Source organism: Grus americana, chromosome 6, assembly GCF_028858705.1.
Source record: "Grus americana isolate bGruAme1 chromosome 6, bGruAme1.mat, whole genome shotgun sequence".
NCBI lineage: Eukaryota > Metazoa > Chordata > Aves > Gruiformes > Gruidae > Grus > Grus americana.
This window is the reverse complement of record NC_072857.1, coordinates 30,383,587-30,669,609: the sequence shown is the minus strand read 5'-3', so window position 1 is coordinate 30,669,609 and position 286,023 is coordinate 30,383,587. Positions and strand designations below refer to the sequence as shown.

Sequence of the window (286,023 nt, the reverse complement as noted above, 5' to 3'; positions counted from 1 at the left end):
AACTCTTTGAACAGAATGCCAAATACCTCAACCTCTTCCTAAAAATCTCTGGCAGCCAGGTGGAATATCTGCAGTTCCTTAATCCCTTCCTCACAGTGTACTAAGATTGATGCTAAGTGTTTATACAATTTAGGGGTTTTTTTAGTATTATTAATGGTTGGTATTTAAAATGGTTTTGCAAAGACATGTAGTTGGAGAAGTTACACACATCCCACTCCTTTTTAAAACACCCAGGAATGTCACTAAAGAACTGGAACTGTGGATTAAAGGTTAATGACTTAGACATACCCCATTTCTGAAAAGAAATGTATGTGACCATATGCAGAGTATATGTGAACTGTTTCAACAGGGTTGATTTTGCTTGTATGTGACAAAACTGCTACAATGCCTTTCCTGTTTTATCAACAGACCATCAGAAAAAGTACAGCAGTGGATATTAGTTGTGATGTAAATCCAGCTGCAGATACTGGATGGGTTTGTATCCAGCTGTTACAGCCTAGCTATGCATTTTACCTGTGAATGATGAAGCACAAAGTGTTACTGATTCTCTGGTAAGTTTGTCATAATTTCTTGCTTTCACATATCGTTTTATTCAGATGTCATCCAGTGATTTAATTCTAAGTAACTCTTCATACGGTATAAAACGTGGGCATGAATGAGCACGGAAGTTTAAGGCCGGGTGCTCTCCCTCTCCCCTGACATGCAGCCGGGCGGGAGTGTCAGCCCACCGCCCCCCGGGCTGCTGCCCTTCCCGGCGTGTCGGTAGGGGCGCGCGAGCGGCTCGGCGCAACGGCCGTTGGCGCTCGCGCAGCCGTTGGCGGCCCCTGGGGCGAGGCGGGCGCGCGTGCTGCCTCTTCCCTGTGAGGACGGGAGAAAGCCGAGGGCCGGGTGGCGGTGGGACCTGCCTTCTGGAAGCGGTTTGCTGGAACACCACTCCCTGTTCTACCTGTGCTTGCGGGCTGATCTCTGTCACTGTTTAAATTTATAGCATTTATTATGCGGTTTATTTAAATGCTTCAGTTTAAAATTTGTCCTGACAAAGCAAAAGCTGGTCTGGTCATATTGTGAAGTGGTAGAACCTTGGGATTTTTTCCCTTTTAAGTCTAAACTTGCATAGATAACTTGAGGGAACAGGCAAGATCAAAAATCTGTGATCCTTTTAGTCTTCATGTTTATTAGTTAAATATTTTGCCACTCTGTGATAACGTGACTTAAATCTCAAGGAATGATTCATTAACGTGTTTGAATTATTTGAACAAAGGTAAAGACTGAAGCAGTTTTCTCAAGAGTAACAAGTCCTGATAAGAGGTAATGAAACTTAATTTTTAAAAGTGTGAGAAAGATCATGTATTATTTGGACATTCCTCTTGACAATGTACAGGTTCATTTTGATGATGGATAAACAAGCGACTGCTAGATCATCTACCATTTTCCCCTCGGATGCTGTTAAAGGACACATGAAGAAGAAGGATAGAACATTACAAGCTGCAAAATGGAATGCTTCTTTAGCATCTAAAATCAAAACTAAATTAATAAGTAAGTCTTGTTAAAACTGAAGCCATTTACTGTACTTAGAATGTATGACTTCAAAAGGAATAGTAATTCTGTTTAATGCGATTTGCTGAATTGCCACCTGTTAAAAATACTAACGTGGTGTGTTGAGAATTTTAGGAGCATCTGCAAGTTAAAACACATGATTCTAAGTTGTTTATCTAATTCTCTGAGGATTTTCGGTGCTTGCTCTTTGGCATGCCAGTGTTTTTTAAAGGAGTGTACTCAAGTGCATTTCTAGCATCCATGTCCATTTGAGGCGTCTAAAAACTGAGGTACTGAAATGAGTAAAATCAATGATCTTTTAAAATATTGTTGCCATAGTAAAATATCTAGTATTCCCATTTGCAAAATGGGATTTATATAAAATTCTTCATTCAGCCATTTACTGAATCAAGGAAAACTACAAATATTAATCTGCTGATTTAATCACTTGCCAGAAAGTACTTTGTTTTCCCAGTAAGTCAGGATTAAAATTCAAACGTAGGTTTGTCATGGTAGATGGTTGGGGTTTGTTTCTGGCTCTGACAAAAAGAACACTATGGAACATTTCATATCCTCTTCTGCAAAAGGTAAGGAAACCATAAATTTAGCGAAACACCACTATTTCAGAGCTCTCTAATTCAAGCAGCATAGTTAAATGAATGTTGACTACTACTACTCCTCCTGTGATCCATGCCGCAAGAATTTTTGTTGTTTGCCTATATGTATTTGAACTTACTGTGGCTTTATGTCAAAAATACTAATTTTCAGTGAAAAGTAAACAGTATAGATGAATAATGCCAATGTCCTTTAGAAAAGTTCACACTGCACTAATACAAATAATTCACTAAGCTAAATAATAATTTCAAAGCATAACGTTTAGGTTAGCAAGGTTCCACTGTTGTTGCCTGTTTCTCAAAGCAAGGAAATAAGGCCTTGCAAATTTTGGGTTACAGATCACAGAAGTAATAACATAAGACAATGAAGAGGTGTAGTTGGGGCAGATTTCAAGCTGACCTTGCTCCTTTTTGTGTTATAAAAGAGTATGGTCAGACTTATCTCTACCTTGAGTTCAAGTTAACTCTATGTATACTATGAATGTGAGGCAAAAACAATCATCTTGGTAATATGCAGTTGCACTAAAAAAAAAAAAAAGAAAAGTTCCTAAGACGTTCCCTAGCAGATATGAGTAGGCAGGTTTTCATTAGGACAGTGGAAGGTATATTTCTAATTTAAAGCTTTTTTCTTTCTGTTGTCAAAACTCAACATTTATGCTCAAAATATTTCTTCATTTGTAAAATGTATATTTGTTTTTTAGAAATCTGGAAGCATTTTTATGCCTGTGAAATTACCCATTCTTAAATGCTTTCTTCTTAAAATAACCTTATTCCAAAAAGTCCAGACTAGAGCAGAATTCCGTGCATGAAATGAACTTAAACATGAAGCTGACAGAGTAGTCATCAGAATGACAGCCAACGGAAACAGTTTTATATTAGAAAGTGTTAGGCTTTGCTATTGTTCCACCAAAACCTACAGATAATAATTCTGTTATATAGTGATAGTTCCTGCAGAGAGGGCCTGAAATTGAAGCTGTTGAAAATAAATATGATTTTGTCTCCTTTAGATAACTCATCTATGTTTAAAGTATCTTTAAAACAAAACAATAAAGCATTAGCTGTGGCTTTGAGTGCAGAGAAAGAAAATTCTCGGAAGCTAAAGAATGAGAAGATTTTTCTTCAGAAGGAAGTAGAAAAGCTGCAGCTTCATAATATCTTGCTTCGTCGAAAACTAAACTGTTTGGTATGCTGTAAATAATATCATTTAAACTTAGATCAGCTAAACCAAGCTTTTATCTTTTTTTGAAACTTAATATTCTGAAATTGGTGATTTAAAATATACATCTCAGATTTGTGAAGTTGTATCATCTAATAGCATAGCATTCACGTTTGATTTTTCTTTCGTAGGATTTTTTGTACTTACTATTTTGTCCATCAGTGTATATGTCTATCCATTGCTATTTTAGTGTGAGCTTCACCTTTATAGGTATTGAGATGGTAATAAAATAAGTTTGTGCTCAACTGAGTGTTTAAAAAAAATTGCAACATAGATTTGCCTTTATATCTTGTCTTTTCTTAAGCCAGAAGCCACTTAAAATATATTTTTATATTACTTTTTTTACATGCAGAATAAAACTCTTATAGAAATAGAAGCATTTTTGCATTATAACCTCTTAACTGCAATAGAAATAAGCAGTCTTCCCGAGGTAAGATGTTTTTTGAACTGTTACCATATTGAACTCATTTTCCAGGATAATATTTTCAAAGCATCTAAATCAGTGCAATGTTGAAATCATATATGCGTTTTAAAACATTTACCCCAATTCCTTAAAACCTGGGATGAAACGCTAGTCTAGTGAAATCAATTAAATTTTGCTGTTGCTTTCACTGAAAATTCAGGATTTAATCTTGTTTGTAAAATATCTAAAAGTTAAATATCAGTTAGCCCTGATGAAGTCATGTGGTTAAAAGCAAACAAAAAAAGGCATAATACTTCAGTATGTGGTATTCGTCACCAATGAGTGAGCTATTTCCCTTCCTTGCTTAGTGCTGCAATAAATATCTTGCATGTGGTAACTTTACCAGAAAACATAGTCCATGTTAGTCCTTGTGCCATGGCAAAATTAGAGTTAGTTTTTTTAAATTAACTGTTCTAAACAGCTGCTTAGTTTTGCTCTGTGCTTCTATATGTATAATGCACTTTGCATTAGTTATATCAACATTTTAAAAGTTTACGCATTCCTTTGGGATGCAAGTAGGTTACAGATTGTGATAAGTTTTGCTACAAAATATTTTTCTTCAAAATTATTGTGTGTGTTTGAATATCATGCACATTTTATCAGTACTTCTGGTTTTTTGCCCATTCATTTTTTTTTCTCCTGTGGCTATTTCTGATACTTAAAACATTAGAGAATATTCAACTGTTTCTACTTCCCCACTGTTCTTCTTTTGAAAGAATCTTCAGAGTTCTCTTCCTCTGTCACCTGGTCCAAGTAGCTCTACTGATGACCAGTTCAAGAGTACACGTCAGTCAGCTAGGTAGGTGGCTATATTAAATGCAGAAATTGATAAGTGTCTGTGGATTTATTTATTTTTTTTACAGCTAATCTTTGTACATTGTCCTAGGTATTTTTGAGGTAGTAAGAAACAATTCCCCGTCTAACTCAGAAATTATCTATTTGCAACTTAGAGTTTATATGTGGAGAGAGTGGTAGACAAAACTTGTGTTTGAATAGCTTGCTGCTTTCTTCATGGGATCTCACCAGCACAAAGTAGGATTCTCTATTACAAAAAATGTATTTGCCCCTAAGATACAACCAGATTTCATAGTTGAGTTCTTGTTTTCTGCTTTTATACATTATTAAGGGAATGTTTTAAATAATTGAATGTTACGGCATAAAATTTAATAAAAATCTTCACAGTAACGTTTCTTCTTTTTAGATATGTAGAATTGCCAGTGAAGCTTCCTTTAATCGCAACAGGTAACACGAAACAGCAAGATAGCCCTTCTGTGTGTGAAATACCAAATTCTTATAGGTGTACCACTGTTTGGTCAAAGGAAACGCATTCAGGTCAAATCAAGTTTGCATTGTCGTTGCCTTCTAGTACAAATAATCAGAAGTTAATTGAAAATGACCCAGTGGAAACGACCATTGACAGAAATATATTTTTAAAAGGTATAATGTGTTTCTGTACAGGTGATTTATTTTTCAGAGCTATCTGAGAATTAGTATTTAATAATTCATTACTTGATAAACTAATGAAAAATAGAATGCACACCCATAAGTATAGGTGTCCTGACAATCACTTGTAGAATAAAGTTCATTTAAATAATACAGCTGAAATGTAACAAAATTAATGTGAACAGAATAAAACTTTGATAAGATAACCAAATAATAACTGAAGTAGTTACAGAAAAATACATTTTTACTTATACTCAATTTCAAAAGTCCAACTTTGTAAAATATTAAATTAGTTCTAGTTAACTAAATTTTTAAGGACCAAGCACAGAATATGCAGTGTGTAATTTTCCACGCTTCTGGTCCAACCTTCAGTAATCTGTCTTACTCTGATAACTATATTCTTTCTTTCCACAAGCTGCTGAAATTTTTCTCTTTGCAGAAAATCAGTTATGCACAGAACTAAGTTGCAGTAGTGCTTTCCTGACTCATGTCAAAAATACACAATCTTTAAGACAATCTGAGGAGCTTACAAAACAATATAATGATAGTTCATTGCCATTCCGTGGAAATGTGACAGAAAGAAAGAAACGTGCAGTACTTCATGAGTCAAAACCTCAACCTAATATAAATGATTTTGATAAAAAATGTAGCTCAAGTAATCTGCCTCACGGTATCAACAGCAGCAGCAACCCCAATGACATGAATTTGCAGGAAAGTTCAAGTGACTTGTCTTGCATTATTCTTTCACCTCTTAAATTTAGCAATGAAAGTAAGGTAGATTTTAAGAAGCTGCATTTTACTGACAAGATGAAGCCCGAAGAAACTGTTTATGATGCTGATATGGAGTTGACCGCCAGCGATGCAGGCGAACTACTCACAGTTACAGTGAAAGACAAAGATAAATTGCACAGAAATAGAAATAGTAATGCCAATTCTGATAAAATGTTCTCAAATTTCAGAAAAGTAAAATATTGTAAGAAGGATAAAGAGAAAATTAAAAGCAAGACTGAAGGCGGTTCAAGTTTGTATACAGAAGAAAGGAACACTAGGGCTGACAGTTGTGAAGTTTCAAAAACTACTGACTCACAAACTCAACTATTCCAAAGTCAGACAGAACAGCTACCTACAGGAAATTCTGTAGGGCAACAGAGTTTGCTACATACCAGCAAATACCATCAAGCAGAAAATTCTCTAAGTAAAGCTAAAGAGTCTAGCAGGACATACCAGGTTAACTTAATGAGTCCAAGAAAAGGGGAGACAACTAAAGAAACTTTCTCAGAAATCTTTAAAGACATGGAGAGCAAAATACAAAAAGCAGACTCTAACTCATCTATCAACAAGATCCCACCAGAAGTTCATTGTGCTGAAAATTTACCATTGCAGGATAATGCTTCTAATGTATTGCCTTTACAGTGGGACTTTCTGCATACAAATGAGAAACATAGCAGACCAAAAATAAACAGGAAAGCTTTTCAAAACCCTTCTAAAAATAGCACAGCAAAATACTGTAGAGAGGAAAATGGGCAGTTTGGAGAATACATTTCAAAAAAGTCTCAAACAGAGATAAGCCAACGTGACAGCAAGAGAAAACAAGACCAGAAGAATATTATAAAGAGAAAATACAACAAAAAAAGTAGTTACAAACAAAGTGGAGAAACTGAAAGTGACAGCATTCATAAAATTACTCAGAAAGTAGACCAAAAGAGAAGCCATTTTTCACCAGGCAGATTAAAATGTTCATTGGCAAAGGCTAGCCGGAAAGCATATATAATACCAACAGAAAATCTTACACAGTTCTCACTTTGTAAAAATGAAGAACTGAAAAATAAGGATGCGTTGCATGCAGAGGCTGTTCGTGGAAAAAGAGTAACTGAAACTCAGCAAATGCAAGTAGCTTTAGTTACTCAGGATGGTGTAGCTATGAATAGACCACAAGCTAAAGAACAAGTTGATGATGATGCTAATATGTTAAAGGAAGTAGATTCCTCATCAGTGGCACATGAAAAGTCTCATATTAGTAATTTTCCTGATAATCAGGTAAAGCACAAACAGAGGTTTGGTTCTGATATTACTGACACCAGACCAGAAAAAAATTATTTCAGGCATATTGATCAGGAGGAGCAGAATATTTTGGATGACCAGGAAGTCCTTCATGAGATAGATTCCTCTATGAGCAAGTTAAAGTCTACAGTTCAAAAATCAGAATTTTTAAAATTCCTACCTGTTGAATGTTCTAAGAATATGCCATTAAATGTAGACAGCTGTTTCCAGGAAGGTCTTTCCAATGTAGAGCTCCCAGCTCTTGATAACCACAGTGCTTCTGTGAACTTTCCTGTACGGAAAAACTCTGAAATCTGTGGAGAAAATTATCCTAATAAAGCACTGGATGCTGGAAAAGCAGAACAAAAACTGGATCATATTTCTAAAGAGACTTACAAAAAGACTCTGACACCTTGTCATGGTAAGTGTATGGGTGAGAAAAAAACCCGGCATTTTGAGTTAGGTAGTGCCTGAAATAGTGGTAAGGTATCTTCCCTTAGTATGATCCTACTCTGATTGTTTGCTTAGAATGGATAAAACAGGAGTGGAAAAAGGTAGGACTGAAAATCACTAAAATTATTCATATTTTATGTCATATATCAGTCACAATGTATTTTTAAATTGTACTACCTAATATCCTTGTTACTTTTTGGTATATTCCAAGATGACATTTATTTGGGCAGATGTATGTGGTCTGCATTCTTGAGGAGCAGTTATAGTTGGAGCCTGTATTCGTTTTTCAAAGAATGTGATGGAATTCAGAAAGTTGGGGATAGAAAAGATGGAATAGCTTGAGCTTTTACACAAGGGAAATAAGAGTGAACTACGCTGTTCCCTTCATAAATGGAGATCATAGCTGGACTTAAAGATTTAATTTGTGTTTCTTTAGAAACACTAATTCAATAGGAATTCTGAGATCTAAACCAATTACTTTGAGCAGGTTTTCTCTAGAATCTACCCATGAGCAAACTTTCACGTGGCAACTTCTTTTTTAAGTAAGATATACTAAGTTAAGAAAGTTATCAAATTATAGTGTAGTCTGGAAGATAGGTTTAGATTCTTCTATCATACAGTGAAATTACTATAAAGGAGCTAAAGGAATATATGACTAACCCATCTATGCTAGAGTTTAAATATGCTTTAAAATGTAGCTTTGAAGTTTCCTAGCATGAGGGATCTATTTTGTAAACATATTTATTCTCTACAAGTTCCTGTTTACTTATTGTCTCTGAGAATGTCCCGACACCTAGACAGTTTCCTAGCTCAAATTAATAGTTTGAATCCCAAACTATCAAGCAGATACTACTACCTTGGCTTCATTTGAATGCAAGGACACAATGGCCAAAAAAAATCTAAATCTCTGATTTTACATGACCACAGAATAGGAATACTGGCAGAATTAGGCCACCATGTGAAGTATTAGTCCTGGTAATTTGCAGTTGCATCTTTGATTCCTTCTTGGTAAGGTAGAAAAAGGATCCTATAATTCTGTTAGCTTTAATGATAAGTTAGTAAACCCTTGTGATCAGCAGTATCAAAGGCTACTGACATAAAAAGCAAGCTAATAATTTGACCTTCATCCATGTAAGCATGGTTCAAAAACCAGTTAATTTTTCATCCTACATCCAAATCCATATCTTGAATTAAAAGAAAGCAAGGAAATGCCATCTTTTCTGATGATGCCAGCTCTTCTGATCACTACCTTGAGCTGTACTTAGAAATATACCTTGAAAGTCTCCTGTAATGACAGTCTCTATATAGTTAAATCTATGTGAATGTAAACATACTCAAAGGCATCCAGCTTTCCTAAATGTAGACCCATAGATGTCTCAAAACTCTTGCTGCTTAAAAAGAAACTGACCTGATCTCTAACCTTAAGCTTTAGGGAAAACTCAGAATAAGTTTACTTTCACTTTAAAACTAGTACAAATCAAGATAGGTTTGTGAAGTAGCCAAACCTGGGAGATTTTCATGGTCATGAAGCCCTCTCATGTAATCCAAATGCACATTGCTCTTCCTTAATGAACTCCTTCAAAAGGCAATGCCTCCATCAGTCAGGAGGGACTTGCTGCAAGCAGCCCAAAGTCACCTCAGTATCTCTCATATTTAGAAGTAAAGCTAGCAGAAATCCAATGAAGAACCTCTGACTTTATGTCTCTGCTTAACACATTTCAGAATACTATTGATAAAATGATCGATCTTACCCACTGAGATATTTTACTTGATCTCAGCACAGAATTCTACTAAAGGGAAATAGTAATTTAGCACTATCAGCTTGACCATCAGTTAAGAGTATGTATGCTAGACTGTACAAGGCATTTAGATGCTATAATAAAATCTTCACTTTTTTGACAGGTATGTAAATATACAGGAATATAATTTATTAGTCTCAAGATAGGCACAACAAAAAATTCATTTATCCCATATGTGTATGAATTTCCTCTGTGAGATCAATAGCATCCATTTGCTGCCCCAGAGGATTTAAGGTAAAGCATTCAAACTGAAGAAGTGAAGATAAGAGAGTTTTAAATTCAGTTCCTTTGAAAAACTACATGTTCTCATCTGGATGTAGTAAATCTAAAACTTGACCTATATCAGTGAGGAATGTACACTCTTGGAAGAACTTCTAAGGAATGGAGATTAAGACTATTTATTTCATCTTGGATTGCTGTCTGCATTAAATCTTAGTGCTTTTCAGAGAGACTATGATCTATAAACGGTTTAGAATGTTTTGAAATGTGGGCTAAATAATAATTCCAATATTTCTTCCAAGCTATCAAAATATTTATCTTCAAATTAAGTATTGATTGTTTAGTCTGGCATTCTGAATTGGTCTTCAAGGATTATGGAAAGCTAACACAAATAGTACTTCTTCTTCCAAGGCTCGTTACTTTTTATTATGGGATATTCCTCTTGGACATGTTCAGTGGTTCAAAATATGAGGCATTGTAAATAGTTTGGTAGTATACAGTTTTGAAGATAAGGAGGCTTACCTTGATATGCTCATTTTATGCACATATACTCAAAGAGCAGGCATAAAGTTGGAAAATGCAGTTCTAGAGAACTCTTGTATAGATTGGATCTTCAGATTATACATGTATGCCTTCCCCCTGCATTCAAGGTCCTGAGCTGTGTGCAGGTTTTTTTTTTTTTACTGTAATAACTCTTGTGAGTCCTAAGCAGCTAGCTGCAAATTACAGTACTTACGGGACTTGCTTAAAACATCCAAAGAGCCATGGCAGACCTCAAACAGCTCCAAATTTGGGTAGCTTGAAAGCTGCTGTAATGGCATTTTCTTTGATCATCTATTCTATTTTTTGCTGAGCGTCATTAGAGCAGGAGTAGTAACCAGTGTACCTCAATTAAGAAATACAAATTAAAAATAATTATGAATTGAAAATTTACTTAATGAGTCAGAAAAATATTCAAATTGAGGCATATAAACTACTGTATTCACAGGGAGAAAGGCTTTGCAAGATCTGACAAATAGTAGTATATGCTCTCACACTTCCTTACCTAAATCCCCCAAAACTTTAGAAGAAAACTCAGCAGTACCATCTAGACAAGGAAGAGCCGCTATTTGCTACAAAGAACCCAAACTAAACAGGTAGGTATATGTAAATTAGGACTTTTGTTTGGGTTTGTTTTGGAGTATGTAACTATCCCCAGTAGAGATTTGCTGTTAAACCCCCCAAATAAAGAGTTGAACTATCTATTTTACAAATGTTTCTCGCAAAGATACTTCCATGTTGATGTAAAACATTTCCTGTCAGTGTGGCAAGATTTCCAAGTGCCAAAGTAAGACACCAACAGTATTCAAGTCTCAAAATTTAAATATAACATATTAACATTTAAATATAATATAACATAAACTCATACCATAATAATGTCTTTGTAATATTGTCAAGTGGCATGATAATTTATGCACTAATATTATATAATTCAGTCATTTTGCTTTAACTACCTGTATCTAAGAAATCATTTGAGTTTAAGATATATTAATTAGGTAATTAGTTATTTTCTTCTCGGCGTTCTTGGCAAATTTAGTGGCATAGGATTTCCAAGAGTGTTAAAACACAAGACATAAATAGTGTAATAACTATTAAAATTTAATAGGATTTTAACACCAAACTTCCATTAAGAAAATAGTATTTTTGCACTTACATGAATAGATCTGAATCCCAATGGATGTTTAAGTTGATTACTTCTGGAAATATTCTGAGTTTTTTGCCACAAAGTTCGTTGAGGTTTTTGTTGGGTTTTTTTAAAGGATAATATTAATTTAAGGAGAAATTATGCTGTGTTGCGTGTGTATTAGTAGAGTGCATATTTATGAGGTAAAGACAGTATCAAGATTTCCTCGTAACAGTGCTGAGAGTGAAAGTATTATAGCAACTTAATTTATGACAGAGGTGTAAAAGGAGTAAGTCTTCCTTTTCTGGCAAAACTGTGGGAGGAGAAGAAAGGAAATCCACAAACTGAAAGAACTATCACAATGTTCTCATACACCCTCAAAATATTTTTATTTACCTGTGTAAGTAAGCAAACATTAATTGAAGCAATGAGACTGAGGACAAATAGGATCTAAAAGGAATGTAGGAAGTGTCTTTTCAATTTACCACTGGCTTTTCAGAAATATTTATGCCAGATAGCTTGTAAAAGAAATGCAAAGGGATTAGAGTTACATTTGTCTTTTACTAATTGAATTGGGTGCTAAAATGCTGTAATATTGGGATATTGACACATTCTCCTCTTTTACCCCACAATGATAAGGCTCAGTGTTTCTGGAGACAGTAATGCACAGCAGAAAAAAATGTGGATATCACACAAGATTTTAGATTACTGTCTCCTATTTATATTTTATTTTCAAGTATACTGTCCTGAATGGGTGCTGTTAAGCTTTTGGTTTGAATAATTTTTGAGGTTTGTTTCATAGGAATAAGTTATGATTACTTACATATTAATATGATACAGGCCACATAAAAAGACTACTACTTTTAGCATTATTTTAGAAAACAGTAATGATCTATGCCTTGCTATTTCAGGCATTTATTTTCTATAAATTTAGTTTCTTTAGTGTATCAAGCTTTCACTGAGAGTATTTACCATTTGGAATTGTTATTATAATTGCATAATTACTATAGTTACATAGGTGCTCAGTGATATTCATACATGATGTCTTTTATTTCTTTTGTTTACAGCAAATTAAGGCGTGGGGATCAGTTTACAGATACACAATTTCTGGATTCCCCAGTCTATAAAGTAAAAAATAAGAGAAGTTTTAAAAGTAAATCAAAATTTATTTGAAGAAGACAAGAGAGTTGCCTTTATGAACAATACTTCTAAAATGGGTACAATTTTTAATATATATATTCATATGTTTAGCATCATAGAGTGCTTATTTTTCTTTGATTAGTAAAGGTCTTCCAAAGTGAAATTTCCTGGAAAGAAGCCCCTATATAAGGGACACAGAATACTTGACTGACGAAGGCAAATACAGGTTAGGCTCCACTCTTGTGTTTTGCATTTCTGATCAGTAATTTATAATCTGTTCAAAGGGTTTGCAGCACTTCTTAATTTGTAAGAAAAGTGTACATTTTAATGAGAATTAAAAATAAATCACCTTTGGGAATTTTAATGTGAGTTGTTCATATTTACCATGAGTAGAACCATTTCTCAGTATTGGTTGGAACAGACACAAGCATCCCAAATTTTAATAAATCTACTGAAATAGATGGAGACAGTCCCTTTTTGATGACAGAATCATCCTGAAATGTGAATGAGGAAGTCTCGTTTTGAAGAATAGTAGAGAGAAGTCTAGTGTCTAGAGTACATGCCAAGAGGCAGCCAGAAAGAAAATAGCACTGCAATAGAAAATCAGTAGTAAATAGGATCCAGACAAAGCAACACCTCGAGTTTCCAATTGAGAGTACGAATAGTACGACCACATCATACCATTCGGCTGTCAGGTCTTTGTACTGCTTCCCCTCTGGATTCTCATTAATCACTTCTGCATTCCATAATGCACCGTCAGCTGACAAACAGTTTTCTGGCATTATCTGAATCATAGATGCTGCCAGCTGCAGGCTGTAGCTCACAGCCCACACAGCTTTTACCGATTACATTGGATAAGGTTCAGGTTCTTTTTGCAACCAAAGTAGCCATAGCTCTTTTTTAATGGGATACAAATAAGTTAAATTCATTTGGTTATAGAAGGTGGTTCTTCACATGGTATGCAGTTATGCTGAGGAAATCCTTACTGCAGGAGTAGATTTTATTGGTTTACATAGGCTTAAAATTGGAGCAAATTAATGGAAGAAAAATCTATGAGGAATTACCAGAAACACCATTTCTGGCACAGGATGTCACTGAATTGCAAATTGTTGAAGGCTGGAAGAGTGTTCTGGAGAAGCCTTACTATGCATTTGACCAAATTTTATACTTTTTCCAAGGGCATTCACTATCGAAACCTTCAGAGACCAGTTCTTTGGTTAGCTAGACCTTTGGTCTGATCCTGCTTTTAAGAGGTATAACTGGTACTCTTAAATTTATAATATATTCTTAAAAATACCAAACCAAGCTGTACTCTTTGTACTTCATTATGGCTTCCATTGTAATTTGGAAAGGAGATGGAGAAAATAGTCCTGGAAACTTTCCATGCATGTTAAAGACAAGAAGGTGATTGGGAGGGGTCGGTATTGATTTACAGAGGGGAAATCCTGCTTTATTAGCCTGACAGACTTCTACAATGAGACAACTGGCTTGGTGACTGAGGGGCGAGCAGGAGATGATGTTTATCTCAACTTTAGTAAGGCTTTTGACATTATCTCTGATAACATCCCACAGACAAGCTGATGAAGTATGTGTTAGTTAAGCGCACAGTGAGGCAGGTTGAAAACTGGCCAGAGGGTTGCGATCAGTGGCATATGGTCCAGTTGGAGGCAAAACACTAGAGCTCCCTAGGGTTTCATACTGGGGCCAGTACTGTTTAACATCTTCATTAATGAGCGGTATGATGGCACAGAGTGCAGCCTACACAAGTTTGCAGTTGATATGAAATACTGGATAGTTATGTTGTCGTTCAGAGGGACATGGACAGGCTGGAGAAACGGGCCAAGAAGAATCTCGTGAAGTTTGGCAAGGGGAACCTACGTCCTTCTCCTGTGAGTTGCCAAAATTTCAGCTCCATATTTTGACAGAAAAATGAGTCATACATATCAAAAGGTACTCCTTGATAGAGCTTTCAGATCTGTCCATTCTACATGTAAGTCTTGAATTATAACCATAAACAGTGAGAAGCACAAAAGCATTATTTACAAATATTTAAGTAATACCACAACTGTTTTCAGTTGTTTTTTTATGACAGTCTGTAGCCCCAAGGCAGTTTCCCCAAGATCCTGCAGAGCATTCCATGTATGAATTTGGAGTTAAATATGCCACTAGCAAGGTAGTTTACATGGGGGACCTGTATCTGAACAGAGAGCTTGTCTGTTGTCACCAGTTCCATGCAAAGATTGCAAAAGTACAGCAATAAGGACAGCAAGATGCTTTCATATAGAACTTCACAGGAAAAAAAAAAAGTATTCCATCAGTATGAAAATTCTTCCAATATTAAATTTACCTTATCAACCAGGCAATGTGATCTGAGAAGTTTCAGCAAACAGACTTTTTCTTTCTGAAACATACCATGTGTGTCACTGTATCAACAAGACCATTATGAAGAGGTGCAGAAATGGTTGGGAAAATGGATTCTATCTTGATTCAATGTTATTTATAAAAGATTACATAAAAAATATTTTAATACATTCTTTCTTGTATTTTTTACCAAGTTTGTAATTAATTGGCATTTTTAAAATTGAAATATTATTCCTAGCTTTCAGTGTTTATCAGGATCACCAGCTGTGTCATTAGAAATCCGAGAGAAGTATCTTTTAAAACTTGTGTTCCCTGTGCTGGCACCGCAGCAGCAAAACACAGTGTTTTTTAAAATAGTTGTTTCTCTCTGTTGCCTGTGATTTGAAAGCTAGAAACAGAAGCACATGCTTCATTTTCTCAGAAAAAGATAATATTTTTGGAGATGGTCTTAATTATTTTTTCAGTGAAGGTCCTGTTATTCCACACAGGCTCAGGGGTTACCAGCTAGACTGCTACAGTGGTCCAAAGAAAGTATAAGGCCTAGGGCTTTATGCCTTAGTTTCTTCCATTCCTTTTAGTATAGATACCTTTCAAAGTAACAAAGGATGAAGAAAATGATCTGAAGATGCGCAGAAGTTACTTTAAGTAACTCTGAAATCATATTGTTGCTACTGCCCTTCTTTCCTTGTTTTTTCCATCATTACTGCTTTTGTTGCTCAAATTTATGTTCTATACACAGAGAAAATTTACTTTGTTATTTGCTAGGATGCAGTTCTTGTTCTGCAAAATGGTCGCTTACTTTAGGTGCTGCATAAATAATGTTACATAACGTGTTGAATCTTCACTAAATGTGCTTCTTTTACCAGATCGGTTGATATATTAGAAGCTCTTGCCAGGAAAAAGATGTAAAAACAGCTCATGATAGTCGACATAAAAATTAATCTGTAGCTGTCACAGGGAGGATAAGGTAATTTGAACTTCTTTTTATAGCTTCAAAGTTGCTTTTTCTCATGTTCAATATAAATTTTCTTACATTTAATATTTTAGGTTACCACTGAGAAAGATTTTGATTGTTTTAAAATTTGTAGGAAAATTAATACTATATACTTAAACAGGAATAGGAAAATATTTATGATTCTATCAACCCTTGCTTGCACAAGTAGCCCTTACAAATGCTTATAATATCTGGAAGTTACTGCTGATTATTTTGTGAGTGCAAATTTATGCAAAATTGCCTTTCAGCTCATGATCACTACATTGCTGGATTTTATCACAATTTAAAATTACCTGTGGAGATTTTATTGTTAGAACATAACAACAGTTCACATTGCTAACATTGCCATTTTGCTCTGGAGGAACATGCATGTCCTTGGAGAAAGTGTGAGGTATGTCTTAGCGTGGGAATATACCTTAAAAGGATCCAGTAAATAAATTGTGTGGTTAGCTCTAAAGGTTAAGAACAACTGACTAGTGACTTTTGGGGGGACAGCAGCTCAGCTTCTGACGGCGGTGCGCGGTGCTCTGCAGCGCCGTGCGCGGGTGCCCCGGCGAGCTCCCTGCTCTGCCCTCCCGCTGCCGCCGTGTCCGCCCCGCTGCGGCGCGGCGCGGCCCCGCCCCGGCCGGCCAAGGGCTCTCCGGCTGTGGCTGCTGCAGCTGCCCGAGATTTCCTGCTGCTGCTGGTTCCGGGGCTGGGGTACAATGTCTCTGCAAGGGGCGGCGGGGGTTGAGGAGCTGATTTTCTATGTGAATGGGAGGAAGGTAAGTGTCACTCGGAACAAGTGTGGAGACGAGGGGGGCTGCTGTGCCAGAAGTAACCCCGGAGGGTGTGGGCACAGAACTGGCTTCCTCGGACTTCTCCGTCATGGGAGGGAATCCTCACACAAACCTCCAGAAGCGTTCCTTCCCATCCTCTCCTTGCTGGATAAAAAGCGAAGCAGCCTCCAAGTATTACTTTAGCTAGCTAACACTTTTCTGCGTACAGCAAGTGCTGTTAGAAGGGGAGAAGCAGCAGAGGAGGACAAACGTGATTACAACGTCCCATTTTAGCTAGCTCTGCTGCGTTTGGGGGAAAAAAATGTGTCAAAGTGAAATGGACTTTCAGCTGCGTATCAAATTTGGCTGGTGAGCAAACTAGTTTTTCATTTGTACGTGCCTGGCTTCTCATCTTTGATGGTATCAGAGAAGACATTTTCAGAGGTACAACAAAGTCAGCAAGACTCAGTTGCCAAAATATGGATTATTGGCCAACATAATATTGCAAGAGCAAAATTAAACTGGTTGTTGATTCAATGCAGCTGGGAGGAGCTAGCTGATTCTAAGCAATGGAATGAGAAATACTCTAATCAATCTAGAATGTAGGCATTTCTATTGCTCTCTGTTGTTAGTCTATTAAGGCAAGTGAAAGTTTATAGAAATAAAGCTAGAAGAAAAGTGATTCATGCTGATAGCCTTACAGGCTTCCTCTAGTGTTCATCCCAGTAGGTTAAAGCACCAGGGAAACTTGAAAATCTGCAAATCATTAATTCTTCGTGCTGTGCTGCCTCTATTGTAGCAAAGTACTGCTGTGTTTTTACTTCTGGTGTCACTGAAGGTAAATTCTCTCAGAATGACCTTTCACTGAGCAGCAGTTATTTTTAGTAGTTGCAAAGTGCCCTGTCACTTCTTTCCTGGAAACATATCTGAGAAGGTATGTCCAGAAGGAGCCCTAACTCTCTTGTGGCCCTTGGCAATTAATCTAGTTCTATGAGAGGGAACCGGAGAAGGATTCTCTTCTAGTTTTGTGGGAATGTAGTCTGTGCCCTGAATTTTGAAAAGCTTTGGTTTCTTAGTTAAAGCTTGTTTTTCATTTCTTACTCCAGATAATAGAGAAAAATGCTGATCCTGAACAAATGCTGTTGTCTTATCTGCGAAAGAGACGTATCCTTTTCCTGTCAGTTCCCTTAAGTCACTCATTTGAAAGCCTTATTCAAGCAAAATTCTTATTAATGACCATGATTTACCAGGTTAAGGAAGTTGGGACTCCCTTAAGATAAACCAACCATATTAAATGATATGTCTGTCTTAAGCCAAATAGTCTTCAGTCACTGCTATATTTTTAGCCTGATTTCCTAAACAGTTATGCCATGAGGCACGATGTGTATGTGTGCATCTGTGTTCCTCCCCTCTCGCCCCCTAAAGAAACCTAAAGAACCTTTTGGCTAGTGTATGTAAAGTTTGACAGTCTCCAAGTTTTGTAAAAGTCTCTCAGGAAAGGGGAGACCTTGTGATGAGACCCTGTCTGGTGGGATTTTGAGGTAATCTATTTTTTCTTATGATAAGAATTCCAAACAGATTTCTAAACTCAAACACCAGGTTTAATAGTAAGTAAACATGAAAAAGTATGTTTTTAAAACAGAAAAAAAAATAGACAAGACAGAACAGAAGATGGAAGAGCTAGAGCTCTCACCCTGCCAATTTTGTCTTTGCAGAAAAGGTTCTTTCACCCTTAGTTTCAGTCCACAGCTCAGTGCCGTTTTGGGTTGCTATAAATTGTGCAGGACTTGCTCTGATCTTTTCCTCTCTTTCTATTCACCATTTCAGAGGCTTGACTGCATGTCTGCTCTCAACTGTTGTTAGTTGTTTTCCAAAATCTGGTGCCTCACAAGCTTATTCCCAGTGTTCATGAAGCTGTTGTGTAATATTCTGAACACATGTGTAAGGACTCACAGCCAGAAGCAGGGAGAAAATGTAGGGAAGAGCAGAATCTCTCCTTTTTGCAGCTTCCTAGACTGTCTCATGAAACATACTCCCACAGGGCAAGTGATGTACCATATACTATAGAAATTGCACAGGAGAAAGGTTTTATATTTGTCTCAAAAGAAAAACTTAAATGTTTGTTACTGGTCAGTCATAAGGAGGAGTCTGGAACAGAATAGGTTGCTGTAGTGATGGTGCTTATGAATTATTCTTCAGGAATTTGAACAACTTCAGGCTCCATCAGACTATAAAAAGTAGAAAAGTAAATCATAGAATCATTCAGGTTGGAAAAGACCTTTAAGATCATTGAGTCCAACCATTAACCTAACACTGCCAAGTCCACCACTAAACCATGGCCCTAAGCACCACATCTACACATCTTTTAAATACCTCCAGGGATGGTGACTCAGCCACTTCCATGGGCAGCCTGTTCCAATGCTTGACAACTGTTTTGGTGAAGAAAGAAAATTTTCCTAATATCCAGTCTAAACCTCCCCTGGTGTAACTTGAGGCCATTTCCTCTTGTCCTATCACTTGCTGCTTGGGGGAAGAGACCAAATACCCACCAAGTAGCTCAGTACCTGCCTACAACCTAGGTTGTGCCTACAACCTAAGTTGTAGTTTATTGGCTAAAGTGCATTGGTAAGTGAGAGAATGTAATTCTGCACTGACTTGCTCTGACACCTTGAAAAATCATTTAACCTTTCTGTATCATTGTACTCTGCTTATAAAATGAGGATAAGATTAACTTGTGTGCAGGAGCTAATTGGTTTTGCCATACAATTTAAATGTCAAATTGTAGTATTCCTGCCCTCTATTGCTTAGGTCTGCATGATGGTGTGCCATTCCCTGAGATGCACCTGCCCAGCTGTGTTTGAGACCACTCTGTTACCCAGATACAGGAACTGATCCTTTTCACAGCAAGCCTCCACATTTAGTTGAGTTAACATAGCTAGGGGGACAGCTAACTAAAAATTAACGTCAGGGAACAAAAATGTAGGACAGGAATATATTATGCTGATGTTGCCAAACTCTTTATAATGTGAAATGATTGCCTGAGTGAGTGTGAGGCATTTTAGCATCTTCCAGTAACCTTGCCACACAAACCCAGTACAGGTGGCCTCAAGCTTTTGAGCAGAATAAAGACCAAAATGAGACCTGATGATTTTTTTTTTTTCCCTAATAACAGCATTTTCAGTCCGTCTTACAGGAACTAAGTATGGCTGTGGAGGAGGTGGCTGCGGTGCCTGCACCGTGATGATATCAACTTATGAGCCAACTTCAAAGAAGATACGGTATCCTTAACAGAAAATTTTGAAAACCACACAGAATTTTATGACTGTAGATACCATTTCCAGATATGAAACTGTAAAAACAAAACTGTAAAATCTGTTCTTAATAGGAAAAGAATCCAAAGGAAGGGTCACTTTAATCCAAAAGAGAAAGCTGTAAAAAATACTGTTAATTCAGCTATGTTGTAGATTTGCTGAAATATCATGCTTAAATGCTTAGTTTGCTCATATATGCTGATAGCTCCTGTGAGGAGCTTTCTCTTTAGAAGGCATACATTTAACACCCTTTGTATTGACCACTGGAATGTGGCTCCTATGTGCAGCTCTGTCACATGACCAATGGGAAGATAGGGCAGGCAGAAGTTTGAGTCTTACCAGCCCTTTCATACTGAACTCCCTCCCTACACCCCACCCACTGAAAAAAAGGACTTTGAAACTCAAAGCCAGAGTTTCATTAAGGTAAAAACTGGAATAAATTACTTTTAAATTGAGAAAACTCTAGTCAAATTGTTAAATGGTAACATGTCATTGTCAATTGAAAACTTCTTTATGTGGGGAAAAAGTCAAAATGTTCCAGTTGTTCCTTTTGACAATTACATTACATTGGAATGCAATGCAAATGAAAATGTTTAAAGTTATTTTAAGAACTGAAATTAAAACAGTCAGAATGACACTTGAAACATTTCAACTATAGTAAAGCAAAACATTTTATTGCTAATGATGAAAAGCTTGGAAGAATGGTATTTATTTTACATCAGAATTTCCTTTGGGTCCAAAATTTGATTACAAATTTGCAGCAGTAATTCTTTACTTCCTTCAAACGACTATACCAACCCTCTCTTCCTCATCTTCTTCCTCCAAAACACACTCGACAGGTTGCTTGTTGGCAGGAGAAACAAGAGGGCAATTAGAAAAGACTGAAGTATTATAAGGAAGATATAAATTCTACGGAACTGTCCTTATAGGTAACAGTTTTACTGGGGACAAGAGGTGCAGCTAGTAAGTGATCCTTTCTATAAAGCTTATTCTCTTCTCATCCCAAATGATGATAATGACTGCTTTGTAAGTATAAACTATGTCTTGACTGACTGCAAAAAAATACTCATGCATCTTTATTAAAATAAATAATATTCATGTTCTTTATTCTCCTTTATGTTCCAAAGACATTATTCAGCAAATGCATGCTTGCTTCCCATTTGCTCATTGTATGGTGCAGCAGTCACCACAGTGGAAGGTATTGGAAGTACAAAAACCAGGGTTCATCCAGTTCAGGTGAGAGTACAGTATCACTGTGTAAGAGGATTAGAAATTTATTCCTTTGTATGGGCTGGCTTGAGTGGCAGTGCTTTTAGGGCATGGGAATTTCATATGATGATTATTCTCCCTGCTAAATGATAACAGAAGACAACACAAGTTTCTGATGAGATATGGTTTGTGATGGATCTGCTTTAATACTGACAGCCTGATCAAATAGTTGGTGTGTAAGAATTGTTGGAGTGGATCAGGATGTGCTCTATTTGAGCTAATGGCACATCTTGGACAATGCCCCTTTAGCTGACGTTTTAGTATGAATGCAGTTATTCTTACTTGAGATTACTTAAATTGTTTTACTTAAAAAGTCTGATTCACTATGAAGATAACATTTAGTATGGCATCTCCCATTTAAGACAGAGTTTGCTAGGCTGGTGATGTACACTGGAAGATAGGCTGTTTGTGGTGTTTCATTTCAGGAAAGGCTGGCCAAGTGCCATGGCTCCCAGTGTGGTTTCTGCACCCCTGGAATGGTGATGTCCATATACACTTTGTTAAGAAACCACCCAGAACCGACTTCAGAGCAGATGATTGCAGCTCTGGCTGGTAAATATTGCCGCTTTTTGATTTGTGTGTATGTCGTTGAACCATTTCTTCGGATACTTTGTGTATGTGAGTGCATGTCTGTGTGAGTACATGTGCATGTATGTATGTCTGTATGTACTCTATACAAATTGTGCTTCCCAGCAGAGTTTCTACTAGATACAGACCTTGTATTCCCTGTCATTCTTTTTTTCGGGAAAATGGAGTTGTGGATTGTTTCAGGGACAGGTGTTCAGAACATCCCCATATATCTTTTGAAGTGCTTTAAATCAGATGTGCAAAAATGATGTCATATCGGAGAAGAACCTGCATCTGAAGGTCTCTGAGATCCTGTTACATCTGGAGTTCAGAATGTAATGAGCCTCACAGGACAGCCCCTTTGTGGTAGGAATAAAACAGTCGAATAAGGTAGAGAGATGCAGACCAATTTCACTAAGGGAAAGCATGAGCATTTATTGCAGGTAAAATAGCCTTCTGTCGTCTGTTGTGCTCTAGAGTCACAGTGGAGCCAGAGGCATTTCCTCTTCCTATGAGGTGAACTTAGATGGAGGTGTAATGCTAACTTCCTTCACTGCTAGAAATAGGTCAGGAGGTAGGAGAAAAACATTTTGAGTGGGTGAAGAATATTGTACAATGTCTTGTTCTCCTGCATACTAAGCTGTAGTCAGTATTCCCTCTAGAGCAGCCCTCAAGTATTTCATACTGCCCTTGAAACAATAGCCTTTTTCCTTAGGAGCTGCAGGGTCTTAAGTCTTGTGACACTGATTTTTTGTCTTTCGGAGAGCTAACACTTTTCTTTAAGTTTCAAAAACGCAAACCCGACGTTTTAAAGCTACATGCTTTAGAACAAAGCTTTTTCTTATTGATTTCCTTTTTTCAGGGAACTTGTGCCGCTGTACTGGATATAGGCCGATCCTAGATGCCTGTAAAACCTTCTGTAAGGTAAGAAGTAGTGATGATAGATTGTGCCCATTAGTGTGTGTGTATATATATATACAAACCATCCAGATTTTCATTAAGATAATCTCTTTCCTCTGTTAAGAGATGTAGGTCCATGTAAGGTGTATAGTGACCTAAACCATTACAAAAATTGGTTAACACAAATGAACTTGGTATCTAGCCTGGATTATGAAGAATAATCTGAAGTAACTCTTGTGTGTTTTACTGTGGGTCAGTACTGGCATAAATCCAAGCAGAATTTGGATCGATGTTCTTAGTAATTTATCATGTAAAGCAACATGTCAGCAACCTACAGTGAAAGAAATGGGAGAGTGAACAGTGCGTAGAAGAAATAATACAGACCACCTATGTGTGCTCTCACAAGGTCAACTGAATATCATATAGTATGAATTATTTTGTATTAAGGACTTCAACATCCAATGATTTTATGTTATTTTTGAATATCACTTCTTTAACACATAAGCCTTCCAGTTTAGCTTATTATTAGACTTCATCTAGAACTTTATTGAAATATAAAGAGACACTTTTATCGGCTTAAGCAGGCTTTAACTTATTGCCATTCTGGGCAATATTTCACTAATGGAATATTCCTACTGTAGGAGTCCGTTTGTTGTCAAAGGAAAGCAAATGGAAAGTGTTGTTTGGATCAGGAAGATTATTTGTTTGACAAGGAAGAGAAGGTAGGGGTTTAAGTATTTTACCTGTCCTATTTAGATATAAAACTTATAGAAAGAATATTGCATGGTTTTTTTCTTGTAATTAAAGTAGATGCAGTATACTCTGCCATTTTTATCCTCCACCTTATTCACCTTACACAATATTATTTGTAAAATAAGGTATTTCATTATTCCTCACAAGTACTTTGGAAGTATTTCTAAAAATTAAGGATTCTTTGTGTATATTTGTGTGAGGCGATGATGGGGCACATAGTTGGTATAAGGTAGATCTCCAGAGCTGAGATTTGAGCAATTCTTCAACTTCAGGAATATTAATAGTCTCAGCTCTACTCATACAATGATCATCATATTGTGCAAGAAATCAGGGCGTATGTGGAACTGTCTTAAATCAATGATCAGTGATGATCTGAATGTAACCACTGATCTCTTAGGAATCTGAGGCTTGAGTCTGACGAACTGATACACTCTTAAAAATTACAGTTATGATCGTAATTTTGTAGGAAGTCTCTTATCCGTATGAATGTTTGACTTTGTTCTCAATTTTCTTTCAATAATATCTGATCTACTTTGCTTTTTGAGTACTGTAGGTTGGCATGAAACCAGCTATTCTCATGCAGTAGGACTACTGGAAGCCTGTAGTTAGTCTTTCTGTTGCCTGCCTCTACACTGTCATTTGTGTTAGCAGTGAACTTTGAGAAACTAACATGAACACTTCTTTCACCTCCGCAGCTCCAAATGATGCATGGTAGTTTAGCACCAAATCCAAATGATAATGGAATTACTAATTTTCTACTCACTTCAGTGGGACCCTCATGGTTTGGTTTTGGTTTTGCTTTTTTTTTTTTTTTAATGGAATTAATGATGAGAGAAAATTCTTGGTCTTCGCTTGTTTTCTTTCTTTTTAAGGTTTCCACCAGACTATTTTCAACAGATGAATTCCAGCCCTTAGATCCCACCCAGGAGCTTATATTTCCTCCAGAACTAATGGTAATTTTTGCTGCTTATAGACTATTTTTTAGCTCTGTCTTTTCGTTACTAGTCCATAGTGTAGAACTCATTCTGAAGTCCTGCTTTGCAAAGATTCATCAGAAGAAATGTCATAACGTTTTAATATAAATCCAAAATTATATTTCTTTTTTTTTCCCAGTAAGCTTATTGAATATTCACATACAAAAAATAATCATATTGGGAAAATGAAGTTGTAGAGTTAGGTATTAGGTGAGAAGACAAAGTAACCTAAACAGCATTTTCAGTGCAGCACCTGAAGATACAAATGCTTCTCAGCAAACTGAATGGCAAACACTTTTTAACATTGGCAAAACAATGCATTTTCCCCATTTTGTTGCTTAATAGTTTTGTTGGTCTTTTCTGTCAAAATGTCAGCCTTACATAGCCACCCAGCCTGGGGAGTGTTTATCCCCAATGATTCAAGTATGACAAAGATAAAAGCAGCTGAAATGGAAAGTGTCAGGCATCCTTTAGTATTGACAGCAGTGTTTGCCCTACAAAAACTGAAAGCTGTTTGCTTTACATTATTGTCGATCTAATTCTCTGTAACTAGCTGACTGCTTTTGGAGAAAGGTTAATAACTCTGGGGCAGGGGTTCTTAACTGTGTAATTGTACCACCGGTAGTTCACAAGCTATTTACAAGTGATCAGTGAACAGTGCTAAAACAGCCAGAGACATCCACATGCATGCTTAATCTAGAAAGAGATGCTTGTTCCAGTGTCATCAGTGACCTCCAAGCAAGATAAGTGTGCAAACACCTCCCTAAGTATTTTTATCACTTTTCTAATAATTTCAGCAATTGCAGGATCTATTCCTATATTTTTTGCTTTGGGGCAATTTATTATCAATCTTGTTTATTAGCCCATTGGAATTAATTGAAGAGGTTTCACCCATGCAGTCTAGAAATTCACCACTGTGCAAAGAGCCAGCGTAACAGTTCTATTTCTGCACAATTTTGAAGGATTAAGTAGAATTGCCATTGTTTAAGAACTTCTTTTGACTTTCAATCTAGTGTCTACTAGACCTTTCACCTGTCTATCTATCTAAATATTTAAATATGCCATATTTACCCATCAGAGAATGGCTGAAAATCCACCAAAAAGAACTCTGGTTTTTCATGGGGAGCGAATGACATGGATTTCTCCTGTAAGCTTAGATGAATTACTGGATCTGAAAGCTGCCCACCCCAATGCACCTCTTGTGGTTGGGAACACCAGTGTGGGTATGTATACAGTCAGAATGGCTCCTGTTGCCATAGTTCCAGTGTGCATGGGAGAGGTGGGGCTACATTTGTCATTCTTTTTGCATTTTCATCCTTAAGCTTACTCTCCACTTTGTTGGAGTTGTAATTATGGAAAATGTCTTTTGTCTAAGTCTGTTCCTATCTGGTAGGACCTGAGATGAAATTTAGAGGCATATTCCATCCAATTGTTATTGCTCCTGCAAGGATCCCGGATCTGAATGTGGTGAAGTGCATGGATGACGGTCAGTAGACTTGACTTTGTTCAGACATAGGAGATTCCTCTGCAGTAAGGGATGCTGCTCCATTCCATAGTGCTGAAGGTGTGAAGTGCTGTGCAACTCATTCCCAAGCATGCGTGGTTCTTTCTCAGGTCAAGGTGGCTGTGGCCACCATCCCAGTGCACGATAGAGAGTTTTGTCATGACAGTGCAGTACTGACCAGCAATATTATCTTGGGCCTCATTAGTTGTAAGGGTGCAAGGGTAAATATTCTGGTAATACTGGTTCTGGTGCTAAGTCATGCAACATTTGCTTTGTGATCTCTGTACCATATTGTGCTGTATAGCAGAGAGACACCCATACAGAACCACAGAGAGAGTCAGCAACATTGCCTGCTTGTCTACATTAGGAAAAAGGCTGTGATTAAGCTGGCATAGCTAATATGCATTAACTAATCTTATTCTCAATCATAACAGCATTAATTATTGTAGCTTAAAAATTTTGCACCTCAATTTGTATATTTAAGATAAGCATGGATTTTTTTTTTAATTTAGACTAGGTTTACCTTTTAAATAAATTTTATTGAAATTAGAAATAACAACTAGAAATAGATTAAAACTTACTATAATAGCCTAAATTAATTAAACATAAATTACGTTGTACAAGTTTACTGCCAAAGTTTTAAGGAAAATCAAACCCTATATCTGATGAAAGTTACTTGCTCTGTGCGTGACGCCAATTTTTTGAAGTGCTAAACTGTATTTGACAGTTCTGTCATTACATTTAGAATATCTTTTTCATTTCAGATCAGTCATCCAGTTCTAGTCAATGACTGGTTTATTCTTAGCTGAAAAGTGGTTGAGAATTGAAAAGAAGCAGGGAGAATGTTTACTGCTTCTTTTAATCTATAAATAAAATCTAGTTATGACAAGGTGAGACTTATTAATTCTGAAACAAGATACGCAGTTTAGTTTGCCATCCAGAAATAGTATTTCTTCTCTTTAATCACATTTAAATGCAAAACGTGTTTTGATTAAATTTTTGGTTTAAATACACAAAATTTAGTATTGCTGTACTTGATTAATAAAAATCCATTTAAAAATTATATATCTTTTGATTTATATTTTTGATTGAATTCCAGTGTTCATTCAAAACTTCATACATTACATAAATAAAGCCTATGAATAATTTTTAATAGAAAGACATTATTTACCATTTTATAATATTGAAATTATTATCAAGTATAATCTTTAAAAAAAATCAAATGTGTAACTACTCAAATAAATGCATATAGTTATAGGTCGTCTTTCTAGTGGGGAAAAAAATCCCATATTCAGCATGTTCAGTATCAGGACTGTTTGGTTTTTTGCAAATACTGTGTACCCATGCCTTAGGAGAATAACTAGAATGTGCATATGCAAAGCAAGATCAAATTATGATAAAAATCATATTTAAAGATAGGAAGAGCCTGTTGAAAGCAGTTGAAGCTGACTCACCTTTGGTTGAAACATCACCTAAACATTTACTCTGTCAAAGTTGGTGCAAGGGAAGCAGTTGGAATGGGCAGCTGGAAGCAGAGAAGGGGTTTCCCTTTTAGTAGAAGTGGTAAGCTATTACCTCAGTTTCAGCACTTCCTGAAATTTTAAACTCAGTCTCCCGAAATGAAAGGTCACAGTCCCTTTAATATGCAAAGACCCCTCTCCTTACATCTGCCTGTATTCCACATGAGCAGTCCTAGCTCTACAGTCTGAACATAGTTTAAAACCCAGGCAATAAAGCAATGCGCACGTTACACTTTCATCATCTTTTGGTTCCAGGATTAACTCTGGGAGCTGCCTGCACCCTCTCTCTAGTGAAAGACATCTTGACCAACGCAATCTCAGAGTCCCCTGAAGAGAAGACAAAGGTTTTCTGTGCTGTCTTGCAGCAATTAAGAACTCTGGGTGGAGAACAGATAAGAAACATTGCTGTATGTTGTGCCTTACTTGCAATAACAATTGTAACACATCATAACAAATGTGAAATTGCTCCTGACCATATGTAAAACTTGCATTTTCAATTCTCTTTTTAGCAGTGTATTTTCTATCAAAACATCTTTTTTGAGCTTTTGATATGTATAAATTTATGTGTAGTCTCCATGTTTTATTGTCACTTAACACAAAAATGTGAAGGTGATGGAGAAAGGTGACATAAGTTTCTTTCTTTCAAGTCATTAGGTGGAAACATCATAAGTAGAAAATCAACCTCAGACTTGAATCCTATTCTGGCAGCCAGCAACTGTGTGCTCAATCTGGCTTCAAGAGGTAAGCAGAGATAGCCTGTCTCTGTAGTAGTGCCAGAGGTGCAGGATCCTATTGTATGGGGAGAGGAGAAGTAACAACAGGTGAGCCTTTGTTAAGGAACCCTTTTCCCACTCTCATACAAGATCACATCTGCAAGAGAAGCAATTTGCAAAAGAAGAACGTGTCAAAGATTCTCATGTTGAGGGTAAGCATTCAGACCAGCCAGATCACGTGTATTTCTGTGGGCAATGAATTATAAGTGCTCATAAAACCTCACAATTTGAGCAGCTGTATACTACCTCCCCACCTCCCTGGTAGTTTTTTTCTGTAATTGAATCTTTGCCCTGATTTTAAAATCACCCTCTGGCCCTGAGAAGAACTCTGGCTTCTCGTTCCTCATGGGTACTTACTTCTGATACAGGAGCCACTAGTCCAGCACCTTTTTCCATGCCCATTTCCTCAGTTTCCTTCCATCACTGTATATATACTCCTCTCTGCCTGCTCCTTTTCTTGTGCACCACCTTACCATTGGAAGGTGATGAAAGTATTGGTAAATGTGAGCTATCTGATGGCTTGGAATTGCATGCTCTCCCTTCTAGATGGCTTATGTGCTTCTTTGCCCTTGATCCAGACAGAGTGCATGTTGCTATTTCCGACTATATAGTGCTCCACTCAACATCCCCAAATACACGTTCTTTAAGGGGCTGTTTCAGATTCCTTGGGTTTCAGGATTTCTTGGAACAAATACACAAAAACTTACACTGTGTGATCTCCATGACTTCTTCCTACATACTTTGACACTGAGAGGAAAAATACCTGTCAGAATGTTGTTCTGACAAGGGGAAGTACAAACATTTGCATCTTCTTACTCAGTGATTCTAATGATGTGCCTACTTGTTTGACTGATGAATAGGATCACTGGTTGATAACTCTTTCTGTTAACCTGGCAGAACTTTACTGCTGGGAGAGGGGTTTAGGTATTTTCACAGGTTTTTAACATATTTCTTTACCTAACAGTAGTCAGTGAAACATAGGAAAAGTGGATCATTCAAGAAAAGGAGGTTGCAGAAACACTATTAGTTCTTAGTATTTACCTTAGGTCACAGTGTAAGAGGAAATGCACCCTCCTAGATCCTGGCAGGCTCACACGTGGGATTGGACAATAATCTTTATGTATGTAAACCACGTGTATTCTGGATGGAATTGCAAGGGCAAAAAAAACCAGAAACGCCAGTGCTGCTATTCTTAACAGTGTTATTTTTCAGATTCACACTTCAGCAAAATAAAATTCCTTTACTAAAGCTTTGCTGTCACAATAGTTATATTTGAGAAATGCAATTTTAATGCAAAATGATATTCTAGGATGAACAGGTTATGCTGTCATACTCACATTTAACGTGAAAAACATGAAGAAAATAATCTTGCTGTAAAGTGGCCAATCTTGAAGTATCATGTTCATTGAATGTGAGGGGAGTATTTTAATATACGAACCTTTTAAAAATGGCACAGAAGATTATCTGGTTATAGAAAGTCTTGGGATAGGTCAGGACTACTGCAAGATAAATATTGTCTAATAATAAGAAATCATTTCTTTAAAAATGCATTGAACCCGTTAGGTAGCATGTGCAAAGTACAAAGGACACAGAAGACTAGTAAAAAATACACTTTGAATTAATCTGTCAAACACACATGGTTAAATTCCACACTGGTGAATCACTGTGGATTTCCATCTGTACAATGTTTATGCCTCTGTGTTCTTGCAGAACAACAATGCTACTTCACAGTTATGTTACTGGTACAGTTGCAGTCCTACCAACAAAACTTGGAGCTTGTTTAATTAATAGAAATAATTATATGTCTTAAAATGTTGCATTATCAAAAGGCTTGCTAGCTTAAATGTGTAGTGATATTGGCAAACCTGATATAGCAAAGATGAAGTTAAGTCTTCAAAGGGCTCTTACATATTTAGGTTCCTTGCAGAATTTTGTCCTCTTCCCTTTTGAAAATCCCATTTTCAAAAAAATGACTTTTGCAGCAGTTCTCTCCCTTTCAGTTTTCTTCCTTATTCTTAATGTTTTAGAAGGAAAGGTAGTGATGACAGCAGCTGCAGAGATTTGGAACGGACTGACAGGAATGAGGATGGGATCATCGTGGCAGTATCAGAAGGGAGGATTATGGAATGGGGATTGATCTCAGGGCACTTTGTTAGGACTCTGGTGTTATGATACTATGGAAGATGGAGCAGTCATTTGTATTTATAGAGCATACCACTGATAATTTGTTGCGTAAACTCTGCAGTTATTATTTACTCAGGAAGGCTGCAGGTATTTATTGCCATTTAAAATATGGTTGATGTATGTTCTTTGCATGATTGTACAGAAGTTTCTGGATTTTGGATTTTTTTTAGGAGGAAAGCGACAGATTCCTTTAAGTGATATTTTTGCAGATGGAGTTGGTAACAATACCATTATGCCAGAAGAGATCTTAGTCTCTGTCCATATTCCCCATTCTAGGAAGGTAAGTTACTAGTTTATTTAGATTTGCTTTATGCAGAGTTAAAGACTATGAAATAAAGAGCAGGAGAGGTCATAATCCCTCTGTTTCAGTAACACTATTACGGCTCACTTCCTGAATTCCTTATATTTGATCCCATCAGTACTATACTATCTCCCAGTTTCAGCCAAAAAACACAACTCAGCAGGTAGTTGGTGATATATATATTCGGACAAAAGTGTACCCTAAAATGATGAAGGCAATAGCAATTGTCTGTATCACCTGCAGGAAGGGGTCTTGGACAAGCTGTCCCAGTCCTCACCAAGACAGGCTGCTCACTTGTGATATGGTTGGCAGCAAGCAGGTAAAGCATTGTCATCTCTTGAGGATTTTTCTTAAGATTGGACAAGGTCGTGGTGCTTCTGTAAATGTTGCTGAACTGAGTAATAGTCTTTAACTGGTATTGTGTTTGCAAGAGTGGATATGGAATCTTATAAGAGAATTATGGGTCATGTTATCTGAGTACTGAAGTTTGGCAATACTTCGAAACCTCTAAGCTTTTGGTCTTGTTAAAAATGCAACTTCACTCCACAAGATGTTTGTCTTCCAGCTACCTACTGTGAAAAAATCTAGATCATCTGAACTGTGTAGGTGATGGAGGATTGGGTATTGGCTGCTAGAAAATCAAAGATTGTAAAGCTACTGAAAGGTCTACAGAAGGAAGTGTACAGTCTTGAATGCTCAGGAAGTTGAATTTGTGCTCTTCAGTTTTCATTCTCTTGCTTCACATAGTGGAATAACAAGTTCTGCTTTCAGATACTTAACATTTCTGCAGGTTACCCACTTCTGTCTGATCTTGCTCAGGGGGAGTATGTCTCTGCATTTCGACAAGCACCAAGACGGGAAAATGCTCTCCCAATAACTAATGCTGGGATGAGAGTCCTTTTTGAAGACGGTACAGACATAATAAAGGATTTAAGCATTTTCTATGGAGGTGCTGTCTTGACCACAATGTGTGCAAAACAAACCTGTTGGACACTGATTGGAAGGTACAATTTCTCTGCCTTCTCTATATCTCTGAGAGCTTGGGTGTACTTCCTCGGAGCATGAAAGTACAGAAAGATTTCACTTGCCTGGTTGATGCCACGTATATTCAAGTGAATGATCTGGTTAAACCTTAATGATGACTTTTCAGGATTGTTACATTTTGGAGTCTGCACATGGGTGCAACTCTGGTGTGGAATATGCAGAGAGAAATGAGGTAAGCGCTATGAGAAAGGCAGATGAGGTATACATAGTCAGTTGTACACCTGAACCCAAGCATTGGTAAATGATGCTCTATCCATAGGTTTGATAATCCCCTAGTATCAATGTTCTTGAGTCCTTCAGTTTAGCTCTCATAGATACAAAGTTTGAGAACGTCAGATGTGCCTGATAAACTTAGCACAAGTCAAGCCTTAACCTTTTCAATCTCTCTTCATCTACAAGATCCTAATAATCTCTGAAGTTAATCCATCACATTCCATCCCACTTTGGAGCATCTTTCCAAGGTTTGGAGGGAAAAAAAATACAAATAATTGAAGCAGTATAAAACCATTTATATAAACGGAATGCCATTTAATATGTAACTGTTTCACTAGTTGAAGTACTAATTTTTTGCTGCTTTACATGATTAAATTTATTCTAACATTTATATTTTGATATCTAGGGTTGTATAACTATGGAGAATTAACTGTGTTGAGATAATTCAAGGAGACAGCCTTTTCAGAAAATGTAACAACTATCCAGCACCAATCAGATCCCTCGAAAGCATCTACAGTTTCATCAATATCATTATCCACATTGCTTTAAATATAGGACAGTATCTGCAGAATAGTGATAATCTGTAAAACTGCTAAATCAGCTTTTAAGCTGTAATAGGTTTTATGTATTTATTTATTTATTTTAAAAAGGCTGTCGTAGCACTCAATTCCATTGACTTAGGAGACCTCACTTGTGAGCAACATTGACCTACACTGTTTTCAAAATTGCAGACCATCATTAGAATCAACATTTTGGCTTCATTGTGAGCAGGATTATGCCTGTGGTCCATGGTACAAATGTATTACTGCAATTTGGGGTGGTTTTTTTTTTGAGTCCTGGTGTGAATGTATCTATTATTCTTCCTGACAGACACTGGAATGAACAAATGTTGGATGAAGCTTGCAAACTAGTTCTTAAAGAAATTGCTGTTCCAGGATCAGCCAGTGGTGAAAAAGTAGACTATAAGAAAACTTTGATAGTCAGTTTCTTCTACAGATTTTTCCTGGAAGTATTGCAGTCATTGAAGAAAATGGTAAATTAGTTTTCCATATCTGCTTTTGTGCAAGCAAATGAAAGGTTTTTTTCTGTCTGTTGATGTTTGCAATTTGTACAATGTGCTAAATATTGTCTTTGGGGTTCAGATCTACAGAAGAACGTAAGCACTTAATTCCCAAAGAGATTGATGAGGAGATGCCCATTTACCTTATAGGTGCTTGGATATCTCTACCTTGGACATTAGGCTTTAAAAAAAATTGAGCAGTGTTAATGCAACAGTATGTCATTATTGAGCTCCCAAACCCAAAGAAAACATACATGAGGTCTTACTCCATCTGTCTGTAGTTCAAAACATGAATAGACAGAACAGAAATAAAGGCTTTGGAAAGCAACTGTAGGTGTTAAACCAACCCTCCTTGTAAGAGTTGTTGACTGAGAGAGGAGGGCTCTAAAATGTCATGTCCCAATACATTCTGGTGTAATTTGCTAATTTATGTCTTAAATCTGTTCTTATGAGGAAAAATATCTCTTTTGCCTTTTTCTTCTGTGTTGCTTTCATTCCTCTGAATTACCATTACTAGGTAATTTACTATTACCAGGAGTGATTCTGTGCCAGTTTTTATCAGACTCTAGAACAAAGCTCTTCTGACTACCCTTGCTTTATGCTGCTTCCTTTAAACAAGCATATTTGTTGAATCCAATGTATTTTAAAATATTATTTAGTGAACTCTCAAAACTCTAAGTTATTTTAAAATTGTTATTTTAGAGCCTTTCTAGCTTGTGCAAGTCATGAAGGAATTTTCTATATAGAGAGTTTGTATTTGATGATTTTGATTGTTAGCTTTTTTAATTGGAATGTTCAATATGTGAGTTTTAGTAGTAATTCACTTCTTTTTCAGGATCCTTGCCACTATCTTGGCATACCTATGGAATATAGGAGTGTCCTACAAGATTTCCAGACCAAAATGCCCCAGAGTATCCAAATATACCAGGCAAGTAATTTTATTCTGACATTGTACTGTGCTCTGTAAGACTTGGTAAAAAGTCACACAGTTCAAGCATGACCCTTGCTGTGAAGCTCAGGTACAAATTTTCCAAAGGATTGAAGGCAACAGTCTCTTAGTGGTTGATTTTAACTGTATCGCAGTTAGAAAAACCTTGTATGTAAAAATAGACTTATATGGCTATACTCACTTCTTCTAAACAGTTCTCAGAAGATAAATATGCTGAACAAACTCCGTTGTCAGATTGCTTAAACTTGGTATATTGCAGTGTGCAACCCAATTGGAAAAAAATTAGAAGAAAATAAAAAACATTGAAAAGCCCAAGTCTATAGCTATCACTATAGTATTCCTGTCTCAAGATACACTTTTCTTCAGATCTCAGAGGGCTCTTAGGTCTTACTGTAGATTTAGAAATCAGGATGGAGTTTGTGATGGCTATCTGATCAAATTAACAAGAGTATTCAAGGAGCAGTCAGCAGTAGAGGGCAGCAAAGAACTGCTTTTGGATTTTCTGAGCTCACCCTTGTGACTGGATCACGGTGGGAACTCCTGCAACGATTTTTGTTATTTTGGTACCCTAAATACACAAGTAAAAATCTCAAGTTTTTTAAAACCTAAAGAAAAGTCAAATGAAATCTAGGTAAACATTTTTTTTTCGTTTTCAGATATTCTTTAGAATAACATTTTAGCTTTAAATATTTAAATTTGTTCAAGTTGTTATCTTCAGCTTCTGTCAGAGTTACCATAAAAAACTCAAACAGTGCAGACCTATAAAAGGGCCAGGATCAAAGGAACTAGATCTTTATGACTTTCAGCAATTTATTCCCCAACTACAAAAAAGTGACTAAACAACAGAAACAGAAACAATTTGTTATTCAGATCAGTTGGCACTGAGCAACAGAAATTATTCAGAAACCCAGAAAATATGGTTTTTTCACTATAAAATTTCTGTCTAACTTTTGCAGGTCCCTATCTTTTGTCTGGAGTTCTTCATCTGAATATTATTAAACTTTTAAAATTAAGAGGAAGAAAAAGAATGCATATTCTGAAAGATAAATACCTGGTCATTCTGTTACTAGAAAAGTTGGGATGGTTTGGCTGAGACAGACATTTGAGGAACTTTAGGCAATCAAGTGAAAAATGTCTGTTCTTGGCCTTGGACTAATAGCAGACATTGTGCCAGAAAGTGCAGGAGGTAGGAACATGTTGCCAGAACACTTGTGTGCTGGAAGCTATAGAAGAAAAAAGGTTTTGAGATATGAGCAATTAACTAGTTCTAAATGTAGAAAAGGAAAAAGTTACTGTGAACACTGACCCAGAAATTGAAATAGTGTTCTGGAAGTTGGCAACAATTAGTTGGTGTGGCAGAATTAACTGGCAACACTGAATTAACTTTCAGGAAAGAATTAGCACAATAAGGTTAATAAGGCACTAAATTCATACACAGGACCAATTCATACACAGGACCAAGGAATTCATACACAGGACCATACACAGGGAAGGAAATATTTAAACAACATTTCCTTACCGTATTTTTTCACTGATTTACGTTGATCAGTTGCAGTCTTTCAGCAAGGAAGACAAATCCTACAAATTACTGCAAATTGCTCAAAATACAACACCAGACACTGGTAAAATAGAGAGCAGAGTCTTGTGGGAATAATTCAGAAATTATCAGAGCTTCATGACACCAATCAGTAAGGGAGGAAACTGTCCTTCTGAAAAAGCGGTACTGTTTGTATCACTTTGATGTAAACAATTAAGGAAAAAAGTCCAAGTAGACAAACATGTGCGAGGCTCTTGGAAGGCTCCGTTAGAGAAGAAATTGAAGAAATGCCCAGGAGCAGCAGTCAGGTCCCGCATCCACATCTGTTTTCAGTATTGAACCAAAAGATGATAAAATGAACAGTTGTTCCTTCATCTGATTTTCTGATTACTAGAAGAATAACATGACTATCCTTTTTTAACTGTTTGGAGGTGTGGGATGTGTATTTTTGACTGTACAGGATGTAAAGCCAAGTCAGTCTCCCCAGGATCCTGTAGGACGGCCCATTATGCACCAGTCTGGAATTAAGCATGCCACTGGTGAAGCAGTTTACATTGATGACCTTCCTTCTGTGGATGGGGAGCTCTTCCTGGCTGTCGTCACTAGTTCCAGAGCTCATGCTAAGATTGTGTAAGTGTTCAAAGTGTATCTGAACAAATTGTTATTATGGATGTTGTCTGAGATTTTTAGAGCAGACTAATGAGTTATGTGTATACAGAACAGCACACCTGATACCCACGCTGGCTCAGGTGCTGGAAGCAATATTGTCACTCTAGTAGAAGTCTCTGGATTTAAGTGTCTCACTTACTGTACTAATAACTTTGAACGGCTTCTGGTCCATGAACCAGCCTAGACCTAGCCTAGGTGCGTCCATAAAGTGCTGAGCTGTGCAGTGCAAGCAGGCACTGAAACTCAATTTTACCAACATAGCTTTGAAATCTCAACTCTATTATGGAAAAAGAAAATTGTTCAAAATGTAGGAAATAGTGTTGCAACATTGCAGCAACAAGGTAGCAAAGCTCATATGAGGCCTTAGAGGAGAGGAAGATGGGAAGAGGATTTTGTTTAGAAAGAAAACTGTTTTCATTTATGTTTTTATACTGCCAAGATACACCTATTCTAGCAATTTGTTCAACATTCAGGCACCAAAATGCACATATGCAAGTTGTCTTCCCAGCATTCCAGCACCAAGACCTGTATCCAGGTTGTCTGGTCAGGATTAATTGTCATGACAGAGAGGACTGGTGCTGCTAGCTACAGAGTCCTTATTATGTTTCCTGAGTTATTCTTAGGTTGGTGATAGTGTGCTGGGTTTGGATGTGCTCTTTTTGGAACCATCAAGGAGCTGACATCACCCCCATCTCTGTGAGTCAGTAGGATTTATTTACTCTTCTTTGTCTTCTGATCTGGGTGTCCAGAGAAGACACCTGTAGATGTGCTGGGATCTTCAGGACCTGCTAAACTAGGTGCTATCAAAACATGCCATTCTTATAGACCTTCTGCAGTTCTTTTTGATCCTTCTACACCCATATATTCCCATTCATTCTCCATTTATACTGGTCTTGCCATTTCTATTATAATTTTCTACATGAACTTTCCATTTGTAGATGCTTATTTTTATCAGTTTGGTATCTGTGTAGGCTGTGAGGTCTTAGAAAGTTGCAATTGTAGCATCATAATTGTGAAGTGATTTTTATTAAATCAGCGCAGTTCATGCAGTCTAATGGGTCAACGATTTCCCTGTTGCATCTACAGTATTTCCTAAAAACAAAGCAGGATAGTAGAATTACAAATTGCCTTTGACCTGCACTTCTTTGCATGCCAAAGATAGAAGGAAGAGACATGTCTGAGCCTATGAGCAGATCCTGGCAGTACAAGAAACATACCTCTGTATTCTGTTCCCTTCCTCTGTGCAATGCTTTGTAAAACTAATGAATTACACTTCTCTCTTCCCATATCCCAATCAGATCCATAGATACCTCAGAGGCTCTAAAAGGACCAGGTGTGTTCGATATCATAACAGCTCAGGATGTACCAAATACAAATGAGTTTTACTACTCCAATGATCCAGAGATTGTATTTGCAAGAAACAAGGTATAACTACAATCTTTTTTTAACTGATTTTCTTCATTTTTACTGTTTTTCTTCAGATTTTTATAATGAAATTTTACTTGCTGACTCTTGAATTTCTGTTTTGTGTGTACATCAGGGAATCACTTTAGGTACATAACAAGGTAAATTCTTACAATTTTTTCCCACTCCCTTTTCAACTTCAGAATAGCTGATGTCCATTATATTCTGCCTAGAGAAAAAATACATAAATCAGAAGAATACAGATAAACCTCACAAAACCATCTGAGTTGTTGGAAGACTATATTTCATTGAAAGTTAGGCTCCTGAATCATTTATCCATTTTTGAATAATGTGTTAGCTTCATGGATGATCTAAAAAATACAAAGATCCTAAGTCAAAACAAAATTCTAAAAAGCAAACATGAATAGCAGTTACATGAAAGAAGAGTATCAGGAGCACATATGGGAATAATTAGAATCCACTGTTCTATTAAGTGATGTGTATTTTACAGGTGATTTGTGTGGGTCAGATTGTCTGTGCTGTGGTTGCGGATTCAGATGTTCATGCCAAACAAGCAGCTGCAAAAGTGAAGATAGAGTATGAAGTGCTGGAACCAGTGATCTTAACAATCGAGGTACTAATAATTTCTTTTCTCTTGCTTTTTTATTGTTTTATCTGTACAATTAATGGAAGCAGCAGTTCACACTCTTCACTTGCTTTTTAAACATGATTTTCTAAGGAAACAAGGTGAACATGAACATCCAATTAACCAGTCTGTCAGCCTCCCTGTAAATAACTGTTCAACCTTTTGGATAATTTTGACCACTTGTGATAGATAGGCAACTGTCTCAAAGGTATTAAGGTCCCACAAGTTTCATAATAATAAACGTAAGAGTAGAAAAAGAAGAACTCTTTTAATGTTCCCAGTGAGGAAGAGGCAATGAGCACACTGGTTGTTTATAATTCTTTTGGTAGTTACCAGTTGGTGAATCAACATGTGTATATTGGCTGAACAATCTGTTCCTGATTATCTGTAGCATTTTGTGTCTGTTGTCAGGCTAGCAAGCCAAAAAAGTTAGGCCGGAGACGTAGGAAGTGTTGGGGGAATGTGAGGGGAAAGATGTTAGGGATGTAGAACATTTTGGAAATGTGATGTGGGAGTCATAGGGGAAATGGACTTACACTGGCTTAATGAGATGAGAGGAAGTAAGGAACTAAGGACATATTTGCAGGGAACCGGTATTAGTTCTGGCAGTCACCTTACACCTTGTTTCCATAATGCGTGTGGGGTGTAACAGAACACTTTCTCTGGTATAAAAATAGAAGTAGTCTCTTTTTAAAGGCTGACAAATTTTACTAATATTTCATTACAGTTGAAACTCCCATGAAGTCTTATTAGAAATAAAGCAAATCATACTTAATAAATAGATTCTAATTTTACTTAGTTCTTGTGATCTCTTCCCCTCTCAATGGCATCACTTTTTGGATGATGTGGTTGCATTCTTGTTCTGTGCTAGATGTATGAGGAGGAAGAGCAGGTTGAATAAACCGAATGCATTTCCTTCAGAAACTATCATCAGTAACACAGGATATATCGGGAAAGAATTGCTGGAACTGAATACACAAACTCATCAACAATCACAGTAAAGTGTTGAAATACAGTTGTTCATTGACTTTGATAGCTGGTGGTTCAAATCTCTGAAGAGAATGGTGTTTCTCCTGAGAGTAAAACGCCACAACAAGCTGAGAACCTTTAAAATACTTTTTCTTTTTCTCCACTGCAGGAAGCTATAAAGCACAACTCGTTCTTTGAGCCAAAAAGAAAATTAGAACAAGGAAATGTTGATCAGGCATTTGAAACTGTAGATGATATAATTGAAGGTAAACTGCAGAATACATTTGGTGAGAAGTTATTGTCAGTATTTGAGTTTGTCTGTCTGTTCTTCAAGTCCCAGTTCTACCTTCTTTCCATATAGCCATTAGGCCTGAGAAAGCTCTTGGTCATCTGGAAGAAAGTGTGATTAAACCTAGTGTTCTTGTGGTCCTGCTACTACATTCAAGCTTTCTGCATCCTCTGTCCTTGAAACAGATTCACAGAATAATTAGGTTGGAAGGGGGTCATCTAGTCCAACCTCCTGCTTAAAGCAGGTTCAGTTAAAGCAGGTTACTAAGGGTGATGTCCAGTCAGATTTTGAATATCTCCAAAGATGGAGATTCCATAGGCACCTCTTCCAATGTTTGACTCCTTTCATTGTGACATTTGTTTTTCTTATATCGAGTTGGAATTTCTTGTGTTCGTTGCCTCTTATACTTCCACTGTCCATTTCTAAGAACAGTCTGTCTCACTCGTCTCTACACCCTCCCATTAGGTAGTTGTAGACAGCAATAAGATCTCCCCCTAACTTTTTTCTTCTTATGGATGAATAAATCCAGTTCTTTCAGCCTCTTTGCTTACATCCTCTGGTCCAGCCCCCACCCATGTTGGTGGCCACCTCCTTGACCTGTTTCAGTATGTCCATGCTATGTTTTTTATTGTCACCACTTGTAGGCAATATTGTTCCACTATTAATCGAGTTCTGTTGACGCCCCTGGAACAAGACCAATTTAATCCTGCAAGGAGTATCATCTGTGTTTTTAGTCATACAAGAAGCATCAGAAGATTTCACACTGATTATCATAATTTACATAATGATGGACAGTTAGTTCTTTCCTGGTTCATTTCTTCTGTCCTTTTCCCTCAGCAACACTTGTGTTTTTCTCTTTGGATCAGGGGAGATTTGCATTGGGGGACAGGAACACTTCTACATGGAGACTCAGAGTGTGCTTGCTGTTCCAAAAGGAGAGGATAAAGAAATGGATGTGTATGTGTCAACGCAGCATCCAGCAACTATTCAGGTAAAACAGAGCATCCTCAGAGAAAGTGGTTGAACCTGTGACAATAGAGCTTTTTAAGTTTGGTTTACAAATCCATCTTAACAGTTTAGAAGCAGTATGAACATGAAATTGCACAGCTGGATTATCCAACAACAGCTGCTTTGTAGTACTGCTATGTCCTGATAAACACTGACAACTGCACCATGAGGATAAGGAAGAAGTAAAAGTCTCATATTTCCCTTTGAACAAAGTACCTCATGTCCCACTATTGCAGGCATGAAAAGCTCCCTGTGGAGCGCTGAGGCTCCTCCATCCCCATTAGCTTTCCACTGAGGTGAGGAGCAATCAGCACCCTGCATAGTCAGTCTGTTGAGGGTTTGATCAACTCTGATAGCTGTAGGTGAGACTGCTGCTCCATGCCAAAATCATAATTATAGAATGTTTCAGGTTTGAAGGAACCTTTAAAGATCATCTAATCCAACCCCTCTGCCATGTACAGGGTTCTTTCACTAGATCAAGTTTCTTAAAGCTGCATCCAACCTGACCTTGAACCATCCAATGATGGGGCATCCACAACTTCTCTGGGCAACCTGTTCCAGTGTCTCACCACCCTCATTTTAAAAAATTTCTTCCTTATGTCCAATCTAAACCTACCCTCTTTCAGTTTCAAACCATTGCCCCTTGTCCTGTCAGTACAGATCTTGGTAAAAAGGGGGTTTTTTGTTTCTTATAAGCTCCTTTTGTATATCAAAAGGCCACAATAAGGTGCCCTGGACCCTTCTCTTCTCCAGGCTGAACAACTCCAACTCTCTCAGTCTTTATAGGAGAGGTGTTCCAGCTCTCTGATCATTTTCATGATGGTAAATGGTAAAGCAAATGCTGACATAGCATATGGTCTGCAAAGCAACAGCTGTGGTGCACAAAACTGTTAGTATTTCAGACTCAACATTGGCATTTTGTGTTCAAAGCCCAGTTCAGTTCCTTTTATCAATTCCATTACTATTATATCGCCAATGGGCAAGAAGCATGAAGAGCTTTGTATTTGAGAAAATTATTCAAAGCAAGAATATTCCTGGCACTAGTGAGACTATAGATTATTAAAAAACAAATGGTTTTATTTAAATTAAAAATTAAAATTAAATTTATGTTATAAGTAATAAAAATAATAAAAACTGTATTCCAATCCCTTTTTCTTACACCTGAAGCTTCTTACTGTTTCAACAATGAAATCCAAGGGTATTATTCTTCATTTCTGTCCATGGCCATTTCACAGTCTCCATCACAGAGATTTTAAATGCAAACACTGCTGAGTGTTTGTTATCTTTTTCTTGCTTTTTAACCTAGGGTAAAGGAAAAATTATTTTCATTTGACTTAAAAAAAAACCAACCCCAAAAAACCCCCAAAACAAACTAGAAACATCTATGGAACCCTTTTCTAGTAAATATTTTTATTTCAGAACCTAACTTTTAGGCTTAGTTTGAGTAGGCATAAAAGATTAAAACTGGTTTTACAGGAGATGGTAGCTGCAAGTTTAGGCGTTCCAGCCAACAGGATCATGTGCCATGTTAAAAGAGTTGGTGGAGCTTTTGGTGGGAAACTCCTGAAAGCTGGCTTGCTGGCATCAGTTGCTGCAGTGGCAGCAAACAAGTAAGTGCAGTATGCGTGTATTGGGATATGAAGAGAAAATGGGGTGAACAAGTTTTGCAGGTTGGCTAAAATGCTTTCTCCTTTCCCAAAGCTGCTATCCAAAAAGTCATAAAATCCTGACTGTTCACATTTTGTAAGACTGTTCAGTGCATTTATTTGTTTTGTTTTGATTTGTTAGACTGCTTATGTTAAGCAGCTGTAGCCTCAACTGAATTAGTTGACTTCAAGACTTGAAGAAATTGTTATTAACATAAGCTAGAAATATTCTTGAAATGATTGAGCATTTCAAAAGAACCAATCCCTAACTACTGAGGTTTTGTATGTACATTCAAAACATGACATTAACCATCCAGATGTGAACTTCACTGGCACAGCAGGATGCAGAAGTTCATGAGTGGAACTGCGCTTAAGAACAAGTAGTTCTAGTTCAGTTCCCAACATCTTTCAGTCAAAACTAGCTTAAATCTATTAGGTATTATGTTTTTGCTAATACTATTGAATTAGTTTAGGAACCTTAACACATAAAGCTCTATCTCCCATTCTCAAATTTGGCAGGACAATATTGGCAATCAGCTGTCAGGATAGTAATCTCTTTTGTAAGCGTAACTTGATTTGCTACAGAATGCACATCAGGTTACATCCTGTCTTAGCCAAAATGATCTTATAATCTGAGTGGTTAGCTCAATACGTTTTTCTTGTTACTACTGTCATTTTTGTACAAACTGTTCTTGATTATTTTTGGCCATGTTATCTGTGTTTTGGATTACCCAGGCCATGCTAAAACCAATCTTTTTTATAGTTTAAACAATCTTTTTTATTGTGAGGACCTTATTTTACATCTTATGTTCATTTATTCTATAGTAACTATTTTAAATGGTATATGCATTTGTAGACTAATTTTCATATTTTTATTATTATCCATGTTCTGGTTTTATTCAAGGCACCCTATTTCAGTATGATTCTGAATAGCTAAGAGGTTGCTATTTCTTGCTTAAGGTTGAATGCTAACTGCTGTTAGCTCACTTAACACAGTTTGGTCTTAACAATGAAATAATTTCTTCAGAAGTTTGCACTGAGTTATCTCGTTGGCTTTCAAGAAGTGAAATTAAAATTCTAACATGATTGTAAATGGAAAAAAAAATGAACTCTGGACATAGCTTTAAGCATATATTTAAGCCTATTAAAGTTAAGTTTAATCTAAATGCTTGTTTATATGCATGGCTAGATCTGGATACGTGATGAACAGACATCTCGTTAATAACATCTCTTATTTTGACTGAAATTTGACTATTCTTTTGTTGATTTAGAACCAGCAGAGCAGTCCGTCTAATTCTGAGCCGAGGGGATGATATGTTAATCACTGGTGGCCGACATCCTTTTATTGGTAAATATAAAGTGAGTGCCACAAGAATTCAGTGAAAAAATGCCTGCACATATTCTGTGAATAAGTATTTCAGTGTTACTGGTTAATATTTATTCTGTTTATGAAAATGAGTATAATCAATTTGATTTTAAAACAAAACTAGTAGCCAGGAAACCAAGAGATAAAGCCCTTTCTCTGCTTCTGCCTCTGTTTCTTCAGGGTTTTTTGTTTTTTTCCTAGTCCCTTTATGTCCTTTTCCTTTTATAGCTCTTCCTATTTGTCTTTCTGTAACGGGAAGCCAAACTAGCTCAGACTTCTTCTGCAGAACTTTATTTTAAACCATCCATATGGTTAGGTTCACACAAAGGAGCAGCTAGTTTTTCACAGAAACAGTGTCATACAGGAAAAATCACCCTGTGGGGGAAATTAATCTCTTCCCTGCTCATGCACTTTCATCAGTCATAACTATTCATTAGGACAATTTCTGCCGCCTTTTCCATCTCCACTACACAGGTAAAGTTAGAGGGGCCTTATGCTTCCCTAAAGTTGAAAATGAGCTGTAGCTCATGTTGAGAATTCAGGAACTATTAGCAGCAACAGGTGAAGAGAGATGTGAGATAAAGATAACATTGCTTCATTAAGAAAAACAAATGTCATACTTCATCTGCCAGACACTATTCTTACAGTCAGAATGGGAGTTGACTTTGCCTACAGTGAACATTCCTGGTGACGCATTTATGAGCCATCTGAGGCAATACACAGGAAGCCACTGGGCTTCCCTGCTTCTTCCTCTCCCGATGGGCTGATGTTGCTTATTATGTGCTATAGCTATACAGATCACAGGTGCCAGGTGGGAAAGCCAATATCTTAGGAACATTCTTTCTCTCTTGCCCTTCTATAGTTTCAGTGAATGCTGCTCAGAAATCAATAGTTCAGTATGATGTTAATTTTGTGGGTTACATTCGTTTTCAAATATACAAGCACTGAAGAAATGAATGAATGCCAAAATCTAAATAGGTTATTGTTGATTCTTCTAGGTTGGCTTCATGAATGATGGTAGAATCAGAGCTGTGGATGCAAAATATTACATTAATGGAGGATGCACCCCTGATGAATCTGTCCTGGTATGGGTTTTATAAGCTGATGAATCTTATAACATGGAGAATCATTAGCTGGGCGATGATGAAGGCCAAATTTCCTTGCACATGTATTGTTAATCATATAACCTTTTGATGTAGGGACTCTGGGTTGTTGGAAAATCTACATCTAGTAGCTGCCTTTCTGAGAAATCTACTTAACATTGAAGAGAGCCAGTGGCCTGTTCATAAGGCATCAAAACATTTTTTAACTTACCTATTTTGGTACTGACTCTTAGAGCCTAATTTGAGGTATCTAATAAGGGATTTTCCTTTTCTTGTGTTTTTGTGTTTGTCGTGTGAAATCTATAAAAGAAAAATACAGGAACCAGAAGACACTGTAGACTGCAGTACATATGCTTTCTGGTGGAAATAAACCTTAACTGTGAATTTCCATAGGACATGATAATTCAGAATGCTTTCTTCAGTTTGTTTCATAGCTCCTATTGCTTTAAATCTAATCTGCGTATTTTTAGTTCTGTGTGGCTTTTGATAGTAGGAGCACAATCAATCATAAAATGAAGTATCTGTTACAACCTTAACTACTGACCAGCACTCAACTACTAGTAACATCAGCTGTGTTCTGTGAATATCAAAAAAGAACTGAAAGCTGATATGCTGCAGGAGAAATGTATGAATAAAGTCTGTATGTGTGTATAACAGTATTCTTACCAGCAGCGATTGACAGAAACCTGATTTTAAAGCTAGTTGTCTCAAGTTAAGATCTTTATATGAGATGAGGAAGATTTAAATGTGAATTTGAATGAAGCACTGTTCTAACATTTAACTATACCTATTTGTCCCCTACCTCAGGTAGCAGAAGTATCCTTATTAAAAATGGACAATGCATACAAGATTCCCAACTTGAGATGCTGGGCTTATGCTTGCAAAACAAACTTGCCATCAAACACAGCATTCCGAGGGTTTGGCTTTCCCCAGTCAGCACTGGTGACAGAAACTTGGATAACAGGAGTTGCAGATAAAACCGGTTTATCACCAGAAAAGGTGACAAAATGAAGGCATCTTCTCTCTTGAAATGAAGTCTATGCAGTTGGAAAGTCAAAACCCTTTAGATTAGCTCAACTGTTTGAACAAATCTTTTCTAAGTGAAACATAATTTGTGCTAAAATTCATATTTTTTATTGATGTCTGATTGTTGAATGAATAGCATGCTCTTACAAACTAAACCAAACTGTTGATTGTTCAAAAAACATACCATAATCTTGTTGTCTACTAGTTCCCCAAAATGGTCAGTCTACCTTTAACAGGATTGTGTGATAGCTGTGAATTTTATTATTTCAGATTAGGGAAATAAATATGTATAAGGAGGATGAGCAGACACACTTCAAACAAAAGCTTGATCCACAAAACTTAATACGGTGTTGGAACGAATGTATGAAGAAATCTGCATACCACAGTAGGAAAACAGTTGTCAGTGAATTTAACAAACAAAATTACTGGAAGAAAAAAGGGATTGCCATTGTACCAATGAAGTTTCCATTTGGACTAGGCACGCGTTATCTTTCTCAGGTTAGTTTCTTTAAAGAATAAGTGAGCTAAGCTTTTTATCCATAGAAGATTACAGTTACTCTACCTTAGGATACAAAACAAATGTGTTATATTTCAACTTCTGCAAAACTATCATCCTCCTAATGATTGTTCCCTGAAGGCTACACTAGCTTCTAGCTCTCTTCAAGCTGAGATCAAAGTTTGGTTTTCAGGACTCAGGCACCTTGGACCCTGCATACTTAAAGGCCAGTCCCATCTCTTGTGATGTCATATTGGTTTAGATGAGTTGTACATTTCCATGAAAAATTTTTGAAGACTGATGGCAAAGTGTTCATTGGATAGGTTATCTATTCTAGAAATAACTCTGAGCTTACTCTTTCTAACCATGGGGGTACAATGGGATGCTGTTCTTAAAGACTTAACCCTTTGATGTCATCAAAGACTAAGTTTAAGAAAGAAAAGGACAGCAGAATTTTTGGGGTTTGTAGTTTGTTTAACATAGGTGTCCAGTGCTTCTGGAATAGGCAGCATTTTATCAACTGAAAATTAATTGACTGGCTTCTATCATATTAAACTGGCTGTCTCTGTTCAAGACAAAAGTCACAGGGCCTTTGTAGTCTGCAGTGCTACTTCCAACTGAGTCCAGGAGGAAAATCTCATTCAGAACCTTCCTGCTGTGTCTAATGCTGACAGCCTGCCCAACCCATGTGGTTGAAAGACCTGTGCCCAAAGACTTTCAAACATCAATGAGAGAGAAAATGGAACTTGCAGCAATTCGCACGTACAGCCACTAGTGAGGGAGGTCCTCCAGCTTCTTTTGGAACTGTTGAGATACTGTTGCCAGGTGTAGAATTATTTCAGGATCTAGCAACCGAAAAAGCCGACCTCCAAGGATTTGTATCTTTTTCTTTTGAAGTTCATTACAGAGGAAGAACAGGGACTAACATTCCAAATTTTGCCTTCTATTCAAAAGCAATAAACAGATAAATTGAAATACACTTCAAAACTATGTCTATCTTTTTTTGATTCATCAGTTCATCACCGTATACAACACATTTCTCACGAGTCTAATCTTGATTTTGTTTTTCTCTTTTAGGCTGCTGCTCTAGTTCATATTTATACTGATGGATCTGTGCTTCTGACACATGGCGGAATTGAAATGGGGCAGGGTATTCATACAAAAATGATCCAGGTAACAAATGATCCCAACAAATATTACCTTGTGCTTTATCTGTCATGCAGATAAACAGTGTGAAGGTTTTCTTCTTGGTTAGTTAGTGTACCAGTAGAAAAGTTTATCAGCATAGCCACTGCTTCTTTGCATTGATAGAGTTAGAAAGCAAAGGTGCCTTCATTAAGAATCATAGAGACAGCAGGAAGGAAAAACAGGTTTTATTCTTCCAGTGGTATGTGAAGAGGCTTATTAAAAATAAGATTTTTGGGGGCTGATCCCTAAAACCCATGGTAAAAAAAAGACAGTATTCAGATTAGTATACAGTCCGGACAATGTTATTATGATCTTAATTGTTTAAGGATTAATTGAGAGACAGATCTCTAAAGATATTTATCAAGTCAATGAAAGCTTGGGATCTGGGCCTGCATAATTTGCTCTAAATCATACAGGATATAAGCAGCAAAATCAGGAACCTATTGTTGGACTCCAGATTCTCAATCCAGAGTTTGAGTACAGCTAAAACATTGCCCTTCTTTTCTGCCTCTTTGTACTGACAAACTGGGCAGAATGATTTCAGCTGGAGGTTGGAAGACAACTTGCTAAAACTTTATCTTGCCTGGTATCACTGACTTCTGGCAAGAACTGGGGAACTGCTGGAGTGTTTAGAATGTTTCTAAAACAGAGAATATATTCTTCTTCCTGAAACAGGTTGCTAGTCGGGAATTGAACATCCCCATGTCATGTATTCACTTCTGTGAAACGAGCACAACAACTGTTCCTAATGCATGTGCCTCAGCAGGATCTGCAGGGACAGATGTCAATGGCATGGCTGTGAAGGTAAAGAGTAGTATTTAATTTAACAAAACACCCTATCCCTCGTGGTATTTAATGCCTGCCAAACTTTAAGCATTAGTGATCCCATAGAAATCAAGTTTGAGATGACTAATAATACCACTGGAGATTGCCAAGAAGAAACATGATTTGTTGACAGTTTCTCAGTAATGGTGCTTATGAGTTTTCAGAATACGATCTGAGCTTTCTCCGAAAGGCTTAAGTTTGACAAAATCTTTTTTTTTTATCTAACTAACTAGTCCCATGCAAATTTTGTATCCCGTTCCTGTTCTAAATCTACTGATTCATGTAGATTCCAGCCCTTGTAACTTAACCCTTTATAAGGTTTGTGCCTATGCAGTTAAAATGACACCTCCTACCATACTTTGTCAAACAAGATGACAGTAAAGCATAAACTAATTAAGTGCTAACTAGAACATATCTTGAATAGTACCAAACATATATATGTTATTTTTGTGTTATATTCTCCTGACATCTCACCAGGATGCTTGCCAAACTCTTCTGAAACGCCTGCAGCCTATCATCAACAAGAACCCAAAAGGGACCTGGAATGATTGGGTAAGACGTGTGAATCCTGGTAAATGTATTTGTGTGCTTGCAGAAACTGCGATATATGTATTGTAGTCTCTCAGTCTGCTCATCCTAAAGTTAAAAACTGCAGAAATAGGTTATTTCACAGAAAGATGTATTGTAGGTGCTTGGTTTAGATATGCGGAAAACAATCCCCAGATCCGGGACTTCAGGAGAGCAGACTTTGGCCTCTTCAGGGATCTGCTTGGTAGAATACCATGGGACAAAGCCCTGGAAGGAAGAGGGGCCCAAGACAGCTGGCTAATATTCAAGGGTCACCTCCTCCAAGCTCAGGAGCAATGCATCCCAACAAAGAGGAAGTCAAGCAAAAACACCCAAGAGGCCCCCATGGATGAACAAGGAGCTCCTGGGCAAAGTCAAACAAAAAAAGGAAGCCTACAGAGGGTGGAAGCAAGGGCAGGTAGCCTGGGAGAAATACAGAGAAACTGTCCGAGCAGCCAGGGATCAGGTTAGGAAAGCCAAAGCCCTGATAGAAATTAGTCTGGCCAGGGATGTCAAGGACAACACGAAAAGCTTCTATAGGTATGTTAGTGATAAAAGGAGGACAAGGGAAAATGTGGGTCCCCTCCGGAATGAAACGGGCGACCTGGTTACCCAGGATATGGAGAAGGCTGAGATACTCAACGACTTCTTTGCCTCAGTCTTCACTGGCAAATGCTTGAGCCACACTGCCCAGGTCGCAGAAGGCAGGGACTGAGAGAATGCAGAACAGCCCACTGTAGGAGAAGATCAGGTTCAAGAGTATCTAAGGAACCTGAAGGTGCACAAGTCCATGGGACCTGATGAGATGCATCCGTGGTTCTTGAGGGAACTGGTGGATGAAGTGGCCAGGCTACTCTCCATCATATTTGAGAAGTCCTGGCAGTACAGCGAAGTTCCCACTGACTGGAAGAGGGGGAACATAACCTCTGTTTTTAAGAAGGTAAAAAAGGAAGACCCAGGGAACTACAGGCCAGTCAGTCTCACCTCCGTGCCTGGCAAGATTATGGAGCAGACCCTCCTGGAGACTATGCTCAGGCACATGGAAAATAAGGAGATGATTGGTGACAGCCAGCATGGCTTCACTAAGGGCAAATCATGCCTGACAAACTTGGTGGCCTTCTATGATGGGGTTACAGCGTTGGTGAATAAGGGAAGGGCAACTGACATCATCTACCTGGACTTGTGCAAGGCATTTGACGCTGTCCCGCACGACATCCTTGTCTCTAAATTGGAGAGACATGGATTCGATGGATGGACCACTCGGTGGATAAGGAATTGGCTGGATGGTCGCACTCAAAGAGTTATGGTCAACGGCTCAATGTCCAAGTGGAGAACGGTGACGAGTGGTATTCCTCAGGGGTCAGTACTGGGACCGGCACTGTTTAACATCTTTGTCAGCGACATGGACAGTGGGATCGAGTGCACCCTCAGCAAGTTTGCTGGCGACACCAGGCTGTGTGGTGCGGTCGACCCACTGGAGGGAAGGGATGCCATCCAGAGGGACCTCGATGGGCAGGAGAGGTGGGCCCATGTGAACTGCATGAAGTTCAACAAGGCCAAGCGCGAGGTCCTGCACGTGGGTCGGCGCAATCCCAAGCACGACTATAGGCTGGGCGAGGAATGGATTGAAAGCAGCCCTGAGGGGAAGGACGTGGGGGTATTGATTGATGAGAAGCTCACCATGAGCCGGCAGTGTGCGCTTGCAGCCCAGAAAGCCAGCTGTGTCCTGGGCTGCATCAAAAGAAGTGTGACCAGCAGGTCAAGGGAGGTGATCCTGCCCCTCTACTTCACTCTAGTGAGACCCCACCTGGAGTACTGCGTCCAGCTCTGGGGGCCCCAGTACAGGCGAGACATGGAGCTGTTGGAGCGAGTCCAGAGGAGGCCACAAAGCTGATCAGAGGGCTGGAGCACATCTGCTATGAGGACAGGCTGAGAGAGTTGGGGTTGTTCAGCCTGGAGAAAAGGTGGCTCCCGGGAGATCTAATTGTGGCTTACCAGTACCTGAAGGGGCCTACAGGAAAGATGGTGAGGGACTGTTTATCAGGGAGTGTAGTGACAGGACAAGGGGCAATGGGTTTAAGCTGAAGGAAGGTCGATTTAGATGAGATGTTAGAAAGAAATTCTTTACTGTTAGAGTGGTGAGGTACTGGAACAGGTTGCCCAGAGAGGTTGTGGATGCCCCATCCCTGGAAGTGTTTAAGACCAGGTTGGATGGGGCTTTGGGCAATGTGGTCTAGTGGAGGGTGTCCCTGCCCGCAGCAGGGGGGTTGGAACTAGATGATCTTTAAGGTCCCTTCCAGCCCAAACCATTCTATGATTCTATGATCATATCTAGTTGGAAAGGAGGGGAAGCTATCTGTGAAGTCACATTTGGAGGCACTGAAGTTTTTAATGTACAAAAAATATCAGTTTGTGCAATAACATGACCCACCACAGCTTATCCTTGACAAGCTGTCTACAAAAGATTGTCATGGTATATGTGTACAGGGTCAGTTTTCCTCCATGTCAGTTCTTTATTTTTACCAAATCAATACAGAGAATCCTTCTCAACTTCTTCCTTCCATGTCTCTCACGTATGCAGTACATTATAGAACTGCAAGAAGGGTAGCAGGAATCCTTGCTCCCACTGCTCTAATATGTAATTAGTTATAATATTAGTTACATTTGCAGTAGAGTAGTATAGAAGTAGTGCTAAAGCTATTTATAGAAATGGCCCCTGTCCGGGCCCCACTTGAAACTAGAATAGAATTTTAGGGCTAGAAACTGAATTTTTTTTTCAACTAAAAGCTTTCTGCTCTGATATCAACTATTTTAAGAAGGTATGGCTGAGAATCTAGTCTTGTATATTGAGATGTTAAAAGAAAACCTGTTTGTTATGTCGTCTTATCCAGTATTGCTTGTTATCTGTGGCCTAATGAAAAGGACAATCCCTGCCTTGAGGCATTTACAGATCCAGTATGCTAGGGTGTTTCTTCTCAAGTGATTAAATACTATAATAACTACAAAAATGTAAACACTTTCTTGGCAGTAGTAATTCCTAGCAATAGCAAATAATGTTGGAATACATGTGGTAGCTTGATAACTGACAGCTATGTACGCAAAGATAAAATCCACTCCTCCTCTAATGGGTGCCAAATTAATCCGGATAATTCAGACACACCCAAAATATTAGCAGAAATGGCTGACCTAAGAAAGAATGTGAATATATGCAGAGAAGTAATTTTACATCTTGCAAGTTCAATAAATTACAATTAATGATAAACAAAATAAAAATTCTTCTTGACTTGTAAATTGAGTAAATCTAACATGAGAATCACTGAAAGGGAATAGATTTAGGACTTCATCCTGTCATTTTTACCACTGGCAGAAGAACACTGCAAAGAGCATTTCTCTTGTCAACTGTCATTTTCGTGCAAATAGGTCATGCAGATCTTTTATCTCAGTGACTTATCAACTAGATCTGTTCAATTGACAAAGAAGGACCCATTTCTATTGAACTATTGAATAAGTAAATATATGTATGCTGTGTTCCTTCCTGATTCCTTCCTTGGTTTACCACAAACACTGCTATATTTTACAGGTTAAAGAAGCTTTTGAACAGAGTGTGAGTCTTTCAGCTACTGGCTACTTTAGGTAATATATTTTTGTTCTTTAGAAATGCATAGGCTAGACCAGGACTGATTTCTGAAGATAAGGTATGCCATGAATAGAAGATCATGTCTCCAATAGTTCTTTCTAATGGCTCAGCTTATGTTTTATGTAATTCTTTGATATATGGATGGTTGGAGTATAAAGTTTAAGTGCTAATTTATGTCAAGCCCTGTGTGGACCCTCTAGAAAATACCAAAAGAATATTTCATCCCATCTTTGCTCCATGATTTGGCCATTAGCAAACCAGAAAGCATCAAGAAAGTGACTGCTACCCATAACAGTAGGTATGCAAAGTGGGATATAGTTTATTTAGTGGAGGCTGTATTACTATAAGCTATAAATATTGTTGTACTACGAATTATTTACGTTTTTACCCACAAATACGATCACACGGAGTTCCATGACAAGAAGAATGAGTGGCAACATTAGAATATTTATCCAGCACACACCACACCTGTAATTAGCAAGCCGGTGCACTTGTGGAAAATTAGGCCTATTTAATTCTAGATCTGAACCTTAAGGTTATTTCTCTTTAGAGGAAGGAGAATTTAAAACATCTGGTTGAGTTTAAAAGAAAGCTTGTGGGTTGTGGGTTTTTTTTTTTTTTTTAAACTAACTCAGGAATCAGATGCCATGATTCAGCACCAATTGAAAGCTAGAGGGGGACTTACTGCTCACATGAGAAGTGGGGTTGCTCACTGACCCTAGGTTCAGAGTCACTGTTTTGGCCTCTTCGCTTCTGGAGCCTCAAAAAATTCCCATCATATATACTCTTAGACATGGATTTATTCACAACAGCATGCTATTGTAGGACACAGTAATCTTAAACAGAATTCCCACAGCTCGCTCTCAGTGCAGTCTTGTGGTCCTTTTTCTTTGCATTCTTTCACAGTATTTATAAAGAACCAGAAAATAAAAACTTCTGTGCTATAACACAGGTGGGGTTACAAGCAAAACTTCTCTCTCAGCCTGCTGTGCCTTCTATCTTCTCTCTCTCCACCTGCTTTTACCTACTTATCAATATCAACTTTTCAGATATTCATGTCATCTGGAGTAAGTTGAAGAGGCACTTTGCAAACCCATACTTACTTAAAACACCGAGAAAAGACCAAACAATATCCCTTCCTGCTGTTAAGTCTGTTCAAGTATGCAGCCTTTTAGGAATGTTGATATCTCCAAAGCAATGAACAACAGTCATATTTTGCTATTGACATTTAATGGAGCCCAAAACCATCTGCAGATCCCTGAGCCTCAAATCCTATACTGATCTAGTTCTTATGCAGTCATATTCTCCACATCCAAGAATCTAAAAGCCAGCTGAGGTAGATGGAATGTGAGAAGCCGAATATGTGGATTTTGTGTATCCCTTTTTCAACACACAGTTCAATGCCCTGAATTATAGTATAATTGGTTTACAGGGCATAATTTTAAATATGTTAAACAAAGACATTTCAGTCATATATGGTCAAAAAATATGCCTTTGTCACGTAGCTCACATGGTTGGGAGATGCTGCATTTCACTGTCCTCTTGTGTCCATTGAATTTACCCCATCAGTCCTGACTACTATAGTCTCCTCAGTTAGTCCCACTCCCTTCTAAGTAATTACACCTTTATTTCAATATTCCTGTTTTAACCCTCTCATTCTGTAGCCAGTTGCTGTAATTTTAACTCTTTCATTTAGCTCTTATAAATTATTCTTTCATAAGACCAGTTTTCCTCCCTTTTTCTGAATTCCCTTCTGTGCGACCTCAGCAACCTTTACCTTAAATTTGTATTCTGTTCTTGATTACCATGTCTTTATTAGTATATTTCTGGGATTATGCTGGTTATAGACTCTCCTGAACTGAAATATCTTGTCTGCTAAATGTTGTATAAATACCAGCTCCATCAAACCTAAACTGCTGGTGCTCTGTAGGATTTCATAGAACTTAACTGCTGAGGTTCTGACCTGTCATTTAAGATTTCAGTTGAAGTAGTTTCAAACTTTCATGTGCTCATCTGCTTTGTTGTGATGCAAGCATTCATTAATTTTCTTCTTGTGGACTTTGTTTCCTTTGTCAGAGGTTACAATGAAAATATGGATTGGGAGAAAGGGGAAGGACAGCCATTCACATATTTTCTTTATGGAGCTGCGTGTTCAGAGGTTGAAATTAACTGTCTAACAGGAGATCACAAGGTAATAACTGAGTGTCATGGAAGTTTTGTAAATTATGTAAATGAGGTTTGTATCACTGGGTGCTCTAATAACCATTCAGGTTTTGCATTAATGTCACCTGTCTTCATATGATAGTAAATATATCAACAGTGTAAATGCAAATTACAGGTGGAGCAGTATGAAAGCTGTGTAGTGTTAACCAGCTTGTGGCACATCTGTATTAATGCCATATGGGTTCACCTTTTGGGTTATGGCAGACATCTGATATGTTCTTTGCTCGTTCTTGCCCTGTTTGCCAGCAAACAAATTACAGCAGAGCTGAATAGTCTCTTTCCAGGCTTTTGACCATCTAGACAGCTAAATGTCATAGACTGCTTATCATGTGCCCTCTATCTGTATTTATTTACGTGGGGATTTCCTTGTGCAATGGGAAAAATCTGGCATGGCTGTCTCTGGCTAAAATTCTGTTAAAGTTGAGACAAGCCCATTTTGCTTGTAATGGGGTATTGGAAATTACTCTGAAATTGTGTACACAGAGGGGCCTCTGTCTTAGTATATAGTATTCCACTGAATACTGACTCTAAGCCACATTATATTCTAATGCCTCCACTCCATGCATCTTTCTCAGTAATATGCATTTGAATTTTATTGGCAGAACCTCAGAACAGACATTGTTATGGACATTGGATGCAGCATAAATCCAGCTGTGGATATAGGACAGGTATGTACCAAGAATTTCCTGCTTATTTCTATTACACTGATAGTCTTATCTGAAGTAAAGATTACCTCATGAATTCAGAAAACCCTGATTTCTTACTAGATAATGTTGTAAGTCATAGATCATATTAGAAAGTCCTTTCCTTCTAGACTTGCCCCATTTGAATCAGTGTCAGAGCTTTGTAGGTATCAATGAAGCTTGAATTTTACCCTGCTGTCAACCTCTAGTACTTCCTGTATGTATAGATGCCCCACTATCTGCTGGAATTAAATCCTGTTTGTGATCTACAGTTTCCAAATTCTCCTGTTGTTTGACCTGCCTTCCCCACTTGATAGCAGGGAAACACCTTTCATCATTGAAGGCTGGTCCACAGATCTCATCACTTCATTGTGAAAGCATTTGTCTGCCTGGTATGAGAGGAGTGTGAAAGCTTTTCCCATCACAGTAGCCCCAAAATGTTGAAGAATGCTGTTAAGCAAACAGAAAAAAAAAAGATCTTCTAATGGCTAGCGATACAAATCAGTTCTTGCCAAAGTTTTACCCATTTTATCAAACATGAGAACATAAATGCTATTTCTTTTCTTATTTAAAGATTGAAGGTGCCTTTGTTCAAGGCATTGGACTGTACACAATGGAGGAATTAAAGTACTCTCCAGAAGGAGTCCTCTATACTCGGGGTCCAGATCAGTATAAGATACCTGCTGTTTGTGATATTCCAGAACAGTTTAGTGTTTCCCTGCTGTCATCTTCCCAAAATCCTTATGCCATCTATGCATCCAAGGTAAGCAAACCATCACAGGGCCTGATTCTTAGATCCCATGACAATCAGAAATTACTCTGATATAAAAGATATCTAAGTTTTCAGTTCCTCTTCTTTAGCATTTCAAACAAGTATACAAAAAATTATTTTATTTATGACATCAGGGAAGCTAATATGAAAAGATATAATGTGGGATATTGCTGTATATCTTTCCTGGCTGGCAAGTAGTAATTTTAGGGTTTTGTTAACAGACCATACACAGAAGCTGCAAGCTGAATTTAAAACCATACTTTTAAAATGTGATGATAAACTAAAGGGTTAGAATAAAGACAGCAAAGACATTGACAGAGAAAACATATTGACAATGAGTGTGTGCAGCTTACTTATGTGTGTTATGCAATAAGAAATAGGACTGTATGTGTGTATTTATATGAGAAATTGGCTCAAGTATTCAGTTGGTATAAACACTGCTTCAATTTACACCAGCAAATATTCTAACCAGTTACATGTAAGTAGTAATGGTAAATCAAGATTAAGGTAATTCTGCAAATTTTAGCTATTTCAAGTATTAGGTGTGCTTTTAGAATACAGTAAAATAGCATGACAAGAGGAAAAAGCATATTTTAAGGCAAAGATTATTAAAGAACAAATAAGTCTTTTAAAATTATTTAAAGCTGTCTCAGTGAAACATAATTAGAAAAGTATTTGTTTCAAAAAATATCATCCAGGTGAAGTAGTTACATAGTTGATTTGGAGCTGATCTAGAGAGCTGATACTAATATCCTTCTTCAAACAGAGCTTTTATCCTTTTCTGTGAATTTATCCCCTATAATTAACCCTAAAATTCACTGTAAGAAGGTGTGATTCTGTCTTCATGCAGCATGTTTGGGGAAGACATTTGGTTCTCAGACCTTTAGCAGGGAGATAAGTAAGATTCAATTGCAATATGCTGATCCAATCCAGATTAAAATGTTCAATACCACAGCACTGAGAGGAGTATGGAATAAGGGTGGATTTGACCTATCTTTGAGATAAGGAGCAAATGTGAATCTTATGTCAGAACCAGTGAGAGGATGTCAAGCCCACTGAGATCAGTGGTGTTTGTGCACAGGAAATTATCATGAGTTCAGGCTTTGTTTCTTAGTTGTGTCTGTACCTGGGTTTGGATTGTTTCAGTTTTGTCTGCCAGTTATTCTAAATTTCAGTTTAGCAATGAGCCAAAAAGATTCTAAAATTAATAACCAATATTTGAAATCAACATTTTTAGCTCCCTGGAAGCAGGTACCATCAGAAGACTTGCTGTGATCTAAGCCTGTTTCCACTAAATCTAAGAGAAACTTCCTTACTGAAGGACAAAACACTTTTTGAGTCACTGACTTTTAAGCTTTTTACTTGATATTGGTATGGCATGTACTCCTCTCATTTGCTCAAAACCTACACCTATTTAACTTTTTTTTTTTCCCCAGGGGATAGGTGAGGCAGGACTTTTCTTGGGATGCTCTGTGTTCTTCGCTTTGAGAGATGCAATAACTAGCGTGAGGAATGAGAGAGGACTGAAAAAGACCTTTGCACTAAACAGCCCTCTGACCGCTGAACAAATACGGGCAGGCTGCGCAGATGACTTTACTGAGATGGTAATAGGAAGGTGGGGGAAGGGTCTGTTGAAGTGTCTGGGTAGAAGTGCATACTGCTTTTCACACCCTTGAATGGTGGGATGCCTAATGATGTCTCCAATTGGTCATGCTTTGTATATAGCAATATCATACGGCTCCCTCCTTTGAAGGGAGGGAGGGCTTTTAATTGAAATGTCTGGTAACAAGTCTCACTCATGCAAGTTATTCCAACAAATGCCATTCAAGCATTGTATTGGAATTTCCCTGATTTTGTATAATCCTTTTTTTTCCTTTGAAATTTACATAATTTTTACAATCTGTTCTTTCTCTGAAGCTGCCTCCTTTCTTCTGTATGTCAAATCCCACAGAGGATTAAATAGCTCCTCTTACCGACATGCAGTGGATACTAGATCAGCCTCCAAGCATCTTCAGTCTCCTTCCAGGTGTTTTACCCCAGTGACTTGTACTCTGACACTGTCACCTCATTCTGGTACTCTTTGCTACGCCCAGTACTCTTTGGGAGAAAAATAATTAACTCAGAGCTAACAAAAGGATACAGAAGAAAAATAAATGAGGCAATACACTTCTTACAATGCTCATCCTTTATATTCCATGTTTTCTGCAACTGTTCATTGTAGTCATGTTCCCACTGCTATTACTTTTTTTTTCCTGTTAAGTTTTTATTTAGTTTACAGCATCTGTGAAATAAGGTCCTTGCCAGGATATAAATCCGTACTGTGCCCTGAACCTCTGAGGCTCTGCCATGGAAATTCTTGAGCTCTTACTCACAGACTAGTCCCATAGTACTTCTGTGGTCATGGTGGGGCATCATTGGCTTCCAAATCAATAGGTTCATGGGCTTACTGTCATCGCAGGAGCTTGTGGGAGGTGAGGTCCACCAGTGCAGAGACCATGCTTCTCTACCCCTGTTTCGCCCTGACCCCAGTTATCACTGACCTTCCTTCCAGCCATCTTCCATAGGTATCTCCTGTAGAACACCCTGCTGAGCAGTTTGGAGGCACCTGATAAGGGCAATAATGGGAGCTTGCCAGTCAAATAATATTAACAAGTCACTCTCTTTGTTTCTTGCTTGTTCTCTTAGATGACAAATGATGAATCTGCTTCGTCCGCTCCTCGGGCCATATCTGTGTGAGTGACAAACCAGAGTGCGCAAGACCCAAACAGAATGCAATGGAATGAAAAACTGATTTACTGCCCCAATACACACTAATCAACACACAGATAAATATATTTTCTCATTTTCAGAATAGAATCAGGTACCAAAGATATGCACATTACGTCTTCTGTCCTTATCTTCATTCTCTATCCAGTATATTCATTACAGTGCTTTGCTTAAATTACTGCATTTAATGACTAGAAATACATCTCCTGCATTTGAAGCATATATGTTCAACAAGAAATATGTGCTGAACAACTCAGCTCAAATGCTGCAGGAGAAGAAAGTTCAGATGAAGTATAAAGGTATGTTAGATACCTTACTACCACTTATTACACTTTACAACTTCATATGATAAATGATTTTTTAATGGCTTCGGCTAATTTTCTAATTTAGTTTTGAGTCTTACAGTGGAGTGTGAGTGCAGAGATCTTTTTCTGTTGAAGAATCAGAATCTTGTTTGTTGGATTCAGTCCCTTTTTGATCAGAAGTAATGCTCTGATTTGTAGTAAAGCTGCTTTAGATTCTTTTGGCACAGACATCTTTGTTAAAAGCATGCAAGAAACAAGACTTACGATTTTCTTTTGCTGTGCTAGGCAAATTTCCGTGGCTGACCTACATATATAGGAGATGAATTTTATCCCAAAAGTTGGAAGAGTGACTTAGTTGTAATTTCCCCCAGAAGCTTTCTTTTTCTCATGGAGCAAGCCAAAAGCCTCTGAACTTAATGGGAAAACTCATATGGAGTTCAGTGTGCTTTGAATAGGACACTGGATGAACCTGTCTCTGGAAAGGATTCTTAAGCAGTGCTTAATCCTGTGCTCAGGACTATATTGAGCCATGAAAGTACACTTAAGAACTTTTTCCCACTCTTGGCCACTCCTGTAATAAAGAAGAAAGAAAAAATGTAATGAGATCAAAAGATGATCTGCAAAGATCAGTCATCTGATGCTGCCTAGGGTGCAGTGGGATTAGACCACTCCCAAGTAGTAACAGCTGGAGAAAACAGGAAAATATAAAGCAGCACTGTATTAAATGGTAACAGAAATTCTGGTGTTATTAAATTTGAAGTATGTGTATATTTGTAACCTAAGATGAGACCAAGAAATTACATGGAATATATCAAAGTTAATATATTATGAAATCTTCAGCCACAATATTCAGATTTCAGCGTCAGAATCCACAATATTGAACTGACCGAGAACTTCAGCCTTTCCTCATCTTGAAGTGCAAAGCTGAGATTTCAGTTCTGAATGCACACACACACACAAATACACAAATCTCCATGGTATTTGAATTTGGGGCTTTGATCTGGGATACATCCTAATAGAGAAAAAACACTTCACTTTTTTAGTAAGTCTACCCAAGTTACTCGAAGTAGCACCTGAAAAATTGTGGCAGGTTCTTTGATAAGAAAGAAGATCTGGGAAAATAGATAGTTTGTATGTTCAAGGTGTGTTTTCAGTGAACCTCTGAATCAGTTATTCCTTGATGAGAGTGGTGATTGCTCTTCCAGTTACTCATAGGTCGGATTACTCCAGAGACATGAAGACTGTCATTTATAATGAAATTAAATGACTCTAATTTGTTTGACATATCAGCCTGCAGGTTCTTATTATTTTACTGCCTCTCAGTTTTCCACAGACTATTTTCTCTTCCTGCCTTCCATCCCTTTTATGAGTTGATAATGTATCTGTGACAGAAATCAGGTTAGTAGGTTAAACTGGTTTTGCATTGGCTATTAAGATATGAAATCTTTACTGTTTCAATTTGTTTATCTCTCTGTAACTGCTATGAGTAGGTGAAATTCAGCTGCTTAAACATAGGTGTTTAGACCATTTTTGATGTCATAAGATAGCAGGTACATAGGAGAGCACAGGACTGGAAGATATGCCATAGCAACTGGAGGCCAAGCAGGTTGTAGCAAATCATCTGAAGTGGCACTAGAAGTGTAGTTTAGGCAGCTAAAGCCCCATTGGTTTTAACTTCTTTTTCTTCACTTTCTTTGTATTACTTTGGCTTTTATATATTGTAAGAAAGTCAATAAATCAAATTAAATGTGAATGCTGCTGCCATAATTACTTTTTCTGATTTGCAACATCTTCTTAGTTTCACTGCATGGGCTTGTTAATGACAGCTCACAACCCCATGTGTCAATAACAGCCCTAAAAATGTGGATAAATTCTGGGATATGCTGAAGCAGGGAGCATATACATCTATTGAACTGGAGAAAGATGCATTATCTGTTGTTCTCTTGTGTGCCTATGCATCAGCACTGGTGCGGGTTAGTTCCAGACCCGTCAAATCTTGTAAAAATTGTGGCCCAACCCTTGCAGGCAGGCAATGTCATCTCCCCACCTACAGTGCTGAGGTGTTTGTACTCCAGGGATTCATCATGTTCTAGACCCTCACTTTGTTTTCTGCAGTGCAGATCACATGTCAGCTTGTCAGTATTTCTCAGTTATTATTAACCAAGATTCCTCCCTGCCACTTTACAAGTGGCACTGTTGTCTGATTGTCTCAGTAGAATCTATACACGTACCAAACATGGGTTGCTGGGGTTTTTTGGGGCTGAAACATATTAAGCTGTCTCCTGGCTTTTAGGTGTTTGAAAAACTGCATGAAAGTAGAAATATCAGCAGTTAAACATCCTGATGGATGACACTATGGCTACATGGGATATTATGAAAGAATTTTTCTTAGGCTCTATAGGCGTTAAGAGGGGGGTTTTGTTACATTTTTAGTATTGTTTAAAATACGCAGACTCAGGGGGCTAGATAAGCAGAAAGGTTAGAGCTTTAAGGCACTAACGTGTTGGATGGCTATTGACACATTAATGTGCACTGTACAGAAACACCCAAACTGGAGATGGTTGAGAAGAACTTTTTCTACTAATTTTCTTCATGAAAGAAGTGTTTCTATAACTATCTGCCCTCAGCACTCCCATTATCTCTGTGTGTAAGCTTCCACACCTAACATAAATACTACGTTTTGATTTGGAGGCCTGGTACTCTGAAAATTAGATATTGGACTGCCAAAATCTAGTATTGCATCTGGCTCTTTCTCTTCTTAGGCCTTTGAACCTGCGCTGTTGTACCTACAACCCATGTGGAATACTACAGCAGTGCTGCAGTTGGCAGGACTCATTGGGGCTTTTGCCTGCAGGACCTAGTAACTGGCGTGGCTTCGGCGGTCGCATTGTGGTAGCTCTCAGGCATACATTAGGGGCTAAAACACAAAAGAAGCAGCCTATCTCTCCTGAGAATCATTTTCTTTCCTTCTAATGGGGAGTGGTAAGAGATCTGGGACTGACTACTTTGTGCTGCAAGCCTACACTGTCTCTAAATGAAACACACTGACCTTTGTTGTAAAATATAAAAACAGTAAATTAAACAAAAGACATGTATGTACACAAATGGAGATTTTTGAAAGACATATACATAAGTCATCTTTTAAGAAAAAAATGAAGGCCAGCTGTAACAAAGGATTTAAAGATTAATGACCTTGTTTCCTGGATGCACAACCAGAGAAGTGCATAAGAATCTAGGATCCCAAATCAGGATTTGGGATTTCTCTCTCTAAAACCCTGGTACATATGGTATGGTCATCTTATGGCACCCACAGCAGTCAGGGTATAGAGCTGGCATGGCATAGAGATACCTAGAAAGAAATTTTAAATGTGTATGTAGTAGTAATTTTGATTTTGTTAAAATGGGGTTACTCTGCAGGAGAAAAATATAGATAGTTCAGGTCAGTAACAAGCTAAAATGAGAAGCATGGCTCCACAGCTTAGTGTTTGACACCCTACAGAAGTAGGTAATGTTGCACATCCTGGGTTCTACCTTCAGGCATTCCTACGTATTCTGAATTCATCAGTTACTGGATAATATAAAAACAAAACAAAAACAACAAAAAAACCCCACCCCAAAACCCGGGCCTGGCAGTTGTAGCTCAAACCCAGAAGTTCCCCCTCATAGTTAAGTGCCTTATCTCTTAGTTACAGGGTTAGAATTAGAGGGGCTCAAATTCTTTCCAGATTATTTCAGCTCACCAGAGAAGAGTTAAGGTGGAGAGTAGGAGTAGAAAGTTTAATGCATTAGCAGCCGAACATGCATTAATAGCTGGGAAATGGCATACTTTACACTGGCTCCTCCCCATCTACCTAATTTGATGCTCAGTCTGAAAATAAATTCTGTGGGACAAAGCAAACTCAGGTGACCTTTACGAGCATATAGCATTTCATTAATTTCTCTTGATGCGTAAAGCTTTATTTTTCAGACTTTAATGCAACAGCATGGCTTGCCCCCAACATTCAGATGAGCTTGTCTTTTTTGTGAATGGCAGGAAGGTAAGTTTTTTAATGCTTTTTTTTGAACAGCAGTGTTTTAATGTTTATTGTTCCTATTCAGGAAAGCTGTTATTCTGGAGCAACAGTTTATTCATGGATAATCATCTTTTATCTTTGATCTTCCTTATAGTATCCTGTTTTCTACCACAGTTTTTACATAGTCTGAGTGACTTTGTATCACCCATCATATCACAGAATTTTTAGAATTACAATTAGTTAGCTGTTTTCTAAAACCTTATACTAATATGGTACTAAAGTTGATATAGTTGGAGTAAATATATCACTAGTTTCAGTCATTAATCAAAAGAAAATAACTAGTTAATTTTTTTCTGTTCCTGATGCCAAAAGCTCCCATTTCATTTTCTAAGACATTTTGTTACCTTTTCTTACTTTGCAGGTCAGGTGAATAAGAATTCCTAATAACAAACACATTGTAAGCTGAAATGAAGGAATTTTATTTCTTAGTTAAAAAACAAACAAGCAAACTAACCTTGCTATTTATTTTTCTAGAGACATTTTTCAGTTTTGTGGTCAACATTTTTATACTCTAGAGAGGGCACTGACTTTTTTTTACCAGGTGAATTAAGGAAAATTAATTTAAATTTTTTCTGTCTGTTACGTTTTATCTGTCATTATGTCAACTGTGCTTAAAGGCATAGTCTGAAACCTTACTTCACTCTGCAGTTCCAAATAAATTCCTGAACTAGTTCATGTTGTTTTACACCTGGTAAATTGGAGCATGCTGCTGGTATAGCAGAACTGTTGAGAGAAGCCTGAGGTTCAGTCTCTCTTCATTCTGCAGCAATGGGTCCTAAAAAATGTTTTCAAAGTTGTTTGTATTATCTTGTTTTGAAGCATGTGGATGATACAGCAACATTTGTGAGACAAGGCTAAAAGCAAGGCCTGCATAAGCCCCACTCATACACATTAAACTTCATTACATTGAAAATATACTTAGTTACATATCCTCCCTGCTCTTCTTATGCTAAGATTTTCCTCTGCTTTTATGCTGATGGGTCTCTGCAAATGAAAGGGTTAATATCAGCTTCAAGGAGGGAAAAATATGTAGAATTTTCACACACACAAGTCCAAGGCTCTAAAATGAAGGGATTTCTGTTTCATGCCAATAAGACTCAACAAAGGATCTAGTCCAAAACCACTTTTCTTTCTAATCTTGTCCTTCCAGTGCTTACTCAGACTCTCTTCCCTTTCAGTTCTCTGAGTAAAATATTATTTCTATTACTTTAAAAGGATGTATTTGACCAATACTGCCTGACCCATTCCTTTATTTATCTGCAGATTGTGATCAAGTGACAGGATCCTGTTGCTGAACAAATACACCACATATTAATTCACAATCACTGTGTTTCAACATCATAGTTAATCCTTGTGAGACAATAATATTAGATCCTCTCTAACCCATAATCTCTTTCTTTATTTCATAATGTAGGTAATAGAGAGGCAGGCAGATCCCGAAGAATTGCTGCTGTATTATCTTAGAAAGAAACATATCCTTTTTTTGAACTTTGCCTTTGAGTTCTATAATTATGTAAATTACTGCAACTGGGGATTAAGATTATTTGTTTCACTTTTCTTGGGGAACCAATGTAAACAGAACAATAAGTAGAAATAACACAACTCACCTTGTATTTGTTCTCAGCAGAGCAATCCAGTGCTGTATGTGCATTGTGTGTGTTAGTTACATAGGTAAAACATTGTAAAGTTTGAGTGTAAGTCTTCTAAATACTGCCCAAATCTTCTTTACAGCTTCCCTAAGCATGAAAAACCTTTCAGTGCATTTGTAATGAAAATATTAACTAAAGAAATCAACATAGAACTACTTCCATAGTAAATACTTAGGCCACAGTCCTTCAAAGGACTTTTGCATAAGCTTATTTCATTATCTTATTATCTTATTTTCTGTCATTTGAGACTCTTCCAGTTGCTAACTGCTGTCAGGGCTCTATTATCCCAGCTAAGAAGCTGGCATGCAGGTTATAAAGTTAAGCAAGTGTGTTTAGCTTTGCTGTTGAGAGCCTTCTATGCCAGAAGAAAACCAACATTAATTTAAGGATTAACTGGAGAAGGGCAGTAATGGAAAGTAATTTATTAGCTGCAGCTTTTTTATTAGTTTGCATTGTGCGTTGTCCAAGCATTCAGTGGAATAATTAGCCTCTTTTTAACAGTCAAGTAGTATGATGTGATTAGTCATATGTTGATTACCAGTGGGAATGCACCAGTGGGTGAAATTGCACTGGGTTTAAAGAAATCTAGAAACCTATGGTGAAATCAGATGGAAGACATCATCATCACCTAAGCAAAATTGATGCAAATGCACACACCTAGTGGGAAGAGTAATAGGACTATGTATCATTCTGAAAAGGAGCTAAAATGCAAGGGAATGGTAAATTCCACTGGACTGCAGGGCACTGCAACACCAGAAGGAGACTGTGATTTGAGGGTGGAGCCAGTATATGGTACCACATAGGTGGTGCTAGTATAGGAGGCACACAATGGAGGGAGTCCTTCCATACAGAATTTATGTGTGTGCACTTGAGTATTGTGCTCCATTTTAAATTACAATACTCCTTGGATATTCAGAAAGCAGCACTGGAAACATATTGAGATCTGCTGGTACTGTTTTGCAAATGCAAGATACAGATAATTATGGGTAAGGATTAGGAAAGTATTATAAGTAAGGCTAATAAGACCTATTGCTGTATTTGTTCAACCCATCACACTTACAGGGTCCTGATTTCAGTCTTTTGGGGATTTACTAGGTATTGACAGTAGAGACTGAAGAACTCTATATGAGAAGTCTGCCACACATTCATTTCTCTCTCTGTCCTTACCCTTCTCATCTCTGTATGTGCTCTATTTTCATCTATCTTGTACACATTTTTTTGTCTCTGAAGCTATCTGGTCAGAATATCCCTCCAGTTCTGCACATGCATATAAACCAAAGCAGACTCAGAAGAATATAAAGTAACTTTTGAATGTTGTAAATTTTTTTCTGTAACGGTCTCCTTTGCAGTCCATCTCTCAGGTACAAAATATGGCTGTGGAGTAGGAGGCTGTGGTGCCTGCACTGTGATGATATCCACATATGATCCAGTTGCCAAGCAGATACGGTATCCTCGCACTGATACTTGGAAATAGTAATTTAGTGTTTTGAGAAAACTGTCCTTCAGTGGGAAATACTGGGTTTCTTTACATTTCCACAGATGGATTTTGGGGAGTTCCGGTACATATTTAAAAGCCTTCCTCTACAAAGGTGATTACAGAGTTAGCCTCACTATCACGCAGTAACAGAGATTTAGATCCTCCCTCTTCAATCCTTGGAAAAAAAAAACAAAACAAAAACCCAACATCAAACTCCCCCTACTTTCTGAGGAAATTATGTTTTTAAATTGTGTTCTTTATGATTTTGAGATGTCAGCAGCCCTTTTGTCATCTGCCTCTCCTGACTCTTCTGTGCTTATGTGAGAATATATCACTGTTAATAAGTCTTCACTAGGTGTTTCATGTAATCATTGATGAAATCTCCATGGACTTCGGCAATAGACACATTACATTGTAATTGTACAGTTTTGCCCACAGCAAAGTTAGGAGTTCTATTTGAAACTTTGTTCTATTAGAAATGCTGTGCCTGACTTCATCATTTCTGGCTGTAGACTTTGAATTTCAACGAAATATGTAGTACTTTTTTTTTCTTTCTTTTTTTTTTTAACTTAACCTTCCACTTCTTTAATTAGAAAATCTTCTCACTTAATGCCTAAGTCCCAGCTGTAGGAGCAGGATGCATACTCTCACAGTCCAAGTACAGGATTTTGTATACTTGCATATCCTCCTCCCCATGCCTTTCTGCTCAATCTGAGCATTTCTAGATTACCTGGAGTATATACCCTTTGTTTCTACTTCCATGGGCCCATATGACAAAGCTATTTAACACTATAGTTCTCCTTCACACCTCAAAGACATCGTCCTGCCAACTCCTGCCTTCTTCCCATATGCTTACTGCATGGTGCTGATGTCACTACTGTGGAAGGGGTTGGAAGCATAAAAACCAGGATTCATCCAATTCAGGTGAGAGTAAGCTGGGCTGTGTCAGGCTGCAAGATAATGAGATTTTCGTGTCCTATGTCTGCAATGAATTGGGATCTGTGAGAAGGTGCTGTGAGTCTATGCAATGAAGAGTCTCCAAAGGGATTCTAGAAACTCTGAATTTTGTCTAGTATTTTCAGATGAACAGGTGTTTTTAGGAATTAATACAGCAGTTGCTGGGTTGTGATTGGCCCTGTACAGGATATGGAAGGAGCTCCTCCTAATATACTACCATGCAAGGAGCACATCACAATCTCCACACCACAGGGCTATCCAACCCTATGCCATGCAGGATGCCAGCTTTCAGAAGGGGATAGGGAAGAACAAAGAGCATGTCAGTTTAATTTAGTCACCAGCATGGCATCTGGCTATGTCATTGAGGACAACATATTGCGTATGTTGTAGTAAGGGATGAGTGACTCCAGGTGGCAACCAGATTGACAGGTATTAAATTAGACACATTTTCCTGTGGGCCAGAGATTTCGCTTGGATTAGGTAGCTCTTTACTTCCTCCACTCTGGCTTGTCCCTGAAAAGCACGGTCTGACCACATAGATTTATGAATGTTTTCTAAACATCCTCTTTTTTCTCAATATTGTTTTCCAAGGGTCTTGACACTGGGACTGATTTGTGCTGAAGCTCTGAGTGAGGAGATGTTCTGTGTTCTGGCCTTCATGGTTAGAAATATTTAACATATGATTGATGTCTAAACTGAAAGTCTTGGGCCTTATTCTGTTCTCATATCAAGGAATTAGGATCTAATTCCTAACTAGATCCTAATCTAATTAGGGTCTAAACAGGAGCAAGTATTCTCCTTTAATTAGGTGATTGCTCTGAGCATTTTCCTCACAAATAGCCATAGTGGGATAGTCAAAATGCTGCTACCGGCCTACAGCCAGTAGATGACATACCTGAAGATGGCTATTCAGAAAGCCAGTGAAGCCGTAGCCTGGATTCAGGGCCTGTTATTCTGTTTTGTTCTAGGAAAGGCTGGCCAAGTGCTATGGCTCCCAGTGTGGATTCTGCACCCCTGGAATGGTGATGTCCATATATGCTTTACTGAGAAACCATGCGGAACCTTCCATGGAGCAGATAATTTCCGCTCTGGATGGTAGGTTTCAGACAGTAAATTGTAAAAAGTATAATAAAGGGATAAATACTTGATTGCCAAGTTCCTAAGTATGATTTGACTCAAAGAGCAGTAGATGATGTTCCAAAGAGGTATTTTGTCATAGCCATGATGGTTTAAGGACATATCAAAAACATAAAAAGATGGCTCACACTGGAGACTTCAAGTGAGATACACAGTGGCATTTAGCACTGGCTAAATATTTCTGAAAACCCCTGCATTTGGAACAGGCTGTTTTTATAGCCATCCTACACCAGCAGCCTCAATATAGGGCAATATGAGTACAGTGAAAAAGTAGGTTCTGTTTTGTCTGCTGTGTAAGTACTCGCCTACCAATAATATGAAGTCCCTAATATAGATTTCAACAGTTACAGGGGAAACAGATTACATGACATTTTAGCCCAGTGAAACATTGACTGCCCTTCAAGCAAGATTTACTACAATAGGTGAAGCAACTTCAACTTACTTTCTAGTCCCAAGTTTGCTAACACTCCTGTAGCTCCCAAAATAATCAAACCCTCCCATCAGAAGATTTTGACTTCATGAGGGAAGTGCCAGAAATCCAAGTAGAGATTTTACTGCTGCTGTTAATTGTATATGAAAACCGTAATAGTGATGGTTGGCAGTAGATTTTTGATTGGATTATAAAACCCAAAGACTGTGGTGATAGTAGTAATCATAGTATTTACTTTTGGATGCTTTTCATAATTTGATTTTTTACATACATTCATAAAAATAGGTTGTATTATTACTAGAAATGGCCTTTAAAATAATAAATTTTAATCATAAGTCACAATCGCTATTAAAATAATATTTATTATTTTTATAGATGTTATTTTGCCCATTGGAGAGCAGGAACATAAATTTCAGCATTTCTTATCTACAGGTTTTATGCCAGACCATTCCAAATTACACTGGTGCTCCCAAACATTGTTCTGGTTTCTTATGATTGATTATCATATGGTTTATTTCAGGTAATTTGTGCCGTTGCACAGGATACAGGCCAATTATAGACAGCTACACATCTTTTGCTAGGGTATGTCAATATTTTCAAATATTTTCTTATTTTGGAACAGTTGGTGGTATCTGAAAAGGCTGCGCCTCTTTGAAGTACCTACCTGGAATCTAGCTTCATTTGGAAATTATTTTTGATTGAGCCTTTGGAAAATTGGGCTCTTTTAGTTTTTAAATGTGCTGGGCATTTACAGCTGCCACTGACTTTAGGTTTACATGTACCCTTGCAATGCACTTAAGAATCCTTTGTGTCAGTTCCAGTGACTTGATCCAGGCACCACTGAAGTAATTTTCATTTTTTTTCCATTTACTTTATGGATACTTGGGTACCCAAAGGCAACTCACTCCTAGGGGTCCTATGGTTTGAGAGGTCTTCTGGAACAAGTTCAAGTGACTGAACAAATCTGCTTTGGAACAGAAAGAATCAAAACATTAATTTACAAGTAAATCACAAAGCTGCCTCATTGCTTTTATAGAGTAGGATATGATTTCTTTAGGAACCAACATGTTGCCAACTCAGAGAAACTGGACAATGTTGCTTGGATCAGGAAGAATGTGTGTGTTCATCTTCTACAGGAGGTCAAGTAAGTTACATTACTTTTTTTTTTTTTTCATTATCTCCTGTTTGCATTATAAAATTTGTAGAAAAGGGCAATCTTGAACTATGGCAGCAGCTACTTTTCTGTCCTTGGGCATTTAGCCTAAGCTCTGTGCTCTCGGTGCTGCAGAAAGGTACCACAAGCATATCTGTATTGCTGTGTAGTCAGAATGCAGACAGGTTTGACCTATTTAATGACATTTTCCAGTGACAGTGTAGATTTCAGTATTAAATATTTGTCTACTTTGTTTTGTGAGGAAGAAAACTGTTGATCAGAGATACCTTCCTTAAAAAAGCTGGTTTTGATGTGAAGTTGAACTCCCTTAACAAAAGTTCTGCAGCCATCAGCATGGCTTGTTTCTGTGTGCTTGAGAGACCAGCTCTGAATTTCTGAAGATGAAACAAAGCTATTCCTGTGCAATGTCAGTTTGTACTAGTAAAGCCTTTCATAAGCGTTACTGTGTGTTAGTGGCTCCAAGATCTTCAGGGAAGAAGTATGTTTTTCTTCTGTTCCAATACTGGTATTGCTTCAAAATACACATTGTTTTATTCTCACTCTACATATGCACATTCTAAAATCCCAGGTTACCTCATTTATGTTTCTTCTGGCACAGGTTCCACAATTATTATGTATAAGGGTACACTTAAGGCCTTCAGAAAGGTCCTCCATTCCCTGTGTGCTTCTCAGAACTTGTCTTCATCCAACTGCAAGAAGAGGCCATCGTGCCCTAATATGACTCCATCTTGCTTCATGATGAGGAATTTAACTCCTTGGATAAATTTCCTCTGACTGAAAACTCTAAGGAGCTTCAAAGTAAAATGTCTTTAGTGATTGGAGGAAAACTTGATTTGACGGTGAAAAACCTTAGAGCCCCAGGGATGTAACTGGATCTGTGTGTATGCTTGTGCACATGTGTATTGTCTCTGCCCTTTTAAGAACTGAAGATTGTTGGCCAGCTGCTGCCAAGGTTGTTGGAAACATGAATCTGGCAATGCAGCAGTTGCCAGCTACAAAACAGCACTTACTTTGGGTGTTGTCTTATTTGGCTTTAACTGATTTGCATTCCTCTTAGTTGCTTTCATCCAAGTGACATAGCTGGGGCCGAATTATTGTGAAGGTCAAGGGAGAGCCAGATTTTTTTTGCCATTTCATCAATGGAGTCAGTCAGTAGACTAGGTCATCCAGAGCCAGATCTTATAGTTACCATGGTCACAATCTATCAGAGTACCCAGAGGTAATGACTGTTTGGAAAAGGGATAAGAGACTTCAGACTCAGATATGTCAACCTCTTTTTCGATTCAATATACTTGAGACCTGTTGCTATCTTGTCTGATAAGATTTTTGATTCTGAAAATACATTAGTGAGGCAGAAAAAACTAACCAGTGCTGGTAACATGGCATATTCAGAGTCTCCTTTCACATAAGCTTCTGAAAGCTCAGAAGATGCATAGCCTTACAAGAGGCCTCAGCAGAAAGAAGACATCTGTAAACAAGTAGAAAAAGCTAATTTTTATGGTGTGCTGTCAGCATTCAGTTCTTGCAGTGCTTATGCAAGGGTGGAGAGGTTTCTCTTTAAGGAGAAAAGAAGTCTTTCTGAGAAGATGGGCTGCTACATTATTTGTTGTCATCTCAAACTCTGTCAGAAAGCTCCTTAACAAGCACAGTTTATGAAAAGAACATAACTATACCATCCAGCACTGCATTTTCCCACACTAGACTTCACCCAATGTGGCTGCTACACATTGCTATGACTAGTTTCAGGAAATACTGTGAGATCTTTCTTGAGGCTTGATGTATTTCAAGCAAAGGCTTGAAAGCAATTAGTATGATAGTCTCCCGTCTTTACAGTAGTTTGTGAATAGGTATAACAGAACTAAACATTAAAAATCAATTTGGGCATCTTGAATTTTTGAATGCAACTCAACCTATAAAGTCATTATCACCTCAGGAAGGAATCTCTTTTGTTGCAACTTACTCTGAAAATAGGCATTCTCCTTTTTTCCCCTCAATTTCTTTGCAGATTCATTCAGGTCTTTGCAGTCCAGAAGAATTCCCACCCATGGATCCAACAGAGGAATTTATATTTCCTCCTGAACTAATAGTAAGAGTTACTGACTTTTGTTATCATGCAAGCATGACTGAGTTCCTGCAGATGTTGAAAACATGATGTTTTTGTTAAGCTGAAAGATCTATCCTTAGATAAACAGAAAAGATCAGTTTTAGTCAAACATAATGAGGCATTTCAATGTGGATAATCTATATGTTGTCATTATTACAAGTAGCTCATATTTTCAAAAAAGAAAATGTTTGCCTCTCCAGAACCAAAACTGTATTTCCAGACTTTTCCCAAAAGAACTCCTTACTCAGAACCATTTCATTTTGGACCAGTTGGCTTTTTTGTGGAATATAGTATTTTCTTGGAAAGTTCCAAATGAACTTCTCCATCTCTTCTATGTTGTGATTCTCCATTGGATTCAAGTGACCACAGGGGGACCCATTGTTTCCTTCCAACTGGTACATAGAACCTGGCAACCTGAGACTGAACTTACACATGGGAAATACTGCAGGTCCACAGGAAAGGCAAAGAACTTGAGGAGGAAAGAAAAGGGCTTATTGCAGTAGTTATTGGAAAGTCACAGATGGACAGATGGAAACTTGAAAGGGGGAGACGTAAAGTGCCTATGATCTGCAGAGAGAGGCAGGAGAGGAGAGCTATGAAAATGGTAGTGCAGCATTTACCCAGATCAGACTGAGTAGAATGCAAGCAGGTAAGTCCAGGCTGTTTTTTTAATCCTCACTCCTGTTTCAACAGCTTCTTGTGAAAGTCCTTATTTGCACTCCTTTTGCAAATATTCGTCAGCACTTCTTGTTGCTATTACACAACCAACTCAGAGGCACAAAAGTTCATTTGAGTTCTGGGAAAGCATGGCATGGTTCTTTGATTTGTTACTGCATTACAGAATGCTATTTGCTGAAAGGCAGTTGGCTTTGTAAACATTTTGCATAGAGTAAAACTTCCTTGTTTAATGATTGCCTCTCAGTGTAGAACATGTATAGTAAAACATAAGCTCCTTTATGAAACCATGAAGTGGAAGGCAGATTTGCCTTTCTGCTACTTGACCTGCCTTTGAGAGACTCATGCTATGAGAATGCAAGTATTAAATGGACATTTTGCAACTCGTACTTGGATTAAAGATCTTGGCTAAACTGCTGCTGGCTCAAAAAGCTGTTCAGCCAGAAAGGAGGTCCCGTCAGTTGTTCTACATGTTCAGACTGAGCTGCCAGGAAGAGTGAACTGCTTCTCCAGGCTAAACACAGTCTTTAACATGACATTAATTGATTATGCTGAGCTTGTTCAAATCCTATTAGAGTCTGTTTCAAGCTCTCAGTAGCTTTAAACAGGTTGGGCATTAAGCTCTGTGTTTAGAAATTAAGCCTGCTTGGTGAATGTGCTTTAAATGTCTGGAGTACTGGAAAAAGCATGTGAAAAACAGCCTGTAAAGATATCTAGGCAGTAGTACTTAATGACAGATTCTTCTATGGCAGGAGGGGTGTCCACACCACTAATATTGTGACTGGTTCCACAGACACGTAACTCCTTTTTTGTGTTTCAGGCATGTCTTTTACCTAGAAGGCCAGTCCATAGTTGCAGCAGTTCTCTGGCTTGTCCACTGGTCTGTTTGTTCATTGCATTTACTGCAAAGACAGGTGTTTCTTCATGATTGCTTTTGCATATTTTGAAACCATGATTCCACATGGCACTTGTCAAATATGAAAAGAACATATATAGTATTCTCAGGGGGGGAAAAAATGTTATATTTAGTCTTGTAAGACAGGAGGTGCCTGAAAAACACTTTGATTAAACAAAAATGTAAATACCAATCAACCATCCGAGGAGACAATATTTATGAAAAGATTAGTCCTTGCAGACAAATGGGAAAGTAGATACTTTAATTTTAAAAAAAATTTTACATATTGTAGAAACTAATCTAGGTCTAGTACAGTAGATACAAGACACTCAGCAAATGGGGATGCAGTGATCCTCCCTGACTATGAGAATATACTTCTTGTGTTATGTCACATATGCAGTGAGATTTTGGCATCCTGGTTTCCCATAAAATCCAGTCACATTGCTGTATTGTTTACATCATATGCAAATCAGAAACATCAGAGCAGGAGAAAGGAAAACATAAGTCTAATCTTCTCCTAACACTCATTTAGTGTGCCTCTTACCAAGTCATTTAGATGGTTCTCATCTCAGTTTCTCAAGCAAGAATATAGTTAACAATAAAAGCTCAGCATGGTACAGCACTTCAGGAACCTCAGATTAAAAGGCCCATTAATGTCTCACTGTCTATCATGACACAGTGTCCTAGTTAACAATATGGTGGTTTATATTAACATTAGTCAAAATTACCAAGTCTTTGTCATTTCCACCACAGAGAATGGCTCAGGAGCAGCAAAGAACAACCCTGATTTTTCATGGCAAGAGAACAACATGGATTTCTCCCACTAGCCTGAAGGAGCTTCTGGAGCTGAAAGCCAAGTATCCAAAGGCACCCCTGGTTGTGAGGAACACCAGTGTGGGTATGGAAGAACAAAAGATCTTTTGACACAGGGATTACATTATGCAGTAGGCACATAACCTTGCAATTTATCTCCTGGGGATCCTAAATGTATTCTCTCACCACAATGATTGTGCTTCAATATTTAGGCCAATGTAATCTCCTCTGATTTTTTGCAGCATGTCAATAACTAGATTAGGACTAGTATCACCTGAGCCCAGGATTTGTGATGCCTAATTTTTCCCAGTAACCTCAGAAAGACAATTTGTGTGAATAAGGAAGGACTCACTCATGCTGATGAGAGCCAAACACTTCACATCCATGTTAGCTTGAGCATCACAAAATAAATAATCCCTATGAAAAGGGCACAGTAACCCTATATGTCATAATAGCTAGTTTCTGCATATTATGGATATTATGGTTCTTTACTTCTATAAATTGTTAGTATACTGTTTTTTTGAGGGAGTAAGCAGACAGGAGGAACTTGGTAAGAATATTTCCTTCACTGGTGGGACAGTAAAGGCACAGATCAAAAGAGAACCCTTTGGGTCTTCTAGTTACCTGTACATTGCCCAGTAAAGGGCATGGCATTTGTTGAGTTAACATACCCCCATGATGCAGTACTTGGCAAAGCACCAAATCTTAAATCTTAAAAATTTCAAGTCCCTTCACATCAAGGGAAAGCCCTGTTGTTATCGGATCAGGCTCTAAAACAGTTATTGCACAGCAAAGAGGACTACCATAGAAAGCCTGAGGTATACAATAGAGAGAGGTCATGAGATAATCTAGTTACTACATGTATAAACAAGTTTGGGAATAGGTTTTTTTAAAGACATTGCACTGCACAAGAAGAGAACAAGGGAATTATGTAGCTCATATTGGGAAGTGGATTGAGTAGCTAGAAACATGATGAAGCAGGTGTGGAATTGTGTATAGCTTTGAGATGAGAGGTGAAATCTGAATGTGATATAGGAAAGGACCAGAAAACAGTCCAGAGGAACAAGGAGCAAGAGTCAGGAAAGAGAATGTTGGCGTTTCAGATCAGCCTTTGGACTGCAGAAAGAAGCAGATGAAGTGGACCTTGGTAGAAGCAGTAAAATGTGATATTCAAGATGCTGCACAAAAAAAATCACATAAGACTTTGAAACTACTTAGTTACAAAGGTTTTGAACTTTTCAGTCTCTGTGTCGAGGAATATGCTTAATTCTTTAAACAGATCTCCAGTCATGCTATCGTACTTTGCCTTTCAGGACTCAAAAAAAATCGCCATGGTGCCTATCATCCAATCATTCTCCATCCTGTTAGGATTCCAGAAATGCATGTTGTGAGTAGCACAAATGATGGTAAGTCTCCAAGTTACTTCTACTGATGGTACAAACAGTGGTGACTGAATTAACTTGGGTTTTGTATTTTGAAACCAGAAGCAATAAGAACCGTTGACTCTCATTGGTGCGGAATGTTTTGGGTTTTTTCTCTCTGTAGCAGTCATTTCACTAAGCTTTTTAACCTGTATGTCACCTATGGTCTGAAGATGATGGATGATGACAGACAATTTATGAAACTGTTCTGTGAAAAAATATTTGTTCAAATCTCAAATTTCTGCAGACAGCAAACATAGGGGAAGGCCCTAAGTCAACTTTATTTTTTTTATGTTTTCACCAGTCATGAGCCTTTCTATCACAACCATTGATCTAACAAAGTCTGCAGAACATTGATTAGGCTAGGGCTAGATTTTCAACACAAAATATTCAGGCATAAATTTCCAATCCAAAATATCACAACATTTTCTTTGGAATGGCTAGGCTTGATTCTCAGCTAATAGAAATTATCATAGATGCACTGACATCAAAAGGGTTGTGCTAATGTCCATCAGTCAAGAATCCAGTCTGGTAGGCACATCATCTCCATGAGTGGAGGCATTACACCTGTAGCAAAAGAATGAAATGCAGCATCTTCCCTATGGGAAATCAAGCTTGTAAAAATTAGACCAATTAACATTTTGTTACACTTGCCTCTTTGTTTCCTTATGTTCTAGTGCCATGATTTACTGAACAATAAATATTTTCAAATTATTATGCTCATATCAGTGCAACTCTGCATTTAAGCAGATCCATCAGTAAAAGATTACTTTAGAACATGACCTCTTTGTTCAGAAAAAATGCTACACAACACTTTAATACTTCTCTGCAGGCTTACTCCAGTTTTCACTGAAGCCCATGGTAGTGGTTTCTCTGATACTACTGGAAGTGTGATCGAGTGGTTTGCAACTTGGTCTTGGAAGATTCCAGTAATTTGGTCATCCTTCATTGTAATGAGTAAACTGTTGTTCATGTCTCTGGGGATACGCAGCACAAAAATGGGATATACATTGGTGTGTGCAAATACGCAATGTGTATTTGTCAGGTATGTGTGTATACTAGGAACCATCGCTGAATAAGCAAATAGTATCTGCAATTACTGCATATAATATAAAATGCATCTTACTATCGTTTCTCTTTGTCTTCCTGCTGACAAGAGCTGTGTACAAAAGCAAATCTCTAGAAGCCTTATCAGCTATATATTGCATTTATATTGTGACACTATGATTTCACTGTTTAAACTCATTTGATCTCAGGGCTAGTAATAGGAGCTGCCTGCTGCTTGGCCCAGCTCAGAGACATTCTGATGGAGGCAGTCCCGAAACTTCCACAGGAGAAAATGAAGATCTTTCAAGCTCTCTTGCAGCACCTGAGAACTCTAGCTGGAGAACAGATCAGGAAAAGTAAACCTGGTCTCTCTCAACAGAGATGATATAAGACAGAACTTTTGAAGGGAACAATAAATTAAATCACATTAAAAAGTACAGATGTAGAACTTTAGTTAAGATTGAACAAAACAAATAAAACTTCTTCCAACAGGCCTTTTAAGTGTATAAAATGAGGTTATGATACAGATCCCTGTTACACTGTAAGAAGGCCAAGCCTAAAAATAATCTCCTTGTTTGTTAAAGTCTTTAGGAGGACACATTGTAAGCAGGCGATCAACCTGGGACTTGAACCCAATCTTAGCAGTTGGCAAATCTGTCCTCAACTTGGCATCAGAAGGTAAGCTTTGGACTCCCTGCCAAATATCTTTGCTGGGTGGGCAGAACACTGAAACAGAGGATATGGCTATAGGTAACAGTTTTCAAATGAAACACTACCGTGCGTCTCCTAGATGAATTAGAATGGTACATGTTGCTGAATGGAGAGCAACGTTATCCTGATATTTGCCTGTTATTTTAACTGGCAAAAGGTGTCTGCCCATAGAAAACACTGTCTTTCCATTTCACAAGGCAAAATGAAACATTATCAAGCAATCTCTTGAAAGTGAGGTGGGTAGGCCTAACATGTAGAAAAGTCTCCTTTCTACGCTGCCTTTGGCTATATTGCTCCATTTATCAAACAGGTTAGCTTTATCCTGTAACTTCACCACTGTTTCCTATTATTGGTTATGTCTGTCTCGTTTTAAGAAAAACTTTCTCTAGGGCCATGCACCTAGAAACTTCTCTTGAAGTCACTGGTACTGTTGTGCATTTGTGTGTGTGTATACATTTTCATCACGTTTAAATAACACTTCCAGTAATCAAGCCCAAGCAAGTCCCCCTTGTCACATAGAATCTGTGGGTACTTTGGAAAATCTTGACAACAATTTCTACTGTCTTTGAACTAAAGATGTACAGGGCTGATTCTCCATCTCATCACAATGCTTGATAATTTCTTAATGTCTTACTGTGCTTTAATGATTTAATGGTCTAAGAGCTTTTGAGCAGAAACAGGATAGCCATATTTAAACCTAAATCACTGATTTTCTGAATATTATTAGCATTTGTAAGACATATATTTTCTAGAAAGTATAAAATACTCAGTATTTTATGTGTGATGGGGGACTATAGTATTCATATAGGGAAATATATTGCACTTAACATGTATTATAAAGACTGGCCTTTCCACTCAAAGGATTTTGCAGTCTAAGGCTAGATCCTGAATGGAGCTGACTGTACTAAGGCTATATTGGCCTTAATATATTCTTTTGCACAGATTCAACGAAATTTGAATCTGCGATGCAGAAATATTTTCTTCTTGCTCCACATTAAATAACAGACTACGGTTTTCTCCAACAGATGGTAAATGACAGATTCTTTTAAATGATCAGTTTCTTGCTGGCTGTGAGCATGCAGACATAAAGCCCAAGGAGGTCGTTGTTTCTGTTCTCATCCCATACTCTATGAAGGTAAGACCCTGATGTTTCAGAGGTTTCATTCAGGTTCCAGAGTAGTTATTAGGAATATTTCCATTATCTTCAGTAGGCTAAGAGAAAGCTCTGGCATCCCTCCATCACCTGTCCCACTTCTTCCAGCTGGCCATCATCATCTACTTCTTTGGGCCTCTTACTGTACGGGGCAAGTAGAAGATGACCCAACTACAAGCTAGCGTGTTGTGATTGAAGTCAATGAGGGAGTGACCACAGGAGCCTCTGCCAACCTTGACATCAGAGAGTCAGTCCCCAGAGTAGCTGCCCACTGCAATACATCACACTAAACATATGTGGCCTCATGCTGGAGGAGTGCTGCTGCCCATGAGACACTGGCCAGCCATGGCAGCTTTCCCATGAAAAACAACGAGACTCCCATGAGCTTAAAGCCTACAAAAGCATAATGTGTTGACAGTAGCAACAGTGCTTCTGCTGCCCAGAAACTTTGAGCCTTAGTGGTGATTTGAGAGACAAACAGCCTGGAAGATAAAATTAAGGAGTGGGTTAGTTCCTCCACAAAGTAAAAGAAAAAAAGAAATCCCAACTTGCTTTGTCCCATGACAAGTTGTGCCACTAACTAAACTAAAGCTATCACAGAGGGTATTTCAGAGTGTTACCTTTCAGAGACAGACAGTTGCCCCTAAGAACAGCAGAAGTGGAGACAATAAAATGAACGAAAGACAATAGCACTGCTGGCAGATTCAAAGGGTTGCTTCAAAGAGCAGGAAAATTACCTGTCAGCCATCACATGAATAACATGTGAGATGAAGCAGCCTCACCACAGGAAATTAACATCATGCTGAATTAACACTTTCATGCTGACATGCCTTTTTGATTAACTCTGCTGACACAACAAAAAGGCACATGCCCACTTTTTTTGCAAGAGTTGTCAATAGAAAGTGTAGATGGAAACCTGGCTGTCAGTTCTCCCTCTTGTTCCTGTCAGTTGCTGGCTTTTGGGTTTGAGCAGCTTGATGTGAATGTTGCTTCAGTGATGGAATGTAAATCCCATTGAGAGGATTTTCCATCTCTGACAAGACTCACTGTCCAACACGTAATCTTGAGTTTTACATTTGGCATGACAGTATCACATACTCATAGTGATAGATCTAACCTGCCAACCCCCACTTTTAAAGTTCTGTGGCTGTCTGAATCTGAAGTTTCTTTCTGGGACTACAGAAAGGGCACTTTATATGCTTTCTTGAAAGGACTCATCTGTGCCTGATCATGAACAAAATTGCTATTATGTTTTCTTTTAAAATATGTGGATTTGTTTCCAGAACAAAATATTTCTAACAATAGAAAGTCCAGCTGTTTCTAGTGCCTCCCTCTATAAATGCCATTATGGTAGCATAAAATGTAGAATCTCTTGAGTGTAAAATCTTCACAAAATCAGGTTCCTTTGCACAGTGGGGCCTCCATGTCCTGGAGAAGAAACCACAATTTTCTAAGCTGTAATTCAATTTAAAGAACATACCAGCCATATATGAAGTGGCTTATACCAAGACTGCTTTTCCAGCACTCTGAAGTCATTAAACCTCTGATAAAATTTAAAATTTGGCATGTTCTCTTACATGTAGATAACCTCAAATAGTGTCCTCTCTTAGTATGTCTATCTATGATTAGCTTAGTACTTCAAGAAAAATAAGAAGTTTAACTGAAACAGCAATTCTAGCAAATGTTCTTTAAAAATGTTGCTTTCTTTGGACAATGGTAATACCTAAAATACAAGGAATAATAGATTTGTTTTCTTTCAGTCAATTTCTGCCATTGATGGGATTTTTCCTTCTTTTTTTTCCCATTAGGATGACTTTATTTCAGCCTTCAGACAGGCTGAAAATCAGAAAAATGCTTTGTCCATAGTGAATTCTGGAATGTGAGTCCTCTTCAGTCCAGACACAGACACCATTGTAGATCTGAGTATTTTATATGGAGGCATTGGCTCAACCACACTCAGTGCAAGAAAGTCCTGTGAGAAGCTCATAGGAAGGTACTGGATATCTTAATGTATTTAAGCCAAATGCAGGAGTCATGGTGTGATGCATGAGGTCTGCCTGATTCTGCCAGTGGAGATCCCGTCATAAGCCTCTCACAATCTGTATTTGACCTGTCCTCCCCAGCAAGAGGTTATTTCTTGATATAACTTATGCTGATTCACTTAATACTTCCCACATAGTTCACAATAGCTTTAGCTGCCTGTTTTTTATAAAGAAGTGTGTTCATGTTAGTCTATTTTTCTACCAGGCAATGGAATGATCAGATGCTGAACGAAGCTTGCAGACTGGTGCTGGAGGAAATTTTTCTCCCTCCGTCAGCTGTGGGTGGAAAAGTAGAATATAGAAGAACTCTGCTTGTCAGCTTTATTTTCAGATTTTACCTGGAAGTGTTACATGGTTTACATCAGATGGTAAGGACTGAACAAGAATTGCATACTCATATTAGCATACAGACTGCAGGAAGACTCTGCTTTTTTAAAGATTTGTGGATTTGAGAAGAAAGGGTAAAGGTGCTAGGCTTTACTTCAAAATATATCAGGAGAAAGATTTTAGTTTAGAAATAATGGTCTGACAACACTGCTCTGACATCACCTTCCTTTTAGTATCCCTTCAGGTATGCTGAACTCTCACTGGAGAAGATGAGTGCTTTGAGAATGCTACAAAGTGGTACTCCCCAGGGTGTCCAAATCTATCAGGTGAAGTGTGTTTGTAGCTGGAACTGCCACAGACCCTTTATTTTAATGAGTATTTTGCCGTTCTAACTTTTCATTCCTAAACCTCCACTAATTGTAATGTGAAGCTGCTGAACCAGTTGACCCTGTGGAAAATCTTTTATTGTTTTATAAATTTCCTGGTCTCTCAGGGTGCAGATGCACTCCTTGCCCTCAAGGTGTTGTGCAGCATCAGGCTATCCTGACACAGCTGAAACAGAGGCACAGCTTTCAGCTATGCAAGAACTCAGCAGAATTTAGTTAAACTGTCCAGTGGGCCTCAGTATAAATAGATGGAATAACCTACTCCTGTATCTCTGTGATTGTTCACACCTTAAAGATTTATTTGCAAAGCTACAGATAAAGAGAGAGGTAGTTGGCACGTGAAAAAGTTTGTTCAGTAGAAGATTTCAATTTTTAAAATGTTCAAATTTCATCAAGAATTTTCATTCACATTTTTGCTTTGTTGCAAAATTTAAAAACTTTTAAAATCAGACTTTTGCTGCTTCTTATCAGTTTTCCACCAAAACTTTCAGCATCAGCCAAGAATTTGTTTTGTTCTCCTTTAAGAGACTAAGGTATGTTTTACAGAGAACTCTTTACTCAGTAAAAGCACAACCAAAACATAAATATTGGAAGATTTTCACTGTCCCTAATTATAGCCTGTTTCAGTTAATGTGAATTATCAGCAATTCAACAACAGAGAGCACCAAAGCTGTATTTTCATGAAATATGTCTAAAATACTTTCAATTCCAAGCTGTCTTTGAAGTAATAGAAGGGATTGTTGATGGCAGTGTGCGCTTGCAGCCCAGAAAGCCAGCTGTGTCCTGGGCTGCATCAAAAGAAGTGTGACCAGCAGGTCAAGGGAGGTGATCCTGCCCCTCTACTTCGCTCTAGTGAGACCCCACCTGGAGTACTGCGTCCAGCTCTGGGGGCCCCAGTACAGGAGAGACATGGAGCTGTTGGAGCGAGTCCAGAGGAGGCCACAAAGCTGATCAGAGGGCTGGAGCACCTCTGCTATGAGGACAGGCTGAGAGAGTTGGGGTTGTTCAGCCTGGAGAAAAGGTGGCTCCGGGGAGATCTAATTGTGGCTTACCAGTACCTGAAGGGGCCTACAGGAAAGATGGTGAGGGACTGTTTATCAGGGAGTGTAGTGACAGGACAAGGGGCAATGGGTTTAAGCTGAAGGAAGGTCGATTTAGATGAGATGTTAGAAAGAAATTCTTTACTGTTAGAGTGGTGAGGTACTGGAACAGGTTGCCCAGAGAGGTTGTGGAGGCCCCATCCCTGGAAGTGTTTAAGACCAGGTTGGATGGGGCTTTGGGCAATGTGGTCTAGTGGAGGGTGTCCCTGCCCGCAGCAGGGGGGTTGGAACTAGATGATCTTTAAGGTCCCTTCCAGCCCAAACCATTCTATGATTCTATGATATTTTCTATGCTTATTGTCTAATTTGGACATATTATGAGGTATGCATTACAAATGAGGTAAGAATTTCTTTATTGTGTGCTTTAAATAGTGTCAGGTATGGACATGTGAATCCATATTAATGCATTCACCCCTTTTAGTACAAAAAATGTAGAAAGAAAATATATTCTTAGATTTTGTATGTACTGGAACTAGAATTTAAAGACCTGTTATAAGCTATGCACACAGAAATGTTCATGCTTTCTCTTTATTTTTTTCTCAATATGCTAATCAACACTTTTCCGCTTTCTTTTCTATGTAGGGATCTGTGGTGACAATAGCAAGTGGATTATGTTTCTGTCCTGAAATTCACTGAATTACTTGTACTAGAGATATTTGTACCATGTACTGTACTCATTTATGTGCATGCTTTACTTTCCAGATCAATTGACACATCAGAAGCCCTTCAGGTGCCAGGAGTGGTTGATGTAGTGACGGCAAGAGATGTTCCAGGGAAAAATGGCAAGGATGAGCCAGCATATGCAGAAGATAAGGTATTTCTTGCTTCTGGAGGACTGTCTGGACCTTTTGCTTCAGTTGTTTACAAAAAAGGAAAGTGAGTTTGCAAGTATCATCTTATTGCAGTGAAATGAAAATAAATGCAAGAGCTATTAATACAGTGCCAGGCAGGCTGGGCTGAACAGAATTACTGTTCCCCAGTGAGAGAGAAAGGAAAAGCTCCTTTAAATAACTTGGGATTTAAATGAATCTGCCATGTTTCCTTAAAGGCTGATAAATGAGTGATTGTCATGGATTCTGAGTAAGGATGAAATAGCCATGGCATTTGAGATTTTCAGAGATGAGACAAAATGAGATAAGATGAGACAAAATGAGATAAGATGAGACAAAACCACTCCTGTGTTTTTTCCTTGGGTAATACATTGTTGTGTTGCAGGTGATTTGTGTTGGTCAGATAATCTGTGCTGTGGTTGCAGAATCACTGACTCAGGCAAAGTGCGGGGCTGAAAAGGTGAAGATAGTGTATGAAGATCTGGAGCCAATTCTGACCATTGAGGTAACAATCTGTTTCCTCTTCCTTGTTTGACAGAGCTTTTAAGTCACCTAACTCACTATTTACCTCCTTGTGCAGAGCTCTGCCAGGCTTTGAATTTTTCTTTTTTCTTTTTTTTTGATATAAGATCTGAAAATGAAGTGTAAAAAGTTTATAAATGGCCTACAAAGTTTTGTTTTTAGAAACACAGAAAACACATCTTATTAGGTACCTGTTCCTATAGCATACAGTATATCGGAGACTGGTCTTTGTAGATCTAGGATGAAATTGCTAAAGAATATTCAGAAAGTTTTAAGTGAGCAATTCCATGCCTCCAGGAGCCAAATTCCCAGCAGGAGTAGGTCAGTGTAGAATTAAATTTGAGCACTTATGTTTGCAGAAGTTCTGGAATCACACATACTGCACTGATGTTCCGAAAATTTTCAAGTCTGGCAGGTTTTCAGCAGCAAGCAATCTGATTCTGAAGTATTTTCAAGAGCTCTGAATGCCATAAACAGACATTTAGTATTTCTAATCTGGGGGAAGAAGAAAATGATATGAACTACAAAAAATGAAAAAAAAACCCAGAAGCTGTCTTTGACAGTGGAAGGGGAATGACTATCCTGGTCTTTCTAGTACTTAGCTACAACCATCTGTACTGGTTTTGGCTGGACAGAGTTAATTTTCTTCACAGTAACTAGTATGGGGCTATGTTTTGGATTTGTGCTGAAAACAGTGTTGATAATACAGGGATGTTTTCGTTACTGCTGAGCAGTGCTTACACAGAGCCAAGGCCTTTTCTGCTTCTCACACCAGTTGGGAGGGGACACAACTGGGACAGCTGACTCCGACTGACCAAAGGGATATCCCATACCGTATGACATCATGCTCAGCAATAAAGCTGGGGGAAAAAGAAAGAGGAGACGTTCAGAATTATGGCATCTTTCTTTCCAAGTAACTTTTACAGGTGATGGAGCCCTGCTTTCCTGGAGATGGCTGAACACTTGCCTGCCAATGGGAAGCAGTGAATTAATTCCTTGTTTTGCTTTGCTTGCATGTGCACAGCTTTTGCCTTACCTATTAAACTCTCTTTATCTCAACTCACAAGTTTGCTCATTTTTACCCTTCTGATTCTCTCCCCCACCCCACCAGGGGAGAGTGAGTGGGCAGCTGCATGGGGCTTAGTTGCGGGCTGGGGTTAAACCACAACACCATTTGAAAAAGGATCATATGAATGATGAAAGATTGTACTATATGAAAATCATCTGACTTTCTGAATTACAATTAACATGTTGGGGTTTTTTTCTTGCTGCAGGATGCAATCAAACATAATTCATACATTACTGAAGAAAGGAAAATAGAAAAAGGAGATATTGAGAAAGGATTCAAGTCTGCTGATGAAATCATAGAAGGTAGTTCATATGTGCAGTGCATCAGACAAAGGAGTAGAGTTATGCTAGTTCAGAATCTATTTCCAGCTGGTGGCTGAATTTAAATTTCTATTCTCTTCTCAAAAAATCTTACTCTCTTGTTGATTTTTTCCACTTCAGTGGGAATGGAGACGAAACAGTCATGTTTAATTTAAACCTAGCTAACACCTGCTAGCTCGTGTTGACTAAACTCTACCATTTCCTTGTTTTAGAACTCAGCTAACTAAAATGAAGTGCCCTAATACTATGACAAACATCACAGCTAAATAAGGCTTTGTTTATGGGTATTAGCTAACTTAACTTACCTCATTTTAAGTTGACTGCTTGACTTAGGGCTAATCCCAGAAACAAGGGGATCAGAGTAAACTGGTCTGGAATACCACTCCTACAGTCATCAAATTCACTGTCTTCAAATAGTAAACATAATCCAGTAGTCCCAGAGCATACTCTGTGCGTAAGTATCAGACCTGTGTTTGAGATGTATCGATGAAGAATATTCCACAAGCTCCACAACTGTAATTAGTTCTAGAGTTTAACTGTCCTTATAATTAGAATGCCTTTTTTTCCTAATACCTAATCTAAATCTCCCTTCCTGCAAACTTTAAAGGTTCACCCTCTAAACAGAATCCTCTCATCTACTCCCCATAAGTCATGTCTGCTAATCTTTATCATTGTCACTGCTCACTTCTCCATTATCTCTAATTTTACTACATCCAACTTCACTATGGTAATATTTCAGATTAGGTTTCACCAATGCCAAGTGGAGTCTCCCAGAAATTCTATATAACATTAGTATCACAGAATGAGATTAGGGTTGTTGTGTTGTTATCAATTGTGGATAAACAGTCAAGTTGTGCTCCTCTGTAATCCCTGTTTAGATCTTGTACAAAAGGGTTATCAAAAGTACTGGCACTTAGGCCATTTCTCCAATGTAGAAAAATCACTTTCAAATCTGAACCTGGGCCTGCAGCCCTTTCCAGTTTGGTATTATTTGTAGTTGACTCATTAGTTATTAAAGTAACCATGGGGTAACATTAGATCCAGAGAAGACTCTTCTATGGTTCTACATGCATTATCTTTGCAGCTTGACAGCCAATCCTGTAAACTGCTTTCTGAGTGCAGTTTTCAACCAGTGGTGTTGCTGATTTTATCTGGACTGTACTTCTCAATTTGCTTATAAGAGTAGTCTGTGGAACAGTGTAAAAAGACTTGTTAAAATTAAGGTATATGATACCAAGATATGCTTCTCTTAACACTGGCTTGGCCAGTTTTAATACTTCCCCTAATTCTGTGTTTCTAACACTTGAATAGAGCTCTAAAATTTGTTAGTGAGCACCTGATAAATGCTTCAACAACTCATGTGTCCTGCTTGTGTGCTTTTCTGATTGTCCTCTCATGACATATATTATCACACCTACCTTCTGCCGTTATCACTCCAAAATTTCTGCAGCTGAGTTTTTCTCTTTACTGAACACTAACTACACGTTAATTAACACCTGCTTGATCACAGGAGGGAATGTAGCAGGCTATCGGCCCCTTTTCCTTTTTCCAACATCAATTCTATCTGTATTATGTTTGAAAGAATGATCAGATTTATCTAAGTTGTTCTTGGAGACCTCCAAGCATGAAGACTCTACAGTCTCCCTAGGCAATTTTTTCCAGTGCTTCACTATTCCTATCATTAGAAGGATTATCCACATTGCTAACAATTTGCTGCAATTTAAGTACTACTACTGCTTCTTGTTCTCTCTACTATGAGCATGTAGCACAGACTAGTCTCTTCCTCTTTGCAGCAGCCTTCTATGGATTTGAAGATTTATGTCTTCCTTCACGTTTTTGAGCTGAGCGCCCTCAGTTCTGTCAATCTTCTCCATATATGTTCATGATGTCTGATGATTTTTTCGGCTCTCCTTTGGACTTTTTCCAACTGTTCCCTATGAAATGTCATGTCACCCTCTAGTGGCTTCAGTTCTGATTCCAACTACTTCTGCATGAACACGTGTTTCAGGAATAACTGCTAGGGAAATATTGTCAGACCCAAGGATGGCATAAAGTTAAGGTTACATAGAGAATTTACAGAATTAGCTTTTATGCTGTGCTGACAGATTTCTTTCTCTGTGAGGAAAATAGTAAAAAAGTAAAGTGTTGGGTAGAAAGGGGTAGAAAAAGTGTAATAGTAGAAGGGCATACTGATGGAAAGAGGATAAGAAAGGAAGAAGAAAGTTGTATTTTCCCTCACAGAGTGATTCAGAAGAGGACATTATAATCCTGTTATAGCAGAAGAGATGTAACCTCTTAAAGAAGAAAAAGCATGAGATATTAAATTGATACTGATCTTATCCTGGAAAAGAAAAAAAAAACTATACAAGGATTAGGTGATTCAATAATTTCTTCTTAATAAACACAGGTCTCAGAAGGTGTAAACCTGAGATACAAAGAAATAAAAAATAAACTATTTTTCTTCTGTGACAAAACTTTTTTTCCCTGCCATATATATATATATATATGTATAGGCAAATACAAATCTCCTTGCAGTTAATTTGAAGCCTAGCTTAGATTTTCCTGTAATTATATACATAACAGGTGAATTGCACATGGGAGGACAGGAACATTTTTACCTGGAAACAAATAGTGTTCTTGTTATTCCAAGAGTGGAGGTTAAAGAAATGGATGTGTATGTCTCAACTCAGCATGCAACAGATGTACAGGTAAAACAAAGCATTAATGATACCTGTGTCTTACCTTCCTAAATAACCTTAAAGCTGAACTATGTGGCCACGAGTTGCTTTCAGTCTTCTGTGCTTCTCTCAAAACTCCCTAATGGTGTTCCCAATTGAGATTAATTGATACTAATCTTTTTATGAAAATAAGTGACCTGACTAATAATGATGAAGCTGAATGTAACAGTAGGTCTTGTGCTATTTGTATTATCCAATACAGCGCAGAAACAAATGAGCAGTATTACTATGGGATGAACAAAGGGTATCTTGGATAGATAATATGGCTGTAATCTTCTTGTTGAGAAAAGACTAATTCTGTCTTTGCTATATTGGTCAAATCCTCCTAAAATCAGTGAGCATTCTCAGTATAATCCTGGACAATCACTTTTTTGAAGCAATGAGTGTCTTCAGCTTTAGAAAGAATATTCAGACAAGTTACATTGCTTGTATGAGTAGTTACATTGATGATGATGGGGTCACAATCATGTGTAAATACTGATATATAAATATGTAAGTAACAACATATGAATCATATGAAATTATGTGAAAAAAAGGTTAACAGGTCCTAGGTAACACCAGAGTGGGATTGTAGGCCTGTAGAAAACAAGTAGAAAACAAATTTCATAGAATAGATGTTAATTTCTACATGTTTAGGATTAGCTTTTGCAGTTCATCACTGGCTTGCATTTTTTAAGCCTTCCCTGTCAGCCCAACAAGTTAAACCTCTATTTGCATCTCTGGAAGCACTGTCAGAGGAGATATTTTCAGAATGCAATGATTTGTCAGTATTTTAGCTACACTGTCTAGTGTGCTGTAAACAATCACTTCGTTCCATTCAGCTTGATATTTTAGTGGATGCTTTACCTCCAGCCACAGGTGAAACTTGCAGTTCTATATAGAGATTATCATATCTGTCATCAGATAATCAAACTAGCTATTTTTACATGTCCACTGTTCTTTAAAGACTAGATTGTGCTTTTGTTAGCATCTTTAGTTGTTTGAAATCTTTTTTTGTTTGTTTCTATAGCAACTTCAGTTTTCTACCCAGGATTCTTAAACCTGTTATCTTTTAATATATGGTTAGCCATGGAAAGTAGGCCTTTTTTAATGTACTTTGTTAGGTAACAATTCTCAGTAAAATCCTGGATGCTCACTTTTGCAGGAATTAGTTGCTTCAGCTTTAAACTTCCAGTCCAATAAAATTATGTGCCATGTGAAACATGTTGGTGGGAAGATTACTAAACCTTCACTCTTTGCTGTAATTGCAGCAGTGGCAGCCAACAAGTAAGTTGATTTAACTAAATCAAATGCATGACATCATCTTGACAACATCATCTTTTTTATCTCTTTGGCAGTAAATCTTGGGTAGAGACTTGAAAATTCTCTGGGCTTTTGGCAATGGTATTCACTTACCATCTGAGAGCCAAAACAAAGGCATGGAGGCAGTTTTCTCTCAGGGCTGATCTGTACAAATCCCAACCATTCAGGCCTTTCCCAGGCACAGTGGCTTGAATCTCACTCTAGATATTCAGTGAAAGTGGTTTTTATCCTAATACATAGGTGTGCTCACATCAGTCCTTTGTGCCACAGCTCTCCTTTACTCTGGCTTTCTTGCCATGTCCTGTGCATGCTTCATGGAACTTGCATCTCCCTGTTGAGAAGCTAAAGGGAAACCACTGAAAAGCTCATTTCTTCTACTTTGATTCTGTAGCAAAAAAATAATAAAAAAAATTCTACTGAATCAGCCTAAACTCAAGCATGGTAGGGTAATAAGAAACTAAAATATAGAATGGACTGACTTATTGCCACCACTAGGAGTTTGGCCATGTAAATGTAATGTCATTTGCAATCTGCATGAATATGCTGTAATAAAAGTGGATTTTTTTATGTTCACTTTAGGACTGGGCATCCAGTCCGTTTTGCCCTTGAAAGACATATGGATATGTTAATCGCTGGTGGACGGCACCCTTTCTTTGGAAAATATAAAGTAAGTGAGAGGAGAAGATATTTTGCTCAATTACTGGGTAACAGCTTCTTCTAGGGCAAATCAGCATCATTTCATTGACTAACATGATATAGCAAGAAATCCCCAGTACCAACCTTGCCCCAGTCCTGAGAGTACCCTTACAAATGCTATGAATCAAAACAACAGCTATCATCCTGTTCCTACAGCCCATGCAATATCCAGAAAAAGCAGAAACGTCCATCCCTTTTCTTACTCCAAAATACTGCTAACATCAGCCCTACCCCATCACCAGATGACAAGTACGTAAGTCAGAATTGAATACGAGCCTCCTCTCAGATACAAAGCCAGCCTGCAAGGTAATGCAAGATTCAGCTGGTAGCAAAACTCTTCTTTTTGACTTCCTAATCCTTACATTAAAAATAACTAGGTAAACAATGCTAGCACTAAGTCAGCTTGGCAACTGGTGGTGGCAGAGCCAAAACCCTTCTTTTTGGTGTTGGTGTATGATTTAAGAACACTAAAACCTGCTGAGACAGGTTTTATGGTTCAATATGGGTTGGAGAAAGAAGGGCTGAGGAGTTTGTTTTCCTATTGACTCTTGCATGAGCTGCAGAGTTTGGCTGACAACTTTCTGGGAGAGACTGGATATATATTTCATTTTGCTGAAGATATTGCTCACAAAGATACTGTTCAATTCTGGTTATGATTAGACTAGGTTTGGAACTGGTTTGGGAAAAGAAAGGAGGAAAGTTTCATTTTTGGTTAAATCTTGTATTAACCATAAGACAAGGAATGGGATTGTGACTGTGACAGATGTCAGTAACATACATATGTCATATTCTTCTGGGTATCAATTACCTGATTATGGTTGAATCTAGGATAAAATATGTTGTTTGGGGAAAAGAGGTTAAGCAGTTGGTTTATTAACAAGCCTTGCATGGACTTCAGGAACTAAGATGAGGGCTAGCTGAGTGAAGAGTTGCTGTAGCATATACAGGTCATCTATACATAGTTGATAGTAGGAATAGTATTAGGATTGTGTGCTACAGAAAAAAATAGAAGGAGAATTTTTGTCTATTTCTCAGTCCTGCAGGGGCCACGGGTCTGAATAATTGCATGTATGTATATCAATCACCCAAAACTTCCAGGCCAGGATATTTCATATAGCTGTTACCTGATACATTTGAAGATAGGCCTGATATAATCGGTTTCATCCTCAGTTTGAGGTGATGGTGGTGTTTTAAGTGATGAATAGTTTATTTTGATTTCTAATTATTAACAAGTTATTGGCAGATATTGATAACAGTGGCATTATTAATATCAGGATTTAGGTTGCAGATATAGGTAGAGATAAGGAAAAGAAGGAATGGAAGGTGATTCTTGCTGAATCATCTATGAACTTCAATATTTTTATAAGCCTTACTTTTAGAAAAGGAAAAGGCTTATATTTAGTTTTCATGCAGTTACTTATTATCACTGATGGTAGTGTTAGGGTTAAAGTTAGAAAAAAGTGAAGAAAACAAGGGAGATGTTTGTTTTCCCCCTGAGGTATTCCACAGGCATCTGGGATGGGTGAAAAGAATGAAGGGAAGTCTTCTGTTTATTTTTGCTGAAGACACTGGCAATATTTTCAGGCACTATTAGCATTACAGTAAAGTTTAGGAAAAAGAAGAAATTAGAATCTTGGTTCTTTCCTGAGTCTTACACAGGTACCAGAGGTAGGATGAGGGCTGCAGTTGACATTCCTAGCTTATGTTTAGTTTTGCTGAAGGAATAAAGTGCCACAGTATTTCTAAGGCCAGGATTAGGATTAGGATCAGAGTTTGAATAAAAATTGTGATTTTTTAAAATTTTTTTTTCTTTTATTTGCATGGGTCCCTGAAGTACTATCATAGCTATCTTGGAAAAGCAGCATTTGGCTTATGTTTCATTTTGGTCCATCATCTTTTAACTGAGAATCCCCATTATAGGTTTAGATTTGCATTAGGGAACCCATCTATGTCCCTAGGAAAATGAAAGCAAGAGGATTTGGGCTTCTTTCTAAATTTTACATGGACCTTCAAGCTAAGATAAGGACTGAGTCATGCCTTATATTTGACATATATTTCAAACCTTCGATTCAGATATCACCTATCAAGAATTGCTTAGGCCAAGCTTAGGGTTAGAGGTATGTTAAAGAAAACAAGCAATGATGAGTTTGCTGAGCCATCTATAGACAATACCAATAAGATTTTCTGCTGGAAGTTCTAGCATTTTTTTAAATTTTGCACACATACTGGTTACCTGAGGATTCTAGAAGCTAGACCAAGATTAAGGTTACTGGTTTTGAGAGGAATATTCTGGAATTTGATTTCCTAAGTTACATTAGCATCTGAGCCTGGAGGAGAGTAGGTATTGGAAAGGAGGCATGCTTTACGTTCAGTTTTGGTGAAGATACCATTTACCAGAGTACTGTAAAAGTTAGGCTTAGAATATTGAGGAAAATTTTAAAAAAAGTGCAGAGTTTGATTTTTAATTTTTAACAGTCTTTCATGAGCCCCTGAGCTACAAGAAGTGTTTATATTGAATGGGATGTATGCTTTAGGTATAATTTTGGAGGAAACAATTTTTACTCAAGAGTTATTAAGGCTAGCTTTATAATTGTGAGGGTTGGGACTCACAAAGGAACTGATGAGGATTGTTACTTCTTATAAAATACTGTATGGGCCCCAAGCTTTGTTGAATGGTATTTAAAGGTGCTTATAGTGCATGGTTCATTTCAGTGGAGATGCCTCTTAACCAGAGATGTCTGAGACTTTGGCTACTGCTAGGGAAGGTAAAAGGTATATGCCAAGATTTTGTTTTCTCACTGAATTGTCTACAAGTCCTAAACTACTGATAGTGGCAAAAGCTCATGTTTCCTTTGGTTTCAGCTATTGGTTATCTGTGCGTCTTATGATGAGTGTTAGAATTAGGAGTAGGCTTGGAGGAAAGAAACAATGGAGAGTTTATTTTCCTGCTGTCCAGTCTTACATGGAGCTAAATATTTAGGTATGGATTTAGAGCAGAAGAAACAATTAATTAATCACATTAATTCTGGTGCTGTTATTCATTAATTAGCTATCTTGAAGCCAGGATAAAGATTATGACTGAGGTTATGCTTTTGGAGGAAAAAACAAAATGGAATTATCCTCACTGAATTTTCAAAAAGCCCCCATAGACATATTTTGGTTTGATGTAGTTACAACTTCCCATTTTTTTCCTAAAATTTGGATAATGGTTACAGTTTTGAAAGAGAAGGAATGTTGATCTTTATCCTTCAAACCCTAAACTTTCCTTCACTTAAATGCAATAACTGCAGAAACTGCATTAATTGCTTAACTACATTAAGCAAAAACCACTCTCACCATCATTCCCATCTCTTATTCTATCCATGCAGCTATGCAGGACTTCGTGAGCAATACTATTCATTACTTCTTATTTTCTTATCCTTAATCCTAATGGAGCTGCATCACTTTCCATCATTTAACAAGTTGGTCTCCAGTTATTTTACAGTTTTCTATGATTGTTCCCCTTTAAATATTATTATATAAACTATTAAAAATGTAAACCCATATTTTACCTTTTTAAAAAAGAAGTTGAAGAGGAAGGAACCAGAACTAGAATTAAATCAAATTTGGTGGATATTTCTTAAGATGTAATCTGCAAAATATAAGCATCGTTGGTTCCTGTTGTTGTCTAGGTGATGAAATCATCAGGATGAAACATGATTACAACAGGAATACTTCAGAAAGAATAGCATAATCATAGTTAATAATTTCTTTAGTGATCTTGTCATTCTCTTTCTGGTCTCTGTTCATACAAAAACCAGTGGTAAACAAGCTTTTCAGATTCGGTGTGAGTGTAGACGATGTTTACGTGGGAGAATAGCTTTGTGGGCAGCTGAGGTATTATGATGATTTGTGGGTTTTATATGTATTTTGCTCTTGGTTTGCATATTCAGGTCCAAATTGATAACCATTCTATAGACAGAAATCCAGGCAGGTAATTTTTCCCGTGGAAAAAAACCCATTGTGTTCTGTAGTCTGAACCTCAGGCAGTATTTCTTAACTGGTTAGCTTATTTATAAACAGAAGTTTGAAATACATGAGAGAAAAGATCACTAATGCATCGGTTGCTATATTACAGGTTGGATTCATGAATGATGGTAGAATCATAGCTGCAGATTTTCAGTGCTATATAAATGGTGGCTGTACAAAAGATGAATCTGAGTTGGTAAGTCCTTCTTCACTGATACCACTTACGCTGACTGAACTGGTCACAAAAAGAAAATAACAGCTCTTTGTCATGATTTATTTCTCTTAAGAATATGTCTGTTCTTGCTAAGTATCACTCTCATCTGCCTAAAGTAAAAATGCATCTGTGGCCCAGATGCTGATTACAGAATATCATTAAGGAGGTACAATATTTCCTCTCAGGTGATATTGGACATAGAAAATTCAGATTTAAAAGTTCGGTGAAGACACAAGAAGTTTTAATAGGTAGCCTATTATCATAAATGTATTACTTCACTTCCCCAAAACTGAAAGTCTGATTTTTCCCTCAGTAATGCTTCTTTATGCTACTGTAATTCCTGTGAGTTAAATGCAGTTTCTCTGATTTAAACGCAGTTTCTTTACTTACGTTGGTGTAAAAAACAGCAGAACAACAGGCCTCCTGAGTATAGTTCTACTCCTCCTTAAAACAATTACATCTCATTGATCTCAAGTGCCTTTCACAAGTTTCACTGCCTTTTTAAAGGAAATTGAACCATATGAACAACTATAATGTCTTTTTGCAGGTGATTGAATACATTGTGTTGAAAGTGGACAATGCATATAATATCCCCAATCTCTGAGTCACGGGCCATGCCTGCAAGACTCATTTGCTTTCTAATACTGCCTTCTGAGGATTTGGGTTTCCCCAGGCAGGTCTGTTTGTGGAGACCTGTATTGTGGCTGTGGTGACCCAAACTGGCCTACCACATGAGAAGGTAAAAGAACTAAGACTGCCAAATAAAACATGGGATAACAGAGAATTCTAGGACCTAGACTGTCAGAAGCTCCTTGTGCTTAAGCCAGTTCTTGTAGAACCAGATCTACCAACTTTACTTGGGCTGAATGGTACTTTATTCAGCACCTGTGCTTCCATGGAATAATACTTGATATAATACAGATAAGAATGGAGAAAACTGGCCCAGGATATGTTGCAAAATGTTTGATGACTGCCATTAGTATGACCAGCTTCAGTCAAAACAGTATAATCTCTTGTACTGTGTGACCAGTTTTAGATCACTGGGTGTATGTTCAGCTGTCACCTGCATCTCAGCCTCTCAGAACTGGACATCCCATCTTTTCGATCCATCCATCTATCACCAGTTTAGTTAGCTGGGTCCTGTCATCACAGTTACCAGGTTGACACTTTTGGCTTCTCCCCAGCCTTCAGAGACAGCATCCCAACAGTTTTAATTGTTGCCATTTCCTATTCAGTCTTCAAGATCTATCCTTTCCCTACACACTGCTTAGCCCAGCGTAAGCTTTTCCTCTTTTGTATGTGTCAACCTCTTGTATATTCAAACTATGCTTTATAAATCATTTTACTTTCCTAGGATGCCAACCATCATGTCTTTTCCCTATTTCTTTGAATCTTCTCCTTCTCCCATTTACTTGTTGTCCTTTACCACATTTCAGGAATGCTTTCAGACCCATCTCCAAAGGACAAACAGTTTTTTTAGCATTAACTTCTGCTATCACTAGTCTTATTTGAGTTCACCAGCCTTCTTTGCATTGAGTAGTCCTTGTGAACAATCCTGCTGACACCACTTAAGTTCACAGGCATTTGATGTGAGAAAAAAAATCAGGCCATTTGAGCAGTGATTTCCTTAGAAAAAAGGATATGACATTATGTTTAATGTAGGTAAGTATTAATCATATTACTGTATCATTATATGACATGTCATTATATTATCTATTATGTCAATATATATATAATATAAGGTGATGTTTATTTTCAGCACTGTGTAAATTTGCTTCCTGTTTAGGTTAGAAAAATAAACATGTACAAAGGAGTTAACCTAACGTCTTTCAAAGAAGAGTTTAATGCAGAGAATCTGTGGAAATGTTGGGAAGAATGTTTGGACAAGTCTGACTACTACAGCCAAAAAGTAAAGGTGGAAGAGTTTAACATGAAAAATTACTGGAAAAAGAATTCCAACATGCTGGACTAGCATAAAGTATAATCCACTGAGATATACTTTGTTTCAGAAAGAGTATCACTCTATCTGGCTGATCTCTTTATAAATACTTACTCGGTATGAGATGGGGCTTTTGAGCAAGCTGATCTGGTCAAAGATGTACCTGGCCATCGCAGGGGGCTTGAACGTCCCTTCCAACCCAAACCATTCTATGATTCTATGATTATTCACCTCACAGAAATGGGAATTTCTGATTCCCAACATGCTACCTTTATCCAGCAAAAAGCTAACACTGTAAAAATGTGGTACTTGGAACCTTCCATAATCTAGTCCGTAATAAGAAAAATGATCACTGCTATAGTTCAGATAGTACCACTTACATGATAGGTTAAGCTCTGCTACTGAAATTTTTATGGCTCAGTATAGTGGTATTTCTGGGAAGATTTTCTAGTTCTGATTTTTTTTTTTTAATTCATGCCTCAAACCAAAAAATCTTTTAAGTAAGTTTCAGGTTAAATCAACAAACATTGTTATTTGTTTATAAGGGTACAATGCATAAAAAGTAAATCCATATAGTTATGTTAGTTGTTCATTCCATCTTGATTGTTTCTGCACAAGTTAGTAGATTAAGAGCTCAGAGAGAGATTAATCTATTTCATCCAAAAATGTTCTCTTGGTAAAGAAACATTGAATCTAGGGATCACAATTCATCTGATACAAAAGGTCAAAAGAAGGCATAAATAATAGTTGCATTTCACCAAAACCTTCAAAATAAAGCTCAGGCATTGCAATTTCCAAAAATCTAGATCTAAATCTTAGAGAATAGATTTATTGTTTAATCAGCTAAGACTCTAACTGACATCAGCAAAATGTTACCTGATTGCAAACATCACAAGTTGGCACCAAAGAGATCACATGACCATTATTTCTCAATGTAGAATTATTAACAAATAAAAAGATGTCCCAGAGGTGCTGTATTTCACAACACCTCTCAGGCTCTACTGTTTGCTCTCGGAGTGCTGGTAGCTGATTGCACACTACAGCGAAACGTCTCTACAGAATTTGTAGTCCTCTTTCATATCCACTTGTTCTTTTATAGGAGTAGATGGCTTGTATGGGATTGATTTCTCTCATCACCATTCCTTGGGAAGTTATTCCTGATTTTACCATGAATGAAAGTTCACTACTTCCATTCCCACTTGCTTCTTGCATTTCCCCTGTTTAAGATAGCTATTTATTGGCACAAGGCTGCACCAAAATATGAGCAGAAAGTGAATCAGGTTCTAAGCCATTCTCTTGACAGCCTATGAGAGAGAATGGAAGAGCAGTTGTGTCATTGCTCCATCAAAATTATATATTATAAACATGAGTTTATTATTACCCTGTATGGATACATCCGAAAAAAAAGGACTAGGACTAATCCCTCAGTTTCAGAAAAACAAAAGTACAACTCTGCTATTGTTTGTTCTAAAAGAAAAGTCCTATAGATATTCTTAGCAGGAAATACCTTGCTGTCTGTGCAAAATGCCTTTGATTCCAGGTTCAAATTCTGCTCTGTCCTACTTTTTATTGTGGATGAGGAGGGAATAGTATCTCAGGTTACACATACATTATAACTAGAGCCAGCATGTTCTTAATTCACCCAGATTCCTGACAAGAAAAATATGCTTTTCTGTTATTTGAACTGTGATCCCTGCAGAACTCCTTTGAATAACTACTAGCTCATTTAGAGTCTACCCTGTCTTAGAGCAGTGAAATTTGTTATTGTCAGACTGCTGGAGAATTTCCACTCTCTTTTAATAATATACTGATTCTTGTGAATTTAATCTATCTTTGCCTTGTCCTTTTACTTATACACCTTTGTTCAGTGAAGTAAGAAAATTAGCAAGTTTCTGTGGCTTTTCTGTAGGCTGGAGCTCTCATCCATATCTATATAGATGGGTCTGTGCTAGTCACTCATGGTGGAATTGAACTGGGACAGGGAATTCACACTAAGATGTTACAGGTGAGTGAGTTAGACAAAATATAAGACACACAACTGAACCGAAAGGATGAATGGCACTAAAAAGCACAATAGGCAAATTCTACAGACATAAGAAAGCTAAGTTTAATATTGGGTCGTTGCTTCTGAGTTATTGATGAAGACAAAACTTAGGAAAAATAGAAGCTATAATCAAAGTGATCTTTCAAGACCTGGAAAGGAGATGAACATCTTTGTGGTAACATCACTGTTATCAGGATAGCTAAGGTATAGAAAGCACATACTAAAATGACCCAGTGTTTTTTTGCAGAGGCAGTTGAAGCGCTGAAAATTTAACTTTGTAGTGTATCCAGCACCAATAATAACATCCGTTAATTTTTGTGCATTTCTGGTGTAAATAGTAATAAAAACCCCCATGTGCCAAAGAGATTGTTTTGGAGCTAAAATGAGGCCACTCCTTCAAAATTAGCTGAATGAACATCTGAATATTAGAACACTGTAAAAAACAACGAAGTGGGAACACAAACTAATCAAGCCATTTCAAATGAGATAGAGAATAAAATACACAGATAAGATTTGAAACTCCATGAGGGAAAATTATTCATTGTTTTTTAGATTTGGTTAACTTTTCCATATGTAAACAAAACCTGATTAGAGAGAGCAATTAATTAGAGGCAAAACATATAGTATTGCATTGTATTGTTTTATCTTATCTTCTATTACCTGAATTTATTTATATAATATTTGTTTTACGGAATAATTTTTAAGAAAGACTTTTGCATTTGTCCTAGTCATAGTATTGCTGTTGAATTAGGTCATTTCTCTGTGTATGTGTATAGAGAGGGAGATGAATGGCATGATGAATTCCTCACTTGAGATTGCATCTTCAAGTAGGATTGGATATCTTTTTGTTTACTTTTGTTACAGATTGCCAGTCGTGAACTGAAGGTACCATTGTCATATATACACTTCTGTGCAACAAGCACAACAACTGTACCTAATGGCAAATACACAGCAGGATCAGTCGGAACAGAAATCAATGCAAGAGCAATTCAGGTTAGAGTTACTACCATTTTTTCACATAATCAGTGGTTCTCTTGAATACTGAATGTCCCTCTGAGGATTCATAACTTAGTTTTGGTTTTGAGCAGCTTGCAGTTCTTTTATCTCAAAATCGCTCTTGCTAGTTTATTTTACATGCATAGTTTAAAGCAAGGCAAATTAGAGAACACTATTAAAAAGGGTCGCCTTTTTCTGCTTTACTGTATCAGATTTACAAATGTGGGGTTTTTTTTTAGATTGCTGCTAGATAGATTTCTGGATCTTCCCTTTATATTCTGTATTTAAACACAATTTAAAGGAAAATTTAACAAAAGGTATATTTCAGGTACTTTTTTTAAGTCTGGTTGAAACACCCTTATCCACTTAAATGCTTTGGGACCAATTCTGTTTTAATCTATTTTGTAATAAATCATTCAAGCCAGTGGTTTTCTATGTAGTAAATCAAAATAGCAGGAGAGTCAGGTCCTTTATCTTCTTTTTGTTGATGGTTTCAGTGATAGCCTGGTGTACATTAGAGTAGATGCCAATGCCACTCTTCACAAAGCGCTGCTTTCTAGCTGGCAGTTAGCAGAGTAAAGAAATGGTAGGTAAACGAACAGAGTTACAGCCCTCAGAATGAATTTAACAAACTAACTTCACCAAGAAAGAGCTTGTATTGCTTTGAAAACAGCAGATAGATTTGGGTTTGTGGGTTGGTCAATGGTGCCCAGCCTTCTTCCTCCCTAGGATGCTTGTCAAATCCTTTGGAAGCGTCTGGACCCGATATGAAGAGACAATCCTAATGGCAAATGGGAAGACTGGGTAAATATATCTCTCTCTTTCTTACTTTTAAATTATGATAAACCCATGAGCATAGAGTGAAAACTCCCATTGTTCTGGAGGGAGGAAGGGGCCTCCCTGTATGAAATAAACTTGAGGCAAGGAAGAGAATAAACAATGTAAAAGCAAGCGGTGCAACACAATGTCCTGGTAAATCTGGCCAACTTTAGAGATTTTGCAATGCCCCCCATCCTAAAGATATGTCCAGGGCACAAGGGAATGTAAAGCTTTTACTTAGGGGTCTTTTTTCTTTAAAATGTTTTTTTTAAGTCTCACTTTTTCTTTAAATATGAAGTAAAGAATTTTGAAATTTCTCTCTTTAATAATGAGTATACCTTTTGCAGATCAGTGAAGCTCACAAGCAAAGCATCAGTCTTTCAGCTACTGGCTATTTCAAGTAAGGAAAGCCATTAGTCTTTTTTAATTTCTCGTCATCGGAGGTGCTACCTTGTCAATAAGTTGCAGGAAGGATAAAACTGTCCCTTCAACCTTCTCAAGGCTGTAGCAGATGCAGCACACTAGCCATTAAGAAGTTGCCTGGACCAGAAACTGCAGTGTTTAACAAGAGAAATTCTTCTCTTCAACCCATATTGATTTCAGAACCACTTTATATCCTTGGTTAGCTAGTTTGACAGTTGATGCACTGAGTCTTCTACAAGGTCAATCACAGTAGGACACACAAGACCCACAAGGAATTTTGTTCCATGACCATCATGGTTTGCAACCCTCTTACCCTCCCAAATCATTCCACACAACTTATATTTATCAGTGGTGCTACACCCTAGATTGTCTTTGACTACAGAGATCCTATGAAAACAGTTAGCTTAGAGAGTTTATGATATATCACATTATATGATTCCTGTAGTGGTCTCAACATTGAGGACAAGGCTAGGGGGTAGGGGGGAATCTTGATTAAATTAATCTAATCTGAGGGATGTTCTTACTTCCTGCAGAGGTTATGTTACAAACATGAACTGGGACACAAAGAAAGGCCATGCGTTCCCATATTTTCTCTTTGGAGTTGCATGTTCTGAAGTAGAAATTGACTGTTTGACAGGAGCCCACAAGGTAATGTCTAAAAATGCAGTGAACTTTAAGTAGAGTTGGGTGAATTTCCCACCATCATTACATTCATATGACTTTTTTTTTCTTTTGCTTGTTTTGACTAAGAATAGAGACATAGTCTCTTGGATGTACTCAACAAAACACCAGCAGAACAATAAATGGCTATAGTGCCCTTTACAATACAATTTGGTCCTGCTGATCTTGTGATAGAGGTCTGATGTTAACCAGAAGAATAAGAAACGCTATCAGAACAGCAGAAAATAAAGAAGGTTTAATGTTTCTACTATATGATGACTTTGAAATTCAAGTAGACCTTCTGAACATCTCCCTACAGGTCAGGTCTTCAACAAGACCATATCATTAGTTACAGTTCCCTTTTTAACAGACTTACATTTAAAACAGGTGAAGCCGCAGTCATATAACATCACCTGTTGCAAAGGGTATTTAGTGCAGGGACAGCTCTCAGCAGCGTGGAATATGGAGACCAATCCAATGTCTTCTGGCTACTGGGAAAGCACATTTGGCATGACTGCCAGACATCCAGTAGTCCATGGGGACCCAGACTGCAAAATCACTGTCTGTGAACCTCCTCAAACTAAAGGAGGTTGGGATTAGGAGGAGAAGTCACTGGACCTTGTATAAGAACAGCCTAGTAGACATTCTTCCCTGTCCCCTCCTCTACATAAGGAACTTCTGTTCAGGTGACTGTACTTCCACACTCACAACAAAGCGTAAGAAGTGGCTAAACATAATTTTAAGCAATTCCATTTCTATAGGAGAACAAGCAACAACGCCATTCTTGAATTCATGATCATCCTGTTACTTATAGGATGTGCACAACACATCCCAAGTTTCAGACAACCACTAAAAATGCATTATCTAGATGAACTCTCCATCAACACAGCCTGTCTCAAGTAGCTTTCATGTTTCAGAATAAATTTATAATAGTTGTGATAACACATCTTTCATGGGTGAGACTATATATTGTTTAGGATCCCTTTGTTGTTGTGTATTTTAAATATAACTTTGTAACACCTTCTATTTGTTTAACAGAACATCAGAACAGACATTATCATGGATGCCTGTTTTAGCATAAATCCAGCTATAGATATAGGACAGGTATGAACTTCCATAGTTTTGCTTTATATTAGATTTTAGTAAACATTCCTCCTTTTGCCTAAATGATTGTTGTTATTGGTCAATTCAGTAGCCACCAAAGCCTATGAGACACTATCCATTAACACTCAAGGATGCTGGATTGAAATATGTACTAGTATTTGGGTTTATTTGCAGCTATAAATAATACTAGGTTAAATTTTCTACTTCTTGTTCATCTTTTGAGAAGCGATGAGAAAAGCAGATTCAACAGACTTTGGAAATGTCCTACAGGATTATCATCCTGAATCTCCTTATGACTTTTTCCTGATCAATTTACCCTAGAATTACTGACTGAGGGCTAAATCTTAACCAGCTGCAGAGCACTGTTGACTTCAGCTGTGATGTAATAGAAAAAGCTATTGAGATGGAACAGACCTTTCTTTAAAGGTCTGTTCCGTCTCCATAGCTTTGTATTATGGATTCAACTACCTATATCTACAGACAAATTGAATAGTGATGAAAGTGGTGTCACCACTTTTAATTTGTAAATAAGAAAGTAGTGGTGAATTCAAGAGTGTAAAAAATATTTGTCATTTCTTTGCAGAGTCAAAGGAAATGCTCCTAAAAATATGACCTACATTTAAAAGCCTTTCTTATCCTGCTTATTTATCCTGTTACAGGCTCATCCTCACATATTTCCCCTTTGCCTAAAAGATTATGTTCATTTTGCACATTCAAGGATTGCCAAATTTGACAAATCATTCTTTCTTAGCACTAAGTTCAATTCTATGTTCACCTTGCATCAGTGTTTACATCATCACTATCATAGCCCAGGTGTCTATTCAGCAGTTATTCCTTCCTACTTTAGGTTGGCCTGTTATTTTCTCTTCATATCCAACCTATCATCTATTTGTGTCTGAGATGTTTTTCTCTAGAAGAAATTTCATTAGCTATCTGCAAATCTTTTTAAGCAAATATGAGATTGAGCAGACTATTTATGTCATAGTCCCTGGGCAAATATCTCCTCACTGGAATTTCTGTGGATTTCGCTCAATTCTCTTTGGCAATTTTGCCAAAGCAAATCAGAGGTAACTGTACTACTTACAGTGAGTTTAGCCAGGAATAAGGAAGAGTAGAACTTGAGCCAATGAAAATATTTTTGTAAGTCAGATGAGGACAGCTTGGTCCTATCTTGGTCTATGTTAACTAATTTCTACTTTTGGATAGAAAGATGCGAGTTCATGTGTAATCTTAAAAAGTCAAATGGGATAAATGTTTTTATCTTTTAAAATGACTGAATGAGATATAAAAGTTTACCTTTTTTTCTTTGCTCAGATTGAAGGAGCCTTCATTCAGGGAGTTGGTCTTTATACATTAGAAGAAGTCCACTTTTCCCCAGAAGGAGAGCAGCTCACTCTTGGCCCAGATACATGTAAGATCCCTGCCATCTGTGACATTCCTGAGCAGTTCTGTGTCTATTTGCTGCCAAATTCATGCAACTCAATTGCTATCTATTCTTCCAAGGTAAACACACCAAACTTACTTACCATTTGCAAGCACACCAGCTGATTCTCCTGCAAAACTGTAAGTGACTGTAGAGTACGGTAGACTTCCCTCCCCACCCTCCCCCCCGCCAAAAAAAATTTCCAGTTTCAGCTAGGAAACAAATAGTACTTAAATGGTGAAACACTGACATTCTGAGTTTTTGGACTAATTCCTGGAGAAAGATGGAAGAATGAAATAATATGATCCTTTTTAAAGGCAGTGAAGTCATGAGACAAGAGATTAAGTGACTTTCCAGAATGTCACAGGAAACCTGTGATAGGTATGGGAATAGAGCCCAGTTCTTCCATTAGCCATGGCAGAGCACCATTCTTTCTGTTTTAAGGGTACATCATCCTCTGAGGAGACAGCCAGTACTAGGATTGAGTAAAAGCAAAAAATAGCACCTCAAAATAAAAGAGGAATTAAAGTGGAGAATATGCCTCTGGCTACTGAAAGACAGGAATGCCCACTGTTTCAGCCTCGAATCTAAAGCAGGTATGACAAAGTGTCGTTGTTTAACCCCAGGACGCAGCTCAGCCCGACACAGCTGCTCACCCACTTGCCCCCTGTGGGATGGGGGAGAGAATCAGAAGGGTAAAAATGAGCAAACTCATGGGTTGAGGTAAAGACAGTTTAATAGGTAAAGCAAAAGCTGCGCACGCAAGCAAAGCAAAATAAGGAATGGAATTCATTCACCACTTCCCATCAGCAGGCAAGTGTTCAGCCATCTCCAGGAAAGCAGGGCTCTATCACCTGTAACGGTTACTTGGGAAGACAAAAGCCATAATTCTGAACGTCTCCTCTTTCTTCTTCTTCCCCCAGCTTTATTGCTGAGCATGAGATCATATGGTATGGGATATCCCTTTGGTCAGTTGGGGTCAGCTGTCCCAGTTGTGTCCCCTCCCAACCTCTTGTGCACCCTCAGCCCACTCACTGGTGGGGTGGGGTGGTGTGAGAAGCAGAAAAGGCCTTGGCTCTGTGTAAGCACTGCTCAGCAGTAATGAAAACATCCCTGTATTATCAACACTGTTTTCAGCACAAATCCAAAACATAGCCCCATACTAGTTACTGTGAAGAAAATTAACTCTATCCCAGCCAAAACCAGTACATAAAGGAACAGGAATTTCCAGAAGTCCACTCCATGTTCATATGGCCTTACATGGTGTAAATGAGTAAACAAACTCTTCCACATGAAGAAAACAGAGACAAAGGGCACATTTCTTATCAAAATTAGAGAGCACAAACTTTATCCATGCAAGAGGAGCTAAGGGAGCAGTGGGAGTGGGTGTCTGTCTTCCTCTGTTTCATCATGTAGAATTAATTCCACTTGAATATGAAAAAGGTTGTTTATGTGAGAAGTCATGAGTTATTTCATGCCTTTATAACACAAGCACTGAAGTCCCAGCAGGAAGCTTCTTTGACAGTGTAGCTGTATTGTAAATTTTAAAATGTTCCCCATCAGCCAAATCCTGGTCCTTGATGTTTTTCTGATTTGAAAGGTCTCAGAGATCCAAGGAAAACTGTTGAATCCAAATATGCTGGACACAACCAAATACTGAGCTGGTGTGATTCAGTGTATTTCAGATAACTACAGTGGAGATGTGCTGATTTAACTCTCTGCTGTCAGTTTCTAAAGCCAGTCTCTCCAGCTGCCTCTATCCTCTGCCAGGGCATGGGTGAGACTGGATTCTTCCTGGGCAGCTCAGTGTTCTTTGCAATACGAGATGCAGTGGCTGTTGCACAGAAAGAAAGAGGACTGCCCCTGGACTTCACACTGAACAGCCCCTTGACTGTCGAGTGGATTCGCATGGCCTGTGATGATGTCTTTACTGAGATGGTAAGGTTATTTTCATTCCTTTTGTGAGCTCGTGTGTTGGGTTTGCATGGCAAGGTTTTGGTAGCGGGGGGGCTACAGGGGTGGCTTCTGTGAGAAGCTGCTAGAAGCTCCCCCTGTGTCTGATAGAGCCAATGCCAGCCGGCTCTAAGATGGGCCCGCCGCTGGCCAAGGCCAAGCCAATCAGCACCTCTGTGATAACATATTTAAGAAGAAAAACACTTAGAGAGGGAGCTTTTGCAGCCGGAGAGAGAAGTGAGAAGATGTAAGAAACTCTGCAGACACCAAGGTCAGTGCAGATGGTGGGGGAGGAGGTGCTCCAGGTGCCAGAGCAGAGATCCCCCTGCAGCCCGTGGTGAAGACCATGGTGAAGCAGGCTGTCCCCCTGCAGCCCATGGAGGAAGGATGAGGGGGTGTAGCGATTCCACCTGCAGCCCGTGGAGGACCCCACGCCAGAGCAGGTGGAGGCACCTGAAGGAGGCTGCGGCCCGTGGGAAGCCCACACTGGAGCAAGTTCCAGGCCGGACCGGTGGACCCGTGAAGAGGGGAGCCCACGCCAGGGCAGGTTTGCTGGCAGGACTTGTGACCCTGTGGGGGACCCCACGCTGGAGCAGTTTGCTCCTGAAGGTCTGCACCCCGTGAGAGGGACTCCATGCTGGAGCAGGGGAACGATGAGAGGAGTCCTCCCCCTGAGGATGAAGAAGCGGCAGAAACACCGTGCGAGGAACTGACCGTAACCCCCACTCCCCGTCCCCCTGTGCCGCTGAGGGGGGGGAAGGTTGAAGCCGGGAGTGAAGTTGAGCCCGGGAAGATGGGAGGGGTGGGGGGAAGTGTTTTAAGAGTTGATTTTATTTTCTCATTCCTCCACTCTGTTTTGCCTAGTAATAAATTAGATGAATTCCCTCTCTAAGTTCGGTCTGTTTTGCTCGTGACAACAATTAGTGAGTGATCTCTCCCTGTCCTTATCTCGACCTACAAGCATTTCGTTATGCCTTTTCTCCCCTGTTTGGTGAATGAGGGGAGTGAGAGAGCGGCTCTGGTGGGCACCTGGCCTCCAGCCAGGGTCAACCCACCACAGCTCGTCAGCTCCTCAGTTCTCTTTAATCTGAATGGACTGTGCACATAGACTAATCAGTGAGCCAAATCTCTTTTCTTCAACATACCACAATTAGCAGAGCTTTGCAATTTATTTAATCAGTGGCTCAGCTATGTTGACAGAGTAATGTGAACTAACAGTTCACAACACTAGCCTGTGCTGTTTCCTCAGTGGTAATGTTTCCAATTTATGTATCTCCTTTAATCTAAAAGCCCTTGAAAGTACTTTTCAGTTTACAGTCTGACTTTGTCTTTAGTGTCACTTTATTTGCATCTCTATGAGGAACCATGGCTATGTCTAGACACAGAGTAGGTGCGCTCCATCACTCACCCTCTGCTCCTGGTCTAGATTGATTCCACTTTGAACCATGTACCCCAGTTGCCTTCGTCTCTTCCTTGAAGACCAAGGAGATGAAAATACGGGCTGATGTGCATCCAGGTCTTGTCACAACATGGAGTTAGAACACAGGCTGAGTGCACAAGAGCACTCCCAAATACAACATTTTAGATTTATGTTTCCATGCAAGCATCACCATTGACGGTGGCATCCACAGAATCTAAGAGTGTAAATTTAAGATATTCACTGTAAGGACCTAAACTGTCTAGATCCCAGTTACTTCATCTAAGCTCATTTTCTGTGTCATGATCTGAGAAGTATTCCTAGAGATGCTTGAGTGAACAAATCCATGATTTTTATAAAAAAGCAGAGGCTAGCAATGATTCTTCCCATTGTACAATCCATTTCCAGCTGGGTTTATGAGAGCCTTCCACCTTGACCTTCAAGTCATGCTATCTCTTCTTTGTTTTCTGGAATGAAGAGATGTTCAGCAGACACTGAAATGATGGGGCCTAAGAAGGACAATGGATTTTAGACACCTTGACCTTCTTCCTTGTTTGTTGGGTTATTTTTGTTTGGGTTTTGTTTTGGTTTTTTTTTGACAAACACGCAAGATGCCAATTTTCTGCCCATCTCAGGCACTGTAATTACTTTGTAGATTTGATGTGCAGGTTTGAGAACGGTACAGGTCCCCACTCTGAAAGGGCAACATAGTGCCAAGTGTGGCTGGTTTTGACATACCACTGTCTTCTAATATCTTCCCTCTCACATAGATAGAACAGGTACCCACAACTGATGGACTGTGCCCTTTCATTGATATTTCCCCCGCAGTAGCCTGGTGGAGAGTACTTATTTTTGTAAGACTCTGGGCCCAAGCCAACTTCCTTCCCCCTATCTGTCCTAGTCAACAATGATCACGCAAGATTTTCTTCAGAAAAGAGGGCAAGATGGGAATTGTCTTCTTAATAGCTTCAGCCACTTTGACAGCTTTTTGACTGCACTCATCCTTTTGGCACTGTAAAAGTAGATGCATCTGGAATTGCTTAATACATTGTCACTTGCCCAAAATGTCTGTTTATTTCTAAGTTGAAGAGAAAAAGAGGGGAAAAAAGGAATAAAAAAATGAGTAAAGCATAGGAGCAATTATCAAACAGATAAACAGCAAGAGTTTAGCAGCCATTCTCCCCTCAATCCATATCCAGTCAGAAAGCAAACTAAACAATCACTTTGGGGGCCTGGAAAATAGGAGACACCAGACCAAACTGTGACAAGGTCCATTAATTAAAGATTTCAACTTAAAAAGCCCCACGGACCTGAGTTTGAGCAACTGTGTTGTACCCTAGGCTGAAAATTTTTCTATGAAAAGGGACACAAGTTGGGTCAGGTGAACCTGCAGGCCCCTATCTCTTCCAGTGGCAGCCAGCTAGAGACACCCTGACTTCAACGTACCTGGAGGTTGGGGCTGTGAATTCTATCCACTTCTGCTTCCTTCTGTGCAGGATATCCAGCAGTCAAGTCTTTCACAGTGACAGAATGTCTCATTAATAGAAGTCATAACTAAGATCAAGAACCTTTGTGGGCTAGGTGTTGTGCAAACACTTGGTAACAACTTAGAATTTAAGTAAGTGTGAAGTTGTTATGCAGCCATCGGGAGCTGATGTTCTATCGCCAGGAATGCCCTCATAAATATATGACCTCCTTGCAAACATCATGGTCTCCATGACTTAATGCAGTCTCATTAAACCATGTTGCGTAATGGCACCTCATATGTCAGTTCCTCTAATCTGAGCCTTTCAGGCTGTGAGCTCACCTGTGGTATGGAGATATGCGCTTAATTACCTGTTCAATTACAAGAATGCCATTGTTGACTAGAGGTAAGTTGGTTGATTTCACAACCTTTTATAACATGAGAAAGTGGGGATTTGTGTGTGCAATAATATTTAAGTGGCTGATAAGGAACATCCCTTTGTGAATTATAGTAAGTTTTCTTTCCCTTTAGCAAAATGATGTTGCTTTCTTTATATTTTCTTTCAGATTCCAAAAGATAAACCTGGAACCTATAAGCCATGGGCCATCAATATGGATTAATACTGCTTTCCTAAGTATCAAACAACCAGGTGACTCCTTCAGCCACTTACTGACTGAAAGCATTCCTTCAAGTAGAACTGTAATACTTACACACACAGATATGTCCATCTTTGTAGAACAAGATATAAGCACCAGTTCTATTGTCCTGCCAAGTAAGAAACCTCTCATTGTGAAACATACATTTCTTTCTAAATCAAATTGTGTTCCATGCTACACTGGAATAGTTCTGGAGTTACCCCATGAACTTCAAAGTATTTGCATGCAATTTTGAAAATATCTGCAATGAAGAGCAGATCACAAATAGTACCATTTTGCCACTTCTACATCCAGTTTGAGATTCACAACTGTTATTATCCACTCTTTCTGTTCTTCTAGTACATGAAAATCCCAAAGATCAGGACTAGACACTGTACAAATTAGTGATGGGCAATGTATCAATATTACAGTAGAACAGAGATTCTAAAAGTACATATTGCCAAATGTTTTCTAGGCACGGATATATTATAACACTCTGTATAGCTCTTTGCTTCCTGGCAGCCCATCCCAGGCCTGCTCCATACCGTTAGAGCTCTCTGAACCACTATCAGCTTTCATCTCTCTCAGAACTGGAATATAATGACTGCTATTCACTGTGTTGTCAGTGCTCACTCCTCCTCTCTTTTGCCTTACCCACAGTTTTGCTCCTTCTTTCCAGCAAAATGGTGAAGTAGGACATAGCTGATGCATTCATCTGTAGGTAAGGAGAGGCCAGAAGGTGAGGGAGGTGTACTGGAGGTAGGAAGGGTTAAATAGCAGGACAGGTTCCCAGTACCAGCTTTGAGTGAAGTTCATAACAGAGGTGAGGATTTCTGGGATAACATACATTAGTGAGCAAAGATATAGGGGGACAGACCACCACATCTGTTAAAACTCATGGTCTTCTTATCTAAAATACTCATTTTTGAAATGCGGTTGCCCATTGCAACCATCAGCATGTATGCATAGCAGATGTGCAGCAGGTCACTGGGATGAAAAGGTGGAAGGGAGCAGGGCTGACAGGAAGCAATGTCAATAGAAGTTCATCCTTAAAAACAGGTGTGTCAGCTCACAGTTTAACTCAGCTGTGCCAAACAACATTACTGGCACCCTAACAGACATTGCTTTAGAAAGGTGGTTTTATAGTGATGCAGTGGCAGCTATATGAGTCTTGATGGAGCATTTCCCCATGAGGAGAGGAGACTGAAAAGCAAGGGCAAAGGTATTTGAGAGGGAGAAAAAGAAATGGCTGAGCTGAGCCAACATAGGTATATGTACAAATCAATATTCAACTTTCACATTTGATAGTTCAAAGCAATAAAATGAACAGTAAAGACACATTTAACAACATCATTGTGCACACAAAACACTAGCATAAGAAAGAACTCTGGAGATACTCAATAGGTATTGCATTAGTTCAGATCCTGAACTCATTCATATATAAACATAGACTATTTTCATTTACTTTAAGAGTGAGAGTACAGGCTTAAATTAGCATAGTATAGAAGAGAGTGTGACCTGCACACACCCTCAAATAAGTCATATTTAATCTAAATCTGTAGAGGTACAAGATCTTTTTGCTTTACAACTAAATTAATATTACAAGTAATGAGGAAATTGCTAGCTTATGTTGGTAATGTTTTCCTCTTCATTTCTCTTGGTAAATTGTGAGAGGCTGCAGCTAATAGGAAAAGCTCAACTGGCAATATGCTTTGCAATTTTGTAATATCAAAGACTTCAAGGAGCTGACAGCAGGAACTATCATGTCTTTGTGCTCCTTTCCTTAAAATGCAATTTTCATAATCTGTAATTTATCTTCTTGGCTTTTTATTTAATTGTGATTTAGACAAATGCCCTCATTTTAGAATGAGTACCAAAGCAATCAGTGCCTTGGGTTTAGAATGAATGAACAAATATTTGCAGGATATCCAGCTGTCAATTCAAAATCCTCCCTCTGAATGTGATCTCCCTTAGGAGATTCCCTTTGGAATGTGGTATTTTGGGGATTTCATTCGGCTGTTAACTGGAATTTGCTTAAATATGTCTTCAATAAAAGCAAACTTGTAAGGCACTGTCCTGCTATTTTGTGACACTGTGATCTATAACCAATACTGTTTCAAGGAAAAAACAGTAACGAAAATGGTGTGAGATGAAATCTGGGGAGATCTGATACTGGATGGACTGTCTAAGGCCAGTTACCGGAGGGGTCCTTAGTGTGTGCATGTATATATATCTATATGTACATTTCCCACTAACGGACCTTCATGCTAATCAGTCAGAGAGGGGAACAGGGCAAGGCCGTTGGTGCTGTTTGTGTCGCATGAGTGCAGACTGTTTCTGTCTGTGTCGGTCTGTGTGGCCGGCTGTATTTATATGTATATAGTATTACACATGTATTTGCATATTTGCTTGTTGAGAATACATGCTCAGCCCTGCTACTGGTTGGACCTTGGGGAATGGAGCTGCATCAGCCTCACCTCTGTTGGGCTGATGCAGCCCCTAACATATTCATCTGAAGAAACTGTATTTATTGCAATTGAGGCTCTCATAAGCACGGAAGAGTCATCTTGTGTAACTGAGATAAATTGTATTATATTTCCAGGTGCAAATACAAGCACTCTACCTCCAGAAAGGATGGTGGTTTCATTTCCACATTCATGTGTCCATACATGGCAAGCATAGGCTTACTTTTTCCTTATTTTTAAAGCTTTCCATTTTTTGTGTACCCAGAGCATATCTGTCTTGCAGAATGAACAAAATATTGATTTTACTACTTCCAAGTTTTATTCTAGTTTTAACCTGTAAGGGTGGCATAACTAAATGAACGCTGAGCTGGGTGATTGTGCAACACCTGTAGTCCAGGCAAGAACAGACAGTGGAAGGTAAGCGGCCTCACTGGAGATATGTCCTTACTTTAAGATAATCAATTGATTAAGACAGCAGGATCAAATGCAAGCTAACCAGTTCTGCTTGGATGAAAGAATTCCACAGATAAAAGCTAAGATTCTTCTTTTCCAGGTTTTAAATGTAATCTTTTCTACCTCTTGTAGGGATAGATAAGGAATGCCTATTTGCTTTCCTAAACATAGATATATTCAGGGATAAGGTTTTCAAATAAAGTCTACTAAAAGAATTACCAGAATTGGTGTGTTCCCCAGATTGTGAGTGGCTAATGCAGATCACTTACAACACTGTGTAAGAACACCAAAGGACAACACTTCTCCTTGCATTCTTCTGCAAAATTACAATTTAGCTGAGTGGTGTGACAACCTCTCTGCTAGGCCAGACAAGACAAAAAGAAAATATTCACAGCCAAGGAAAAGGTTTGTTGGGATAAAAAAGAACTAGGGCTGGGGATGACCTTAATTTAAAAGTCATGGTTGTACAGGTGACCCCTTTCCACTCCTGAAGCATAGCAACTTGCTCTGTTTATACACCTGCTAACTGGTCATTTCAAGAGCTTTAGTCAAAGGAACATTATGCTTTTCACCTGGTGGAAATTTGGCAGCTGTGTAAGGTCTAGAGGGAAGCTTGCAATCTCTAGGTTAGCTTGCCCTTTTGGGGAGTTGCAATTGCGTTTTCTGTCCTATATGAGCATGGGAAGTATGTTGCATGTTATATTCAGTCTGGTAAACATTTCCAGTTACATGTTGGTGTGTGAGTTTGGCAGTGTATGTTTTTTAGACAGTACTTAAAGAACCTACACTAACATACTGGTTTTGTTTATGCTGCCTGCTAATAGACAGACTGCTCTACAGCCTGAAGATAGGACGAGACCTGTTATTATAACTGCTAGTGTAAGAACCTGTGTTTTAACTGCAGTAGAGGAGGCCTGCACTTCTGTAAGTAAGGAACTTTGTTCTATGTCAGATGTGAATAGCTTTTAACTTATAATTCTACCTGTATAGACTAGGATATGTGAAGTCTTTGTAAGGTGATGTTATCATCAGGATCTGAGGAAAGAAGAAATTATTAGAACTGTAACAGCAGATCTAGGACCTAATAGTGCAGCAGGTATGGTGGTAACAAAGGTGTGAGGTGAAAATTGTAAAGCCTCATCAGCTTTTATAATTTCCCGACATGAAAAAAAAGATCTAGTGAACATATAGAAGGCCTGATAGTTACTGAAAACTAGGTTTATTTGGAGGAACGCACAAATGCAAGGACGGACAAATGTGCCTTTTGGAATAGAGTGCTCTTTGTACGTATAGATATATTTGTACAGCACCTAACATGAATGCTAATCAAGATGCTAATAACAGACATTCTGGGTATACATTTGACAGTAATAATTGTTTCTGATCCCTCTGATATACACATCAAAGTAAATTGTATGAAACAGCTTGTCAAATCTGAAACTGGAATATCTAATCCATTTGAAAGTGAGAATAGGGTCTGGGCTAGCAGATTTTCTGCCACTCTATATTTAGATGAACAAGAAAAATGGTTTGATATAAGCTTTGTGTAAAGCTGTTCTACGAGTCTGATTTTTTCTAAGTTTAATCAATTAAGACATCAGCCCCTCTAAAACACAGTCAATTTACTTTAGCAGGAAGCTTTACAGGTCTTGGTAAATAACCAGATGAATGGGAAAGAATATAATATGTTGACTGATATTTACCCCTTTAAAAGCTATGTTGCTGCTGAACAAATAATTCAAAGATTAGGAGTGAAATCTTAAAATATTGAAGTCAATAGCAAAACTCCCTTTCATGTTGATGGGGCCCAGTTTTCACCCTGGGTACTTCTGAGGTTGTCTTCCTTAGCACCTGAACTAATATGCTGATACCCTATTAGTTGTTCTACTTAGTGCTGTTTGCCAGATCACACAGGCTTCCTGTTTTTACACATCCAATCAATATGTTATTGAATATTTAATGACTACCTTGGAAAAGACAAATTACATATTTGTTTGACCAGCTTGGGAAATGGACTGTGTGTTACTGCAGTCAAATTTATTAAATACTACTGTCACAATGCTGGTTAGCATCACCCTTTGCACATTTTGCAGGCAAAGAAACAGGACTTTGACTGGAAGTCAGCTTACTATCAATCTGCTTCATCTCTGATGGCAGACGCAGCGAGCACACATTGCTCTGCTGCTTCACTCTGTGCTGGGCAAGCGGCTTCTCCGAGTGATGGTCTAGCAGTCTGTTCTGTGACAGTTTTGCAGGAAGTCCTTCCTCTTCCAGAGCAGGCTCTGTTCTGTTATCTTGTTTGTACGTATCTGCTGTTGGGACACTTCCCAGGAAGGGCTGAACCTGAGCCCGCAGGAGGGACCTGGGTGGAGATCTGGTTGAGTACAGCGAGGGGTTATGTTCACGGTCCGATAACGTCTTTCCAAAGAGGAGCGGGCTGTGCTCACTAGAGATCTTTCTCTGCTACGCGCAGTCCCGGCTCCCCCTTGCACACAGCGGGCCACCAATACTCGATACAAAGCAGGACCCGGTCCTGCCCCGGGACTTTTTCTCCGGCTCAGCTGCGCGGGCCGCTCTTCTGGGAGCGTAAACCAGGCCAGAGGGCAGCTCTCCCTTCGGCGTCTGGGCCGGGCACCGCCGGAGGGCCGCCACGGCCCGCGACCCCACGCGGGACCCTCCCCACCCGGGGGGATGCGGCGGGGCCGCTCTCCTGGGGAGCCGCGCTGCCCTCGATGCACGTGCACGGCTGGCGCGGGGGACGCCGGATGGCTTCTTGCGCGTGCCGGTAAATCACGAGGGCGTGGGGGGGCGGACGCGCTCACTCCCCGGAGGTGGGGGGGGCCGGAATCCGACGGGCACTCCCGCTCGCGCGGAAGGGGAGCGCGCGGGGCAAAGGACCGTTAGGTGTCGGTGAGCCCGCAGCTGGGAGCAGGCGGCCCCGGGGAAGCCCGGCCCCCTTCTCGGGCCCTTCTTCCCCCATTCTCTCTGGCGGAGCGGGATGGTCCGCCCCGGGCGGAGCGTTAGCGCGGTCCTCCCCTCTTCCTCTCGCGTTGGTTCCGCCCAGAGAGCTTTCGTTGCCACCGTTGCTCCTCGCCGCTGCTCGCGTTTGTCTCTGCTCCGGGCAGTTCGGGTGTTTTCTCTCTGCCTTAAAGTCGGTGAGGAGATGGGCCTGGATGGGGGGCGGCCGCCGTGCGCTGCCGGGGGGAGGCGGTGTGGCGCGGCCGGATGGGGCCGGCTGCGGCCGGCTGCCGCCACGCGAGGCCAGGCCAGGCCGTAACGGCCGCGCCGCACTCGAGTGGAAGGCGGCGGCGGCGGGGGAGAGCTCGATCTCCATCTTCCTCCGCACGGGTACCGGAGCGCGGCGGCAACAAAGCCGCCACCTCAGCGCTGTGGGACGGGGGTGAGGGGCGCCGCCGCAGCCGGCTCCGCGCAGGTCTTGCCAACGCCCTGCCGCCGCCTCCGCTTGGGGAGGCCCGGTGCGTGCCGGGTAGCCGGGGCGGGGGCCGGTGCCTCTTCGCTAGCTGCCGTGTGCCGTGGGGAAAATGGAGGCCGGCGGAGGGAAGGAGCAGCAGCGCGGGGTCTGGCGGCTGGGAGAGGGGGAGGCCGGGCTGGCAGCGGCGCGGGGAGCTGGCGGGGCGCCTTCCGCCAGCGGGGCGTGCGGGACGGCCGCCGAGCTCCCGGGGCGGCCGTGCGGGCAGGCTCCGTGTCAGCGGCCTGAGCTGCGCTTCTTGCTTCCTTGCAGGGTGTCTTTTATGAATAATCAAAAGCCGCAGAAGCCGACGCTATCAGGCCAGCGTTTTAAAACTAGAAAAAGAGGTGAGCTAGCTGCAGTGTGTGTATTGCCAGAACCTGCTGTCGGTGCTGTGTGTGTGGTCCCCAGTAGAAAGTCAGTTTCTGTCAAAAAAACTCTCATGCCTTTATGTTCTTGCAAATGTTTTAAATGAGACCATGCTGAATACAAAGTCTTGAGGCTAACCGGGTGCTAGAATGTTCTCTGTACTAACAAAAAATATTTCTCAGTAAGAATTGTAGCTGAATTGACTATGGTAACCACGTCTTGACAACATTTAGTCTAGAACTGTATTGAGCATGCTTAGCCTGAAAGCAGAAGTATCTAGTACCCTTGAATTACAGGGAAGCTCCAGCCCAGGCTTGTTGTGGATTAATACGTAAATGTAAGGAGCGTCTAATCTAGTAGGAATGTCAGTGTTAGCCACTGGATAAAAGTTACGTTGTCCCCTTAATCCTATAAGAATACCTGATTTAAATTAAAAAAAAAAAACCCCAAACAAAAAAAAAAAGACCAAAATCCCCTACCACACACCCAGCCAAACAAAAAAAACCCTAAAGTGTGGGATGTGCAAGTCTATCTCTGTGTGTGCATAGTTACTCCCATAAGAAGAATTAATGATTGAAGAAGAGGTATGGTTAATTTAGTATTTTGGTGGTGTGTTTTTTAAACCTAAAGAAGTGGAGACAGCTCTTAGAGTTTCTGTTTAATGTTGTTTTATTAATACACTAGTCATATTCTGGCTCAAACTGATAGCATTAAGGATGCTGTACATACTGAACTAGTAATTAAGTATATGTTGACTTACAGAACCTATTTTAATGTTAAAGTAAAAGCACCTTGAGAAACTGTTGAAGTGAGAGTTGGATTTAGTCTGTCCAGCAGATGAAGTGCTAGCATCCTCGGGTTTTTGTCTCTCTCTAAGCATTTAACCATAGTTTGGCTTCCATGCAACTCTGCAGTAACAATGAGCTTCATGGATCTGTCCTGGGAAATAACTGATCCAGTATTTCCAGACTTTTACCCAACTGTTACCAATGTGTTGATACTTGAGTTGAATGTAAGGACACTAGTATGTCCCTTACGGAAAGGTTGCTAACAGATGGTAACAAAACTGGCTAAGCTGTTATAGACAGCAGTCAAAGTAGGATTTGCAGCTGAGTTCTGTTTCTTTGGAAGCTTTCCTCTCATGGTTTGCATAGTCTTAAGGACAAATTGAGATGAGTAAAGTTGAAGACCTTTTCCATTTAAGGGTTTCTGTTAGTTACATGAGTGGATTTGTTGCATATTAACTATGCCCTACCTACAGTGAAAAACAAGGCTCCGATCAACTGTTGCATCTCAACTATGAAGAAGCACGTGTTCTGTTTTAATAACAACAAAGGTTGTGAGAGGCCCAAAGGGCTGAAATGGAACATGAGTAATGGAGTCAAGTATACAAAATTCTGGGGACACGCATTAAGAACTGCCTTCCAGCATGTAGCTAAGCCTCTCTCTTTGGAGGGAAACAGTGATCTAATGTGTTAACAGGGTACAAGAATCAAACTGAGAAAGTCAGATTAGAGCCATCTAATGATCATCACAAACAACTGTTCTTAGTGAAAGTACGGTAAGAATTCAATTAGAGATAACTAAGGAATGTTTTAGCTTTTGATAGCCTCATCCCCCAGCACTGACTGAATAGGGGAGTGAAAGCAATAAAACTTCTTACTGCTATATTGGCTGTCGAAATTAATTTTAGGCTACACTCTTAGCTCACTATTTGTGCTAGTTAATACCAGCTGTCTTGGAAGACTGGAATTATCTCAGCTCTGTGTAACTTCAGGCCTGCAAGTGCAGGGTTTTGGGGTGGTTTTTATTTAGTTGAATTTTGTTGGGTTTTTAGTAAGCTTTTTTAATAAACTTTTAAAACCAAGCAGCTGTGTGCAGCAACTTCATTTCGACGCTTTTTCTTTACAGATGAAAAAGAGAGGTTTGACCCTACTCAGTTCCAGGACTGCATTATTCAAGGTTTAACCGAAACTGGCACTGACTTGGAGGCAGTAGCAAAGTTTCTTGATGCTTCTGGTGCAAAACTTGACTATCGCCGCTATGCAGAAACACTTTTTGACATCCTGGTGGCTGGTGGAATGCTGGGTAAGTCCCTTTGAGGCTGCTGTCAGTCTTTATTCACTCAACTCTGCAAAAGCTCACTGTTTTCTTTCAGTGTAAAACCTCTGCTAAAGAGTCCATTGAGTGTATAGAGCAGGGTTTAAGTTATCTGTGGTAAACTATCTGACCATCTTAGTGATTGAGCAATTGGATTACCGTAGAAATACTCTCTATATTCTGCCGCAGTTTTGCTTGAGTCAGTTTGCATTCTTCAAAGCATAGACTGTACGAGCTTGGCTTAAAGGAAAAATCTATTAGATTTATTTTTTTTTTTTAACCGGGAGTGGATCTTGACTCTGTAGTCAAGTTAACGTCTGCTGATGTGAGATGGATGAATGCTTGTTTCGGGTGTGTGGTCTGTGGCCACAAGGCCAATGGAGTTGTCCTGAAAGATTCTGACATGATCCTGTGTTTTGTGCACCCCGCCCTGTTATTTTGGAAAGTAGTATTGTTTACAGGCGAATCTGATATGATTAGTCTTGGAAATGCTATTACAGATTGTTTTGTTGTTGACAATAGTGAGGTCATGGGCTCTAGCAGATAATCGGGAGTTAGAAATGAGAGGGTGGTCAAGTCAGCAGAAAACACAGGGAACTGAGGAAGTGAAATGAGATGACAAAAGGTCTTGTAAACTTACGTGCACACTGTGTGTAAAGAACAAAGAACGAAACAGATGCTCACTGACCAGGTAAGAAGTAGATGAAGCTAAATGAGATTCAAAAGTAGCTTAAAAAAAAAGTGACACTTCTAGATTTAGACTTTACATTTCTTACTTGACTAAATACTGCTTAGCGAGAAGGGGTTCAGATGGCAGGGACTCATTTAAAATACAGGCTGTGAAGAGGACCCTTTATGTTGTCTGCCTAGATTGGAAAAAGTCTGTCTAGACTTTAGCATTTTTATGCAGTAGTTGGGGGGAGGACTTAAATGAGAAACTTACAGAAAATCTTCTGCAAATGCCAATGTAACAGAAATAGAATTCAAATGACCTAAATGCATTGGGGGAGGAGAGGAAATACCTGATTCTGGGCCACAGTCAGACTGTGGATGGCACTTCTGCTGGGGCAGGGGGGCTGGTTTGGTGTGTCTGTTGCATGTTCAGGTGGGCTTCACACTGATACTGTAGAAATGTCAGGTGACTTGCTCAAACAAATGCTCAAAAGCAAGGCTTTCAGAATGCTTTAACTTCATGCAGGCTTATCTCAAAGCTGTGTATTGGAACAGTGTTATGTAGACTCAGGTTACTGTGATGTTCCTTTTGGCAAGAGGCTCTTCTGCTGATGTTAGGAGAGCTGGTAGCGTGAGTAAGTAAACTTGTCTGCCACATGGAGCATCGCTGCTTGAAAGTGTTAATGTACAAATTGTTACAATCTGTGGGTTTACTTTCAAGAGTCTTAATTAGTACATGCTGTGTTGGGAAGTGTTCCTTCTAGGAATGAGGCTGAGGGGGAAGGGAAAAATGCGTTGCTGCATTAATGGTGATAGAGGAATCCTTTACTCAACTCTCTGTAACAAGTAGCTAAGTAGACTACCTTTTGATCTTTAGTCAGACAAGGCCAAAATAAAAACTGGCATCCTGTTGCTTTACCAGCTTTTTAACATTCTTACCACTAATGCTTATTTCCATCTTTAACTCATTTTTCTGACTAATACCTAACAAAAGGATCTCCCTTATATATAGTATGGCATAGAAATCAGTGGTGAGGTATTCTGGTGCTGGAGTTGGTGACTTGAATTCACCCTAGTTAGTGAAGCAGCCTGGCTACCAGTCAAATGCTTGTATTAAACTGAAGAGGAATGGTGAAGAAGCATCTTCTAATGAGCAGCTAAAAAGCTGAAGTGCCTTTCAAGACTGTTTTAAGCTCATCTCAGGGGTACTGAATGTTGAACTCTGTGTTTCATCTCCTGTTGTGACTTACTCTGTTATCTACAAGACACTTACAAAGCAGCACTATTGCAGCAGACACTAAAAAGACGCCTGCTAGGCTTAAGCAGCGTTAGTGGCTTCCTTTAAGGGAAGAGGAACTCATATGGTCATGTTAATTTATCCATATGTAAACAAGATGCGTTGCCAATCCGCTTAGCTGTAGGGGGTCAGAATATTTAAATGTTCATATCTAAGCTACCGATTTTAAAATTCCAGTACAGCAGTGGAGCAGATGGAAATGTAGGAGTGTCCTCAGTGATCTAGTGTCCATCATGAAAGGATAACATGGTGGATGTTATGAGTATTGGAATTCTTACTGTGGAGACTACTCAGTACTTTCATTGGGGAGTAATACCACTAATGCTGAAACTCTTCTTTAGCCCCAGGTGGTACCCTGGCAGATGACATGACACGCACAAATGTCTGTGTATTTGCAGCACAGGAAGACCTTGAAACCATGCAAGCATTTGCTCAGGTTAGTTCTGAAATGAGTACAATTTAACTTAAACTGTTTTGTGGTCGAAAATGAAATGTTTGCGTAGTTGAAAGTTTAGGTGAAAGTAATGCATGGCTTTAAGAAGCTTACTAGAAGAGGTACAAGTAGCACTGTTCTAAGCTAAAAGTGCTGTAAAGGGTTCAGACCATACTGAACTTGATTTTTTTTTTAAAAAAAAAATTCTAATTAAATGATAGTTCAGAGCAAAAATTAATACATGCCGTATCTTTTTAGGTTTTTAACAAGCTAATCAGGCGTTACAAGTACCTGGAGAAAGGCTTTGAAGATGAAGTCAAAAAGGTATGGAGTAGTTCCTTATGAGCAGGCAAATAAACCTTCAAATTCTGCTAGTTAATTACTCTATACAGAAGAGTTTTACCATACAATGGGTTATTAAAATAGAACACTTAAGATCATAGAATACCAGGCTGGAAAGGACCTCAAGGATCATCTGGTCTAACCTTTCTTGGCAAAAGCTCCATCTAGACAAGATGGCCCAGCACCCTGCCCAGCCGAATCTTAAAAGTGCCCAGTGTTGGGGAATCCACCACTTGCCTGGCGAGATTATTCCAAAGGCTCATTGTTCTCGTTGTGAAAAATCCCAGTCTGTGCTGCACTCCTGGATTATGTTTTCCCAGGTGCAAGACTTCACATTTGTCCTTGTTGAACTTTATAAGGTTTGTGTTAGCCCACTCCTCCAGCCTATCCAGGTCTTCCTGCAGGGTGACTCTCCCTTCTGAAGCGTCCACTTCCCCACTCAGTTTGGTATCATCCCCAAATTTCATCAGGGTGCACTTGATCCTATCATCCAGATCACTTTTGAAGATATTAAACAGCATTGGGCCTGGTATCGATTGCTGGGGCACCCCACTTGTGACAGGTGGCCAGATCAAAACAGAACTATTTACCACCACCCTCTGGGTGCAGCCTGTCAGCCTGTTCCCACCCACTGCACGGACCACTTGTCTAGACCGAGGTGTTTACAGAAGAACAGCTAGCTTGTATGAGTAGTAGATTCCCAGTGGACTGGTGCTTTTGCTAGTTGAATGGCTTGATTGAAATGAGTGTCTAACATGAAGGCAGTAGCCAAACTTCAGTGAGATGGTAGTTTTATGACAACTCTTCTTACTTCCTCTTGCAGTTGCTGCTGTTCCTGAAAGGGTTCTCAGAGTCTGAGCGGAACAAACTGGCCATGTTGACGGGTATTTTGCTAGCCAACGGAACACTTAATGCATCAATTCTCAACAGTCTTTACAATGAGAACTTGGTTAAAGAAGGTAAGTGTTGTCCAACTCCTTCTTTAGGGAAGGATGGTGGGGACAGAACCATGACAAGTAGGTGGAAATTGTGATGACAGTACACCCTTCCAGCTTACTAGTTTCATCTGGTGATAGATTTACTACAGGATTAGCAAATCCTGCCTCACAACATGGAAGGTCTTGCTAAGACTTTAGAAAACTAGCCTTTTCAGAAAACTTGTGGTTAGGACTTCCCTGCATGACGCTGGGGCTGCTGTCACTAGTATTGCCCAGCAAGGCAGCACTGTATTTTGGAGAGGGACCTTTCAGGATGTAGATGTGTCATGTCTTCAGGTTCCTTCTTAAATTGCAGCAAGGAGAGCTGAGTTTAGTACACGGAAGCCTTCATGATGCTGAGTGGTGAGAAAAGTCTGACATGCCAGAGGTGGCAGTATCCTCAGGCAGAGGTACTGCAGACTGTGCTGGGGCTGCTTCTGGGGACAGCTGCTGTGGCCTTGAGCAGGGGTCTGACAAATTGGTGCCCTGGACTCTCAGGCCTTATCATTCCCTCTGTTTTGAATTTCAGTAATAATACTGCTATTCTTGTTGCACAGGTGTTTCTGCAGCTTTTGCAGTCAAGCTATTCAAATCATGGATAAATGAGAAAGATATTAATGCAGTGGCTGTCAGTCTTCGTAAAGTAAATATGGATAACAGGCTGATGGTGAGTACCACTGAAATTACTGATTTGCTTCTTAAGCTAGTTTAGTAAACAGCATTTATCAGCGAAGTAATCAACACGCATTTCTTTTGTCAAAGAGTTGTTGTAAACTTTTGGTTTTTAGGAACTCTTCCCAGCCAACAAACAAAGTGTTGAACACTTCTCCAAGTATTTCACTGAAGCAGGACTAAAAGAACTTTCCGAGTATGTTCGGAACCAGCAAACCATAGGAGCTCGGAAGGAGCTGCAGAAAGAACTTCAGGAGCAGATGTCACGGGGAGATCCGTTCAAGGATGTAAGTGTGTGTAGACAAAGTGTAGGTGGGTTTTTTTTTTCTTTTTTTCTTTTTAAATTTAGCTCAATTTATCTGAAATGCAGTAGCATCTATCTTCAGATTAGTGCCTAATTAAATACTGAGCTTAAACACCTAGCTCTCACTAAGAATTTAGGTTCGGTATTAGCTTCATAGTCTTTCCTTAATGTTCTGAATCCTGCTGTATGATCAAGGGGGTTGTTTGTGGTTCTGAAGGCTTCTAGGTTGCCTTTAGAACAGAAGTTTTAATTTAGCTGTGTTGTATATGGCCTATGTGCTGACTCTTTAATTGTAACTGGCAGATAATCTTGTACGTGAAAGAGGAGATGAAGAAAAACAACATCTCGGAACAGACTGTGGTAGCCATAATCTGGTCAAGTGTCATGAGCACAGTGGAATGGAACAAGAAAGAGGAGCTGGTAGCAGAGCAAGCCATTAAGCACTTGAAGGTATTGTAACTTAAGTATGGACTTTTGTACCTGTTGGGTAGGGCTGGAGCTTCCCTGTTTCTAGCTCCCTTTTAAATGAATTAAAACATACTACACACATACACACACACCCCCAGTGCAGAAAACAGCATTAGAGAGGGAATTCTTCCCTTTGTAACTGTGGTATTACAGTCCATGTTACCGAGGGAAAAGCAGTATCACCTCTGCAGAAGCACTCTGGGGTTGGGGGAGTTGCACATTTCAAAGCTGTGGCTGATGGAACTGTGTAAAACTGGTCTAGTCGGGTGATGAAGGTGCAGTGCTCTGTGTGTGCCAATTTGTCATTCCTCTTACAGCAATACAGCCCTCTACTTGCTGCCTTTACTACTCAAGGTCAGTCAGAGTTGACTCTTCTGTTGAAGATTCAGGAGTATTGTTATGACAACATTCACTTCATGAAGGCCTTCCAGAAAATAGTGGTGCTCTTCTATAAAGGTAACTTCTGTGAGGTTGTAGGTTTGTGGGGCTTTTGGGGGGTGGTTGTGGTTTTTTGGTGGGGGTGGCTGGGGGTTTTTTAAAGCTGTAGTTGCAGAATGCTTCAGTTCTGGTAAGACCTTTACGGAAGATCAGTGCTACAACATTGTACTTTATGAGCTGAAGAATTTTCTGCCTTCTCTTTGCAAAGTTGGAGCAGTAAAATGCAAAGGTGGATGCAGCTGTTCTTGGCACATGGGAGGTACTACTCTAGATGGGGGGGATGCCTGTCTACTGCAGCTCGAGCTGTGGTAGATGAAAGCTAAATTTAAATTTTCTAAGTTAAGGAAAGATAGGCAATAGTGTATCTGAACACTGACTGAACAGCCAGAGACAGCCCACCAAGGTGTTCTGGACTGCTCTAGACTCGCTGTTACAAGGTGTTACTGAAAAAACATGCTTGTGCACCTGTGGAACCATCACAGGAATGTAAGGAAGCTTGTTGTTAAACTGAAGACTATATTGTACTTGTAAAATTAAAAAAAAAAAAGTTAAACACTTCCTATGTTGTACCTTGGGCTTTAATTTGCATCCATTCTTAGCTGTTGACTGAAGCTTTCCTTAGTGTGGCATCTCAGATAGCTGTGAAATACTCAAGATTTGGTGGGGGTCAAACTGCAGCTCCTAGATGCAGTGCTCAGGAAACCTGGGCAGCCACTCTAAAATGCATGGTGCTCAGAATTTCAAATAGGAGGCACTCCTAGGGCATGCATGCACAGCCATGGAGGATATGGTGTAGTGCTTCCAGGGGGAAGTCCAGGGTTCTCAGGAGCTGGTGTTGGGTGGTTTGCTGTGTTAGTAATACTGCTCCTGTATGTCTTACAGCTGAAGTTCTGAGTGAAGAACCCATCCTCAAGTGGTATAAAGATGCACACCTTGCAAAGGGAAAGAGTGTCTTTCTGGAGCAAATGAAAAAGTTTGTGGAATGGCTCAAGAATGCTGAAGAAGGTAACCAGCAGCTTGGCTCCCAAGCTGAGCTTGTGAATTTTGGGAACCTTAATGCACTAGTGCTTTGAGGGGGGTGGGGGGGTGGTGGTATTTTAATTGTCCCTAACACTAGGTGTGCCCCTGGTACTGGTTAGAAAAACTTGCCAGTGAAATGCATGTGGACACAACAGCAGCTCTTAGTGGGATGCAGGGTGGGGGCTGGGGGGACTGACCTGCTGGCAGCCTGTTGACAGCTCTCTCTCTCTGTTCCAGAGTCAGAGTCTGAAGCTGAAGAGGGTGACTGACCTGTGAAACTCTGTCCTCAGTAAAGCAAACAGGAGTTGTAGATAAGTGTCATGTCTCATGTGTCCTGATTCTTACATCCTACCTCCCTGTATCAAGCATGATATAAGGGCTCTCATGGCAATTTATTTTAACCGTTTTTCTATAGTTATTGAAATACTGGATTTAGTTTTTAAAAACCATGTTTTAAGTAGCTTACAGGAGCTATTCTAGATTTAACTCTAACCTGCATTTGTCCTTTCAGTTATATTCTACCTCCTGTATTTTCTACTGTAATAATGTAATTTAAGGCCTTCTGCAACGAAATCCATTTTACCCCTTGGGTTTTCTATCTATATTGGAGTAGACATGATATGGTGAATGGGATTTATGGCAGTTCTGTTTGCAAATTAAATTGTAAAAAGCCTCCCAAGTTAGGAGGCCATGGCTTGTGTGGTAACTTGGTGTGACACTTCCATCCGCACCACTTGCTCCAAATAACCCCATCTCCCCAAGGCCTTTCTCATCATTGTACTTTCAGCATAAAGCAATCCTCTGTACTAACTGCCCCACTCCTGCGAGCTCTGGGTCCTGTCCAGGCATCAATTCTGGGGCAGCCTTGCTGCCACTTCTCTCAGGCAGAGAGAAGGTTCCAGGTACAGCTGCCCAACAGCAGGGCTGGGGGGGGGGGGGGGGGGGGGCGGGACAGCTGGCTTGCACTGCTCTGCAAATGCATGACTGCTGGAAGGTAAGAGACTAAACTCTACCCCCTCCCCCTGAAGTGCAGAGATTATTTTATGCTGGCAGTTGATGTGTTAAACCAAACAGCTTACCTGTTCCCCAGAACCTGGATTCCTAGTGGAAATTCTCAGGACGGCTCATAATTTAAGAAAGATTTTTGCTAAGAGTGATGTCTATACTATTGTAAGCTAAATAATGAGCATTAACTGAAATACTGGTACTGAGAGTACACCTGTTAAAATTAACAAAATAATAATAATTAAAATTGGTGATCATGGTGCAATCTGTTCAATACTACAGTCATCTTCCTTTGTAATTTTTTTTTTTATGAATAAAGGCCATCCTTACACTTAATGTCAAGGGCTGTCTCTGTTCTCGGACCCAAAAAGGAAACATCAGTCATGCTAAGGGTAACAGTCAGTCCTAGGTCTTTTGCTTTTCCAGTGACAGTTGAATAGAATATATTTAGAATAATACTTTCTTGCTGTTAGGCGGTCTGTTTTGTAGAGTCATGGGTGCTCTTTTCCACATGTTAAAAGTGCACCTGGCCTGAGAGTTCTATTTACTGAGGAAAAACAACTGTGTTCATCAGTGTGTTTTCCTTAAATAAATTTTATGCCAGCAGCTGGATTAAACTTCACTATCCAAAAAGTCATAATATAAAATAGGGCATTTACAAAATAACTGTATACAATAAATATTTAACATTTCTTATGTTTCTTTGGTGGACTAACATCAGTGTCAGCCTGCTCAGCAATAGGAGACAGCGCCCTTTGCTTCTCTTTCAATGGGAAGAAGAAAGGATGTTTCAGTGCTTCTTCAAGAGTAATGCGCTTGGCTGGGTCATACTCCAACATCTTTTGAATGAGGTCAAAGAGGTTCTCATGGTCAGAATCATGGCAGGTCATGAATTCCTTCATGAAGAAAAACAACAAAATGTGGGGTTATTACTTTCAATTGCAGCTGCTCTCTCCAAAAGCATTTTCCTTCCTGTCATCTTACCTTCAGTGGCTTACAACGCCTTGAGACATATCTACCAGCAGAACTGTGTTCATCCCAATCCAGTTGGTCATGATGGAAATATTTGCGTTTCCTTAAACAAACAGACCACGGATTGTTAGCCAAAGATCATGTTTTGTCCCTTGTCTAGAAGTTTATCAGCATGTTTGCTCACAAGCTGGGAACTGATCTGGGAATATTCCGCAAGAGGGGCCAGCTTGTTAAATAGAGCAAAAGGATGAATCTGAGTTTATTATGCTTTAAGTTTGCTAATTAAACCAAATCTGAAAATAAATTAAACTATAGCAGCCTAGGTATGGAAAAATGTACTTACCTGGTTTTCTTTATCATGTGGTTTGGTAAAGGCCCCAGTATTCGCTCCATCATTGCCAGGTGTTCTTTGCTGTCATGAGTCTGGAAGGAAATTAAGACAGGCATATTTGTTCATTGTTACAGGCAGTTACCAAAAAACATACACTGACCTTACTTCACTGCTGACTGTACCCTGCAACCAATCTACAATTTCAGATTAAGGAAAAAAAAAAAAAGCAAGGCTGTAGCCATCCATTTCCTGAAGTTATAGTGTACTGGAGGTTTTGGGTTTGTTTTTTTTTTTCCCCCCTGACCCTGCTTCCTCCCCCCCACCCCTGCAACTTCCAAGTTCCAGCACTACTGTCAAGATGACAGAATTTGGGTATTTGAGTAGTATTTGCTGATGGTGATAGATGAAGCTACAGCTGTTATTAGTGTGGCTTGTAAATGACAGATGTTAACAGGGTGAGCCTTCATACCAAGCTGCTGCCAAAATGTTTACTCAAAGCAACCTGTAGAAATCTGCTGAGCCAATTCCTTTATGCCTACAGCTTCTGGTCTCTTCAACTTGGCATTACAGAGAAACATAGCTTACTTTTTTGCACAGATTCCTACCTCTCTGTAGTGTATGTTCACCAAGTTGAGAAGCATCATTTTGAGGTTCATAGTTACCTACCGGAAATACCGTGAATCCAAGGTAGTATTCTATAAGAATACATCCTATGCTCCAGACATCACATGGTTGTGCCCAGCCCAGTGCTGTGGAAAGATTCAGAGGGTTTATGTTTATACCAGACTGCCAACAGTTCAAGAGCTCAAGCAAGACACACACCACTTCTGTAACACAGATCAACAGTGTACAACCACCCCTACGTGAAAGGTCAGCCTAAGGGCCTTCTACTGACCTAGGATAACTTCAGGAGCTCTGTAATGTCTTGTAGACACCAAAGTGCTATGATACTCATCATCATATGTTGCACTCCCAAAGTCCACAACTTTGATGTCTGGATTTTTTGGTGTGTGTTCATCACATTTCTGAAATGAAACACAATGGGGTGCAAGTTACCAAATAAATGCAGAGGATGGCTGAGGGGGAGGTGGGAAAGAGGACAGTAACTTACTAGTTTGGGGTTGTACTCTTCTACATAGTCAGATGTCACAAATAAAATATTTTCCGGTTTCAGATCTGTATGTGTCAACTTGTTCAGATGCAAAACTGCAATATAACAAAAATAGTTAGCAAATTCCACAAAGAAAAATCCAACAAATAAAGCAAAAACAAAGAAACATACTTACAGTTCACAGATTTGCAGATCTGATACGCCATCTGTCTAATGTGGTCCAGCCTAAATGGCAGAAAGCCATTCTCTTTAATGAAGTCATAGGTGCTGAGCCCCAGTAGCTCAAAAACAATGCAGACATGTCCATGGTACTCAAACCATGCTAACATCTGGACACAGCGACTGCAAAAACAGGAAAAATACATGAATTGCAACAGGAAGTTGTATAACGCTAAGATGCATTCATCCTATGTTACAGAAAGAGACTTAAAAATCTTGAAGCCAAAACAAAGTACTGTTGGCTTTGTACACTTACTAGGTGCTGCTGGGATCCGATGCATTTAAATGTTCCAGCACTTGTATTTCTGCACGAGCTGCTTCAGAGTATCTATCAACATTTTTTACTATTTTCACAGCTACATGTCTGTCTCCTCTGAAAAGACAGGTTTTAACAGTGATTAGAATAATGAGTAGTGTTAATACTATTCAGTAGTTCTCACCATATACGTTGTTTATAACAAATGGCAGCCTTATCAGAAAAGGTTTTTAAGTACACACTAACTTAATGTAGCCAAGGTTCATCTATGCAAACACAACTAAAATTTAATCTTTAAGTTTTGAAAACATACTTGATACCTTATATATTGGTGGTATTCTTGAAAATTAAAAGCCCCATTTAACTCCTCTTTGTATTTATGTATGCTGGGCTAATATTGCAGAAACTTCCACATCTCACAGCTTAACGCGACTGTCAGTCAAAAATGACAAGTCCCCTTCAGTTTAAGTAGTAAAAACAACCAATGTGTCAAATACCGTCTACAATGACCAGAAAGGCAATCTAGCTCGGTACTATCTTGCACACAGCAAAACTGCCAAACACAAAATACATTCTTGATTTATAATACACTCACTGCTAGAATCCAAATGGCACTGCATCGTAAAGATGATACTTTATGGTAAGCTATGTGATGTCAGAGACCTTGCTCATTATATAGACCTGGGGTGTTACAGGCCACAGGACTGCCCAGTGTGGGCGAGTGCAGCTTCACCCCATATTCTCTAGGCCATCGCCTCATCCAACAGTCCTGCACAACCCTCACGACTAGGTGCTGTTTGTAACATGATGTACCAACATAAATTCATGTTTGGAAACCGAGCAGCACATGAGGAAGTAAAGATAAAACCTGATACAGTCAGAAAGCACTACATTGCAATACTATCAGTAAGAAAAAAATCACATGTATTTAATTAAAAAGACTTACGCTTTGTGATCGATGCATTCCACTACTTTTCCAAAAGCACCTTCACCCAAAGTAGCAACGATCTCATCTATAAGAAAAGAACTCTCTGTCATAGAAGTTGTGGTTACTCAGCTATTAAAAAAAACCAAGCAAACAAACAAAAATAAAACGAACAAAAGACTAAGTACTATCACTGAAGATTATTCTAGACTGTGCTGCTTTAACTTGTAAATATCTAGTTTGAGAGATGTTACTGGACAACTCTCATCAAGGCACATTTACAGGGATCTCATTCTAGTAGGCTTATTAACTTCATTTACTATTTTTTTGGGGGGAAAAAAAAAAGGAAAAAGAAAAAAGAAATATATTTAAGTTCTACAGAAAAAAAAAAACAATCCCCACCCCCAAACACAAAAGTCAAGACAGAAAGAAAAGACTTCCAAAGCCCCCTCACATCTTATGCTAAAAGAACTTATTCTATCTGAAAAGTTAATAAATTTTGAAAAATATTCTATACATCTTGCACTTAGTACGTCTCCACTCTGACAGATCAGGTGACCCTCCTCATCATCCTCTACACTCCTGGATCTTTTCCTTCGATGACTCTTCTGGAACGGCACCAAGATCGTCCAGCCAATCAATAAACCCGAGTGAATTCAGGTCAGAATACGAAATTCATTCAGCAGGGAGATATTCAGGCATTCAGATACACGCCAGGCCACAAACGGTTGGCAGGAGCAATTTCAAATTCAGTCCCCAGAAATTCACAGGGCACATAGTTTATGTTACAGGAGAAAAACATGGCAAGGAACAGATTTTCAGATGAGATACTCAAAGTGGCAAGGCAACAAAAAATTACAACACAATTGTTTTTGTTTGTTTTTTTTTAAAGATTGGTTCACTGAATTGTACTTTAGGATTTCAGTGCCCATATTTATTTTTTTTAAAGTAAAAGGATTTAATAATTATCTTATGTGTGTGTATATATATACGTATTTAATAAAATAGCCTTGTGTCCAAATTAAAATACCCATCTTAAGTAATCGAGATTAAATCACTGGTCTGAATATTTGATAAGAATTAATTTTTTAAAATCATAAATAGCATATACATTTACTTTAGGCTGTTTCAGCTGAAGATCTTAAATGATAAATCCTATCTTCAGCTTCTTTAAGAGTTAAATATATAACAAAGATCAGAAAAACTGCCCTGCTAGTGGGCAGACATCATACATATCTGATTCTATGGATTTTTCAGTGATACTTAAAACATCTTAATAAATCATTTTTTAAAAAGTTAAAATCTGACATTATCTCCTTGCTATTTCAGTGATAGTCAAAAGCAAGTTTAAAAGCTTGTGCTTGGATTTTTCGAGTAGGGCTGAAATAAATGCTTGTCATAATAAAAATTTTGAAGGCATGAAAGTGATGCCCATATTTCAAGTATTCCAATTGATGGTGGTTATTCATTAATCTGCTCAAATATATCCAATGAACAAATAGCAAGAGTGTGCTCTGTGGTATCACAAGCATACCTACAAACTATACATTTTCACTGAAGGAAATAAAATCCTAGCAAAAAGAATAATCTACTAATATTAGCTAAAGGAATAAACTATTATTGACACAATTCCCCAAACCCCCACGCTCAATTACTACTGCCCAGATGAGAATCTATCTTCTTAAAATAAAAAAGTCCTAAATTAAAATTGGTCACACCACCTGTGAATGATGATAATGACAGGTAGTGTGATGTGTCTTGTATTTCCTTTTATAACTACTCGTCCCACTATGACCCGATGATTTGCTGCTGTGATGCCCAGTATCGCATCCTTGATTGTACTCATTTCTGTATTCTTCAACATAGCGTCGTTCGTGATGGTCTCTTTCATTTACAGATTTGGTTTCTGAACAGGTACTACAAACACAAGATCAAATAAACGTAATTAAAATAATTCTAGTACCCCTATCAAGGCAGCTTTTTGCTCTAAGCTGTAAGACATCTCTCTTGAAATATCTCCAACTCAAAACTGAATACATTATCAGATGACCTGATGAAAATAATAAAATCTTAAAACATATGCTTGCTGGTATCAGAAGTCAAAAAGGTATTTACCTGTCAGGAAGCTTAGAAAGAATGTTTTTGCAGTGCTTGTTCTCCTGTGCACCACTTAATGATCTCCTCTTTCTCTTATTAGCACTGTCGCATCTTCTGTGATCTGGACTTCCTTTTTTATCCCAGTTAGGATAATTGGTTTGCCTGGAATGCCGCATCTGTAAAAAAAGGTATTTTGCTCTTTGAATTACATCCCACAGACAAACAATTCATTTTCAAAGCTATTAATTATCAAATTAACAGTATAATGAAAATTGTATTTTTCCTCAAGTACCCAATTTTCATTTTTTTCTCTGCTCTTTCTTCCATGTTATTTTTTTAACTCAAGAGCTTTTTCAAATTAACCCTTTTTGATAGGGGAACATAAACCAATAACCTACTTCTTACAAAAGATTTTGAAAAGAAGTATCGTGGCTTCGACACTAAACACATACTGTGCATGTTACTTCTGCAAAGCTGCTCAGCATATGCTCCTTCCTGCATATGCTAGGAAGGAAAGAGGCAGGCTTCCATGTACTTAAAAAGGCCAAATATGCCCAGCATGTTTTTAAAGACTTAAAGGAACTTGTCATAAACTTTTATGATGCTTCTTTCTACAGATTCACAGAGAACTCCTAAAGCTAAATCAAAATGACAATAAAACTTAGGTTCTCTCCTAGTTGTTTAACTCGAAAAGACAGACAACTCACTACACGTCTTTTATTTCCCTTTCCACTCCTAAATCGATTCTAGCTCACAAGCTGCGTCTCAGGCCGACATGTCCAGGCTTCACAGCAACGGCGACGCTACAAAGCGGGACGCGGGCGCTCACGGCGTCGACACCGCAGTGGGGCGGTGCGAGGCCTGTCCCTCACCAAGGGAAGACGCAGGGCGCCCGGCCGGGCCCAGCCAGGCGGCACAGGGTCCGGGAAAGGGGTCCGGCCAGCCCTGCTAAAGCTACCGAAGCCATTTTCTCTCCGCACGGAACAAGGCGCGGGCAGAGAACATGGCGGCCCAATGGGGGCGGAGGCACAGGGGCGCCCCGGCCACCCGACCCGCCCGCTCCGGCGGGGACGAGCCGAGCCACGCCACCGGCCGCCCTCCCCCACGGCAGGAGACAACCTCCTTCCCCCTTGCACCACAGCGGCGCCCTTCCCTCCGCCCCGCCTTCCCCTCGGCGGCGGCCCGGCCCAGCGCCTAACGCTGCCCTCCAGCTCTCCCCCGCCGCCCGGCGGCACAGGGCCGCGGCGAGCACGCAGCGCCCCGCCCATCGCCCCCACCTCCGCGGCTCGGGCGTGCCGCCGCTCTCTCCGCGAGCCGCCGCTCTCTCCAGCCATGGCTGGCCTCAACGCCGCAAGTACCGATCCGCAGACCGCTACAAAATGGCGTTCCCAGGAACTTTCTGGAGTGCGGCGGCGCGTCAGAGAGGCACGCTCGCGGCGTCACAGAGAGGGCGGGCGGGGCGGGGCCGCCCGGCAACGCCCCGCTCCCCCGCCCGCGCCTCGCGGGGAGCTCCCAGGCCGCGCGGCCGCGCTGGTTCCGTGCGGCAATGGGCCGTTGGCGCAGCGTGTCCGGCCGGGAGGGGGCCCTGGAAGTCGGCCTGCCTTTCCGAGAGCGTTTAAAGATCCTGTCCCCTTTCCTCCGCCAGCCCTCAGCGGGGCCGGGCACCGAGCGGGCACTGCCGTCCCACAGCGCCCGGGCTGCTGGTACCGCTCCCAGAGCGGGGCTGTCCCCTCACCTCACTGCACGTAAGAAAGCCGTTTACTCCCCCGGTTCTGCTACTCGGACTGATACAGGTGCATTTCACCCGATCAAAACATTTTATGGTAACCCCGTATGCCCCACCAGGTAATTCAGTTCAAGTAGTTTTAAGCAAGCCAACCATGCAAAACCTTCAAAGATTTTCCTGCCAAGAACTTTGGAAGACAAGGAATGTGATACTGGGGAGGAATCTAACCCTCATTTAAGAATGGCTGCCAGAAGATCGCGCTTTTTTTTTTTTTTTTTTTTTTGTTGAGAGAGAGACTCACATTTTTCATCCTCGGTGATGAAGCCTGTTACTCGTCTCTGTACTTTCCTAGAGGCTCTCAAAGCATGTACCCAGTCAGCTTTAAACAACAGAGGTTTAAAGGACCATCTATGACTAACAGATTAATGACAGCTTTGTAAATCATTGCCATTAAAAACATTTCCAAATAGTTGAATGCCTTTTTTTTAAACACCCCATGGTGTCTTGTACTAGCTTTTAGTCATGTTTTAAGTCTGGACAGAACATAAAATATGCACTGTACAACGAACTAAATGCAACTCTTGAAGTGTACAACAGATCAGTCTTCTACACCCACAGAATGAAAAAACCTCAAACCCCAAAACCCTCCCACAAAACCACCCCTTGCTGCCTCCACTGCTCACTACTACTGCACACACAGCAGTGTAAGTCACAGCCACCCCTCTCACAGCCCTGTGACTTGCTGTAGCCCTTCAGCCATCACCTCTCCCAGAAGGAGCTTTCAAGCCTGTCAGCCATCTATCAGTTCTCACTGCAGCAGAGCTAACCAAGCATTATGCCTGAAATTTGGTTCTCCAGAACCCCTAATAAACAGTTAAACATCTCATGTGCAATCTAATTTATGTGGAAAAAGAGCACCCAAGGATAAAACAGCCCTGAAACACTACAACAGCCTATATACAGGTTTCCTACAACGCAACGCTTTTTTTATTGAGACTAAACCTTCTGAAACACTTCCTGATAAATGGCCCTCCTCACTCTTTGTATATTTATTTTCCCAACTGACCCCACAATCAACATACAATATGTACATTACATGTGCGAGTTTGTCACTGTCTGTAGATAATGCACCACTATTTTCTTTTTGCCCATTGCTCCCCCCCTTAGACTACTGTTCCCAGCATGACATACTTCTAACACCAAAATGCCAGCAAAGGTCAGAGACAATCTAGAACATACACGATGAGACCCTCCATCACAGTCATAATGCAAGATTGTTGTGTTACTGTACATATTTTTCTTTGCAAGGGTAGATTTATTTAGACAAAACTCACCTTGTGGCTGTAGTGTTTGCGATAAAGGACCAGACTGATGGAAGTAAACATAGGAGTTTATAAAGCACAAGTCGAGGACAGTAAGAACAGGACTATCTGCAACATTTTTTGCTATTTAAAGGATTATGCACATCACAAAAGTCCAAACAGATGGTGACACAACAGCTGACTGTGTGCAAGAACTAAATTGCACATATGCTGTACTCAGCAAACACCCACAAAAATCACACACGTCCACAGCTGGGCTACTTCCTACTCTGTCTTGCTTTCTCTTCAGCAAGTGGATGGGACCAACCCCACCATTATTTTTCCTGTGGCTCTGAACCTCAGAGGAAAGCAGGAAAACAGACATAATACAATTTTTAAAAGTTAGGATGTAATCCTGTCCCATAAGATCGCTCTCCTTTCAATACACAGCTTTAGATAAAAAAGATTTTATGTAAAAGATTTTAGATAAAAAAATTTAATGTATCCTCCAGAGAGTAAATTGCTTGGTGTCCCTGTATTTCACACATTCCCTGTAACAGCTCCCTTTTTGTGGAGGAAAAAAGAAAACAGACCTGAAATTGCTTCCAGTTCAGTGCCAGATGTCAGCATTTTATATTATTTGTTCCTTTGCAGTGTAGGAAAGTTTCCAGCACGTCCTTCCTTCTGCACGGCAGTAGTGTCAGTGTGGCAAACATGCAGTTGCATGCTTCTGTTTACTTGCTATTACCACTGGTTACATGGAAGAGACAGAAAGAGCACAGACCTAAAATAATTAAATCCTTTACCTGACTGAAGTATTAGGGTAAAATGTATTAAGTCTGGAGCAAGGGCTAGCAGCTTTAAGCAACACTCCATGCAGAATATAGAAACTTTGTCCCAGAGAGAGGGTACTGATTAACTCTGCTCATTAACACCTCAGTAATCTGTACCTGGCATACTTTTGCCTTTCTCTTGCAATAAGTTCTCCTCTTTAAGAGGCAAAGCCTCAAAATGGGAAATACTGGTCTGAAGCAGACTGCAAGTCAGCTGGAATCTGGACCTCCCAAGGATTACAAGGCACATATATATATATATATATATATATATATATGTATATATGTATATGAGAATAGACTTTGCTAAGTGATGTTGACTGAGTCCAAATAGATTGGGGGAGTCCAGAATGGTAGGGGTTGGATACAGGAACTGTGGGTACTCTCTCCTGTCCAGGTCTCCCATGCACAGTTGGAACTAGAAATATACCCTCTCACCTCTACATCTTATAATCAGAAAGTGGAACTCTGTGCAAATGAGTTGATTTTTTCCTACTTCATGAAAACAAACTATTGCCAAAATGCATTTTTAAAATCTACACGGAAGAGTAGAACATTCTGCTGTTCCCAGTAGGCAGAGAACTGCCTTTTTGATGTGTACGAATCATTCTTTTCCCTGCTTAGATCAGCTTATTTTACACTTACTATACTAACTTCATCATAGGATCAGCAATATATACATATATATACACACATGCGTACGTATGCATATATTTTATTTTTCCTCTTGATCCGTCAATATTCAGATATCTCTGTACCTTCTTGCTGACTTTCTTACTTGAGTCCAACAACATGTGGTTTCAAGTAAGACCAAATAACAGCCTTCTCTTATTTGTTCAACATCATCTTGACCACAGTATCTGTTATTATTTTAGCATCTGTTATTATTTTGGGCTTATCAGGATATTCTTGATAAGAAGTCTGACCAGAGTCTTTTTGTCACTACCCTTTGTTGTGTTTACCCCCTATTATTTGTGCAATAAAGTGATGAAAACCAAGTTAAAATAAATCCATGGTTACTCAGTTTCGATCAACAGCTATGTAAAGACACAAACACTTACTCTTTCATAGCAAAAGTGTTGTACTAGAGGCAGAAGCGACTGTTTCCGATCACAGCAGTACAAAAGCAAGCACTCCTCTAAACACGGTCTTTAATCCTCTAGGAGAGAAAGGTTTCATCTATCTATGACACTGCTCTCACCTAGGGGAAAAAATTGCATATCTTACTCAGTTTTCTAAAAATCAGTAAAGTAAGAAAGGTTAGAATTCACAAGAGAAAGTTTCAGAAAACTGGTAGTATGAAATTGTAGCAAAGGACATTGTTTCAACATAGTATCACTAAGACAGATAAGACAGAAAACAAAGATTTGCAAAAAAAATATATTTTGAAAAGTATTTTCTTATTTTACAAGTATAAAAACAATGCTTAAAAAACAAAATCATGGAAGATACCCTGGAAAAACTGGCTTCTAAAGCACAAGATTCCTCTGTGACAACTCCCAAACAATGTTACGACTCCTGAAAATCCTGCATTCAATGAGCAAAGGTATGATCCAGCTCAAGCAACCCTTTTTAATGACACTTTAAACCCCATAATCCAGCAGTTGATCTGACCAGTCTCTAAAGAACGTGTTGAGGCACTCTGTGGCTACAGAGCAAAAGGATTGGCATGAATTGTAATATCTTTAATGCGAACATCATTAAGAGGTCGGTAGGTTTTCTCATTCACAGGCAGCTTCTCCAGCTCATCCAGGGTCTCCAAGCCATCAATAACTCTGGAAGAAAAGCAGAAGTGCTAGAAATCTTCTTCTAATAATGATTTAAATTTCACAATTGGGATATCTCAAAGCACTTTACAGTTAAGTATCATAGGGCAAGGACTTTGCAAACAAATGATTCAAGTAAGACAGCCAAAACATTATACATGGCATATAACATATTTTGAAAGGAATTATTAAGCATCCACAACAGACTCTGAGAAAAAGTACAAATAATTCCCACTGACCTGACAGTATCATATTTTATACCAACCACAGCTGTATAAAGACCCTGGCTGCACTTCCTGGCAGGCAGGACTGACCAGTTCTAGTACAGGTTCAAGTTGCAGCAAGATACTGGCCATACCAAACTTCACTGCGAATTACTGAAATCCTATGGCTGGAAAATCAATTTCCGAGTGTGAGATTATACTTTCTAACCTTCTGACTCAAAGACAAGATTGGACAAAATCATTAATAACTGTGTAGATTAATGGCACAAATAAATTTAGGCTTTCAGATTTCAGGCTGAAGAAGTGACAAGAGAGATTGTTCTAATAAACATCTTTTAGTTTAAATAACTAGCTCTGGTAAACCTTGGCAGTTTATTTCCTGGTAATGGACTTGGCAGAAAACATGTTGTGCTGTTCACAGTTCAATTCAGTCACATTCATGAACTCTTTGAATCTAGGATGCTGGACTGTGGGCCAGCAGGGACTGCATAGCCTGTTCTGCTGATTCTGCAACTAGGGCAGAAGAATCTTAAACTGCCACAGAAAACCTGGCAAAGTTCATCTATCTGAGCCTTTACTCTTCTAAGAAAGATGTCTAAAAAACCTACTTTCAATCACACTTCTAAAACTCAGAAATGAAAGGAACACCTATACTTAGATGCCTATAAACAAGTGATGTGAAAATACTATTTAATTAATATTTAATTCCATTTAATAAAGGCAAATTTTTCTCAGCAGATTCACTTGTACACTAGAGACTTCTTAAGAATAAGCAAAAGAAAAGACACTACCATGATTCTGAGATAGAAAAAGCAATACCTGAAAAACTCAAAAATTAAACATTTGCTTTAAGGATGATATATCATCAGTAGTGTCTATTAACATAAAAACGTTTTAAAACAATGATGCATCTTAAACAATCTCATCTGATTTTATAAACTGTTGGTTCCATGAGTTTTGTCTGTCCAACAGGAAGTTCCACCTAAACAGAAGCATGACCATGTCAGTACCATACCCATCCCCAGATCCAGTCCCAAATCAGATTCATGCTTCTCAGTAAACCCTACGACTGTGTATCCAGTTGTTTCAGTTTGCTTAAAATCAGGCTGCATCTGTTTGGGCACGGATGAAAAAGCAAGCTCTTAACTAGTGGGGGAAAAAAAATAGGAAAGAAAAGAAAAAAGCTCCATTCTTGAAGTAATTTTTAATATGCCTATTTCCACTGAATTCCCTACTACTAAGAAAAATGGAGTAGCATTTTGGAGCAACTAATTCTGGTGACAGCGCAAGAGCATATATTTATATATACACATCCATTAAGTCAATGAGTTTTAGAATCAGAAGCTTCTAAATTTGCATTGCATGTGCCCTGAAATATTCATATCCTTCACACACTATGATAAAGAGGCGTGCAGTGGAATCACTTACTTTCCAAACACAGTGTACTTCATGTCTAGGTGCGGTTGCTTGCCATAAGTGATGAAGAACTGCGATCCATTGGTATTCGGACCATTGTTTGCCATTGAAACTACGCCACGGACACTGTGCTGAAAGAGGGAAAAAAACCCCATGATGAATACACATCTGTGAAAGCAGGACTTTGACCCGTACAAAGTGCTCTGTGACTTAGTACTCTGCCTCAATACCATTATTAAGAACAGATCTTGGTTGCTAATATATTCCATCACAGTCCATAATCAGCTCCTCAAAATTGCTCTTACAATAAAAGATTACTTCTTTGCCTTCAATGCATCAAAAATACTTTGTTACAAAGTATTCTTTCTACTTCTCAGAGATGAAAACCCTCAAACCTAACTTGCCAAGTACAGAAATGCCTGTTCCTATTTTAATAATAAGCTTTCTATCCCTTTATTACACGATTATACTTTGCTTCACAATTACAAAAAAGGTATTTAATACAGTACAACACAATGCTGACCATCCTCCAAACCTGTAAAGAAAATTCATATGAAAACATAACTGCATATTGAGAGCACAGATATACCTTTAGGTATTCACTGAATTCATCTTCAAACTTCTTGCCCCAGATGCTGTTACCTCCTTTCCCAGTGCCTGACAAAGAAGCACCACAATAGATTACTGGATTTTCAAACTGAAAACTGCAGAAATGATATACTATTATAAAATTTTACAACAAAGACCCTAGATAGACTGTAATTCATTCGAGGCAGGGATCAGGTTCTCACATCTTAATATTGAGTAGAGACCTAACTCTATATAAGGAACACCTATTGAGTAGCAGAACAAACACTGACATATCCTCAAATTAAATTCAGTATGAGTACAGACACACAGTTGAATCAGGTAATCTCCCAAACAGCTGACACTGTCTGGGACATTTTCCCCAAATGCTTTAGAGGCAGTGTAGTCTTTCAGGCAGAAAACAGAGAAACCACAGTAGCAGCTGCTACCTGTTCAACAGCTGATAAGGCAGCAGAACCATCATTTAGTGGAAACAGCTGGAAAAAACCTAAAGTTTGTAGAATGCTTTACTACTGCACGATTATTTAGAACTAGAGTAACAGCTGCTCTTCTGTAAGCTCACCACAGAAAACTAATCTCATCATAAAAACCTCTATCAACAATATAATTCTTTTATTTTATTTTTACTTTATGTTTTGATTTTAATATTCATACTTTTTAAAAAATATTTTATTTTAATGTACATTTTTCTATAGAGAGACCCTGACAGAAGAATTTACCTAATGGATCCCCTGTCTGAACCATGAAGCCCTTTATATTCCGGTGAAATACGCAGCCATTGTAGTAGTTACTAGCACAAAGAGCCAGGAAATTCTAAGGAAATGAAACAAACCATATTAACAAACAATTCAGAAATAGTATCCTCTTTTACTAAATGACAGCATTGGCTGTTAGACCAAGACTAACCCTTTTGCCTCTGCTTCACATTGTGACCATGTGAATTCCACAGAGCATTGCCACAGAATAGTCATGAACAAATTATAGTTAATATGCTTATTTGACACTGTCACAGATACAAAGGATTTCAAATAAAGCTTACAGCACAAGGTTGACTGACTTGAAGAACAAACAAGAAGCCTGACACATGCTCAGAAGTATCACTTCCATTCAACATTTTTATTTTGTAAATGTAATTTACAATAACTTCATGCCTCAGTGATGCTTGTTAAGAAGTAAATTATTTAAATTTAAGCTTAAGTTTATTGCAAAAAGGAAATCCTGGGGCCTCTGACAAACTGGGAGGGATTCTCATTCTTTTGAATTAAAATCAAATCTGTGTGAGTAAACTCAGAGAAATTTGGGAATCCCAAGTCATGTGCCATATTTCCCATTACAGGACAAAGGACACTTTGGGAGATGCTAGAACATGGAGAGAAGCAGCCCTTAGCTAAACCTTCTCTTGTGAGAAACAGGCAGCAAATCTCTAGGAAGTATGACGCAGCGCACAAATTCCACAAGCGGAACAGGCACTGTACCAGCTTACAACGTTAGTATTCCATTACGTGAAAAGATGAATTGCAACAGCCACTTCACCTCCTCTACAGCCTTCACTATTTCTGTTGGTTTGTTTCAACACCAGGCAATCCCGCTCCTGATACTTGACTTACTTCACAGGTCTTTGGTGTACGCTCACAGAATAGTTCAATTTTAATATCTCCTACATCGGTATGCAGCGTGACAGCCTGAGCAAGAGGCAGAAAATAATCATTAAATCAGCAATGAAATACTAACAGACAAGAGTTTTATTTCCCAGTCCCATCAAGAACTTGCAAGTTGCCACTGCATATAACCATTGTTTCAATATTTGGCCATAGCCAAGGCTACTGTCACAAACCTTCCACATTTCCAGTGAAGTCACCATAAAACACTTGCTTTCATTTAGTTTCAGAACACATCAAGTTTGCTATGCTAATGCAGAAGCTCTGTTTCATGCTGTTACACTCCAGAGATACATTATTCATTTGCAAACCAGACCTACTCAGTCACTTAATTGCAAAGTTGAAGAATCAAGTTTATATCTATTTCAGGTGATAGTGTGGTACACATACTTCACTGGTTTACAACCAGAGGAACAACTGGTATGTGCTACTTGCCTGCAGCCTTTTGAGTGATAAGGCTAGTTCTGAATGGCACCATATATAATCTGCCTTCACAAGCAAGCAAATCTACAAAAATACACACTTTTAAGAATTTATAACCTTCATAAAATTTAAAATGGCAGTTACCCAGTCACCTAAGCAAATATATTTCTGTAGGCCAAATATATCACAGGACTCCCATGGAAAGCGCTAAACTATGCAAAAACAATTACTGTGGGGCTATATGGGGTAAGCATACAGGAAAACTAATAAAAAACAGCATCCAGTAGTATAAAGTAAAGAAGATAAGATAGTTGCCTGCAATGTCTGTGAAGATGCTAAAGAAGGCATATGTACAGTTTAAGACACACAGTCTTATCTCTATTTCCCGATTTCTAAACTTTTAAAAGCTTTCAAGTGTAGAAGATTACATACACTTAAGCAGGGCTATGTGCTTACAACTTGAACAATGCTTCTGTGGTAAAAGAAACCAAAATAGATTACCAAATATTAGTCAAAGTAGAATTAAAATTTAGAATCTTAGAATTGAAAGTACAATTATATTTTAGACTGATGTAAATTGACCTATTTTCCTTTTCACAATATCTTGTTAGAAGTCTGAAATGAAAACCTAAACTTTTTATTACAAGTTCTCCACAGCATCAGAGTAGAATGTATAATCCTTTGAGATGCAGAGCAGCTATTCAGTTTCCAAAAGATGACCATTTCAGAAAGAATGAAAATATATTAGAAGTGCTACTGTTCTCACCATGTCTGCTTATCAAAAAGCTGAGGTAGATTTGTAAACAGCAATTTCCTGCAAAGAAAACATACAAAATATGTTGTGTTTTTTTTCCACCAATCACAATTCTTTTTGATTCTAAAATATTTGTGTGGTTACACACTTTTACACCACACAGTTTTACAATGCCATTCAAGTGACTCTGTGGATAAAAGTTTTACTTGCATTAGACAACTATGCTGCATACAAAGAACTAGAGAGGAGTAGAAGAAAATAGCTTAGAGAAAGGAGGTGGGGGCAAAACCCACACTTTACACAGATTCACAGAGCGACAGGGGTTGGAAGGGACCTCTAGAGATCATCTGACCTCCCTGCTAGAGCAGGATCACCTACAGCAGGTTGCACAGGATTGTCCAGGAGGGTTTTGAATATCTCCAGAGAAGGAGACTCCATGACCTCTCTGGGCAGCCTGTTCCAGTGCTCTGTCACCCTCAAAGTGAAGAAGTTTTTCCTCACATTCAGATGGAACTTCCTGTGTTCCAGTTTGTGCCTGATGCCCCTTGTCCTGTCACTGGGCACCACTGAGAAGAGTCTGGTCCCATCCTCTTGACATCCACCCTTTAGATATTTATAAGCATTAATAAGATCCCCTCTCAGTCTTCTCTTCTCCAGACTACACAGACCCAGCTCTCTCAGCCTTTCCTCATGAGACGTTCCCATCCCCTAATCACCTTTGTAGCCCTAACATGAAAGTTTATAGTAAGCAATCACAGCTTCTCCAAATATTATGGTTTTATAAATGACAGAAAATAACAGATAAAAACCACATGACAGTACCTAAATAGAAGCGTGATTTGGAGCCACCTTCTGACAGCCGTCAGTGCCTGCAACACGCAGGTACCTGCACCCAAGTACATAATCAAACTTTTTTTATCTTAGTAATATTTTCAAATAAAGCATTTGGAATGATGATAATAAAATCGCAGTTGTGTAGAAATCAACAGTTTTACACGCTAATTTCTTCTCCATACACTGCTCTCCCTGGTTAGCCCCCAGGCTCGGCGAGGCCTCTCACAGAAGCCGAGGAACCGGCCAGCTCCGGCCCGGCCCGCCTTCACCCAGGCTGCAGCCTGCCCTGGGCGGCGCAACTGGCACCGCGCACGCCCCGGTTAAGCATCCCAAGAGCCGACCGCGCTCACTGCAACCCACCTGCCCTCGGTTACCGACTGAGGTAGCTTGGAGCTCTTTTTCTGCCGATGCGAGGTACTTCCACCGAAAACCCACGCCCAGGACGCGCGGACTCCGCGCGCCCACCACCCCGTCGCTGCAGGGCGCGAGCCAGCTCCTCCACCGGCGAGTGACTCTGTCAGGCGGCGCGGCGCGGCGCGGCGCGGCACGGCACGGCACCGCCCCGCCCGCCATCCCCGCCGCCGCCAGCTCGGCCTTCCCGCGCCACCCCTGCCCCTGCGCCTTCACCCTCGCCTGGCCAGACGGAGGTCTCGCACAAACCTACCGAGCTTGAAGCCAAACCCAGCAGCTGCCACTAGGAAGCTGCTCCCCGGCTCCCCTTACGCGGGCAGGAAGGGGCTGAACCACCCCCGCCGCGGCGTACCGTGAGAGGCCGCCCCCAGCCCCGCTAGTGCGACGGAAGCGGTGGGGCCGGGCGCAGGCTCCACCCCGCAGCCTTGGCCGTGCTGCGGTGTGCGGTAAGTGTTGGGGGGCCTCACGGCACCGAACCCTGCCTGGCGGCGCCTCAAGGTTGCCTGTCCCAGTCCCGTTTGCTTTCCCCCTCTCTCCCCACCCCCAGCGAGGCGAACGCTTCTTCGCGGGTCGGTTTTAGTGCGTGAAGATGGATAGAGTTTAAATTCCGTACGTTTCTTGCACGACTCTACAGGGTCGTTCATGGTGTTCAACCGTGAGAGCCGCGGAGGCAGGGAGGGTGCGCCCGCGGCCGGCGCCCCGTTGCAGGTCGGCGCGGCTCGGACTGCGGCGGCTGCCGGGGGCGTCATTGGCAGCTGAACATCAGTTCTGCTTTCAGCCGGTGAATTACCTACACTTATTCCTGCTTTTTTTTATTCTACAGATAGCTGCATGTTACTGCCCGGCACACAGCTGGTTGGCCGGCCTCTCCACTGCATCCGTGCTTTGGGCCGCCTGCCCTCGTGCTCCCTCATGAATCTCAGGGAACTCGTTGCTGCCCTGAATGACTTTGCATCCCTCTCACTGGCTGAAAGCTGGGACAATGTGGGGTTGCTGGTGGAACCAAGTCCTCCTCACACTGTGAACACCCTTTTCCTCACTAATGATCTCACTGAGGAGGTGATGGAAGAGGCAGTGCAGAAGAAGGCAGACCTTATTCTTTCTTACCACCCTCCTATATTCACACCACTCAAGCGAGTAACGTGGAAGACCTGGAAGGAACGGCTAGTGGTCCGAGCCCTGGAGCACAGAATTGGGATTTACTCTCCACATACAGCGTACGATGCCATACCTCACGGAGTCAATAACTGGCTAATAAAGGGACTTGGTGAGATTCTGTTAAAAACAAACAAAAAAGGTTAAAATTATTCATCAGTATATGCTATTTTATATGGGCATCTTCCCTCATTTTTCTTTCTTGCAGCTTTTAGAGGTATGATTTGAGGACTTTTTTTTTCCTTCCACCCCCCGATATTCTTTGAGTACTTCTAAGTACCCTAAATATATTTTAGGGAGTTTATCTTGTTGAGGAATACCAGATACAAACACTAGAGGACGTTTTCAGATGCATGACTGTACTATTGGATGCAGTCGGAACTGGTGCAGCATATTTATTGTGCATCTTGGTTGCAAAGTTTAGATCACTGACTTTAGATCACTGTCTTTAATTTATAAAGTGCAAGATCTCATTGTTTGCAAAGGAACTAAGGTATCTGAAATTCTTTTAAGTTGTTATTCTGTATTGTGGCTCATAAATAAAAAAAGCTATGTCTTTTCCAGCCTGATTTACAAACCAGAAACTATTTTGATTTTGTACCATTCTTAGAATAAAATGGATGACATTGACAAATAATATATATCCGTCAACTTGTTTGCACTTAAAACAGACTGTGCCTAATGGAGACAACAGGGCAAAAAGTCCTCAGTTCTGGTCAGGGAAAATGTATTTGAGTGCAAAATTTGCATCTTTTTGTTGCATCTCTTTAGATATATGCTAAATCAGTATTAGGATACTTATCCAGCTTTATAAAACAGCAATCTTGTACTGTTTTCTCAGGTGCCTGTACTTCCATCCCACTGCATCCATCAACTGCGCCAAGCTATCCAGCTGAGGGCACTCACCGGGTAGAATTCTGCGCAGACAACACCGAGCATCTGGACACTGTACTGTCCAAAATCAAAGACATCCAAGAGATCTCCTGTCTCACTACTCTCCCTGCCAGGTATCTGCTTCACTCTCTAATGTTGTATTCTTTCTGTTGTTTGAAACAATAAGTTGCTAGACTAGGTTAGGCTATTACAATGCCGCCTTTTTACCTTTCTCTGTGGTAGAATAGCCACTGGGATAGAATAGCCTTGTTTTCTATTAATATGATGCTGAAATTTTATCTAGTTTCTTAGCAAGCACCAAGCATATCTTTCCTCAGGGTTGAAGGTGAGGAGCAAACACGAGTCAGTTTGAACTGCTCTCAGAAAGCACTGTTGGAGGTGGTGGCATTATTGTCCCAGAACAGCCTTCTTTATCACAAGACCGAGATTCTCTTATTACAAAAGGTAACAAAATCACGTATTACTTCCAGTGAATGTATTACTTGTGTGAGCTGAATGCCCTAAACACTGAAATCCAGTAGTCAGTAGCATCACAGGTTTCCTATGCTACTCTGTCAGTGCTCTGAAATACTGGCCTGTGGGGATTTGAAGCCACGTACATTTTTCCAAAACAATGAAAATAGCTGTCTGGCCTGTACTAATGCATAAATCAGTTCCAATAGCTAGTGTAGTTAGAATGTTACATTCAAGAACATCACATATGTATTTTTTCATAAAGTTCAGATGCATTCCTGAATGCCCAATATACTCATCTTTGTAACATATGGAAAGCAATGCGAACTTCTGGAGTCAGCTTTCTCACAGTAATTTTTAATTTCTTTTCAGCCTCTTCTTCCCCATACTGGAATGGGACGTCTGTGCACACTGAGCGAGCCAGTCTCCTTGTCACACATAATTGAGCGTATCAAAAGCCACCTAAAATTACCTCACATCCGCTTAGCCATGGGAATGGGCAAGACACTAGGTAAACAGGCCTGCAAGTAAGACTGTCCATGAGAACTAGTATTCCAGGAAGACAGGGAGCATGAGTGTGTGAAATACTGCTGCCTTGGATAGGTTTACTTCCAAGTAGTGTGAAGGACTGTTAAAGACAAGAAACAGCACTTCAGAATTTACGTGATAGTCATGCCAAAAGAATCTCATCTGTATTTTAAATTGGAAGTTCTACATTATGCTGGTTGTCACTGTGAAGAAGGGGCAGCACAAGTTGAATGTGAGACATCCTTTTTCATAATTTGTATAATGACTAAGATGTTTTACCTCCCTGGCTATCAGACACAAGTGTGTATCATTTCATTGTATACTCCCTTTTGTGACTGAATGTTAAATTTCAAAACATGTTAGAACAGTAAGACGCTTTATGGTATCCTTATGAATGTGTAACAATACGTGTTTTTATGAAAAAGAAATAGCGGCAAAGAAGGTGACCTATCCTAGCTCAAACAGTGGGTCACTAGTAAAATGTGGAGCAAGCATCCTCTTATCCTAGTTACCTATCCTAATCTCCAAGAAGCACAGCTATTAGAATTTGTGAGAGCAAATTTGTTGATAACTCTTTGTAACTTATGAGACAAGTCTTATTAGAAGCCTTGTGTACTATCAATTGCACTAAAAAAAAACCCAGACTATTTTGAAGCCTCTCATGGTGTGGGATTGTAGTGGTGTGACTCCACTTAAATCAACAGTAATTACATAGCAGCATACTGTAAAACCTTAATTAAAAAACTCTGTGTTGTGTGTTCCCTTCTCCCTAGTGAATGTAATATATATGGAGAATTAAATTTCCCATCACTATCACATATGTAATAGCTTTGAATCAGCAATCACAGCAAACGGACAAATTTTTAATGTCATGGAGCAGCTCTCAGATGGCATTGAGATTGGCCTTCTGAGAGCTAAAAGCTAGGAACCAGTGTATCTCAGAGGCTGCCTTAGTGGCATCATTAGTTGGAAAACTAATGACGGTGGAATATGAAGTGTCCTGGAAACAATAGCAGCCTGTTAAAGGGTTCAGAAACCTAAGTAACACCTCACTAGGACAGAACTAGCCAGCAGTCAGCCTCCATGCTGTAGTTTTCTGCAAACTTTCCTATGACTTGAAGAAAAAAAAAATCTACACATCTATTTGGTACAGAGGATTTTGCTGTAATTATCAAAGATGTTATAGGCCCATGACTCTTTCAAACTGACAGATGTGTCTCTTCCTCCAAAAAATTTACATTGACCCTAAAATCAAGGTCATAGTTATTGTGAAACAATTAATAGCAATACTGACATGAGGGCTGAACAGAGGGAAAGGAGTTTAACTGTGGCACCTTGTATCCTGCAGAATCGCCAGTGAAGAAAGCTGCTCTGTGTGCTGGTTCTGGGAGCAGCGTCCTGAAGGGAATGGAAGCTGACCTCTATCTCACAGGTAAAAGATTATGTTGCTGGTTTGTTATCTTTATAAAAATAGTCACTAGAAAAAAAAAAAAAAAGGAAAACAGAATTGACTGGCTGTTGAAAGATTTGGCCAGAAAGAATTACCTGTTGTATTTGGAAAACAATCAGTTAGTTGTTGGAATGGTAGAATACATTAAAGTAGAGATATTGTGGATCAGATGGCTGTGTGGCACAGTGAAGATTACTTCAATTAAACCATTGCTATACATGCATTATTTCAACACAAAATCAGTGTTGATGGCAGTCTACTGCAACCTTCAGTGTGTTTATACTTTGGCAAGATACACAGTATTTCCTCAGTTCTCTACAGAATTCCCTAATGGAAAATGGAATATAATGGAGTCTACAGAATCTTCCAAAGGAACCCCATAGTGTATCTGACCAAAGGGAGACTTAGTCCATTATCCTCTTTTCCGACAGTGGAACAGCTACTCCATACAGCTTACACAACGTGAAGGCTGCCTTGCATTCTGTAGTGCTTAATTTGAGCAAGTTCTTTGGCAAGGCATGTCCCATCTCCCCTTATATACAGTCCCGCAGAGCTGGCCCTCAGACAACTTCTTCACAAGGCTTGCCAATTGCTGTCCTCCATCACAGCAACCCACGTGACATCCAGACAGTCCACTTCCAAACCACTCTGTGCACTCTTACTTCCTGCCCAAAGTGGCAGAATCTACCACTATTCAAAGAGGGCAAGGAATTTGGGTTTGTCTCAGTTGTATATGGGGAATAGCAGCTGAAAGTCCTTCAAGGGACACTACAGTAGGAGTGTTCTTATACTGAGCAGATTGTGTGGCATTCCCTGTTATGGGCTATAGCCCCTGTTACCTCTTCCCAGCTTCTAGCTAAGATTCTGCATAGATTGCAAAGAATTAGTTACTTAAACTATGCCGTTAGTGATCTACATGGCATTTCTTTCTCAAAACGACAGGAGAGATGTCCCACCATGACGTTCTGGATGCAGTTGCCAATGGGATAAGTGTTATTCTGTGTGAGCACAGTAACACTGAGCGAGGCTTCTTGTCAGAGCTGCGTGACATGCTAGCTATCCACCTACAGAACAAAATCAACATAATTGTGTCTGAGAAAGATAGAGATCCCCTCCAGGTGGCATAGAAAAAAAAAAATCAGTCAAGAGTTTCATGGTATCTTACAGAGACCTATCCAACTGCAAGCTTAATTAAGATGCTCTGAATTGTTTCAGTACAGAATGATTGTATTGTATGTTCCCTCAAAGTTTGGGATATATGTTGTCATCTGTCAGATAAATAAATGCTTGTTTTGGGCTACTGAAGGCTGATTTACTCAATTGCTGGGTTGCACTTGAATAATACTGTTACTGCATACTCTTATTAGATATATTTGATAACCATGATACTCCGGCATTGGTTTGGGTAAAATAAAAACCTGACTTATCTCCAATTTTAAGCTTATACAGCAGTTCCACCCTACTGCAGTTACATCTAATCATATCAGTACAAGTCACCATATGAGCATCTGATAGTCTACCAAAACTATTAGCAGAATTATTATAGCGCTTCATTAATTTCACATCTGGAAAACCAGATATAATTGCACTGAAAATGCACCATGGTATCACTATGTGTAAACACATTAGGTGGTGTCTTCCATATGTAATCAGAATATAAATTAAATATGGAGTTTTATAGGAACTGTGGAGATAGTCAAAGGACTGCAAAACAGGATGTGGTTGCTGCATAGCTACAATATTTTTTAAGTTTCTCCACATCTCTTCAAGTGGCAGAGTTGTTCTTCTTGAATTCTACACCTAACTTACAGAACTTGGGTTGATCCCAGTTTTAGTGGTTCTGACCATAGCCTGATGCACTTTGCAGTTTTGGAATTGCAGCCTGTAAAATGCAGATGCAAGTGCCACCAAAAGAGAATGTGAGTTGGAAAATGTTCTGGGGGAGGAAGCTGGAGATTACTGTTGGCATGTACCAGTTTTCCCCATCACTAATTAGGGCCTATATTTGAAGAATCCAATTGTCAGTGGGATAAGTAGATACCCTGTGCTTTCAATACAAACAAAAGTCAGGCTGTAAACCTCTGTCTGTTGCTTCTGTCAGTGAAGGGTAGACCAGGTAACAATTTTATTCCATGTGATGTTTTGGTTCTCTTCAAAACCTATAGACTGTTATTGAAAGGAAGCCAAATTTTTTTAAATTTTGATACCTTGTAAGAAACAATATAAAATATTTTTACTAATTAGTTTGAAATCTTCTGCACACTGCATGAGGATTTGCACAGGTATTTGACATAATAATGAAAATGAAGCTTTCACACAATTGCCAGAAGGATCTCTATCTTCCTATAGTAAAAAGATTGTGGAAGACAAGACAAGCTAATGAAAATTAATAAAGTACTTTATTTGACCTATTACAACATTAAGCTGTAACACAGCTACCAAATATTAGACATACAGAGTCCCTGAAGTGTGGCTGGCAGACTACAGTTGATGGAACTATAGGGCTTACTCCCACACACCTGAGAAAAAAAAGTGAAGAAAAGCTGTCAAACTTCAGCAGTCTCCCAACCTCTAAGGGCTTAAAAAAAGGGAGAGCTTGTAAGTGGCATTTAAGGCCTCCCCCCAGGATTAGTGGATGTTCTTGACATAAAAAATACATATAAACAATCAAGCTTTTAAAAAATAAGCAAAAAAACTTCACAGCCTCTTCATATTCCTGGATTGCAACTTGGATGAAAGAAGCTGGATCCTCTCACCCTCACCAACAGGCAATGACTTGAGTCCATGACAATTTTGATTATATAAATCTTATAAAAGGATTTGGTTTTGGGGCAATTTCTTCGGTTCTATTGCCAGAATTTAATAAGTTACCCACGGTGTCCCAAACCGACTAGTATTCTCCCTTCCTCATGCAGTCAAGGCAGGTCTCTTAGCATTATAAATCCTGACTTCTTCATACACTGGAAGCTAGTCTTATCTAACTGGTAAAGGAGTACTGGAAAACTCTCAGTTGAGAAAAGTTGCATCACTAGTACAAACTAAAGCTCTGACCATCTAGTGATTTGCACTTCCCAAGTAAACTGCTCCAATCAAACCCTCATGTCTGGTGAGGACGAGAGCAGAAGGCACAATCTTACCAAGTTTCTTTTTCTGGCTGTAAGGTTGGCTGCATAGATATGAAGAAGGCATCATCTGAGCTAAGAGACAAAGCAGACAAATCTAACTGCAGAGCAAGAGATGCCTTGCTTACAGAAGTCATCATTCCCAACTACCTCAAGTAGTTGAACAATGAGCATTGTTCATTACGATTATTACATTTCGATAAGTAGTCCAGCACCTTTGGGGTTGGTGGGAGAGAGATCTGAGTATAGGCCCCTCTCCAGCAGCCCTTGAGAGCAATTGCTGTAGACGCTTTGAGAACAGAGAGACGTTACACATCTTCATCCTCTTTCTCTAAGAAGTCAGTCAAGGTACTGTCATCTACAGGAATTAGTAAGTATTCCACACCATCAGCTCCCTGAGAACAGACATGCATACACATTCTGTTAACACCAGTGCACAGTGCAATGCAAACCACTAGATAGCACTGCAATACTAACATTTATTTGCAGTCTGGGTGAGAGCTGGCCAGCATTCAGCAGGACTACATTGCTAAAAACCAGGAATATTTCACTAGAGCAATACTGGAAATGCACAAAACCTGAGAGAAGTCAGTATATGAGAAATCTTCTGGTGGGCTATGCTAGTCTGACACTACACAGCTCCTCAATACTGCATTCCCGTATCTAGTACTGCTGTACTGCCTCATTATTAGGACTAGCCTGCATTCTTCCCTCATGCAAATACAGGTAACTATTGGAAGTAGACTGGCAGGCTCCAGAGTCCATTACTTCTCAAGGTCTTCAGGAAGATGAGACCTGTAGGTTGCCAAGTAACCAAAGCACACTGCTTTTTTACAGCCCCCTATACATGTAAAGGGCATTGACAAATTGGAGGCATGGAAAGAGCTGCAATTACAGAATTTCAGCCCTTTGCTAGTTCCTAGGTGCTTCAAACAACAGAGCCTCACTGTGAGCTGCAGTGGTGTCATAGGGATACTTAGTAGCAAGTAAGCATCTTTTTTTGTTTAAGGTGGCTGAATACCCAGAATTATCTTATTCCCCCAACTCACCCGCTTGGTCCGGATGAGCTTGTGGTCCCTGAATTCTGTCAGCTGTGCCCTGAGTGTCAGGTCACTGTTCACTAGGAAATGTTCCCGACATTGCTGGTAGAAATCTTGGAAAGACAGCCCTGGAGATAGAAAAAGGCTAAGATTGTCAGATTTTTCCAGGTCTAACAACACATATTATCTCCACCTACAAATCTTGTTTTGGCTTAGACCACAGTGGCTACAGTAACATCATCGCTTCTATCAAGTATACAGCCAAGCTAATATTTCAGTAATTAATGGAAAACGGCTGAATTAATGTTCCAGTCACCCTGTTTGCCTAACAGAATTTTAATAGCACTTTAAATGCACTTCACAACATGGTTAATCTCTCAATTTCCAACTCCTCTATCTTACTTCCAACTTTCTTTACCATTAGCATGTTATTCATATCCCCTGCAGCACTGTTAGAGACAGTGACAGAAATATTCCACATGCATCCTAGAAAGCAGGGACACATCAGAAGTTACTTAGAAGCAGCATGAGAACAGAATCTCCTGTCTTTCCCTGGTCCTTTAAGTGCTAGTTATGCAAATTCATATTCTTCCTTTATCTTACTTTTTTAAATCCATAGTCCCCCATGAATGGTCTTGGTCATGTCTAAACATCATCGCAGACAACAGTAAGAGGAGGTCCTTCAGAACCAGCCAGTCTATTGATTTCTTGTCAGTCAGACACAGTACCACTAGAAAGACAGTCTACACCACTGCACCTCACTGAGCCAACAGTTACAGCACTTCTGTTGCTGGTAATGTAACCCACATACCAAAAGCCAGTGTCACTGTGACTGAGCTGGCAATGGCAACACGCCAAACAGATGAGAAGAGGGGTACATACCTGGATAAGATGGGTTGTCCTTGTTCTCCAGCTGGTACTGAGCAAGCAGTCTGAATATCCCTCTAAGTGAAAGGAGAAGAGGGGAAAATCAAAAGAAAAGAAACAAACAAATAACAAACCCAAAACCCCAGAGCCCCCACCATTAGAAATGATTTTTTCCTCATGACCAGGACTTTGTGCATGAATCTCGTCACTGGACAAGGCTTGCTAGCCAAATGCTGTTCATTTAAAGTAACCAATCACTTGGAAACCAGGCCCTACCGTCTTCATCTTGAACACTGTTGTCAGAAAACAGGGATTGCCTCCTGCTAGGTATAGACCAGAGTCACCTAGTAAGGACTGGATCCTCAGCAAGTGCTACCATGAAGTATAACAGTGTCTTACCTGGCATTGAGAGTGAGACTGCGCAGGACATGCGTTAGGGAGCTCAAGGCCAAAGATCCAGACTGCTGTACTAAAAGCGAGTTCTCATAAGACGTTTCTTCCACATAAGGACTAAATGTGGTTGTTTCATACCAAAGCCAGTTGTAGAGGCTTAGCTTTGCCTGATCCCACACTAGACAGAGAGAAAAGAGCGAGCAGACAGAATTGGGAGATTTAGCTTTTCTAAGTTGTTAAATAAGCAACATTAAAATGTACTTAGTTCTACTGTAAGATTTGAGGAAACAATGTATGCTTGTGCAATTCACAGTACGTACATCCAGATACTTGCAGTTCAAGCAAGACAAATTGTCTGCAACAAAACATTTGCACACATCCCTTTTTCATACCAGCTTTGTGTATATATTGTAAATCCTTCCAGAGTCAGCAGTGTGCAAAGAATTTCTGGCTGATAAACAAAATTGTTTAGATGCAATGACAGACATAACATCCAATCTCCATTTCAGTAAGTCCCTAAATCAAAGGGTGCCAGAAGCTTGGAGTCTATTTGTATATTGTGATCAGTGACTGGTAGTTCTCAGTATCTTTATACAGTTTTGGTTCAACACAGCCACAGTCCCAGTTGGGACTTCTAGCTGCTACTGCCATACATACATCACCAGGTCTATTTTGCACATCAACAGTAATACAAACTGTTGTACAACATGAAACACACTCAGCAGCCCCAAAGTAGAACGCAGATTCTTCTCTCTGCTACATCAGGCCCAAGGGGACTCACTGAGAGGAGCATTGATGTGATCGATAGAGGCAATGAGGTAAATGCTAGGCAGAGAGGATAACTGTGCAAGGATCTGCTGACTTCTTTCTCCTCTCAACATCTGGCTGTCCAGGTTATGAATGAGGACATAGAGCTCTAAAGATGAATCTGCAAGGTCAGAAAAAACAGCAGAGAGCCAATGAAAGAAACTGCACACAAAGTGGTTTCCCATTCCCAGTGCAACCTAGGACAAGTCTATTCCATCGAGTTCCATATTCGTCACTCCAATATCACATCACTTTCCTTGTACAGCTTACTTTGATCTCTGTCCCGCACTTGGTGTTTCTAAGCACCTAAAAGGCTTTTTCTCAATTCACTCTCAATCGCAGTTCTCATCATAGCTACCGTTCTTTTTGCAGTTTAAGCTTTTCTCTTATAATCCACTTTCCGCTTGCTCATTGCTTTACCATGAATTGCCCTTTTAGCTATGACTTTTAGTCCTGCAATTCAAGGTCGTTCAAATGTATTTTAGGATGGAATTCTAAGCAGAGTTTGTTCAGCAGCTTTTGAGTTATATGACTAGGATCCTTAAGCTCCTCCTCACACAATGAAAATGCATTTTCTATTCAGGGTTGGATCCAAAGCATACTAACTTAATTGGAAATCTTTCCCACTGAGTCCTCAAAGGAAGTTACAAAGACTTAGCTTGGATAATGCAAATGTTAGATGTTAAAATTTCCAGCTAACTTGTTGCTGCTGTACCTATCCCTGGGAACAGCTATTTCCTGAGTCCAGAAACAATTCTGGAGCAGTAGCCAGTTTTTGTGCAAATGAATACATACTTGGCTGCCAATGGAAACCAAAGGTTCCTCAGACTCCGACAGATCAACTACAGTGTACTACACAAGACTGATTTATGTAGATTCAGGTGGGTACCACCATTAATCAGTCTTTTTCATTTAGTCCACCCAGAAATACTCATAAGGTAATGATGGAAAATAATGTAAACACTTAAAACACCAATTAAGATTCCATGGCAATCTGTGTATGTATACACAAGCAGTAAAACGGACATTCAAAAAGAATTCAGCAAGCATTCAGTGTGGCAATACCTGTTTAATTTTGCTTTTGAACCTAATTCTAACCTGCTTGTTTGACACTGTTGTCCTTTATTTCATCTTAGGGTCAGTATTTGCATATATTAAATTTAAATTACCATTCCACTAAACCATGTACATTCAAGCCTTAATCCAGCCTACACTGAAACGTATGGAAAGACCCTCTGGCCATGATTTTCCAGAGGAGCTCAAAGGACTTGATATCTGTCAGCAACTGTCATTCCAAATTGTTTGTGAGTTCTTTGTTCTGTTGATTTCAGTGAGGTTTGTATCAGGTCCTCAAGCAGCCACTAAGAACCATCTTCCCTCATGTAGCTGGAGTTTACCTATCCTGTCTTCCACCAGGAAACACGTGGCTACAGAAACACCATGTAAATAAAGCACAAAGGCACTGTGCTAAATGCAAGTGAGATGAGTATTCCAGTTTGCCAAAGGGTTGAGCAGCCTCTTATCTTGTTAGACCACTCATGCCTTCCTCCTTCCCTTTCTAACTAAGAGAACTTAGTGTGTGAAACACTGACTGAGGTAACAGCTTGGGATCATGTACACATATATTGCTGGTGCATATATGTTTTCATATGTGACATAAATTACAAGCAAGAAAGTATACTAGCTACAATAAACTAAGAAACGGTAACTGCGCAGATGAAAACTATGAGGAAAGAAAATGTCCAGGCTCTCCTAACAGTCAGTGGACTCTAACATTTTTATGTATAAAGTTAGTCATTTTACCTTCTTTAAACCTTTTAATGATGAATTCAAGTTGGTCAAGGGGGCTGCGGAAGGTCCCTATATGGTCCAGTACCTCCTCTGTGATGGAGTTGAGAATCTGAAAAAGAAAACAGCAGTCCCTTCTGAAGGGCTCTGGCACTGAAGGACCTAGTGCAGAAAATCTCAAACTGAGCCCTTGACTGTCATGGGGGAGGTAATCTAATTTTTACCATTAAATCCCCAAAACAGTCAACGTAAACCAAAAATTTCTAACCCTTTTCAAAACAGTGACATAAAATAAGGCTTTAAACTGACGAGCATGTATTCATGATGGGAATTACTGCAATTCCTTGGAAAACACGTGGGCTAGTTTCTTTAAACTCATAAAAGAGAGACAGGAACTGCTCTTCATTCAAGAGCCTGCTGCTTTAGGATGCAGCAGGTTTCCTTAACATTGTACATTACTTAACATTTACATTACTTTAGAGGTATCTGTAACACAGGATGATTAGATAAACCCATAAGCTTTTCCCACACTTACAGATCTCACAGTGATGCTGGGGAAGTATCCATTAACCACAAGGTGAACAGAATCCTGGAGCACAGAGGTACGAAACTTCTCTAACAAATCACGCTTTGAGCCCAGTCCATAAAGCACAATATTGAAACCCAAGCTGCAGAAAAGTGAGCAAATACACTGAATCAAAAAAGTACAAGTCCCTTTTTAGGTTCATACATTCATTAAGCAAAATGATCCATTGCAATCTTGTCTCTAAAAATTTCATGTTTCATCAGCTCCAGGCTTACCTTCAGCTCACAGCTGACAAATAAGGTTAGCCGCAAGGAATTTGAAATGTGGCATGTGAATCCTAGTTAAAGAAATGTTTTAGCAGCCTGGAGGCCCACAAATTTAGCAAAACATCTATGGAAGAAAATTATATTGTCCAAGAATACGAGAGTAGATCTGCAACTTCAGATAATGAAGAGTAACCAGCATTCACATTCACCCCCTCACCAGTGATTATATTAAATGTTTACCATGGGTCACAGCAACTACAAGAAGAAAAGCAAGCCTTTATAGTGGTTTTCTACTGTGATCCACAGGCAAAATTTCAAAGCAAAATTAAACTATTCTCATGTCTCTTGCTTATCCTAATTGTTCTGCAGAGGAAGATGCAGGAAAGCATAAAAAGAACATGGTAGGGAATCACAAAGCTTGCTTTATTTTTGAGAAGCAGGAAAAGCATAATCTTGACCAGAAAGCAGAGTATCAGGTCACTCAAATAGCATGGGGCAAAGGTAAGGTGTTCAACAACTGTCACTGACTTCAGTATCATCTACAGACTTGTTCCTTCTACCCTGCCACATACATCTCTAACCATTTGCCCAGATCACTGAGTCACAGAGGATGACTCCTCTTGCAACTCTCCAGCTTTCAAAGCAAATATATTTCTCCTATGTCACTCTCTACGGACCACAAATTTCTTTATACCCCACTCCCTTGCAAAGCTTCCAAGGGGCCTTCTCCTCATCAACATCTGCTCCTGCCTCAGCACTTAACTTCAGAACTGGTGGCCTGCCCTCTCTAAGGCGCTTCAGAATCTTACAGCTCTCTATAGTTCCCCATTTACTTTCCTGGATGCTTATTCTTTTCTCCTTCCCATGAAGATACACGCAAACCCAGATAAAATATATATTGTTAATGTTTCCAACAGCATTAAGGTTTCTTCGTGCATAGATCATTAGGTACTATAGCATTCAAAGTTAACTGCTACACCACTGGGGATAGCCACATACTGAAGAAATTGGTGGTGAGCTACTCACTACCAACTGCGCTGCTGTAAGCAAAACTGATTGTTCACAAAGGACACTCTTCTCATCATTCATGTTCCCTGTTTTCTCATTATTCATGTTCCCTGTTTGTGAATGCCCTCTAGCTTGGTTTACATAGGCACAGACAAACTAGCCAGGCAGAATACAACCTCATTTCACTTTAGGCATTCAGTTCAAGGAGTTAGTCAGATATGATTTGGTCTACAGGAAACATCGTGCTAAATTAATGTCACCTAATTTGAAATTTAAGCAATCAAAGAAAAAATGTTGGTCCTTAACTCATCCACCAGATGTTGTTGACATGAGGGTGAGTTTACTGGCAGTGCCTGCTTACTAGGCTTATTCTGTGATTCTCATTGGATACTTACTGCATTTGCAGCATCCACTTGGAAAACAGGGATTCATGTTGCTGGTTTAGCTCTTTAATTTCAGCAGCATAGGCAAGGGGAGCTTTTTTCAAAAGGTCATGCAGTGTTTGCTGTGTTGAAAAAGAGATAAAATGACAGTCATTCAAAGCTGAGAAAAAACAAGACATATGTTTGGAGTCCTTACAAATACCCCTCTAGTATGCTCTCTAGCTAGGGAGAAGGACAGTTTTCACCACCAGTGCACTCAATTCATGTGTTTTTCCATGGAGACCCCTCTAAGCAGAGTTTTGCTACTGGAGAAACAAAGCAGATATTAAGTAACCTTATTAAGGGAAATGGCAGCCAGACTAGGACTGAAACCAATATCGCACTTTTAGCTCTTCCTGCTGAGTATGGGAAAACCACTACTGAAATAATGGACACACTGAGCTTACACAGCACCAAGCACTGTATCAGGAAGATACCAACATCACAACCCTGCTAAGAGGAGCAAGGGCTCCAATCAACATGCTTAGCAATGGTTCGGGTATTTGTTACTACAAGAGAATATTCACAAACATCATCTTAAAAAAGAAATACAGCAGAAAGGAAATAATTGGCAGTTGACAGCTAAATGTAGAAAACATATTATTTCAAAACCATCAAGAATCAAAGGATTAATTCAGCTTTAAAGATATGCTGGGATGTTGATGTTTAAACGGCACAGTAGCATGACAAATGGCATCAAATCTACACTGGCCTCCCTTTCTCCTCAACTTTAACAGCTTTGCTTTCCACTCCCTTGCAGTAGAAGACAGTTTACTCTGGAAAGAACACAGACAGCTGCAATGTATCAGACAAACATAAAGCACTGAGAGACAGAACTGCTAAACCTTCAATTTCTTTGGAGCCAGCAGTAGATTTAATACTGAAAGCCTTGATTTCCTTCCAGAGCTGTTATGAAAGAACTTGTTAAGAATCCAGATGTTTCTCTGGGTAGCAATTCCAGACAACAGCAGGCATCAGACAATCTGCATATATGCCATCTTTTAAAACACAGATGGGTGCAAAAAACAGTCACAGACACAAGAGCTCCAAGAATTTTACATGCTTCCCTGGCACCTGTCCTTGTGTACCTGTCTCTGTAGGGTGCAAGTGCTTGCTTTGAACTGTCTTGTAGAAGTGGCGTATGGAAAAAAATGCAGTAATTCAGCCAGCACAATTAGACCATTCCTGTCTCTTAGGAACTGGAAGGGGACAAAGTGCATTTCACAAACCAGGTGACAACATTTAGAGCTGTCCTAGGCCCGCATGTGGCTTGACCCAGTAATCCTCAGATGAAAACAGCTCTCTCAAATTTCTCTATACATAAACAGTCAAGACAGTTTGTAATTCCTCTAAGCATTTCATTGAGAAAAATGCTGTTTTAGTGATAATTTTTAGGGCAGGTCTCTACAACTCTGCTTCTGTCTCTTCTCCTTCCCTAAAAGCAAACTTTAACCTGTTCTGGTGACTGCAGCTTTCAACTATCTGCTAACCTGATAGTGGCTTCTCCCTGCACTTTCCCTACTGTCTCAGGTTCAAACAACTGGGCACTGTCCCTGCTCAGAGCAGCAGTAGGAGACATAATGCTTGAAATGCTACCTAAATTAGCGTTACCACAGAGAACATTATCAGCAGAAATAAAGTGAAAATAGCAACATCAGGAAATTTTGATGAGGGAAATCTTTAAAGAAATCAAAAGCTCAGAGAGTTGTGTGATTCACTATGAAGTGTACCTGATTCAATCTTCTCTTCTGCAACTTCTGCAGCGTTCGGTCTGAAGTGAGCACTTTGGAACTACTGTGAGCTTCAAAGTATTCCTCCACCAGGTTGCTCTAAAAAGGAACAGCAAAATCAGCCATGCTCCTCCTGCTATCAAGTTACCCCTCTCCCTTTGCACCCACAAAAATGTCTGAAGATGGCCAACATGAGACATAGAGCAAGGATGAATAGAAAGCCAGAAGATAGTTGCAAAAATGGCTTCTACAGTAGCATTTTGCCAAAGCTAACCAAGTCAGATGGTTCTTCCCTGAAGACAGGGACAGAAAAGAGATTCTGAGAGAGCAGAACATAGGACTAATTCTAAGGGGGTGTAGGGATCCCCGGCACTGGAAGAAAATCGGACAACAAAGCTGAACACCAAGCCAGAAAGTAATGTGTGCATCTTTTGGTGCTATAGGAGTAAATTTCTTCATCCTTTCTCAGTATAAGGTCTCCTGCTTCATGGACATCTTGGAACTTCTCCTCCTGGAGCTGCTAAGGATGCAGACTGGATTAGCCCACAGGTGCACATGATGCCTGTACAACAGGGATTGCTCAGAAGTACAGCAAAAGCTGGTTTGATGTGAAATAAGTCCAGCAGTTCTTCCCCATAGTTAGGTGTGGTCACTGACAGCTTACTGTCACTAAACATCCCTTCACGCTTGCTAGCTCAGGGGTATATTTTCTGCACACTCACCATCTTGTCCTCCTTATTTTTTTTGCCTAGGTTGTTCCTGGGAGGAGGCGTAGATGCAGCCTTAGTTTTTGCTGGGGTCTTTTGACCTGATAAAACAGTGCTGACTTCTTTCTGGTCTTCCTCATCCTCCTCCTCTGAGCAGGAAGCAGAATATTCACTCTCACTTTCTAAATAAAGATCTGGAGCTAAAGGATAAATCTAAGGTTAAAAGCTAGCAATGACTTCTTACACAGAACACATTTTGCACCATCTTGCTTTCTCACATACATTCTCTAGACGTCTTTTGAGCATATGATTCCTAAATATATTTCACAGAAAAGTAAAAATCAGCGCTTAAGAGGACTGCAAATACACATAGCCATTTCTTTCCCAGTTCTAGGCTCACAAATTATCGTTTAGTAAAGCTTGCTCCTCGACACCAACTAAGAAACATAATCCTACCATAAAAAGTGACTAAAAATGGACAATGGAACTCCCTATTTCTCTTAGCGTCTCTACGTCAGTTTTCCCAAATGCCAGTCATGCAAGCTGAGTATCTTCTGGGTCACACTCTGCAAAAAAGGTTTTGTAAAAGACCTCTGTTAGCAATGTTGATTGAAGAGCACAGACAGAATCTGGCTCAGTCTTGGTCTCTCAACATAAAAGAAGAAATAGAACATGAAATGCCATGCACTAACCTCTCCTCTGCATTCATTCTGAGCACATATAGCCAACCAGTTACTGGAAATACTTTACCATGAATGTCCCAGCCATCATCAAAAGATTTTATGACTTGGTTCAAGTAATTGTGCCAGAGTGAAATGTCAGCATAGGTTAGATTACTGAGAGTTTTGTCTCTTTTGATCATGTTACTGAAGTTCAGCAACTTGGTGCTTCTAACCCTTCTACTGCTTTCCTAAGTAGCAATCTGTTGTAGGGAAAAGGTCTAACACAGACTTCTTTAAGGACATTTCTACACTCTCTGCAGGATGAATCAGGTTGCTTTAGTCAGACTGCTACTACAAGCAAGCCCACCAGGAGAAACACTCCGCTCTGAACACAAGGCAAAGGTTGATCTTTACCTGCTAGCCTCTTTCTGAGTCTGTAAGGTGTGGTAGACACAAATTCTTTCTTTTTACTCTGTTACAGCAAAGAAAAAAACATGCATTAGAAGAAGAAACATATGCCTCTTCAAAACAGCCCTCTGCCAAGCAAACAGTAGAATCAGGTTATGTTTCCAAGCTATTTCAGCCCACAAGAAACTGGGAAACCAGAGGCAACAAGTATGGAGAGTTCTTGTTTTACCATTCAGAGCTAGCAGGGAGGAAGGATCAGGTTCCAAAAGGGGCTTAATTCTTTCAACTAATGTCCCAAGATGGAGGGTAGAAAACTGTGAAATCTCCAAGATGCCAATCTTGGCCCCTCAGGAAGAGTCAAACAGAAGCAATGACAAACTGGAAATGCTTCGGTTCCCCAAACCAGTCATCTTCCACATCACACTGTCTACTCAAAGTCATTTGGAAGTCCACTATGAAAACAACTACCAAAATGACAGAAGACCACTCAAGAATACTAAGCCCAGAAGTACAGCAAAGGCAACCCAAGCTGCCTGGGCTCATCAAGTTGTAGTGGCACATCTTCCTTACATATGTGTAAAGCACACACCTGACTCAGACACCAGATCAAGTCTGCAATCCTTAGGAAGCACTTTTGTTAATCCTGTCAAAGTGGATGTGACATCATCAAGGAGTGAAAATGGCATCTCAAAACAGCATCTCTACAGGCATATCTCATCCTGGAACCTTATACTGGAAAAGCTGTGCACACATTTCTCGTGTGATGTTATACCATTTTAGAAAGCCAATTGTTTCATAGCACTCTCTTTATAACCACCACAGCTGGCAGTTCTGGACTGCATCTCCCTGTAGCATCACAAAAACATCCCCCCCATTATCACAGTTTATTTTTTATAAACCAATGCTAATGTATGAAGCTGAACAGCACCACAGTTCTTGAATTCCTGTTCTAACAGCACTCCTTACAATTAAGGCTGTTTCTTCCTTTGATGAGATACTGGAAAGCTATGAGTTTAACTGCATATTAAGGGATTGTCTAACATCCTCATTTGTGTGATACAAGGGAACAGTCTCCACCCATACCAATTAAGCTGTCAAACCCACTATGTGCCCACTGACTCTAAATCCCATAGTCCTGATTAATGGTAGCTCTGATTCTCACTTGAGTTACTCCTGCCCAGCTGGATTAGGAGAGATATCCATATTGCGAATGAGGCTTTTCAAGGTACTTTCCTTCCAGAATTGTAGTAATTGGCCAGTTCAAGTTTTAAAAGTGAAAAAACTCAAACAAACAAAAAACCCCCAAGCAAGGTAGAATTATCACTCACCCTTTGCTGCACTTTGTTTGAACTTAAACGTTCTGCAAAGCAAGAAACAGCATTGTTCAGAGTACTGCATATTTTCAACAGCAGTACAAGATGGTCTATTAGAAAAACAGGCATTCACTATTCAAAGCTACACTGCACCAAAATATCAGCTCTCTGGGTGGTTAATCCTTATGAGGGAAGCCTCTAGTTCCTCACAAGTAGGAAAGGAAAGAACAAAGATGGTCAATTTTATTACCACAGAAGGCAGCTTTTAATTCTGGTCACAGCTTTGGGAGGCCATCAGCAGGAAGGACGAGGCTGAAAAATGAGCTAATGTCCTCTCCCTGAGCACATCAGACTCCATTTTGGAGCACAAAGTAACACGCTCTTGCCAGTGCTGACCTGCACTGACTTCTCCCACCTGTATTTCTCCCCTACAGCATTGGGCACTTGAATATTCAAGTGTGAATTTACACATGAACATCCACACAACCTTATTGTCCCGGTTTTGGTAGGGATAGAATTAATTTTCTTCCTAGCAGTCAGGGTAAAGCTGTGCTTTGGATTTAGGATGAGAATAATGTTGATAACACACTGATGTTTTAGTTGTTGCCAAGCAGTCAAGGACTTTTCAGCTTCTCATAGTGGCCTGCCAGCGAGAAGGCAGGGGGAGCCCAAGAAGCTGGGAGGGGACACAGCCAGGAAGGGGACACAGCCAGGACAGCTGACCCAAACTGGCCAAAGGGATATTCCATACCATATGATGTCATACTCTGTATATAACTGGGGAGTTGGCCAGGAGGTGGCATGGCTCAGGAACTAGCTGAGCATTGGCTTTGGATGGCGAGCAATTGTGTTGTGCTATCAGTTGTTTATTATTCTTTTACTATTATTATTATTCTCTTCCGTTTCTGACCTATTAAACTGTCTTTATCTTAACCCACAAGTTTTACCATTTTTCTTTTGGATTCTCTCCCCCATCCCACTGGTGGGGGTAGAGTGAGCAAACGACTGTGTGGTTGTTTTAGCTGCCGGGTTAAACTACGACACCCACCCATTTGGTGCTCAACAAATCAGCCCAGCTCATAACTCAAGTGCAAGCATTTCTGTTGAACACAGAGGAAATCATTAAGTGTCGCAGCAACAGATGAGAGAGAAGTTCCTGTTTTCTCTACAGCAGCAGGGCAAAATAAAAGATCTGACACCCAGGTGAACCACAGGCCACACATACCAAGCAGTTCAATCTACAATGCAAAACTGACTAGATTACTCAAACATGACAGAAGCTGGCACTCAAGCATCCACTCCAACCACCCAAATAGAAACATAACCCCCATTCACTCAGCTTCAGTTCCCCAAAGCATCACAGGACTTACTGCTACTTTGAGGGGTTTTGGCTGTCTTCTCAGGGCACTTGGAGTGATCAGATGCAACACTCTGTCCTGGTGTCTGGGCTAATTCAGAGGCTGTAGGAAATAGGGGGAAGGGAAGAAGTTTCACGTCAGGTACAAAACTCTCAGCTCTGGCTAGTCAGCCATGGAGCCATACACCTGAAACTCTCTAAGTATTAATTTCCTAGCTATCTCAGGAAGCGCACCAGATACTTCCTTTTTTTTTTTTTTTTTTTTTTTACCCTTAACGGTGAATATAATCCTTAACAAAGATTTTCAAAGACTGAACTCAGTTAATTCATTTTACAAGTACAGCTGAGGCAATGGCTGAGTACGCTTTGCTCCCAGGGAGAGCACATGTCTTCGACTCAGAGCAATGTTTGGTCATGTTCACTTAGTCCTTTGAAACTGCTCAACTGGACGTAGTGGAGCAGCAGGTATAGCAAACACATCAGCTCCCCAGGAGGTGGGTTCTTGTATCCTATTTACCTCTTTCCACTACTTATCAACACGAGCTGAAGTTTAATCACTGATCTGAATATGGAAGGACCCCATATCCTGCTAACAGTCCCTCAAGAAAACCAGCCTTCCATTGTATGACTTGCCTTGGTTTTCAAACTGAGTCATGGCTCCAGGAGGGAGCAACAGTAAAACCTAGCCTGCTGCAGAAGGAGGTGTAAGAAACACACAACTTCCCAAGACACAGCAGAAGCCCAGAGGAGAAGTAAAGAGGTACGGAAACCAGTTTCTGTATAGTGATATAGGAGGATGACCCCTCTCCCTTGGCTCATTCCTTGTAGGATATATCAGTACGTATCACAGATAAACACTAATGAAGTTCAGAGAGGGTGCTGGGCACACAAAGACTCTTATAGTGAGAAGAAATGTAGTGGCAGCAGGGCTCGAGCATCTTATTTGAACCAGAACAGCCCACCCTCTCCAGAACTGCCACTTTCTGCGTGCTTTTCCTAAGTCCACTGTTAGTCTAGCAAGCATGCTCAGACACTTTGAGTAAAGTCCCTTGACACAGAAAGCTAATACTGCCTTTTTTTTTTGACTCTCTGCTACATAATGAGTTATTCTCATATCCTTCTAAGTTAAGCAAATAAAACCCCTGCCATCCATTGGCATTTACATGCAGACTTTCTCCCAGCATTAAGAAACTTCTACTTTTTCTATGTGTTTATTATCTGTATGTCTTATCCCCACCATGCCTTTGCTTTGTCCTAGTCCTGCGCTTTTGTTTCTGAGGAAGACTGATTCAGAGCCAGATAAAAGCTACTGAAATACTGCAAACATATCTTTTCAATAAGCAGAAGTGACAAATCACATTTAACAGAGTACTCAAAAAAAGACCATACCCAGAGCAAGAATGAAAGAAGAAAAAGGAAAATATACCCAGCTCTGCCATTTTGCTGGAACGTTTGGGAGTCTGGAATGAGTAAACTTCACCGCCACTTACGCTTGAGCCATTTCCCATTGAATCTGTGAAAAGAAATCTTACTTGTAGCTATTTAAAAAGCACTGGTATATTCCCAACCCAAGGAAGATGGAATGCAACATTTTACTATTTGGCTCAAAGGACTCTTTATATTGCAGGTGCTATGAAATAAATATCATAATAAAATCCTAGAATCATTATCCTCTCCTTTACCTGTTCCCACAAGCATAGTCAGAGCTGGTCAGCCCTCAAAAACAATTTCATCAACATTGTACAACCTTGACACTGCAAGAATCTCTTAAAGTTACAGCTGTGTTAGGTCTTCCCCTGCTAATACCTTGGGCACATATTCCAAGAACAGCAACATAGTTCTTCTCTTCCAGGATCTCCTGATCTTCATCGTCTGAAATATTCTCAAGCTTCTTCACAAATCTCTTCACATTGACCATCTGCTGAGTCTTGTCCTTCCGTACTTTAATACCTAGGATTGCAATAAAAGCTTTAACCTCCTGCTATTTCATTATTTCTATTGCAGTAGTATGCAGCTACCCCATTCAGAGACCAAGTTGTGCAAATCACTAAACAGATACAACACTGAAAAGATGTCCTGCTAAAAGAACAGCTGGTCTGTGCCCTGATGGTCAGCTGACCCTACAGCCATTATCCATCCTTTACCACAAAAGCTTTTTACCTCTTTAAAGCTTTACCTCTGCAGTCCATGAGAACAAGATCCCCATTTCAGCACACACCAGCTTCCACAGTTTGGGGAAAAATGTCAGTGACTCACACATAGAAGTATCGAATTGCACACAAAGAGGATGGTATTTGGCATCCTCTAGCTTCCCTAGCAAAGGGGAGCAAGTGGAGAAGACCTGGCCTACAGGCTGTCAGCACACTCATGGGAGAATTTAGGCTGACACACCTCTGGAGACCATCTGTCTGGCCTTCTGCTCAAAGCAGGACCAACAGCAAAGTCAGATCAGGGTGCTCTGTACCTTGTACGGGCAAGCTTTAAGCATCTCCACAGAGGTTCCACACCTTAAAAGAAGTCAAAACTACAGCAAAAGACTCCTGGAGCAACCACCTCGAATCTCATTCAGATTTGATTCTGTATGTGTTTAACCACATCATGGTTAGGAAGTTAGGCTATTTGTGCCCCCGCTCCCAGGCCGTTACGCACAGGCTGCTGTTCGGGAAGCTAGTATCCACGCCACCTTCAGCTGAGGGCACTTGCCACGGTGCCGCAGCTGCCCCTTTCCATGTGCCGGGGCAGGGACAGAAATAAACTGCGGAAAAGGCAGTCGGAGGAGAATGACGCTGAAGGCCTCGTATTGCCTGCAGCCTGGCCAAGGCGCTCAGCCGCCCCGGGTGTTGGAGAAGGGCTCCCTTCCCGGGGGGCCGCCGCAGCTGCTCGGACCCCTCTCCCAGCGCCCTGGGAGCAGCGGGCGGCGCTGGGCTGACCACTGCCCCGGGCCGGCTGTACCTGAGTCGTCAGCAATGTGCTTCAGGACCTCCTCGTCGGGCACGAACTTCACCTGCAGGGCGCCGCTGCCCTTCCCTTCCGTCTGGCTCATGGCGGGCACCCTGCAAACACCTCCGCCTCAGCCACGTGAGCCCCGCCCAGCCCCGCCGCCAGAGAGCGCTGCCGCAACGCGCGCACGGCGGCACGCGGCAGGAACCGTCGGAACTGTCCTCCGCCTCACCGCGCCGCGCTCCGGAGGGCCCGAGCCCGAGGCTCGAGTCTCGGGCTCCTGCCTGCTCCCCGCTCCGCCGCGGGCTCCTGGCCGCCCCCTGCGGCGGCAGCAAGAGAAGGAAGCGGGTTCACGTGCCAGACACCGGGCGACTTCACCACTCTCCCTGAGGGCGAGCGCGGCGGGCACTGAGAGCCGCCGCCGCGCCTTGACTGACCTGTGCCTCGACCAATCCGCGACCCTCTTTTCTGCCCCGCCTCCCGCCGGCGGGAGCGGCGAAAGGGCAGGACTTCCGCTGCCAGCGAAGCGCGCGCCCGCCGGGCGGGCGCCCGGGGTTGCCGTGGCGACGCGAAGCCGCCGTGAGCGCCGCTCTGGAACTGCCCGTCCCCGCCGTCCCCCCGGGGCAGAGCCCTCCTCACGGCCCGGCCCTGGCCCCACTCTGCCAGCCCTTCTTCACAGAAATACGCAGATGACAGCAGCTACGATGAATGCTCCGAGGTAAAGTTAATTCGCACGGAGTCCCCGGCGGCTGCTTCCCGCCTCCCACCCCAGGCACTCGCGTGTCTGTGGGTGTCCAAGGTACGAAACACTGCATATCTACCCTGCATTACACATCCCCATCAACCTAAATTAAAGTTTAAAAAAAAAGGCAATTCAAAGTATACATTTCTGTTCAGAAACAGCACAATATTTATTTAACATCTTTATATATTTATATATATATAATTTTTTTTTCTGCATTGCAGATTGTGTCAAGTTTTATACATCTCTATTTACAATGATTTAAAATAATTATATTTCATCTCTGGCAGATATTTACAAAGTCAATAGTAACTACATTTCACATTTCAACAACAGTCAACAGCATTAACCAGCTCAGTAAGACAGTTAAGATAATGGCTTACATGCACCAATAACATGATCTTCAATACGTGCCATCTTCAGGTCTAAGAATGAAGATTTTTCCCTGGTCCCAAGTTAAAGGACATCATACAGCAGAGGTCACGGTTATTAAAAACCCGTTTGGTTTAGTCCTTCACCAGTACCGAATCTTGAACGTCTGGGGTTCATACCAGCACGCAGGGCTATCCTGGTGAAGAGGGGCTCACTACTTCATGGATATCACAACCACACATCCATGTCCCTTTGCCTAGCCTGTTTGTCCACAAGAAGTGGGCTACTTGCTGCTTATGCTCCTTCTATGACAGAGATAAGATTACATAATGCTAAAGTAGTAAAAATCCTCAGAAAACTTAGTTCAGAGAAACAAACCTGGTATGACAGAAAAAAGTAAAAAAATAATCTTTTAACCCTTGCAGAACGTTTCTTTTTGCTAGTAAAACTGACAGCATATCCTGTATTCTTACCAGGACAAAACAAGAAAACAGATCAAAAGATTCATTGCAAAGTACAGGAATTACAAATTTAAAAAATGCAGCACGGGGTACCTCAATTTAGTTGTTGGGGGTTTTTTTTTTAATCCCAAATAAAAGCTACCATAGTAAATCTAAAATGCATTAAGAGTATCTGATTTAATTATTAAAAATCTTTATTAGCTTTTTCCTGGAATCTTTGATATGGAAAAAATGTTAAATGACTAAGTTTTATTTAATCATACGGTATTTCTCCATAAATAACCAGCTAGTAATGTCCATCCTGAAAATACTGAATTCACTATCTGCAAGAAAACAGTAATAAGTCTTGTTTCAAAGTAATCATTGAACACTGGCACACAAAAACACACAGACACACCCCAGTACTAGGAATCTATTAATACTTTGACAAGTTGTTTTATCCTGAGTGATTGTTAACTCACATCTACTGTATACTTGAAGCCACAAAGTTTTTACTACTTGCATTTTTCATAAACTAATAACATGAAAGTCTAGCACAACAATAATAACTGCCTGAACAGAAAGAACAGTGTCAATAGCCAGTATTTCTGTCACTCCCAAGTCTTCCTTATTTTAGAACAAAAGGTAAAAGGTTGCTTCATTCATACTATTTTTTCTGTTTTGTGATCAGTTCTGGGGAGGATGAGGACTCAAACACACAGGATCCACTACTGACTGGTTTGTGAGGAAGTTTCCATGACAAAGCACCACAGAGTCACTTTACTAGGAGATACTCCTAAACAGAAATGTCCCCTGACCATTTTACCCTCTAAAACAAAAAACCTGTGTGAATTCTATACCGCATTTTAATAAGCGATTAATCATCTTTTCAAGAGTCAAAATTTAAATTGCTTTAAAAAGTTCATCAGAATGCAAAGATACTCCACTCTAAATTGCTTACACCCCGCCAACTGTAAAACACTGGGAGCTCACAACCAAGTAATTGGTTAATAAAACTTGATCTCATCACTTTGCTCATCATGTACAAGCTACAATGTAGGGCAAGGGTTTACTGTATAGACACAAAGTTTTACTATACATCTGTTCCCATCAACAGCTCCTCAGAGGAATAGCTTAGTAATCCTTCATGATAGGAGGGATAATTTATGGACCCATTTTAAATTCATTTGGTCCCTCAGATACTACCTTTGGTAAAATCTGATAATCAGTTTAAAAAAAAAATCAGGGGAAGGGGAGTAGCCTAGAGAAAAATAATAAAAAAAAAAAGAACAGAAGCAAAATGTGTAATTTTTCATTAAATCTCCAATACAGACAAATGACATGGGACAGAGTTTTACTAAATCCACTTCTGGAGACTGTAAGGTACCCTTAGACTTCTACAGCTTGCTTCTGAACTTTTAATGACACAGGCCATGACACTTGCCAAACTTACTCAGCAAGTTTATCTGAAATGGCTAGCTGTTATGTTTTGAAATCTTGTTCCCATATTTGTTTTATTTTAGATAACATTTCATAATGACTATGTGGAAATCCTCATACATATATCGGTCTTGCAAAATCCACTTACTGCTTGTTTTCAAGAACTACTGACAAACCAAGTTGCTCACAGCTCTCCACTGTCTTCCATCACTCTGTAAGAGGCAGGTGAGTATTTTGGCTCTTCAGCTGGTCATGACATGCAGATTTTGACAGACTGATACATGTATTCACTAACCCAACACCCACATCATGATCTATTACCCTGAATCACCTACAGAAAAGTTTATCTTTCCACGGCAAAGTTTATCTGAGTGCCAGTGAGAAAACGAATTAAAAGAGAATCAAAAGAGATTAAGGTCCGTATACTAGAAACAAAGAGCATTTAAAATACTAAAGAAAATATAAAATATTGAACAATTTGATATAAACCAAGAATGCAATGCAATTACAGAGGATCTGGCTTCTTTGCTTACCGTGCTTGGAAAGGAGTGATATTTTGCAACTTTAGTCCTGCAATTATCCTAAACAAGAAATTTAAATAAATAAAAAAGAGGCATGTTTACTCTTCTGATGCAAACTATTCCTATGATGTAAATGGTTGTTACAAATGAGACCTAGCTAATGGCTTTAATGCTATATTAAACATGCCAAGGTAGCAATATCTTTGGCAATAAGAGAATTGCAGAATTTAAAGATGAGATTATTAGCTTTACTAACACCAGAAACATCTTTTTGTTTTGTTTGCAGTACATACATTTCATTCAAACATGTTCCATTACATTTTCCACACCTCCTCCAGGATTATGAGTACAGTACCTAGTCTGTACTGCTTGATATTTTATGATTTTACTCAAAAAGTTATTCTTGGTTCTCACTTAGTCTTCAAATTAATTTAAATTTGTAAGCCAAGATAAACAAAAATTTCTGGTTTGTGACCGAAGTTAAAATGCTGAACGCTTAAAAGAGATAGCCATTGGTTCATGATAAAACAGGACAAGTTTATACTCTTAGGTTAAAATACAGCCATAGCATAGAATTATCTATTCCAAAATTAATTTTTCAAAATATATTTCTCTGAACATGTTATACATTAAATATTGAGGGAAATTTCCCTGGAGCTAAAATTTTCCAAGAACACTAATAATCTTCGTTAAAGAAGTAAAACAAACCACAGTATCTGGAGACAAAAAGGGGTTAGAGTTGGGGGTCACCTTACTACAGAGTAGCTTTACCACCATTAAGATGCAGGTTTCCCCCTTAATCTTGAAAAATATGTTCATATTTACATACAGTATACACACAGTTGAGGCAATTGATTGTCAACACGTGACAAATGTATGTACCTACCCACACACAAGTAAACCTCACATGGTGAGAAAAAACCCTGTCCCAGTAAACTCCAGTATTCATAAGTAGTGCAAATAAATACTTTGTCAGAAAACATTTTTTCTCACTATTTTGATGTTAAAACAGATAATTCTAATTATGTTAAAGCTAGCAGGATTATGTTGGAAATGTTGTATTTAAGACCAACGCCCTTGCAGACTATAAATACTAGATCTAATGCTTACTGGCTGCAACATGATGTTCAGCATTACAGAATGAAGTACGCTGTTAAAAAACTTTTCCAAATCACATCAGAAAGGGTGTTCAAAGAAATCTGCATTTAAAATGGACAGTGACATACAAAGTCTCCAAATCAAAACTAAAAGAATAATACAGCAATTTAAACTGTCATCTTGCAACATTCATTTTAATAGGTATTTTTACTTCATCACTTTGCTGCCTGCAGTATGAAAAAATGGGTCATTATTCAACCAAAAAGCTGCTCACAATAAACCCCTGAAAAGGATGATCAAGCTGGAGTTAGCAATCCCAACATTTTATATTTTCTTGAAATTATAAAGCTCAACAAAAATGAGTTGCAAAATGGCAGCATATTGTGATGTGGTAAAAATTGTATCAAGGAATAATTAATTTATCCCAACTTAAATGTATATATACATCAAAATATAGTACCCATACTTCCTCACCTAAGAATTAAATGTACGTGCATGCATGTGCACGAGGAAAAATTGTAGTGTTCTGCTTTTTGACCTTCTTTTATACTGCTGCAGTTGCACTGAAATACTGCAGAAATCTAAAGCTAGTGCCTCATGTCAAGTACTAAATGTTCTAAAACAAGACACAGCAGAATGAATTCAGGATAAAGAGATTTAAGTCTAAATATTTGTCACAGGTGTCAGAAAATTTAAGTATGTTTTGTACTTTGTTTAGTACTTAGGATATATAACCAGAAAGCCAGCAGATTATTCCTTCAACCCATATCCCAGACACTTCTAATTTTATTTCTGCCACAGTACTTTGAAGTGTACTGAACTTCAGTGTATAAAATTTCACTATGGTCTTAACGCACCTTGGCATAGTCTGAGACACATCTAGAAGCATTAATGATAAACATGATACACAGCACTGGCAAAGCCTGTTATTACAGCTGGTTTGTAGATATTAGGGATGACTCATTTTGTAAGATAGATGTTGAACAGTACTTGTCTGAAAAATGACAAAACATGCTCCCACAACTGAAACATCGCGCTAAAAGGGTAATTTTGAGAAGTTATAGATGTACCACATCAGCACATAGCAAAAAAAAAATATTTTTTTTTTACAGAGATAAATTTTAACTCTTTAAAAAGCCTTATATGGGGTAGGTATATATACACCAAAACAAACCAAAATACAGCGGATAAAATGATAACAAAAGGCACATGATCAAAATGAGAACTGTAAAAATATCTTAAAAGGTAGTTTGACTGAAGTTTTAACCTATTTGAATTTATGCACGTACATTTGACTTCCCTATCTGAAGTCACTGAGCTGTCTCACTTTCTTGAAATAGTTTAACAGTGTGGGACCCCACACATAAGAATACTTAATTTAAAAAAGTAAAAAAAGTAAAAAGTAAAAAAAAAAAAGTTTTAAAATTTGGCCTGATGCCAATTTAAGTGTCCTAAAACTTCTGGGGGAATGCTTATAATGGCAAATGTAGAAAGTAGAGAACCTAGCTAATGAACAACTCTACTTTTTAAAATACTAAAATAAAGTAATTCTTAAAAAATTAGCTGACACTCCTGACCTTTTCTTTCCCAAAGATTTAAGCCAATTATTTGGTCCTTTTCAATTTACAGTGATGGCTCTTTAATAGAATCTCTATTAATAGTCTTTACAAAATATAAACTTTGTACTTTCAGCCACGACTTACCAGTTGTCTCCACTAGCAAAACTTTATTAAAAAAAAAGAAGAGTTTAACCATATACAGCTTTTGACATTTTTAGAGAAAATGCCTCATAGCTTAATCTCCACTTTGCCTTAGTTCCATCTGTGTGTGACTGGTGGTCATTAAAGATTAACTTCAATTTAGAAACTGTAAGATTTTCTTTCTGATGATTCCATTTATTCTTTAACTGAATTTCTGCATTGGTCCACATGCTGTTTAATTCACTTTATGAATGTACGATATGAAGACTAGACTACCAACGTGACTCGTCAAACCACAAAAAACCTTTAAATATTTAAATGAATTTTAATGTAAATTTGAAATAATTTGTAAATTTGAAATAATGTATTTGAAATAAAGACATTAAAAAGAAAAAAAAAAACCAACACAAAACACAAAACCATCTACCAGCAATGCAACACCATGTCATTGTCCTGAATTTCTTAAAGACTATCATGCACAGACAGTCCTGCTATTTATAACTGCTTATGTTTATCCTTCACAGTGACGGTGAAACCAAAAGTGCCCACATAAAGATCATACCTCTTTCCTGTGGGTTTACTATTTGTAAACTTCCAGGATATCACACATGACTTAAGCATAGAGGATGAATTTTCCCCTTTTCTCTCTAGCAATCCAAAAAGAGATAGAGAAAGAATAACAGACATTCTCCTGTGTAACCAGAAATGTGCTTCTAAGCAGTGTTCTCTAGCATAAGTACCAGCCAGTGCCCATACACCAGTCATATACATTCAAGGCTTGGCTCAATGGCATGAGTTCTGAATTTTCTAGAGTAGGGCCAATCCACTAAAATAAAAGAGTTAAAAAACCTCAACGTATTATATATACCAAGGCAATGAAGTGTGATCCTTCTGGGAAGGAAGGACTGTCAGTACCCCTTTCTGCAAATGATGTTTTTAGAAAAGCATTTCACATTGAAGCTTCAGTGTTTCTAGCAGACTACTGTCTCCATCCCTGAGACAGCCCCTTAAGATTATGGTCTGTCTGGACTGCAGGATTCTTCAAATGAGTCCATGATTGAATTCAGGGACACTGAGAAAGCAGCTGAGAAGGGCAGGAGCGTCCACCAGCCATGATACCATAGAAAGCAGCCTGAGAAATACTCTTTACCCGAATACACCTTTCAATTCAGTGATCAGCACCTCACGAGAACAACAACAACAAAAATGGAGCAGAGCTAGCCATTAGTTCCTGGGAAAGTAGTGTTTCCCTCCCACTTAGAAACCAAATCGCTTTAACAGCATGGTGTTGTCTAAATTTTAGTCTACATGCAGAATGACCCTGTGTCCTGGAGGGGAAGACATGTAACATTACTTATGGCTACAACGCCATTAGAAGTGCATTGTAACCTACATTATCTACTTAGAATTCTCTCTCTGAGGGAAAACAACTTGTTAATATGCATGTCTCAGTTGCTGAACATCAAAAGCTTCTGGGATGAGAGACTGGGGGCAGGCAAGAAAAAAAACTACCCTCATTTTAATGAAAAAAGTGCTGTAGGCAGCCAGGAGCAGCAATGACAATCCCCTCCCCAGAATTGATTGCACAGACTCAGAGAGGTCCAAAGTCACACTAGAATCTCTGAGGCACTCCTGGTTCTGAGAAAGAAAAGTCATGATCCAGTAGTCTTTGCAGTACTGTAGACCGAGAAAACAAACCCGTTTCTATTTCTTAACAAAGCCAAAGCATCATCTCATAGGGATCACATTCACCATTTCCGCCAGTGTCTCCAGTCTCACAGTGTTGAAATGGGACTGATCAGCCTACGATGGATTGCACATCACCCAAGGAGAAAGGAAGGCATGGAAAAAGGCATACAGTACATTATATACTGCTTCACAACCATGTTTACAAGGTGGGGGGAGGATGAAGGTGAGGGAGGAATTATTGCTGTTTTAGTAATACAGTATGAGAGCTAAACCAAATCAAACAAGATCACAACAGTCAGTATTTTCACACTGCGGGATGATGGTTCATGTTTTGCCTAAGGATGAACTTGCCTGGGGATTAAGGGGAAAAAGGGAGTCCTAAGGAAGGGAGTCAAAGTTACACCTGGGATATCAGCTGCATATTGAAACTTGGAGATCGAGACTGCTTGGTTAGGGGAGCTCCTGGTGGAAGGAGATCTTTACCTTCCCCAGCTTGGCCTAGTCGGTCCTCCTGCAGGCTGATAGTTGAAAACCGATTGGTGTTGCCAGCTGCTAGATTGGTAACACCCTCTGTACCAGCTCCAACACTGGAGCCTGCTTGACTGCCATTAACATAGTCAAATGATTTACTGGAGGAAGCACTGGCGGTCCTGATCAGGCTCAAACTGTTGGCTTTTGGCACCACCTGCCCAGCAGGCAGGCTGAGGTGTTTCTTAGTAGGTGTCATCTCAATTATATCTGCACCAAGGTCAGTGGATTGGTGCACGTACTGCTTCCGAGCTACTGAATCTCGAGGGCTCTCATTGGATTTTGCTGCAGAAGAGGTTTCTTTATCCTTAGCAGAACGCCCACTTGCTGTTTTCCTTAAGCTGCCCTTCTGGGATACAGATGATAGAGGTTTGGTCCCAACTGGCTGGCTGCTGAGGGAAGCTCCTGATGAAAATCCTTCATCAGCATCATTAAGGTTCACAGATTCTTCTCTTCCATTTACACCTTCAGTATCTATTAAGAAAAAAGAAACAACCAAAAAAGCCCCAAACAAATCAGAACACACAGTAAGCGTTCAAGTTACATGAAGACAAAGATGCGCACAGAATGTCAAAACAAACCTCATTTCCTAATCCACCTGGTTTCTACTTGCTTAAAAAGTTCTGATTCTCAGCCAATAATCTTCCTGTCATATTTAACAGAATCTAACAATAAGTACTCCCTGAGCTTGATTTGCCTTTCCTCTACATCACTTTATCAGTCAGAATATTTCCCAAACTTTATCTATAAACAAGAAGAATTAGGACCTATTCTGTTAATTTTAGTTCTGTCTGCAGATACTGGTGCCCATTTTCCTCGTACCTGTGGTTAAAAAAAAAAAAAAAAAAAAGAAGCATTTCAGACTATTTTTATCCTATTTTGAGGCAAAATCTAAGCATGTTTGGGATCTCTTCCAGTCACAGTAAATTCTGGAAAGTGCTCAGTAAGCTTCAGAATTAGGCTACTTCCTAGGCCAGCCATCACAACGCTCCAACAGAGGTAGAAGGCTTCTGTTGCGTGTAGCTGGCACTTCAAACAATGCGACTATACTTTCTGTTAGAGATTAACCTAATTCCTAGTTTTCTCTCCTCCAGAGCTCAATCCTCCCTGCATTTCCAGCAATCCTATCTAGGTGCTTCCACCATACTTGCTTTTATCTCAGCATCTAGCTTTCCCAGAGAAAAAACCAACCCTTGTATTAAGAGAAATTTAAATTCTGAAACACTTCATGTTGTAGAAGAGTCACTGTGCTTTTGATTGGAATCTCAAAGAAGAAAAAAAAAAAAAGCCTGACAAACTTATTTTTTAAATCCTTGTTTTCAGGCCTATAATATGATTAGGGCTGCACACAAAGATTATTATTTTTTTAATCTTATTCCAGTCCTTTTTCTAAGCTTCAAGTACCCAAAAGAAGAGTTATTGTTTCAGTAGAAAACTGAACAGCATTCAAATTTCAAAACTGAAAATGGAGATTGAGTTTTTGCTCCATATATCTCATTTCAATGGGAAAAAGCCATAAAGTTTAACCATGTTAGAAAAAAAGGAAATATTCAGGCTATAAGAATTTTGCTTTTCTTTAAAAAAGCTGTGGAACCTGATTATTTGTCAGAAATCTGCAAAGCCTATGGATCTGTCCCAGCTAAAGCCATTGTACTGCTCTACTGGCAGTTTCTTCAACCCAGCTTGCTGCCAAGCAAACATGTTTAAGTCTCTTTTGTGGAATGGGGAAAAAGTGGTGGCAAGGATCTAAGAGATTCTAACATTTGAGAGGAAGCTCATCCTTTCACGCTGATTGTTGGCACAGCACTAAGGAACATTTTACATTATGGCAAGCAGAACAGACACAAAGCTTTTAGTGTTGTTGCCACCTCTGTGTAGCCTGATACAACTTCACATTTCTGAAGTGTAAAGCAAAAAGAAAACTTTACAGGGAGGTTTTATTATTCTGTTTTAAACTTACTACTTCTTTTCAGGAAACTTTGCTTACCATTACAGTGTATCAGCTTACGAAAGATGTTTAGCAATCTCCAAATCAGACCATTTTCAGGCCTCTCTCAGAACAATGCAAGATTATTCTGTAGTTTTATATAGTTCTATTTGACTCATTAGCCTCCCAGAAGCAGAACAGTAATATAGTTCATGTTACTGCAGTCTTCCTTCCTTGGTAAAGCCTTTAGCCTTAGAAAAAGAAGCCTCTTAGGTTTCCAGAGCTATTATTAAAATGAAGGGTGCATTATTTGCTTTAACTTCCTGTAACCTTATTTAAAATACATATACTTTCTCCCCTTCCTGCCCACCCTGTTTGGTCAAACTAGGCCTTCATCTTCTCATTGAGATATAAGTGTATTTTCTTACATTAGATGGTGACATATTTTATTCACAGTCCACCACATCTCCATTCCCCCCACCCCCCAACCTTCCCACACATAATCAAAGATGCTAATAAAAATATAACATAACTAGAACATACTGAAAGCAAGAGCACTTTTTCATTAAACCAACATTTATGTTTCTTTATATAATCATGCAAAGCTGGATGAAAGCGTGTTAGGTTACAAGCAGCAATAGCAGCAGCTGAAGTCCCCTCTCAAGCCCTTTTTATTCAAACGAAAGATGTATAACTTGCAAGAAGGTATCTCCAGACAATATTGCTAAGCTTTTCATTATTACAAGAACATTAGTTGTCTTCAAAGTTTACGTTATAACATTGCTGAGTAACAGGATACTAAACCTGACATTCCTATTCAGGGACAGTGAAGCAGAAGAATCACACTGAAAAAGTGGCATTTTATCCACAGAATTTAAAGACAAGACTGAGAGGGGTTGTTGCAAGCTTTTGGATGCTGCAACTATGTAGAGGACCAAGCAGCTCAGCAGTGCTCAAAAATGAAGAAGATAGAGAAGACAACATGCAAGAGAACTTCTGTCTAGTCAGATCCATATACTTATAGAAGTTCTCAGTGGGACTGAAGTAAGTCAGCAAACACATATTCTTTTCCCAGTACATGTTATTTTTGCCCTTAAAACTGCCCTCAGAAACAATTAAAAAAAATAAAAATGTTTGAGTCCTTACATACTCTGGTTGGGGAAGGGGAAAGAGAGTGAAGTAATAAAGTTTTCTTTATTCTCCCCCTCCCCGCAACAGACCAATAAGACAATTAAAAAAGAAAACAAAACCTAAAAACCGACTCCTCCCAAGCACTCTTCTACTGTAAGGCTAGAAGAGAAAGAGATAGTGCAACCTGACAGAAATCACATCAATTGCACTACAGCTTGTATTCAGGACTTCCACTGTTCCTTATCAGAATAAGTCTGTCCCCAAAGAATTGTTATTTATGCCTGTACATAATTAATCCTGTAGATGTAGATACAACATTCTCCACTGACCCAAAGTAGTGCACATAACTACAGCTGCTATCACCCGGAAGCAGAATACCTTGTAAGGCATGACTGAGTCATTCTTGAAATTGCCTTTTTCTACTTATTGGGTCAAAACACTGATCTGAAGAAGGAGTTTTATGCAGCTTTTTAAAGTTACTTTTATTCTGTTTATCTTTCCCACACCTGAAGGTTGAAAAGTCACTAGAAATGATCACTCTCTCATTATATTGTTTGATAGCAAAATGATATTTATGAGAGGGAATTTGCTAGCTGAAACTTTCTATGAAATCGGCATCAGTAAAATAACAGACCACTATATATCCACACACAATTCTATACTGATAATCAAGTCAAACTCCATTCCTTGACCTTCTCCCAGATGCTGTCAACTGGCAGAATTCGGTTTGCCCAAGTATGTAATTATACATTACTAACGTTACAGAAGTAAAGGGTATTCAACCCACTTCTACTGAAGTAAAGCATATGGAATTATGCCTTATCCAAGAACATGCCAGATTATATAGATGTCTTAAAACAATTTAAGACGAGAAGGCCACATCTTTATCAACTTCTTTCCCACTTCCTGTCTCTCCCAGAAGGTTCTCTGCAGTTTCTCCATATCCTTCAGGTCATGCACATGCAAAGTTTAGTAAAATGGAGTAAGACCAACTGAACAAGTGAATTTAGGAGAAGACAGGACTCACTTACTGAGCATGCTCAAATTCACTATGCACCAAGGAGCACATTATAAACCCACACTAAACATTTTTATGCAACTATCTTCTATAGAAGCATGATGTCTTAATTATTGTTTGATAGCAACTCTGATTAAGGGTAAGGATTCTGTGATAACACTACAATAAATCTCCAAATTCTCCAGATTATTGTTTCCAGAAGAACAAATCTGAAACCTATGTAGCTCATATCCAAATATGGAAATAAATCTCATTTATGATCAACTGATACACTTATAGAAGCTGGAAATACCAAAGGAATGTTCAGATAAAAGACTTAAGATAGGAGAACACTTAAAAATATCTTTAGCTAAATTTACAAGAAATTAATTCTCATCTCTGAGGAGAAATCAGGATTCAAATTTAGTATTCAAACCCACATCTTTTATGGAGTAAAGATGAGAAAATTAATGATGAACTTACACAAAATAAATTTCTACCAGCTACTCTATCTGTTATTCTTGGCTGCAGAGCAGACATACGAAGTCCTACAGCATTTGTGCAGACAGCATGACTGAGAAAGCAAGCCATAATTGTTTCTAAAGTTTTTAGAAACATGACAACCTGATTTCTTCTTGAAAACACAAGCACTTTTTTGGTACTTGTCTTTGGAGCAGCCAGCTTATTCATGTAAATGAGTTGTACATGTATGAATTTTCAATTAAAGGATGACTGGCAAATAAAAACATCAGCAGTTGTATATCTGTCTTAGATAGACTTGACTTTTAACAGCAACATGAAAGTTCATTCTTGGAAATTTAAAAACTGCAGACTAACAAGACACTATTGTAACTAAGTTGTAGCCAAATCCATTCATACTTGATACTGTGTACTTTTCAGGACTAGATTCCTGTTCATCTGGTGCATTTTTTTTCCTTCTGATTAATCAATTAAACATGCTCAGTAATAGAAAGTTTCCAAGCAATCCCAAAGCTCTTGGCTATTACCCCTGTCTTTTTTTTTTTTTTTTTTTTTTTTGCCATGCCAAGCAATCTTTCACCACACAGATGCAAGCCCCAGGCCAGCCCACGTGATAACAAAAGGTAGTACCTGACCTGATGTTAGGTATATAGGGGATGCGTGTATTGCAAAGAGAAGCTAATACACCCTGGGATAGCGGAAACACACACTAGAATGGAAAGAAGTTCTGCTTGGGGATAGGGAGCCAGGATCCTCCTCCAGCAACTGCCTCACTGACTTCTGCCTCCTCATCTCTGTCCTACCCTCTGTTGTGGCTGCTGCCAAGGTGGGCTCCGGGAAGCCATGCTCAGGGGTCCTGCGCATCAGCACCTCCCCCTCTTGCTCACGTTTGATCCCTAGGTCTGTGGAGCCGTGTTGGATCGGTGAGCCAGGTATGCTTGAGTCAGCCTCGTTTGAGAAGTCAAAGCCATCTGGGATTCAACATATAACATTTTAGTGCTTTTCTATTCCTTTCTTGGCATTCCAACCCAGGCAGGGAAAATAGAAGATTTATGTGGACATGGAACAAACACAAAACACTACCCATGTTTAGTTAAAAATTGTGAGAACATCCACAGAAAGGGACAGGTGGGCTATACTGCAGACCAGAGACTAGCAAATGAATGGCAACTACAGTGAAGACAAACATGACCCAGAGTCGTGAAAACAGAAGACAGCTACTTGTCCTGGACATCCTGATTCAGCTGAAGACCAGAGGTCATCAAATCCTTTTGCACATGATACAGAAGAAGGAAAAAAAAAAAAAAAGAAGAAAAAAAAGGAGTACCACAGGAAAACTGTAATCCTTGTTTTCAGACTTTTACCCTCAGTTTATTTCTAGGTTATTCTACTTTTTACCTTCAGCCATTTATGCAGCTTTTTTTAATCAACGTTTTATACATGCAGCAACAAAGCTTTGTAAGTGTGACAAAGTGATTTCAAAGCAAGCTTTTTGCTATACCTACACTGAAGATGTCATCATATCAAAGTAAATATTACTACATATTTATTTTTTTCTTCATACAGTCAAGCACACTTCCATATGACGTAAGGAAAAATAAGGACTAATTCTAAGCTATCCAAAGCTATTTTATGACATAGCCCCTCTCTAAATTGGGGCATATGATGGTAGGAGTGTGATATTCAGCTTTTCCCTCTCCCACTGGTTTCAATAGCTGTAGGTAGCTGGAAGCCTATCAAGGTTTGGATAATACCATTCATTCCCTGAGCTATTTATGATGGGAGTCAGTTGAGTTTTAGTGTGGATTAAAGAACTCAAATTCTAAGCCAAACTGTACCCCTACAATTTTATGCTGTGTTACATGGAGAAAAAAAATAAGTCTTACTGAACATTTTCCAGCTTCTCCATTTTCTCACCTACCTCATGGTTTATCACCAAATCAAAAACAAAACAAACACCCCAAATGTTCATGTTCATGCAGTGCTCTGAAGATGTAAAATACTATACATTGTTATGGAGTATCATTTTTCAAAAACAAACAAACGAAAAAACCCCAACCAACTGTTCTGCAAACACGCAAACTCAGAAGCCAGAATACAGTGATGATGATGAATACAGTACACTACAGTATTTGCTCTTAGCAGAGAAAGCTCACCTTCTCTCCTCCAGCGATGACGACGGATAGAAGCTGTTGTAATAGCAGTCCGAGAAATCCTCGGCACTGTTGGAGTGACTTCTACTTTCAGTACCTTCTGGCCTTCTTGCGATGCATCAGGAGCATCAAAGGGCAGTGAGTTCTTCATGGCATTTGCAACCTAAGATAAAAGTAAAATGCTGTATTACTACTGTCCTTGATTGCACTAATGGCAATATTAGATCTCTTGCTGGATACAGAAAGGGAAACAACCAAGAATTGTTAATTATGCCAGATCTCATCTAGATGGATGGCCCCATCCCCAAGATTCACAGTTAATAACTACATTGAAAAGCTCATCACAAATCTATTCCCAAAAATGTAACTGAATTTTCTCTTTTTTTTTTTTTGAGGTAATTTATTTTGTTCTACCTTTGCCACCTGTACTGACAGAGGTAACAACCTATACAGGAAGGTCTCCATCCAAGAGAGATTGCAAAATGACAAGGAAAATACCATTTATGTTTTATGAAAAGAATGTTTCACAGACATATGATTCCTACATGCTCTTTACTCCCCCTCTAATGAAGACAGTAGATAAGAGGGTCAGAGACATCTAGACTTAAAATGACTATGGAAAATGTAACTTGCTAATCTCTATAAAATCCTACCTAGCAACAGTTCCCAGTATAATCTGGGCAGGCTATTGTCTCCACCACAGTTTACAAGAAGCCTTATGAAAAGCAAATTTATGTTGCCTCCTAATGGATTTTCCCTTGTGTCACACACACACAAAAAAAAAGGATTTTGCAACTTGAGAGAACAGACTTCACTGTATAGCAAGAGCAACATTTATTTAAATACACGTGGTCTGCATGTCTTAAATCCATGTAGTGTAGTTGTTAGCTCAAGGCAAAGGCTTGTAAACCCTACTGTAAGACACAGATAAAACTGTACGGTTGAATGTTCTGTCCACTCAAATGAAATACAGATCTGCTTTAGAATATGCATCTTTTCAAGATACTCCATTTTTCTGACAATGCATACATACATTTTTTCCTCCTTTTAAACTATGTTCTTTTTTCTAAGAACAGGCATTTTGATTATTGTATAAAGACTTGTGATTAGGTGATGGAGTTGTATCAACTGTTTAGCACGTTACTACCATCGGCATTTCCTAGTTTTATACTGTAATCAACATTTTCATATGTTCTCCTCAATCTAGTGATAGAAATAATGCACTTTTAAACCTCATCAATGCTGTATTGATATTCTGAGGTTGCCAAAAGCCTTGGAAACGTAAGGGACATCCAACAAATTCCTTGAATTCCCAAAGCCCACATATACCAAATTTGCTTAACTAATTAAGTTATCTCTTGTTAACATTCGCAAAAACACAAAACTACAAGAAATCTACTAAACCACTGGAACAGACCCTATCAGCAGAACTTTGCATTATTTGTCTTGTGAAGATCTCGGATAACATTTGATAAAAATATCCATATGTATGACATGCCATAAAAACTCCATGAATTAAACATGCTTATTTGCATAACAATAAAGTAAAAGTGACTTTCCTACAAGTTATAACAGGCAAACCATACAGCAAGCATGAGAAGAAATGAAACCGTTTCAATCAGCAAAGCCAGAGATCACAGGATATTAACTAAATCAAAGACTTTTCACTTCCTGGGAGGCTGGAATAGCTGCCATATAGCTGACCCTGGTCTCCAGCTGCTGTTGTGATCCTGTAACTCCCCATTAAACATCATCTCCACTGCCTTCCTGTCTGATTCTAACCAGCACAAAAGATTATTGGCACCATCACAGAAATGCTCCTTATCATTCTGCCTTCCACTTGTCCAACATTGATTTGCCCTTTTCTAGCCAATTCTCTCAGCCTCAGCACCTATGAACTGCTCTACCATTTACACATAGGCCTTTTTCCATGGCATCCTCTTGAAATGGTACAAACCGCATTCATCCTATCCTTGATCACATTAAAGACTTCAGAAACTCATTTCTGCCGTACTGAACCAAAGCAGATCAAGTTTAACAGTATACGATGGCTTGCCTTCCCATCTTCTTACTCACTAGAGGTGTGCTCTCTTTTGAATAGGTACCCTTCTCAGTATATAGGATCAAAATCTAAAAATTAGTAGCAGAAGACTTCTGCAACAGGTCCAGAAAAGTGACAGAGCACTTCTGCTTGTCAAACCTTTTAACAGCTGGCGCTTTCTAACAGCACAAATTGTACTTCTGGAGACTGAGAAGAACCGTATGGAGATAAAAATCAATGCAAGAGTAAAACTTTGAAACAATCTAAACAACCAGTTTGAATGGGTCACAGCCCTTCTCTGACAGAAAAAAACCCAAAACTGTGATCCTTTGGGATGCAAAAAAACTTGTTCACTGTGTCTAATCCAGCACTGAAAGGCAGGAAAATAAACAAACAGCACAATTCAGACTTGGCAAGCCAAGTCTGCAACTATCGATGACAAAGGAGTGCTGGTTTCAGGCCAGACATCCACTCTTGCCTACTAGAAAGGAGCTCTAACTAAAAGAACAGCCAACAAAAGCAGTAAGTACATCAATAAAATACACTGGATAAAGGTGTTGTCACAATAGGGACTTGCTGATCCACACTTCTTGTGTACTGGGCTAAGAAAACGTGTGCATCTGTGCACTGAAGACAGGGATTTCTGTCTGAAACAAGTGCAGAACTCTTTTGCTCAGAGGAAAGGACGGACTGACTGGAACTGAGCTACTCCCCAGGTCCAGGCTAGCTTGGTAGTAATATTGAGTTTCGGTGATTAGTTTCCCTCTGTAGAAACTCCCAGTTTTCATGACTATGAAATCAATACCCAGGTGTTTCTTAACAGAGATAGTTTCCCCAGAAAAAGCCTTTCCCTTGCATTACTTCCTGCCCTTTCCAGTGCAATCTCTGGGTTACAGTGAAAGAAGACAGCTTCTACATTACAGATATTTCATAGCTTGCTGATGCTGCTATTTCAGCACTTTTTGGGGGAGGGGTTTGGGGTTTTTTTGTTGTTTGTGTGGGGTTTTTTTAAGTCCACAGGCAATGTAAACCTATTTAAATAAAAACATGGATCTACTATATTGTCAAAAATATTTCTCCAAGAGACAAGCCCAAACACAGGGACCACGATGTTTCTCATTGTAATGATGACTGATGGCACTCCCATAATTATACAAATAGCTTGAGTACAGATATCTAAAAATAACCTTAACATGGGGGTTTGTCTGAATATTAAATGGACTTCAAAGCATTTGGTGCTGTTAGGAAATCATAGGCAGAGGCTGAACTTGAAATTTATTTGGGATGCTGCACTGACAGTATTTTATTTGGTGTCAGTAGTTTTAAGTTTAAAATACAAAATTTTACAATGCTGCTAAATTATACACATCTCCTGGAGAATGCAACGAGGTGAAAGGACTTTGAAAAAGTCAAATTGCTTGAATATATAGCATGATGCCAAGGACATGCAGGTATTTTTTTTTTTTTTTTACATAAAACTGACAATTTCTTAAAGCTGCTTTTAAAAAAATTGCAGTAAAACAACATAGGAAGCAATGATCAGAGTATTAAGAAGAAACCACCACAGATGTGCCTGCACAAATACGCATGAAAACCTGCCAACTGGGGAAAGGGGAAGAATTGGTGATGTCATGATGTCACTGACACCAGACAATGGGATGGAGAGGCAAGAGTAGCTTTGGAAAAAACAAAAGACATTCTAGAAGATTCTTACAATTAGAAGTAATCTCTAAGGACAAACTGATTAAAAATTAACAATGGGGACTGAAAATTGTAATAGCATCAATTGAATTAAGTTCCAGATCCTCCTACACACCTTTTAAATGTAGAAGTTTGACAGGGTGGCCCAATTCAGCAGGTTCAATATTTAATTTAAAACATTCAATCTGATGGACTGATGAGTCATTTCCAAAAGGGACCAACTATTATAATAATTCAATGGATACCAAGCATTTAAAATGCAGCAGTGTCAGAAAGCCTGTAGATAAATTTTACAGCCAATATTAATTCATCAAGAGAATAACTTTACGTAACTTATTGCAGAAGAGAAAGATCTCAGATTGCCACATAAAAAGATTTTTCCCAATCCACTCCTTTCTCAGTTATGTAAAAAGCAGTGAAATTTTACTGCTGTTCAGAGAAGCACTAAAGGCTTCTAGCCACAATTCTGATGCAGAAACTGAGACAATAGGCTATTTTACTTTATTCTCCTTAATTTTTCCTCTTATTTTGATCCTCATTCCTACATCTGATAAAAAACCAAAATGCCTCCATTCTGTCAACCTCCTCATCCTTCCCAATCACATCCACCTGCATCCAGCCCAGTTTCACCACTTTCCCCATTTCATTTCTTTCTTTTTATGATCAGAACAGCAAGTATAGTGGAAACTGAAAAACAACCAAACAATCAGAAGAACTCCATTCTATTGCTGCTTCTGCAAAGGAGGTAAGGATTAAGACCTGTGTGACTTTGATCAATCAAAATCTGACATTGACTCTGTAGATGATTCTCCTTTTCACTTTCAGCTCTATCCTGTTGTTGCTCTTTATGCTGTGTTATCAGTTAAACCACACAACATGTTCTCAGCCCTGCTGAAGGTCTAGAAGCAAAGAAAACACTTTTTTTGCAGTGTCTTATGGCATACAACCATTCAGTTAAGCTTCTTTGCATCACTCATCAGCAGTTTATGCCAAAACAACATAAACATTTTAATCTAATCGTAACATTAGAAAATCCTAGCTTTCAGCATCAATGAGACCTAGGAGATCCCAACACCCTAGCTTAATACTCAAGTATGGTATAAATAGCTATATTGAAAATGCAAGCTGTTAACAACCCCTTGCATTTGGGAGTGCAGTAAATGGCCACAAATGCTTTCATTACCAGTCCACTTTAGAAACACATCCGTACTCCTCTTAACCAAGCTCATAAACTGCAATGGATTGTTTCTTACCAGCAGAGGCTGTGAGTAGAGTTCAAGCTGTGCTCTGTAAATTATGTCCTCCAACACCTCCTGGCCAAGATCCCACTGACCATTGTATCTAAAAAGTAAAGACAAGTATTTATCTTTCATATCAACTCAAACAGCTCTTCACTTCTTTGCTGATGTAGAAAGTTCATCAACTGTATGTACACCCCAGCCCCTTCACTTCTTTTAAAAGTATAGACAAAGCATTTTTTTATTAATCATGTTGGTATAACAAAAAAGGTGTTTCCTGTAACCTCCAAGCAAGACAAAGTTGATGCCATAATCAGGACAAACTTCAAGAATAAAAAAAATAGGGTCAAGAATGTAAAGGCTGACACTACTTAGCATAACTGAATTTCCATCAGAAATGGATTTTTGCTACCTCGGAAGCTACTGACATTCAAGAGGTCTGCATTTCATCAGGTTATCTTGGCATCCAAGCTTATGCTTGTGAACAGAAGGTATCTGGTGGCAGTGGAAACTTGGGAAAAGATGAAGCCAGAAGCCTAACTCTCCTCAGCACCTACTGCTGGCCCTTCATCACCTAATTCAATGCTGTCAAAGATATTTCCAAATCACCAACTGGCTGAGCAAGCAAGTAATGGGAAATACACTAGTTGAGTTATAAACTTGTGTTACGAGTTTAACTGTTTTTTTCAATCATAAAACAACTAGCATTTATATTTTAATTCACATAAACCCAGACATTTCTCTTTATACAAAAAAAAAAATTCACTTACATGGCATAATAGACACCTGTGAGCAGTTGCACCATGAAGTCAGGGTCTAGCACCACTCTACCACAGTGTTCTTTCCAGCATTTCTCATGCTGCCGTGGAAATCCACTCACACACAGCCTGAAAAAAAATACACCATTGTAACAAAATGTTAACTCCACAGAGACTACAAATGTCTTTACATCACAGAGATTTTAGTTAATTTTCAAAATTTATTATGTAAGTACACAACACAGAACATTCTTATGTTGCTCTCCCAACCATTAAAGTGGTTTTATAACAGAGCCTTGAGATGTGGCTTGCTGATAATCCAGTGCTATTCCCATAGAGCCATTAACTCCGTTTTCTTCCAATCATAACCAGCTTCTAAAGAATGACAGTAGCGAGATGTTCTCTACTGCCAGCCACCAAGTAGGAGAGTCTACCCAAAATTCAGTAACCAAAACCAACTTTCTTTAAAGGAAACATTTCAGTGGTATAGAAGAGAAATACGTCATCCCCCATCTAATGTACGATGGCAGCATGCAACTGCCTTTTATCTAAAAGTTAGATAACACAGATGCCGTATTCTTGAGAATTGCTCTCAGCTGCCTTCTACAAAAACTACATCTGACCCTTGAAAAAGGGCTTTCCTTCCCATATACTGCATAGCATTGAGTCTTTGTAAAAAACATAATAATTTATTCATAACTTTGATATCTGAATCTTTGTCATGGAAGCAACGCATGGCCAGTAATGCATAATTGCTGCACTGTTTCAAAAACAACAACAAAAAATCCCTAGCCTATAAAATGTTGTCTTTCTTCTCTACCCAAAGAATGGATCTAATTTTCAGATGCAGGATAATTCAACTTATTTGGCAAATTTAGCACAGCCACAACTCAAGTGAAGATGATGGAAGCATACTAAGAATTAACCCATTCCCATCAGAAATCACAGGAAAGAAGACAGGCTATAGTCTTAACTGCATGTGTGTGTTACTACAGAATATATGTTGTTAGATGCTAGCCTGATCCTTCTCTGCTACATAACTGAATTGCATGTCATGCTTTTCTTTCATGGCAGTATTGTGCTGAGGCAAACAAACTAAACCAAAAAACATTTAAAGAGGTTCCTCTGTTTGGGGGTAGCAGGAGAGAGAATTTATCTCATTTGACAAAAATGCTGGTAAAAAGAGACATATGGGAAAATCTGATATACTTGAGATTTTTTAGAACAAAAAGCAGGGATCTTTGCCAACCAGATGCTTCTAAGACTATTCAAGTAGAAGGTTATATAAAGGGCATGTATAAGAGTTTGAGAAATCACAGTGCTGAATTCTCCAGAAAGTGGGATGTTATTATCAGGGGAAAAAAAAAAAAAGAAAGAAAGAAAGAGGGGAAAAAACAAAACAAAAACAAAACCCCCAAACCAAAGAAAAACCCAAACAAACCACTAAAACCCAGAACATTGTGCAAGCACTTCATATAAACAATCCTCAGAAGCAAGGCATTAATATTTGGAAGTGAGGAAACTGGTGGCATTCCTTACAGGATTTTTAAGCTGATCATACTGAAAAATGTCTGAAAGATAGGTAAATCCAAAAAAATGCAAATCAGTCTGAGTAGCTTCAACTAATTTTTCCCCCAAATTGCTTTTTTTCCCCTAAATAACAGAAAGTTACATAACTAGAATGAAAGTCCATGCAGTAGTAAGATAATCCATGTGTTTTATCTCTATGCAAGCACAGCTTCAAATTTCCAATTAAGTTGCAAGACTGACCAAGAGTTAAATATTTAAGTTATTAAACATAAGTAAATTCATTTTTGCTGGATGACTATTTAGAAGTCTAGATGCACCCTGCGAGACTATTTCAAAGGCAAGTGTCTCACCTGGAACCCATCCTACAAAGTGACTGGTAAGAAGAGGCAGGCATATAGACAATAGCAGAATTGTAGCACAGCATTAGAAAGCTCAACACCTCAAACCTGAAAAGAGAAAAGAGCAAAACCTTCCATGGCTTAAATTCTTAATATTTCATCAGAATTTAACACAAAAATTCTACAACTCAGTCTCAAAAAATACCCCACAGGAAAAAGTGTCAGAAGTCAACACACAAATCCTGAAATCCTCTTTCATTATAATTCCCTAACTTGAAACAGGCTATTAAAGGTTCAGTATTAAACACTTAAAATTATTATTTCTGAAATTCATTAGCATATGCAGGAACTATGGAGGAAATGACATATGGCATAATATTTGGACAGTTATAGAACTGGACAAGTCTGCAGTTCATTCAAAATTATTCTATTAGTTTTCCCAGAGCTGGCTTTAGACACAGATAAAGCTGGCAGTCACTAGCACAGCAGGGCAATATCTCTCATTCCTAGTTCTGTCTATCCACTCAGCTCCTCACTCCTCAGCACTATTTCCTGTGGAAAAAGCAGTCACAGCCTCAGAGCCAAAGCTGAATTTTGTTACGCTTCCAGGAAAATTTGAGTTCACAGACATAGAGCCAAAGATATTCCTGACAGACACAGAAATGACAGAGAAGTTACTCTCTTCTACATTAACTAGTAGAAGAAAAAAGTTGGAACAAACAACAAAAATACTATACCTCAAGGTTACCAAGACTGTTCTCTAGATTTCTTTCCAAGCACTTAACGCTGAGAAAGGACTGAACACATAATATATTTGGTCTTAATGTTTAAGGACTTGTTGTCTGCCTAGTGAAGTACCCCCAATGTTAGACTACATCCACCTACCGGTTCTGTGCTGTGAAGGTTTCTCTCTGAGGATGCAGATCACTGTAAACTACCCGGATGAGATCATGCTGACATAGAGCTCCTTCAGTTAAAGCCATGGATCCAATAGTAGAGGGCTAGAAATAGGTGGTGGGAGGAGGAAGGAAGGAGGGGGGAGAAATCAAGTCATAAGTAAAAGGTCCCCAAAAGCATTAAAACTGCTAACCACCCAAGCCAAAAGACACACTTGTCTTGTGATCTCTAAAAATGAAGATTAATCCAGAAAACAGTAAATCTAAAAACATTAATTTCATTATCATAAACAGCTTCCACACTTCCAAGCAACAGACCACAAGAGCTGTTTTCAACTTTGATTCTTACATATCCATTTATAGTAATTTTGTCCTAATTGCATAGACCTTTTGTACAACAACAGTAGAGAAAGAAAAACACGATTCCAAGGTCAAACTGTATTAAGGAGGAGCTAGAATAAGGAAGACTACTTTTATACTAACACATAAGAGGCAAAAAACCACAGTTGCAACTACAATACAACTAACCTCCGTTCAAAATGGGCACTGTCAGCAAAGATTTTTCAACATTTACATTCATTTTCTTCTACCAATGCTACTGAATTTGATTATACTAATTGCAAACTACTGACATTGAAAACTTACTGCAACAAGATGCGTCTAAAATGGCCTGCCGCATCAAATGGATGCAGTTTTCATTCCTCTGCTAGATCCAATTCTAATATATCACAGCAGCTCTCTTACCTCATGATATATTGAGGGTTTAGATAATGAAGGGATGGTGAAAGATAAAACTTTGTTGTTTCCATCTTTGTCAGCAATTTCCTGCATTAAAAAACAAAACCAAAACCAAAACCCAAGCAGAAGTAAGGAGACAGGACTGGAAATAGTTTTCAACACTTAGAAGGCATTTAACAAATAAGAAGTTAGATGTCCTGATCTGATAAGACTATTAATACCCCAAGGTCTCTGTGCGTTTGCAGAGTATCAGCAAATTTACATACGTATTTAAAAAGTGGGAAAGATCTCTATCACAGACTTTCGCAGAATCAGTCTCCAACACTTCAAAAAAACCAGCACTGGCTCCTTGATCAGTGTGACTTGATCAAAACAAAAAAAAGAACAAAAAGCTTTTCCAGTCCACCTTTACATTATAACATTTATTTATAATAGAATTACATAGTGGAGCAAGGCTAAACTTTAAGCCCAAATGATACAGACACATGAGGACTGATGAGTCACTTGCTGACAATGGGCAGTACTTCATAATAAATACACCACAGAGAAAAGGTGAAATCAAGGGGACTGGCGAAATTTCTTCAGGCATTCTATCAGTAAGAAACACACAGAATGTTTTCTCAAAAGGCTTTCAAACTGGTCAGATTTTATAGTTGCTAGGCTACTACATAAGCAAACCCAGCAGTTTTCAAAGCAAATATACTAAGAGCAATTACATAAGACTATACCAAAAAGGAGTCTCAAATCCTGTGTTTTCACTTTGTACAGCAAATTTCCAAGGAATAAGCTCTAGTCATTCCAGTTTATGTGAAAACTTAGTCCAAGGTAGCACAGTACTTGTAGAAGGTTTTAAGGATCACAGTGGGAGGACAGTTGATAGAATTGAGCAGAATGCAAAAAATTTATCCTTGTCTTTCACCTCCTAAGTATTGAGAAAACAGCTTCACTCCTTCGGTCTCAGTATATGTGCATAAAAATATCAACAACTTAATAAAAGAAAAAAAAATAGCAGGAGCCACTGTCCATTTTGAAGCCTCTTTCTTCCTGAATCTGGAGAGAATGAAGGAATTACTGTCCTTAAAAAAATATGAATCACCAACATGACTTTCAAAGGAACTGCAAAAGGACCTTTATGAGAGAATGGTCGACAAAGATGAACATGCTACTTCAACCCAGCATACAGTATGAAAAAATCAGCAAGCAGTTTCCAATGTTTTTTTCTCTCAAAATAAATCTAAAATAACTGGATCTTCCAGCTGTTAGACCTGATCTACAGACATCTAACAAGAATTTATTTTTAAAATTTTTTTTAAGAATTACAGTTTGACTGTTCTGTGTCTCATCATGTGCAGAAACATAATACACAATTTAAAGAAGGAGTTTACTATGATAGTAGAGGGAAGGGTGATGTTTCAGTATAATATGTTTTAAAGTCCTATAACACAGAAATTCCATTAGAGAATGCCTGTCTCAGCAGTATTGCTAAATTTATCAAACAGCCTCATAACATTACAAAAGTAAACATTTCCAGGCTAAGATATAAAAAAAACACTTTTACATCCAGCAGCCAAACTTAATCACCTACAGTTACTTTTACTTATTCTTAATATCACAGAGTTGTCCACTCAAGACAACTATCTGCCTCAGAGGTACACATGCATGTATCTAAGTGCTAGCACGCAGAGTGGTTTCTGCTTCAAATTACCCTTAAAAAGACATATTCAGAGTAAGTGGCGGGGCAGGGCGAAGTGACACACAAAAATTGACCAAGCATATTGGCCTGAGTCATCTCCACAGAAAGTTGTATTTTTCAACATTAAGGAGGGCTACTTAATTTCCTTACAAACACAAGTATGTAACAGTTCAAGAAAGCCCATGAGACAATCCTTTTTAGTTAAAATGTTTGTCCCAAAGAGATTACTGTAAAAAATATTTTGGCAAACACATTCTTACTAAATCTTCATTACATTATGCTTTTCTCCAGATTAAATATGCTTTCATGTAAGCGTATTACAATTTTAAATACGGTGTTCCAATAATTTACTTTATTTTTAGTGGTTAGTGATGCAAAACCTCAGATCAAAGCTTTCCTCAGCCATTCCCACTCATCTCACTTACCAAGTTGTAAATGCCCAGCAGCAATGCTTCAATGCAACCATTACTCTGCCTATCCCTGCTGGCAGTCAGACGCAGATATACCCAGATCAACTCTGGCAAAAATTGCAGCGTGAATCTCTTGAGCCGAACTTCAGAACTACGATAAAGTTCAAAGAGCTGGTGGCAAACAGGCTCCAGGAGCTATGGAAAGGCAAAAAGGCCAATGAATTACTGTTAGGCTTCTCTAATAAGGGAGAATGAAATAGCAAATATAGGAGCTATATCATAAGCCACTGCAGCCTAAGAAAGAATGACATTCCTTCACGGCAAGTGAGTGAATGAACCAAAATGATATCAGCATTCCTTTTAAGGAGATCTATAAGGACAGACCTGAGGGGCACTGGTATGTAGTATTGGGAAATGTGGCCTTACTACAGCCACTACCTTCTTGTGCTTTGAGAACGTTATTCTCTAGGGCTGTCAGTATGAGATTTACTTTGTATACAGATACTAAGCTAAGGCATGCAAGAGACACATGGCTTGAACTATGTGTACCATAAAACTTTAATGGTGCAGTTGTAAGGTTTATAAAAGTACAAAGGTTAAAGATTAGCTGCTGGTGACAAGTCTATTGATAGAAATATGAATTAATTTCTTGCCTACAGTTTTTTAGTCTCAAACCCAACAAGTGTGCATTTGTTCATTATAATGGAAACTGATTTTTCCATCTTGAGCTGCCCTTTGGGTTTCAGTACAAGTATCAAAAAAGGCCCTTATCAAGTCAGTGTGACATAAGCATGAGAAAAACCCTGCCATTTTAAAAGTCTACAATGCCAAACCCATAGTTAAGATGCATCCACAGAACTGTTAATGAACAGGAGAAAAAAAGAGAGAGAGAAAAAGAAAAAAAGAGAGAGAAAAAGAAAAAAAGACGTCAAACTGTCTCCCCCCTTTCCCATGACTAATTAATTTTTTAACACCAAAGTAAAAAACTACCAAAAAAAAAAAAATTACAAGAGGAATTTTGATAAGGTCTGTGACCAGTATCTAGTATTACATTCTAAGAAATGGGATGATCTGGCCTAAGGAAAATACTCATGGGATTCAATGTCCAAAAAGACAGAGATATCCATGTAATCTAAAGCATCTATATTCATGCAGAAGGGTTACAGAGTCAGAGAATAGAGGCCAGAATCTCAAATAAGTCTTCCTTCTAACCATACATGCTTCATGCAGCTTTCAAGTAGATACATGATAATATTAAACATTACATTATACATATAATTTTTTAGAGCAATAAGCCATTTTGACCAACACAATAGCAGCTGTACTGGTGAGACAAAAAGGCATAAATAGGCAATACCCAGTACAGTGCAGAAGATAAGATAAGGCATATACGACTCCTCTGTCAGTACACACTCTCATTCCCAGGGATACGTAGCTTAGGACTTTCAGAGCATTAGCAGTATGTTTCATAGGCTTTGATGCATTCTTCTTTCGTTAATTTGTCTATTCATCAAAATCTTAGTACCCAGAATTTCCTGTAGAATTCACTGTCGCTCTTTTGCTATGCTGTATGAAGATGTACTTCTGTGGTTTGTTGTGAACCATCCATCCCCTCACAAAACTTTGAAGAAGTCCCTTGCTATCAGCAGAGGGACAGACATTTCTATTAAGTGATTAATCTGAATGTTTGATAAATGTGCAATGCCACAAATCTGTGTGACTGTACTTCACATACACATATTTAGACTTAGGTATTTTACTCTAGTATATCACAAACACAAAACATAAATGTGACAGAATTTTCTACCAAGACACCTGCCTTAAAAGAGTATCACCAAAGAAAGGGTGAACACATTTGTTTCATTTCTAACACTCAGCATTCTGGTCAAGGAAGCATACCATTTTTAAACCACTGATTACATAAGCCATAACATGACATCTACATAAAATAAAACTTTGCTATCAGACAAATCTCTTCTTATACAAGGCTGTGGTGTAAGTACCTTGTGTAACAAGGCTCCTGATTGACAGCCTAGCTACTCTAAGCTAAAAGCCTGTTTTTACAACAGAAGCAAAGAGAGACTCTGCAAGAGAGGGAGGGAAGAAAGCTGACACTGACATCGTTGATACGGAATGACAGTAGTCCAGTCATTTGGAGCACACGATTTCTACAAGCCATATATGTAAAATACCTCACCACTTAATTTTTGTTTTGGGATCTAAATGAAATTAGAAGCCTGTAAAGCTTCTATTGCAATCATTTTAATGAAACAATGCTAGGGCTTTCTTTATCAAGTTAGGCATGTATTATTTTATCTAGTATATTTATTCTAGTATTTCATACATATATAATACTTTATGTTCAAAAGATGCAGAAGTAGATTCTTTCTTAATTAATATTTACTTAGTAGAAACCTCTATCTAAAAGTGACATTAATTATTAAAACCATCTGTTACAGTAAAAGTTCAAATCCTCAGAGACAGAAATGTATCCTTGTTTTATGAAAGGCCTAGCACAGTTCAGATGTTCAAATAAAAAAAGTGGTTAATAAATAATTCAGAGATCACTGAATAAATGTGTAGGTTTTCTTTAACAGAAAATATGAGCAAGAAGCTAGCATAAAGAAGAAAAAGGAGAAATCTCTGGAAACACTAAATACAAGTATATCTGCAAGGAGATAACAGGTGCAAGAAAAGCTAAATGAATATTACCAGAAACCAGATATATACAGCAACATTGCTATAAATAGTGCTTCTATTAGATTAGAGATGACAGCAGCCCAAAGCTGTTTCCTATTTGAAATTAGCTAGTCTAATCCAAGTTCCATTAAAAACAGTGGAAAAGAATAATTTACTTCAGCTGAAGTCAGATGAGACTCAACCACAGCAGTTACTGAGTTTATTCTGCTTTCTTTCAAATGAAAATTTTATAAAATTGGTCTTTTAAGTGAAACCATGCTCCCTAGAAAGATACAAGCAATATCTAGTCACTGGTGCTGCAAGCATGTAAATACTCATTTCTAGTAGTTGTCATATTAGTTGTACAAAAGGTTTAACAACTGCAAATCACTTGGGTGAAAACCAGAAAGTTGTTTGTAACAACTTCTATAGCACTTCTGGTGTGTTCAGAGCTTTTAAGTTCACAAGAAAAAGCTGCCATCACAAAGATGCTACAACACAAATATTTTCAAAGGCATGAACACCCAAGCTTTTCCTATTGAAGTATACTATGATTGTCTCCCACCTGGAAACACAAAACTTGACACTGTAAGAAAGAACATCCTAGTTATCTGGCTTTAATTCTCTGAATATAAATATTGAGAAGATAGTGGATAAACAGAGGAAATGGAGCTTTTGTCACCAGTAGTGAGTGTAAACATGAACTAGCACACACTTTCTTAATGCCAAATATCTTTCAGTTCAAAGTCAAAGGAAACAGAGTAGCAAACCAGTCAGGCAAAAAAATCCAAAGTAAAAAAGTCTCTTGTAACCGCATCTTTTTTTCTGACAAACTAAAAACTTATCTTAAAAGAGCTTTCCTATTAGCATAAACAGCAACTGGCATAACAATTACAAACAAAATTTTTGCTGGCTTAAATATACAGTAAGTGAAAATTATATAATTTGCAGACTTCATTTTTACACCTCATGAAGATGCAGACTAGTCATATTTTAAGGAAGCTGATAAATAGCTTTAGATTGGCTTATTTTACAAGTTTGCCAAATCTTAAGAGCCATACCTTGAAGTTAAATATAACATATTACAAAATGCATGACAAAGATTGGAAATGCTTGCTTTTTTGAAGAATTCAATCATGGTAGAAAATAATGTGCTCATTTTAGGCTTAACTATAATATAATGGATTAAATTAGTTATAATTTGAAGAGTACGAGGTCTGGGAAGTGCTTAGCATTACAAAGGTAATCTCATTTTGTTTCAAAGCTGAACTTTCCAATAGCCCCACATGAACATTCGATGTTTAAATTTCAGTACTGCATTAACTTAAAATCCACAGAACATTTATGTCTACAGCCATAAACCAACTCTAAAAATTATAAAACTATATAAAACCCCTGCACTTCAAAAGCACTTTAGAATTCAAATATTATGCAAAAATCAATACATTATTCAGTTAAATAAGCTGTTTATGAGCAAGATCACTCTCTGCTCTTTATGTAGCTTTCTGTTCCTGTCATTATCTTCTCCATATTAAAAAAGTCAGGCAATTACCTAAAAGGTAAACAGTAACAATTGTATTTAACTTGACAGTATGCCTACCTTCATTTGATAGCTCTCAAATTGGTAGACAGCCGTCAAAAAAAAGAATCACTTTGGGTGGTTGTTTTGGTTCCTAAACGTGCTAATTCCATGTTAAATTAATAATCCTGGTCTTATCAAGATAGAATTATGTGATTCTAGAAGAATTCACACTCACCCTAAACAGTTCGCCCTTTTCAGGAAGTTTTAAAAGTAGGTCAACTTAATCATAAAGTTGTACTAAAAAAGTTACTTGTCCATCAAATTCAAGAATCCAGCATTTTTATAATAGTCTGCCACATAAGTTTTATCTTCAAAAACAATCAGTTATCCTTCTAACAAATAATGCCCTATAAAGCATATTTTTAAAACCCCTCACTTAAAGCCAAATATTAACAGAATTATGCAAAGTAAAGAATTTACTATGGTTATACTCCTCACACACAGATAAGTTTGGAAGAAGTACAAGGTAATACATACTGCCTTAACAAGCAGAACCTGAAGTTAGTCATCTTTGAGTCTGGCATTGCTTATCTTGTACCTGATATCAGAATCAGGCCCAAACAGCAACAGCAGTTCCAAAGAGTAATATTTGACAAGCATCAGTGTGCAATAACATAAGATTACTGTCACGCCCTTAAGAAGATACTCTTTATGCAAATCTGGTTCTTTGCATCATTAAAAAAAAAAGTCAAATGCTTATTCTCAAAGCAAAAGAGAGCTTTTGCATTTTCAGAAGTATAAACACACACAAATACATATATACTAAAAGACAACAGCAATGGTGGCTTCAGGTTGGAGAGAATAACGGTACAAAGAAAAAGGTCACTATGAAAGTTATTTGTAACACTGAAATGAAGTTGACAGCTATGAAGCTTTTTTGTTTTTTAATTGCACGAGCATTATGCGATCTCCTTTAAGCTCAATCAAGCATTCAGCTTCCAAAAGCAGCTGAGCTGTGCTTCGGAAAATAAAGACCTTCCTTGCTGCATACACTTGCCATTTAATTTATAAACAATACAAGTGATCACAGATGATAAATCAAACATTTTGAAGCATTTTATCTGAAGTAGTTTACACAGTACAGAATGGTATGCTTGCATAATTTATTCAGAAGTTATATTTCACACACCTTCCCAGAAATGCTCATAGCAGAAGCCAATGGAATAGAAAGCTCAGTTTAATGTCAATTGCAAAATGAATTATGTACAAGGGTATGCTAAGTTTTCATTGTGTATATTTATATTTTGGGGCCTTGGTTCTGCTCTTGTTTACAGCTGTGTAAACCAAATTACACAAACATGATACTACTATAAGCAAAAGAAGATCTGGTTATTTTAATAGGATTTAATAAATTGATTTCATCTTCTACTGTAATAAGCCACCAGGTGAGAAACACATTGGTCTCACCAAGTTTCACTGTAAGGCCTACTTTGTCTCTGTTATGACTGAAAGGTGGTTTCCCAGAGGGGGAAAAAAAAAAAGCAAAAAAAACCCCCCAAACAAACACCTCATGCCAAATCAAGTGTAACAGTCAGCTGTGGCAAGTAAAATCTAGCAGACAGCATAAACCGTATTTTTTGGGAGCAGAGGAGGTTCTGTCTTACCAGAAAGGCATTAAAGTAACTGTCAAAAAACAAGAGTAAAATGAGGGATGATACCCATGTTAGACTACAGTAGAATCAAAGAAACTTCCTCTCCATATCTACTTCTCAATTAACTCTAGTTTTAGTTGTAGAGGTGGAAGATATAAGAATGTGAACAAAAATCTTTTTTAAAGTCTCCTACCTCATTATTTGGGTCTTGAATGACCTTATAAAGAGCTGGTACCAGTGGTTTTTTTCGGTGCAATGTAGCTGCATAGCTGGAAATTTGTGTTTCAGGTAATGCCTAATGAAAAAGAAGGAAAAAAAAGCGTTACCCTGATAAATCACTGCTTCCAAGCATTGAAGATATCCACAAAAGGATTCAGTCTCATCCCAGCATCAAGAAAAATTCCTGAAGTTCAGTAAATTTTCAGACTTGTAATCTAGTTCATTCAATACAAGTTCTTCTCCATGTGAATAGCATTTGGGGGCGCATACCAACTTTTAGGGTTAAATCCAAAAGAAGTTTCAAATTTATCTTTCATAAAATCATTTGTTCCAGCTTGATATGAGGACTGTCTTTCTTGATACTCTGTATTTAACAGGCACTTTTCCAAGTCTTTATCAAATCAACTCAAATTATTTAAGAGGTATGGATAATCTAGAATGATCATGGACAGCCTCAAGTCCCACCGAGCAACCATGTCTCTGGATTTTGCATCCTTGGCTCCTCAAATTTCCAACAACAGAATGTAATGACTTATTGTGTATCATCAATGATGTGAGGAATCACTAATTCTTAATTTAAATAATAGATTAACTGGATTTCATGACTGATATGAAATTTTCTTGTTTATGCATTATCCTACCTTTCACTCAGCACAATTATCAACATGCAAAATAGCTTAAAAATACTTCAGATTCTTCACGACAATTTTATGCAGATCATAGGAAAAAAAAGCAGCCAAATATTTTTCTTTATTTTTTTTAAGCTTCAAACATTTCTACTAATTTTTTAAAAATAAAAAAGTTGCTCAATTAGAAATGTGGGCAGCATTATCCAGCTACTAGTTAAATTCTATTAACATAAATATACGCTTTTAAAAAACCACATTGCTATAGCGGTGTTCTGCTTTACAATAATAAACAATAAAAATAAACTACTATTAGAACTATGCATTGTTTATTATTTACCAACTGACTCATTTACATAGACATTTGCATGCTTTATGCATTATAAGTCAAAAGATCAAGTAATAGATATTTAAAGTGTTAATTATTTGTATTGGGTTTGTGTGGCAAGGTTTTCGTAGCCGGGGGGGGGCCTACAGGGGTGGCTTCTGCGAGAAGCTGCTAGAAGCTCCCCTTGTGTCTGATAGAGCCAATGCCAGCTGGCTCCAAGACGGACCCACTGCTGGCCAAGGCCGAGCCAATCAGCGCCTCTGTGATAACATATTTAAGAAGGGAATATACCTTTTCTCCCCTGTCTAGTGAAGGAGAGGGAGTGATAGAGCGGCTCTGGTGGGCACCTGGCCCCCAGACAGGGTCAACCCACCACATTACTGGATATTAAAAGAAAAAAAAAAAAAAGAAAATCAAAAGTTCTGTGGAGTAAAGCCAATGGTCTAGCTATCATTCATCTTCTCAGCTCACCTTGAATTCTGACAGCCATTCTTCCACAACACCTCGTTCTGATCCCAGCATTTTCTTACTTCTTTTGCTTCTCTCTTACCTTTAGAAGAGAAAGGAAAAAGAAATTAAATAAGAGGTCTGGCAGCAAAACTTAGTTTTGTAAAATCCTACCCCAATGAAAAGCTTTTAACACATTTCCAGTAGAATTATGTAATATCAAACAATATGAAAAGTTGCATTTTGGACAACTGGTCCCATTTTCTAACAATGACAAAACTGTTCTCTTCACTTTTAGTCAAAAATACTGCACATTAATGGGGGAGGAGGAAAAAGAAAGATTCAGTGCTTCAGGCCAAAATGTACATTATTTAAGACAAACACATCATCCCATTCTTGCTCCCTTACCAAATATAGTACAAAGAAAAGACAAGTGGAACGAAGTAAAAAGCATCATGGAACAAATTATGTGAGACATTGTAATGACAGTTCTAGATACAGCTCGATGTAAAGCAGTTTAATAAAATCAGTTATTAGGAATCCTAATAGCAGAACTTTAATTCTTAAACCTTGTTCTTAAAGAATTTTGAGGCTTCTCATTCAAACGGCAAGATTTAGCTCTTCTAAAAGTATGTTGGAATTCTCAGGAAAAAAAAAAGAAAATTTGCAAGGACAACTGTTATTATTTTCCATTTTATATACCACAGCAATATTCTAAAATCTTCTGAATTCTCATAAATTTAATTCTCAAGGCAATAGCAAGAATGTTTAAAACAAGGCATCATTAGACATCTTTGCTTGATATTTAAACAGGTCTAAGCAACAAGGGTCATTTTGTCTTTCCGTGTGATCTCATTACAGGTTGGCAATACCTGGAAGTCATTAAGGTCCCAGAAAATTTTAATCTGATGAAGTGAAATGAAGCTGTAGCCTAATACTAGAGACTAAAACCTAAGAATAGTGACCTAAAAAGGGATAAACTGAGGAGACAGTAAAATATGAGCTGTTTGAAGCCATACTAGACATATGAAGACAGCAATTCTTAGTTACGGTTTCATCAAAAGTTTATTTTTGACAGGACCTGCAGGTTAACAGCTGCCTGAACAGAAGTAAGAAACAAAAATCCCTGAAGTGACACTGTATTTTAAGAGATACTTTGTTCACTTTTTTCCCCCCTCTTAAAGAAGTTCATATTGCTATATAACAATTACATGCAAAGCTGCCACACACTGTCACATTTCTGTACCACATATTTCCTAAAAACTACAAATACCCACCAGCTTCAAAGCCTTGGTTGTTTTTTTTTTAATTAATATTTTTTCCTTCAATACAGCTAACCTTTACTGAAGTTCTTTTAGCCTGGGACAGGGAGTAAAAGAGAAACACTTCCACAGCCAGATGATAACAAGACGAAGACTGCTACAATAATCTTCAACCTCATAAACATTTATGCTTATCAACTTCATACAAGTAATGTCAAGAATATATTATGTGCTACTATTTGCAGAATTTGTTGTTAAATTTATAAGGAAAAGGCAGGTAAACATGAAGTGAATTATTTACTTGTTACAATTTTCTTTCAGATGTGTTTTGAAAATTATTTCAGCTCAACCAAAAATTACAGGTTTGGTATACAAGTTACATCATGGAAATCCTGTGATAAATGGCCTTTAAAGAGCCAGACTAGATGATTGGAATCACCTATTCTGGTCTCAGAGCACACTTGTTTTGTTTCCTGAAAGAAGATTTGTATTTAAGAACACGTCAGTATTTGTTAAACAGAAAATGAACTGAAATAAAATATAAAAATTGTGTTGGGAAACTGTAAGTTCAATGTTAGCAACTTTGTATGAACAGGGCTACATAAAGCATTTTGCGTGGCCGAATACAAACTCCTCAGATTCTAAAGCGTGTTTAAATATCCTAAAGATATCAGGTTCAGAAATAACATTAGATTAATTTAAATTGAAGTAACACTTGGGTGACTTACTTCAGCTTGAAGCACTGACAATTCGATAAAATAACACAACACAACTAAATAAATCTCTGCAAACAAAGGTTTCCAAAGACATCCTTTTCAATAAATAGGGAAACAGATATCAGTCATCAGAATGAGACGTGGCTGTAAGTTAATTTAAAACACCACAGGACACACTACAGAAGCTGAGATTTAGTTCACTTTGCCTGGAAAAAACGTATTTTCTACAGAAAGTGTAATATTCAACTTTACCTCTTTAAAGAAGTCAATTTTCTAAAGGAGGAAGAGGAGGAGGAATGCAGCAGTTTTTCAACCTGGGATGCATTTGTCAAGCCTTCAAGTACTGCCCCGTTTTCTGAAAGGTGAAAAGAAACTCTTTGACGATCACAAAATAAAGAGAAATATAGTAAAGTGAACAGTGATGTATGTATTTTTTGACACCAGAAATTCAAGTTTATCAAATCCACTAAAAGCATATATGGGTCCTTCTGTAACAAAGCAATTTGCCATTTAAAAAAAAAAAAAAAAAAAGGCGTGGCATTTTAGCAGGGGGAAGAAGGGAGGAATTGCATTCATCCAAAAATAAGGCTTCATCACATATGTGGAAATCCTTATGTGGCACAGTACTGTAAGCACACTAGAAAGGAAAACTGAAGCACCATTTCTTACAAAGAACAGTGCAGGAAAGACTCCACACGAAGAAAAGAGTAATACTTTTATAAAACATGAGCTAAATCAATACCCTGACTTTGGAGAACATACACCTCTTAACTGGAATATATTACAGACTCTTCCTTACTATCATTGTTCTTAATACATATTCCTTACAGAGCCAAAATTTCAATGTCATTGCAAAAAAATCATGTATTACACTAAAGTTCACCTTTCACTGCAGGATCCCTCCATGCTGATGATGAGGTAAACAACACACAAATGAGCCCATTCTAGGTAAGTTAGAGGATTTCAGTATCTGGAGACCTCTAATAGGAAATTGAGGTATACAGACAATGGGTGTATTTCATTCCATACTGCTTATTCAAGTAATTACTTTTCCATATTACTGAATTACTAAAAGGTCCCCCTTTTTCTTCCTCCTCCGCACTAATTAGAGATAAGCTAACAGGAGGTACCATCCTTTTCACACTGCACTGCAAGTGAAAGCTTTTATCACAAGATGGTATACACAAACCAATGTTCTCTATTAATTTTATGAAATCAACTGGGTTTTTTTAAAAAAATGCAATTCGTTGCAGAAATCTTAAATATACTTCTGAATGAATGAAATTCAAAATTTCTTCTTTCCTTAACAATATTTATGAGGAGTTTGAATAAAATAAACAAATTTCTACCCTATAGGCACACTGTAGCTGATTACATAATGATTTTTAAACTTGCACAAGAGACCTGGAAGACAAATATGTATATATATATATGTATTTAGCTTATTACCAGTTGTTTCTTGTAATTATCAGGCACGCATCTTCAAGACAGAATATCAGGTTTACAAGAGTTGATTCAGGACTTCTAGAAGCTTCCCATGTTTTCCAACATGCTAAAAACAACCTTTACACCCAGACATGGTATCTGATATACACTACTCTCAAGAAGTGTTATGGGGTTGCAACTAGCTCTACGTTATTATGCTTGCTACCTAGGGGTTCAGTTGTACCTAACCTGCTATCTCTCAAAACCAAAGATCCAGATCCTGGAAGTTCACCAGACAGGCCTTTTCAGAGCTGTTTTAAGTTCCTGGATAGAAACTCAGGTTATTTCAGCCCCAAAGCAAGAATCACAGTTATATACCAGCAAATCAGACAAGGGGATTCCTATTTCTGTACAGTTTTCCCCACAAAACGACTAAACACAAGCACATGTGCACAGACACGGTTGGAGAACCAGGCTGTAACAGTTCAAAATTCTTCATTCACTTGTCAGTTTGCTTACAAACCAAATCTGCAGGTTTTCTAGAACCAAAAGTAGAAGATAATTAAAAAAAAATGCACATAGCATCACAAATGGGGTGTATGGGTTCAAACTGGTTTACACACAGAAAGCAGTAAATAACTGTCCTTAAATTAGAGGCAAACATCAGCTGTGACTCATGGCCAAAAATTCCCCTCTCCCCCAAATGATTACTTCAGTTTGGAAGATCCTGTTAAAATCTGGAGGCAAGAAGCTGCTCTCCTCCAGCACCGTATCAACTTGTGAGATTACACTGACTCTGTGTGAAGTTGACTATTTCCTTAGAGAAACCATGCAAGGGGGAAATTAAGATTATGCTTAAAAACAAACAAACAAAAAACTCAACAACAGCAGCAACACCCATGCCAAAACACAAATCTCCCTTCTCTTTACACTCCAGTGAACAGCAATGAAACTATGCAACACAGCTCCAACAGGAAAGCAAAATGTGTATTCAATAAAGCTACACTGAGCACCAAACACTATTGCATATTTTAAGTAGCAACAAATGTTCTTTGCCCTACAAATTCAGAGCAAGACTGCAAGGAGAACACTAAGCAAGCTAACTGTTGCAGAAATAAGGAAACACACAATGCTATCAAGAAACACATGCATTGGGCCAGTAAAAATGTAGTAGTTTGGAGTAAGAAAACAATACTACAAATAAGTGAAGTCAATGAATTGAAGAACTAGCAACTCTCCTGGGTCAGGATTTAGCTTAGAATATCTAAAGAAATTACAAAACCATCAAGAGTTGCAAGAATGATTCAAATGCCTTACTGCAAATGCTATAGAGATCCCAATGTTACTACTATGTTAAGTCAAAAATGTCAAGTATCACACTGGCATAACACCTAACCCGCCTAAGAAATTAACTTATCTTACAGAAGTCTATTGAGTCTTAGAGGAAGTCCACATATAGCTGTTTGTCATACAAGCCAACTCACATAATTTTAAGAACTGAACCTGAGCTGGTGTCAAAATTTGGGTGCAGTTTGATATTTTAGTTAAGCCCATCTAGTGGCTAGCTACCATGAAAAAGGAAGAGTTGACCTTCCCCTCCAGTATCCCACATACTTCTCTCCCAATGTTTCTGCCATGCATCAACCTTCAAGCAAGCGCTGTTTGGGGACTTCTTCCAGTGTAAGTCAGCTTCAGAACCAAAGCAAATACCTGCTGCAGCCATCTTGAGAACAACTGCTGAAGCACAGAGCTTCACAGTCCTGTGTCCTTTAAGATCAATGCCAGAAACAAAATCCAGTGCACAGTGTTTTCTTACATGTGGTACAATAAGATTTTAAACGTTCTACTTTGAAAAAGCAGCAGAATTTTTGTTAAAGTTGTATGTAATAATGTCCAAAGTATGCAAAATATTAGAATATGGGGCATCTACCACTGGAATCTTGTGCTTATTCATCCCTGAAGAAAAGGACACCGTATAGTGCATCTTGTGTATTTGTTAGGAGAATGGGGGAAAGACAGCTTTACACAATAGATCCTTTTGGGCCACCTCTACTGTACGATCTCAATGAAAATTCCACATACAGCTTTGTGTGGTTGCTTATATAAATACAGCTAGTTCTTCTAACACTTTCAGAACATTTTTGATGGGGTGTACATTAAAGACCAGTAACATGAATTATATCCCAGGAGGAAAAGCACCTTATCTACATGTCAGTCTCGCACAACATTTATAGAAAAACATAAACACAAACTATCCATTTCTGCAATGCTACAGTTGCATCCTTCCTGGAAGACTTTTTCAGATGTCAAAGTTTGCTTTGCTCATGTAGCTTAAAAAGGATGTAGACATATAGGTCTGCTGTATCAATACAGAAGTAGCCCACACCTATTCCAGCTAGGATTACTCTACTAGTTTGGTTTTAGGACAAATCATCTCTCCCTTTGAAATTATCTGCCTGGATATTAAAAACATTTTGAAGGACTTGTACAAACAGGCAAGATAGTGTACTGTAAAAATCCATGACCTGACTAACTCTGCACTGACTCCCTACATGAACGCTTAACAAAAGCACAGCGACCCTCTTAGCGCAGTGCCAGGGCTGTGCCTCCCCACTGTGCTCACCCTCCAAGTCGCCCCATTGGAATAGGGAGCGCTGCCCCATTCTGCACCACACCAGCCAGGCTGCACCTGATGCACTTTGCCACTTTTGCTACAGAGGAACACAAGCACAACAGCTGGGTGTTTGTCTCAGCCTGACACGCAGACCGTATTCTGGGATTTTCACAAGAGCATCTGTAAAACACACCTTGTGCTTACATTCCCTCCCTGGTTTGCTGCACCTTTGGGGGGAGAGGGGGGAAAAAAAATTTTAAAAAAATCAAGCACCATGTGGGTGTGTCTCTAAAATAAACTGGTTCAACTGCATTAAATCCTGTGCATAGTTTTTCAAAGTTGAAGCAGCCTGAACTAAGAGTATTGAATTTCATTTCCAGAGTGTTGACATCTCTCCCAAAGCAAACACAACAAAATGAATATAAGAGATTTCTCATGTCTATTTTAAAAAGATTAGACTCTTTTTTTTCTACGACTCAAAGGTTCTTACATGTAGGCACCATAATAACTAAGCAGAAATTTAGTTATTAGTAACAGTAATAATTAAATATACTAAAATATTTTTACATATGGATTGATTGTTAATATTCCTTACATACCAAACAAGCAAGCTTAAATTCACACTAAAGCATGGAACAGAAAAGTTCTGAGAATATAGTCACTCAATGTTAAAATCTAATATAAAAAACAATTACTGAAAAGCTTCCCAAAAAAGGCACTTAATAATAAAAATGTTTTCTCCTAAACATTCATTTGGCATAAAGTGGCAGAATACGAGACATAAGGCTGTTAAAGGAAGTCAGTCTTGCATTGTGTACCTGCCAATTACAGTTGAGATCTAAACAGAATTTTACCAAGCAAAAGCACTCTCCTAGCTCTTGCTATGCACACAAATAAAAAAAGTATGAAAGCATGGGTTAACTCCTGATGTTAACACATGAGCGGTCTAAACATTTAAGAACTTCACTTTCATTGAGATATATGAGATAGCACTTCACAACTTCAACTTTCCAGGTACACTTATGTTGAGGGAGGATTAGACTAGTTATAAAATATATATACACCAAGAGACAATGAAAATTAAGTACCAACAGGCTGAAATATGATGAGATTATGTTTAAATTACCATCCTTATATTTACTTACCTAGAAATAGATTCCCATTTTAAAGATACCTTTCATATAATTCACCATTGTCTACATTATTGTCTTTGAAAATATCAATCTCAAATAAAACTTATTACAGTAATATACTATCAACACAATGAAATGTAAAACTCTGATAACCGCCCAGGAACTTTTGACTTCTACAGTAATAGACATGAGAAAGGGTTTAATCAACTTTTCTAACCAGAGAGCACATTTTACGCTTACATTTAGAGTGAAAACATACTAAATACATTATTATTTACCAGTCTGCATTTAGGCCACTAACCAAGATCAATTTGCAACAGCAAAATGATTACTGAAATAATCAGAGCCAACAGCACTCGCTATACAGATATACCAGCTATTACAGCGAGGATTAAAAAGGAAAAAAAGCACTACCAATTAGATATTAATAATTTTGACATTTAAGAAGATATGACTATTCGAATATGCAGAGATTTCTTTGTTGTTGGTTTGTATTTTATTTGGGGTTCTTGTTTGTTTGTTTTAAAGAAGCCAGGATTTTATACTGGCTTCAAAATACATGGGGGGAGGTTACATAAACGGGAGATGCACTTCAAAAATGACTCCATTCTTTTTGGCTATTATATACTAGATGTCATGATGTATATAATGTAATTGAGTCCTAGCTGCATGCTAAATAACAATATTATATATTTTTACCTCAAAGGCTATGGCAAGAATATTTTGGAATTAAAAGCTGGACTGTCTCAACAAGAAGAATAAAGCTTCAAGCTGCATGATCTCTTTCCAGTGCCACTCATGCAAGAGAACTGGCTGACAGTAGGTCTAAAAGAACAGAAAATCCAATTATCGATATAGCTTGTTCTTCCACGCTACATATACACTCCTCTCATATCTGTAATTCATTACTGAACATGGATAGAAGTATATTTAAAGAAAGATTTTTCCATGCTACTTCTGTAAAAAAGTAGCATGGAAAGCATCAAGAATGCATTCTTACTCTGAACTAAATCTACATTCAATTCCTTTGATTCAGAATGTTCATATCGCCGTAACAAGAGCACCTTCATTTAATATAATTAACACTCTGAGAAGCAGAATAGATAAAAGACAACATGAGATAAGGTAGTCAGAATTACATAGGAAAAACGTTTCCCCACCACACACACGCACACTTTAACAAGATCAGTGAACTCTGGAGAAAGGAAACTGGACAGATAACAAAAAACCAACTTGAACTTCTCATGATGAGTTATTCCTGAATGCAGAGGTTTAAAAAACAGAATGGAAAAAGACTGGGTAATATATTCAACAACTTAATGAAAATATCAGCTCCGGAATGTATCAGTAGCCAGAAAAGAAATTGAGATGTTTGACCACACAGAAGTGGTACAAAGTAAATCTGAAAACATTTAAGCAGAGCGTACAAAATTGATAATATCCTCTTATTTGAAATACTGGCCTGCATTTTGATTTAAGCAACCTAAAAAGAAGTAGGTATAAGGCAGAAAAGTAGTTAAGAGGCAGTTAATGTCAAAGATTGTGAAAAATAACTTCTAACTTGGATATGCAAGTAATTTTAGAAATTCAAAGGAATATGAACTGCGTGTCTTAGAAGCACATGGAATTAAGTGGTGGAGAAGGTAGAATGGATTTTTTTTGTAAGAGTAATACAAAATAAAACATTAAAATGTAACAAGGTAGAAATGTTAGACTGCTAACAGTATACTGTTTCTCATACTGTAAGAGTAGGACTCATTATCATAAAATATGAGGGCACTAAGAAGAGATTTCAGATAAATATTATAACATCTGTTTTACATAATTACTTCTTTGTAGAACAAGAAGAGGAAAGGAGAAAAATTAATGATGGTGTAAACTAGCACTTAATTGATATGCTTTACAAAAAAACTATTCTAGGAGCACCTCCTTCCTTAATTGGTCAGTATATAGGTGTATACAGCTTCACCCAGCTACTGTCAAGTTACATGCTAGACTATATTAAACAGCCACGGTATGGTTTGATTTCCACATTGGAAAAGGGATTGACTCTTAGGCTAATCTGATCCCAAGAGAAAATAAAACCAGTTTTGGGGATGTTCAATTTTGGTAGATTGCTTCTTGTACTTATTTAAAAGTACATGTATTATAACATAGACTTCTTACAATAAACATATCACAAAACCCATTGTGATTCCCTTCTATGCATCTACATAAATATATTATTCTATCACAATCATATATAAGCTGCCGTTTTGGTAAGAACATAAAAAATAAATTAAAAAACTGTTGTCCTCAACAAATCAGAATTACAACTGCAATTTGGTGATAGAAACAGGTACAAGCATTCTGCCAGAACTCTCTTGGCCATACTGCTCCACAGCACAAAGAAACAGAAACTTCTACAAGGTACAAAACTGACAAAGGCAGAAAGAAACAAAACATTCTCTGGACATTTATTAATTTAAATCATCAGCTCAAGCATTCTCTTTAATAGAAAGACAGACCTCTTCCAACTCCAGTTCTTAGGTAATTTAATTGCAAGCTTAAGCAGTCAGACATGCATTCCAACTTCAAAATATAAATGCTGACGTATTCTATATGTGGGATTTAGGTTGCCAGCCTTATTAGACAAGCCTTAGTCATGCAAAACAGCTTGGATAAGACATTTCTTCCCTGCCTACTCTGACTCACTAGCAATAACCAAGCTAAAAAACTTTCTTTTTGGAAACCAGCAACAAAGAAAGTTATGTGACAATGATGGGAGAAAGCCTCACCATGGTGAAGTCAAAGATTATTAATAATACTCCTGTAAATTTTCATGGTACCATACTTGCACAGTGGGCTCCATTTCTTATCAAAAAGGTCGCATCAATTTCAGCTGCTGCCAAAAGAGGGGTAAAGACACAGCCCATTTGTTCCAAACAGCTTTAAGCCATTTTAAGCCCTACATTATCTTCTGTGCCTTTTCAAGCACCAGAAAGCTCAGCTGCCAAACCTTCTATCTTTCTACAATTACTACAACGAAACTGTGCTTTGCAGATACAAAATTGCTGAAGACAAACAATTAGGGCAATTTGAATGAAAATACAACACTGAAAATAGACACTTTATAACAGAGCTTAAAAAATTATTTAAAAGCTGGTGTTTTCATTGTATTGCACAGAGTAGTTGTAGAAAGCTAAGTCAGGTGACTCCAGAGAAAAATTTAAGTCTCATTTGTCTCTCAGAGTCTAAGAACCTGAACAAAACACAGTTGTACACTTGTAGCTAAATCCTGCTCTTAAGAGCTCATGCAATGAATGAAGCAGAAAAGAGAAGAGTTAAGATGATCGAGAATGTGGAAGGAGTCATTTATCTTCTATATTTGAAGAAAGTACTCCCTTCCAGGATTTTGGAAACAATACTATAATAAAGAAAATATCCTGCAGCCTTAAATACAGCAAAACACATGTTAATTTTTCTATTATAAAGACTCGACGCACTTAAAAATATATATATACACACACACGTAAGTTAGCCATAGAAATATTACCTTATTCTCTCAGCACGTTTCCTTAGAAACAACTACACATAGTCATCCTACACTAAAGCTAAAACATTCTCTTGTCAGGATCCTGTGCGATAACCCATCCTACGCTAAACAATACAGGCTTGTCCTCCCTTTCCATCAGTTCATATGCAATAACTCTTCCTATGCTAGTTTGTCCACAACTCATTAATTTCTTTACTTACGAAAACATTTCCATGCAAATTACTTTCCGTGTAACCTTACCTCTCCCAAACACCTTCTTGGTTCACTGTTTTGGTTCATGAAGTAAATTAAATCTAGAAAGACTTAACTAAAGATAGAAAATGCATAGTAAAAATGGAGCCTAGGGGGAAAAAAAAAACCCCACAAACAAACAGCAAACTAACACTTGCAAAACCACAGTTAAGGGACACTCAGTGCCAAGTACTAAAAATGAACAGGCAGGAGCTAGGAGAAATCTTCAAACAGGATTTCTTTGGGAACAAAATGAAACCAAAATCCAAAACCAAAACAAAATCAACAAAAACCCACCACTATAAACCTCTCAACGCATACTTCGGAGTAGGACTGCTAACATTATGCTCAGAAAGATCACTGTGCTGTCTCCAAAGAAAAGAAATGCATGCAGAAACAGTTCTAGAAATACGAACTGTAGATTCCAAGCAGCTTTTTTGAGCTGTAAAATCCTCACTTGATAGAAATAAATGTCGGTTACATTATAAAAATAACCATTAAAAAAAAAATTTAAGTCCTCTGTCAGTTCCAGACCAATAAAATCTCAATACATATTTCTCTCTGCAGTATTTGCTACCAACTGTAATTTACACAAACTGGAATTTAAGTTACATATTCATTAATTAATTTACCTAACCTCCTTTCTTCTACCCTAAATATTCCCAAAGAGATCTAACCTAAAGTATCCTCTGCTGAACGTAATGAAATCCCTCATTCTAATGTTTCCAACTTCCAGATGGTAAAGCCTTCAGCTCCAGTAAGTAGAGTGTAAGTAAATGAAGCTGAGGTTGATAGATTTCCCCCCCGCCCCGATCCATACACTTACTTACACATCCACAAACTCTTAAATGAGTGGAATCTTCAATTATAGCTAAAATTATGTCATATTATTGATTCTTTTAAATGATACAGTAAGAATACAAAGTTCCAACATAAACTTTCAAAAGGCCAGAGTTAAAGGTCCATGAGCATTAGGATATATTCCTTTATTGCACGATGCCATAAATTTCATACGTGTGACTCAGATGCATCATTCACATTTAAGATACATGGTTTTCAAGGATAAAATTAATTCTGATTGATATTTTGGTCTCTCTTTTCCAATACAAGTTCCCAGACCTTAAAAAGCAAACTGAACAACAAATGTAGTTACATGAAACATCACTGATCTCACCACTACTCATCAAGACAACACAACTTCAGAACAGCACAGATGTCTTCCGCTTGACCTAATGGAATATATGAGGCAGTTGACCCCTGCACACAAAACATGAAGGACTTCAACCACACACAGAAGCTGCTTAATATTCAGAGGTAAAGCAGAGTAGCATCTAGAATCTAGAAACATAAGATCTGCTTCAACTTTGAGAGTTAAAACTGCTCAGACTGTTGCTGCCTTTACTACTTCTAATTGTTACTTTACAGGAAACAGCTTGTCTTCTTCCATATCATGACATTATTTCAATCATTTTCAATCTCATACTTGTTTTCTGAAAGTTAAAAAAGGGGTTAAAAAACTGCAGAGAACAATCTCACAAAATGAGAAGAAAAACACTGTTATTTTATGTTGAGATTAGACAGACCGTACAAGTCAGAATTTCCACACAATCATCTTAATTCTGTACAACACAATCCATTAAAAGCTACCTTAACATCAACTACCCACATAGTTGACCCAATTGATTAAGATGACTATTCTATAAAAATTGATGCTCGTGACCAAGCCTACTAACTTCATTTGGATTCCTGCAGAGCAAGAAAATTCGTGGCCTTTGTTGGACTCTCCTTCACAGAAAGCAGGCAAAGAAACAATGTCTTTAAAGAAAGCACAACCCTTTCTAATCACCTTATTAGAAGCTCTCATGACATTCTGAAACTCAGCTTACTATAATTGGCATTCTGTGGCCTATCACATGGAAGTATATGCTACATCTCTGTGAAAATTAAAGCATTAGTAAATGTAAACTAGTGCAACAACTACACCAGTTTCCCCTCTTGTCCTGTTATGAGTTTAATAATTAATCTTCACTGCTGAATAGTTAAACACAATGCATATTGTTTACACAGTCATTATTATTCTACTGTTAAACCAATATTAGAACAGAATAGAGACTGAGCAGTCATGAGGAAGGACTAGTTAATATTTTAGTGTGAAGTGGTTAATTTTTTATATATTTTTAAATAGTGAGGAGCAATAAGTTACTAACATATGTGGGGGTGTTTCCAGGGGGGATGTGTTCAGTTATTTTTTGGTGTTTTGGGTCTTTTAACCTGAAATTTAAAGTCTTTTTTTCTGAGGCAAAATTTTGTATACAATCTCTTTAAGAATGTAATGTAAATGCAGCACAAATAACTTAAATCAACCAGATCTTTTATGCACCCTGTTAGGCAAGTCTTTGCAAAATGCCTTTCATTTATCTAAGCTATAGATCAATATTAAAAAAAAAATTAAAACAAAAAGAAAGGAAAAAAGCAGACTTCCACAGGTATAGCCTTGATGACTTCGACTGAAATGCACAGCCCTATTTACTTCATCAGACATTGCAGAAACAAGAGCAAGAGCAAAATATTAAATGCATACTACTCTCTTCATGCCTATTTTCTACTCATAGCCTGAACAAAAAGTTTTTTGTCAAATACTGCCCCAATGTACATTCAGAAAGCAGGAGTCTTTCAAGATTATGAAAAATTACAGATTTAACAGGACAGCATTGGAAGGAAAAATACTGTTCTACCAACTGCTTTTGAAGTGGGTTTTTTCCAGCAGGAAAACTATTTAGTATTACAAACAAAACCCAGAGTTTCTGTGTGTGTGGGTGAGGTTATGTAAAAATGGCTGAAGTTTAGATCATTGACTCCTTGGTGAGAATTTCTGCTGTTGGTTTTCTGAGTGCAAGAAAATACGTTTGAAAACCTAGAACATTGTAAAATTGACTATGTATAAATAAATTCCATTCCCTCCACAACAAACAAACTGGAGGAAGGGAACCCTACAAACCAAAACCAACCCACACAGTTCACATGTGACTACCTCAGCACATGAGAAAACTGTTCTGAACAAAATACAAATCCAGACCTAACACCCTGTTACTTGCAATTATGTGCAGATTTGCAAGTTAAGATGATTATGCAATAATTATTTCTTATCAGTGAGCAGCAGGAGTTTCACACTTGGGGGAATGGGGGGGAAATCCTCATGCTTTTTGCCTTATCTGCCAGCTATTCAATTGGCACATTGAAAAGACCTTTGTAATCATATTTTAACAATTTTGTTTCCTAATCTGTTCTGTTTCATTTGAATTATTAAAACCAAGAAATAAGATTATAACTTCAAAAATTCTCCTGCAATAAAAAAGTAAATGCTACTAAAAACCTTTTTCATTTTCCATAGATGCGATGCATATGCATAAACATGCAGAATTTACTTATAGCAACATTACACATTTCAGAAAGCTGTAAAGTCTGCATTCAGAGAGACAAAGATAATCATCACAATCTATTCAAAATCAACACACATCACTAAAGCAGAATGCCCCGACAGTTCATAGAAATAGCAATAAAATAACTATTACTGGAATTTTGCATAAAGCCAGTACATGCAGGAAAAATATTTTGTCTTATCAAAATCTACCCATTGGAATATGAATTTGAAATACCCCAGAACTTGATAAAACTGAAAACTCTTTAAATGGTGATTAAGGTTTCCTAATTAGCATGATAATGTCCATTTAAGATCTATTCCCTCCTCTCTCTCACAAGACCAAAAATTTATTATCAAAATAAGCTATCAAAAACAGTCTCTGGTAGGTTACAATCATAGGAGTATCATCAGTAGATAAGAGCAGTTGACTGTTACACTCGCACACGTCTCCACCAGCCAAATGTGATAAAGTTCCTATAAAACGTTTCAGTAAAAGTACAAGCAGCAGTGCTGAATAAGCTCTTTCCTAGTAGCTGGGGGGGCAGGGGGAGGGGGGGAAAGCACCCTCACTCCCCCACTGACCAACATATCATTTTAAAGTTTTCTGCAACACACATCAAATCTGAATTTATTAGATATTTATTAGATGAAATTAACATTAACATCTAGAGGCACCCTCCTCTCTACTTAGGTTTCCTTGAACTTCTTTCTGATTTCTTACATCAAGCCCAGTGTTCTGTCTTTAGCACAGACTAAAACCTGCACATCTGAGAAAAAGGGCGCAGAGGAAATAAAAAACAACCTTTGAACATTTGGTTAATTATATGTCGCCAAGTAAAGCATGCACACACACACAAAAACCACCCTGTGACAATCAGCACAATACTTGATTACACAATTTCAGCAGCATGAATGCCCATTAGCATTGGCCACTGACCCCTAACTCAGTCTGGAATCCATCCGCAGACCTTAACCCGATTAGGACTTTGTGCACAACAAATGTGAAATTGCATAGTTGCACATTTATTTTTCTGCCTTAGTATCATGAGTTTTACTCAATTTAAATATTGAAGTAGCTAGGAAAAAAAGGGTAAAATTACAAAGTTAATGTATAAACATTAGTATGGAATTTATTTGAGCATCTCCAACTATTTTCCTAAAAATTTCAGAGTTTAAGTTCAGGCTAACTTGTCAAGTTAAAAACTAGACACAAAATGCTAACATATTAATTTCAATTAAAAAGGCAAATAGTATAGTAATTTTAGTTCTGCCATGTAAACTGTCAAAATTAACTGCTAAAAAACATAGTAGACATTTAGCTAACTGAAAGGATTTAACCTATATAGACAGCAAAAAAAGCAAAGCATGCACTCTCTCTCAGAGTTGAGTGCAGTGATTCCTGGAACACAGGATACGTGTGTATAATGCAGCTGCCATTTGAACCATTTAAACACCGAGATGCCTCAAAAACCTTTTTCTATGGCTGAAGTGACTGTAACAATCCAACAAAGTCTCATTTCTGTATGTACAAAGAATGACTGCAGATGTATTTTCACCATTGGTGCAGAAAAGGTACACATTTTGTAACAGTAATAGTTATTCTCACTAGGACTACTATACATCTTAAAGAACTCCAATGCATATTCCAAGTCCACTCAACACCTGCAAAAGCAAAAGGGCATCTCAGTTATCCCTGCAATTGCTCCTTTGGACACTCACAGACAACAAGCCGTGCCTAAAGTGTTCACATTCCAGCAATCAGCTAGACAGACTGGGCAAATATTAAAGGCAAATTATTTAAAAAAAAATTATTTGCTGTCTCAAGTTCTAACACTGATTATGGTAAGGAGAAAGAAAATCTCGTTCTCTCCTTCTCCCTCAAACAAACAAAAAGAAAGCTAGGAAGTTCTCTTATTCCATGGATAAACAGACGCTTCTCAAACTCACCTGGTATTTACAGTAACCTTGGTGAAGACAAAGTTGAAGAGTCACAGCACATGAAACAAGCCTTGGCAGGCACACAGACCTAAGGAAACAGAAGAGGTAGTAGTAGCCTGCTACTAGCCATCCTGTTCACTGGAGAATCATGAAATGCACGTGACAGTTATAATTTAAAGGACGGGCTGCTGTCACAGAACATCTATGAAAATAAACAGCACAGAAATACAGCTTATGAATGCTTAGCTTAAATTAGTTCAGTATTTTAGGTATTTCTTTTCAACTTTCATTCAACTTAGCCTCCAGCGCAGCATTCCCATCTCTATTTGTATTTCCATAGGTAACACTTAACTGTTTAAGGTATTTTCATGAAGCTCTTGCTACTCTGACGTGGTAAGATTTGCACTGCAATGTGCAGCAGTTCATTAACATGAATTAAGCTATTAGAGTGGCTCACATGAAATCTGACTAAAACAGCACCTCATTCTGCGATCTTCCCAAGAAACTACCACAAATATGTATTAATAACTTCCAAAAACTTAAGGATGTTACTATTTGAAACTATTGCACAGATGCAACATTGGAGACCACTCAGGTACAATGGTTTGTCAGTTACATAATTATCAAATGGAATTTGATACAATTAACAATCTAGAAGCAGCTTTGGAAGCTCAGCAATTTTGTCTAAGGCCTGTTCTATGCTAAGAATCAGAAACAAGCAGCTGGGGAAAAAAAAAACCATCCAAGCACATAAGGAACAAGTCATTTTTCCATTCCACATCTAAACCCCCCTCACACTCCTCTGTGTCCATATTTAGCTCACGTCTCTATGCTGTTCCGGCTCAACCAAACATCTTAAAAAAATGCAATGGAAAGCTCTCCACTGTTACACACAGAGAAATATGAGGTTTTGCTAAGATGAATCCTTCATCAGCATGCCTTACATTTCTATGTAAAAGAGTACACTATTATTACTTAACAATCTCTTTAATCACTTCCTGTGTAATTTCACTAAAGTAAATAGACTTTAACCAATCATCTGTCTATCCCACTGCTGTTACTAAAATATTAAGAATTTGAAAAGATATTAACATCCCCTCTTACTCTTACACTATCACTTCTGTACAAAGAAAGCCTTGTACTATCAAGACTGGGTTCTAACTACAAACACAAGTGTCAGTTTTGTCTACTGAAGTTCAGTTTTACATACTTTAGCAAAGCAACACAGTTACAACAGAAGCCTGGAAATTCACACTGTAGCCTTAATTCTGCAGAAGTAAATATAAATCTTAGGACTGGCTTCAACTGTGCCAGAAGCACGAAGAATTTTCATCTGCAAAATTTGCATAGTGGATATCCACACTTACCAAGCGATTTGACATACTTCATTAAGTTATGTGCAGATACTAAGACCAGTACAACTACCATTCTAAGCAGGGAGCTTTTTTTAATTACTATTTTTAACTACATGTGTGTTTCCAACCATAAAGCATGAGGAACAGTCATATGCAGAAGCATCAAATATTTTTTCAAAAAAGCATACCCCTAACCAGGAGTAATAAAGAGATATCAAAACTCAAAGTTGAAAATTTAGTTTTTTCTTCTTTGCCCTACTCTGATGGCATGCACTAGGATGCTTGATAAATTGCTCACTCCACCCCCTCCATAACTAAGTTTACATAAAAGCCTCCTACCTTCTGAAACGTGTCTCAGCTAGACGGTTATTGACCCTCCTGTGTTCAGCCATCACGATGTTGCTACCACACTGTTTAAAGCAGATGGTGGAATTACCAGTGTAGCTTACACAAGGGGCGTACTGGTCATAAGATGTCAGATCTTTACAAAGTTCACATTTTAAAAAAATACAAAAAAAAAAAAATAATTTCTAGCTAATTTGTTTTCACATGCAGGAAACATCATATTTAAATTTAGAGACAAGCTAACATAAGCTAATTCTAAAACAAAATCTGCTACACTCATGCCCACGTGTCTCCAAAATCTTGTGCTTAGGATATTTAGGAAAGTTGCTAGAATAACTACTATGAGTTTCTTCAGAATTTTTTCTAAATCAAGTTTTCTACCTTGTGGCCCCTATTCCAAATCAGAACACAGGCAGCATGCAGAGAGGCTGTTCTCCAGCCTCTCCTAAAGCTCAAGATATTCTCAAACCTAAAGGAGACTGAAAGGACAAAACAGAAAATAAGATGTGGAGATGGAAAGAAGAAACAGACACCAGAACTCTCAGAAATAACCAACTTATTTGAATAAAAAGGAAATAAATGAAGCAGGGAAAGAGAAAAACACAAGCAAATTTTCCACATATTTCACCTCATTATCTTTCAACCCAGTATCATCTCAGCTGAATGGCCATGACAAATAAGATCATTCTTTTAAACTTTCTTAGTGTCTTTCCAGACAGATGTAGAATAATTCCCCCCGCCCAAATATGGGTCAAGGCAGGGCAGAAGAGGGAAGAAAGACCCAAAATACAATTACATTTTAAAGTTCATAAACTATTAAACATAGGGAATGGAAATAGAAAAAAAAAAATCCCAGAAGTATCAACGTTGCCCTGTATGAATCAGCAAACTACAGTCATGCAGTCTGCACAAATGTCCATGTCATACATTTCACTTAAATATAATTCAGAGGAACAGTAATATATAACTATTTAAAGAACTCACGAACCATACATAATGAAGACACCACTGCAGAAGACCTAACCAGTTTTCTAAAGAAGCACAGTAAGTAAACTAAAGCCATAGTAAGATGAGCTAAATTATGGAGATTGCACACAAGAACACAGATATAGCATTTCTGGACTGCAAAATTCACTGTTAGTCAAACACATGTATAGCTTAACAACATCTCATTTTATATTGTGTAAGTACTCTGTCCTGTAGGAAAAAAAAACCCCAGAATATGCAGAAAGAGTGCATTCCTGGAAGAGTGCTTTAATAGGTTTGAACTGCTCCAACCATCTCCATCAGGTCCTGTGCTGAAGAGTATTATACAGTTAGGGAACTTGCCATTTTCCAAGTAATGATATTCAGTACTGAGGGAAAAACAAATAAATAAATAGTTTACCACTTAGCAATAGTTATTCACCTGACATTTTATTTCACTACCCTAGTGCGATCTCCTTCCAAATGTCTCTAGCTCTCTTATTTTCACGCAAAAGGAAGCTAATGCATTTGCACCCTAAAATCCGTATTGCTCTACAGAATCACACCAGGAGATCAAGGTTGCAGATCTAACATAGGCAGTGGGCAGCAGGAGCAAGCTGGACTGCCTGCAGAACAGAAAACAATCAAGGAAAGACCAAAAAAGTTACTTGCCAATGACAGTTCTGTCTTTTACAAATCGCCCAAATTGTGATTACTAATAAAATATCTACTGAAGTAGATAACTGTAAGTGATTTTTATTCCCATGAACATTTTCAAATAGAATCCATAGTATGAGAAACATAAGATTTCAGAAGAAAAGGATATTTTCTCATGGTGACAGAGTAGCACTGCTGTGGAGTTCAGACTAATCCTTCATCAGGGTACATGAGATCCAAATTACTCAACAGTGGCTTTGAATTAAGAGATGCAGATTACTTTAAAAGTAGCTACATGGTTTGTTAGATAAATATGTTCCATGACCACATAATTTACTGTTCTTAAAACACTATAAATGAACATAAATGTCACATAATAAACATCTGTAGCACACCTTTTTTATCTTTTTTGGCTCTAACAAAAACAGAACATAAAAAACCCCTGTGCCCAAATTCATTATATTTGACAGAAAAATGTAACTCTAACAAAAGAATGACTAACAGCCACACAGCAATTTTCCTTACAATACAAAACTTTTGCTATTATTGATAACTGGCAGCATGTGTTAGAACAGTTTGCGAAGTGTGTATTATTTTATCTGGCCCCGATCAAGTTTTATATGTTCTCTTCTCTGTGGTACTGCTGGCAATAGAGAATTCTGGTTTACAGTAGGATTTTACTAGATAACTATATTTCACCAGAAGTGTCCCTCTACCTCTTAACTTTATATTTCAAGTTTAAAAACTACAGTCAGAATTCTATACAGAAAAGGAGAGCAATTGAGTCACTCCCATAAATCTGTCCCATGATGACAGTAAAAAAAAAAAAAAAAGACATTTTAAATTATTTGCCTTGTTATTAGAAGCATGAATTATCCAAGCAAAGGTGCAGAAAGAAAAATTCAACCAGCTCTCTACTTTACCTCCAGTTAGTGATACAAGCACAAACTCTGAATACTTTCTCACTCTCAAAAGAACTTTGCACCTATTTGAACACATATAAGAAATTCCACTTAAACACAGGAAAAAACTTCTTCAGCATGTGGATGTTTAAACACTGGAACAAGTTACCTGGAGTCGTTGTGGAGTCTCTGTCTTTGAAGATACTCAAAATCCAACCAATGTCTTGAGGAACCTGCCCTAGTTGGCCCTGCTTTGAGCAAAGGGGTTGAACTACATGATCACCAAAGGTCCCTTTCAACCTCAACCATCCTGCAATTCCATTTTTTAAGATCCTCTACCTCTGCCAAAGATGACAACAAAAGAAAGGTTCACTAAAAAACAACAGATCATTCCAATAATACTTGACACCTGTAATCTTTCTTAAAGTCATCATCTCTATTCTATAGCTACCTTTACAGTCTACATGAAATGCCTAAACAATTTACACAATTCAGAAGACAATGTTTCCTTGAACACAATTCTGCATGAAATTTTATCTACTACAAGAAAATAACTGCAAAGGAAACACTGTGGAAAACAGCATTAAGTCAGGAATTACTTCTTGTAACTATTCTATTTAGAAATTAAAATAACTGACTGAAGTAGTAAATCAAACTGTACTATTGATGACTGTCTCTGCTTACATCAATTTCTCTTGAAAAGGGTCACAGGACGACTTCTTAAATGATCATTCCTACAGCAGAGATTTCCTTCACCAGGAGTCAGTAGGGGAAATTTCCAGCTTCACTTCCTGATACTAGTTCATATCTTAATATAAGGGAACAAGCATAAAGAAAATTAATGGAATCTAAAATTATTTTCCTGCCCAGACAAGTGTTTGAGTGAACACATTACTCTGATTTTTAAAGATTCTAAACTCATATCAAACTGTTTGGTAAAGAGCCAAACAGTTCTGCCCCTCCTCGTACAGAAAACAGGGAGTATCATATGACGTTCTCAGATAACAGGTTCAAAACAGAACAGAGGAATGACTTATTCACACAATACATGAAGTATGGTGTGTACTGCCAGAAAACATGGTAGATGCAAAAAACCATACATGAGCTCAAAAGTTTTTAAAAATTAAGTGTATCCATGAAATACAAATCCGTACAAAACACCATTCCCACTGAGAGACTGGGAGAGCTGACCTAAGGAGTAACCCTATATGCTTGCCTGGAAAAGAGTGTAAGAACAAAGTACGTGCTGTCAAATACTGCTTAGCTGTGGGAGACAAGCAGGACTTGAAATAATAGTCTTGTCACATACCAGGATCCCAGGGCTTTAGGCTTCAAGAGAGAATAGCAGATTAGCCCAGTATGGCTGTTCCTGTGAAGAACGGTCTTTGTGTTGCCAAAAAGAAACCAGAAGGAAACTAAGACTATTGCTCCAGCACATCACTTCTCCAAGAAAGAGATGAAACAGTGGTTTGAGATTGTGATACTATCCATAAAATATTTAGCTCTCTAATGTTGCCTGAGAAGATAATTTGCTTCCCCACCTTTCATAGCCTTTTTTAAAAACATCCAAAGAAACCAAGGTGGACTAAAGATCTTTTCCATCAGTATTGTAATTAAAGCAGGATTGACCATTTTATTCAAATGACAAAAGGCTTCCAATGACTTATAAACGACTACTAATACAAAGCTGGAGAAAATAACATGCAATTTCAGGGGAAAAAAGATGCAGTATTTAAGTAGTTCAAATACATATTAAGATATTGAGGAAAACAAACAAACAAACCCAAAACAACTCCACAACCTTTTTTTGTCATCTCAAAACCTGAAAATGTTTCAGGTCACTGTCAGTCACACAGCGCTCTACTCCACAACACCATCATGATGAGCATACCATTAAATAGAGTTCAGTGCTAGAGAAAATATTATATGCACGTGCAGAGAAGAGCAGTACGCATTACGTATCCCACAATCTGTTAATCCAGAACACGTATCAACACAAGTTTCTGGAAACACAGGCTTTTGAAATTCAAGAAAACCCTGCCACATTCCTCTAACCTAGCAACATAAGCAGGAATCCCAGCAAATCATAAGTAGCATGGCTGGATACATGCTAACATACCTGTATCCCAGAACACTTAATCTTTTCAGTAATTATCACCACTATGAATAGTACCAAAAAAAGCAACTGAATAAATCACCAAAAGTACTGATTATTTGTACATGGAGTCCCAATGACCTTCCCTTCCTAAAGGACCTCCAGCATTTTTTACACAAGATGAAAATTTCTTTTATGTTAGTTCCTTGTATATACTATTAATTTCTTCAGACTGACACTGTATTTATGGTGAAGTGTCCTTCTCAAAAACGGGCTCTAGCAAGACTGTAAGCCCCCTTGAATTTATGCAAACTCACTTATTTGGTGAAGATACAGCTTCAAAAAGCTTCCTATATTCCCAAAACATCACATCACTCATATTTGCAGTCTTATTTTGAAAGGAAAGAGTATGGTCCATACTGAAAGAAAAGGAAATTTAGGAAGCAAAACATTAAGCAACCTCATGGTAGAGCAAATCTATCAACTGCACACAGGTGTTCCTATCAAGAGTTTTTATGTACTTAGGTGGGTGGGAAACAGCTACCCAAAACCTCATTAAACCTTGAAAGCAATAGTGTATTTGAAGACGAATCTTACCAAGCACACTCCCTTGCTACAATTCTGTTTGACTGCAATAGGTCACACAAAGTCAATATTCTGTGATGAGAACTGAACATTCATGTTGATAGAGTCAGCAATATCAGGAAAGTATGGCTTCATGCATCCAAGCTCCATGAAGAAAACAAAACAAAACAAACCCATAAGTAAACCCAGGACTTGTATTTTTCCTTCAAAAAATAAAATCAAGGTGTCTGGTACCTAACATGTCTATGTATCACTGAACATGTTTTTCTGAGGAAAATATCAACATTCCTCACGGATGCCAGACTTTGAATATATATCCATTAACTTTCAGCTACAATAAGAAACACAAAATACTTCACAGGTAATCTGACAGAACTTAATTCGCTATAACACAGAGATTTAACTCCCAGGTACCTCACAAATAAAGAGCTCTCCTGCAATTCCACCCCACATATGTTACAGAAAAACAAATGTGTCTCCTCTCACCCTAACACTGCACCCGCAGAGTGGAAGAAACTGCTCTGAATCTTGCAGACTTTATCTCACAGTGAAAGACATTCAATGCTGAAACCAGACACAGGCAGTCTGGATTAAACAGATGGCACTCTATTTAGAACAGTTTCACTGTTAATAACATGATAATGGCATTCCTCCTGGAACTCTTCTCATGCACTCCCAATTCTCTATTAAAATAGAGACTCCCAATCTCTATTAAAAAAACCCTGAAACCCAGAAGTAGGGATACATCAGGGTATTAAAAAAAAAAAAAAAGCGCACTACAGTCTGTCCTAAGATTCTGCCAGCATGATGATATAAACCAGTGATTATTCTCATTCTTATAGGAGCATCAGAAAGCAATATAACAGAGTTCATATTCTGCTATAAAGAAACAGCATTATTGTATCATTTACAATTGAAGAATGATTTAAGCCTTTATAATTCACCGAGTAGTTTCTTTTCAGATGAAGAGGACTATGTACTCAACCTTGAGGAACATAAAAAATAATTTAATTATCCAGATACTAATGCAATCAATACTTCATAATTACACAGCCACGGCATGCAAAACGCCAAGCTCCCTAGAGACAGATTCTCAATGGAACCATGCAACCATCTCACTCAAGAAGCAGTTGTCAAGAGAATTCTTAACTTTCACTTACCTTTGAGTGCAGTTCCAGGATTTCAGGATGTCTCCCCACTTCTCCTACGGAAAGAAACGGCGATGCTCTTTTAAGAAATATCCACTGAAAACCAGAAGTGCGCTCCTGGTGCCAGCGGGGCCTGCGAGCACGTCCGATTTCCCCCACAAGTTCTTCGCCTGACAAGGTGAACCCCGAGGGCAGGCAGCGAGAGGCCACTGCCCCGGGCCCCGCGGCCGCTCCGCCGCTCTCCGCGGCCAGGGCCGGGGGCTCGCGGGCCCAGGGCTTACATAACCGCTGGATGCGGGGACGCTCCCCTCTGCCCGCCCCTCTGCGGTGCCTAGGGAGCCGCCGTCTGCGGGGAGAGGCAGAAAGGGAAGCCGAGCGCGGCGCCCCGCACCCCAGCAAGCGGCGGTGGCGATGGCGGGAGGGGGGGGAACAACGGCTCGCGCCCCCGCACGCGTAGACCCTGCAGGCTTCCGTCCCCGCTCGCGCACCCGGCAACGACCGGCAGGCAACGGCCAACCAGCTGGGGTGGGTGGGGAGGAATCCTTGCTGCAGGCCCGGTCCTGCTGCCGGCCCAGGCCCCGCCAGCCACCCCCACCCCCCAACGGCTCCGGTACCGACTACTATTGCCGCCGCCCCCTCACCCTCTTCTCCTCCGCTACCACCTCCAGCCACTGCCAACCCCGCAGCTCAACAACGCACCCGCCCATTGGGCCGCTCCCGCCCCCAACAAGCCCCGCACTGATTGGCTTTCTCTTCCGCGTTTCCCTCCTCGTTCCCCCCTCCAAAGCTGCTCCACCAGAGTCGGTGGCGCCGCTCTGTGTGCGAGACCTGCCTCGTCAAACTACAACCGGAATGCTGCGAGCAGCAGAGGGCTGAGCAGCGGCCTTGTTGCCTTCGCGCCTTCGCCAAGACAGTGGGAAGAACCGGAACGGAAGCTGCCCGGAACCCTCGTGGCTGGCTACGCTTCCTGTAGCGACCGGTCCTTCGCCGACTTCCGCTTCCGGGTGGCGGCTGTGTCCTGAAGGAGGGTCACGGAGCGGGCAGGTATCGAGGGCCCGTCGGCGGGAGGCACGGGGAAACGGGCCCGGACGCCCTCCGGGACCTGCCTGCGCCGCTGCCCACCCCGAGAGTGTCCGTAGTGCGGGCTTGGGAGGGGGTGGCGGAGATGTCTGCTGTACCGGGCTGGGCCCCCGAGCCGGAGCGGCCTCGCGCAACCGTCGTGGCCCTTATCCGCGCTCCGTTAGACGGACTCCTGCCCCGCCCGGGCTAGAGGGCCTCGGCGCTGTGCGTGCCCTCCTCCCCCTGGTCTCGGGGCGCTTTTTCGGCCCTGCTTTTGCTGGTTTTGCTAGCGGAGAGCGCCCGGCTGGTGCTGCAGCGCAGCCCGCTGGCCGCGGCGTGTGGGCGCTAGTGTGCATGTGCGCGTAAGCCGCTCTCCTGGCAAGGGTGTAGACTGGGGTTTAATTTGGGGGGAGCTTTTCGGGTAACGACAGCGTTAGAGCTCTTCTTCAGGTTTCCTTCTGCAAGAGAATCCTCTTTGCTTGCCTCCAGGGCTTGGGGTCTTCAAGAGTTACAGGCTTCGAAGCTGTGTTCTTGGCATCATCGCGTTCCAGTCAATTCTAAAAATGAAGTACCTGAAATCTGTTCTTTGATATGACATACGTGCTAAACTGGGGAATCCTGGCTCAAAGAAGTCTTGGGTGCTTTGTGAAAATAGAGACTTCAATGCCATCGTTATTTTCTTCCAGTCCTTCATGATCTCAGTGAAAATGTTCACCTTCCCATCCACCCTCAATGTTTATAATGAGAACCTTAATATTTTTATAGTTCTCTCAAAGGTGTATCTAAATAAAGCATATATTTCCCAGCCCGGTGAAATGACTATTAAGGTGCATCTCCTTGTCCATTCATCTACCCTGTACCTGTTTATTGCCACAGTTATGTTTGAATTGGAGGCAACTTAAAAGGAGCTGAGGAGCAAAGGCTTTGTTTTTCTCATGTTTTTCTTCAGAGCCTGGTGATCATAGCTCTGCCATACCTAAATTAGAAATTTCCAAACTGAACTCAGAGCTTTTTATGTACTCTGGAAAGCCTGAAAATTGGTGGGCCCTGATGTTGCTAAAATGCATTTATAGACATTAGAAACAATTGTTTTTCTGGCACAGAAAATTTGCATAGCTGCTTCATGAACATAACGGTGGTGGTGACTTACAACACAGTAACACTTAAGTCTACACAGTTTGCCTTGGGCTTAATCACCAACTCCTGAAATGCAATAAAGTCTGTTAGCTCTTTGTTCTACAGTGTACTACATACACTGCAGAAGATGCTTCATGTGGTGGTATGTGTTCTGCAATACTTCTTATAATCTCCCTGTTTTTCCTGTACAAGGTATTGTTTTTTGCAAGTGTGTGAAAATAAGCTGATACCCTCTGAGAAATAAAAAACTCCTATCTTTTCTTGTAGGTATGGGGCATGGAAATGAACACGGCCATGGCCATGGCAAAATGGAACTCCCTGACTACAGGCAATGGAAGATAGAGGGTACTCCACTAGAGAAGGTCCAGGAAAGGCTAGCTAAACGGGGTCTTAGGGATCCGTGGGCTCGGTAAGTGTAAGAGCCTCAAAAATAATCTTGATATGTCATCTTATAGCATCAACTGTACCTTGTCATTGCAGATTATTCTTTCTTTAGTAAAAATAGTGAAAATGCATCTAGAATATATTAGCCAGAATTTCAGTTAAGTCTTTATTGACTTTTTTGCATGGAGGTCACGCCTTGCATCACCTTGAGCAGTCTCCACATTTTGCAAGGCACCCTTGTGCTTTGTGATGTTTCATGATGATACAGATCAGGCACAATGACCAATACCTCATCCACCAAAACACATAAGTAATATTAGGTCTTGCACACACGAGTAACCTATCCCTTCTCTGCAAAGAGATTGTGTGCTCACATCTTGCTGAAGTTGATGGAACTTACATAGACATTCTGAGTAGGAATAGCATTCCTCATATACAACAGGAGGCCTTTATTTGAAAAGAAGAAATATACTAGTATACAAGGTGGAATTTGATTCAACTGTGCATTTCATTTTGCTAAGCAGTGAATGACATAACGGAAGATAAGGTAAATAACATAAGAGGTAAAAATCTGATCTTCCATTAAGTTTTCCCACTCTACAGTGAATACCTCTTTTTTAGCTAGAGCAATTCTGGATCATTTAGGCAGCTGTTAAAACAGGGCTTAACATATTTCTCCCACATCATGAATTATGTAATACTTTGCCTAAGTCCTCTTTAATCTTGGGGAATAAAAATGCTAGATGTCTTGTGCTGTGTAGTCTGTAAGGGAAAAACTGCATAAGCAAACTATTCCAGGAGCATTTATAGAAAAGTTTTTACTTCAAATCACCACAAGAAAAATGTAAGAGCAAACATCATCTGTTTGTGACATGCTATAACCTCTGGAGGGGTTTGGGATTGACAGCACTTTTTTTCCTTCCTTTGAAACAGTTTAAGACTGATAGCATAGAGTAAAACATAGTTTTGATGATGATAAGAATCATTTGAGATACTAGTCCTTAGGATTATCGCTTACCAATGAACTTTCCAGGCCTGTGTCACACTTATGTTGCCTCTGTTTCTGTGGAGTGCAAGCAGTGTTAGCTTTTTTTTTTCCTTTGCTTCAGACAAATTTTTTTTTTTCAGCAAGCAACAGGCTTATTCCCATTAAAAAATGGACATGGTTTAATATTATAAATTTAGTAAAAATTAAACTGACTTTTAGTGCACACACTTCCAAGTTCAGGAAGTGCTGCAAAACAGCAAACTGGAAAAAAGCTTGTGTAACATTTGTTGCCCCTCCTAGATTAAAAAAAAAATGTTTCTCTGGTAAAAGGAGGGGATTGAGCCAATTATGTGAGGAGTTGAAATAAGGAACAAAGTCAAACTCTTAAAGCATGAGATGATTCTTCCTGAACTTTTTCAGATTTTATGTAAGGTAATATTTCAGTTCCATAGGACAACTACAAGTATCATGCCAATCTTCCTTAACAAAGGAGAAATTTAAGTTTCAAGTTATTTGCTTCAGTCATCTGGAAGAAGATTGCATTATTAATATCTTGCACTGGAAGTCTTGAAAAAGTAACCCTTTCTAGGGCTCCCCTCTTTGGTATATTAAGTTCCTTTTAACAGGGGATCAGCTTTCCACCTTTGTAGCAAATGGACATTAATGTACACATTCAATACAGAATAAGCTGTGTGAAAGATGTCATATTTGGAAACCTAAGTTTTTATCAGTTAGTACCCTATGCTAGCATCTAGAAGATACTCTTCCCTGCCAATATGCCTTCATCCCTAGTCACAGAAACCTTGTGCAGAAACCATCTGCACAAGGGTATTATCTATGAACATAAATACTTGACCACCTTGTTCAAAAACCCTGTATCTTCTCCTGAAATGATGGTTCTGATTTTATTACTTGTTTCTGTGCAAATGTTTTTGGTGGTTTTTTTTCTTAAGGATTTTGAGTCCTTAGAAGAGACAAACTGCGCCCATCTCTATAGATTACGCTGGCTGTGCTACACATGAATACTTGTAGACAGTTACAGCAGTGACTAACATTTCAATAACAGTGTAGGTTGAAAACAGTAAGGCAAAACAGTGTGAGCTTTGTAAACATTCTGTAGCTTTTTAGCTAAACACAATCTTTTCAGTTTTGGGGGTTTTTTTAATCAGTTTTAGTAGGGTTATCTCACCCTGTGTTGTATTGTAAAACAGAAAGTGCCTCCACACTAGAATGAGTTTTCTATGGCTGGAAAAACTTTCCCTTTTAAGATTGAACTATGCTAGATACTATCTAGCACAGTGACTAGCCTTTGTAGTAACTCCATCCCATGCATGTGCTAAGGGGTTCTGATTTTGTTTCAAACAGTAAAAACAGAATACAACAATTACATAAGTTTGGGGAGGTGATTCTGTAACTAGAATTATGTTGTTTGCTGGTTACTTGTATCTCAAATTATATCCATAAAGGATTAGATTTAATATAGTGAACTTTACTTGTGGCAACTCCTGATACTTAAATGATAGAAATGTTACAGTCTCAATGTATATCTAGTTGAAATACCTTCATTCCCCCCCCCCCCCCCGAACACTGTTAATGTTTATCACAGTGGCTCCACTGATCTTGTTTTATTCTTTTGGTTTCATTTTTCTTCTAGTAATGAAGCCTGGAGATACATGGGTGGCTTTGCAAAACCCGTCACCTTAACAGAAGTCTTTACTAGGGGACTCAAGTGGGGATTTGCAGCTTTCGTCATAGCTCTTGGCATTGAATATACACTGTTTCCTCCAAAGAAGAATGGAGGCCATCACTGAAGATCAAATATGACAACTGAATACTTACTAACTACTAAACTGAAACATACATAAGCCTGCTGCTCACTCTGTACTTATAATTTACGTATTAAAGTCTATCACAGGCAAAAACATGTTTCTTTGATTTTTATTATACTTATGTAGAAGGATCAAAAAACATAGCCAGAGCAGTTTACCTGACTTCAATCTGGGGGAAAAAAACCAAGACATACATATGCTCTTGGGTTTGTTGTACCATCTTTTAAACAATGGAGGAAACTATCAACCAAGCTCTTTCAAGCCCTGCCAACATTCTATTAAATGAACTTGAGAAAGTGTGTTGCTTTTAAGAGAAAAAAATGTACTGTATTAATTACAGGTTTAATAATGATTTTTTGCTAGTAAGTGGTAATGAATGACTTGTCATTTCTTAAAAATATAATTTGTTACCATTCACTCTTACGTCTCTAAATAAAAAGATTACCTTTAAAAAGTACCCAAAACTGCCTCAAAGTATATGAAAATACCAAACTTAGACTTAATCCTATTGAAGAATTAATTTGGTAGACACTGTGCACCAAAACAATCTGCTGTGTAATATCCAGAAATAAAACATTACATTGCTGACACATTCACTAAGTAAAAGCAGAATGTTTCACTCAGCAGTAACTGTACCTTATCCCAATATGACTTTGAATATACTTGAGTGTAATGTGGAAAAAAAGAACAATTGCTTTTTTCCTTTGTCCTTGTGTATTAAGTTGTAAATTTGTAGTAGTACAGCTTGCTTTATTTTTACACCTAGTCTCTTTTAATACTTTCTTTTAAATTTCCTATTTTTTCCTTAAATTATCTAACAGCTTTTGGAATGCTTTAAAAATGCATGGAGTGAGGACTGTAGTAGAAAAGGGCCTGTTGGCAGTATATGTCCTCTGCAGCGCTAGGAATTAGAATTGTCTGAATATTATAGAATCAGAGAGTCATTTAAGTTGGAAAAGAACTTTTAAGATCATTGAGTCCAACATTAACCTAGCACTGCCAAATCCAACCACTAAACCACATTCCTAAGTGCCACATCTACATGTCTTAAATTGAGTGACTCAACTGATTCCCTGGGCAACCTGTTCCAGTGCTTGACAATCCTTTCTGTGAAGAAATTTTTCCAAATACTCAAATCTAAACCTCCCCTGCCGCAATTTGAGGCTCTTCCCTCTTGTTCTGTTACTTGGGAGAAGAAACCGACACTCACCTCGCTTGTAAATTTTGCTATGCCATTAGTAACATAAAATAAAGAGGATATACTATCTCATTTTTTTAATCCAGAGTATCTGTGTCACTTAAAAGCAAAATTAGACAAGTAAGAAACTGTAAATGCCACTAGACAGTTACATAGTGTACTTTCATGGTGAAGAAACTGGAAAGTTTAAGTAATCTTGTCAGAAGCTGCAGGTTTACAAAAACCTTGAAGGTCCTACCAGAACATGGCTTTTTTTTTTCATATATATACATTCACACACAACCTTTCTGAGTGACATTATAACAGAGCTTTATTTTTAGAGCAAATAAACATCATCTGTTATTGTGGGAGTACAGCTGTACTGTTCAGTGGAGTTTGTCATCTCTGTATGACATTGCTCAAGGCACTGTTCATAGGGCAAACATTTGTTTTACTAAACTTTTCTTGCCTAATTCTTTCTCCAACCTCACTATCCAGTTGCATCATTCCCTGAAAAGCAAATCAAGAACCTACTGTGTAAGGTCCATTGCAAAAAATATTTCTATATTGTCCCTTAGGCAGTCCCACACAGAATACACCTTTTCAAAGGCTGGTATTCACTACTTGTTCTCTATCTGGGTCCAAGACTAGACTTCTTAAGATAACTGAATTTTAGATGGTTGTTCAGAAAAACAATTAACAGAGCTAGCATTACATGCAGTATTGGTGAATCTTGCAGTTAAGGTATGTGCTTCTCACTTCAGCTGCTCTTTGTAATTTTAATTTGGTGTGCAGTACTGGCTGCTCCACCCCCTGCCCCAACTCTATTGCAGCTGTTAAAGAAGCATAAGCCTGAAAGAAAAAAAACTTTAAGCAGTAGTTGCTGTCCTATTTAGTTTCCTGTTGGGAAAGTTTGTTTCCATGTTCTTCTGTATGTATGCTTTTCATTGTTTTGGGGGTTTTTGTTTGTTTGTTCTACATCAAATGCTTCAGAGTCTGAGGTAAAGTTGCTGCAATGTCCTGTAGAATTAGTCTTTTTAAATGTTATAAGCCTGCCACTTCACTGATATAGCAGACAGTTCTGTTTAAAATAATGTATGAATATCTCTTCAGCTAATGTAAACAAAGCTCTTGATTTTTTTTTCAAGCAGTAGCAGATGAACACATTTAAAAGTTACTGTCATTGTATTTTCAGCATACATAACCTCAGTACATTGCTTCAGACCAAAAAATGTAAAATACATACAAATGTAGTTTGGCTGCTACATAAACTAATGCATTCCTTTTTCAAAACAGACCATTTTGTTTATCATGACTTTATGATGAAAGTTAAGACAATCAAAATCTTCTGTCTTCTAATTTCAGCCAGTTTCCAGAAAACTTACATGCAAGCAAGTAATCTCAATTTAATTGCCACAGATGCTCTACTTTAAAGATTTAAAAATTAAATTCATGCATAAGTGCTGTCTTGTATAGGGAAGATCATAAGAATCAGCCTTACCAACATTCTACATAAGCAAGTATATTGGGCATATTCACTGTTAGACTAGACTAGTTCAGGTAAAATTCATGAATTTATGAATTAAGGTGGTATCATTCAATGGTTTAATAGCCAGGTGGCAGCCACTGCCCTAAACAACTGCCTTAATTTATGATGAACATATTTTGCCAATATTGTGGAATACAGAAATGGCTCGTCATTATTATACATACAATAGTCAAAGATTTTTATTTTACGGGTATTATACTACTAATCCTGCCTGGGGATGGAGTATTTCCTGTGTATTAAAATAACAGTACCAAATCTGTCTTCACTGTAACCATAGCAATGGCTGTCCTTACGTTAAAACAGCCTTTCTACCAGCACAGGTATTACACAGTACAAAGAACAGGGTCACAAACAACAGTGGCACCTGCAGGTGAGGAGCATACATGATTGTAGTACCAGTCAAGAAGCTCTTTATCTTAAAATTCTGAAAAATAGAACTGATTATGCTCCAATTTCTGAAATGTAAGTGGAAATCCCATCTCCATCAGTCAAAGAGCTGTTTTTCCTCACCTGGAAAGATACTCATGATTTATCTATTGTTTTTGCTAATGCCACCTACAATATTTACATAATCAGCATAATCTTTCAAATTTGTATGTTACAGATAAATTAAAGCGGCTAAATCACTCCAATACAATAATGACTACATTGTAGTATAAACTGGATGTCTCTGAAATTCCTATTTCAGAGCGTAATAGAATAACTGTTCTCATGATGTGAGACAGTTGCAGTTTAAATAGCAGACTATGTGTTTGTGTTGTTAACCTGCCTTGAAATCTCTCCTGAAAAGCTTCCTACAAAAATCTTATTTGTTGAGCTCTCAAAATATGAGCTTCTATCCTGCAATTAGATCTTTGTCAGATCAGCATTTATTGGATAGACTTTTTACATCGATGCAAGTGTATTTTCTACATGCAGCTAATTGAAGTTAGGAGTGTTTGCTTCAAGGGGTTTTACAAGGAACATGCTCGGGACCCATGCTTGTCTTCCAATTAAGTTTACCGATTTCATCACAGGTATCAAAACATTCAGGGATTCATCCAAACTGTTTTACATGTATGACAGGGAACTGATTTTACAGATGCTCTATACATTCTCTATCCTCGGTTGCAGGCCAAATAGAAATCTGAAAATCTGAAATTCAGATAATCCTTTAACCATTGCTCCAATGGAGAAAATAGTCTCTTCCCTTGTGACTTAGCCTTTTTAAAATAATAGTAATAAAAGCAAAACCAACACATTACAAATGAAACCAGGGACACCATTTATATATACAGATAGAATGCACTCACCCTGATCATACTAAGTCTGATTTTGAAATATATAACATAAAAGACAAGTTCATAGTATTTTAGGAGGCATAAATCCTTAAAGATTTTTTTAAATAACTAGGAGAATCTAAAAAATTAGATAGATCAAACCTGTTATGAAAGCATATAAAGAGAACTATGTCCAAGCCAGAGATTTACATCCAAACCTCTCCAAATTGAAACATATAGTACCATCTCTTCTCAGTCACATCTAATCTTACTGGTATGCTCTATGTTGTATGTTTACACTGATTTACAGTTCCAGTTTACATAAGAACCTATCAATGAAGACAATGTAGTAGTTCAACTTCGAAATATGGGGGGGGGGGAAGAGAATGAAAAGAAACTTGCATACAACTCAAATGTTTCCTATAAAAATGTGGAAACTGTTCAGTAAGCATCTAAAAATTAGGTAAATTAAGGAAAAAGTGGAGCAAATAAACAAGAGAGTATATTGGTCACTTAAGTAAGTAAAGGCTGTGTTAAATTGGTAAATCGGTAAATCATTCATTCATTAAAAAAAAATCTTCTTTCATAAGCCTGGAGCCATACTATCTCCTTAAACCTCTTCTATTAGCCTGTACAAGTCTTTATGAGTTTGTATGGAATAGATCTAAGGAGAAAGTGAGCATATTGATTCACAGCAGGTAGCTGGTTTCCTTCTGAATCAGCACAAATCCAATGCTGTATCTTAGTAGCAGGGATACTGTGATACCCTTGAATGATTGATATTAAAGTGAGAGCCTGACCATACAATTTCAGTAAGAATCCAGATATTTTTTCATGACACAGAGCAGTTGCTTGGTATCTGACCAAATTCTAGTGTGGGTGATTATATTCTGCCTCTGTTTTCCCTGCAGTTCCAAAGACAGCGTGACTCTGCACAAGTGTGCTATCCCAGAGTACTGTGCTTCCACTGGTATATTTTTAGCAGCACAAAAAATGACTGTTTTGTAAATGCTTTGAAATCCATTGAGCTGGGAGTTATACGTGATGTATCTAATTTCACCACATATTGAAGTGGCTTTTGCCTATTTCAGCAAATAAAACAGCCTAGGATTTTAGATTTAAGGCCTTTAAGAGAGCAGCTACAACAATAGCACCTCAGAGTAAGTTGCTTCATGTAAGTTGCTGATTTATACCAAGGGTATCACAAGACCCAGTTTACAGGGACAAGGCATTACTTAAAATTTACTGAAGACTGTAAAACAATGGGAAGCATACAACTCTCACACACCTGTACAATATTATCCTCACTATAAACAAACTCAGAATGATAGAGCAAGACATGAACCAAGGGCTTCTGCCAAAACATATGCCCACACTTACCCAAGTCTGCAATTCTCACTGATAAGCAGTCTGTTATCACTGAATGACTACTGGGACTAATACAAAGCTGTTTTGTCTGCCTCGTACCAACAGGGGTATAAAAAGCATAGTCCCATAAACGTCTATACACACACTGAACTCAAGACAATCCTACTGCCACCCCCTTCTCCTCACTGCGCTGACAACACCCCCGCTAATCGGAAGCCATTTTATGTGTAGCCGACACTCAAAGGCGCCGGCGGGAGTTTGCGCGCGGGAGGAGTCGTCCCTTCCGCCACGGCTTCGCCGCCATCTTGTGGGACCGGGGCAGGTTTGTTTGCGCAGCGCTGAGTTTCATCTCCTGAGGTAGACTGTAAAGCAAAACGAAAAGCATAATTCTTCTCTTGCCTTGCCCCAAAATACTTAATGGCTGGGCTCACGATAAAATCGTAAATGTTAGCGAACGTAGCTCGGTAGATGTATAATGATGGTAAGGCGGTTAAAGCCAGTTCCCTCCTCCCTCGGGAGATCTCTGCCTTGAGCAGTGTCGCTATCTAGGCGCAGAGGCAGCTCTGGTCTTTAATAGTCATAGGAGGTACGAGCGGAAAGTGCTCTGCGTGTCTTAGAATGTGAAAGAGAAAGAAGCGATAGTCTAAACCACACCCGCTGCCGGGGAGGTTGTTGCTAGGCCCGTACCGCCCCGTCCTCCTTCCCACTCCCAGTGCCGGACTTGGCCCCGCTGCTGTAGATGAGACCTCCCCGGCGCGTTTGGGTGCGTTATACCTTTCCCTCTTCTTTCCCCCTATCTTGCGTCTTCAGTATAGACGCCCCACACACCGTGCTCCGCGATTAGGCCCTCCCTCCTGTCTAGGCGCCGTGCTCACCGGGGAGCAGGCTGAGCCGAGCGCGGAGTGCCCGAGCGCCCGGCGCAAGTGGGGCCTCAGCTCGACTTTGCTGTTGAGGAGAAGCGAAACCCGATGCTGCCCATCCGCCTGATACATTTTTTTCTCTTGCAGAGCGGAGTTTCCTCTCGCTTTATTTTCCAAGGGTGACTTAAAATGACGTAGTTAGAAAGTTGCGTGGAAATCTGCATAAACTCCCTACGGTAAAACCCGTCTTAGTTTGTGGTGGGATTTTTGGTTGGTCGGTTGAGGTGGTTTTCATTAGGAGGACTGGGGTGTTAAACTAGTGCATCTCTAAATGGAAATTAACGTGGTCACTACCAGTTTACACGGAGAACAAACGATTTAAGCCTAATACAGTAATGAGAACTATGGAAGTAACTGTGGGATATCCCTGTTTTCCCTAAGTATGTCATACCAAATCCTTTCTTTTATAGGGAAATGTTAAAGTTGTGAGGCATGCTCCAAACAATTCAACTCTTTGAAAAATACCAGACGATACAGACTCAAAATGCAGTTACCTTTGTGTAGTTTCACCACCTGTACTGCTTCAAACAAAGCAGAGCGGAGGAAGCACAAAATGCAGCTAGTGCCTCCTGCAGCAAAGTAACCTCCTACTCTCTCCCTCTAGCGTAGGGGCTTCCACATGAGCTCATCTTGTGAAACAATGATCATTTTCCAAATCTGAACTACACCCACTGATGTTACATCCTGTTTTTGCTGCTGCAGAGATGGTTGCGAAACGTTCAAGAAACAAATGCTGTCAGAAATGACAGACTCTAATTGTAGACCATGTTTAGAGTGTAAAAAGTTTCCTTGCTTCTATGAAAGACCTTCCTTCTTAATATGAGGCCTGGTATATTGATTTATCATTAATCTTTGCCTTGATAGTCACATTGGTATTTATATTGTGCAGCGTTTGTGTTGCAATCATGGGAACAAGGGTTTCATGCATGGTATTAAACAGCAAAGAGTGGAATTGCTTGAGTCTTGTGCACACATACCAGTCTCCACTTGTTAATGCCAGCAGGGAGTTACCGAAACCTTGTGTGTGAAGTTTTAGTATGTTGTTATTTCCTGCTCCTTGGTGGAGAAAATAATTAAAAAAAAATCATCTGTCCCTGATTTTGATTGTATTCTTTATGGACTGTGGCCAGTGTGAAATAGTTAAAAAATAGGAGTATAATTAACTTTAGCTTCATAGAATCTAAAGAACATACAGATATTTTTCTGCCTGTTTTAGTGTGGAATGGAAATGATTTGCATCTGAGGAGTAAATATGCTTGATAATATTCTTAGATGTTTACCTTAAAAAATTTCTTCTTGTGAACCTTGTTTACAGTGTAATACCCAGGGTCAAAAGTCAGTGCAGATTTAGACATATATGCCTGTGACAAAGGTGGTTTCCTGTGTAGTCTGTGAGAAATTCATCAGCTTTGAAATCTTACACTTTGTTCAGGAAAGTCTGAAAGTTGATTAAACCCAGAAATTTGTATTTAAGTGCACTTTGGTATTATCTACTTGAGGTGTGTTTTCTCTCAGACCTCTTTTGGGGACAAAAGGACAGATGAGTCACCCTAGAATCAGTAATTTTCTTTCCAGAGACCCTAAGACTATTTCCCAGAAGAGCCCTTCCTCTGTGAAAATTTGGGGTGATAGTGAACTAAAATAGCGAGACTTACAGAAGACTCTCCCCTCACCAGTTATTTCCCTCAGCGTGCCAGGGGTTTTCCTGGTTCTTTGAATACAGGAGAAAAAGAGATTCTTCTTGTTCTGTGTGTAGGCCTGCCCCTTTCACTCACTCTGACCCTGATGTTACAAACATGATCTTGCAGCAGCCTTTTATCTGGCAGTGGTGGTGGCTGTCATGTTAGACTTCAGCTATTTGGAATGATTCCGGATGTCTTATAAATTGGGAATGTAAATGAGAATGTGTACTCTAGGTTTTTCTTTTTTCAACCATCTTCCTGTTCCATAAACTTTGCATTGAAATCTTTACTCAATACATGAAACATTGAAGAGGAAAGTCTTGAGTGTTTTCTTACAGCAATATTGGTAAATTACACATGCACATGAACACACAAACTGTGAGGCAGCTTTATCTCTGATGACTATGAACTTTTTTATTTCCTCTTGAGACAAGCTGTTTTTCCTCTCCTTTTTGTAAAGACTACATTCAATAGCTCTTCTCGTTGCAGGGCCCAGGTAACCTAAATTCAGAGCCAGGCTGCTGGGTTTTACATTGTCATTGCTCTTCTTTTCTTTAATTGTTGCAGCTGTGCTAACTTTATCTGTGATGTTTGCAGAAGTGGTCATATCAGTTGGAAGGGTAAAGCATGATGCCCTTCACCTCTCATGGTGAGGTGGATCTGCCTCAGATGTATGCAGATGGAATGTTTTGGGCTTGCCCCAGCAGTGTGACATTCCTATTATCAAAATATGGTGACATGGTTTTTGGATGCAAAGTTATAAGCTGGTTTAGTTTATACTAAGCACTTACTTCATGTTGCTTGTTCCTCATTGTTACTCATTCCCCACTCAGAACCCTGGGGGAATGAATGTTATTGACAAATCACTATGCGCTCAGTTGTTTTTCCTTTTACGTGGAGCATCATTCCTGGTTCACTGGACCAGTGAAATCATACACATGAATGCATGATCCTAGGTAATTTTTCCTTGTTTTGCCCCACAAAAATTAGAAAGTAGTCTCCAGCAGTAATTTGTGACGTTGATATTTGTCCAACAGAAAATGAGCTGATGTAATCAACTTTGTCTCTGGACTGTCATTGGAAAATACTGGATGGAAACCAATGTGTGCTTGATCTGGATCAGTGATTTGGCAATGGTCAAATGCCAATCTTCCAATGTTCTTGTGGACAGATTTGCATACAGGTAAAAGTGTTTTGGCACTGGAAGTACTGATCAGCATTTTTTTATAATAAACATGCGATTCCTTTTATATAAAGGAAGTTCACAAAAATAAATAATTCATATGTGGGTTTTTAAGGCAGATTATTTTTAAGATAACATATAAATAGTAATTTTGCATGTCTGAAATTTTAATTCTGTAGGAAATTCCTCCCTATCACACACACATGCATACCTCTTTTTTAACTAGTTTTAGAAGATTGGATAAAAATCAACTAGTGGTGGGTTGTTTTTTTTTTAAAAAAGTTTATATGAGATTTTGGGAAATGGCCAAAAGTTGTTAAATTCCCATCTCCCTTTAGAGTGAGTCATAAGTACAACTTCATAATTACAAGTTCCTCAAGTTCTTTTGAAAGTCCCAGCTGTATGTACCTGGGAGATGCTTTCTTATGAGTGTTTTGTGCCTCCCCCTTCCTGACTGCATTATGTCATGAAAACAGTCTTTCTGTTGAATTCTCACAAATGTTTGATGCTAGATTGAAAATAACTATGCTTTTCCTGTGATAGAAAACTGTACAAAACACATTCCAGTGCATCAGGGGTTTCTCTGCTTATCAGAGGCCTGAAAATTTTCCCACCCTGCCCTTCCACCCCAGCTGTACAAGTGATAGCATTGTAGGTCCATGTGTGAAATAGAACAGGTTCAAAAGTACAAACATTTTGTCTACCTAGTTTGGTTTTGTTGGAAATAAAACTTTTCAGCTTGCTATATTAAAAATACTGTGGACCTGAGTATTTGAAAAGGGCAGTTTCTACTGATGTTTCATTAGTGTTTTCTGAGGTTTTTTGCTGTTTGCGCTGTTTACAGTAGGGTTAAATGTTATCGTACTTCTTAGAGCAAACAATGCATTTAATTCTCTGAAGCTCCTAAATGGTATGATGTGATGAGGGAAAACACTGTGTTTGTGCCTGTCCCTTTTGGGTTCTGAAAAACAGAACTGTATCGGAGGGGATAGGTGTTGCTTTTTTCCTGGTTGTGTGCCGTAACAGGAGTACTATAATTGTGCATTTTCTCTGGATATTTAGCACAGTCTGTGTAGAATGCATATAGGAGACTGCAATGGGCTAAGCAGGACATCTGCAGCCTTGTTACTGTCAGCTGCAGTGGAATGCTCTGTGTTTCTGAAAATGAGCCGAAGTGGCCTCAGTGCCATTTTGAGGACTATGTTGCATATACATTAGATCTTATTTACACTGTGGTATGGAAGCGCAGGAGTACTTAAGCTGAGTAATGCTTTGGTCTTCTAATGTGGTAGATTTATATTTTACAGCTTGTCTGTGTTCCTCTTCCTCATGTGCCCCTTTGGTTTTGCTTCTCAAGGTGGGACATTGAGGTCATAGCAGGTAATTGTGTTATAATCCCCTAGTGATTCAGAAATGCTATCAGCAAGATTGAGTGCACCTTTTTTTTCTTTTTTCTTTTTTTTTTCTTTTTTTTTTTTTAATACTTATGACTTGCTATTGTGACTGTTGGCAACAGCATTGGAGGAGAAAGCCACTGCAGTTTTTGACGGCATAGAAAATACATCTCACTGGGATAGATGTAAATAAAGGAGACTTTGCCCTAGGAACTTGAATTTGATAGGCTCTTTTAGTGGGCAGCAGAACCCAGTCCATGGGTTTAATCAAATCCAACTCTTACTCCCTTTCCGAGATAAGTCAGATGGATGTATAGAGTTATTTTTCATGTAAACAGCAGCTCGTAGATGAGTTTATCTCATGTCCTCAATGCATGGACACAATATGTGACATTCTTGACTGTGATTTCCAGAATGTGTAACAAAAGGCTGAAAACGCTTTAAAAAATGTTATCCATGTGCTGGTATCTTTCAGTGTATTAGACTTTGAAGTAGAATTGGCTTTTGCTTTTCAGAATGGTTTAAACAAAACTATGCACTGTGGTGACTGAACTCATTCTAAGGGCTAAGATTTGTCTTCAGGTTGCTCATTTCACCTTTTTCCCTGTAGGTAATGGGGATCAGAGAAGGTTAGATAGAATTTCCGTAGTTGGTGGCAGCGGAAATTTGAGCATAGCACCCTACTTATTTTGTTAATCACAAGGGTGGGCTTTTTTCTAGGTTTGAATTTTTTTCAGTTTTCAGTATGGTGAAACATGAATGTCACATGAAGAAAAAGGCAGTCTGTGGCTTATCTATACCTTCAGAGTTAACTAATTTACATACTTAAGGTTGGAATTTTTTCTTTGTGTGGTTGTTCTTCTGAGCATGGAGGGTGTGTGTGTGGATTCCTTAAAACCCCAGTAACTCATTCAGAATGGAATAATTTTAAATTATGCTAATAAGTAAGAAAATTCACACATGCCTGAATTTATATATAATTGATATTTTTAAATATTACATATTGTGAATATTTCCTTTATTTTGACTTCATTTAAGGCAAAGTGCATGCCTGATAATAGCAGTGGTTTTATATGTGGGGGTTTTTAATTCTTCTGTCTACAGTGTGTGGTTACACTACCTTTACCTCCCAAAACTCTTCCTGAAAAATGCCTTGAGACTTTCAGGGGAGAAAAGGTGGTGGTGAGCAGTGGGGTTGAGGGTTGCTGGGAAGAGGTCAGAGTTTTAGATTTAAATTGCTGTAGAACTTAACTGTTATTTCCAGAAACACTTGAAATATCACTCATCAGCAAGCTGATGACTTGTTTCACTTCCTATGGAATTTACAGACTTGTGTTAAGGTAATTTTACTTTAAAAAGAACTTCATTTTTTTCTGATTAGTATGATCTACCAAGTACTTTTTGTTCTGTAATGAACAGCTGGGAGAACCCCTTGAGAACAGGAGGTCTGTGTAGACTATGTTGGTGTTTTAGTTGTAAGTGAAATGGGAGATAGGAGAGTTAACTGTGAACTTGTGCAGCAGATCACTGACTTAGTACCTTTTAATTCTCTCCCACAGAACTGCTTATGTAAAAATGCATCTAGTTAAGACTGAACACCAGAGAAGTGCTATGGCAGATATGGGCTTTGTGTTGTGTTGGCTTCCTGTTTAAAAAACAGTAGGCTGGCAATTTTAAAGGGACAGTGACAAAGTGATGACCAGGTGCCAAGTGCCAGCTGTCCTTATTCACCAGATTGAACAAGAATTGGATAAAGAAGAAGAAGAGATGATGGTTTTCCTATGCCGAGATCTTGCTCCTGACTTGGCCACTGTCAACCTTAGAGAGCTCTTGTTGGCTTTGAATGAGAGGGAAAAATTGTCTTTTCTTGGCTTGTCTGAGCTGTTGTACAGAGTTAAGAGGTTTGACTTGCTGAGGAGGATCTTGAAGACTGAGAAAGCAACAGTGGAAGCTAACCTTGCCAGGAGTTTCAGACTTGTCCCTGATTACAGGTAATATAGCTATTTCAGATTAAAAGGCTACTCTATTTTGATTTTTGTTCAAAATGTGTGAGGGCTGTTTGGGGTTTTTTTGTGAGTTTGTTTTTTGTTTCTTTTTTAAATATGTTCTGAAGGTAAAAGCAGAAAAGGGCATTGTATCTAGAGTTACAGTGAAAAGAATATGTTTAGTCCCTAAAATAAGCCCTAGTAGCTTCTTACAAGTGATGGCATTAGAAGCATCTACCTTTAAGGAGTTCATATATGTTAATCAATAAAACCAGTTATGTTTGTACAGTTCTAGATTAGCAGATAGAAATTATACTTAGAGGAACATTATTAGTTAGAGATACTTTCTTTTCTAGTTTGCTTTGGGCACGTAGCCTTGTGGTATAGCTTTTCTCAGGGGACCTGTCTCTTACTACTTTTTACTCTGTAGTTTTAAGATGCTTAAAATAAGAAGTTCAAGTTATTTTCTTTGAGAGACATCAGAAAGAAGTATATGTACTCATAAGGAAGATTTTTCTGTGTTAACTTCTCATTGAAATAAACCCCCTGTAACTACTAGGTAAAAAAGATGTTTTCTGTTGTCCCATTGTGTTACTTCATCTCTATTGAAATATTAAGGAGACTTCTGTTTTCCTAGTAGTGGCTATTACACAGTCAGTCTGAGTGATGCAGGTGCTGATGAGCCAGGGTAGGTATTTTGTAATTGAATCTTGGAGCACGCTAGGCTTTTTTCTTGTTAATTGGGAGTGGTACATTAAGACTGGAACATGGGAGAAGTGGGGTAGTTGGGCAGAGGTGGGATCTTGCTAAAAGGTAATCCTTTAGAAATGTCTCAACTTTATTTCAGGGTGCTAATGGTAGAGATTAATGAGAATCTGGAAAAAGAAGAAGTGAAGTCTCTTGTTTTTCTACTCAGAGATTACGTACCTCGTATGAAAATGGCAAAAGATAAGGTAATGTCTTTCTGCTGGTCTCCTCTGGAGCAATGAGAGATTAATGTAAAAAGGGAAGCAGCTAGACAGAGGAGGGGAGGCAGTACTGCAAGGGGTAGTGAGGCAGGAGTAGACAGAAGTCAGGAAGTGGAGAAGGACTAGTGGCCTCTGTATCGTGTTTGGTTTATAATTCAGGGAAAGAACTATAAGCAACAGTAAGAGGGAACAGTGAAGACTTGCTGGGTGAATGGTGTTAGCATGAACCTCACACGCAGAAGGCATTAAAAAAAAAAATCTTTCTTCAGTATTACTGATCTGAAAGTTCATATATGAAGGATCTCAAACCACTAATCATATGAAATGTATCTTGAACTAAAAGGTCACTTTTTACGTTTGTGCTCGTTTCACTTACAAAAGAAGTGCTTTATTTCAATTACGTCTTTCTGTGTACGTTTGCATTCTGCATATTTGTTTTAAATGCTGTGAGAAAGCAGAGGTTCATTAGAGACTGTTCAGAAAACTTGACTGCTGTGCATGGAAAACTGAAGATTTATGTCTTCCGTTGAGGTTTTGGGTTTTTTCTCTCTTGAACCAAAGAAGGAGAGAGGCCCTGCAAATTCCCCAAAGCTTTTCTTACCTCTTGCTTTGTGGAATGTGAGGTGACATTCCAAGTGGCTGGCTTTGTAGCAGCAAGGAAATGCAAAACTTTCCTCAAAAATTTGATTCGTTTTTAAGAATATTACTTCCTAGTTTCCATTACTTCTGTGTTAATACTAAGAATTCTTATGTCTTACAGATAATTTTCTTAGTGTTTCAGAAGGTAATGTCCCTAGTTGTTGAACATACAACCTTTATGACCTCCACACATTATTTTCTGGGTTGCTTTGTTACTTACCAATAGAGAACAAATTACTGATATGACAGTTTGGTTTTCTGTTGCTATTCTAGAGTTTTCTTGCTCTTGTGATTGACCTGGAGAAACTAAATTTGGTGGCTCCTAATCAGCTGGATTTGGTAGAAAATTGTTTTAAAAATATTCACAGGATAGACCTGATTAGGAAGATTCAGAAGTACAAACATGAAGGTAAGATGCTATTTTTGCACTGGTTACTCTTGATAGCAAGTATCAGACGTGCTCTTACTGAAGATAAAATTATGAGTTACAAGTCAGAGCATTTGCATGCTTCATGGATTTAGGCTTTTAAAACAGTTGATATATCACGATGTATTTCTCTGTGTGTTTCTGTTAAATTTTCAGCTTTAATGTCCTCCGTTCATTCTCAGCCATTATATGTAAATGCACTTCAGGCATCTCTCCCTAATCTCAGTCTGATTGATCGTCCTTATAATTCAGGGGTAAGTATACAATAAATCAGGCAGATCCTTTATTTCTAAATATTGCCAGACATTGAAAGAGGATTAATCTTTGCAGAGCCTAAGGAATGAGAGATTGCTAGTAACTAAAATATTACTTGCTTTACTTCTGTTATTCCTGTTATTTGCTGTATTTAGGGTCTGATTTAAATCTTCTGACTGAGAAAGATCCCCTTTAAAGAACTTCTGTGAAATTTTTCTTATTAGTTGGGCATATAAAATCTGTATCTTGAAAGTTTTTTCTACTACTCTGGGGAGTGAAGAGTTTTGCTTTGACTGTTCTTTACAAAACATGTTATTCTTCCTCGTACTTCTGGACTTTGCAGGGAAAGTAGCTTTTTAATTTTGGAGGCTGAAGGTTATGACTTTTTAAGGAGAGCTTTTCAGAATTTTTTTTGTGTGTTTTAATCTCATTTTAACAAAGATATCTCAGTATGTCAAGCCATCAAATCCTATTGCATGCAATATTCTTTATATTTGGCTTAGGTCTTATATTGTAGTAGCATGACCCTAATTAAAATCTTTAGCCTTGCTAAATGAATTTGATGAGATCATTTCTGTCATCTATTCAGTAGATATGTATGTGTAAAACTGAAGACACCAGTGATGCAATTTATCTTTATTAACAAAGTCACAACAGCTTTTTTTTCCAGACTACTAATGGGAAAGAGTTTGCATTGACTTTCCATATTAGGATAATTTTGTTATAATTTCCATTCTAATTCAGTGAGAGTTCCTCCCTGCTGCTCTATAGGAAACAAAATTCACATCTTCAGAGGGGTTTTTTGTTTGTTTTACTATTTTAGGAATTAAGCTTTTCTTTGCTGTTCATGGCAAACTAGTAATTTTTTCTGAGGAGGAAGAGTTTGGGGTTTTTTTGTTTGTGGTTTTGGTAGGGTTTCTTTTATTTGTTACTTTGTAATGCTAATTAGCTGATAGATGTGGATCTAAAATATGTAATCCTTTTATTGAGGAAGAAAAATACTATTATGTTACATTTTGGAACACGTGATTATTAATTCTTGAAGACAGAAGGGGAAATATACCTTTTTCTTCATTTTAGATCCAGAATGTGAACAAAGAAAAAACACAAAATGGACAAGGTCTTATTCTGGGTAAGAGCATTTTATGTGAGTTTTGATAATCTAAAAAAGCCAAATGATGCATTTCATTGTATCAAAAGGACTGTTGTTTGATAGTTGTGTTTATGGCTAATCCAGTTGATATCACCAGGAGCAGAGAGTATTTGCTACTTCTGAAAACTGAGCCTTTCCTTTTGTTTGCTCTTGTACTTGCTTTGCTTGTGCTGCCTGATCTGAAAACTTTATTGAAATTGTTTCAGGCTTCCACTGTCACAACTTTTTAACAGAATAAATAGTTTATTAATAAAATCATGGAAAAGGTTGTCTAGCCAGCTCTGGAGGCCTGTGTAGTGCAGCTGTGTCCATTAAGTCTTGAGTAGGAAGTTTTTGTGTCAGTTCAGTGGTGGACTCTCCACCAGGCCGGCCAGGAGGTTGTCCAGTGAGTACCAGGTTCTTACCATCTGTGTTGTGTTTTTTCTGGAAACCCAAAATACCTCTCAAATACAGTGATTTTTAGAAGACTATTTGGCTGAATTCTTTCAGTGTAGGAGAGATTGTTTGTTTGTTTATTTCAGTCACAAGCAATGTAGAATGCAATCCAAATAACATTTCAGAGGTGAAAAATTTTGATTTTTTTTTTTTAACTTCAGTAGCATACATAGAAACTAAGAGGTCCAGATGAGGAGAAACTTAGCTGAACTAGACAGGTTTCTCTTTCATTGAATTTGGTGTCAAAGAAATGTCACTGGTACCTACATACTTCTGTACATTTTAACTGCAGCAGAACCAGTCCACATGTCCATTCAGGAATCAGGACCAGTGTCACATAAGGTATGTGCTTTTATGCATGTATGCACATAAATATAATAACTTTTGCAGGTATTTACCTTAGTTTTCTTTGTGTTTCATGTTGAGATTTCCTTTAATAGCATGCAAACAGAAGGATCTGTACATCCATATCTTCCTCAGCCATAAACGGGTTCTATGAATTGCTTTTGCAGAATATATTTTTAATATAAAATGGAAGCAGCAGTGTACAAAATGCACATACATATGATGTGCACACAGAACTCATATATTTATTAGTGGAGGTTAAGTCAAAATCTGTTGGAAGTCAGACCTCTTGCCATCTGCATGGGAAATGGCAAAGCTTCTTTGCCTGTAGTAAATTTTGTTCTTTATTCTCTCCCTGCCCCTTGCTCTCCAGGTAGAAGAGAGACAGCTTTGGGTATTAATGATAAGAATGGACTACTGCTATTTTCACTAGCTCTCCTGTAGGCCAGGAACCAGAGAGTTACCTGTAGCAAATTGATTGTAATCTTTTTAAAGGGGAGAGGAATTGTGATAGTGTCATTACGGATTATTTAGGAACAAAGAGGTTGTTCCACTATATGAGGAAATAAATATTGTTCTGATGAGCAGTGCCTGCTTGCATACCTGAAGAACACAAAAGTTCTCTGCGTTTGTTGTGTTGGCAATATGAAGCTTATAGCTCCTAACATCTCAATAGCAATTACACTTAAGGAAATTAATTTGGAAGTACTATAGAAGGATCATTGCTGTCATAGTTCAGGTCTTTAAAAAGCCCCTCCACCCCATACAGGTTTGGGGGGGTGTTGTTTGGGTTTGGTTATTTTTGATTGTTTGTTTTACATTTGAAGATCGGTCCAGAGTTAAGGTTCAGTCTCAAACTTGCTTCTCTAATTTCTGGTACAGTCTTAGTTTTTGTTTAAGATTGCATAAATCGAGGACACAAAAATTAAGCCTGTACTGAAACTAGGGAAAAAAAATCATTAGTCCATGTCTCATGATTTTTTTTTTGTTGTTGTGTAGATAAGACATATTACATTCCAGTAGATAAACTTCTGCTAGCTACTATATGGGAAAACAACAGAACGTAATTGAATAGATCTGAGGTTAAATTTGAGAAAAGAATTGTGTCTGTAAGTTGAGAGTGTGACATATTAACTTAGTGTTTGTTCTTCGCATTCCTCAGGTGTTTGATGATCAGTACAGAATGCAAAGTCAACCTTTAGGAATATGCCTGATAATAGACTGTATTGGTAATGACACAGGTAAGTGTCTGGAATTTGGAGTTCCTTATCTTGTTACTCTCAGATAATTAGAACAATTTAATATAAAGAATGTGATCTACATTTATCAGCCACACTAGGGTAATGTTGTCCTAGTCAGCTAGTCTATCAATTCTACTAAGTTTTCTAATGCAGAGTTGGAAGGCCCAACCTGAGGTTAAAGCCAACTGTCCTAACTATTGCAAACAATGTTTGTTTGGTTTTTGGCGCAAAATCTCTGAATGAAAGAACTTACAAGGAGATAGGCTGAATTTTGGGAGTGAGAAAAAGGATGTTCAGAGACCAACAGAATAGTTAAGCTACAGTCATACAGCAGGTTATTGGTAGAGATGGTAAAGATAGTGTTTTCGATCATTCAGCAAAACCAAAACTGTTGCAGATTGGAAGCGTAATCATATCGGACACCACAGATTTTGAATAGCTAAAGGCACGTGGTCCTTTATTAATAATGCACCTAGGCTTCTGTTACATCTTGCACAGTTTAACTGAAACCATCACCATAGCTTTATAGGGAAAGGAATTTTTCTTTCTTCCCTCTTGGTTTAGTTAAAAAAAAAAAAAATTTGCATGTAGAATTCAAGGTAGTCAGTGCCACGGTTAAAATGTGGGGTTTTCCTGATTGCTTTTGTAGAATCAAAAAATCAGATTCTTGCATAAGCAAAAAAAAGAAACCCACTCTAATCATTGGAACACATGAGGCTAAAAATAAAAATGATGAGAGTAGTTGCAATCAGTTCTGTAATAGGCTAGGACATGTAGGGGAAGAAGAGGATTTGTAAGCGTGTCTTTTTTCTTTCTCAACTAATGGTCCACCAGAGGGACCAACTTAGAATTGTTGATATAGTTGTTAAAGAGCAGTGGATGCAGAGCACAGGCGCAGAAAGTAAAATTTTGATGTTTGCTTGACAATAGTATTTTAGGTAAATGATACAGAATAAGACACTTAGTTTGCTATGAGGGTAACAGGAACTAGAACTGATTCACAGTCCTGCCATACATGGAGAAGAGGGACAAGGACGGCACTTAACTTAGTTACATGCAACTGGGAAGCATCCTTGGGATTTGATTTTGGTCTGTCCTACCAAGTTATCAATGTCCTCTGGCCAAAGAAAAAAAAAAAACAACCAAGGATGCAATTACTGGATGTAGAAACTAAATTGTTCAAGCTAAAGCATTTCTTTGCTTCTGCTAAAAAAAAAAAAACAAACCCACAAAACACACAACAAACTGACTTTACCCCAAGAGGAAAATAAAACAAAGACAGCCTGCCAAGGACTGAAAGACTGGGTGGGGGGCGACTCTTGCGATCAAACATTCTGCTTTGTCCTCTCTCCTGTTGCCTGCTTCTTTACTTTCCTGTTCTCTCTTTCATGGTAGTTTTAAAGAACAAACGACATTTTTGATGCAAGAAACTTACTATGCAGTCTTAATCTGGAAGGTAGCGTGATAGTCTGCTCCAGTAACAAAATAGTTACTGATTTCTTGGAGTTCTGTTTCTTAAAAGTAAATGCAAAAAGGATTACTAGAGAAATTTCAGTGTGGAGAGCTAGAGAAAACATGAGGTATGAAAATAGCCTTGTTTACAAAAAAAACCCTCTTTAAATTTTTTTGTCTTTAATGGGATATGAGCATGTGCTGACCTGATTTATTGAACAAGAGTGTTTTACTATGCCAGGTCTGAGGTTTTTAAATGAAACAGTAAATACAAAAGCAGGTAAGGCATGTACACTGGAGAAAACAGAAAGTAAAGAAGGAAGTGCGATGTCAGTTCAGTCACAGAAACATAAATTGAGATCTACTCTTCCTTAGAAGACACAGATCTTTTGCACAGGCAATATACTGTGCACGTAGTAATTTGTCATAGTAATTGCTACTTAATAGAAAGATGTGCACAAAATGAAAAAAAAATCAATGCATATGCTCTTCATGAGCTCACATGGTTATTTCAGTACTGGTTACATGTTTAGCATCTGGCATGTCAGATACACATGCAAATCATGGCTCTGCTGCTACTGTGCCAAAACCACCCAAAGCAAGTCTTAGTGTGCCTCAGTCTTCATGCATGTCTGCATTGGATGCAGAAGCAATTAAATCATGTGTGTATGTCTTAGACATTTAATGTCACCAATGCGTCATCAGCATTTTAATATGATAGGAAGCAAGACTTCCACTGAAACATTACGGTGCTAGTGAGATTCAGGAGAGGCAGGACATACAGCAACATAGCTTAAAAGAATTTGTTAGAAAGGCATTCGCTACTCTCTAGAGTTATTGTGCCACACTGCTTCTGAAGTCTGAAAATACCAAAGAAAGAGAAGAGGGCAGGGAGAACATTTGGAATTGTATCTGTGGCATGCATTAGAGTCTGTAGCTATCCCAAGATTTAATCTGAGGAAGCTGAACCAGTAATAGATACTGTAGGATCAAGGATTACAACAACTGAAAATGCCCAGTGTAAACAATATGAATTCATTAGATGCTAATGAAATTCAAACTGAAATGCACCTTGTTGTTTTGTAAATAGCTGCTTTTGACTTTTCCATTTGGAAGCCAATTTTTATCCTTAGGCTGTAAACAATCAAGGGGAGAAAAGGGTAATTTTTATGTAGAGTGGAAATGCTCAAAAGTCAGTTGAGGTTTGTTGGGAGATGTTTACTGTTGAAGAAACAGATAGTTTCTGATCGCAGGTTGCAGCATGTAATGCTGTGTTTTGTCTTGCCTTAAAGTAAAATTGCTGTATCCAAAGCTTACCGTGTATGATTTCTGATTCATTGTTAAACTAAAGTCAGCTCTAAGTTTGTTGGGTTTAATTTTTTTTAATTGTGACACTTAGAGTGTGTACATGGTCTAAGGTGATGCCAAGTTTTGTATCTTTGTGTGTATTTGTACATGCTAGCAAGATAAGTAAATTATAGGGAAAGCACTCGTTGCTCTCTCGTTTTGTTTGTGCTACTGCCCTCTAATGGGTGAAGTGGTGCTAAACGGTATTAATACTGAATCTCCCACCTGAATTTTGAGAGCATGTTTTGTTGCCTAAAGTAGAGGGGGTTTTCCTTTCTATTTCCAAATAAAAAAGTCTGGAAAATTGTTGAATTATTTTACAAAATTTAGTCAAGCCAACAGAACCGGCATTAAACTATAGTTCCTGTTTATCACCTCGCTATAGTTCAGAGTTTGTATCTACCCTGTATTTTGCTGAGGAAAGTTAGAACTTCTGTTCCCTCTTTTCACTATGGGCTTTTTGAGGAGAACAGTGTGGTAGTACAAACTCTTGCTCTGCTGCCAGTTCCCTCTGAAATAGCCTCTGCTAATTAGGGATTGTTAAACTTTTGAAATCAAGGAAAAGTCTAGCTTCCTGTGTCTGTAAGGCATTTTACGTAAACATGGCACTTGATATTTCCTGTCGTATCACAAACTGTGCATGGTCAATGTATATGTGGTTTATACTAAAGATATGATACTACAGGTGTGAGTCATAGTAGTGGCTTGTGGTTCTCTGAACACATGAATACCTGTGGGTTTAACCACCATGTAAATGAAAGCATGCAAGTGTCTGGAATTTGCCAAATAATAGTGTCTTTGCTGTCATGAAGTACATAACACATTAAAGACAACATGCATATAGCACTCTATGTAATGTATTGTGATCAACATCAAGTAGTCCTGATTTTTTAATTATTGTGATGAAATAAATATCTTATTTCCAATAGTGAAATACTGTAAATACTATAATTCAAGATAGTTGAGATTGAGCCTTGATGTGCTGTGATTTAATTACATCTTGCTTATTTCAGATATGTTGGAAGAGACCTTCAGAGGCTTAGGCTATGACGTTCATTGTCACAGATATTTAAATATGAACACCATGAATCAAACATTGCGTGAAGTTGCAAGGTTGCAGAAGCACAGAAATTGTGACAGCTTTATTTGCATATTGGTCAGCCGTGGAAGTCCTCAGAGCATCTTCTGTACAGACCATACCTCTTCTGGATTCCCTTTGGAACAAATAAAGAAATACTTTACAGCAGACTCATGTCCTGAACTCCTAGGAAAACCGAAGCTTTTTTTTATTCAGAGCTACATTGTGCCAGAAAATGAGCAAGAATGTACTAGTATGTTGGAAGTAGATGGGAATGATGAGAGAATAATTTCTAATGCAAAAATCCCTTGGAAAGTCACCATTCCCCAAGTAGCAGACATCTTTTGGAGTCAGTGCAAGGTGGATGTGTCTGCACTAGAAAAATCTCCAAGTTCCTCTTCATATTATCTGTGTTGTCTGGCTGAGCTACTCCGCAATCCTCATAAAAGGTAAATAAAAAAAAAGGGGAAAAAATAACCCTTTTCCTGTGACAGCCTGCTGTCGTAGAGAAAGAGAAACTTTAAGTTTCATCCCATCTGGTCCTGAAAAGTATCTTCATGCTGTGTCATAGGTTAAAAAACAAGTATACCAGATGCTGGAATGATGGCACAGAAAGGTAGCCTAAAGTAGGAGTGAAGTTTCTGATTCTGGAGAGTGAAATTAAAGTGTGTTATGGCACTGGAGCTTGCAGAGTGAGAAGTGAAGAACCTGTCCTGGGTAACATATGTCAATGCTTTAGGCAGGATTGGAAGTTTTCCTTCACCAAGATAACAAGGTACACACCAGACTTCTGTCAAATTGAGGATTGCCTTTTATCGTTAAGAAGGGTTCTGCCTGCAAATTAAAAAAGTCAGTGCCTAAGTTTGGGGAAAAGGCAGTTGAGAGGAACAGATTTTGTCCTTTCTTTAGATCTAATTAACCCTTTGCTCAGGTAGCCACTGGATTGCCAATTTGTAATCTTGAATTTAAACTATCAGAAAACTTTGGTCTATCTAAAGAGATTATCTAAAGGAATCTGACCAAAAATCAGATATATTTGGATATATAACTTATCAACAAAGCTTTTCTTTGTACAATTGATCTACCAGGGGAGCTAGCAACTGTTTTTCAAGGTAGTTGCAGAGTTCACATTGTAGTACCTTCTTACAAACCCTAAAACATTGTAATGAAATCACAGATCATCATGTCAGCATAACCAATATCACAAAAGTGATTTGGGTTATAACAGATTGTCTGAAAAATGCACATTCAGCCTTGGGTTTTAGAGATGTAACCTCTGTAATAAAGACTTAAATTTGAAACTTTCTCCTTGCTGAGTCTAAAGTTGTCCTCTCCTGTGGATTCTTAACTGTATCTTGCTTCATTCTCTAATAGAAAGCTTTTACTTTTGTTGCTGCAGGAAACTGTCTATATTAGATATCCATACGGAACTGAACAGAAAAGTCTATGAATGGAATAAGACCACCGACCCAAGGCAACAATACTCACTTCTGCTCCAGCACACACTGAGGAAGAAACTTTTTTTTTCTCCCACTTAACTGCTATTGGAAAGGACATGTCTGAAGTGGCTAATGAGAAGCACTTACCATGATCCAGACAGCTTCATGCATACTTTATGCATTGTTACTGCATGTATAGCTACAGTGCCTATTGCTTCAAACCCAGGGATTTAGAAGCATTTTGGTGTGTTAAGACACTAGATTTTATATTTTAATACAGAAGACTCTGAAACCTTAAATGAGAATGGCAGCTATCGTATAGCACTGCAACAGATCTTACAACCAAGTACAAAAGGTAAACAGGGTGGAAAGAGCTCTGAACTGTATAGCTGTTGGGTTTTCCAGGGTTTCGTGGTTTTATTGTTTCATTGGTTGTTTTTTAGCATACTTGTTAGCAGTGCACTGATCTAGGTTCTTCTGTTGATGCTTAAAAGAAATACAAGCCAGTGAAAACCACTGAAATTCACTGGATACTTTCCCCAACACCTAATAATGGAAAATATGTCAGGAAAAAATGCCTAGCCAGCAGTGCCAGTTCTTCATTAACAACTTCTGGCTTGCGTGCCTCCACAGACTGTAGCAAAACAGACACAGCAGAGAGATGGTGTTTTAAATAATTTGGATTCCCTCTGCCTGCTGCATTAGAGGTTGTGCTTCACCCAGAACCCTGTGTTGTCAGTACTGTCCACTGCACACAAGGGCTATATGTTAATAAATGAGTGTCTGCCATGTTCTGGGCTGTGTTTTCTGCTGATGCAAAAATGCATCTACATGCGGTAGTGCTTTACAGTAATCTACCACACAGTTAAAAAAACGTGGGATTTTGGCAGGTGCTTTGTGGAAGCTGAAACATGATTCACACTTGTTGCAGCAGACATAGTTGTAAAAGTATACTTTATCATATTTGAACCTAAATGTCGTGTAGCAGCCACTGGCTTTTAAGACTGGATTAAACTAAACACCCTACCTTTACTGCTTTTGCTTATGAAAAAGAAAGTCTTAATTGATTAATTTTTTTTCAAGTTTTCCTTGTTCTTCTGAAAAAGACATGAGTGAAAATTGTCCTAAATACAGTAATCTTCCTCCAGTGGAGCAGATGCCTAACGTGAAGATTTCAGTTAACCTGCTTGTTGTATAACAGTATAACCTGGATGAATTGCATTGAAATTTATTGTCACTGACTTTATGGCATTCTCTTTCCTCCTAAAGTAGGCCACTTGCAAACTTCTGATACTCCTAATGCAGCCTCCTGTCCAGGAAAAAATTCAAGGCCTTGGCATGCCTTGCTTGGTTTCTGGCATAGTTACACCACAGATCTTTCTGGCATGCGTTTCATGCAAGCAGAAAGTAAAGGGATTTTTGCTAATACAGGGTATGCTGCTTCCTTGAGCATATATACTGCAAAAAGGTTTTTTGCTAGTATAGCTGCATTTGATTTGAGCAAAAAGCAGGTGTGCTTACATACATAACTTCACCAGCAATGCTTTGCATTGTAGACCAAGTCTTAACGGGCAGCTAGCCTATTGATGCTATACATTGTATACTATTGATATACATTAGTATATTGATAGTAATTAGGAGGGCTTGGCCAGTAAACTTAACTATGGTATCAGTGACTTTTTTTATTCCTTGATATTATGTTGTACTTCTTAGGTGTTGGCTTGACATAATTTTTATGAACTTATTTTTTTAAACCAGGCTTCTTAAGTTTCACTCAGAAAAAAAAAAAATGAGTTTACAAGTAGCTTCTATAACTGAAAGTAAAAATCACCTTTATTTGGCAAACAGTAGACACCAAAGCCTAACAAGTGCTTAACTTCCATGTTACGTGATACAGTCTCTTCCTAGTTTAAGAGGTTCCTAAACTGCTGATTGATTGAGGATTGTCAAGAGTATATCAAAAGGAGAAACCCAGCCCACTGAACAAGACCTTATAGTCTTTAACTATCCATATAAAATGTTAAGATTAAAATATATATTTATTTATATTAATGTATAATTTTGTATAAAATATAAAATACGGTTTATATCATTGTGATTAAATCTTCACTTTTTTTTAATTCAGTTTTATTTGCATGTTAACTCTAGAAAGTTAAAAGCATGATTGTGATGGAAGAAATTTTTGCACAATTTAGAAAAATAATTCACCCGTATTACAAGCCTATGCATTCCATACTTTTCTCTTTCCACTTCATAAGCTATAGTGTCTGTTTAATAAAAGTATATGGAAACATTTAATAGCTTTGAATTGGGAAATGCAACCTAAAAGTTTGTTTTAAACTATAGGTACATGTGTTATTTCTGTTACTGTAATTTTATGTAGACACAGGTATAAGAAGAAAAAATAGAAGGTAATGTTTTGCAAAATTCAAATATTCTCCAAAAGCTTGTTCTCTGTGAGCGTTAAAGTAAAAATAACTAAATCCAATTTCATTGTGTTATAGGTGTGGAATTAAATGCATCATAGCAGGGTGGGGAGAGGGGACAGTTAACTGTTGTTTCCTTTCAGTTTACTGTTTTCTAAGAAAGGGTGTATTAAACTCCTCCTTTTCATAAACTAGTGCCATATTGCTTCTGGCTTTAAAAATACTTTGTATCTTAAAATTACATTCATATGTATTCCACACACTCAAGTAGAGAACTTATTGCGTTGCATCAACAGAATGGTCTGTATCATATGTGCTGGGTGATAAAAACAGCATTCATTTCTAACCCTGAATATTAAATAACTGACTGTCTTACAATAAAATAAGGTACAAGTGTAATTTTGGAACTCTACCTTGCTCATGTTTCATGGGGTAAGAACAGTATTATAAAATGACGGATACAGAATCTTTACTGTGAGGGTGGTGAAGCACTGGCACAGGCTGCCCAGAGAAGTTGTAGATGTCCATTCCCTGGAAGTGTTCAAGGTCAGGTTGGATGGGGCTTTGGGCAACCTGGTCTAGTGGAGGGTGTCCCTGCCCGTGGCAGGGGGGGTTGGAATTCGATGGTCTTTAAGGTCCTTTCCAACCCAAACCATTCTATGATTCTATCATTAGAAGATCCTTACTGTAGTGGCTGGTAAATGAAGCAAATTATGTGAAACAAATATATTTTCTGTGGTCATAGAAATAAGATGTGATTCCTAGTTATCATATATATCTATGTGATGTTAATAAATGTGATTTCTTCCACAAATTAACTTCACTTTTTCCCATTTCCCTTACTAGCTTTGGCATGTGATGAGCACTTCTGCCTTTTAGACAACCAAAAGCAGGCAAAATGAAACCAAGAGGAGGCAGAGAGATGAGGGAAAGAAATACAGAAATTTCAAGCAGCAACAAGAAGGGGAATGGTAGGGAGAAATGAGAGAAGAACAAGTAGGGAAAAGAAGATTTGAAGAGAAACACAGCATCAATATTGGAAGGAGAAAGAAGAAAACAGGAGAAAAGGGAGGAAGGAAGTAAGAATAATAGTGGCTATCCTTACAGGATCTAATGATGTGTTGGGTTTCTGTGGGTTGGTTGTTCTGGAGTTTTTTGAGTGATGGTAAATACAACTATTTACTTAAAATATTAGTGATAGGATATACTCTGTTTCTGATAGTTTTGTGACAGTGTAGATTTGGTTTGAGGGTCATGAAGTGTACATGTTCTTCACCTTAGGGCATGACACAGTAAGTAAAGTCCATGTCCCCTTCCTTAAGAAATGACAAAGAAACGCTGTTTTGAAAACTGTAGAGGCTGCTGTAAATAACCCTTGCAGTGAAAAAGGGAGGGAGTCTCTCTGTGTCTGGCTGCTTGGGTGGGAAGTGATCATAGCCCTGTAATGACCAAAGAGTTGTGGAGACATGTTGTGTATTGTGCAGCATTCATGGATGTCAGATACTGATTTTCCACACTGATGTCTTGACTCTCAGTAGATTCTTAAACCATTGCAGTACTCATTCTGTAATCATTTGTCTCAGCAGTATTTATTGCCTTGACACATCTTTCAAGAGTGGGATGTGGGTAGATGGATTCTCTGTACTCGCTGCATAGTGAAAAATAGCCCTGAAGTCAGTATTTATTAACATGCAGGAATTTTGTGATGCCAGTTGTCTGTCACTTCTCCCATAGTTTTTTGCATCCATCAATACACATGATAGGGACTGTCTGTTGTTGCTATGCTGTGCATCTAAAATCTGAGTCTGGAAAGTGACTGGATGCAGGGCCTGGGTTGCATCAAGTTGCACGTGTATTGCAGATAGCATGGTTGAATCATATCAAGCTTCCATTCAGTAGGCAAAAGAAAAGGGGGAAAAGAATTAATTCTGGATCCATCATGAGTTTAGGATGTTAGCAGAAGAACATAAAAAGTGACATGCTGGTGAAATTTCAAGGTTTTGGGCTAGTTTTCAGAAATGTCTAGTTTTCAGAACCTGCTGTTGAACAAGATAAAACAAGCCACTCCTCTGTTCTTGCTTTGTCAGTGCTTGAAACAAGGCTGTCGGACTCACTGCTCCATGGCACTGGATTTCAGTTTTGCTTTCTGATAATGGAAATAGAAATCTCTTGTACTTCTGTACATGCTGTGTATATGGAAGAGGGAAAAGAATTGGCAGAATATAGATGATGCCTTTCAGTGGCTCAGAAGATGTACTGCCATGAGGCAGGATATTCTGTGGTGTTTTGCACCGATCTTAAGTTGCTTGATTTTTCTCAGCCACCTACATTGACATGACTGAGCCATAAATCCAGTTTACTTTATGCTGTTACATACTTGTGTCTTAGAATAGTTCAAGAGGAAGTTATGGTACTGACAGTTGTAGATGGAGCATGCTGTATGTCTGATCTCCCCTTTCAACTCTGCATAAGAATGTACAGTGACTCATCTTACAGACATCTGAGTCAGAAGCTTTTTATGACAGTTTCTGAGAATTCTGATATCCAGAGGTTTACATTTCTGACATGCAGGATGGTGTTGCTGAGAAGAAGCTGCCATCTGTGTGGATGATCTGCTGTGTATCTGACTATATTTCATTTAAACTGTATCTCCTGTACTGAACTATTTGACAGCTTTTCTGTGGCTGTTTTGGAGAATGTCTTTCTTCAGCTTCAGTATTAGAATCAATAAGACATTGCATAATATCTGTATCTCACTAAGACATAAGACATTAGGAATTACGTTTTTGTGGATTGTGCCTTTCTTTACATGCCATATTTTCAAATCAGTGTTACTCAGTGTATTTTCAGTGTTTTCCAAAACATCATAAGAAATGTGATTTGAATTGGTGCCATTACTAAAATAGCATCAGTATTTAGCAAAATTGGTGCTGTTACAACTACTACTAAATTACTATTACTAATAAATTATAAATGCTGGATTTCAAGCTGATTTTCTGAAGAAAATTTCTGAATGCAGTCAGACTGATTGTCCCTGTCTCCCTCTAGACCACAGAAAACTCTTGAAACTCTTGGTCAACTCATCTTATAGATCTCTATGGCTTGCTAAATTTGGCTGTGAAGTTCTACAGCTCTATAAAATGAGCTGACTGAATAAAGGATGGCAGGCCTTTTAGTTTCAACAGATAATTCGGCCGTTGTTTGTGTGTTGGACGGCAGCTCTTTGGCATGAGCAGGGAGACTCGTCCCATTCTGGCTCCATTGACCAGAGGGTGAGGGGGGAGGATACAGGTGTCACCTGAGATTCTGAAAGCCCCGAGGAGCCTGCACTGGGCAGGGCCTGCTCACCTTCTTCCTCCTCCCCTTACTGCAGCAGGGGTTGCAGAGGGGACAGACCCGCATAAAACCGGCATTGGAGCCCTCTCCCACAAGCACTACTCTCAAGCTTCTTGTCAGTGAAGAAAAAAAATCTGCCAAAAATGTTTGGGGCTTTTTTGCGATGTGGCCTGCTTTAAAAATGGCTTGACAGCACAAAAGAGTTACTGGTAACTGGAAGCGTTGTCGGTTGCTTTTTTTCTGACTATCTAGCGAAGTTCCTCGGCCGGGGTGCCGGGTAAGAGGTTCCCGAGCCCTGAGGCCGAATGCTGGTAGGGCCCCGGCCCGGGCTCGGCCGGAGGGGAGGGGCGCCCCTGCGCGGCCGCTTCCCGGCGCTCGGCCGATCCCCGCAGGATGCCCCCGGGCACCGTGGGCCCGCCCACCCACTGGTAGCGGTGTCGCGCTCCGCGGGCGTGCCCCCAAATCCTTCCCACTGATCGACTTTATTCCGCTTTCCGCCCCCGCTACTGGGATATGTGGCCTCCGTCTGGCAGCACGGCCGTTCCCGGCTTCAGCGGAACGGAAGGCTCTGCCCACCCCCCCGCAGGGAGTCCCGGCGTCGTGACTCAGCACTTGGGCGCGCACCGCGGACTCGTGACTGGCCGGGAATAAAAAGAGAAGCGCTGAGCGCTGCCCCCAGAGAAGCTGCCGGGAGAGGGGACGGGGTCGGAATTCATGTAAGAGGTAAGAAAGGGGGAGACTGACGTGGAGAGGAAACGAAAGAGAGCGTCGGCTCCCGAGTCCGGAGCCTAAATCCCGTTCCTTCCTTCCGGTATCGTGTAGCTGCCTCTGAGCTGCCCGCCGGGCCGGAACTGAATACTCCCATTGCTTGTGGGGCGGCGTGCTGAGCCTCGGCGTTTCCTCGTGTTCCGTGCTTTTGCATTGTTCTTAAATCTTTCAGTCTGGCAATGCCCCAATCAATAAAACTTTAAAAAATAGTAATTTGATAATTTGATTGCCAATTTTATGTGATTTTCCTTCTCTAAGGGTTTATCACAAAACATAAATTAGAGACGCAGATCCATTGCTTTTCTGTGCCTGCTGATGTCCTGCTAGCTCTAGCTATAAATGTTAGGGGGAGTCGCGGTAAACCTGGGGAGTGGGTGGGTCCAGGACTCTGTGTGTGTTAGTGCTGCGTGTTTAGCATCATCTTGTTTTACTGGAATAGGGGTTGTTTGCTCGTTTTCCTTCTTTGCTTTAGAACTCTGTTTTTTACCATGATGTTTTATAAATAGCCTGTAAAATGCATGAAGTGGTAGAGAGTTCTAAAAACACTGTAGCAGTAAGCCGAGCAGCAGATGAGCAGGCAGTGAGCCGCCAGTATTTCTTTTCATTGTAGTGCTGGGAGAGAGGGCCAGCCCAGCCTGCCCTCTACAAAGGTGGAGAAGAGAGGTTACAGACAGCTAGTAAATGCAGCACACGTTGGGAGGTCTTGAGAGTATTCCAAACTCGAGGAAATCTTTAGAGTGAAAAAAGCTTTCCAAGAATGACAGCAACACAGACTTGAAAACTATTTTAAAAGTAGATGAAGGAATTTGTGCTGAATCTTGCTTCAGTTTGATTTGCTGATGAAATTGCAATGTACACCTGGTATACACACAACTTGCCCCTGTTCTCTTAAAGCAATGATTTTTTAACTCATTTAGTTGAAATCATTGGCTCTAAATTCTGAATTGTCATAATTCAGTTTTAACCTGGATTATACAGGCTTGTTAGTTTAGGTGGGAATCAGTTTAACCTAAGTTATTTTGCTAAATTTAGTTGATTAAAGCATCTAGATAGGATTTAAAGTAGCTTTTAGCTAAATGAATTTAAAGTCCGATTTACTGTGAAGTGATAACATTTCTGTGTGTAGATAACTGGCTGAGATATCAAACTTTTTGATAGCAGCTTAAGTGAAGAGGGTGTCACAACATATGGGATTTCATATGCGGAGAGAAGGAACGTGAAGAACAATTATTGAGCTATGGAAGAGTAAGTTTGAACAGGAAAAAGCAATCTGACTTTTTTTTTTTTTGCACAGACTCTGACTTGTGACTTAGGGATGAGACATGATTCAGGATTCCTGGGTTCTGTCAAACCTTGTTTCCTAACTGGGTGTCTGGACTTGGGGATTATATTTTCTATCTGCCACTGAACACAAAAATGCAACAGTCTCTCCTCTGTGCCCCCATGTGCTATGACATCCTCTGTGGTTTATCTGCTGAGCTGTCCTCCCAGATGCTTCAAAGGCTTTGGATTCAGAGGCTCTGTCCCTGGTCCGCTTCCCTGAATTTCTCTTGTACTCCCTCATGTAGAAACTTTTGTTGCTTCCAGCTGCTCTGAACAAAAGATTAAAGACCTACTTGCCCATTTGAGCAGAAGACACTGAAGCACCTCTTTACCTATATAATCTTCCACAGGCAGAAAAGAACTGCTTAGGCTACATGGAAGAAGTTGGTGTAGTGGAAATGTGATTAGTCTCTTCTAAACTTCGCTAAGATTGAGTCGCTTGTGTGATTGAGTTGCTGAGCGTTATTACATTTTAGTTGGCATTTACTTCTAAGGGAGGCTTTAGGGTTTTCTTATGCCAAATGTGAAACGGAGTCTGGTAGCAAGATAGGACTGGGAGTGGATGGATATTCCACAGCTTCAGCTTGGGTGTCAGGCTTGTAACAGAGGAACACCTCTCTGCTACAGCCAGAGAAGAATGAGCCCTGCAGATCAAGGAAAGTGTGTGAACCACTGTGCTCTCTCCACTGAGAGCTGTAGTAAGTTACTGCAGAGACTCTTCCCACATACAAACAATGGAGAGAAGCAAAGATTTGAACATGGAAAATGTTTGAAAGAAATAGAAGAACTTAGGGACCTCTTGAGGTCATCTAGCCCAGTTTTCTGCTCAGGGCAGGGCTAACTTCAAACTTAGACTGGGTTATTCAGAGCTTCTGCCAAATCTGTTCTTTGTTGTAGTCTTGTGTTTGGAGAAGGAAGCAAGTTTCAAATTTATTTCAAAGAAAGCTTCTTCTGCAGAGATCTCAGGGCTTCCAAACAGTTGTTGGATGAAATCTGATTACAAGGATTGTTGTATTGAAAATTCAAGTGTTACTAGCATTTGCTTTCTCTTTTCAGGCAGAGAGACTGTTGGTTCTAGCAACATGGAGGATGATGTCAGCTTGAAGTTCCGTCAGCAGCTTCTCCTTATTGATGAAAATCTGGTGGCTGAAGATGTAGCAGCTTTAAAATTTCTCTGTACTGACTTGCTCCCCTTCAGAAAACTAGAAAGTGTGAAGTCAGCAGTGGATGTCTTTCAGCTTCTCATGGCTGAAGAATATCTGAATGAGGAAGATACTTTCCTACTAGCTGAACTCTTATACAGAATTAAATGTCACTCCTTGCTCAATAAACTTGGTTATACCAAGGAGAAAGTGCAAGAATGCCTGCATGAAAAGGGAAGAGTGTCTCCATACAGGTAAGCTTACAGTGGGAGTCTGTTCTCTCCATTACTGCCATTTATGCCATACAGTTTCTCTTTCCATTTTTAAATGCTCAGATTGCTTTTAATTTCTACGCTGTCTTCTGTTCTACTTTCATCTCACTGGATCTCTGTTACAGGCAGATGCTGTATGAATTGTCAGAGAACATTACCGATGAGATGTTGAAGGATATCATATTTCTCCTGCAAAACTGTCTTCCAAAGCGACGGATAACTCTTGTATGTGAGGAGAGAGCCAAATGCATATATGGCGGGAAGTGAAAGAGGGGGGAAATAGGAGGAAAAGCGTGGAAAGTATTTCACAGATAGGGCATGATCTACAACTGGGATAGTCAGTATTTATAGGCTCAGCAAGGAGGAAGCTGTTGACAGGTAAGCATGGAATTTAGTGCTTTGCACCAGGGTCTATCACTGACAGTCCGCAGTCTTCTGTTAGATCATAAAAGGGTGACGAATCAAATCTTCGCCCTGCTTGAGCCATGTGCAAAGGAGATTCATGTCTGTATGTCACTGGTACTGTTTCACAGCAATAAAGCCTTCTTCAAGCCAAGAGTCATTAATATGGTTTCGGTGAATCTGTTTAAACAAGACCATACCAAATAATAACACAACCAGTAGTTTTCCATGGAGTAACATTTCTGCCTTCCACAGTGATGTAAAATTGACTGTTGGGACCTTATTGGTAGGAAGCAAAGCGGATAATAATGTGATTGTTTGAGGCAGACAGGGCTGAGGCAGGTTTTGAGTTCTAAGTAACTATATTTTACTCTCTCCTTTTGGATGTCAGTCTGCTCTGGAATTGCTGATTTTATTGGAAAAACAAGGCCTTTTAACTGAAAACAATGTACAGATGCTGGAAGAAGTCTGTATGAATGTTTCACCTGATCTCCTGGAAACAGTAAACTGCTATAAAAGGGCAAAAGGTGAGAAATTCAAGAGTCAGGGAGTAGGTTTACAAAAATGCAGGAAGCACTAGAAGGGTCAGGGCAACTGGACCTCAAGGTCCTATGTGTGCATTGCTGGAACAGAAGTTAGACTGGGATCGCTCGTCTTCCTGCACGAATTTGGCATAACAGTCCCTGGCTTGCATTACTTCCTAGCTGAATTCCAGTAGAGACATGCCTGGGTATCTGAGGCCACACAGAGCAATCCAGCACATACAGAACAGGCTGGGAAACTGAAAATCTATCTATAGTTATGTCACACTTCTCCATTTTCTCATGAATAGTGTTGAGATTGTGATAATTGTCCTGTAAAAGGCACTTTGTGATTTATGAATGTGCAATACAACAAGGCAGTTAGCTGCTAATAAGCTAGTGAGGCAAACTGTATGTGCATGTGTGTCTGTTACGTGGTAGGCTTTATTATTAAATGTGTGATTCATGTTATCAGAGGTTATACTGCAGTTTGTAATTTTCCTTCATTTAACGTCCTATGGAGCGACTATAAGCATACTGGGGAAAAAGTTCTATTTCCGTTTATTTAAGCACTGGGAAACAAATTCTGGGAAGTACAAAGCTACATCTCCTTAGCAGGTGCAAGGGCACTCAGCGTTTCATGAGTTCCATTCCCCCATGCTTTCTGAGTGTGTTTCAAAGTTCTTTCTATTCTAATATATCTTTCAGTAAATATAAATCCACATTTGCCTAATGTGCAGATCCGTACTAGTTTAACTAAAAGGCACTTGGCTTCTCTCATTTTGTCTCTTTCTGCTCTTAGTGTCTCTGCCTCAGCAGGAGAACAGCGTGCCAGTCAAGGAATCTTCACTGTCTCACACTGGACACATCAGAGTATTCTCTTCCCCACAGGTACACTGGAGTACACACTGCCAACTTGGGTTTCAGTGGTTTGAGGGGTTGGGTTTTTTGTCTTGCCTCTACTTTGAAACTGTGCTGACTGTGAGATTTTTTGCTAAATCTTATTTGGTTTGGGAAGGGAACAAGTATATTTGTTCAGCATGGAAGAAATACAGCTGCATATAGTATCAAATAGTGGAAGTAAAAATTACTACTATTTGTCACATGCAACTGGGGGGAAAATAATGTTAGGAGGAGGGATGAGTGACAGAAAAAGCTAGACGGGTGCCTTCTAAAGAATGGGTCAGTCGGTGCTGATTTTAGGGTTTTGGCTGATCAACACTAAACTTATCTCTAAAGGCTAACACCATACTTTGATGATCAGTTCAAACTGCTGCAGCTAAAGGAAGTGGTCCCACTTTCTCAATGTACCAGTTCTTGATCAGTTAAACCCCTCCTGCAGCTGCATGATGAATCAGATTGGGAAACTTATCAGGCTATAACTGATCTCTTTTTTGGGGAAGAAGAGAGGAAGGGAGGGAGTTTTAACCCAGTTCTGAATGCGGGAAACCAGCGATCTTTCTAAGGATGCTTCCCAGAAGTGAAGTTCTAGTAGACAAGAGCTGAGGAAAACAAGCTAGTATCAGAAGGGTTTGCATTACTGCTGCTTTGAGCTATATTTGCTCTACACGTGTAGAGGGTTTGGGGAAGCCTTCATTCATGGCACAGTAAGAAAATGAATGTAGTTTTATTAAGAAAACATAGATTTAAAAGAATTTTAAAAAAAAGACTAAGAGACTGTTTCCATAATCCTGATTATCATGCTTGATTTTTCTTTAAAATTATGAGAGGTTATACACTTTTACCATGCTATATAATAAACCTTTGACACTTACTGCTAGAAGATGTCTCTTAGGCAGGACTAGAATCACTGGTTATAATGATTTTTTGTACTCAAATAATTGACTATCCAAGAGAATTGATATGGGACTATGTTGGGACCTTTGTTTTGTTTATAGTGACTGCCTACCCCTATAGTGAGAGGATCATTTGGAAGTGAAAGAAAATTCTTTGCTGTTTTCCTTTATCCTTAAGAGAAAATATAGTTGTTTCCAGCTCTGTGAGATTAGCTATAAGTGGGGAAGTCTTTTGTAATTTCATTATTAAATGTTTGCTGCTCTTAGGAATTCAGTATTTTTCCTACTCACTACTTAGAGCTTTGTATTAAGCCTATTTTGCTAAAATCACTATGAAAACTTATTATATATAATAATGATTTTTTTTTTTAACATGGTATTTCCCTCACTCAAAAAATAGACCTCAATCAAACCTGTCGATTCTAATATCAATGGTAAGAATTTCTGAAAATTTGTTTGTTTTTTATTACTTTTATGTTTAATGTTGCGTTCCTTTACTTTTTCTGGGAAATTTCTAGCATTTGGTTTAATGCAGCACACTTACCTTGCTGTCTTCTTGGAAGGCTCTCTAGCTTTCTGCACAAATAGATTTGACGGATTTCTGTTCTATAAAAGAGGCAAGAGAAAATTGGCAAATCCTGTGTGCTTTGTCAATCATTTACTAGAAACTAACTAGTGTGCTTTCTGGGAAGTGAAATAAGGACTGGTCTGATTAGAAGTAAAAAGATTATTTCTTTCCTGAAAACAAAAAACAAGTTTTCTGTTTAAATATCCCTGGGAGGACAAGAGAATGGGACACTATGACTGTTTATAAAACTGAGATGTTAATTTTTTGGGTACAGGATTTTACCTCTGACTTCTTTTGCTGTATAGATCATTATGTTGAAGAGCCTGGGAGTGTTGCATGTTAGAGATTGATGTTTTGAATGCATTAAATAGTGTATGATTTTACAAAAGCAGAGAAGCATTTTAGGGCATTCATAAGAAGTAAATAAAGCAGCAATAAATCATGTTACATTTTGGATCAGATCTCTGAAAAGATTCTGTAGAAATAACGGGGTGGTTTGCATCTATCTTTGTGGCTCCATGTCAAATTGACCAGTTGTGTAGCAGTACAACATCTGCCACCTCTTTTCCATGTTCAGGCTCTGTCAATGCAGCCTTGCTCTGAAAGTTGGTCTGAGAGTTATTATCAGTGATTCAGGAACAACAACAAAAAATCTATAATGGGAACTTCAGTAGTAACATTGCAGATCTTTCTTACAATGCGGTTTATTTCTAAGCTGATTTCGAAATGAAAAATTAATTCGAATGTCTCAGGTAGGATCGATCCTTGTACCATGGATACCTTTGTTCCACAATACCAATGCAAATAGAAACCTTGTCTTTGTCACAAAAATATATATGACAAAAATAACTGGAGGCATGTTCAGAATAGATCCTTTGAGCATGACAATGTTGTCTCATATGGAGGAATTATTCCTTTCAGTGAAACAATATTTCAGATACAAAAAGTGCTGTATTGTAGCTAAATTCCTTTTTGCTACATCAACCAATATTCGATTTCTCTTCATAAATATCTGTGCTGGTTTTTGTTTTGTTTGGTTTTTTTTTTTCTAGATTACAAAGCAGCTAATCTTTTACAAGGCTCCTCTGAAATGAAGCTGGAGCTATCTGGAGAATTCAGCAATATAGAAAATGAATCCAAGGTTTGAGACAATCTCTTAAATCCTTCTTTTTGAATACCTGGGTGTGTGAGGTCTTCATCCCTGTAATGACATTTATCATGCAAGGACATGTGAGATGTCTGTGTGTCTCATGAAGTTTTTTGAGTTGTCTGATCAACTGGAATGTTTCAGGGAATATTTTAACCTTGGAGGCCAGAAATTTACCAATATTGAAAGGTGTGGTGGAGGCAAAACAGGCATAATACCTTTGATGTTATCCGTACATCAGAGCATCTGCTTATCTTCCTGATACAGGCAACATGTTTGGCATTTTCTTAAGTTGTGCATTTTAGAGATGGCAGCAGAATGTGCAAGACGCTGAGACAAACACAGCTTCACAGTTCCCTCTTCCTGGATCCGCCTTAGAAAAAGCTTCAGGGCATCTTGAAATAAAAAGCGATAAGGGGTAGCATGCAAAGACCTTGTGAGAAGTATTAAAGGTGGCAAGAGTTTTTAGTAAGCTGTTGCAGGCATGTAACAATCTTCCTCAATAAACCAGAGCTCTTGGTACAGGAGAAAAGATCTCTCTTGTGAGATCCGTTCTTAGAAGCCTTATGTGCACTCTTTAACCTTGTACAGCAGTCTAACCACTGAGTTGTCCCTCTGGCTTTTTCCTTCTGATGAGTATGGAGCAAGTTGCTGCAGTCATTCATCGCTATTTAATTTAAGTTCTGTGCTATAACATATCTTTTTATCACATGATGTTCAGATTGCTGTAGCAAAAGTACTTCTTGGTGCTGTTGAAGGAACTTGGAGTGCTGCCTTCATTTTGTTCTACTAAAATGCACAAAAGCAAGTGTTTGTTGCTCTCTCTAGTGAGCAGAAAGGAACTGGAGTGGTGGGAGTTTTTGATTTCAACTCGAGGTTGGACTTGAAGAGATGGTACTTGAAGTTTTGGTGACTTTTTAGTTTCTAAAATGCTTTTTCTTAAGAGTGGAAGGTAACTGTTAAGTCTTAGCAAAACTGGTAGTGTGGCAGGTTTATGCACTTCTGAGATCTCTCTTCCACTTGCATCCCTTTCCAGTGGATAAGTGTGAACCACCTGCTCCAGGTATTTATCACTACTCTCGAAAAAAAACAACTCAGATGTCCAACATCCTATAGTTTCACTGTGAACCCTCTGCCATCTGGTTAAAATATTGTTGTGACATTGGAAACAGTTGGGGACTTCTATCCCCATCACCAATTCAGATTGCGGAGTTTGGCTGCTGAATCCTCCCTTTTGCATACAGATGACCAACATGGCTGCTAAACCTTTCCTCTGCAGTTTGATAGTATGGTGACAGTGTGCTTTGAGGGTTCACTCATGTCTTTTCACACAGGGAAGCACTGTTGAGTTCCACTTTTTAAAGCGGAGTCTTAGATGCCTCTAATTTTTGGATGCCTATTTTGAGACATGTTAAGGAAATATGAGTAAGTTGAATAAATTCATTGAGGCTGTAAGCTTTTTTCCTCTCCTTTCTACAGAAGATGACAAGCTACAAAATGGATGGACCACACAGAGGGTTTTGTGTTGTTATTAATAATGTTAACTTTGATAGGTCTCTTCAGGAGAGGAAGGGTTCTTCCAAAGATGCTGGTAAGTTACTGAAGTGAGATTTTTGGAGGATTAGTCTGTTTCCCCATGTGAGTTGATTGTCTAGTATTGCTTAGTATTGTATTGTCTATATTTTACTTAGTTAATAACTTAGAGTAAAATGTTTGCTATGTGTTAAATTATGTCCTTTGTGTATCCTACGGGAGGAAGGGTTAAAGGATGAGTAACCACTGAGTTTCTGATGCAGTTGGATCATTCTTGAATCATTTTAAGAATCCCTTTTTACTTAGCCTTTATCTATAGCTATATTAAAGAACTAAAAGTAAACTAAACCATCATTCTACATAATATCATGCAAAATTCCATAATCAAGCAACTCTGAGCATAGTTATTTTATTCTGTTCATTCTATTTATCTCTTGTGTATGAAACTCTAATAGTCAAAACTGCAACTTGAAAATAAAGATGTGAGGAAGATTTTGAAAGATCTAATCTGAAACTCAGGGTGGGAGGATTCCTCATATTTTCAGGTGTCACTTAGAGTGTCGTTATACATTGTAAAATGTCATTGTATTTTCTGAAATTTGTCTAGAAAAATCCAAGAACTCTGTGTTTGAGCTCATGACATCTTTCTTTATTCCAGTTAACCTTTAGTTGATACTAGTATAAGGATGAATCTGCAGAAATGTCAGGGCGTAAGGTCTTTCCTGGTTCAGATTAGCTTGCATAGTGACTTCATTAAATGGTTTTCTACCGCCTCAATTTTTCCTTTTATCTTTCTTTTAATTACAGAGGAACTGGAGCGAGTATTCACATGGCTTGGTCTGGATGTGAGGACCTACACAGATCTGACGTCTCAGGAGATTAAAGAACTCATGCGAACTTGGCAGTGTTGGCAAGATCACAAAGACAGCGACTGTTTTATATGTTGTATTCTATCTCACGGAGAGTCAGGAGCGATCTATGGGAAAGATGAGGAACTTGTATCAATCCGCATGATCATGTCCCACTTCACTGCCAAACAATGTCCACAGCTGGCTGAAAAACCCAAACTCTTCTTTATCCAAGCATGCCAGGGTAAAGACATACAGTGTCCTGTCTATGTTGAAGCTGATGCACAAATTCCTGACTTGTCTTCCATGCAACAGAACATTTCTCCTTCTGAAAGTATTCCTGAAGAGGCTGATTTCCTCCTAGGCATGGCCACAATTGATGGATATGTCTCTTTCCGGCACGTTCAACAGGGTACTTGGTATATTCAGGCCCTGTGCAGCAAGCTACAGTTGTTGGTACCAAGGTATGTACTTTGCGTAGCTCTTCCACAAAAAAATGGGAGGCACTTCCCCCCTTTTTTTTTTCTCCAAAGGCAAATTCACATAGTAACACTAACCCATGTTCTGAGGTGGACAAAATTAAACTGATGATTTGTTTGCTTGCCACTGATAAATTTACATTAACACTGCTGGTACCATAGATACAATCTGGAGAACATGAAGTTTATTGTAAAAAACCTCAAAACCTCCCATCTATATTCTTTAAGGCAGAGCCATCTGTTTCTTGAGTGGATTTAGGTAAAAATATTTTATTCCATTATTTTTCTTTACTGGTTAAATCAAGCAAGGCCAAGTAAGAAAAGGTCTTTTGGTTTTAATATTACTCAAATGAGAACAAAAGAAGAGAAATTTGGAGAAAAGAATGTGTTTTCTTTTTTGTGTTTTAAATGTTTATACTGAATCTTCTAGATGATGTGGGAGGTGTTAAATGGAGTGCCGTCTGCTCATTAATAAGTCTTTTTTTTTTAATTTTTGCTCTCCTTTTGGATGTAGGGGTGAAGATATTTTGTCAATTCTTACAGAAGTTAATGAAGATGTGGGCAGACGTGTTGACCGCTTGGGGACAAAGAAGCAGATGCCCCAACCAGCATATACCTTAAGAAGAAAATTTATATTTCCAATACCTAGAGACCCTCCTCCTTCACAGCAACATTGAGGCTTTTAAAATACATCCTTTTATCAGCACATCTCATTTAAATGCAATTTACCACACTACCTGTTGTAAGGCAGTTACCCAGAATCCTGAGGAACTGTTAGCTTCAAGGCAGGGCCTCAGAATTTTTTTGCCAAACAAACTCTAAAACTGGAGGAAACAAAATTAAAACAATCCATGTGCCAGCTATTTATATTTTCTATATATTCAGAGTTATCAGGGTTGAGAGAAACATGCTTCTGTCATGTTAAAGGATTGTGTACCTGCACAGACTGCAGATATGAAAGTGTTTTTCTGACACCGTAAGGGTTGCATGTAGCCTTCCATATCTAAACCAGGATTGTTAATGGTGTGGTTTAGCCTCATCATGTTTTATTTTGCAGGCTAACAATTTTAAATCCCGCCTCTAAATCCACTGACTATGTTCATAGAGAATGACAAAAGGTCGGAATGAAAAGGAGAAAGCTTAAGTATTAAGTGGAAAAGGATTTCTTCCATCTCTAATTTAAATCATGTTTAACTTAATGGAGAATCAGTTAACTATTGAAATCAGTAATTTGTTCCACAAGGCACACCGATACCGTCTAACGTAAACCTCATGTACAATGAGATCTTTCCAAAACTGAGTAAAGCCAAAATGCTGCATAGTATTCTCTCTGTGAAACCTTGTGAACTGTCATTTCCTCATCACTTCTGGGAAGAAAAGTTAGGGTAGAAGATTTGCATGCTATGAAATACGGCATTCAGCAGTGTATCTGTAGGTTTATCAGATTGACTAACTTTTTTAAGCATTAAATTTTCTGATTATCATTTCTTGTTTTAAGATCTCAAAGGCTTCTAACACAACATTTTGTGAGTTAAGTGAAATAATGTCATTTTGTTATGAGCATTTATTATGTATGTCTGTGTCCTTCCTGTTTGTTCCTGCATTAAATTCATACTTCTTTTTAAGAGCTTGGCAAGATAAAAATTGTGTACTGAGGTAAGGCTTATCCTTGTTTCTGACTGGCCCCTGCCCTTTGTTGGGCTGCATGAATCAGTGGGGTTTTAGCTGCCTCAGAGTTTAAGCTGAAGTGAAACTGAGTTTCAGAAAAGCATTGATTGTTATGTATGATTACTAACCATAAGTTGGGTGAAGATTGAAAGAGTACTGTTTAGTGCTGTGGGACGCAATTTTTAGCTTGCACTATCCAGGATTTTTAGGAGAGGAGTTTTGCATCATACAGAGCATATATGGCAGTTTGCCAAAACATAATGGTCACTTTTTATCAGGATGAATTGGTAGTTGTGTGACCCATTGCATTTTGAGTCTTCTGAGTTAGTATGAGTGCCACATTTGAAGTCACATTTGTGCCACAGATAGAAAATGTTTTGTCTGTTAGTAGAATATGTAACATACTGTAATAGAATCATGAAGTTTCTGGCTCACAATTACTGATCAGGCTTGGTGTGCTTTTGTTTTGTATGTTTATGTAACAATTGAATTTTTATCAGTATGGAGTAAACGCTGACAAGAATATTGACCTTGTTTTACAGGATCTGTTTTTCATTTTTAAGTTTCGGTAGACAGAGAACATCATCATGTTATCTTGTTTTCTCTGTAGAGACTTCTGCCTGGGTAATCTCCAGTTAAGTCATAGATAGGTAAAGGCGGTCAGAAGAGTCTAAGCTGACTTTTGTCTTGAGTTCCCTGGAGAGACAAATCCACACTTGTGAAGTATAAAAGACTGGTAAAGTCTCCCTCGCTCATAATAAGGTTTGTTCAAACACAGTTTACACTAGCATGGTTTATACTATTCAGTGAGAATATTTTGCTTGTGTGTGTCGAGGGTTGTTCCTATATGGCTGCACACTGTAATACTTGGGTCCACGCAGTGGTGTTCTTGTCAGCACAAGCCCAGAGGCAGGGGAGGCTTAGCACTATAAGCACAGCTGCCATTCAGCAAGGTCGTTGGATGTTTCTGCATGAGCTGTTGTGGTGTATTGTAAGATAGCAGTTTGAAATTCTTGGGGGGAGAGTGGGTGGGGTTTATACAACTTAGATATTCATCGCTCCTCGCTGTCCACACTGTACACCTTTAGTGTAACTCCAGTAATACAGAGCTGTGCCAGAAAGAAATCGGCCTCAAACAGACAAACGAAATGTGGTTGGTTTCTGTTGAGGCTTACTGGTGATGGCATGGAGAAGCATATGCAGATGTGCATGCTCTCCACCTACAGAATTAAAGAAGAGTTGTGACTTGTGCAACTCATGTTTAGACAGATTTAAGTGGAACTAGTGTAAAAAGAGTCTGTCTGGGGAAGTTGGTATCTTGGGAAGATCATGATCTTAAAGTGGGATTTGTAACATTCACAAGTCACAGGAGCTGTGTATCCTGCCTTATGCCAGTAGAGGCCACATTCTCTACAGTTGCTGAGTGGTCAGTAGCCTCAGCATTTTTGCTTCCTCAAGACCAGCCTTTCTGGGAGAGATGAATTTTTGGCAGGCTGCTGTACAAGGAATAGATTGGGTCAGTGAGACAGTTCTAGAGGAATCAGGACGGACAAAACCATGGTGTAGGGGAGCTGAGGGAAATTGGAGAGACTAAGTTAAAAAAGGACAAGAACGTTTTGGGGAAGGGCGAGAGGAAGAAATAAGAAGTGAAACAGTAAAGACAAAGAGGAAGAACAGTGCCAGGAGGGCTGGTCCTTGAAACTGATGCATGATGGGAGAAGCCTCTATCTGGAAAGGGCCAACCTGGGCTTGGTCTCCGCAAATATTTTTCACACAGTGCTGGTCACAGCATGCTTCCTCTTTCAAACTGCAACTGAGTCTTGATTCAGTTAAGACACAGAGGAGCTGATGCAGGAATACAGACGCTGAGGCATGGAATGACATAGAGACACAACCATTTTGGACCTGAAGATCAGATAGTGCTTGTGGTGTCCATCTCGGCTGCTTCCAGCCTTTGGATAAAAAGACAACTCGTGCCAGTCAGACGCGTTTTCTGAACTGTTAATAGTGTGTGCCTTCTGGAAGGAATTTATATGCCTCATTCAATCAAAGGGTATGTTATAATTTTGCATTTATAAAGGTAGATGGGTTGAAATCAGTGAATTATTGTTTTCATTGCAAAATTTTAACAAATTTTGGCTCTTCTAACTGACTGTCTTCATAATGCTGACTTCACAACCTTCAGAGAGTCTCGTAGCTGTACCGATTGTTGATCATGTATTTCCTGCAAGGAAGATACTGGTGACCAGCAGACCATACTGGGAACCTTACTGCTGAAGGCAGAGTTCTATGCTTTGAAGAGGGTGAAAATGCCAAAATTTAATTATTGCTTAAATTCTTTTGTAAATAGGGAAGTATATTACATAAATAATTTCAAAGGAATGTTTAGCCTTTCAGTTCCCTGTATTCACTGAGTACTGCTACTGAATTCAGTGCTGAAAGTAGACTTTTTAAATTTAGGAAATAATCTTCCATGCAAACTGCATGTTAAAAATGGGCTTGGGTGAGTTGGAGGGGGACTTCAGAGAAAGGAGGTAAGTTGTGGAGGATCTGGTGACACAGCAGGACAGTGAGGCTGATATATTTTTATATGGGAAGCTATAATTGATTCACCCTTCCCTCACTGTCTTTTAATTAGGATTTATGTATGGGAGCAAACATACTGAGCTGTGCCATATGCTAGGAAGTCCTGGCTATGCTGCTTAGTGTGTCCCCTTAAAATAAAAGCCAAACCTGGTTACTTATGTGGCTTGTTTACCAATTTTTCTTACAGGCACTGTAATAATTAATTTCCTGAAACTGGAACCATGATAGGTAGAGTAGGGCACTGCTGCAACATTACTTTATTATAATGTACTTTTTGTAAGTCATGTGATAATGTAGACCATAGTACAAAAGGCAGTACTTTTCCCTGGAACTTTAGAGACTATGGCTCTCTGTCTCACTTTTTTAAGAGTTGTTCCAGCAGTCCTCCAGCCTGTCCTTCCTCCTGATATGTAAAAAAAAAAGAAAAAAGTAATACTAGTATCAGTAGTAGTATTACAGTTTGCTTGTTGTATCAGTTGTGTCTTTAATTTAGTAAGGTGGGAGAAAAAGACAGAACACTTAAACATTGTTTTAGCGTGCTCCCTGAATTTCTGAATTTACAGGCAGGTTTAAATACAGTCTGTAGGTGGCACATCTGTTCCAACTGCAGTAATTTTGTAGGTTTGAAACTTAGAGCCTTTGAGAAATAAAATGAAGATTTCCTTTACCAGAAAGATTTACTTTTATAAGCACATGCCTTGTATCTTAAACAAAAGGCATGATTTATGCGAGAAAGAAGGTAACTTCATAACTAGCTACCAAGAAAATATTTTTTTTCTTGTGTGGGTATAAAAACAATACAGTCAGATCTGAGATCATTGAATTGTGAGGTTAAGCACGTAGGATTCATTCAGATACTAGTGGTTTTGTGGTAATACAGGCTGAATGGTATGGATTCTAGTCTGTTTAAAAGTTCAGTTTGAATGGATTTAAAGAAAACAGTATTCGGGGGCAGAGCATGAATCGTACATGCTGTATCACAACACATGTTCTGCTGTTTTATCAGGTTTTTTGATAGACAAAGGTTTAAGATTCAGTTGTATGTTCACTCTTGCTAACTAACAGAACACTGACCAAGGGTATGCCTCAAAAAGCTGCTTTGCTATAGAGTGGTCCTTGGAGCAGAGGGGAGTACAATTGTCTGCTTTTTTTTTTTTTTTTTAAATATTTACAGTAGTACTGATTTAGTTAGTCATCTGGGCTACCTTGGAGTTATTAGCTCTGGTATTGAAAAATTTGCAGAGCAGTAACATTAAAATGAATTGCCTAATATTCTAGTAGTGTAGAAGTAGGAAGTTCTGATTTGCTGTTGTCAACTTTTATGTCTCCCAGTGAGTTCAATGGGACAAGAGATCTCTACTGAACTCTGTAGAGTTTCTTTTCAGAGATTCCTCGGTGTCTTAGATCTAAGGCAGAGAGAATAAAGTGGCAAATGGCTCTCTTACCAGAGAGGCAGTGGAGGCAGTTCTTCTAAATGTCAGGGTGAGATAATTGGAGGGCTTGCACTTGGTATTTTCTAACTTTCTCTTGTGATGAAAAGTTGGATCCATAAGCCAAGATTAATGTTTCTAAAGCTGATGGAGGAAGTGGTGTAGAAAAGAGATGGTATTTGATGCTCAGTGAAACACAACTAGTTTGACAAGAATTCTCCTGGCCTTTTTAAAAGACTTGACATGATCTGTATTTGATTTGAATATTACAAACTGATTGAGAACTGAGTTTTACCTGATGCAGATAATCCAAAACAGGAAGAAGTGCTTTGGCTATGCTGACCAGGATCAGAAGCAGTGTATAAGGAAAGAAGCCAGATAGCTTACAAGAATTATTCTCATGTGGACTCTTCTCTTTGGTATGATGTAAAACCTTTATCTTTGTTATGGTGTAAAACCTGGCAGTCTCATTTACTACATAGTCTGTATTTCAGACTCGCAAGTAGCTATTGCTTCCAAATGGGACCAAACCTAAAAAAAAAACCCCAACAAAACAAAAGCGGAACAGCAGCATCCTGCCAGGATCATACATCCTGTACATCGGTACTTCCTGCAGTCTAGACACACCGTAGGAAGCAAGAACAAATCGTGACTTTCTCTGTCAATTTCACTTAGCATGGTGTTTTTTATATTCCTCATTAAGTCAAGAGAACCGAAAGAGCTAAGCATCAAAGCTACAATTGCAAGACAGCCTCTCTCTACCGAAGTGCTTTTGATTGCATATATTTATTTGGGGCTATTCTACACGATGTCATACTTTTTATAATTATGTTGTTGCACTACTGACAAATGAAATCAACTTCTGTTTGTGTTTAGATCCAAATCTTGATGTGAAATGAGTACAGACTTCCACAAACTCCTTTTTGACATTTCTGAGGCTTTGGTCGCAGATGAACTGGCAGCTCTGAAGTTCCTCAGCCTGGAGCACATCCCCATGAGGAAACTGGAAGCCATCCAGGAGCCCAAGGCCTTCTTCGAAGTGCTGCAGGAGAAAGGCATGATTGAGGCGGGGAACCTGTCCTTCCTGAAGGAGCTGCTCTATCGGATCAGTCGGATCGACCTCTTGGAAGCCCAGCTGGGCTCCAGCCGAGAGGAGATGGAGAGAGAGCTTCAGATCCCAGGCAGGGCATGGGTGTCAGCCTACAGGTAAGCACAGAAGTGGTAAACCTTTGCACGCAAAATGTACAACTGTTCTGTTGTGTACTGTCTTGTTTTCTGTCTGCACTGTTGTCTTATGAATATCCCAGCATAACTGTATTTATTACAGCATGACTACCTGCCATTGTGAGTTTTACGTTTTGCAGTTCAAATTTGTAATTGTAATGTTTACTTCTCATAACTTTCTTAATCAGTCTTTCTCTATTCTTTATTGCCAGGCAACTGTTATATGGAATTGCAGAGGACTTGACTCCAGAAGATGTCAAGAGCGTGAAGTTCCTGCTCCAAAAACGAATACCAAAGAACAAGCTTCAGGATAATGCTGTATGCAAAGTGATCTTGATAAGTTTTTAGCAAGGCTAGTTCAGAATCTGCTAGTTCTTGTAAGAAGGAAGGAAAGATAAAGCAGTCTGCTCTCACTAAAATCTGTTAAAAGAATTGTGATGATAGCTGATAGCTGCTGTGTGAAAGAACGGACTCTTTTTTTCTCATTGTATCTCTTCTCTGCCCTTTTTTGCTCTCCTATTCCTATTTTTCCTCCACCATCTGTCTCCCTAATGTTTTCTTCTTGTAAAACCCATCATGCTCTTCCTTTCATCTTTGCTTGGCATTTATAAGACTTTTGTATATATGTGGTATCTAGGAAGAGTGATGTTTGCTGGAAGAAAAACAATTTTTTAGAGACAGGAAATCAAGTTCTAATGTGAGTTCAACCACAAATTTTTGTGTGTCATTGGGTACATTTTCTTCTTTACTGTAATTTGGGATAACAGCAATTTCTTAACTCCTCCACAAAAGTATGAAGAGGTTTGATGAGCTAGTTTAATACTTGTATTGTAAATAGTGAATAGTGTTATAAAAATGCTTAGTATTATTAAGAAGGTTCCTTAAAAGTCCCATTTGTATTGTCGTACCTCTGCCAAAATTAGTCCTGAACACCTTTTCAGTAGTAGAAAATGCAAAATGCCGCAGCTAAATGACTTAACAGCACTTCATCTGAACACAGAGGCACAACAGGATGCCATATTGTTATCCACATCAGTGCTGAAACAAAGCAGGATAACCTAGCCATAGGCAATTTCTAATGATATGCCTTAACCCAAGTGATGTGGTTTTTTTCAGCTTCATTGCATCCTGATGCTTGTTTTAATGAGGTTTGGAGGAAAAAGAAATTGGTCTTTAGCTGGTCAGTCTCTGGGAATGGGGATGTTTCTCCTGCTTTGTCCAGAAGTGCCTGATACTGCAGTTATTGAAGGTTACTGTATGAATTTGGGTTATGTGGTTTTGTTTTACCAGTCGATGTTGAAGGTCTTACTGGAAATGGAAAGAAATGGGCTAATTAAAGAAGATGACCTGGCAATGCTGAAATATATATTAAATGGATTTAGAGCTGATGTAAAGAAAAAAATTGATACCTATGAAGAAAAAAAAAAAGGTAAATTATTTAATCTGCTGTTTAAGAGTAGAGCTGGGTTTCTTTGTGATTTTTATGTGTAGGATTCCAGAGGTGAGAGAGACACTTTACAGTTTCTAGGATAGAGCAGTTCTTGATACCTGTGGTTTCTGAAGTTTTCTGCTACTTCGTTATTCCATCATACCTTCTTGTATCTCTCCTTGAACTATGTTTTGTGCCTTGTAAATTATTTGCTTCTCCCTCCTCTTTGCCTTAAATGCAATTTTTCTCTTCAGGAAACAGTGCACTGCTGGTTTTGGACCAGGATAGCTTTTCAGTCACTGAAAGAGACTGGAGGTGACAGTTGCCTTGGGGAAACTTGTATTGAGAGGTTGTCAGCATTATTTTCTGTTAGCCAGGCTGTTTGCTCGCAGTTAAAGGAAAAGTCTCTGGAGACCAATTACTTGGCTAAAGTGTAACCATTAGCTTTCTGTACTAGATGTGAAATTTCAAGGACTTCAGTATATCTGGGCTGTTGCAGTTGAGATGGTGACTTGTGACACCACAGCTGGGCCTTACTCTTTGGGAAACAGGATGTGTCAACCAACAACAATCAAGACCTATTAAATTTTTCCCCAGAACCTCCTTTTGGATCACTTGGGATGTGTGTTTCCTTAGACACATCTGTACAGCCCATGCGGTTCCCTGCAGAGATACCAGATAGTTTCTCCAGCGTGTCTTTGTGCTGCTGACCTGTGCTTGTGTCTCTAAAAGAGCAGAAAAAAATTGCCAGGGTTAGCTAGTGTAAGCAAGCCAGCCTTGTGTCGGGGAATGGCTTTTTAGCAGTATTATTAATATTTTGTCCCCCTTGGTAAGCAGAAAAAGAGCCTGTCTTATAGATCTTGTTGCCCTGACAATTAAATTCCATTTAAACACATCTGTGTAACCTGTAAAAGGGGTACTGTGATTTATTTCCTTGGGTGGAGTCATGGGTTTGCTGATTTCTCCACTTATTTCAGGCAGTTCTATTCAAAGAAGTGTTTTGTTGCTTTGAGGAGATCTTCCATTATGCTGGTATTCTGCATCCTTGGTGTGTCCACCCAGACAGTAAAGTTCTCTGGAGAAGAGACAATGGCCTCAGAAACAAATGAACTAGCTGTAGTGTACCACTGTACAAAAATGGGTCTCCTCTTTCTTTTATGTATCCCATAGTGGAGATGCTAGTGAATGGCTTGCCTGGAGTAACTACTCACATTCAGCCTTTTATTATCTGGATCTTGCTACCAGTAAAAGAGCAGAGAAGGAATCGAGCACAGCTCTGCTGCACAGCTTCAGTAACTAGTAGTCTGTGAAACTGGAACCTTGCTTGGCCCAGCTGTACAAAATGATGGTGTCTCAGTGATTTGGAAACCACCATCCACCTCACTCCTTGCACTGTTTTTTTCAGTGTTGAAATACGCACAGTGGAAGATTTATCTTTTTAGTCCTAAAATGTTCTGTTTATCTTCTCCGTCTTAGAAAGTGATTCTAAGGAAAAACTCCACTATCCAATGTCCATGTCTGTGCATCCAGGAGCAGAGGGTGAGACACCACACCTGGTGAGAAATACCTCAAGATTACCTCTAAAGTATTTATCCAACTCCTGGGAAAGGGGAGCATAAATTCTTAAGACTAAGCAGGCGGAAGAGCTGAAAGGGAGGGGTTCTGGCTTTATAAGTGGGCCTTCAAACAATTCTTACTTTCAAAACAAGACCAAGCTGTGTTCCTTTGTGAGTACCTGCTGTCAGCAACCTTTTAGGTGAGAAATGAAGGAATAGCTGTTGTATGAAGAAAACCAATCTTAACGATTACGGAGACAGAGACATTAAAGTTCTGTCCAGGAGTATCCTGGACAGATGGGAAGGGAACAACACAATCTGCTACCTCACTAGAAACCCACAAGGGCACTCAGGGGGAATGATAGGGTGCAGGAACTTTCCCTCTGCATATGTAAATTTCTGGATACTCACTTTCTCCCATGCCAAAATCATATCCTAACCACAGAGAGAGAGGAGAAGGGATTCAGGGAGACAAAGCAGATTCCTCTCCCCTGTAGCTAGCTTGTATTGTTAGGCTTTTCCTTTCTTGTATCTTGGCCCTCATCATTTTTTTGTGCTTGGACATGAAGGACCAATAGTCTGTGTATAGCATATTTCTCTTTTGGATGCTCGGCACTGCTTTCTTATCTGCTTTCTTTGTTCCTACAGCTTGTGGAATCATATAAGATGAAAAATATTCCCCATGGTTATTGTGTGATTCTTAACAACTACATTTTTAAAAATCCGTATGAAGCCAGAGAAGGAACAGTGAAAGACAAAGGTAAGTACTTTTTAAATCCAATTACTAGTTTGGTTTTTTCTCTGATAATTCTCTGAAAGAATTATCTAATCTTTCCTGTGAAGAAGAATCATGTCCACTGAGTTCCTTGCCTCCGGAGTAACTGGAATAACAGTCACTGTAGAAATTGGAAATATGCCACTTGCAAAAGTTTAGCTGACAACTTAAAGAAGGAACCACTTTCTGTTCTAGGTAAAAAGCATTGTCTGAATTGGTCATATGTACCAAATAGTGAAGCAGCGATTACTATTCCACCTTTTCACTTATTGATTGGTTTTAATTCTAAGCTATCATGGAGTAATATTTTTAAGTCCTTAAATTCTATTTAATGCTCAAATAAATGCTACTGCTTTATAATTTTCCTTAAAGCCTGTCTTCCTGCAAGAGTCACTTTTAAGATAAACAAGAGTTTATCTTAAAAAAGTAAAATCTGTTTCGTGAAAGCACAAATCACCGATATTTTAACTCCATCCAGCCTGTCTACAGGCTGCTTGCTTCCCAGCTACTTTCTCACTGCCCCACAACAATTAAGTCAGCATTTGCTGAGAAGTCTATATAGCATTTGTTAGCATGTTACCCTGCCTTCCTTTTTGTTGCGCTTGATCATTCTCACAGAATGAGGGACCCACTTCATTTAAGAGTGGCAGAATTTGTCATTCTAAAGAGGTACCTCCTCTTTAACTTGCTAAGTGTTGTTCTTAAGCATCTGAGATTACTATGCGATTCACAGTTAAAGCTTGCTTTGACACAGTAAGCTTCACTAATTTGTACTGATTAATCAGATAATCTGAAACCAGTTTTTGTTTTAGATAGCGTGATGCTTAACCCAGTTGCATTTAAAAAAATAAAATTAGGCATTTGGGTTTTTCTAATTAGATTTGGCAGGCTGTCAGTCAGGTGAATTTATTGGTGGGATCTGAACACTTCTGTTAATATCTGTTCTACCACACAGACCTGGTGTGTCAGCATCTTCTTGTCACTATTTATGTTTAACAAGTGCCTTCTGACTTTTTTTTCCCCAGAGGCTGTGGAAAGGGTCTTTAAGTGGCTTCAGTTTGAGACAGTTGAGCACATGGATCTAGAAGCAAAGCAAATGTATGCAAAAATTAAAGAATACAGCAAAAAAGATCATAGTAATATGGACTGTTTTGTTTGCTTCATTTTTTCCCATGGTGAGAAAGACAAAATAAAAGGCGTTGATCATAAGTTTGTAAATATTAAGGACTTACTCTCCTGCTTCAGTGGATCTAATTGTCCTTCTCTTGCTGGCAAACCCAAGCTGTTTTTCATCCAGGCTTGCCAAGGCTCTGTAGGTCATCCAGGTGTCACAGTAAAAGAAGACTCTTCTGGCCATCTTGAGACGGATGCTACCCCTCTGACTTCCATTCCTGATCAGGCTGATATTCTGGTTGGCATGGCTACAGTGGAAGACTATGAGTGCTACCGCTGTACAGAGACTGGCAGTGTTTATGTTCAATGCCTCTGTGACAAGATGAAGTTGCTTTGCCCACTGTAAGCGCTATTTTTAATCCATGTACATTTAGGGTATTGCAGACATACGTACTTAAGCTGAAACATGAGTGTTTTGCATTTGTGCTATATAATGCTTGTCACCTGCAGGACAGTGCAGAACAATGATTATTCTGGAATTGGGCATTGTAATCCTTCTACAGATGAACCAAAGTACAAGTGACTTCCCCTAGTTTGCCTGTGACAAAACCAGGGTTGTAATGCTGCAACGTTACTTAAAAACAAGTATGTGTGTGTGTGTGTGTGCGCACGTTTTTTAACATTTTTGACTGATAAATGATTTTTCCTTCCAGTGACACCTGATGAGAGGCAAATTTGTTGAGTGATTACACAGACAAAAAAAATCAGTGTCCTTTAGTCATCATTTTCATTGTTGCCCCCTTCCCATCCCCATCATGAACTTGATTAAGAAAACAGAATTTCTCTTCAGACACCACTTTCTTATGGTGTCCAGAGGAGGGCTTTGAGAATGCTTAAGTTTGGTTCTGTATCATCTTCGTGTGCTCTTCTGACTATAACCAAAGTGGAGGACTGCTTTTGCTGGAAAAGCAATGCTACATGTAGGTTCCTTTTATTCCCCCAAACACTGAATTCTGTGGTTACGCAGTGGAGTGTGCAATTTCAGTGACAGGCAGGGTAAGGGGAAGATACTAGCCTTCCCTGAGATACCACTTTATTGGAGCAAACTCAGATCAGCTTCTTGGCCTAGCTGTGCAAGTACCATGTATTTCAATGTAACTTTTCTTCATTTTTGTTCAAGCCACAAGGATCTCATAACCATCCTGACAGAAGTGAACAAGGAAGTGGGAGGAAGAGTATTAAATGGATGGAAGCAGATGCCAAAGATAACATCAACCCTACGGAAACAATTGATCTTCCAAATTCCACAAAGTCCATCAACTGAAAAGTAGAAAAATAAGAATACACTCAGGAATCACATCTGGAATGGGCTTCCGCAGGGAAGAGAATTTGCTGGAGAAATTATCTGGATCTGTGTAGTTAGCCCCAGTCCTTCAAGGGGCCATGGGACCTAAATTTTCCAATTCCCACGTTTAATCAGTCTCCTGGCACCTGGATCTGTAGCAGTCTGGTAAGGCTGCGGAGGAGTACAGATCTGGCTGGCTGTCCTGCAGAAGAAGTGGAGTCTGTTCAGTCTGGGTTTCAAGTGAGGAAGCACTTCCAAGTAGTATGATTTTTAAGACTTATTGGAAATGCCAATGGAAGTCCCATATCTGTCTTAGTTGTTTTAAGTCCCCAAAATTTGAAGAAAAGAACAGATAGATTCAGAATGCTAGCTCCTTTTCCAGGGAGCATGTGTAAGATTGTAACTGATTTACCCAGAGGTGAATCATTGGCTGTCTCTGGAAGCTGTATAATTTTTCATGGAAAATAATATCCCTGTCCAGAAGGACCAAAAAAAAAAGATTATTATGATAATACAAGTTTGGTTCTTTTCCTCCAAGTATTTGGTTTGCTTTATGTTATTAATTTACTTGGCTAAACAGCACTACTGTTTAGCTTTTTAACAGTAAGGGTTCTAATCGTGTTTTTTTCTCAGAGCTCTTAGGGGACAGTCTGTTTTGAATGGCTGTCAACGGCGGGAAAGAAGGTCCCACTCCATTAGATCCACTACTCTGAGATGCCTTCTCCTCCTGGCAACTGACTCTACCTCCTGTGGACTCTTGTTTCTCTTGTAATAAATACTCCTGGCTTTCACATCACCTTTGTTTGTGGCGTGTTCTCTTTTGGATGAGCTGACTGAGGGACAGTCAGCATGATGAACACGTTTACTTAAGCAGAAGGTTATTTTGCTCTTGTTGAAGCATTCAGTGGCAGCCACCCTGAGGGGTAGCATATTGATATCCATCCCTTCATTAGCAGCTGGAAAGATGGTGGGAAAGAATAAGTTTAAGTTCAGGACTTTCATGATAATGGCAGCTGATGCCAGTGAGGCTCTTCTTACTTTGCATCCTCAGCAATGTGTAGGTAGTGTGTGGGGGCTGTATGGCATTCTACCAGCTACAGTCCTTTTGAGTTTATAACAAGATAGAGGATAGATCTGAGACACTTTAACTGCTTTTTTTAGTTTGTAGTTTCTGGAAATCCATGTCTAATCATAAAGCAGGGGTTCTTTATTCAATCCTGCTTGTATTCTTGAAGTGAAACTTTTTTTTTCTAATTTCACACAATGTGTTGGCAGTTGCATTTTGCTCCCCTTACCCTTTTTTACCTTCCAAGTAAAAGGGAGAGTGCCCATTCTTGGAATCGCAGCTTTGTTCACACAGGTTTCATAAATAAGAAGTAGACATTACAAGCCCTAGGTAAATGAGAGCGCTGTTTGTGGCAAAAGTTACCAGAAGGTGTTATCAGGTATGATACAATTGTGTGGCTGACATTTGGTTAACCATTTAGGAAGTGTGGCAACAATTTATTTACATTTTTATAATGTTTTCATAAATGAGACCCTGATACAAAGTTAGTAATTAGGTTTGTGAATGTTGTTTTATGATAAGGAAATATAGCTTAAAACTGCTTCCTCGGGGAGAAACTTGCTGGAAGGTGGCAGCTGCTCCAGTAGTGAAGTTGTGAATCTACAGCATTTCTGGTTTTTCCTATTTCTCTGTGTCAGAGTTCAATACTCTCAGACTAAGGTCTTTCAAATATTCCACATGAGGAGAAATTGGATATCAAATTTACTTATTTGGTATATTTGGTGCTACATGGTATTTTGATTTAGTAGAGTGATA

The 286,023-nt window shown here is 38.9% G+C and overlaps 11 protein-coding genes and 1 long non-coding RNA gene across 80 annotated transcripts; 8 read left to right on the top strand and 4 right to left on the bottom strand.

Annotated features, from left to right (window-relative positions):
• Window positions 1–16,552: 16,552 nt before the first annotated feature.
• LOC129207996 (aldehyde oxidase-like) lies at window positions 16,553–60,899 on the top strand. Of its 4 annotated transcripts, XM_054829969.1 has the most exons (35): window positions 16,555–16,705; window positions 17,806–17,863; window positions 19,881–19,977; window positions 21,138–21,246; window positions 21,705–21,831; window positions 22,709–22,770; window positions 23,388–23,468; window positions 24,372–24,452; window positions 25,552–25,696; window positions 25,867–25,959; window positions 27,753–27,904; window positions 28,145–28,238; window positions 30,625–30,734; window positions 31,575–31,759; window positions 32,883–33,045; window positions 33,908–34,000; window positions 36,019–36,188; window positions 37,526–37,652; window positions 38,143–38,265; window positions 39,416–39,512; window positions 40,402–40,526; window positions 42,020–42,153; window positions 43,461–43,548; window positions 44,554–44,640; window positions 45,466–45,657; window positions 45,955–46,182; window positions 47,258–47,353; window positions 48,044–48,172; window positions 48,671–48,745; window positions 52,341–52,393; window positions 54,474–54,588; window positions 55,223–55,288; window positions 55,878–56,066; window positions 57,512–57,679; window positions 58,761–60,899. In XM_054829969.1, the coding sequence occupies exons 1-35, from the start codon at window positions 16,646–16,648 to the stop codon at window positions 58,809–58,811; spliced, it is 4,023 nt and encodes a 1,340-aa protein (XP_054685944.1). In that variant the 5' UTR covers window positions 16,555–16,645; the 3' UTR covers window positions 58,812–60,899. The 4 variants fall into 4 exon arrangements, 3 of the variants coding, with proteins under 3 accessions (XP_054685945.1, XP_054685946.1, XP_054685944.1); XM_054829970.1 differs by lacking the exon at window positions 57,512–57,679 and having other exon boundaries at window positions 16,553–16,705; XM_054829971.1 differs by lacking the exons at window positions 39,416–39,512; window positions 42,020–42,153 and having other exon boundaries at window positions 16,554–16,705.
• A 4,649-nt stretch (window positions 60,900–65,548) lies between these two features.
• On the top strand, window positions 65,549–111,333 carry LOC129207865 (aldehyde oxidase 1-like). The gene is given in 33 exon segments (XM_054829494.1): window positions 65,549–65,660; window positions 66,152–66,314; window positions 67,161–67,269; window positions 68,271–68,397; window positions 69,390–69,451; window positions 69,927–70,013; window positions 72,049–72,129; window positions 74,471–74,615; window positions 75,844–75,936; window positions 76,784–76,839; window positions 76,943–76,996; window positions 77,583–77,676; window positions 78,735–78,844; window positions 80,671–80,855; window positions 81,110–81,272; window positions 81,465–81,562; window positions 83,420–83,531; window positions 83,933–84,052; window positions 85,344–85,440; window positions 88,042–88,166; window positions 89,341–89,462; window positions 90,078–90,165; window positions 94,312–94,398; window positions 96,203–96,331; window positions 98,265–98,360; window positions 99,264–99,392; window positions 100,125–100,199; window positions 100,562–100,614; window positions 101,171–101,285; window positions 102,336–102,401; window positions 103,716–103,904; window positions 105,595–105,762; window positions 109,226–111,333. Coding segments are annotated over 33 exon segments (3,564 nt in total). The 3' UTR covers window positions 109,280–111,333.
• Window positions 111,334–115,103: 3,770 nt separating this feature from the next.
• On the top strand, window positions 115,104–126,114 carry BZW1 (basic leucine zipper and W2 domains 1). 2 transcript variants are annotated; one of them, XM_054830031.1, is made up of 12 exons: window positions 115,104–115,367; window positions 115,955–116,028; window positions 117,962–118,138; window positions 120,461–120,555; window positions 120,811–120,876; window positions 121,718–121,853; window positions 122,429–122,538; window positions 122,660–122,830; window positions 123,151–123,297; window positions 123,633–123,771; window positions 124,636–124,758; window positions 125,011–126,114. In XM_054830031.1, the coding sequence occupies exons 2-12, from the start codon at window positions 115,965–115,967 to the stop codon at window positions 125,040–125,042; spliced, it is 1,260 nt and encodes a 419-aa protein (XP_054686006.1). In that variant the 5' UTR covers window positions 115,104–115,367; window positions 115,955–115,964; the 3' UTR covers window positions 125,043–126,114. The 2 variants fall into 2 exon arrangements, with proteins under 2 accessions (XP_054686006.1, XP_054686007.1); XM_054830032.1 differs by lacking the exons at window positions 115,104–115,367; window positions 115,955–116,028 and having other exon boundaries at window positions 118,061–118,138; window positions 120,461–120,466.
• Window positions 126,115–126,356: 242 nt separating this feature from the next.
• On the bottom strand, window positions 126,357–135,448 carry CLK1 (CDC like kinase 1). Of its 7 annotated transcripts, none has more exons than XM_054829976.1 (13): window positions 135,310–135,448; window positions 131,708–131,865; window positions 131,314–131,509; window positions 130,110–130,200; window positions 129,614–129,680; window positions 128,668–128,784; window positions 128,368–128,534; window positions 128,193–128,287; window positions 127,977–128,106; window positions 127,748–127,830; window positions 127,094–127,173; window positions 126,763–126,853; window positions 126,357–126,674 (listed from the first exon to the last, which is right to left on the bottom strand). In XM_054829976.1, the coding sequence occupies exons 2-13, from the start codon at window positions 131,863–131,865 to the stop codon at window positions 126,462–126,464; spliced, it is 1,488 nt and encodes a 495-aa protein (XP_054685951.1). In that variant the 5' UTR covers window positions 135,310–135,448; the 3' UTR covers window positions 126,357–126,461. The 7 variants fall into 7 exon arrangements, with proteins under 7 accessions (XP_054685951.1, XP_054685949.1, XP_054685948.1 ...); XM_054829974.1 differs by lacking the exon at window positions 135,310–135,448 and adding an exon at window positions 133,717–133,779; XM_054829973.1 differs by lacking the exon at window positions 135,310–135,448 and adding an exon at window positions 132,967–133,661.
• Window positions 135,332–143,983, bottom strand: PPIL3 (peptidylprolyl isomerase like 3). 6 transcript variants are annotated; one of them, XR_008577649.1, is made up of 9 exons: window positions 143,877–143,983; window positions 142,391–142,438; window positions 141,151–141,225; window positions 140,263–140,356; window positions 139,545–139,612; window positions 138,968–139,086; window positions 137,246–137,324; window positions 136,611–136,750; window positions 135,332–135,466 (listed from the first exon to the last, which is right to left on the bottom strand). XR_008577649.1 is itself a non-coding variant. In XM_054830039.1 (8 exons), exons 3-8 carry the CDS (start codon window positions 142,391–142,393, stop codon window positions 137,198–137,200), a joined length of 486 nt encoding a protein of 161 aa, XP_054686014.1. In that variant the 5' UTR covers window positions 142,394–142,438; window positions 143,201–143,264; window positions 143,877–143,931; the 3' UTR covers window positions 136,916–137,197. The 6 variants fall into 6 exon arrangements, 4 of the variants coding, with proteins under 4 accessions (XP_054686014.1, XP_054686016.1, XP_054686013.1 ...); XR_008577648.1 differs by lacking the exon at window positions 135,332–135,466 and having other exon boundaries at window positions 136,615–136,750; window positions 137,002–137,324; XM_054830039.1 differs by lacking the exons at window positions 135,332–135,466; window positions 136,611–136,750 and adding an exon at window positions 143,201–143,264 and having other exon boundaries at window positions 136,916–137,324; window positions 143,877–143,931.
• NIF3L1 (NGG1 interacting factor 3 like 1) lies at window positions 143,984–165,913 on the top strand. 4 transcript variants are annotated; one of them, XM_054830035.1, is made up of 7 exons: window positions 143,984–144,069; window positions 144,447–144,890; window positions 145,620–145,785; window positions 145,990–146,116; window positions 146,498–146,636; window positions 148,002–148,085; window positions 156,658–156,720. In XM_054830035.1, exons 2-7 carry the CDS (start codon window positions 144,455–144,457, stop codon window positions 156,699–156,701), a joined length of 996 nt encoding a protein of 331 aa, XP_054686010.1. In that variant the 5' UTR covers window positions 143,984–144,069; window positions 144,447–144,454; the 3' UTR covers window positions 156,702–156,720. The 4 variants fall into 4 exon arrangements, with proteins under 4 accessions (XP_054686010.1, XP_054686011.1, XP_054686008.1 ...); XM_054830036.1 differs by lacking the exon at window positions 156,658–156,720 and adding an exon at window positions 165,778–165,913 and having other exon boundaries at window positions 143,985–144,069; XM_054830033.1 differs by lacking the exon at window positions 156,658–156,720 and adding an exon at window positions 149,046–149,405 and having other exon boundaries at window positions 143,987–144,069.
• On the bottom strand, window positions 148,012–226,533 carry LOC129207999 (hyccin 2). Of its 19 annotated transcripts, XM_054829995.1 has the most exons (26): window positions 225,834–226,425; window positions 203,724–203,826; window positions 201,518–201,596; window positions 200,067–200,168; window positions 194,036–194,215; window positions 191,924–192,004; window positions 191,169–191,284; window positions 190,296–190,391; window positions 188,428–188,544; window positions 187,673–187,760; window positions 182,681–182,840; window positions 166,326–166,469; window positions 165,946–166,032; window positions 164,533–164,622; window positions 163,178–163,209; window positions 161,856–161,913; window positions 160,795–160,979; window positions 160,073–160,171; window positions 158,316–158,425; window positions 156,656–156,788; window positions 156,136–156,232; window positions 154,307–154,453; window positions 153,532–153,703; window positions 153,148–153,209; window positions 152,275–152,393; window positions 149,542–151,620 (listed from the first exon to the last, which is right to left on the bottom strand). In XM_054829995.1, exons 3-26 carry the CDS (start codon window positions 201,566–201,568, stop codon window positions 151,534–151,536), a joined length of 2,613 nt encoding a protein of 870 aa, XP_054685970.1. In that variant the 5' UTR covers window positions 201,569–201,596; window positions 203,724–203,826; window positions 225,834–226,425; the 3' UTR covers window positions 149,542–151,533. The 19 variants fall into 19 exon arrangements, 16 of the variants coding, with proteins under 16 accessions (XP_054685970.1, XP_054685967.1, XP_054685966.1 ...); XR_008577644.1 differs by lacking the exons at window positions 182,681–182,840; window positions 187,673–187,760; window positions 188,428–188,544; ... (6 more) ...; window positions 203,724–203,826; window positions 225,834–226,425 and adding exons at window positions 148,012–148,130; window positions 167,472–167,886 and having other exon boundaries at window positions 151,441–151,620; XR_008577643.1 differs by lacking the exons at window positions 182,681–182,840; window positions 187,673–187,760; window positions 188,428–188,544; ... (6 more) ...; window positions 203,724–203,826; window positions 225,834–226,425 and adding an exon at window positions 167,472–167,886 and having other exon boundaries at window positions 149,542–151,300; window positions 151,441–151,620.
• Window positions 226,534–226,724: 191 nt separating this feature from the next.
• On the top strand, window positions 226,725–231,675 carry NDUFB3 (NADH:ubiquinone oxidoreductase subunit B3). Of its 3 annotated transcripts, none has more exons than XM_054830042.1 (3): window positions 226,725–226,865; window positions 228,285–228,426; window positions 231,044–231,675. In XM_054830042.1, the coding sequence occupies exons 2-3, from the start codon at window positions 228,287–228,289 to the stop codon at window positions 231,198–231,200; spliced, it is 297 nt and encodes a 98-aa protein (XP_054686017.1). In that variant the 5' UTR covers window positions 226,725–226,865; window positions 228,285–228,286; the 3' UTR covers window positions 231,201–231,675. The 3 variants fall into 3 exon arrangements, with proteins under 3 accessions (XP_054686017.1, XP_054686018.1, XP_054686019.1); XM_054830043.1 differs by having other exon boundaries at window positions 226,729–226,861; XM_054830044.1 differs by lacking the exon at window positions 226,725–226,865 and adding an exon at window positions 227,344–227,518.
• Window positions 231,676–235,184: 3,509 nt separating this feature from the next.
• On the bottom strand, window positions 235,185–237,579 carry LOC129208007 (uncharacterized). Of its 2 annotated transcripts, none has more exons than XR_008577650.1 (2): window positions 237,447–237,579; window positions 235,185–236,933 (listed from the first exon to the last, which is right to left on the bottom strand). It is a non-coding gene; the product is annotated as an uncharacterized LOC129208007 (long non-coding RNA). The 2 variants fall into 2 exon arrangements; XR_008577651.1 differs by having other exon boundaries at window positions 237,346–237,568.
• Window positions 236,732–255,619, top strand: CFLAR (CASP8 and FADD like apoptosis regulator). Of its 19 annotated transcripts, XM_054830014.1 has the most exons (13): window positions 236,732–236,928; window positions 237,579–237,667; window positions 240,211–240,356; window positions 241,664–241,736; window positions 243,310–243,741; window positions 244,583–244,688; window positions 245,616–245,751; window positions 245,926–246,023; window positions 247,105–247,156; window positions 247,905–247,954; window positions 249,120–249,198; window positions 253,011–253,524; window positions 254,475–255,619. In XM_054830014.1, the coding sequence occupies exons 5-13, from the start codon at window positions 243,446–243,448 to the stop codon at window positions 254,611–254,613; spliced, it is 1,470 nt and encodes a 489-aa protein (XP_054685989.1). In that variant the 5' UTR covers window positions 236,732–236,928; window positions 237,579–237,667; window positions 240,211–240,356; window positions 241,664–241,736; window positions 243,310–243,445; the 3' UTR covers window positions 254,614–255,619. The 19 variants fall into 19 exon arrangements, with proteins under 19 accessions (XP_054685989.1, XP_054685990.1, XP_054685988.1 ...); XM_054830015.1 differs by lacking the exon at window positions 241,664–241,736 and having other exon boundaries at window positions 236,732–236,893; XM_054830013.1 differs by lacking the exon at window positions 241,664–241,736.
• A 144-nt stretch (window positions 255,620–255,763) lies between these two features.
• On the top strand, window positions 255,764–273,277 carry LOC129208001 (caspase-10-like). Of its 4 annotated transcripts, none has more exons than XM_054830006.1 (10): window positions 255,764–258,019; window positions 263,424–263,763; window positions 263,907–264,006; window positions 264,575–264,710; window positions 265,507–265,596; window positions 266,899–266,934; window positions 268,121–268,209; window positions 269,695–269,806; window positions 270,556–271,060; window positions 271,590–273,277. In XM_054830006.1, exons 2-10 carry the CDS (start codon window positions 263,450–263,452, stop codon window positions 271,750–271,752), a joined length of 1,545 nt encoding a protein of 514 aa, XP_054685981.1. In that variant the 5' UTR covers window positions 255,764–258,019; window positions 263,424–263,449; the 3' UTR covers window positions 271,753–273,277. The 4 variants fall into 4 exon arrangements, with proteins under 4 accessions (XP_054685981.1, XP_054685980.1, XP_054685983.1 ...); XM_054830005.1 differs by lacking the exon at window positions 255,764–258,019 and adding an exon at window positions 260,699–260,999; XM_054830007.1 differs by lacking the exon at window positions 255,764–258,019 and adding an exon at window positions 262,270–262,289.
• An 88-nt stretch (window positions 273,278–273,365) lies between these two features.
• LOC129208000 (caspase-8-like) lies at window positions 273,366–284,996 on the top strand. 9 transcript variants are annotated; one of them, XM_054830001.1, is made up of 9 exons: window positions 273,395–273,505; window positions 277,078–277,178; window positions 277,636–277,965; window positions 278,196–278,301; window positions 279,100–279,412; window positions 280,889–280,968; window positions 281,617–281,728; window positions 282,769–283,258; window positions 284,037–284,996. In XM_054830001.1, the coding sequence occupies exons 3-9, from the start codon at window positions 277,655–277,657 to the stop codon at window positions 284,185–284,187; spliced, it is 1,563 nt and encodes a 520-aa protein (XP_054685976.1). In that variant the 5' UTR covers window positions 273,395–273,505; window positions 277,078–277,178; window positions 277,636–277,654; the 3' UTR covers window positions 284,188–284,996. The 9 variants fall into 9 exon arrangements, 8 of the variants coding, with proteins under 8 accessions (XP_054685975.1, XP_054685976.1, XP_054685977.1 ...); XM_054830002.1 differs by having other exon boundaries at window positions 273,417–273,505; window positions 277,064–277,178; XR_008577647.1 differs by lacking the exons at window positions 273,395–273,505; window positions 277,078–277,178 and adding exons at window positions 274,346–274,796; window positions 283,367–283,501 and having other exon boundaries at window positions 284,037–284,174.
• Window positions 284,997–286,023: the final 1,027 nt, after the last annotated feature.

Bases quoted from the DNA above. Each gene is read 5' to 3' on its own strand.
- LOC129207996 (XM_054829969.1), top strand. From the start codon at position 16,646: ATGTCTCTGCAAGGGGCGGCGGGGGTTGAGGAGCTGATTTTCTATGTG. The intron at 30,735-31,574 runs GTAAGTTACTAG...GATCTTGCTCAG, and splicing joins ATATTCCCCATTCTAGGAAG to GGGGAGTATGTCTCTGCATT. The intron at 52,394-54,473 runs GTAATATATTTT...TTCCTTTGTCAG, and splicing joins TCAGCTACTGGCTACTTTAG to AGGTTACAATGAAAATATGG.
- BZW1 (XM_054830031.1), top strand. From the start codon at position 115,965: ATGAATAATCAAAAGCCGCAGAAGCCGACGCTATCAGGCCAGCGTTTT. The intron at 118,139-120,460 runs GTAAGTCCCTTT...ACTCTTCTTTAG, and splicing joins GGTGGCTGGTGGAATGCTGG to CCCCAGGTGGTACCCTGGCA. The intron at 120,877-121,717 runs GTATGGAGTAGT...TTCCTCTTGCAG, and splicing joins TTGAAGATGAAGTCAAAAAG to TTGCTGCTGTTCCTGAAAGG.
- CLK1 (XM_054829973.1), bottom strand. From the start codon at position 133,023: ATGGCTGGAGAGAGCGGCGGCTCGCGGAGAGAGCGGCGGCACGCCCGA. The intron at 128,785-129,613 runs GTAAGTCTTTTT...CTGTCTTTTCAG, and splicing joins GAATGCATCGATCACAAAGC to AGGAGACAGACATGTAGCTG. The intron at 126,854-127,093 runs GTAAGTACATTT...TGTTTGTTTAAG, and splicing joins CACATGATAAAGAAAACCAG to GAAACGCAAATATTTCCATC.
- PPIL3 (XM_054830038.1), bottom strand. The intron at 140,357-141,150 runs GTAAGTCAAGTA...TCATTTCCTTAG, and splicing joins GTACACCAAAGACCTGTGAA to AATTTCCTGGCTCTTTGTGC. The intron at 137,325-138,967 runs GTAAGTGATTCC...CTTTTCTTCCAG, and splicing joins AAGTACACTGTGTTTGGAAA to AGTTATTGATGGCTTGGAGA.
- NIF3L1 (XM_054830033.1), top strand. From the start codon at position 144,455: ATGTTACTGCCCGGCACACAGCTGGTTGGCCGGCCTCTCCACTGCATC. The intron at 144,891-145,619 runs GTGAGATTCTGT...CTGTTTTCTCAG, and splicing joins CTGGCTAATAAAGGGACTTG to GTGCCTGTACTTCCATCCCA. The intron at 145,786-145,989 runs GTATCTGCTTCA...ATCTTTCCTCAG, and splicing joins CTCACTACTCTCCCTGCCAG to GGTTGAAGGTGAGGAGCAAA.
- LOC129207999 (XM_054829995.1), bottom strand. From the start codon at position 201,568: ATGCTGGGATCAGAACGAGGTGTTGTGGAAGAATGGCTGTCAGAATTC. The intron at 160,980-161,855 runs GTAAAGATCAAC...TTTATCCTTTAG, and splicing joins ACTCAGAAAGAGGCTAGCAG to CTCCAGATCTTTATTTAGAA. The intron at 153,210-153,531 runs GTAAGACACTGT...CCTTTCACTTAG, and splicing joins AGTCTCACTCTCAATGCCAG to AGGGATATTCAGACTGCTTG.
- NDUFB3 (XM_054830042.1), top strand. From the start codon at position 228,287: ATGGGGCATGGAAATGAACACGGCCATGGCCATGGCAAAATGGAACTC. The intron at 228,427-231,043 runs GTAAGTGTAAGA...TTTTTCTTCTAG, and splicing joins CTTAGGGATCCGTGGGCTCG to TAATGAAGCCTGGAGATACA.
- CFLAR (XM_054830021.1), top strand. From the start codon at position 243,446: ATGACCAGGTGCCAAGTGCCAGCTGTCCTTATTCACCAGATTGAACAA. The intron at 245,752-245,925 runs GTAAGATGCTAT...TTAAATTTTCAG, and splicing joins TCAGAAGTACAAACATGAAG to CTTTAATGTCCTCCGTTCAT. The intron at 249,199-253,010 runs GTAAGTGTCTGG...TGCTTATTTCAG, and splicing joins CTGTATTGGTAATGACACAG to ATATGTTGGAAGAGACCTTC.
- LOC129208001 (XM_054830006.1), top strand. From the start codon at position 263,450: ATGGAGGATGATGTCAGCTTGAAGTTCCGTCAGCAGCTTCTCCTTATT. The intron at 264,711-265,506 runs GTGAGAAATTCA...TTCTGCTCTTAG, and splicing joins CTGCTATAAAAGGGCAAAAG to TGTCTCTGCCTCAGCAGGAG. The intron at 266,935-268,120 runs GTAAGAATTTCT...TTTTTTTTCTAG, and splicing joins TGTCGATTCTAATATCAATG to ATTACAAAGCAGCTAATCTT.
- LOC129208000 (XM_054830000.1), top strand. From the start codon at position 277,655: ATGAGTACAGACTTCCACAAACTCCTTTTTGACATTTCTGAGGCTTTG. The intron at 278,302-279,099 runs GTATGCAAAGTG...GGTTTTTTTCAG, and splicing joins ACAAGCTTCAGGATAATGCT to CTTCATTGCATCCTGATGCT. The intron at 281,729-282,768 runs GTAAGTACTTTT...TTTTTTCCCCAG, and splicing joins AGGAACAGTGAAAGACAAAG to AGGCTGTGGAAAGGGTCTTT.